Source organism: Schistocerca gregaria, chromosome 4 (genome assembly GCF_023897955.1).
Source record: "Schistocerca gregaria isolate iqSchGreg1 chromosome 4, iqSchGreg1.2, whole genome shotgun sequence".
In the NCBI taxonomy this organism is placed as follows: domain Eukaryota; kingdom Metazoa; phylum Arthropoda; class Insecta; order Orthoptera; family Acrididae; genus Schistocerca; species Schistocerca gregaria.
In genome coordinates, this window is record NC_064923.1 from 397,833,227 (window position 1) to 398,121,584 (window position 288,358).

The following is a 288,358-nucleotide window of genomic DNA, read 5'->3' on the forward strand; positions in this document are numbered from 1 at the left end:
GAAATTGCTATGCCTATTATCAGTCATTTAGAGCCAAGTACAATCTAATTATTATTGTGCAGAAGATGCCGTGGGCTGGTTTTTTTCTTATACATTGTCTGATCAACCAGCATTTAACTATCACGACAAAAATCCAGGCTTAAAAAAATCAACAATATTTATGGAAATATTGTAACACTGCCAGACCTCCAGTGAATTTATATTAGATATTGATACACCAATTTATGGAACAACTTTACAGAAATAGTTTGCTATATGTAACATGTTTTAAAAATGGAATGTTTACTAATTAAGATAATAATGTTTATTTCCACTGCTTATGATTTTGTTAATTAAAAAAGAAATTTAATAGGCCACCATACAATACAGTGTATAAAGTGACACCATGCTTTAGAAACTTACAATAAATTTATTTCAGTCTTACTGGACTTACAACAGGCTTAGGTCAAAGAATAAACAGCAACTAATTAGAAAACAATATTGGTATCAGATTTTTTTAAAGACTAATTCATCATTTCTGATCACAATGGGCAACATCTCTATGTTCTGCACATACTGTCACAGACAAGGGAAGGCCACAAGCTAAAGTCCAATGATACTGAACACACATGGATCTAGCAACAAATAACCACAGATGAGCCTCAATGATGTTAAATAGTACTGCTGTTACAATGACATTTTCACATGGTGTCTTCTGAAGTAGTCTGACAGTTTATATTTTAATTATTATTTCTTGTAGCCTTGATACAACCCTCTGCCTTACTTCTTCACTTCCACCTAAGGATAGCGTCACTGTTGTGAACACCCCTGATTGACATTTTACTTTCTTAAAGTCAATGACAGGAGGTGATCCACGGCACTGAAAGAAACAAAAAACATTCATTTAACTTCACCATATTCACAATCATGTGAAATGTGTACCTGTAACAAGAAAACAAATCTTTCTTTGCTTGTGTGTGAAACTCATGATGGCAAATAGAACTCTGTTGTTCTCAATACTGCATGCAATGTAGTTCCATAATGGCCTTGGCTTCTTCTTATTGTGGTGTTGGAGTATTTGGGTCAAACTGTACTATCAATATGAAAATGCCACAGAAGAAATAAGATTTCTGTAACTGGACACAAACATGACATAAGAATTGAGGTCATTGGACAACACATTTATATGACATTTTCTGCTCCTCATGCAGAAATAAGAACACAAATCAGACTGAAGTAACAAAATCCTCCCTTCCACAAAGTCCTTCATCCAGCCACAAATTTCACTTGATAGCCCATATCATCATACTTTTGACAATAAGCTTTTCAGATAACAAGAAATACTGCATTTACCTGACTGCCTTTATCCAAAGCTTTCAGAATGTCATGTGAGAAAAGTGAGAATTGGGTTTCACGTGACTGATGTTTTCAAAATTCAATTCTGATTGGAATTGAGTAGGTCATTCTGTGCAACTTATGTCATTACGTTTGAACTCAGAATATATTCTAAGATTCTACAACAAATCAGTGTCAAAGACATTGAAAGCTAATTTTGTGGATCACTTCTACTACCTGACTTGTAGCCTTTACATACAACCAGAATTTCTTTGGGTTCTGTGAATGATCATTTAACAACATTCTGCTACAGTAGTCACTGAAGGCATCATGCATTGCTCTGTTGAAAGCCAAACGTTTTTCATTCAGCATCTCTCTATCTATAGTTCTATGCTTTGTTTTATACCTGTTATGCACTAATCTCTGTTTCTTTAGAACTTTCTTTACAGTGTCTGTATACCATGGAGGTCTCCTCTCATTATGAAATCATCTACTGGGTATTTATCTATCCTGTGTATGATCAACCATAGTTCCTCTACATGATCCTGCCTTGTGCTGGAAGTTTCAAGTTCCTGACTGAGATATGACAGTACTGATTTTTTATCTAGTTTACTGAACACATATAACTTTTGTTTGCTTTAGTTGTCCTATGTACTTTGGTAATCACAGTTGTGAGAACAGCTTCGTGGTCACTGATACCAGTTTCATTATGGACATACTCAAAGCAACCACATCTATTTATTGCCATTAGATCCAGTATATTTCCATCATGATTGGGGTTCCCAACTATCTGGTCTTGGTAGTTTTCAGAGAAGCATTTTGTAAAGTTTCACAGGATGGCCTCTTACACCCATCACTAAAAAACTGTAATTTTTCCAATTAATTGTTGGGTGATTAATGTCTCCACCAATGTCTACAGTATGATAGGGGAAGTTATGTGCAAGTGATCTATGATTTTCTCTAAAGTTTTCATTTACATCAGGATATGAGTCTCTTGGCTGAGAGAGGGATCCATTTTCTTCATTGTTCTACTTAAACCATCATTTTCCCAACTCAGTTATTTAGGCTCAGGATGAAAATTACATAATTTTGCCACAATTTTTGTATGTGGTTCCTGAGAATTCAGGAATTTCCTGCCAGATTACTCCATCAGTTTCCTTAAGTCTGTCATAATGGGTACCCTAATGCTTCCAGTGTTGTTAATTTCTTTGTATTTACATCCCATGTTTGTAGGATATAAGTTACTTCAGGATGCTGTTTTTTTTCCTTTTTCTAATATACTGGATATGTAAGCACAAAAAAGTCTCAAAATAAAGCAGCACATGTAAAAAAGATATATGTGGTCTCAGGGGTACTGAAGAGGATTTAAAAAAAAAAAATTCTCTCATGTTTCATTTAATTAAGTTTCTCAAATACTTCTTGTTTATTATACAGCCAATCACTTCAGCTACATGAGAGTTCCATCCCCAGTGACTGTAGACATCACTCATATGTTAATTTGTAGCGTACCTTTGTTTGTTGTAGGGGGTCACCAGACCGAAGTCTGTTTCGATGCTGCTCTCCACACTAGTCTATCCTGCACTTTCCTTTCCATCTGTAAATAACAACTGTAACCTACTTCCATTCGAACTCATTTGCTGTGGTCAATCCATTGTCTCATGCTAAAACTTTTACCCTCCCACAATGGCAAAAGTTACATAGTGGACCAGTCTCACTTTTTTCATAATTTATGTACAATATATATTTGCATCAAAATACTCGTTAGAGATTTGTGCATTACTTATTTATTAAAAATTTAAATACACAGGATTACAATAATATTTATTTTGTATTTCACTGTGGATCAGGTTTTGACTTTTTAGATCATCCTCAGACAAAATAACATAAAATAAATAGTCCATACAACATCAGAAACAGTTTATAGTTGTACAAACACTGGTTTTCCAATGATATGTGACCTTTTAAACTACACATATAAATGAAAACCTCAAGCATAATTAAATACACAGAAAAGCTATAAACAAATAAACCTTATATTACATTCACAGAAGTAAAAACCAGAAGAATATACAGGACAAAATAGCACACAAATGAGTACTAGCAGAGACAACTCTGGGTTTTATGGAAAAAAGAACTTGTAAATGTGATCAATAAGCAGTGGGGAGGCGTGAGGGGTGGGGGTGGGGGTGGGGGTGAGGGTGTGGGTGGGGGTGGGGGTGGGGGTGGGAGTGAAGGTGGGGGTGGAGGTGGTGGAGGGGGAGGGGCAACAGAGGAAAGATGGAGACAGTGGAATGTGGGCGGAGGATAGTTCTACTGTTTACAAGAAGCATATTATGTGATAATAGGAAAAATATTAAAAGCTGCTTACACCTCTAGCAAGGGTGGATAATGGAACTCTGTTTCATCATTAAGGATTAAGTCAAGATTTTGTGATTGCTATCTACTGATAGCCAGAATTTCAAGTGAACATAGTTTTCTACCTTTTATTTGGCCTATGAAGAACATCACATTTAATGTCATAAGAATGACAGTTATTCAGAGAATAGACAGCAAAGGTGTAATTCTTTATTTTCTGTCTCCAGCTTCCTTCAAGCTCAGTCAGTATAGTAGTTATAGCTCTACCTGATTGACTCACACACAGTTCGCTACACAAATTGCACAGGAAATCCTATAAATTCCACTATGTTATAAAGTTGGAGTCTTTACTTTTGAACAGAATGTGGACAACCACTGTTATCGAAAGCAGCTGTTTATTTCCTGGATTTTACTTTGCACACAAGTACCTGTGATGTCTTTCCTGTGTATACCATGGGAGCCATTTGTTGTCAGTGTGATTTAGTTAGTATCTTCTGAGGAGAATAAAGAAGTGCTCTTCCCCTCTGCCTCCTCTTTCTACAAAGTATGCTTTCAGTTTGGATAGGACAGTAAGCAATACTTTATACAAAGGTGTCGGCTATGTCATGAGGCTGGCACATGGGAGACAGGGGCTGTTTATCAACACGTGGCATCAATCTGTGTGGAGGAGGTGGGTGTGTTGCATGTGTGAAGGTGGGATTGGCATTCAGGCCCATGACCAGTACACACGGCGCAGGGAGGGACAGGCATGGTGTGGGTGGTTTGTCTGTCGCAGAAAACGGTTTGTCACATGGAAAATGTTTCATAGGGCTGACCTGAGAAGCAGCGAGACCGGAGCCGGTGGAAGAAACTTGTCCTGTTGCTGGTGTTATGACTAGAAGGTTCTGCAGCTGAATGCAGGCAGAGGCAAGCTCACTGAAAGTGACTGAAATGCAGCGGTGGAGCTCGTCATTCTCCCAATAGATTTTCATCACAGACTTGCACTACGACAGTAAAACATTCACACTCTTCACAATGCCACCTGTGAGAGCAGAACACTCATGCACTAAACTATTCACCAAGAGAATACTTTAGCAGGAAAGCAAAAGGTGAGTGCACTGTATGTGTGTATTCATGGTGGTGCAGCACCATGCCTTGAATGACATTCGGAGAAAGTTAGTGTGTGACAAGAAATCCATCCATAGGATCAGCTCATCTATATCGGGTAGGTAAAATGTCAAGGTGAAGCACAAGGATTTGATGGGTGTACTTTAACTTTAACTCAGCCTGTAGTTTTTATGGTCAAAGCATCGATTGCTGAGAGGAGCAAAGTCGACGGAGAAAATGCAGGCAGAGCCATCAATGTAGGGATTATAGATACGATCGTGCCCTTGTTGACCAAAAACTTGAATTTCGAAGAAATGTCTGTTACATAAAATGAACCATGTACAGAGTGCAGCATAAGGGGGACACCTGTCTGATTCCCAATAGGGTTCAGCTTTTACTGTGCTCTGCACATGGCGTTTGGGTGCTTGTAAGGCAATCTACAATTCTGTGTTGCATTCCTGAAGACCTTGTGATACCAGAAGTATGGCTGAGTTGGATGTGGCAGAGGTGGAGACTTAGCAAGACAGGGCAGCTTGTTGTCATTGATTGCTTTGGGTAGGTATACTGACATGTACAGGGTGTACATGATCTGGTAATGTTCGGAGAGCAGGGAGGGTGAGTGCAGGCCACCAAGCATCATGGAGGATGGAGCAGTGGAGCAGGCCCTGCCCTACCAGCAAACGGGTGACTCTCCAGTGCAGGTGTACCAATCTGTGGCAGAGAACATGGAGATTGGCGCTGTCACAGGAGAGAGTACAACTGATCAGTGACCCATAAGCGTGACCTGATTGACTCGAAGGAATGTGGTATCAGGTGTATCTAGAGATTGGTGGGTAGCTTATCACTCCACACCACCCGGAGCGTTATATCCAGCATAGTTACTTGTTCATCAGCAACCATAGGCAGCACCAGAGTTGTGATGGTGTCCAGTCTCCAAGGTGTTCTTCGTATAAGATTTTTAGCATGAGCTCACAGGTGAGGCACTCTATAATCATCTTCTTGGTGAAGTCGTACTTCAAAGGCAGGGAGAGGAGCAGGTCACAGGTGTGTCATGAGGCACAGGAACATGGAGTTATCATCAGAAATGTGGTATAGCTCAAAAATGTACTCTATCAAAGTGAACCACAACACAAGGTTGTTTTCTGACAGCGGCAGTAACATTGGTAAGCATCCAGGAGGAGGAGACAGAGGAGCGTTAGGAACCTTCGGGAACACTGAATTGTCCTTGTGAGCCACAAAATACCATTCCAGCCAAGGAATGGTAGCATGGCAGTCCAGCACATCAGGCACAGGCAGTCCTGTGGAGAAAATGGGCATAATGGCAGAGGGGGGTATAGGTCCAGAAACACGTTTGTCACAATTCCCATGTGTGTGATCACTGAGCACATCTGTCATGTTACAGAAGGCCACTGTGGCAGGCACGGTCAGTACCATGGAACAAATGGGCGGCAGGAGCTGGGGTCCTCAAAACTGATACGCTGGCCAAGGGGGTCGTGTTGAAAAGTTCAGCTTTGGAGAAAATGCAGAATGCCATCCATCATGACAGCCACAGGCGCTGCTGTGGAAACAGTGAGCCAGTTTACGGCAGGAACCAGAACACTTTGTGTGGGCTGGGGTGGAAGGGGCAGGGGGTGTGGGGAGGGGTGGATTTTGAATGTGTCCAACATGAATTACAGTTCAGGACATAAAGTGACAGCAAAGTGCGGTGATAGTATGTCACCAGATGGGGGTGGGAGTATGCATCCATCAGTTGCACAATACTAGCAGCAGGTGCTGGCCCATACAATGAACTTGCACTATTATGGTCAACCACCTGCAGAGAATTCCCGTGGAATGCCTGTGGTGCACTATTAGTGATTGTATGTCCTGGCTAGTATTCATGGGAGTCATAATAGGTGTGGAGGAGAGCAGATTGAAACATGTTACATGTTGAAGTAATGGCAGCATTGCACACGGCACCACAGTAACAGTTGTGGGAGCATGCTGTGAATGAATATTCAGCTGTGGAGGCAACCTGACCTGTGTGTTCAGATTGCGATTGCAAGAAACACTGTTCTGAATATTGGCTGAGTTGAAATGCACATGGTGACAAACACAATCTGGCAATACAAATCCTGAGTCCATTGTTCTAGCCAGAGGTGTAACAAACAGCCATTGTGGCGAGATGAACATCTCATGTGACGTGGGTGTAGTACATGGATTGTAGTCAGCAGGAGAAAATCCAACTGCGGGAGACGTGATGAATACATCTGGAGAGTTGGTTTGAACTTCCAGGTCCATGGGGAAAGTGTTGTGTGGAGAAACCATGGCAGCAAACAATCACTTGTAGCACAATGAACCAGCTCGGGAGACATGGAATACACTCAAAATTCATAATGGGGTCACCACTGTGGGAATGGAATGGGTTACTATCCCCCCCCCAAAAAAAAGCCTCTAAGCACTATAGGACTTAACATCTGAGGTCAGCAGTCCCCTAGACATAGAACTACTTAAATCTAACTAACCTAAGGACAACACACACATCTACGCCCTATAGCTGCTCGGACACAGTAGCTGGCAACTATCCCAAAATCAAACACTTACACTTCATATTTCAATACAGGTGTATATTCCAGTACAAACAACAACATGTGTACATACAACAAGTCACATAAACAGACTGAGTTATCACTCCATGTATCACTCCAAAGAACTTGTGAGTGGAGAGAGAGTCCTCATTTGGGGGTCAGTATGTATATTGACACCACAAGTTGATTACGTCTTCTCCCAACTCAACTGTGAACTTAATTTTAATGTGTTGTGAATTTAAATATTTGAATAATTCATTTGATTGTCTTGTGCTCCACGAAAAGAGTATATTGTCTTTGTACCATGGACCTCGCCTTGGCGGGATGGCTTGTGTGTCTCAGCAATACAGGTAGCCGTACTGTAAGTGCACCCACAATGGAGGGGTATCTGTTGAGAGGCCAGACAGATGTATTCCTGAAGAGGGGCAGCAGCCTCTTGAGTAGTTTCAGGGGAAACAGTCCCAATGACTAACTGATTTGGATTGTAACATCAGTCAAAATAGCCTTGCTCTGCTGAAAGCAAGGTGAAACTACAGCCATAGTTTTTCCTAAGGACATGGAATGCTACGGCATGGTTAAATGATGATAGCATTCCCTTAGGTAATCAAGACAGACCCCTATTTGAATATCTGTGCTGGAACTACTCAGGAAGATTTTGTCATTGGAAAAAACAAAACTGGCATTCTACAGATCAGAGTGTGGAATGTATGATCCCTTAATTGAGTCAGTAGACTAGAAAATTTAAAAAGAGAACTGGAAAAGTTGAAGTTAAAGATAATGGGGATTAGTGAAGTTTAGTGGCAGCATGGACAAGACTTCTGGTCAGGTGAGTACAGGGTTATAAATACAAAATCAAATAGGGGTAATGCAGGAGTAGGTTTAATAATAAATAAGAAAATAGGAATGAAAGTAAGCTACTATGAATAGTATAGTGAACACATTATCATATCCAAGATAGACACAAAGCTCACACTCACCACAGTAGTACAAGTTTATATATCAACTAGCTCCGCAGATGATGAAGAGAAAGAAAAAAAATTATGATGAGATAAAAGAAATTAATCAGGTAGTTAAGGGAGATGAAAATTTAATTATGATGGGGGACTGAAATTTGATAGTAGTAAAATGAAGAGAAGGAAAAGTAGTGTATGAATATGGACTCGCAGAAAGGAATGAAAGAGGAAGGCCCCTAGTGAAATTTTGTACAGAGCAATATTTAATCATCCCTAACACTTGGTTTAAAAATCATGAAAGAAGGTTCTGTACATGGAAAAGACCTGAGGACAATGGAAGGTTTCAGACTGTTTATATGATGGTAAGACAGAGAATTCAGAACCAGATTTTAAATTGTAAGACATTTCCAGGGGAAGATTCCACTTTGATCTCAATTTATTTGTAATGACTTTAGACTAAAACTAAAGAAATTGCAAAAAAATAGGAAATTAAGGAGATGAAAGCAGGATAAGTTAAAAGAACCAGAGGTTGTAGAGCATTTCACAGGGAGCATTAGGGTATGATTGACTAGATCAGGGGAAAGAAATACAGTAGAACACAAATGGGTAGCCTTGTGAAATGAAACAGAGAAGGCAGTTGAGGAACAAATAGATAAAAATACAAGACCTACCAGAAATCCTTGGATGACATGGGAGATACTGAAATTAATTTATGAAGGGAGAAAACAAAAATGGAACAGGTAAAAATGAACACAAATGTCTAAAAAGTGAGACTGACAGAAAGTGCAAAATGACTAAGTAGGAATGGCTAGAGGACAAATGTAAGGATTTAGAAACATGTATCACTTGGGAAAACAAAGATACTGCCTATAGGAAAATTAAAGAGGTCTTTGGAGAAAAGAGAAGTGCGGTCTGCCTATCAAAAGCTCAGATGGAAAACCAGTTCTAGGCAAGGAAGGGAAAGCTGAAAGGTGGAAGGAGCATATAGAGGGTCTGTACAAGGGAAGTGAATTTAAAGGCAATATTAAAGAAATGGAAGAGGATGTAGATGAAGAGGAGAGGGGAGACATGATATCGTGAGAAGAATTTGACAGAGCACTGAAAGACCTAAGCTGAAAAAAGGCTCTAGGAGTAGATGAAATTCCATCATAACTACTGACAGCCTTGGGAGAGCCAGCCATGACAAAACTCTCAAATCTGGTGTACAAAATGCCCTGAGACTTCAAGAAGAATGTAATAACTCCAGTTTCAAAGAAAAAGATGCTGACAGGTGTAAATAGTAGTTAACTATCAATTTAATAACTCATAGTTGCAAAATAGTAGCACAAATTCTTTACAGAAGAATGGAAAAAAACTAGTAGAAGCCACCCTCAGGGAAGACCAATTTGGATACTGCAGAAATGTGGGCACACACAAGGCAATACTGACACTATGACTTATCTTAGAAAATAGGGCAAGGAAAGGTAAGCCTGCATTTATAGCATCTATATATTTAGAGAAAGCTTTTGTCAGTGCTGACTGGAATACTCTCTTTCATATTTTGCAGGTAGCAGGGGTAAATACAGGGAGAAAAAGGCTATTTACAACTTGTGCACAAACCAAACAGCATTCATAAGAGTTGAGTTGCATGAAAAGCAAGCAATGATTGAGAAGCGAGTGAGACAGCATTGTAGTCTATACCCAATGTTATTGAATCTGTACATTGAGCAAGCATTAAAGGAAACCAAAGAAAAATTTGGAGAAGGAATTAAAGTTGAGAGAGAAGAAATAAGAACTTTGAGGTTTGCTACTGACATTGTAATTCTTTCAGAGACAGCAAAGGACTGGGAAGTACAGTGACTTGAAAGGTGGACATAAGACAAACACGAACAAAAGCAAAACAAGGGTAATGAAATGTAGTAAAATTAAATCAGATGAAGCTGAGGGAATAAGATTAGGAAATGAGACACTTAAAGCAGTAGATGAGTTTTGTTATTTGGGTAGTAAAATAATGGTTCATGGCCAAAATAAAAAGGACATAAAATGTAGACTGGCAGTGGTAAGAAAAGTTTTTCTGAAAAAGAGAAATTTGTTAACATCAAATATAGATTGAAGTGGTAGGAATTTTTTTCTGAAAGTATTTCTATGGAGTGTGGCCATGTATGGAAGTGAGACATGTACAATAAACAGTTTAGACAAGAAGAGAATACAAGCTTTCGAAATGAGATGCTACAGAAGAGTGCTAATGATTAGATGGGTAGATGTAACTAATGAAGAGGTATTGAACAGAATTAAGGAGAAAGATAATTTGTGACACAACATGACTAGAAGAAGAGATCAGTTAATAGTACACATTCTGAGGCATCAAGGGATGCCAACTTAGTATTGGAGGGAAGTGTGGGGATACATGAATACAGTAAGCAAATTCAGAAGGATGTAAGTTGCAATAGATATTCAGAGATGAAGAGGCTTGCACAGGATAGAGAAGCATGGATAGCATCATCATATCAGTCATTAGACTGAAGATCACAACAACAATCTGATCACATACTTCGTCCAATATTGTATTTTAAAACTTGAGTGTTCCTTACCTAAAAAGTTTTGCTCAAAGGTATCCATAAACATTTCAGATCTGACTGACTGTAAAGTCTGTTGAAATTGGGAAGGTCTCAGTTACTGTCTTCTGTCTCCACTGGATTTGTTCTGGTTTTATACACCAATTATGTTAAAATTTCCATAGCCTGTCCAACAGAAATAGAAAATAGACTAGCAATATCAAATTAGTCTACTTTAGCACCAGCTCAAAAAGGTGCATAACTTAGTTTTTCTGCTAATGCAAGCAAATATTGGATTCATGTTTGTGAGGTGTTTGAAGCCACAATCAGCAAATATGGATTGGCATGTTTTAATAAGATTCTTCACTTTCATAGAATATTTCATCATGGTGTCATTAAGTAACTGAAGGAATTCTGGAGGGCCGAGGAATGTAAACACCTTTTCAGTATATTCTGTCTTATTAATTAGCACTAAACTGTTCCCTTGTCACCTTTGATGGCAATCACACCTTGAAATGAAAGTATTTTCTTTAATACAGTCAACACCCTTTGCTCCCTATAACTTGATGGAAACATCTACATTTACAATTTTTAGTTCATATGCTATCAGATGTTTTTGAGACATTGTCTGACAAAGAATATTTAAGCTCCACTTCAGTTTCTCTAGCTTTTTCTTGAAAATACTGGATTATGGAGCACATTTAATTCACTTATTTAAAATCTTTCAAAAGTCAAATTTACATTTGATCAGTTTATGACATACTCTAAAAACTATTGACATTTAGCTGATGTTGGTACTAGTTTCTGTTTAAATAACTGTTTGATTTTAGGTTACTGTCTAAGGTACAACAGGTTTTTTTATGGCAAGTGAATCTTCTCAGAATTCATTGTCAAATAAGTTGAAATAAAAAGGATGCAGGAGTGTAGTAATCACCAAGTGAACAATTTTCAGATGTAGACACACATTATCATGTACCAACCACATAGCACTTCTTCATTTCTTCTTTCACCCAGGTTTTCTTGACATCATGGATAGCTTTCCTGCCCCTTCTGTAGTGCTTCTTGACTCATAATAATGTATTTTGATGTTATGTTTAGTTATAAGCCCCTGCAATAAAACCAAATGTGTTGCATGGCTTAAAGTCCCATTTACACTGAAAAAAATAAAAAATAAAAAAAGAAACAAGCAAGTAGAAATGAATGAATATTCACAAACAATGCACAGGGATTGCAGATAAGCATTCACATTAGAGCAAACAGAAGAGAGTGCGAGGAAACAAACATTAAAACATGTGCTGTGTGTGTGCTGTGTATTGTTCTTTGGGATTAAAATAGTTGTGGTAAAATTGCTTAACTTACATCCTACACAGCATGCTATACTCATGATAGAGAAAAGGAATGTACAACTTGGAATGGTTAAAGAGGACTTTATGTGATAGGGTGTATCTGGCTCACAAAACACACAGTTTATTTACAAAATGGACTGGCATAAAATTTATGTGTTAGTTTTATTAAAACACATATTTCTTTTCTTGTTCATTTACTTTCATGCCGTTCAGTCTGTAGTATACATAAATAATAACTACAATGAATAAAACACACAAACACACACACAGAATTTCGAGCTTTCACAACCGGCGGCTGCTTCGTCAGGAAAGAGGGAAGGAAAAGGAAAGATGAAAGGATGTGGGTTTTAAGGGAGAGGGTAAGGAGTCATTCCAATGCCGGGAGCAGAAAGACTTACCTTAGGGGGAAAAAAGGATAGGTATATACTCGCACACACACACACACACACACACACACACACACATATCCATCCATACATACACAGACACAAGCAAACATATTTAAAGGAAAAGAGTAGGGGCAAAGATGTAAGTCGAGGCGGAAGTGTGGAGGCAAAGATGTTGTTGAAAGACAGGTGAGGTATGAGTGGCGGCAACTTGAAATCAGCGGAGATTGAGGCCTGGTGGATAACGAGAAGAAAGGATATATTGAAGGGCAAGTTCCCATCTCCGGAAAGTTTGCTAAGGTAATCCCATTCCTGATGTCCAGGCGGAGCTTCAAGGAATCCTCAGAACCTTAGGCCCCCTACAAAACCTTTCACCTGACTCCATCAAACTCCTGACCCCACCGACACCTCGCACTCCTACCTTCTACATACTTCCTAAAATTCACAAACCCAAACATCCTGGCCGCCCCATTGTAGCTGGTTACCAAGCCCCCACAGAACGTATCTCTGCCTACATAGATCAACACCTTAAACCCATTACATGCAGTCTCCCATCCTTCAACAAAGACACCAACCACTTTCTTGAATGCCTGGAATCCGTACCCAGTCTGTTACCCCCAGAAACCATCCTTGTAACCATTGATGCCACTTCCTTGTACACAAATATCCCACACGTCCAGGGCCTCACTGCAATGGAGCACTTCCTTTCACGCCGATCACCTGCCACCCTACCTAAAACCTCTTTCCTCGTCACCTTAGCCAGCTTCATCCTGACCCACAACTTCTTCACTTTTGAAGGCCAGACATACCAACAATTAAAGGGAACAGCCATGGGTACCAGGATGGCCCCCTCGTATGCCAACATATTTATGGGTCGCTTAGAGGAAGCCTTCTTGGTTACCCAAGCCTGCCAACCCAAAGTTTGGTACAGATTTATTGATGTCATCTTCATGATCTGAACTCACAGTGAAGAACAACTCCAGAATTTCCTCTCCAACCTCAACTCCTTTGGTTCCATCAGATTCACCTGGTCCTACTCCAAATCCCATGCCACTTTCCTTGACGTTGACCTCCATCTGTCCAATGGCCAGCTTCACACATCCGTCCACATCAAACCCACCAACAAGCAACAGTACCTCCATTATGACAGCTGCCACCCATTCCATATCGAACAGTCCCTTCCCTACAGCCTAGGCCTTCGTGGAAAACGAATCTGCTCCACTCCTGAATCCCTGGACCATTACACCAACAACCTGAAAACAGCTTTCACATCCCGCAACTACCCTCCTGACCTGGTACAGAAGCAGATAACCAGAGCCACTTCCTCATCCCCTCAAACCCAGAACCTCTCACAGAAGAACCCCAAAAGTGCCCCACTTGTGACAGGATACTTCCCGGGACTGGATCAGACTCTGAATGTGGCTCTCCAGCAAGGATACGACTTCCTAAAATCCTGCCCCGAAATGAGATCCATCCTTCACGAAATCCTCGCCATTCCACCAAGAGTGTCTTTCTGGCGTCCACCTAACCTTCGTAACCTCTTGGTTCATCCCTATGAAATCCCCAAACCACCTTCCCTACCCTCTGGCTCCTACCCTTGCAACCGCCCCCGGTGTAAAATCTGTCCTATGCACCCTCCCACCACCACCTACTCCAGTCCTGTAACCCAGAAGGTGTACACGATCAAAGGCAGAGCCACGTGTGAAAGCACCCACGTGATTTACCAACTGACCTGCCTATACTGTGACGCTATCTATGTGGGAATGACCAGCAACAAACTGTCCATTCGCATGAATGGACACAGGCAGACAGTGTTTGTTGGTAATGAGGATCACCCTGTGGATAAACATGCTTTGGTGCACGGCCAGCACATCTTGGCACAGTGTTACACCGTCCGAATTATCTGGATACTTCCTACCAACACCAACCTATCCGAACTCCGGAGATGGGAACTTGCCCTTCAATATATCCTCTCTTCTCGTTATCCACCAGGCCTCAATCTCCGCTAATTTCAAGTTGCCGCCACTCATACCTCACCTGTCTTTCAACAACATCTTTGCCTCCACACTTCCACCTCGACTTACATCTCTGCCCTTACTCTTTGCCTTTAAATATGTCTGCTTGTGTCTGTGTATGTATGGATGGATATGTGTGTCTGTGTGTGCGCGAGTATATACCTATCCTTTTTTCCCCCTAAGGTAAGTCTTTCCGCTCCCAGGATTGGAATGACTCCTTACCCTCTCCCTTAAAACCCACATCCTTTCATCTTTCCTTTTCCTTCCCTCTTTCCTGATGAAGCAGCCGCCGGTTGCGAAAGCTCGAAATTCTGTGTGTGTGTTTGTGTGTTTTATTCATTGTGCCTATTTACTGGCGCTTTCCCGCTTGGTAAGTCTTGGAATCTTTGTTTTTAATATATTTTTCCCATGTGGAAGTTTCTTTCTATTTTATTTAAATAATAACTACAATATCCATGAACATGTTATGAGACAGGAATGAAATTTCCTGGCCTAATAAGTAAGGATATAAGCTTATAAAAGTTGCATAAGAAATAGTGCAATACAAATGCACAATAAGTCTTCCACATAAGATAAAAATTATTTTATCATTCTCATTCTGTAGTAAAACCCTAAGGTCACTATGCTTAATCACTGTTTCTGTTCAGCAGCAGAATTTTTGAATAAATACCAATGATAACTGAAATAAATAAGTGAGTGAGTGAGTGAGTGAGTGAGTGTGTGTGTGTGTGTGTGTGTGTGTGTTTGTGTGTGTGTGTGTGTGTCCATGTTCCTTGGCATGTTCTCAAAATCAAATGAACCCACTCCTGGCAGGGAGTGTAGTTATATTTACATAATACTGAACTTTTGCATAACATACTTCCATTGAGTTATAGAACATATTAGAAAATGAGAAGCTGAAGAAACATTTTGGATTTGGTGAGACATGAACCAGCTATACACTACTTCATTGCTCCGCACTTGCATCCATTACACTATGCTGAATTTATGTAACTTACAACCAGGTATTTTATGTTACAATTTCCTGAAGGCTATAGTCACCCACATGTTATTAATTGACTTTGAATTGTAACAAACAGTCCAAGAACAATGCATTTAGATGAATTTTCAATATGCCATTGTCTTGAAATGGCATACTTTCATAACACACAATTTATAAGACAAAAATAACCAAATATGAAAACACTCTAACCACAGGTATGACATCACCTTTCATTTTATTAGAACAAATTGTACTATTAACAATGCATTTTCAAGATATCTTCAGTATGGTGGTACTTTGAAATGGCATGTACTTACAAGATGTAATTAATAATACATAACTCACCAATTATGGGCTTCAATCTCAATCCGATATGGCATCCACCTCCCTTGTTCTACTTGTAACATAGGGAGCATCCTTTCCTCTTAATGGTTAAATGTTTTCTTGCACATTTCCAAAATATCACAGAAGTTATTTCATATTTAATGGGCAAAAATGCTTACTCAGTATGAAGTAATAGGATCAGACATCAAAAACCTCCTACTGCTCCATGTTCACATTAACACAACTATTAACTGTTGAAGCACAAAGTCCTCTCACTGACTACTGAATGCACACTGACACTGAGTTGGTCTGTCTCAACAACGTTTGCATACAGTGGAGAAGATGCAAGTGGACAAGGACCCACTGTCACCAGCCCAATGCGTTCATAGTTGCCAACCGGGCTGCTGGCCATGGGTGACAGTGGCATGTTTGTGTCACCCAGTCGCCACTTGCATTACATACAAATACTGTGATGACACATTGCATGGGCACAGTGACACATCCCTGCCCTCTTCCATGTATCTGACACCACAGATATCTGCTAGCAAAAAAGGAGGCCCACACCAGCCAGATTGCTGTTGATGAACCGTTAACAAAAGTAGGGGAGCCACCATATCTGCTCAGGTAACCCAGCGATGACTACGGTGGTGACGGCAGCAGCACAATGGCAACTGCATGGCAACAATGTTGGCTTCCATTGGATTATCAGTATCTGAAGAGTCACACCCATAGGGACCGGATATCTCCAGCTCGGCAGGGTGTATGGGCAGAAGTGTCCCAGACAATTGTGTGCTGGTCACAGTGATGACCCAACAGATGGAGGCTTTGTGGACCATGCAGTGGCAATAAAAGAATGCAGCAGCAGTAGGGGTACATCTGCCCAGTGCTTTGAAGAGTGGGTGGCATCCATGCAGCTGCTGGCAGACACTGGTTGAGAGCCCAGGATAAACAGTGGCTCATTGGTTGGTTGGTTGGTTTGTGGGATTAAAGGGACCAGACTGCAACGGTCATCGGTCCCTTGTTCCAAAACTTAAAAACAGCCACACAGAGTAAAAATCAGAGAATGGAGACAACAGACGACACAGGACAAGAAAAAATCAGACAAAGAACAGACAAAACAGATTAAAATCATACAGAATGTGACAGTGGTTGGCCGACCATGGAGAAAAAAAGGAAAAGCCCGCCACCGAGAACACATTAAAAATGCAGCCTAAATTCGTAGGTCAAAGGCCAGAATCAACACAAAAAAAGTAAACACTCAGATTAAATGATAAAAGTCCCCTGCCCAAATAAAACGCAAAACTAAGTCCACCATGGCAGAGTCATCTGTTAAAAGGGCAGGGGGCGTATCAGGCAGCGCTAACGTCTGCCTGAGCACAGGTAAAAGGCAACACTCAAACAAAATGTGGACCACAGACAAAACGGAGCCACAGCAACATAGAGGGGGGTCCTCATGGCGCAATAAGTGGCCGTGCATCAGCCAAGTGTGCCCAATGCGCAGCCGGCAGAGGACAACAGACTCCTTGCGAGAGATCTGCATGGATGACCGCCACACAGTTGTCGTCTCCTTGATAGGACAGAGTTTGTTTGGCACAGGCAGGTTGCGCCATTCTGTGTCCCATAAACTGAAAATTTTGTGGCATAAGACTGCCCGCAAATCAGTCACTGGGAGGCCAATCTCCAGAGATGGTTTACTGGTGGCCTCTTTCACCAGGTGGTCAACATCTTCATTGCCAGGTATCCCAACATGGCCAGGGGTCCACATAAAAACCACAGATATGCCGCAACGGGCAAGAGTATGCAGGGACTCCTGGACAGTCATCACCAGACGAGAGCGAGGGAAGCACTGGTCGATAGCTCGTAAACTGCTCAGGGAGTCGTTACAGATAATGAAGGACTTACCTTAGCAGGAGTGGATATACTCTAGGGCGATAAAGATGGAGAGCAGCTCAGCAGTAAAAATGCTGCAGCCAGCTGGCAATGAACATTATTCAGAATGGTCCCCTAGAGTTAGAGCAAAACCAACACGACCAGCAACCATCGAATCATCAGTGTAAACAATGCCAGAGCCCTGATACGTGCCTAGGATGGAGTAAAAGCGGCGGCAGAAGGCCTCTGGAGGGACTGAGTCCTTCTGGCCCTGTGCCAAGTCGAGCCGAAGGCAAGGGTGGGGCACACTCTACGGAAGTGTACACAGAACAGCCCAGAAAGGAGGTGGAGCAGGGAAAACCCCAAGACCGGAGAGAAGCTCTTGGACGTAGCTCGCAATCGCACAACCCGATCGGGGCCAACGTTCTGGGAGATGGACAACTGACTACGGGAACAGGAGATGATAATTTGGATGCCCAGAGGAGCTACAAACATGGGCAGCATAAGCGGCCAGTGAATGTTGCTGCCTTAACCGCAAGTGCAGGGACACCTGCCTGTCCACAGAGCTGGTATGAAAGGCACCAGTGGCAAGTTGTATTCCGCTGTGTAGGGTTGGGTCCAGCACCTGCAATGCAGATGGGGATGCTGAGCCATAATGCAAGCCCCCATAATCCAGACGAGAACAGATTAATGCCTGGTAGAGCCGTAAGAGGGTAGATCAGTCGGCGCCCCAGCTGATGTGGCTCAAGCATCGCAGAGCATTTAGATGCCACCAACACATCTGCTTAAGCTGCCAAATATGAGGCAGCCAAGTCAACCGGGCACCAAAAACCACACACAAAAACCTGTGTGACTCGACCACAGCAAGAAGTTCATCATCAAGGTAAATCCATGGCTCCGGATGAACAGTGCATCACCAGCAGAAATGCATAACACAGGTCTTGGCAGCCGAAAACTGAAAGCCATGCTCTACAGCCCAAGACTGCACCTTGCAGATAGCGCCCTGCTGCTGATGTTCAGCAGCTGCAATGCCATTAGAGCTATAGTAAAGGCAGAAGCCGTCAGCATACAAGGATGCGGAGACAGACATTCCCACCACCACAGCGAGCCCATTAATTACTATTAAAAACAGGCAGACACTTAAAACAGATCCCTCTGGTACTCCATTCTCCTGAACTCAGGAAGAACTATGAGAGGCAGCGACTTGCACGCAGAGGGTACAATGCGCCCGACAATTGCGAATGAAAATTGGCAACGGGCCCCGAAGACCCCAATCATGAAGTGTAGAGAGGATGTGATGGCACCACGTAGTATTGTACGCCTTTCGCATGTCGAAAAAGACAGGTGCTGTCGGCGGGCAAAGGCCGTACGGATGGCTGACTCCAGCCTCACCAGATTGTCGGTGGCAGAGCGGCCTTTATGGAACCCACCCTGAGACGGAGCCAGGAGGCCCCGTGACTCGAGTACCCAACTCAATCGCTGGCTCATCATTCGTTCGAGCAACTTGCAAAGAACGTTGGTGAGGCAAATGGGGCGGTAGCTGTCCACCTCCAAAGGGTCCTTGCCAGGTTTCTAAACGGGGATAACAATGCTTTCCCGCCATTGCGACGGAGACTCACCGTCAACCCAGAGACAGTTGTAAAGCTCGAGGAGGCGTTGCTGGCAGTCCACTGAAAGGTGTTTCAGCATCTGACAGTGGGTGCGATCTGGCGCAGGAGCAGTATCAGAGCAAGTGGCTAGGGCACTGTGAAATTCCCACTCACTGAATGAAACATTGTAGGATTCAGGATGGTGGGTGCAAAATGAAAGGCTCCGACGTTCCATCCGCTCTTTAATGGAGCAGATGGCCAGTGGGTAATTGGCAGAAGCAGAACTCAGAGCAAAATGCTCTGCCAAGCGGTTGGCAATTACGTCAGAGTCAGTACAAACTGCTCCATTCAGTAAAAGTGCAGGGAGGCTGACAGTGGTCCAATAGCCACAGAGTCGTCGAATCTTGGCCCAGACTTACGGTGGAGTGACATGGAGGCCAATGGTAGACACATACCGCTCCCAGCACTCCAGCACTCCTGCTTTCGATGGCGGATAAGGCCTCGGGCTCACGCACGCAACTGTTTGAAGGCGATGAGATGTTCTATGGAGGGATGTCGCTTGTGACGCTGAAGCACACGCCGGCGAACTGTAATAACTTCAGCGATCTAAGGCGACCACCAGGACACAGTCCTCCAGCGAGAGGACCCAGAAGAATGGGGAATGGCAGATTCTGTGGCAGTAACGATGCCAGTGGTGACCGAGTGAACCACAGCATCAATGTCGTCATTAGAGAGAAGCTCAATAGCGGCAGTGGAGGAGAACAAGTCCCAGTCAGCCTTATTCATAGCCCATCTGCAAGGGCGTCCAGAAGACTGACGCCGTGGCAGAAAGATCGAAAAGTGGTCACTACCACACAGGTCTTCATGCACTCTCCATTGGTAAGAGGCTAGTGTTGCAGATCGAAAGGTTGATGGTGGAGTACGTGCCATCCGCCACACTGAAGTGTGTGAAGGCACCATCCTTTAAAATCGAAAGATCGAGCTGTGCCAATAAATGTTCAACGGTGGCGCCTCGACCTGTCGCCACTGAGCCACCTCACAGAGGGTTAAGGGTGTTACAATCGACCAGTAACAAGAAAGGTGGCGGCAATTGGGCTATCAGCGCAGCCAGGACATGCTGCGGGACATTACCAACTGGTGGAAGGTAAAGACTGCAGACGGTAACAGCCTGTGGCGTCCACACCCGAACAGCCACGGCCTCTAAAGGTGTTTGTAGAGGGACAGACTCACTGTGAAGAGAGTGAAGGACATAGATTCAGACGCCACCAGACACCTTTTATAAGCTGCCCGGTTCTTATAAGAACCCCGATAACCTCAGAGGGTGGGGGTTCGCAATGCTGGAAACCAAGTTTCCTGAAGAGCAATGCATAAGAAAGGCTGAACGCTGATAAGTCGTCGGACCTCAGCTAGATGTTGGAAAAAACCGCTACAGTTCCACTGGAGTATGATATTGTCCATGGTTAAGAAAGGCTTGAAGTGACTGGGAAGGCAGATTACACCGCTGCGTCCCCTGCTGCCTCCGATTGAGCACCTGTGCTAGTGATATCCATGGTGTCTGAGGGACCAGCGAGATCAACGTCCTCAGCAGACGCCAGAATCTCCACCTCGTCCTCAGATGCAGAGCTGGAAGGTTGCGGTGGGGTGGATGCTACTGCGAGTTCCTTGGGCTTAGAGCTCTTCTTCTTGGATTTCTCACGCTGCTCCTTGGGTTTCACTGGCTGGGAGGGCTTCACCGATTCAGTCTCCGGGATGGAGGAGGATCGCAAAGCCCTACGACCAGCTGATTGTGGGCACTTACACCACTGTCGGTCGTCAGCCTTCCCGCTTGTGGAAACCTGGGAAGGGAGGGACCCAAGAGACCCCTTGCGAACTTGAGAAGCCAAAGAAGTTGGACACTTCTCTGGCTTAGAAGCGAGAACGGACGTCCCCAATGGGTGGGATGGTGTTGCTCCTGAGGTAGGTGGTGCATGAGCAATCTGGTGGGTAGAGCCCCCCACTGGGAAGTGGGCAGCAGGAATTTTACTACTTGTCGATCTGGCCGGAATTTGCGAAACTGATGGGGCTAGCACAGGTGTTGTAGCAGCGGCCTAGGAAGATGTCATTCTCACAGGACGTAGTTGGTCATATTTCCTTTTGGCTTCAGTATAGGTCAGTCTGTCCAGGGTCTTATATTCCATGATTTTGTGCTCTTTCTGGAAGATTCTGCAGTCTGGCGAGCAAGGTGAATGATGCTCCACGCAGTTGACACAGATGGGAGGTGGGGCACATGGAGTATTGGGATGTGATGAGCGTACGCAATCACGACATGTGAGGCTGGAAGTGCAGCGAGAAGACATATGACTGAACTTCCAGCACTTGAAGCACCGCATCGGGGGAGGGATATAGGACTTGACGTCACATCGGTAGACCATCACCTTGACCTTCTCCGGTAATGTATCACCCTTGAAGGCCAAGATGAAGGCACCGGTAGCAATCTGATTATCCTTTGGACCCCGATGAATGCGCCGGACGAAATGTACACCTCAGCGCTCTAAATTGGCACACAGTTCATCATCAGACTGCAAAAGAAGATCCTTATGGTAAATAACTCCCTGGACCATATTTAAACTCTTATGGGGTGTGATCATAATGGCAACATCCCCCAACTTTTCACAAGCAAGTAACCATCGTGACTGGGCAGAAGATGCCATTTCTATCAGGACTGACCCAGAGTGCATTTTGGACAAGCCCTCCACCTCCCCAAACTTGTCCTCTAAATGCTTGACGAAGAACTGAGGCTTTGTGGAGAGAAAAGACTCCCCATCAGCTCTCGTACAAACTAAGAATCGAGGCGAATAGCTGCTACTGCCATCCTGAAACTTACGTTCCTCCCACGGTGTGGCCAGGGAGGGGAGCGTTTTTGGATCATACTTCTGAGCATTAAATTGAGCCTGAGAATGCTTAGAGACTGCTGGCAGCTGGCCACCAGAGAGAGACGATGTACCACACTTCATTGCGGGTCATCCGCTCTGATGCAACGTATTCTGACCAACGGCCCTCCCCATGGGCGCCACCCAGCCTCAGCAAGGGCCATCTGGCAGGATGGCCATTGCCGGGAGTCCTGATACCCCAGGAGGATAGGCATCTACTCCTTGGCATACGTGGGGAGTTAATGGCGCAGGCATCAGTAGAGTGATCCCTGTGCTATCAGGGGGCTACAACCAATGGGGTACATGGCGGCCCCACCACAACGGACTGGCTACCATGCTGGATGTTAGGTAACATGTGGTCCATGGTCACCGTCAGTGCAGAAAGAGGCACTGCACAGTGCAAGGGGGGAAAGTGCACACAGGAACGTATCCATGCCCAAGAGATGGAGAGCGGGCAGAACATGCCCAAGAGATGGAGAGCGCGCAGAACATGCCCAAGAGATGGAGAGCGGGCAGAACTGCAAGGCAATGACGAATAAGCTGGCAAAAGTTCTGATCGCAAGATGGACACAATGCACCAAGTAAGGTGCCCTTCCCCAAATGGCTCGCTCTTTGGAAGAATTTTGAGATATGGAGGTCAAACCCGACAGGGGACCATCACATAAGGCCAAAACGTTTTCGACTCCTTTTAGTCGCCTTTTACGACAGGCAGGAATACCGCGGGCCTATTCTAACCCCTGGACCTGCAAGGGGGACAGTGGCTCCATCTTGACTTCATTCACACCCACCAGCAGATCCAGTGAACAGTGAAGGAGCCCCTGGAAGGGGATGGCACCTGAATGAAATCCCTCCAATGCCATCCACTGTAGCTGTGGCAGGTCATTACCCCACCAGGGGTGTAGCTGATTCCAATGGCGCAAGAGTGAACAGTCAACAACCATGCATCTTCCGAACTGTAGCCAGTGTCCATCCTGTCCATTGAGCAAATAGACGCACCCAGACTGTATCGTACCCAGCATATTATGAAGGAACAGTGGCACTACAGGCCATCACACAGGATGGAGCACGTGTAGCAGTGTCTAGGGTTTTCAGCCATTTATAACTTCTGCTGGGATGCAGCCATTCAGTAGATGCTTAGGAACAGAGGCAATGCCATATTGGCAGACAAGCCCACAAAACGCTTCATCAATTCTGTCTTAAATGTACGTACCACATGTTTTCAAATGCCCTGAGGAATATGGGACTTAACATCTGAGGTCATCAGCCCCTTAGAACTTATAACTACTTAAACCTAACCAACCTGAGGACATCACACATACTCATGCCCGAGGCAGGGCATGGTTCCAGACTGAAGCGCCTAGAACCGCTTGGCCACACCAGCTGGCTCCATATGTTTTAACTCACCATTTGATTGGGGTGAAATGGTATGGGCCTGAGCTGAGTAATACCATTCTGGGTGTAAAAATTGTGAAACAACACTGAGGCAAACTGTGGTCTCATATTTGAGACAATTGTCTGGGGCAAACCTTTGATCACAAAAATCTCTGTTAGAGCCCACATGTAGTGCCTGGCAAAGTGGAGCACATGTGCATGACATATGGGTAATTGGACAGTGTGTCCACAACTATTAAGGAGATGAAATGACACAAAGGATCTGCAAAATTGATGTGGACAAGGTCCCATGACTGATCAGGAGAGGGCCATGGAGCAAAGGTCATGAGGGAGCTACTTGATGGTTGGCACACTGTTTGCACCTGTGGAGAAGTTGAATCAATGCTGAGCTAGTAGGAAAAATGCCTTGCTAGTGTTTTCATGTGGGTTATGCCCCAGCAGCCACAGTGGAGAAGCACAAGAATCTGGGACCGCAGGACAGGCGGGATGACAATATGGACTTCATCTGAATCAGTACTAAGGAGGAGTATTCCATCAGCCACCACCAGCTGATTGCAAAGAAGGGAAAATTATGGAATGGGCCCACCTCCTCAGCAGACGACTGATTGGGCCTACCTTTCAACGCAAAATGAGACATCTGAGAGAGCACCAGATTTTGCTGAGTGACTTTCCTATTTACTTTGCTGTGACTGGGGGCCTATCCAATGCCAGTTGCACATGATCATGGATTTAGAAACACACAACTTCTATTTTGTCAAAATCTGGGTCAGGACCAATGGGTAAGCATGCAGTGTCTCCAGCACTGGGATGATAATGTATCTCATACTGATATGCACTCAAAAATAAAACCCACCACTGAAGTCTTTGTGACATTCTGTCAAGAAGCTGAGAATAGGGACAAAAAATCACAACAAGCAGTTTATGGCTGGTGATCGGATGTAGGTTTCCATAAAGGAAAACGTGGAACCTGTGGACCTTTTAGAGGACCACCAATGCTTCCTTTATATTTGTGAATAATTGTATTGAGCTATTGTCAATGTCTTTGAGGGATATGCTAGAGGTTGTTCAGATCCACTAGCTTCCCTGTGAGACAAAACTGCCACAAGTCCAATCCAAACTGGGATGCATCTGTAGCAAGAAGCAGCATTTTATGTGGTGTAAAGGTATCATGATATGGGGAAGACATTAGCAACAACTTGATGTTGGTGAACACCTTGTTGCAGTCCACAGACCAAATGAAAGGGACATGTTCTTTCTGCAGATTGCTTAAGGGATGAATGGAATCTGGTGCATTGAGGATAAACTTTGAACAGTGACTGACTTTTCCCAAAAAATCTTAGACAGGGTGTATACATGGACAAGGAAAAAAAATCCCAGATTTCTCCCGGATTTCCCAGTTAAAAATACACTTTCTCCCAGGTGGAAACAGTTTTTCCCTGTTAATTGACAGTGTATTTTCTCTCAGAACTGTATAACTTATCAATCCTTTGAATGGTTATGGTTTTATACATGGGCGTAGAATTTCCCGGCACAGGATACTGAAAAAATCTACTATATAGGTTGCTAGAGAGCAGATAGCATGACCCAGGATATGCAATATTAATTAATATTAATTAATTAATTAATCACCAAAAATCTCGAACATAACAGTAATATATCAGCCATGTAATTAAAGATACCATGAGCATAAGTAACAGGTATCATCAGGTCTTTCGTAGTGATCCTATTGGTTTGATGGTTGACTACCCAAACATTCACAACAAAGTTGCAGAATTTGAAACACTGCTAAGACCAGTGGAGCTTAGAAAATACTAGATTCAGAAAAATGGCAAAAACCCAATGTTAGCACTAGTGATATTCTAAGGGAAATTTAAGTGTATATAAAAAGGATAGGCTAATGGGAAATGGATGTGACGTATTTGTCACAGTAGATAGACGGGCATAACATTATGAATGGCTCCTTCCATTGACAACCAGACTCACATCTTGGTGTAACCAAAACATTTAGAGAAAAACTCTGTTTGCTAGTACATAAGTTCCCCAATCAAACTGTAATCATCAGAGGACACTATAATCAATTGAGATAACTACTGTTGTGTTAATAGTGGGTGTGAAAAGACAACCAGTGAGGCATCATAAAAGCCTTCTCTAAAAACTACCTAGAACAATAATCTGATAAGAAAGTTGCCACTCACCATATAGTAGAGATGCTGAGTCGCATACAGGAACAACAAAAAGACTGTCACAAATAAGCTTTGGGCCAACAAAGCCTTTGTCGAAAAAAGATGACACACAACACACACACACACACACACACACACACACACACACACACACACACACAAACACTCACGCAAACAAAACACACACACACACATGATTGCAGTCTCTGGCAGCTGAAGCCACACTGCAAGCAGCAGCAGCAGTACATGATGGGAGTGGCAGCTGGATGGGAGTAGGGAGGAGGCTGCATGGATGGGGTGGTATAGTAGGGTAGGGGTGACGGACGGTAAAGTGCTACTGGGGAGGACAGGGACGAGGTGGAAAGAGGATAGGACAGCTTTGGGGGGGGGGGGGGGGGGGAGGGGGGGGTGGTAGTGGACAAGGAGAGAAGTAAGACTGGATGCATTGGTGGAATGAGGCCTGTGTAGTGCTGGAAAGGGAACAGGGAAGGGGCTGGATGGGTGAGGACAATGACTAACAAAAGTTGAGGTCAGGCGGGTTACAGGAACATAGGATATATTACATGCAGAGTTCCCACCTGTGCAATTCAGAAAAGCTGGTGTTGGTGGGAAGGATCCATGTGGTATAGGTTGTCAAGCAGTCATCGAAATGAAGGATGTCATATTGGGCAGCATGCTCAGCGACAGGGTGTTCAACTTGTTTCTTGACAGCAGTTTGTCAGTGGCGATTTATGTGGACAGACAACTTGTCAATTGTTATGCTCACATAGAATGCAGCACAGTGGTTGCAGCTTAGCTTGTAGATTACATGACTGCCTTTGATGGGATAAGTGATGTTGATGACCGAACTGGAGTAGGTGGTGGCGGGAGGATGTATGGAACAGGTCTTGCATCTAGGTCTGTCACAGGGATATGAGCCACGAGATAAGGGGTTGGGAGCAGGAGTTGTGTAGGGATGGAGGAGTATATTGTGTAGGTTCAGTGGATGGCAAAATATCACTGTGGTGGGTGGAAAGGATAGTTGTCAGGACATTTCTCATTTCAGGGTATAACGAGAGATAGTTGATACCCTGGTGGAGAATGTAATTCAGTTGCTCTAGTCCGTGTGGTACTGAGTTACGAGCAGTCTGTTCCTCTGTGGCCAGATGGTGAGGCTTTTGGAGTTGGTGGGAGACTGGAAAGATGTGGCACACAAGATTTGTTTTTGGACAAGGTTGGGAGGATAATTATGATCTGTGAAGGCTTCAGTGAGATCATCACTATATTTCAAGAGGGACCACTTGTCGCTGCACATATCGATGACAACTTGTTGTTAGGCTGTATGGAAGAGATGTTTTGGTATGGTTTGGGTGGCTGCTGTCAAAGTGGAGATATTGCCGGTGGTTAGTAGGTTTGACATGAACAGAGGTAGTAATGTAGCCATCCTTGAGGTGGAGGTTAACATCTATGAAAGTGGCTTGTTGGGTTGAGTAGGACAAGGTAAGGCAAACTGGGGAGAAGCTGTTGAGGTTCTGGAGGAATTTAAATAAGGTGTCCTCACCCTTGATCCAGATCATAAAGAAGTTCTCAATGAATTTGAATCAGGTGAGGGGTTTAGGATTCTGGGTATGTAGGAAGGATTCCTCTAGATGGCTCATGAATAGGTGGGCATATGATGGTTCCATGCAGGTGCCCATAGCCATACCTCAGATTTATTTCTCGGTAATGTCTCAAAGGAGAAGTAACTGTGGGTGAGAATATACTTGGGCATGGCAATTAGAAAGGAGGTTGTTAGTTTGGAATCTGTGAGGCATTGGGAAAGGTAGTGTTCAATAGTGGTAAGACCATGGGCATTAGGGATGTAAGTGTAAAGGAGGTGGCATCAATAGTGAGAAGCAGAGCACCAGATGGTAAAGGGATAGTAACTGTGGAGAGCTGGTGGAAGAAATGGTTGGTATCTTTTATATTAGAGGGTAGCTTCCAAACTATAGGTTGAAGGTGTTGGTCTATGACAGCAGAGATTCTCTCAGTGGGGGCACAATAACCAGCCACAATGTGGCTTCCTGGGCTGGTGGGCTTCTAGACTTTAGGAATCATGTAGAGGGTAGGAGTGTGAAGAGTGGTAGGTATGAGCAGATGTGTGGACTCCAGGTAGAGGTTCTGGGATGGACCTAAGAATTTGAGGAGTGACTGAAGATACTGCTGGATTTCTGTAATGGAGTCACTATGGTAATGTTTGTAGGTGGATGTATCTGACAGCTGGCGGAGTCCTTTGGCCAGGTAATCCCTGCAGTTGAAAATAACAGTGGTGGAGCACTTGTCAGCTTGTAGGGATATAAGGTGTGCATCAGTTTTTAGGTGGTGGATTACAGTTATTTCTGCAGATGTAAGGTTAGTTTGCAAATTGAGGGATTTGGGGAATGATGGCGAGACAAGTTTTGAGGTTAAGTAATTCTGGACAGTTAACAGGGGATGATCTGGGAGCAGTGGGGGTGGATCATGGTTGGATGGAGGAGTGAACTGCATCAGGCACTGGTAAGGTTGGTGGCAAAAATGTGTTTCAACTGTAGGAACCGGGAGAAGGAGAGAAGGTTTTTAAAAGATCCAGCATGATTGAATTTGGGAGTGGGGAAAAAGGCGAGGCCTTTGTAAAGGACTGATATTTCTGTAGGGCTAAGGCTTCTGGAGGAAAGGTTCATGATTGGGTTTTGGGTCTGTTTAGGTTATGGATTCTTTGTGGTGGTGGGAGTGAGTTTTTAAGTGTGGAGTAAATGTTGTAGGTCTGGAAGACATGATTTTTCAGCCATGAGGGGACGTGGGAAACATTTGGAGGTTATCCTAGGGATTGTGGGCAGTGGTACACCAACGCAGAAGTAGTAAGTAAGCGGGGTGGAGAGTTTTTTGAGGTGGCATTATGCATGGTGCTCCAGTTCCTGGAGAGCAAGAGTTTCAATGTGTGTTATGGGTTCCAGGAATTTGGGATTGCATAGCAAGAGAATTTTGTGGATGGAGAGAAGGTACTGCAAGGAGGTTAGGACCTCATTGATATGATTTTGCAGGACTATGTTGATGAGGCTAAGGATTGGTAGAATCTGAACAGTTGTAGATCATTGTGAAAGGAGGGATGGCAGCTGGAGATGGGTAATTTGATGGTAAGGTCATTTGGGGGGATTCCATGAGCAGGAACAGTACGTGGGACTGAGATCTGGCTACGGATAAGAAAACTTTTCTGTATTGATCCTGATGGAAGGAGTAAGGATCCATGGTGGTGGAAACAATTATGTAAATAACATAGAATTATGTAAAAACAATTCGAAAAATACATCCAAATACATGGGGAAATCATGAGAAGGATGAAACAAACGAGAAAAAGGGAAAAACCAGATGAAATCTGAGGGAGTTAATGACAGTGAATAGCAAAAATTCAATAAAATTGGTATGAAGTCATAATGAGATCAAAGAATATATATCTCTGCCCAAACTCTTTGCCTTTACAGATGTCTACTTGTGTCTGTGTATGTGCGGATGGATATGTGTGCGTGTGCGTGTGCGAGTGTATACCTATCCTTTTTTCCCCCTAAGGTAAGTCTTTCCGCTGCCGGGATTGGAATGGCTCCTTACACTCTCCCTTAAAACCCTCATCCTTTCATCTTTCCCTATCCTTCCCTCTTTCCTGACGAAGATATATATATATATATATATATATATATATATATATATATATATATCCTTTCGTCTTTCCCTCTCCTTCCCTCTTTCCTGAAGAAGCAACCATCGGTTGCAAAAGCTAGTACTTCTGTGTGTGTGTTTGTGTGTTTTGTTCATTGTGCCTGTCTGCCGGCGCTTTCCCGCTTGGTAAGTCTTGGAATCTTAAAAACAAAGATTCCAAGACTTACCAAGCGGGAAAGCGCAGGCAGACAGGCACAATGAACAAAACACACAAACAGAATTACTAGCTCTCGCAACCGATGGTTGCTTCTTCAGGAAGGAGAGGAAAAGACGAAAGGATGTGGGTTTTAAGGGAGAGGGTAAGGAGTCATTCCAATCCCGGGAGCGGAAAGACAGGTGTACATTCGCACACACACACACACACACACACACACACACACACACACACACACACACACACACACACAGATATATCCATTATAACATCCCAGCTCATCCACCAAATTATAACATTTCAGCTCCTCAACACCAAATTAAAACGTTGCATTAGGAGGTGTCTGCTTCGTGCAAAAGGTCTTGAGTTCATATTGACAACAACAAGTAATTCTTCATTACAGACATTTATTTACAAACAGAACTGACAGACTTCACAGACTCAACAACCGACTCTCCGAGCCAACCGCACTGCACATCCGAACCGGCAACTGACAACTCCTAGGTGTATTAATATCTTTCCAAACAATGAGAGTCTTTGACAATGTTTTGTTTACAATACGATAGCAATTCACGACTTAAAACTAAATTAGACATTACAGAATTTTAGTACAGATTAAAGTAAGTAAAAGGATCAGTACATATAAATTCTTACAAGCATAATTTCCAAATAGATTTTATAATATTTTTCTACCAGCTTCTGGATAACCTTCACCAGATTTGTACCGAAGTTTCCAGAAATATCTTGACATTTGATTCTGGATATTTCTTGAGTAATTTAGAACAACTATTTATATGCAAAATGATTTAAATCATGTTTCAAAACGTAAATAAATCTTTTTAGCAATATTTCTTGATACAAATCGTCTTACGAAATTAGGTTATGAAACAGTTTTCACAAGTTTTCGTATTTTTGCGATCATAATATAGAATTTCTCCAAGAAAGTTCCAGAAGTGTGCATTAAACGTTCATTGACAGACTTTCTCTTTAGCTGGTGAGTTTTTAAAAGTATCTTGTCCATATTATACGAAATAATTTAGCTCAAAACTGATAATTTATACAATTAATCAGAGCTACAGCAAACCGTGAGTCTTTCTTTTACAAAATGAAATATAATTACAAAATTGAATGAAAATAGTTTACTAACACTAATATATATTTTCATTAATTCTATTTTTGTTCTTTCTGTGCAAAATGTCCTAATATTGGCACAGTACAATATTTAAACATCACCAAAGTTTCCCTTTACATTTTGCATATCTGTATCGACATCCCCTAAAAGTCAACAGTATCGAATACTTCAATATGTCCCAATATGTCCTGTAATGTTACACCATCCGCACATACACAGACACAAGCAGACATATTTAGGCAAAGAGTAAGGGCAGAGATGTCAGTCGAGGCGGAAGTACAGAGGCAAAGAAGTTGTTGAAAGACAGGTGAGGTATGAGCGGCGCCAACCTTGTACAAAAACAAATCTCCCATGCCTTATCTTTTCAGTCTCCCACCGACTCCAAAAGTCTCACCATCTGGCCACAGAGGAGCATACCTCTTGTAACTCAGTACCAAATGCCTCCTCCCAACCCCATATCTCGTGGGTCATATCCCTGTGACAGAACTAGATACAAGACCTATCCCATACATCCTCTCACCACCACTTACTCCAGTGCAGTCATGAACACCAACTTCTCCCCTTATCCACTACCATGCCCAGCAGTTAGAAGAAAGCATAGGTCACAGCCAGATACAAAAATGGTAGCAGAAATGATCTGTGAAACTACTGTCCAATATCTTGACACCCATTTGTTGCAGAATCTTAGAACATATTCTGAGATCAAACATAATGAGTTGTCTCAAACAGAGTGACCTCTTCCATGCCAACCAGCATGGATTCTGAAAACATAGACCATGTGAAACCCAATTTGCACTTTGCTCAGATACCATACTGAAAGCCATGGATCAAGACAGTCAGGCAGATGGTGTATTTCTCAGTTTCCAAAGGCATTTGACACATTACCACATCCACAGTTATTATTAAAGTTCTTGTCAAATATTGTAGGAACTGAAATTTGTGACTAGATTCAAGATTATTTTGATATGGAGGACACAGCATGTTATCTTGGAAAGGCATTGACTGATATAGAAATTATTTCAGGCATGCCTAGTGGAAGTGTATTGTGATCATTGCTGTTCATGTTGAATATTAATGAATGTGCAGACAATATAAATAGTAACTTCACACTCTTTGTAGATGATGCAGTTATCCATAATGAAATACTGTCTGTCAGTCAAACTTTGCTAAGATTTCAAAGTGTTGCAAAGATTGGTAACTTACTTTAAAAGAAAAAAAAAACATGCTATCCTATAACTACAATATCAATAAATCACAGTTAGAATTGGTCAACTTATACAAATACCTCTCAGAGATGAAAGGCAAAGATCACATAGGCTCAATTTTAGGTAAAGCAGGTAGTAGACTTCAATTTACTGGTAGACTACTGGGCAAATTTAGTCTGCAAATGACTTGTGCAACCAATTTCAGAATATTGCTTACATGTTTAAGACTTGTACCAAGCAGAACTAAAAGATGGTCTTTTATGGATACAAAGAAGGGCAGCACAGATGGTCACAGGTTTGTTCAGCTCATAGGATAGAGTTAGGAAAAGAAATGAACAGACAGATGCTTGAAGACAGATGCTAACCTGCCTGTGAAAACCTACTTAGAAAGTTTCTAGAACAAAGCTTATATGATGAATATAGGAATATTCTACAACTCCCTACATATCACTCTCATGAGGACTGCAAAGATAAGATCAGATTAATTACGATGTGCACAGAGATTTTTATGCAAGCATTCTTCCCACATGCCAAACACAAATGGAGCAGGAGAAAGTTCAAATAACTGGTGTAATAGGAGTACCCTTTCCTATGAATTTCACAGTGGTTTGCAGGATATAGAAGTAGATGTTTATATTTTTAATTTTAATCAGCATAATGGATACATATTCACATTTGTTTACTTTCAAGGAAATTTATAATTCTATTCCATTCTAAAAAACTGAATGTCAACATTTGTGCTTATTCATTTTGTATCTGCCTGGCACAGGGCTCTAATGAATTTATCATCTTTCTGATACCTCCCAGTAGGACCTTTGAGCAGCTCTAATTTCTTTTCTTTCAGCATTTGTGCTGTGGATCTTTTGGATCCCAGAAGCATATTTATATTAATCTATCAGCAACATCTCATAGTCTTTGTGCCACTTCATTGCTCATGCAATTCTTTTCAATAACAAAAGTAGACAAGATGACACATTAAAGCTTTCAAAGTCTACACAGAGTGGTCAGGACACCATTGTTTCTTATGGAGGCACCATGACATGATGAAACAGTCAACACAGTGTAACACTGTTAACAGAAAGTGCAGTAACTTTATAGCATTTTGAATGCAGTTCTGAATCAGGAGGGAAAATGCATTGCATGTCATATGATCATAAAAATATCAGAAGAAAGACTCGGAAAATTGAGAATTTTTGTTAACATGATCACGAGTATAGAATCCACATCCTCTTCTGATCGACCTCATGGTGAACATTATCATATGTACTTAGACAAGTGCTACTGCAGCAAGTCAGCAGCAAAAGGTATTGTGTGTGTTAAACGCAAAACTTTGCACCATTACCAACAAGTGCTAATCTGAAATAAAAATTTTGGATTTGTTGGAAATGTTTCAAAGATGACATTGACAAAAAGCTGACCAGTGGAGAATGTGAAAGCAAAATGATAGCAACATTGCTAAATGAGACGAGTATTCTAAAACATAAATATGATGCCTTAACACTACAAAACCTACAACCTTGTGTCTTAAGATATAAAAATGAACTGTAGGATACAAAAACAATAATAAGTATGTTAACTAATGAACTACAAAGACAGGACACACATAGAGAAAACATTGAGATTGCTGAGTTTCAACAGAAAGTGAATCCAACAAAATGAGAATCCGCACCAAAGTGAAATATTTGTCTCCAGGAGTAAATAGGAAATCTTTGGGAAATTTCAGTGAGCTAAATATTTACTCAGATAGCCATGGAAGTGGAATTGCAGAAGTATACTGATACTATTACGATCTGAGAGAATACTGTCATGTGAAATCAGGAGCACCAATGTGAGAAATTATCAAGGATGTTTTATTTGATAAGCAAAAATCATAATACAAACGTCTGTCATCTGAGCCTCAAATAGGACCAAAAAAATACAACAGAGAAATGATGATACTTTTTATGCCCTGCCTCAAGAAAGTCCAGCTGCTACTGAAACATAACACCATCACCACACCAAACATGAGGACCAGCAAAAGGCAAACCACTGAATGTGCATCCAGTTCAGCCCAGGACACCATGCATCTCCTTCCTCTTGCAGTGAAAAATCAATGTTATTTGTACACATAAATATTAGTTCTCTGATATATAAAGCTGATGAACTTGGTGATATACTGAATGGCAACAAAAGAATAATGAGCAATGGTTAAGAAAAGAAGAAATAAAACTATATATATCACCATGCTTTAAGTTAATTACAAGTTACAGAAGACCCAATGAAGGTTATGGGGGTTCCTCAACATATATAAGAGATAACCTTGGGTTAAGGGTATACTGTGCTTGATGTAGGGATTTTCTTGTTAAAAGTATTCTTGAAGCAGCTGTCATGCTACTACCAACATTACAAAAAAATGGTTCAAATGGCTCTGAGCACTATGGGACTCAACCAACATTACAACTCACAGTTATTTATATATTACAGATAATGAAAGTCCCATCTCTTTTTACATATAGCAGCCTTTTATATGTAAAAGACAGCTTTTAAAAGTTACAACATCAGGCAGTCTGTTCATAATCACAGCACTCGTCAAACATTAATGGTAGACATATCTACAACTTGACTTAAGAAAAACACAAGGTAGTTATGAATACATTAGAATAAGGCTTTTCAACCTATTGCCTGTGCAGGCACATAATCTCTCACTTAACACCTTTAATAGTAAGACTCAAAATGGCTAAAAGACAAAGCTTTTTACACTCTTAAAGAATTTGAAAAATCTTCAAAAGTAGACCTGATTTACTAAACAGCTCATAAAACTGTTTGTTTGTATCACTTCCTATGGTTTTTTCTCTTCTTGAATCTTGTTCTAATTTTATAATGAATATACAAATATTAAATAATCTTCAGATCACATTTTACTGTGAACCACATTGAGAATGTTTTTGTGTATGCCCTCTTCTTTCTATTATATGAAACTTAGTAAGTAACTTAACAATCTTTGGTTCCCTATTTAACTGTTAACCATATGGAGAAATCTTTATGTATCAACTGTATTATTTTATTATGTATCTTCTTGAACAATGTGTACTTTAGTTATGTATGATACCATAGCTACATTTCTTAATGTGCCAATCATACTTATAAAAGCTCTTGTACATTACTCATGACAACATATATTGCTTGCAAATGCTTAAAGGTGACTAATAAATGAATAAATATTTGTTTCATAAATTCAAATTGCCTTTTTCTTGGTACAGCCTGTATTTATTTATGTTTCAGACATGTTTTTGCCTCATACATTAAGGTATATTCAGTGGATTTAATCTGGACTAATAAAGTTTTGTTTTTATATGTGATACCTGCATGTAAGAAAATGTATATGTCATAACTTATACATAAAAAACTATTACTTACTGTTCTTCATTTTTCCACCTGAGTCAAAATCTGTGTTTGAATTTATAAAGCACCTAGCCAGACAGCTCGAACCAACTACACACTAAGCAATGTTAACAAAGATGATAGAACTACAGGGAAGTTAATAGCATATTAATATGATTTTGAAACTTATCAAGTTGTGGTGGTCCCTAGATGCATTGTTGATTAAGCCCTCGGATACTTGCAGAGCAGCTGTAAATTGATTTCCAGGGACTGTGCTAATGACATACACTAAACAAATTTTCAAGTAATGTGGTGTTTCTCTACATTTATTATCACAATAAACATTATGATGACTAGATCTAACTTCAGATTAAGCAGTTGCTTACAGGTAGATATGCACACACTCCTATGACACAGTATCACAGTGACAAATACAGTTTACTTTATCATACTAAGAATCACAGGTGAAGATCAACATTGCCTTCAAATTACATAGTTATTGGGTACAATAAGTTGTTCCATGATTGAAAATAATGCACATAAATGCGTACAGTTCTTGCTAAACCATTAACACAATATAAACAAATGGCACTCATTAAAGTATTATATGATTGGTGCTCAGCCACAAACTGAAGAACAAGGAGTTTCACAAAGATACAGCATCAAGATAACATGATACTCACAACTTCAATAAGTGGGTGTTATGTGTGTGCTAGCTCAAGTGGGACTTGATCATAGAAGTTCCTTGTGAGCTTTCTGAATGTGAAGAGACTGTTGTGGGGTGGGAGTTGGTCTTATAAAGACTAGTGTAAGGACATAAAATGATTTCAAAACCTACATGATGATTTGAAAGATGGCTAGCTTATATATTGCTACTCTAAAAGTTCGATAAGTATTAACAGTAATTTGGTTTATGAAAATGTTGTAGGTTAGCAAATTAGGAAGTTCATGAAAAGTCAAAAACCCATCATAAAGATGACACATTGAATTGCAGAAATGAACAATAGAAAGATGGGACATCCTACCCAAGATTCTTACTATCCCCTCCTGAAATATCATTTCACCACCCACCCAACCTCTACAACATTATATTCCATCACTATGTGATTCTCAATGCCAAGAGCACAGAGATTATATCCCGGTGGAGAACCCAGGTGCAAGACCTGCTCCATACACACACCCAACACTTCTTATCAGCTCTGTTACCATCACTCCTCAGCTTTTAGTAGATGAATGACTGAATCATTTGTAACATCTCCTTACTGGAGTGGTTGCAGGGTACATTAAAATGAATGGCCTCCAATCTCAGAGCCACTGATTGCTAGGAGCAAGTACAAATTAATGATTAAACATGATACATGTTCAGTCTTTGTGTCTCTTCACAACAATCTGCTGAGTCCACTGAATCCTATGACAAACAGTCACATAAAGTATCCAATTGGGAGGAGGCAATTTTAAAATAATTGCAAAAAAATGTTGATAGATATCACATACTGTAAAACCAATAAACAGGAAAGGTTTCAACACAAATTGCACAGCATGTATGTACAAGAGACAGACAAAGTAAGAAGGAGTGATCTTGCACTCTTAAACAAAAAACAAAAGAACATTTATCCCAACTCTAGTCTGTTTCAGTAACAGGCCATTTCAGTATCAGTGATAAATCTCTCCTCTGGTGTCACAGAATACAATTATTGCTGTACACAGAGACTATTACAGAAAAAAACTATGTAAATGAGACTTACTCCTTACAAACATTAACGAAAATGTATGGTTCCTCCAATAATTAAGTAACACTTTATTGCCGCTCAAAAGGCTTGAAGCTGTGCTATTAGATGAACAGGGCTTCAAGAAAAAAAAGAAGTAGAAATAGAAGAAGAAGAAGAAAAGGAACTTCATCAATTTGAATTCTATTAGAAGGCAGTTCAATGAATATAAATCTCAGTAGAAATTTCAAAAGTTATGCTCATTATACAAGGACACAGTTGTTTTCCTTTTAACAGTGAAGCAAGTACAGGTAGAAAAAAGATGTGGTATATTCACAGGACTACACATAATTAACTAAAGCATCATGTATCTCTTTCTTTAAGCAATGTCAAATAGTGAAACTGCAGCAAGCGATGGCTGCAGTTATGGAGGCTTCTTTCTTGTTTGATTGTCCATACATATCCTTAAAACAGATAGTTATTGAATCATGTTGCACTGTAAAGTAAATAATTGTCAATGGTAAAATATTTTTCACTAGCATTTGTGATTTTTCCTAGTATAAGGTCAGTAATTTATGTTACTGTTCCTTGTATTACTATTAGGCACTTTTGAGAAATGACAAAATTAAATCTTCATTTTATGTGATACTAAGCATTCTTGACAACTTTAAAAGAGCAAATGGCAGCTGAATTGACAAATATCTTATTGACTATAATACAAAATAGACACGATGTCTTCTGATATCCACACAATGTAGGTGAATTTGAAAATTTTTTACTGAATACAAAGCAAAGTAGATTTACTGACTTCAGATGGACAGATGGCATTAGATAAATTGAGAAAATTTTTATTGAATGAAAACAAAGTAGACTTGTCTCCTTGTGTTCAGTAGCATTGGGATCAGTATGGGAAAGGAGGCTGGGGTCTGCTCCCTCAGGTGTTGACTTCAAGTAGCCCCCAGCACAAGGTCAATCCAGCTGCAGCAGCCTCCATAGACAGCTGGCAATCAAGTACAGCCAGCCAGACTGGTACGGTGCTAATAACGTCCTCATCAACATGCAACTGTTGTTATGAAACAAGGTGAGAAGCCAGTATTCGTGCATGACAGGGGCTGGAAAGCACAAAGCTTCCATTGTTCTGATCCTTGAGGAAATTGCCTATTGTCTTAAACAAAACTTCGAATTACTTAATGTGGCCACTATGCAACTATAGAGAGTTGTGTTATACGCTGATTTTATTTTGGCACTAGCATTTATATTTGCTGGCTTTGTAAATTACTTATACAAAAAGTAAACTGATTTATTTTGCTCCTACTGGATTCCATGGTTTACTGGTCCTTTATTTATTCTAAATAGATTCCCACATGCACTACAATAGTGTCCTTTCATGTCAGAAGGGTATAACCCATGCACAAACAGCAGTTTAAACTTGTTCGCACACTCAACACAATGTGGGAACAATTAAGTCCAAACCACAGCCCAGTATTGTCAGCTGCCATTTTCCATGACCAGCTCTTCATGGGAATACTACACAGAGCCACGATGCATGTGCTTTTAAAAAGTGTCTACATTATTAGTGTCTTAGAGATTTATGGAATTTTCTATTTCTACGAAGCCATCCCTCGTCTCCACCCTACTTACTGCTGAGCAGTGGTGAGTACCCCTTCAATGTGCACATTCTTACTTTTTGCTGGCACTTTGTTTTTACACTGGTGTGATGGAGCATTATAGCACATCCATTTTCATTCATCAAGAGTGTTGCCTTGAAGTATAGCATTCATGCATTTACACACTCATCATAGTCTTCACAAAAATTAACAATTCTTTCATTCTAGTCACTGGATCATGATAAACTCTATATAAAAGGTACTTTTACAGTATACAAGTTTTTAACTATGTGTAATGGTAGGGTCCCCATATATTTTTAAGTCTCGATACTGTTACTGCTTGACTGTGTTTACAATTGTGGAATGTACTTGTGAGACACTTATATCCAATACTCTAAAACAATGGAAAACTCACACAGAAAGGGTTAGGACAGCTAGTTTTCTAGACAGAATGAGATGCAGAATAGCAAATCACAAGCAACACAAGAGACCCAAATGGTCAAGGCATAAAAAAATTTCAATTCCCTTATTATTTCATGTGCTCAAACTTTTATAGAAACAACACCTGACCATTTTGCTCTTTGACACCATGTCAATTCTAGTATGAAGAAAATAACTGGAACAACATTATAAGTAGAAGACAAGTAAGTATTTAAATCTAAAGTGGATTACTAAAAACACAATATAAAGTCTACAATCTAAGTAATTATTTCCTTTGGTCTGCTACTTGAACAAAGAAATGTCAGTGTGCATAATTTTTTGAACGGTCATTTCAGTGTACACAAAATCCCATGCTATTGGCAAAAGATTTTCAATTCTAGCTAGTGCTTAGCATATATCTTTGTATAATCAATAGATTATGATACATGACAGCATACAGATTTTTAAATTTTTTCCCTTCTTCAGGTCTTTGCAAAACAAACATTATTTCTGTCATGTAATAAGATAAATATAAATTAAAAAATGATATTTATGTCAAAGAGAAATATACAAATGCTGCACTAAATGATCTACAAGCTATGCTTGGTTCACATTATACAGCATATAAATGACCGTTCATGGTTTGGACCCTACTTTCACAGTTATGATCACTAAACCTTTCAGAGCAATCAGCAAACCTTCATGTTACCATAGAGTATTTTAAAACATGAGAACAAATCATGGTTTCATCTTACAGTTACTTCATGTGATACAGTCATCTATAAATTACATTTCTGTGGAGTTCATGCTCACTTAAGACATGAAGTGCTCAATCCTGAGATGTACAGCCTGAAACATGGCAGTCTCAGAAAATATTTTGAGGAGAATCCCTGTGTAGATAATTACAAATTAAAAATAACACATCACATCATAGAACAATACAATACATATATAAACAACCCTGTAAATAAAACCTGCAAAATGTCATCCTAGGTATATCTTACTTCACTGCTTCTGCCCATGGAATGGAATATGTTTGGTGTGAAAAGATATCATGGGGAGCAACATACATGTGATGTATATGATCTCTTATCAGTCCACATGTGCTGTAGAAACTCTGAACAAATGACAGAAATAACTCTGCCAGTTCAGCATTTTGACAGTTGCTAAGGCAAGCAGATTCTTTTGCCGTCTTGTAAGTATTATTGGCAAATCACTTTCTACATTTGTTGACACAGGTTTGTCACATGTGTAGTCAACAGGGTCACTATCTGTTGATATTTTCAACTTAAGATTCTGGCAGAAACTCCCTAGGTGCACATGAGTTCAAATTAAATTTAATACTATATACTCCCCCCCCCCCCCCTTTGCAGTATTCAATAGGCAAGTTCCACTTTAGAGGTCAAATCTTGTATAACTCCAGATCCCCCCCCCCCCTCCCCCCACCCACCCACAATCATAGACATTCCATGTCCAGTAAGAATGCCACAAATAACTCTTTCACAGTGGAAAATATGCACTCATCAGCTCTGTTCTCAAATTTGAGCTCCACCTGCCCCCACTTTTCTACCCTCTGCTTACAGGTGACAATATATTCCAACAAAACACAATTTTTCACCAGCAACACTGGAATTTTAGCAGTCTCTGAGATATTTTTGAAAAAAAAATGGCTTGCCAAGACATTCATTTTTGCCCCTGTGTCTATAAGTACAATGGTTGTTATTCCACCCACAACAGCTTCAACTGCAGCCTGAACTTGTCATCGAACTGTTCCATACATGACAAAGGACCATCACATAACTCATTGCACATATTCGATCTGTCATTATAGTGTACCATATGTGTTACTGCATTATACGTGTATCCCCATACCATTCTGTGGTCAATATCTGGGAGAGAATAAGCCTTAGCCCTAGTTTGTTGCCTCTAGTTTGTTAACTGATTAGACATGGAAGGCCCTTCATCAGTGACCTCAGCCACTGTTAAAGGTTCAGAATGTTGTTGTGGCCAACAAGGAGGTGATTCAGAATAATTTATTGCCCTATTGCAATTACCATTAGAATCCTGCTTAAGTGGTGGTTAGCAAAACTTCTGTTGCCACTGGTTTCCATGGTCTGAGGGAGCTCAGTACCATTCATTTGGGATATTCCCACCCATCTGGTATCCAGGATGGAACTGATATTGAGTATTTGTATTTTGCCTCAAATACCCTTAAGCATTTTGCACTGGATCTTGTCCATTTTCAATTCTAGGGCCTGATGGAGGCAGAGTGGCACTGCTGCAAGTGACATGATTCTGGCCATTGTTGTGGTTTACGGAATGCTGGGTTACAGCACCAGTCAGTTACTATATTTGGTGTCCTCCTGAATCTGACTGAGTGAATCTACCACAGACAAAAAGTTTTCCACTTGGTCTTCTGCTGTATTAATCAGTTTTTCACAAATGCTGATTGGCAGTTTGCACTTCAGTATCCAATGACATCTCTGTGTGCCACTGGCTTATTTCATAGCATGTTTTTCCTAGATATTTCTCAAAATATTTCCTGAGATGTCATGTTTCAGGTTGTACATCTCAGGATTGAAGACTTCATGTCTTAAGCGAGCTTGTTCAAACTGATTGAAAGTTGAAGAGGCTCCAGAAGTTGTTGTGGTCCACAGCACACAGTCTCCTTGCATGTATGATTCTGCAGCTGTAATTTTTGTCTCTCACTCCACATTTTAGGTAAGTTCACTGTAAAACTATCAGTGAAAATGACAGGATGTTGATACCTTTTCTGCAGGTGTATACAGCTGGAACTGCTGGTGCCTGAGAAAATTTTCCTCTGAAAGCTTGATGGTTAATTTGGGTGCTGCCTTAACAAATAGTACAAACATTCCAGACACAGGCAACTACACCCTTGTTGATGTGGAACAGACTGAATGAATTGCCTTGTATTACCATGATTTCATTCACACGTGTCAGTGTCAGCATTATCTCATGTGGTGAGTTCTTTATCATCTCAAGTTATTGTTTCAGGTCAGTGGCCTGCATATTACCTGTGTCAGGCAAGTCATGGGTTAATATCTGTCTTATTTGACTGAGCTCTTTTCATATCTTCTCACTCAAAGTCCCCAGTCAACTGATTGTACTGCAGCATGGATTTCCTTTTTGGCTTTTTCAAGAATGTCACTATTTTTCTATATAATCGACTCATTAAACATTTGGTTAAACCAGGGCTTCACAACATACGTGTTCGCTGAGCAAGCTGTGACCAGCAAGGCGCGAGCACGGAGCAGCGCGAGCACGCTACACCCACTACCGGACCAGAGCGGAGAGTGGGGAGAGTCACGTGGGGCACACAACAGCTGCCGCCAGTCAATGTAAATCCGCGGCCACCTGCAGGGATATCACTCACGAATTATTACTGTGACAAATGAAACAAATAAAGGAGAATGTACACGTGCCACATAATTTTATTAGCTTAGTGTATGCCTCTACATTCATATTAATTTGTGAACAGTTACACAATAAAAGGTGTCACTGAAGTGTGGGATTCTCAGTTATCTTGTACTTTTTTCCCTTTACAGTTGCGTCTATGTTCGGAGTAATTGTTCTTGTGCATTGTAGGCACAGCATGCAGTTTAAATTTCGATCAGACAATGCGTTTCTCAGGCGCGTCTTATTACATTTCATAGCAGTTATTCACAAACATACGTGGAACCAAACATTGGTGTTATTGTAGCCACCAGTTTGTGCAAACGAGGGAATCTATCCTGAGGAAAGTGTCTGTAGAATTCCAAAACGTCTTTCTTGTTCTGAAATTTGTCTCTGTATTCTCTGTCACACTGCAGGTCAATAATTTCTAGTTGCCGCTCAGGATGAATCTCTTCAATATTCGCTGAATATGGAGAGGAGAACAGATCAAAATCACTGTCTAGTGCTGTCAGATCTTGAAAGCGTTGATCAGATTCTTCCTTATGGGCAACTAAACTATGTGAATAATGTTCACAGTCTTTGTGAACATCTTGCATGGATCCAGAATGAGATTTTCACTCTGCAGCGGAGTGTGCGCTGATATGAAACTTCCTGTCAGATTTAAACTGTGTGCCCGACCGAGACTCGAACTCGGGACCTTTGCCTTTCGCGGGTAAGTGCTCTGATCTCTTCTGAACAGCACATTGCAAGGCATCCCAGATATGCTCAATAATGTTCATCTCTAGGGAGTTTGTTGGTGATCAGAAGTATTTAAACTCAGAAGGGTGTTCCTTGAGTCACTCTGTAACATTTCTTGATATTTGGAATGTTGCATTGTAATCCTGGAATTCATCAGAATACATAATGGACATGAATGGATGGAGGCAATCAGACAGGATGCTTATGTACATGTCACCTGTCAGAGTAATTTCTAGACATAGCAGAGGTCCCACATAACTTCAACTGCACATGCCCCATGCCGTTACAGAGCCTCCACCAGCTTGATCAGTCCCCAGCTGACATGCAGGGTCCATGGACTCATGGGGTTGTCTCCACAACAGTATATGTTCATCCACTCAATACAGTTTGAAATGAGGCTCGTCCAAGCAGGCAACATGTTTCCAGTCATCAACAGTCCAATATCAGTGTTGATGGGCCCAGGTGAGGCATAAAGCTTAGTGTTGTTCAGTCATCAACAGCACATGAGTGAGCCTTTGATTCCAAAAGCCAATATCAATGATATTTCGTTGAATGGTTTGCACGCTAACACTTGTTGATGGCCCGGCATGGAAATCTGCAACAATTTGTGGAAGGGTTGCACTTTTGTCATGTTGAACAATTCTTTTCAGTTGTCATTGGTCCTGTTCTTGCAGGATCTTTTTCCAGCTGCAACGATGCTGGAAATTTGGTTTTTTACCAGATTCCTCATATTCACAGTACACTTATGAAACGGTTGAACGGGAAACTCCCCACTTCATTACTACCTCGGAGATGCTGTGTCTCATCATTTGTGCAATGACTATAATACCACATTGAAACTCACTTAAATCTTGGTAACTTGCGATTCTATCAGCAGTAAGCATCTATCAACTGTGCTAGATACTTGTTGTCTTATATAGGTGTTGCTGACCACAGAGTCATATTCCACCTGTTTACATATCTCTGTACTTGAATATGCATTCCTATACCATTTTCTTTGGTGCTTCATGTATTCTATGTAGTAATCTCTTCCCCATGTGATCCGACTGTTTGTTCTAGAATTTCCTCTTATGGTTACAGTTTTCTGGGGAAATGCAGTTTGAAAGTGATGCGACACACTATGTCTATGCACAAAGCCCACCAATATGCAAGTACAGCAACATGGTTTACCTACAAATAAAAGTACAGGAACCATGGCAATGCTCTTAAAACAAAGCATGTTAGAATGATAATAACAATAAGAAGTCATGCAACTATCTTATGACATCACTGTGACTCAGGGTGCTTACCTCACTAATAAGTGGCAACAGCATTAAGGTGCAGATAGATTGGACCTATTGTCTTCAGCCGCATCACATGGCTCATATCCAGTAGTTGAAGTTAGCCAGCCAACATTAGTTCACTGCCTTCTGGAGCTATGTGAAACTGCCAGCAGTCTTTGTCTTTGCTCCACAAAGATTTGGCCTCATGACACCCCCAGCCTCCCAGACTTTGGTATCTTGGCTCCCATTCTGTGACAGTGTCTAGAGACAGTTATCTCACTGGGTGATACTTAGGACATTGGCTCTATGATATAGTAGTGACCCAGTCATTCTATGCAAACAGTTGACCTTCGACTCAGCCTGTCAGAAATGTAAAATAAGACATAAAATTTGACTGATTAACTAGTCTTGTGTTCTTGTGAATTTATGCTCCTAGATGGAGAAGGGTGAATTTTTGTTATTAATAATAAAATCGCCATTCTTTGTCTACCTGAGTATTAGTTTCTCTGGTGCAGGACTCTTCAGGTTAATATATTAATGGTGTTAAATTTCCCTTTTAGGTCAAACAATGGAAAATCCAGAATGCAGAGTAACGATATTATGAAAAGGAAAATTACTACTCGCCATATAGCGAAGATGCTGAGTCACAGGTAGGCACAACAAAAAGACGGTCACAAAGCTTTCACCCAGTAAGGCCTTCATCAAAAATAAACCACACACACACACACACACACACACACACACACACACACACACACACACACACACACACACACACATGACTGCAGTCTCTTGCAGCTGAAGCCGCACTGCAAGCAGCAGTAGCAGTAGCACTAGTGCATTATGGGAGTGGCGATTGGGTGGGAATGAGGAGGCTAGGGTGAGGAGGGGGAGGGATAGTAGGGTAGGAGTGGCAGACAGTGAAGAGCTGTAGTTTAGATTGTGGGCAGGGAGAGGTTGGGAGGTGGAGGCGGTTATCAGAAAAAAAGTAAAAAGACTGAGTGTGATGGTGGACTGAAGGCTGTGTAATGCTGGAATGGGAAAAGGGAAGGGGATGGATGGGTGAGGACAGTGACTAATGAAGGTTGAGGCTAAGAAGGTTACAGGAATGTTCCCGTAACCCTCCTAGCCTCAACCTCTGTTAGTGTGTGTGTGTGTGTGTGTGTGTGTGTGTGTGTGTGTGTAGTCTATTTTTGATGAATACCTTACTGACCAAAAGTTTTATGACAGACTCTTTGTTGCGCCTACCTGCGACTCAGCATTTCTGCTATAGGGTGAGAAGCAGCTATCCTTTTCATAATATTATGACATTTAGGTCATTAATTTTATAAACCTGTGACCAGTGTTCTTTGTTTAGGAAACTGTAGTAGTAGTTTATGTTATCCTGACTAAAGCATTTACAGGTAGTTTCTAAAGACATGTTGTTCCCAATACTTCCTTTTAATTTCGAGCTTAATATTTGAGCCAGATGGTAACTTAAGCTTACATTGAAATTTTTTAATGAAGTTAAGCTCTTCTTGACTAGAGAGTGATATATAACTGTGTTGCAAGTGTCTGATATGTAGTAGCAGCAATTACTTTAGAAATTAATTTGTAGGATATAGCAAAGTTCAGTTCATTCATGGAAAGTTCAAAATTCCATGTAGTGACCAGTGAACTGCAGCAATAACCAAGTCAAACTTAGTAATTTTTATAGCTTAAATGTCACAGTCATTTTTTGATGTTTGTTCTAGTCAAGCCAAGTAGAATAGTAAAACTGGTACTTTTCTTTACATGAATTGCTACCCCACCTTGCTACCTATTAACTCTGCATTAGCAGGAAGACAAAATTAACTTATTTGTTGTTGTTTGTTGAATAAATATTCCTCTTTAATATCTGTTTGAATATTTGTGCATTCTTATAATACAGTTTTTTACAATGGCATACATGTTTATATTCAGATCAGAAAAAAACAGTTTCATAATTATCCTATTATTTAATATTCAGATCTCATGAACATATAATATAATAATTTGCAGTCATATGATCATTTCTGTCAGCAATTTCATATTTTAGAATGTTGAAGTAATTTTCCTCTTTTGTCATATGCTTGAATATTTGTACATTCTTATAATACAATGTTTTGCAATGGCAAACTTATTTTTATATTCAGATCAGAAAATTCAAAGTTTTATAATTACATTATTATGTAATATTCAGATCTCATTAACATAACATAATGATTTGCAATCATATGATGTTCACTTCCCTCAGCAACTCATTATGTATAAGCCTTTCAAATCCAAAACGTCTCAAGTCTATTGTTTTGAATCCACCTTCAAACATCATTTCCATAACGGCACGCCCGACAGCAGGTGATTGTTGAATACCTGTAGCAAAAAATAAAGTCAAATGAGAACTTCATTTGGATAAGAGAATTTAGACAAAAAATTTCACTGATTTTCATATAAATGACTGCTCTGCAATTCACACTTAAGTACCTGACAGAGGATTCTTCAAACCCTCCCAATGTTAGGTTGATGACATGAAAATATTTTCTCATTCAGAGGAGAAAGTTGGTGATTGAAATTTTGTGAAAAGATCTTGTTGCAGTTAAAAATGTTTTTGTTTTACTGGTTACCACACTAACTTGGTTATCATGTCCATGACACTCTCTCCACTACTCTGTGTTGATTTAAAATGAGCTGTCCTTTGGTCTTTTTTGATTTCCTCCATCAATCCTATCTGGTAAGGATCCACAACTACCCAGCAATATTCTAGCTAAGCATGGACATGGATAGTGTAGGTAGTCTCTTTCGTAGACCTGTTGCATCTTCTAAGCATTCTGCCAATAAAAAATAGGCTCTGGTCCACTGCATTATCTATGTCATTGCTCCAATTTAAGTTGTCCATAATTGATTTTCCTAGGCATTGAGTTGAACTGACAGCCTTTAAAGTTGTGCAGTTTATTATATAGCCAACATTTAATGTATTTCTTTTCATATACCTGTGGATGGCCACACATTTTTCCTTATTCAGAGACAACTGTTGCTTTTTGCATCATGTGGATATTTAGTCTAAATCATTTTGCAATTTGTTTTAATTTTCTGGTGAATTTACAATACAGTAAATGATAGCATCATCTGCCAACAATCTAAGAGAGCTTTCAGATTGTTTCCTAAATCATTTTACAGCTGAGGAACAGCAGAGGGGTTATAACACCTGCTAGGAGAATGCTGGATATCACTTCTACTTTAGTCAATGATTTTCCAGTGATTACTACAGGCTGTGACATTTCTGACAGGAAATCACAAATCCAGTCACACAACTGAAATGATGCTCCATACACATACAGTTTGATTAGAGATTTCTTGTGAGGAATGGTATCATAAGCCTCATGGAAATCTACAAATATGGATTAGTTTGAGATCCCTGTTGATCTGAATCAGAAGACCTTCCTTTACTTAGTTATTTAAGCTGCTTCATTACTCCATGGACATCCACAGTTATGTAGCTCATGCTGGCAGCTGTTATAAATTCATATTTTGAGATATTTACTTTGTCTTCTTTAGTGACAGATTTTCTCAAAACTAAGTATAATAACTCCGCTTTATTGAAGCTGTCACCAGTGACACTATCATTGGTATTGCACAGTGGAGGTACTGATTGCATCTTGCCACAGGTGTATTTCACATGTGACCAGAATATCTTAGGATTTTCTGTCAGATTTTGAGACAAAGTTTTATTGTGGAAGCTATTAAGAGCATCATGCATGGATTCTGCACTAAGTTTCAAGTTTCAGGAAAATATCATCAGTATTAAGGATTGTGTGTTCTTTTAAATTTAGCATCCTTTTTTCACTGCTTCTGCAACTGTTCTGACCTGTTTTGTGTACTATGGTGGATCAATACTGTCTGTTATTAATTTACTCAGCATAAATCTGTCAATTGCCACAAACACTAATTCCTTGTGTTGAAGCCACATCTGGTCTACCCTTACATAGTTAGTTTGGAAAGAGTTGAGACTGTCTCTTACGAAGGTGTCAAGCGAATTTTTATCTACATTTTAAACAAATATATTTTGTGCTTCTTTTGAATTGATTTAGATGTTGTGGTGGTCAGTGTCACTACAATGAACTTGTGGTTACTAAACCCTGTATCCACCATGGTGCTCCCTATTTGCTCATGATTATTTGTTGCTAAGAGGTCAAATATGTTTTCACAACCATTTCCACTTCAAGTCAGCTCCTAAACTAACTGCTCAAAAGTGTTTTCAGAGGAAGCCTTTAGCATAATTTCTGACAGTGTTTTATATCTAACACCAGATTTGGGCATGAATTTTCACAAACATATGAAGGACAGATTGAAGTCGCCACTGACTATAATTGTAAGAGTGGGATACCTATTTGAAATGAGGCTCAAGTTTTCTTTGATCTGTTCATCAACTGAATCATCTGAGCCAGGGGTTTGGTAAGAGGAAGCAATTAATTATTAATTTATTCTTGTTGACAAGTATAACCTCCACCCATATTAACTCACAGGGACTATCTATTTCAATTTCGCTATAACAATACTGATTGTTGCTGTGTCTAGATTCACTCAGCATCTCTCTATCTATAGACCTATGCTTCATTTTACATGTATTTTGCAACGGTTTTCTTTACACGTTTCTTCAGAGTGACTGTACACCATAGATGCCCCCCCCCCCCCCCCCTCATTGTGAACTATTCTACTAGGGACATATCAATTCACCACATGGTCAACCATTCATCTAAACCTGAGGCACAGTACTTCAATGTGCTTCTCTTCAGAACTAAATGTTTGGTTCCTCACTGAAATTAACACTACTGGCTCTTTATGTAGTTTACTGAATATATATACTTCCTATGTGCTGGAGTTGCACTTTGAACTTTGGTAATCTATCTCATGGTCATTGATATCAGTTTCAGTGCAGACATCCTCAAAGAGGTGGGGTGTATTTGTCACCATTAGATCCAATACATCATGAGTGGAGTTCTGAACTATGTAGCTCTCAGAGAGGGCAGTAAGGTTTCACAGGATGTCTTGTCATACCAACCACTAACAAGATTATAATGAGGTCAAAGTCTCCTCCAAAGATCTACATCTACATCTACATGGATACTCTGAAAATCACATTTAAGTGCCTGGCAGAGGGTTCATCTAACCACCTTCACAATTCTCTATTATTCCCATGTCTTACAGTGTGCGGAAATAACGAACACCTATATCTTTCCATACGAGCTCTGATTACCCTTATTTTTGCATGGGGATAGTTTCTCCCTATGTAGGTCTGTGTCAACAAAATATTTTTGCATTCCGAGGAGAAAGTTGGTGATTGGAATCTTGTGAGAAGATTCCGTTGCAACGAAAGATGCCTTTCTTTTAATGATGTACAGCCCAAATCCTGTATCATTTCAGTAACACTCTCTCCCATATTTCGTGACAGTACAAAATGTGCTGTCTTCTTTGAACTTTTTTGATGTACTCCATCAGTCCTATCTGGTAAGGATCCAACACTGCGCAGCAGTATTCTAAAAGAGGATGGAAAAGCATAGTGTAGGAAGTCTCCTTAGTAGATCTGTTACATTTTCTAAGTGTCCTGCCAATAAAACACAGTCTTTGGTTAGCCTTCCCCACAATATTTTCTATGTGAACCTTCCAATTTAAGTTGTTTGTAATTGTAATTCCTAGTTATTTAGTTGAATTTATGGCCTTTAGATTTGACTGATTTATTGTGTAACTGAAGTTTAATGGATTCCTTTTACCACTCATGTGGATGACCTCACACTCTTCGTTAACTATGGCCAACTGCCAATTTTTTCACCATTCAGATACCTATTCTAAATCTTTTACAATTTCTTTTGAACTTATGATAACTTTATTAGTGGATAAATGACAGTGTCATCTGCAAACAACCTAAGATGACTGCTCAGAATGTCTCCCAAATCATTTATATAGATAAGGAACAGCAAAGGGCCTATAACACCACCTTTGGGAATGCAAGATATCACTTCTGTTTTACTCAATGACTTTGTGTATTACTATGAACTGTGACATCTCTGTCAGGAAGTCACAAATCCAGTCACATAACTGAGACGATATTCCATAAGCATGCAATTTCACTATAAGCCACTTGTGTGGTACAATGTCAAAAGCCTTCTTGAAATTCAAGGCACTCAACACTTCATGCGAATAAAGAGCTACTTGTGTTTCACAAGAATGATGTTTTCTAAACTCGTGTTGACTGTGTGTCAATAGATCATTTCCTTCGAGGTAATCCATAATGTTCAAACACAATATATGTGCCAGAATCTTGCTGCATAATAATATGGGCCTGTAATTAATTGGATAACTCCTACTACCTTTCTGGAATATTGGTGTGACCTGTGGAACTGTCCAGTCTTTAGATATGGATCTTTCATCGAGCGAATAGTTGTATATGATTGTCAAGTATGGAGCTAATGCATCAGCATACTCTGAAAGGAACCTAATTGGTATACAGTCTGGAACAGAAGACTTGCTTTTATTTAAATTATTTATTTATGTTGCTTCACTACTGCAAGGATATTTACTTCTACATTAATTCATGTTGGCAGCTGTTCCTGACTTGAATTCTGGAATATTTACTTTGTCTTCTTTTGTGAAGGCAGTTCAGGAGGCTGTGTTTAGTAACTCTGTTTTGGCAGCATTGTCTTCAACAGAATCTCCATTGATACCATGCAGAGAAGGCACTGATTGTTTCTTGCCACTGACATACTCCACATACGACCAGAATCTCTTTGGAATTTCTGTCAGGCAAAGTATCATTGCAGAAACTGTTACAAGCATCTCACATTGAAGTCCGTGCTAAATTTTGAGCTTCTGTGCAAGATCACCAATCTTGGTGATTATGTGACTGTCTGAATTTGGCATGTTTGTTTTGTTGTTTCTGCAACAGTGTTCTAACCCGTTTTGTATACCAAGGATGATCAGCTCCGTCAATTGCTAATTTATTTGGTATAAATCTCTAAATTGCTGCTGATACTATTTCTCTGAATTCAAGCCACTTCTGGTCTACACATACATCATTAATTTGGAATGAGTGGAGATTGTCTTTCAAGAAGGCATAAAGTGAATTTTTATCTGCTTTTTTGAATAGGTCTATTTTGTGCTTATTTTTGGAGGATTTAGGGGCTACAATATTCAGTCTTGCTATGAAAACCCTGTGTTCACTAATCTCTATATCCATTTTGATGCTCGTTATTAACTAAGAGGTCAAGTGTGTTTTCACAACTGTTTATTATTCTCATGGGCTCGTGAACTAACTGCTTGAAATAATTTTCAGAGAATGCATTTAACACAATTTTGCATGATGTGTTATGCGTAGCTCTGGAATTAAACATGTATGTTTGCTAATAAATTGAGGGTAAATTAAAGTCACTACCAACTATAATTTTATGAGTTGGTTACATGTTTGAAATCAAACTCTAGTTTTCTTTCAACCTTTCATCAACTGTATCATCTGAATTGGGAGGCCAGTAAAGGGATCCAGTTATTATTTCATTCCAATTTCCAACAATGACCTCTGACCATACTAACTCACAGGCACTCTCTACTTCAATTTTGCAATGAGATAAACTACTTCTAACAGCAACAAAAACGCCACCAACCATGTTTAGCCTATCCTTTTGGAACACCATTAGGTTCTTCACAAAAATTTCAGCTGAGTTTATCTCTGGCTTTAGCCAGTTTTCAGTGCCTACAACGATTTGAGCATTAGTGCTTTCTATTAGCACTTGGAGCTCTGGTACTTTCCCAACACAGCCATGACAATTTACACCTGTGATACTGATGGTTTCTGTATCTACATTCTTCCTGTGTTCAGCCTGCACCCTTTGTGGTTGAAGTCCTTCTTGTGTTTTCCCCGAGACACACCACACAACCCCTGCTACTCATGTAGCCACCTCCTGCATATAGTGGACACATGGTCTATTCAGCGGAACCTGAAACCCAACCACCCTTTGGTGCAAGTCGAGGAATCTGCAGCCTACATGGCTGCAGAATTGTCTGTGCCTCTGATTCAGACCTTCCACTCGGCTCTGTACCAGAAATCCACAATTGGTCCTGTCAACTATGCTGCAAATGGTCAGCTCTGCTTTCATCTTGCAAGGAAGACTGGCAGCCTTTACCACTTCTGTTAGATGCTTGAATACAGAGAGAATCTCTTCTGATACAGAGTGACACACATCACTGTTACCAGCGTGAGCAACCACATTGCATTTGGCTGCACACTGTGCTTTTCATGGCATTTGGGAGGACCTGTTCCACATCTGTAATGACTCCACCCAGTATGCATACGGAGTGCACATTGGTTTTGTTTCCCTTCTTGGCAGCCATGTCCCTAAGGAACCCTATAACGCACCTAATGTTGAAGCTCCCAACTATCAATAATCCCACCCTCTGTGATTGTCCAGATCTTGCACGCTGAGAGGTTTCCTCTAAAACAAGACAGGCAACAACATCTGGCTCAGCAACAGCATCAGCCACAGACAGTGCCTGGAACCTGTTTGTTAGACAAAATGGGGAGGCCTTACATGTGGCCGCCTGGGAATTCTTTCACCACTTGCTATGCCCTGGGGCAACCTCCTACTTGACCACAGGCGAGGGGTCAACCTCAGTGTGAACAGTGTGTCTAGTAAATTATATTAACAAGCAGAGATTTAAAACCCTGACTACTGCAGCACTCAGGTAAAACTAAATAATTCACCCCTGATTAAGAACTTGTAATACGCCACAAAATTGGTTTACTTTCCAATGCAAATGAAGACGTGAGAACTGTGACTATTACATATTAAATAAACATGCAGAATCACAAGAAACTAAACTATTAAAGCACACAAATGATATTATAAAATTTGCTCATGGTTAGGAACTCGGTGACTTCCCTGTTGCTGTTTGTGTCTCGGCTGGCTGCTGCTGCCTGACAGTATGATTGGGGATATGAAATGAGATGAAGTGAGTGTTTTTATAAAGCTTACATTACGTCAGGAGATAAGTCAAGTGGGCAACAGCAGGATCAAGTTACAAGTTTAAGTCCTCCCCTTGTAACTGAGTCTTGTTCAAACAGTCTTGCAAGCAGCTTCAGCTTCTATTTCAGTGGATCTGAATTTCTCACCTACTACAACAAACACAACACTACCTTCATTTGCCACTAGTGTATCCTTTCAATGTGCAGTCAAATTTTCCCAAAATTCTCACTGTTGTCATTTCAGGATTTAACCAATAGTATTATGTGAAAAACTTTTTAAAAAAATTTCACAGACACTTAGCATCAGACTAAGAAAGGGAAATTAAAAATATGTGCAGTGAACAATCAAGTGTGTGAAGTTTGACAACACCCAATAACACAACTCAACAAATTTTGAATTTTTGTCTGGGGTGTTGTATGAAAACATAAATTTCTGACTAAGCTGTTTGCACTGACCTTGAATCTGAAGCCTGTCTCTCTACAGTGTATCATGTTTTTGCACCATCATCCAGATCTGTACCTAATGAAACTGAAAAGCAGTGTACCGAATGAAACTGGAAAGCAGTTACAGGAAATGTAGGTGAAATGGAACAATAAAATGGAAAAAAGTAATATTGTGGTGTCATCGCCTGATATCACACTTGCTAGGTGGAAGCCTTTAAATCAACCACGGTCCGGTAGTATACATCAGACCCATGTGTCGCCACTATCAATGATTGCAGACCGAGCGCCGCCACATGGCAGGTCTAGAGCGACTTCATAGCACTCGACCCAGTTGTAGAACCGACTATGCTAGCGATGGTTCACTGACAAAATACGCTCTCATTTGCCGAGATGATAGTTAGCACAGCCTTCAGCTACATTATTTGCTACGACCTAGCAAGGTGCCATTATCTGTTACTATTGATACTGTGTTTCATGTACTGTCATGAGCGACATGCATCATTAATGGATTAAAGTTAAGTATTCCACCAGCTACGTCCGTTTTTCTCAATTCTAATTCCCTTGTCATGTTCCAGACCTCATGCCAGCCTGCGTGAGCTAAAATATGTGCATTTCGGCCTCCTTTAGTAACACGGTGTTGGCCAACCACAACATTGGCGACGAGAGTAAAAGTGTTTTTATCTAAATTGCCATGATGTACTTGTGGCTTCGCCACAATCTCCAGATGTACTGCCCAAATTTTATCGCTTACAGAATCAGCAGACGCAGGCCTTACTGGATGCCCTTGGACAGCTCGTCCAGGGTCAACGTGCAATGCAAAACGATGTGGCAGCAGCCGCTTCACCACTAACGCAGTCACAACACGCTGTTGCACCCACTTTTCGCCCCTTTGATGCTGCACTGGAAAGCTGGACGGAGTGGTCACGCCAATTTGGATTCCATCTCGCCGCCTACAGAATTCAAGGTAACGAGCGGCAGCCTTTTCTCCTTTCATCCGCCAGGGTATCAACGTACCGTGTGATAGTCAAATTATTTCCCCGACGCGACATAGCAACTCTGTCCTATGAAGAAATTTTGTCTGTGTTAGATGCATATTCCAAAGACTCAGTCAATGTAGTTGCCAAATGGTATACCTTCTTTTGTACAAAACGTACGGCAGGTCAGACTAATCGGGAGTGGGTTGCAACCTTGCAAGGCCTTACTAGGGATTGTGCTTTTGAGTGTCAATGTGGACTCCCTTATTCAGATACTATGGTTCATGATGCAATTGCACAGAACATTTCTCATGTTCATATAAGGGAACAGATTTTGAAACTAGTTAATCCCTCCCTTCAACAAGTGATGGACATATTGGATCAGCAGGACACACTTGACTTTGCTCAGGAATCATTTGAAACTTCACCAGCAGTGTGTCACGTTAACCGGCCTGCCGGGCGAGCTGCACGGTGCAGTAAACAGCCCTCGCGCCCGGCCGCGCCGCTGCCGCCAGGCTCTCAGCCACGTGTGCCATGTCGGCAAGCAAATGCAGTGATCAAATCATGCCCGCAGTGTGCTACTAAACATTCGCGTGAGAATTGCCCATCACGCCAAGCTATTTGCTTTTATTGTAATAAGAAAGGACATGTTCAGAGTGTTTGCCAGAAAAAGCTCAGAGCGGAAGCTCACAACTGTTCCAGGCCCTTTGCTTCGCACTGGAATCAGAGTCGAACCAAGGATACTCAGGCTCGCGAAACTTCGCCCATGGAAATTCATGTAGTTCATTCCACTCCACCCAGTGCCACTCTCTCTAACAGTGCCTGTGTTCATCCCAAAAATAGTGTGCGTCGACATCGCCGGAACTCCCGTCAAGTCGCAAATGATTATGTAGCAGTGTCAGTTCACATTGCAAGAGACAGTCGCTCTTGTCGTCAGCAGGACAATAAACTTTTTGTAGACTTGGACATTAACGGCAAAGTGATACCATTCCAGCTCGATACCGGAGCTGCAGTTTCACTGATCAATCAAGACACTTACAAACTGCTGGGCACACCTTCGTTGCTTGCCGCAAATGTTAAATTAAGTAGTTATTCAGGTCAACGTACCCCGGTGTTAGGAAAGTGCAGCCTTCTTGCAACATACAGAGGACAAACAAAACTTGAGTCATTTTACGTCCTTCGTTCTTCTTCTGCAGTGAACTTGTTTGGTTTCGAGTTATTTCAGTTGTTTAACTTGTCTATCGTAAATCAGGTCCTAACAATGAACCAGACTGTGCCTTCAGACAGTGTTTCTTGTCTATGTGAAGAATTTTCAGACATTTTTGCACCAGGCCTCAGTTGCCCTAAGAACTATAAAGCACATTTGGAACTGAAAGTAAACGTGCAACTGAATTTTTTCAGGACGCGCAATGTTCCCCACGCATTGCGTGATGAGGTCGCAAAAACATTACACGATTTGAAATCACAAGGTGTAATTGAACATGTGCAGGCTTCTCTCTGGGCATCACCCTTAGTAATTTTGCCAAAACCTTCCAGAAAATAGAGAGTTTGTGTGGACTTCAAGGCAACAGTGAATCCACACCTAGTGATTGCAACTTTTCCTTTACCTTCCCAGAAGATCTTTTTGACAAACTGTGCCCGGGTAAATATTTTTCGAAGTTGGCCATAGCAGATGCATACTTGCAAATACTGGTGGACAAAGAATCCCAGCGCATTTTGGTGGTTAACACGCATCTTGGATAGTATCAATTCAAACGACTGCCATTTGGGTGTGCATCCGCCCCTGCATTGTTTCAGCAATATCTACAAACTGTTTGTGCATCGGTCCCTACTGCAGCAAATTATCTGGACGATATTGTGATCTCTGGAAAGACGGAAGAAGAACATTTGACCAATCTCAGAACATTATTTCATGTCTTGCGACAAAATGGTCTTTGCTTGCGGAAGGACAAATGTGTGTTTTTTGCTCGGGACTTGCCATACTTGGGACTTGTAATCAATGCCCAAGGCATACATCCCAGTCCCACGCACCTTCATGCCATACAAGACTTGCCTTCACCACAGAATTTGAAGCAGCAAAGGGTGTGGTTGGAAAAATTAAGTATTATCACCGTTGTATACCACACGCCTCTTCCATTTGAGCTCCACTTCATCGCTTACGCTGTAAAGGTGTTGTGTTCGTCTGGACGACGGAATGCGATCACTCCTTTCGCCAGTTGAAATCGGTGTTGCTTTCCAATACTTGCCTTACGCCATTTGATCCCCAGAAGCCCCTCTTGTTGATGGTGGATGCTTCAGACTTCGGGATCGGTGCTGTGCTTGCGCACAAAGATGGTTCGCACGATCGCCCTATTGGCTTTGCGTCCAAATTGCTCTTGTCTGCTCACAGAAATTATTCACAGATCAAGAAAGAAGCATTGGCTCTCATATTTGGTGTTACAAAGTTTCATGACTTCTTGTATTGTCATCACTTTACCATAATCACGGACCAAAAACCTTTGACAAAGCTTTTTCATCTGACCAAGCCTGTACCTCCACGTGCAGCGCAGAAATTCATTTGGTGGTCTATTTTCCTCTCGCAGTACCACTACGATATCTTGTATTGGTCCACTGCTAAGCACAGAAACGCCAATGCGTTGTCCCGCTTGCCTGTTGCTGAGGATAGGGCATTCGATTCCTCCAAACTTGTTTGCATGTTCATTGATGATGAAACCGATGATGTGGTCGAATCGTTTCCAATTGATTTTCATCATGTAGCTTCAGCCACCACTGCCGACCTTGTCCTTGCTACCATTCTGCGTTTTGTTGTTACGCAATGGCCCTTGTCAAAGTCACAGATTGGTGACCTGTTGGTTCACCAATTTTTTGCTCACAATGACAGACTTTTTGTTCCACGCGGTGTTTTGCTGTTGCGTTCTGATAATGATCGGTCCAAGGTCGTGCTACCACGTTCGTTACAGTCCTCTGTCTTACAGCTTCACCACCAAGGACATTGGGGTATAGTGAAAACGAAACAACTTGCTCCTCAGCACTGTACTTGGTTCGGAATCGATGCCGCGATTACAAATATGTGCTCTTCTTGCCTGGTGTGTGCCAAACACCAATCAGCACCGTCGCGGAAATTCTTTTCATGGCCAAAAGCCACTTCCCCTTGGCAACGCTTACACATCAATTTTGCTGGTCCACTCTGGAATGCTTGATGGTTGGTTGTGGTAGATTCATTCAGTAATTTTCCTTTTGTGGTACGGATGTCTTCCACGATGTCATCTACCACCATCCAAGCGTTATCCGCTATCTTTTGCATTGAAAGTCTTCCACAGATTATTGTTTCCGACACTGGCCCACAATTCATGTCCGCAGAATTTCAGTCATAATGCAAGGCCAATGGTATTCAACTTCTGACAACCACGCCGTTTTCGCCACAGTCAAACGGTGCCACTGAGCGATTGGTCAGGACTTTCAAGTCACAGATGTTGAAGTTGAAAGAGTTGCATTCTTGGGAGGATGCGTTATTGCTCTTTTTGTCCTCGTATTACTCTCAGCCCCGAGATGGTCGCTCGCAGGCTGAGTTGCTCCACGGTCGTCATCATCGAACCTGGATGTCTTTGCTATATCTGCCGCATCAGATTCCTGTGCAGCGGCAGACACCTTCTTTTGCTCCAGGTGATGTTGTCTACTATTGCCACTATTGAGGTTGGCTCGAAGGGTGCATTCTTCGCTGCCTCGGCAGTGCTATGTATCTGGTTTTGGGGGCCTCTGGTGAGGTGTGTCAGCATCTCAATCAGCTGCACCTCTGTCGTCGCATGGGATCTGCCGCTCGCCATCTGCTTTCAGCGACGGTGCCATCCGGTCAGCACCCCGTGGACCTATCTGCTGGCTCGTGCCTCAGCCCCAGATGTTACCGACGCTGTCTTCCATTTTGCCCTATGGTGACGCGTTGCCGCCACCGCAGCCGCCGCCGCCTGTTCTCCCACCGGCGAAGCCCACAGTGGACGCATCGCTGCCACCGCCGGGTGCCTCCTTGGGTCACGTGTCGCCGATCGCTTCCCGTGGCCAGTTGTCCTCCGACATGGAACTCTTGCCCACTCTGGACCATATGTTGTCTTTGCCCGTCGGGTGCCCCGGCCTGATGTAGGTCGACCCTTCGGGCCCTTCTGTCTCTCTACGGGAGCATATACCGCATGTTGGCATGCATTTCGACCCCCTTTAGTAACACGGTGTTGGCTCTCTTGCCAACCACAACAAATATGAGAGAATATGAGTTAGAAGAAGCAAAGGGACACTTATGAGGTGGAGGTATTACTTCCATTTATGTTTGCCCATGAATGAACATCTAATGTGCTTCCTTTTGTGTGTCACATCTCCTACACATGTGGTACACCAACAGTAGTCAGATGTAATGTTTACTCCTCAATGACCTTGATAATGATGTTTCACTGTTTTAAGTTCCTGATGGAACCATTCACCATGTTCCTCTAATTTGTTGGGCAAAGTTTTCTGAATTTTGTATGTGTATGACATCATAAAACGTAGTTTTAGGGGGCCTTGCATCCGAACCATTTTAACAACTGTAGTATATTTTCCACAATTTCCTTGCAATCAGCATTCTAGCCAAGGAAATTATGCACAACAGTTTTTAAACTTTGTCAACTGACCCATTTTTGTCATTTTACTTTCAAAAAAATTCATCAGACATCAACTTACATATAATCAGTCCAAAAAATAACCCTTCTTTCAGCTTTGCAGCCAAGAGATTTGGGAATTGGCTACACAGGTATTGGAAATAGTTTCCCATTTTATCCAATTCTTTATATAGTGCTTCATCAATCCTAATCTGATTCACAATTAAGGCAATAAAAAGTGATCTGGATTAACCAAACACTCATTTGCAATGTTCTTCAGTTCTACTATCAGGGATTACCTCTTAGGCCCCTCTCTCCTACTCCATGCTCATGATATGCTCTACTGTCTCCTTCATACACACAGCAAGGCATTTTTGTGTACTGTGCTTTCTTGCTGAGAAGAATACCAATCACTTTAAAGTCACCACAAACAAGGAACTAGTTTTCTTCATACTTCACTTTTTCAAGTAGCATTTTCATGATATTATATGTCTCTTTTAAGTGTACTGAATATACAATTGGAACTGGTGTTAGGTCATTAGGTCATTCCCAATTTATAGCAATTCTTCTTTCAACCTTATCTTTGAAGAATCTATGCAAACCTCCATTGCTTGCTGTCATATTTTTGAGCTCCCATGTTTGTCACTAATCTGGCAATGTTTTCGCACAACACCAAACTGTCTTCAACAAAAATGTCTTGAAGGCTTTATCATGATTTCTGTACACTGACTAGGATAAACCATGTGCAAATAAATTATTTTCACTGAGATGTGATGCCAGAAGTTGTGATGCTCCTTCTGAGAATCCAAGACTTTTGCCAAATTGTTAAATTCTGTTTGAATAAAAGGTTTTGTATTACTATCAGCACCACACTCAACACAGATTGACAACTTTCATGACTTACCTCTGGTTCAGAGAATTCAAATGTATCCATTTATGTTGATGGAGAGGGAATCAGAATACTTGTACTATGAGGGACAGGTCTAATTGCTGAATGTAAGTTCAGATACAAGATTTTTATCATCTTTATTTTGTTGTATCTTGCTAGTTTCATCATACAGAAGTGAAAATCATTAATATGTAGTAAAATAAAGTGTTCAAACTTTATTATTCCCATGGTATGGCACAAGCTGTACACACCATAATATGGGAATAATGAAGTTCAAACACTTCATTTTATCGTCACTCTACGTCCTTAACCCCCCCCCATGAACCATGGACCTTGCCTTTGGTGGGAAGGCTTGGGTGCCTCAGCGATACAGATGGCCGCACTGTAGGTGCAACCACAATGGAGGGGTATCTGTTGAGAGGCCAGACAAACATGTGGTTCCTGAAGAGGGGCAGCAGCCTTTTCAGTAGTTGCAGGGGCAACAGTCTGGATGGTTGACTGATCTGGCCTTGCAACATTAACCAAAACGGCCTTGCTGTGTTGGTACTGCGAACGGCTGAAAGCAAGGGGAAACTACAGCCATAATTTTTCCCGAGGACATGCAGCTTTACTGTATGATTAAATGATGATGGTGTCCTCTTGGGTAAAATATTCCGGAGGTAAAATAGTCCCCCATTCGGATCTCCGGGCGGGGACTACTCAGGAGGACGTCGTTATCAGGAGAAAGAAAACTGGCGTTCTACGGATCGGAGCATGGAATGTCAGATCCCTTAATCGGGCAGGTAGGTTAGAAAATTTAAAAAGGGAAATGGATAGGTTAAAGTCAGATATAGTGGGAATTAGTGAAGTTCGGTGGCAGACGCAACAAGACTTTTGGTCAGGTGAATACAGGGTTATAAATACAAAATCAAATAGGGGTAATGCAGGAGCAGGTTTAATAATGAATAAAAAAATAGGAGTGCGGGTAAGCTACTACAAACAGCATAGTGAATGCATTATTGTGGCCAAGATAGACACAAAGCCCATGCCTACTACAGTAGTCCACGTTTGTATGCCAACTAGCTCTGCAGATGATGAAGAAATTGATGAAATGTATGTATGATGAGATAAAAGAAATTATTCAGGTAGTGAAGGGAGACGAAAATTTAATAGTCATGGATGACTGGAATTCGTCAGTAGGAAAAGGGAGAGAAGGAAACATAGTAGGTGATTATGGATTGGGGCTAAGAAATGAAAGAGGAAGCTGCCTGGTAGAATTTTGCACAGAACATAACTTAATCATAGCTAACACTTGGTTCAAGAATCATAAAAGAAGGTTGTATACATGGAAAAATCCTGGAGATACTAAAAGGTATCAGATAGATTGTATAATGGTAAGACAGAGATTTAAGAATCAGGTTTCAAATGTAGCACATTTCCAGGGGCAGATGTGGACTCTGACCACAATCTATTGGTAGATTAAAACTGAAGAAACTGCAAAAAGGTGGGAAATTAAGGAGCTGGGACCTGGATAAACTGAAAGGACCAGAGGTTGTACAGAGTATAAGGGAGAGCATAAGGGAACAATTGACAGGAATGGGGGAAAGAAATACAGTAGAAGAAGAATGGGTAGCTTTGGAGGATGAAGTAGTGAAGGCAGCAGAGGATCAAGTAGGTAAAAAGGTGAGGGCTAGTAGAAATCCTTGGGTAACAGAAGAAATATTGATGGAAGGAGAAAATATAAAAACACAGTAAATGAAGCAGGCAAAAAGGAATACAAACGTCTCAAAAATGAGACTGACAGGAAGTGCAAAATGGCTAAGCAGGGATGGCTAGAGGACAAATGTAAGGATGTAGAGGCTTATCTCACTAGGGGTAAGATAGATACTGCCTACAGGAAAATTAAAGAGACCTTTTGAGAGAAGAGAACCAAGTGTATGAATAGAAAGAGCTCAGATGGCAACCCAGTTCTAAGCAAAGAAGGGAAGGCAGAAAGGTGGAAGGAGTATATAGAAGGTTTATACAAGGGTGATGCACTTGAGGACAATATTATGGAAATGGAAGAGGATGTAGATGAAGATGAAATGGGAGATAAGATACTGCGTGAAGAGTTTGACAGAGCACTGAAAGACTTGAGTCGAAACAAGGCGCCCAGAGTAGACGACATTCCATCAGAACTACTGACAGCCTTAGGAGAGCCAGTCATGACAAAACTCTACCAGCTGGTAAGCAAGATGTATGAGACAGGCGAAATACCATGACTTCAAGGAGAATATAATAATTCCAATCCCAAAGAAAGCAGGTGCTGACAGATGTGAAAATTACAGAACTATCAGTTTAATAAGTCACAGCTGCAAAATACTAACGTGAATTCTTTACAGACGAATGGAAAAACTGGTAGATGCAGACCTCGGGGAGGATCAGTTTGGATTCCGTCGAAATGTTGGAACACGTGAGGCAATACTGACCTTACGACTTATCTTAGAAGAAAGATTAAGAAAAGGCAAACCTACGTTTCTAGCATTTGTAGACTTAGAGAAAGCTTTTGACAATGTTGACCGGAATACTCTCTTTCAAATTCTGAAAGTGGAAGGGGTAAAATACAGGGAGCGAAAGGCTATTTAGAATTTGTACAGAAACCAGATGGCAGTTATTATAGTCAAGGGGAATGAAAGGAAAGCAGTGGTTGGGAAAGGACTGACACAGGGTTGTAGCCTCTCCCCGATGTTATTCAATCTGTATATTGAGCAAGCAGGGTTGTAGCCTCTCCCCGATGTTATTCAATCTGTATATTGAGCAAGCAGTAAAGGAAACAAAAGAAAAATTTGGAGTAAGTATTAAAATTCATGGAGAAGAAGTAAAAACTTTGAGGTTCGCCGATGACATTGTAATTCTGTCAGAGACAGCAAAGGACTTGGAAGAGCAGTTGAACGGAATGGACAGTGTCTTGAAAGGAGGATATAAGATGAACATAAACAAAAGCAAAACGAGGACAATGGAATGTAATCAAATTAAATCGGGTAATCCTGAGGGAATTAGATTATAAATGAGACACTTAAAGTAGTAAAGGAGTTTTGCTATTTAGGAAGTAAAATAACTGATGATGGTCGAAGTAGAGAGGATATAAAATGTAGACTGGCAATGGCCAGGAAAGCGTTTCTGAAGAAGAGAAATTTGTTAACATCGAATATAGATTTATGTATCAGGAAGTCGTTTCTGAAAGTATTTGTTTGGAGGGTAGCCATGTATGGAAGTGAAACATGGACGATAACTAGTTTGGACAAGAAGAGAACAGAAGCTTTCGAAATGTGGTGCTACAGAAGAATGCTGAAGATAAGGTGTATAGATCACGTAACTAATGAGGAGGTATTGAATAGGATTGGGGAGAAGAGAAGTTTGTGGCACAACTTGACTAGAAGAAGGGATCGGTTAGTAGGACATGTTTTGAGGCATCAAGGGATCACAAATTTAGCATTGGAGGGCAGCATGGAGGGTAAAAATCATAGAGGGAGACCAAGAGATGAATACACTAAGCAGATTCAGAAGGATGTAGGTTGCAGTAGGTACTGGGAGATGAAGAAGCTGGCACAGGATAGAGTAGCATGGAGAACTGCATCAAACCAGTCTCAGGACTGAAGACAACGACAACAACAACAACAACAACAACAACGTCCTTAACTGCTCCACATTTGTATGACACAGAGTGTGTGGAGCAAATGATTTGTTCTGGGCCCTGAGCTTCATGCTGAAATAAGCAAAATATGATTTCTGCATAACTTCTGTTATTTTTCTATGCCTTGTACTTATCACAGAAGCTCTACATATGTAACAAAATGCATCTGGGCTATCCATACAATGTCTTTTGAACACAGCATCAATAAAATAACACCACTCACAATAACATGCGTAAGCACCTTCTCCTGGCTCTCGCACTCACTCAACTATTTATTGTTGTGGTGATAATGGAGTTTCAGCTGTGAAGTTCATTCTCCCCCTGTACTTCACCATCCTACAAACAAGCAGTGTCACCACATTTATACAAATTACGCTACATAACACAGACTTGACAGCCAATAGCAAAATAGCCCATAACAGGTTTGGCAGAGGCATAGCTGTGCAGAGAAAACTAATGGTGACGCAAAAAAACTTATATTTTCATGTTCATGGGTGCCAAATTAGTAAAGAACATCACTGACTTTCCAAACCCCAGAACCCATGTCAACCTGTGTAATCATTGGCCATCTCTAGGAAAAATGCTCTCTAGGTCTGAATAACAGCAATTAACATTATTTGTATTAAATATTAATTTAAGCATGTATTATTAATACATACCTAAATTACTATGACAACTGCCCATGCACTAATGAACAGAAATAGGAAACATATGTAAATCAACTAGTAGAATTATATTTATTGGTCAACTTGAAATTGACATTGTGTTTTGGTGCTCAGTGGTTACATGGTGGACTATGGATTCAAAGTTTGTCAGTTTTAGTTTATCCTCCTATTTGTTCTTTCTTTCACCACTTGTGCTATTTGTTAATATGCAAAATTCTGAGTTGCATCATTTTTCAGAGGCCACATTCAGCAGTAGGGCCCTGTGTACTTGGATGGATAAGTCTGTTCAAAGGAATGAGGAAGGCAAGGTTATACCATGTCCCAAAGGACCATGTCCAGTAAATCACTGTGGTGATACAAACTACAGGCTGATGACAGCTCTACTTCAGCAGGTAATGCAATTGTATACATCTGCCACTCTATGTCAAGTGTTTTTTAGAGTTGAATGAAATGGCTTTAGAACATGGGAACTACTGAAACTTCTATCCACACAGAAAACTGCCTGAATCTATGGCCAATAAGCCATTATATGTACATTTTCATCAACCTTGGCAAACATTTCTGGCATGATGTGATGGACTTGTGGAACATAATGACTATTTACTACATCTCATAGTAAATATTGGTACTGTTGTCCTGAGCAACTGGCAACAGTATTGTCTTTCACTTTGATTTCAGTATCTCTATACCTCTGACTTGAGTGTCATGGTGTATTGTCTATTCTCCTAATATAGCATGGAACTATCTACTCAATACTAGTGTACATTATTCCATATACACACCTACCAATGTCACATTGTTGACCCTACCTACCATGTAGCATCATGATTTTTGCAAATCTACTGCACCATTGGGTACATGACGTTGCTGCCAATATCCGCTGTTTCGCTTCACTGCCTCCATGACAGCACGGAGGATATTCTGCACACAGCGCCACGATTTGTTGTGAGCATTATGTGTGACATTTTGGTAAACAGCCTCTGATTCATCCCTCCACAGTGTCTGTGTCTCATGATACCTATTTCCTCATCATCAGTCCTACTCAAAAGTAATCCCAGTGCAATGAACAACTATGTCACCACCATTCTTGCACCACACACCAGTTTCAACCTTACTACTGCCACAAACCTAGCACCTTACTCCTCTCAGGCACATTCTGTGTACAGTGCCAACATGCTCCACAAGCCTGACTCCACTGGGCCAAACCGTGCCTCACGCCACATCCATGCCAGCTATGCCATGTGCTTTTGACCTCTCATATGCTGCCAGTGGAACCGGAAAGTAGCCGTTGTATCCAAGCATCATCCCTTCCACACCTGTCATGTCAGTTTTTGAGCCACACACCATTGCACATCCACAACCACCTCAACTGTATGGTACATTGCCCAAGGTCTGTACTAAATATGATATAATATCCACACCACCAATGTCGTGCAAATGACACACACTTCCACAAGATGCAGCAGCTACATATTCTCTGCCACTTTGACACCAGCCACGCTGGTTAACACCATGCTCTGGCCAGATCCATGTGCCAAGCTCACAAACAGTGAAAGTGCCAGCTTGCTTCATTTTAAACTGTCCCATTTCATACCAATTTTCCAGCAGTATTGTTCACTTTATGTGAGTGCCAGACATCTGCCCACATCATTATCAATGATGAAATAAGATTTGTGAAAGCCATCTCGGTGATGATATGGTCATAATCAGTACGCTCTTCCTGGCAGCACAACCTCACAGTAAGTACGAGATGGCCAAGACCCTGTTTCTCCAGTGCCTCTCTCATTTCCTGGAGCAGCAGCTACACATGGTTACACATGTAGAAACTCTCAGAGACAGCTCACCTTCCTCACAGTGGTGCCACCTCTGGACAGTGATCAATCCTATCCTGCTGCCTGACTGCATGCTCTGGACATGGTGGCTTCTTAATCCTCCCACATGCATCCAGGCTGCAATGCTGTCTCACAAGGAAGAGCCCCTAGACATCAAACTGCACCTCGTAGAGTGAATCTGTGCCCTGGCACATCATCATCATCTCATTAACAGCCAGTTTGACTTCATCAAGGGCACCACCCTGCAGAGCTACAGCATGAATGAAGAAATGAAGATAGCTGACTTCTGCTGAACCAACCAAAGCTCCCACCTGCCCTGCTGGACATTATCACTGCCTTCGATCTGCTCAGCCATAAAATGATTGAGGACAGATGACTCTTTTTGAACCAAATTGACAGTTTCTGTCAATAGTCTGAAGCCTCCATCTTTTGGTGGAGTAATGCTACTATTCTAGTCAATTATATATTTTAAAAAGTCAGTTTATGACATCCTGAAACATAATTTATATTTCCTGATGGCTGAGAATGTGACACATTTATAGTAGAAAGTAGTATTTCTCTTGACAATCTTGAAATTTCAGGAGCAAACATTTCTGTAAAGCTACTCACTGGAGATCGTTCAGCAGTTTTTTATGCATATTACTAAATAATCAAGCATATGCCAAACCATGTAGCTCTTCTTTGAATTTTCTGTATCTGTTCCCACTCATCACATGTAGAATGCCAATAAACAACACCCAGGAATGGTTTGAATGACACCTTAGAAAAATGAAACTCTTCTTGAATGAATAATACCTACTTAGGAAAAACCAAATAATGGAAATCTATCAGGCAAAATCAAACAATGGAAAAATTGTTAATTATTATTAATGCTTACTTAGCATTCTCCCAGTGAATCTAAGCCTGACCCCTGCTTTTCCTACAACTACATATAAGTGACAGTTTATCTTTAATTGTTTTAGATGGTTATTTCCACATATTCTGATGATGGATTATGACTATGCAATATATCTATCATGTAACATACCTCTCAAAATGTATCCTGGGTTCTGTTTGATAAGAAGTCCTTGTATACGACAAGTAAAACTGTGTGCCAAACTGACTCAAACTCAGCAGTGCACAATTAATTGTGCCAGCCATGCATGCTTCACAAACCAAGCCAAAAATTCAACTTGTTTAAAGTAATATAACTGACCCTGCTTGAGCAGCTAAAACTGAATAAAAATGATATTCAAATAAAGAGATGGGTCTGTTCTACTGCACAACAAGATTATTTATCTCTAAAACTCTGTATTTGCATACAATTGACATTTGAACGTTAATGAATCTAGAGATTACAGAAGCATAAGATACTGGAGAAACAATACTGTGTGCAGACAATTATGACCAGGAGACACAGGTGAGATTTTAGGCAGCAAAAAGCTTAACATTTTTCTTGAAATAGTATATGTCACTACATGCAATATTTACAGAATAATATATCCTAGAACAGAAGTTCTTATGTTGTCGAAAAGATCTTCCCTTGTTTATCATAAACCTGAAAATGCAGACTTTCAACGAAATGACCCAAATGCATCATAATGGAACAGCTCATGTCAAAGATATGTACAATGTGATCACTGCTGCTTTTGATACTGAGCTGCTGGAATGTAGATACACCAAAAATTATGTAGCACATTCATATGCTGCTCTTGTAAAGTCTGCATATTGTTCCATTCAGTTGTGTTTCAATCATTTCATGGAACTTGACTTTTTAACTTTGATATTAAATAAGGGAAGAATGTGCAACAACATGGAAACTTATATTTTGGGAAATATGACAATGTACTGAATGTGTTAACATACATATTATTTCAAGTAAATGTTTAGCTTCTCATCAATTAAAATATCATTTATGACTCTAGTGAATCTGGCTGGTTGTAATTGTCTATTATACATATTGTTTCCTTAGAAACTTCTGATTCTGTAGTTTTGAGATTAATTAACATTCTAACATTGATTGTACACAAATGCAGAGTTTTAGAGATAAGTTACCATGATTAGTGGTATAACAGGTAAATATCTATATTTTAAAGTAATTTTTATTTGGTTTGACCCTTTTGATCTGAGGTACTTTTCGTGTAGCAACAACACAAAGGTTATAGAAAAAGAAACCTGTCACAGCACTGTGGGATAGGCTCTGCAGAGTTTTGATGGTCTAGAATTGATTAGAATGTGTTTATTCCTGTTACCCTAGCAGATGATCAGGCATTATAGCAAATGATGTATCACCTGGTAAAAACCACATCATGAGCTGCAAGCATCCTAGAACCTGAATTTCCTCTACTATGTGCCTCTTTGCCACAGCACCTGGGTTTTACCTGATAATACTACATGAAGTGCTCTGAATCCTGACACTTCCCACACCAATGTCAAGCTGTCCACACACTGAGTGCAGTGATTAAATATAGCTTATGTGTTCAAGTTATTAATTTATCAGAACTTCATGGTGTTCTGTAGTGCTACAAGACAGGCACATGACCCACAAAGACATTAAAGGTGAGTCTGCTTCTTGCACCTATTTAGTGAAAAGTATTGCAGGCTATCCTTGATGCCTATGGAGGACTACTTAGCATAGGACTGACATGATATTTTGGGGTGTGAATGATTCAGCACTTCCTCACTGTAGCCTTTTTGACTGTGGAGTATCCACTTCATGGAGACCATTATGATGTAGTGAGTGCAGTGTGAACTAGGTAACTGGCTGCAGTGATATATGTTGGTTGTTAAGAGATTAAATGCAAACCTTGTTAGGTTAGTGCATCTACGGACCACAAGTTCATTATTGTGCCATGAAGTTGTCTTGATTACGGTAGTGTACTAGATTAGTCACTATATTCTCAATTTGTAAATTTAGTACATTTTTGCCTTTTTCATTTTTGTTATATTAGATATGCTCATGTTACCTGCGTAAGTCACCCTACCTGTATGTTGCACAGTTCTTGAGTATCTGTATTAAAATAGTCACACTTGCTGTATGGCAAGAATATTAACAATGTCCTTCCATATCACCTTAAGAGACCATTAACTGGTCTTTCCAATGGATAATGGCCACCCATGGCATGAACTGGTCTACCAGTTCACATTAATTTTCTGATAAAGGAACTGATCAAATCCAGAAATTTTTTGATGACATGTTTCCATGATAAAAACGAAGAAAGAAAGAAAGGCATCTGTGCAGTAACTTTGGTTCCCTCAATTCTACGCTAATCCGCAACCAGTACCCAGTTCCCTTCTTGTGCAGTTACAACAATGATCTGTCCAGTGCAACAGTTTTTGGCAAAGTAAACTGCACACAAGCATTTGCGCAGATTATACTCGCGTCAGAGGACATGGAAGAGATGGCACTAATCACCGCTTTAACCTCTTCAAAACCATGTTTATGCCTTTGGGTCTCTGTAACACCAGCAAAACCTGCAATGCTTTCTTGACAATGTCCTATGCTGTTTTGCCTGCCTATTATATCTTCATCTGTGCCTGCAATCTTCAGGAGCACTGCCAGTGTGCAATGGAAGCATTTTAGCACCTCCGAGAATTGGAGTTTTCATCAGCCTAGAGAAGAGCATTTTCAGTGTTGCAGAGATTCACTCTCTTGGACACAGGATATCATCCAATGGCTCAATTCCACACAATCATCAGAGAATGCTGCAGTTTCCACAGTATGGAAAATTTCTTCTAGTGTTACCTCAAAATCACTGCAAGCATGCAAGCACCAGTCACTGCTACACTCCAGGGTGACTGCACTAAAGGCAATAGGCCTAGTCCCTGTATGGTGCAAATGATAGTGAGTTTGGAAAAAAATGAAATGCGAGCTCTCACATGCTGCCCTCCTGGTACACTTGCATCTGACTGCCCCATTTGCAATCATAATGGATACCACGCAGTCAGCCCCAGGCACCATTCTTGAACAACAGAGTGAAGGTTCCTGGCAGCCACTGATATTCTATTCCATGAAGCCCTCTGTGCCACAGTGGAATTGGGCTGTATGCTCTTTTCCATATATGAGGCACTCAAGTACTTCTACCCCTTGGTGGAAGGACACCCCTTCACTGTCTACATCAACTATCACTCCCTTACAACAGGCTTTCATCGAAAGGAAAGCACACGGATTTGCCCTAGGCAATTGCATCAACACTCATACATACCGCAGTTTGCAACTGACATACAGCACAAAGGCATTGACAATATTGCCACTGACTGCCTCAGCCACTCCTGTGCACTCATTGCATCCCTCAATTATATGGTCATTTCCATCACTCAGGTAGCTGATCCTAAACTGTTAATACTGCAAAGTGACTCAAACACCAGCCTTAGCCTCAAACCACACACGATTTCCAGTATGGATTTAGACATCTGGTGCAATGCTCACAAGCATTCTGATCGCTCATGCAACTACACAGAGTTCAGCCACCCTTACCTTTCCTGATTTCTATGAGGTAGCTTTCAAACACTTTCATGGTCCAGCCCACACTGGTGGCTGTGCAAGTGTGGCTCCATGGAGGAGCATTTCACATGGCCTGGTATCTACATCTACATCTACATCCATACTCAGCAAGCCACCTGACAGTGTGTGGCGGAGGGTACCCTGAGTACCTCTATCGGTTCTCCCTTCTATTCCAGTCTCACATTGTACGTGGAAAAAAGGATTGTTGGTATGCTTCTGTGTGGGCTCTAATCTCTCTGATTTTATCCTCATGGTCTCTTCGTGAGATATACGTAGGAGGGAGCAATATACTGCTTGATTCTTCGGTGAAGGTATGTTCTCGAAACTTTAACAAAAGCCCGTACCGAGCTACTGAGCGTCTCTCCTGCAGAGTCTTCCACTGGAGTTTATCTATCATCTCCCTAACGCTTTTGCGATTACTAAATGATCCTGTAACGAAGCACGCTGCTCTCCGTTGGATCTTCTCTATCCCTTCTATCAACCCTATCTGGTGCGGATCCCACACTGCTGAGCAGTATTCAAGCAGTGGGCGCACAAGTGTAGTGTAACCTACTTCCTTTGTTGTCGGATTGCATTTCCTTAGGATTCTTCCACTGAATCTCAGTCTGGCATCTGCTTTACCGACGATCAACTTTATATGTTCATTCCATTTTAAATCACTCCTAATGCGTACTCCCAGATAATTTATGGAATTAACTGCTTCCAGTTGCTGACCTGCTATTTTGTAGCTAAATGATAAGGGACTGCATCAATTGAGCCTGCAACAGCCTCCTATGTAGTGCACTGAAGGGCTAAAGGCTACCCTGTAGCTTACGGCATGGTGGAGAGAGTCCAAAAGACCCTAAAAGCTGCCCTTACCTGCCAACCTGTAGCTTTGATCATCGCCCTGCCACTAGTTATCCTAGGCTTGCAGGTGGCCCACAAAACTGACACAATATTTTGGGCTTGACTGATTCAGTACTGTCTCACTCTGGCCTTACTGATTGTGGAGCATCCATTTCACAGAGGCCATTATGTTATAGCAAGTGCACTGTGAGCAAGGTAACCAACTGCTGCAATAAGTGTGTGGCTGTCAGAGACAAAATCCAAACATTGTTAGATTAGTTCACCAATGGTCCCCAAGTTCATTATTGTGCCATGTGATCTCCTTGGTTATTATATTAGATTAATCACTACAATACCAATTTGCAAATTGTTCATATTTTAGCATTTTCCATTTTTGTCATATTAGATATGCTTATGTTACCCATGTTCCAAACATTCTTTCATGACAGGTACCATGATTTATCATTCCATTTCACTCAACTCAGCTAGTAGTACTTCTGTATCTGCATGTGATGTTCAATGAATGTAACTCCCACCATGGAAAGGGAAAAAGCCCCAGAGCAGATGAGGTATGGGATCATCTGTGAGGTATACTTGGGCATTATAATTAATGTCACACTTTCCAAAAGAAGCAGTGATACAAGTTGTGGTCTTGGCTTGCCACAGTTTTAACTTGTCACACGCTAACCATAAAATGTATATTTCACTAATAGTAAGAGAATTTATTCTCAATAAGTCTTTAGGCTAATCACATAACTAGTCGGGTATTCTGTAAGTATGTCTTTTGTTTAGGAGGTAGCAACAGCCTATATTAAAGGCTCTCTAAAAGTCAGACACAATGGCGCAAATGTTGTTTCCAATATCTATTACATTTTGATTGTCAAAGTTAAAGAAAGAATGACAGAGAGAGAGAGAGAGAGAGAGAGAGAGAGAGAGAGAGAGAGAGAGAGAAACATGTTTCAAAGTGAATCAGTTTAAGTCAGACATTGATGTACAGATAAGTTCATCTGTCTTCTGAGTGTTCCTAAAAACTGGTCTAATTTATGAGTTTTTCCAGTCATGTCAGGCATATCGCTGCCAGGTCCATAAAAAACTGTTGCTGAAAGAAATACCAATTATTTCATAAAATATACACTCAAAAAAGCATCCCTTCAATATCAGTTCTGCTTTCCAATTCTGTAAACACTTCTCTCCATGCCTGTAAAAATTACAGGAAACAATTGAAAGGAGGAACTAGAGTGTGATTTTTCTTCATTGAAGCAACTTCAGGAGACAAAATTTGATATCTTTGGCTTCACTTTGTCATTTTTTGTGTCAATATGATTAGTGTGTACAGATGGATTGATTTTTCATGATACATTTTCTTTGTTCTCCATATCTCTTTACAAAGTTTTGCACTTTGTATGTTTCTGTCAACAGGGTTCTAATTATCTATTACATGACTATGTTATTTTATTTATCTGTTGCCCAGAACAGTGATTCAAGAGTTATGTATTTTTTCTAATGCTTTACTTGCCATGGCCACTAAATCCAGTTGCTATGTAAAGATTATGGTAATATGGATGGCGTCCAATAATTCCATTTTCATCTGCAACATTGGTGTCATAATATCCAGCCCAGGCATTTGTCACCTACAAATAAACATCAGTTATCATTCTTTACCGTAAATTTGCTTTTCCATATAATGCAAGACAAACTTCAAATTGATGCCTAATGTATAATTTTTTGACAATAAATTCACACCATGAAATCATTTAACAAACTAGCATTCATCAATAATATTAGATTAACATTCTTCCTATTAACACACTTATTCGTCAACTAACTACAATTAAAATGCTTGAGATCTATAACTAAAATTAACTGATTTGTGTGAATCATGAAGACTAAACATACAAAGATTTATAGAAATTATGAGCATAAAATATGTAAATGTAACTGTTCAGTATACAGCATAAGTATGGAGTCATCAATACGCATATTATTCTAAATTTCAAGAAACTATGCTGTTCAGTTTGTTGTTTATTTCACAGTCAACTCCTGAATGTTTCCTTGAAGTGATGAGTGACTCTGTTTACTCACATCATTATTTGTATCCCAAACAGGTTTTCAATATTCCATTAATCGTACATCTGGTATACATCTCCGCAGAAGGTGAAGGCCCACATGCACTGATATCTGGCTAATTGTGGATATAGCAGTACAAAAGAAAAATGCCAAATTTATGACAGAAAGTGATGAAAAATAAATTCATTGCATGATGCAATTGAAGTTATAGTCATCTTGGAGATGGTAAATACAGGTCCTATACGGTTTTTAAGGGAATCATATACCATTCTTCCTACAAAATAGTGGCAAGTTCAGGTAACAATGATGGAGGTTGATAGTTTTTGCTATTTTTACCATTCAGTATTAAATGCAGACAAAGGATGCATATATAAAAATTGATATTGCAACAAACAGCAAGTTTCCAATATTTATATTTGAAAATTTTGCAACCTTCATTATTATTACTAAAAATCTTCGCAAAAATACATATCTTCAGGAGACATTCAGAAAATAAATCTGATGTATAATTTAAAAATAGAGGGCACCTTTGTACTATTTTAATTTGTGCAATTTTCTGGAAGATTCAAAAAACCATTAACAAATCTTATATTACAATTGTTTGTCATCAACGCAAACAGTAGAGATCAGACTGTTTTCAGAATCATGCAGATGAGTTTCATACTGTTTTTGATACGAGAATCTCTTTGCAATATGTAAGGCATCATGATAATGAAAAGAGCTCTAAGTGTTATGTTTTGATATTTCCTTGTGGAAATGTGAAAATATGTGTGAAACATTATGTGGAATTATGAATAAACCATATTATGTGACAGAATAACTATTTTCTTCATGCAGTGTATAGTGTAACATTTCACTTAGTTAAAAAGAAGTGTTGCACAGTGTATTTAGAACTGACAAATGACATGTGTGGACTACTGAAGCACATTTATTTAATGTAGTTTACAAAGTAGGACATATGTGTTGAGTGTGGGGCTTTTCTGTATGTGCAAGTTGATTGCTGGTACAGGAGACAGCACTGCTACTGGATGGGGCGAATCCCTACAACAGAGTTGAGCTGGCCTCCATAGAAGAAGATGCCACTGATGATGCCTATAAGAAAGTCATGGAACAAAACAGGTTCAAGGGGAGGGCTGCTCTGAAATGTAATTGGGTTCATTGTGAATTTTGTTAAAATACACTTGTCAAACAATAGGGAATTGTCTGAAGTGTTTCCTGTGTGTAATAATCTGTTATAATATATATGGTTTATAAAAGGAGAAAATTCTTTCATTTAGTGGTATGCAAAGAAGAAGTCTGTCTTTGAGTTTTCACCACTCAGCAACATGCAAAAAAGGTGAAGAATCCAATGATACAAGGTATACATGGCACAGGAGGATGCTGATTTGAAGGGAAGGAGAGATTTTTTTCAAGTCAATATACAGTAATGAGAGAAAAAGGCGTTTTGACATTAGTAGCCTAACCTCCAGCTGATGTACTGCACTACTCAGGAAGATACATGGAGATACCTAGGAAACATTACATTTGTGGTGACTGTGCTACAGAATGGCGAATATGCAAAATTTAGCAAGATACTTGAAATAAACCAATGGTTTTCATCATAATAAGTTTTACTACAAAAGGGCACTGTCCTTGGCAACAAGGTCAACTGCGAGGATTATTCAGTGCAGCCAACATTAATAATACTGCAGTTGAGAAACATTTACAAGAATTGAGCTGTTGAGGAGAAAACTTTAAATTACTCAGCAATACAGAAAGAAAAGAAGAAATTTAGTTGTCAAGAAATCACTACTAAATTACTTGACAACAGTTATGATGCAGAGTAACATACATGTCTATGATCTGGAAGGTGGCTGTTTTTGAGCCATCAGTTCCACATCATAGCATGCTGGCTGACTGGCTGCAATAACACAACAGCACATAAAAGACCAGTGTAAGCCAGTGCTGTGGCAACTTCCATCTTAGCTTCCCCCACCCCCTTTTTTTAAGTAGCAATAAGTGGTGGAATATTTACATGCAGATTTCAGTACTAAGTTAGATGTTGCAAAGCAATGACTGATTTGAGTAAGAGCTCAGTGCTAAGCTCAAGACTTTGATTGAAGTAGACAAAGCAAATAGTACTTTGCAACAACTGCTCAAAAGTAACATGTTCCTAAAACAGCATGAACACCTAGAATTATTTTTTGAGTATAACATGATGTCATAGGAGCAATGACGTATATGACATAATCTGCTACTAAAAAATTATTGATAAAATGCTTGAATATGGTCTAAGGCCAAAATTGTGCAACCATACGGGAAATAAAGAGGATGGCAGCTGAAGGCTTCAAGAAATCTTTCAACAAATAGTAGCCTTGAACTGTTTATCTGGGAATGTTGCAAGAAGAAAAAAAGAGAAAACACAAAAATAACCAACTTGCAAACAATATTATCCAGTTTACAGGGAGAGTTATGTGAAGAGATAAACCAACAATATGACCTTGTAAGAAATGAGGTTTTTGTAACATTATAAGAAGGTAGATCAGAATGCACAACAAATAACAGAATTAACTGAATAAAAGTTTACAAGAGTAAATGAACAAAACTTAGACACACAGTTATGGTTAAACAGGCTAGAGCAGGGCAAAGATTCAGACATAACAGCTTTACCAGGCTCAACCTTCACAACCTTGAAGGAGCATGTAAATAAATTAATTACAGTACTTAAACAGTACAATAAATGATAGATTCATTAGTTAGCACACCACTGTCTACAGTTGGTTTACAAAAAACAGAAGGGGAAGCATGAAATCTTTGGATGGGAAAGAGCAAATGGAAAGTTAATGAAAGTAATGGGCTTTCACCAGAACTATTGGAGGAATTAAATTAAGGTGGAGAAGATTTAAGATTTTTTTCACACTCGCGACACAGGAAGTGGCTATAAGTATTTCAGCTAGGGGGCATCATGAAGCGTTACTGATGCTAAATCTCTCTCACATGACCTGGTATAGTACTGGATGTACTTTTATTTAGTTAATATGAGTACACAATTATTTCCTTCAGACTAAAATTAATTTATATACTTACCTCAGGCAATACAGCCACATTTCTTATTTATTTATTTGTTGCCTAAAGAAAAGAGGAGACAAGAAAGAGAAAGCTAGAATATCAAGTATCATTTATGGAAATATGCAAGGAACAGATTGTGCCAATATAATAAAAAAAAATCAGTAGATTCAGATTTTAAATTAAATGACTTAGTGCTAGTAAGAGCCTATCGTCCAAGTTCAAATGTGAAGTGATAAAATACGAAGGCCCTTACAAAATAGTGGAAACACCACACCTGCAAGAAGTATTTCTTATAGAGCCATTGAATGGAAAAGAAAAAGGTCTCTACAGTGTTGACACAGTAAAGAAGTATATCACATAAAAACGAAGTACTAGGGTAGACAAGCTACTGCCCATCGCAATCTGAGCTATTTCCCTCATCTTGCTGGAAGACACAGTGTAGTCTTTCATATTCAGTAAGTTGAGCACAAAATGTATCAAAAATTTCCATACATTCAAACACGTTGAAGGTAGTGTCAAAAAATATCGGTCCCATGATGTTTGTTACTGTCACATTGCACCAAACACTGATTTTTTTATCACAGAATCATTGTTGACACACAATATTAGTCTTCTTTATTGCCCAGAACCTCATGTACTGTGAATTCATATGACTGGAAAGATGAAATGATTCTTCATCACTCATGATGTGATGGAAAGGGTCTAACAAACCATCACTGATATTATCCAAAAACCACGTGGAGTAATCTACACTTTTCTGACAGTCATCATCTCCCCATAACTGCTGTACAACCATCACCCAATACGGCTTCAAATAAAAACTTTTTAATATCTGCTGGCACATTTAGAGTCTGTACTAGCAACAATTAGTAGTAATTGTTTGAAAGCACAAACTACACAAGTTACATTAGAACTTTATGAGAAATTGTTATACATAGAACATTTAAGTGCTAGTTACTTTCTGCACTACGTTGCAGCTGAACAATACTATATTTATGTCTGTCATCTTTTGTTTAGGCATCAAATTCAGAATTTTGAAATTTTATTGTTAATTTTGGACTAATGCAATTTGTCACATAAAGATGTTGCTATTGCTGGCATGTGTGGTTTGTTAATCCTGACAGTGTTTGTATTTCTTGCACTAGTAATAAACTGCTTACCATTCTAAAAAATATTGCACCATGAATAGTGCAGCCCCACTGTGTTTGCTGTTCTCAGGCAGGGGATTAGTTGGTTACTATACATAAGCAGCTGGAAATTGCCCTGGCTGCTGCCAAGTGGCTGGAATATAAACTGAATGGGTTTACTGGGAGGGCTACCAAGAGTTGTGTCACATTGGAACAAACAATGAAGCTCACAATTTGCAGCATTCTTAGTTGAGTGGAAGGCTTGAACCAGAGACAGAGGGTTCTTTGACAACCTAAGCTGTGACTTCCTAGTTGTGTCACGCATCAAGTACTATCCTCTCCTGCAGTCACTGTCTCTCCTGCAGGAAATACAAGCCCTATCCTTACCCATGCACTTGACTATAAATAGCATGTTCAATCTTGGGTCTAGGTAAACGAAATGAAATGAACAATGCCTTGTTGGCCATGAGGCCTCATGTGGGGAAGTTCGGCTACCATATTGCAAGTCCTTTTTAGTTGTTGCCACTTTGGCGGCTTGCGAGTCAGTGATGATGAAATAACAATGAATGACACACAACACCCAGTCATCCTGAGGCAGAGAAAATGCCTGACACCGCCAGGAATCAAACCCGGGACCCCGTGAGCGGGAAGCGAGAACGCTACCGCAAGACCACGAGCTGCGGGCTTGGGTCTAGGTGTCCTGTACAGAGTAGACAGGGACCAAGGATGATTCATGTTGTTATACTGATCTCCCCTAACAAGCAAATTCAAGGTGCTGTCATTCACTGAAACTGAAACTCAGCCAGTGGGATTACACTTCATCTGTTTTGGGGAAGCCTGCTTTGTCCCATGTCAAGAGGAGACAAACACAACAGGGTAGGTGTCTACTAACCATCAGCAGTTCAAACATATAGTGAATAATATTACCCCTTAGGGAAATGACAGCCAAGAATGGGAAGGAATAGTAGGCACACTTAGTGTGTGCCTGGAGGCCTCATTCAACATGTTGAAGGCAAAGGGGTGGAAAATACAAAGCACAAGCAGGACACAACACAGATCCCTGCACCTGCTACCAAGACAAACAGCAGAAGTCCTGATAAAACAAAATCAAAATGAAAGTAACTAGCATGCAGGCTAATGGTATATCGAGTTCAGCCCTCAATGAAAAACACAAAGTGATTTACAGCAAATAGCCACACTTAAATGTGTTATTAAAAAAGAAAATATCAACATACTGTCACTGAAGGAATTCTTGTTCTTTCATTAATAGAATCAGTTTCAACCTATTTAAACACACAATAACAACTGGCCTTTCAGTAACTCATAAGAATTTATGAAACTACTCATTTAGAATTATACACGTGTCTCTCAGACATACTATTACTTCAGATAGAAATGTAACAGTAATGTTATTGCAATTCATGGCAAAATATATCCAGGGAACATTTTGTCCATGTATATCTATAGCAATTGGCCAGCTTAACTCCATTGTGTGATATAAATACAATAACCAGGCAGCACTTAGCAAGGACCAGGCAAATTGTTTTCAATGATGGTTAAACACTGATAGTATCAATATACAAACAGAATGTATCAGCACTCCAGGACCTAGTAAATGTTAATCATCATGTCACATACAGCTCTACTAGAACATTGCATACTAAGCATGTTGAAATTAAACACATTCGAGGACAGACTCAGTAGGAGAAGCAATGGCCTGCCAAGAAACTGAAGTCAACAGCACAGAACCCAGTAGTCAATTCTGGCCACAATTTATAGCACAAGCAAGGCCCTTACCCTCTTGCTTGTTCAATGGAGCCAACCACCACAGATCCCAGTGCCAGGAGACATGTAGCAGGTGAAATACACCAGCGGCTACCCTGTAACGTGATTGCTTCCATGCAAGCAATATTTCCTATGGTGATGTTACCTGGGTAAACAGCCCCTTTTAGATGTGCTCTTCCTGTTGCCTTGCACATCACGTATACTGTCCGCCATACTTGGCAAACGACGTTACTGCTAGGCGTCCCAAAGCAAAAAATCCTCGCTACTTGCTAGAGTATACCCCTCATTCCCGTATCGGCCCAGTAGGTGGCGTCACTGTGTGCTCTGCACACACCTCTGAGTAGATGACCCTACCGGCAGTGGGACTATCACTAATTGAGGAACACAGCTCAGAGATCTTTCGGGAAAATTTAAGTTTATACCAAAAGGATAGGGAAATAGGAAATGGAAGAGGTTTATTTGGATAGACAAGAAATTCTAATCCACCAAGATAGAAGTTGGAGCTACATGTGAGATTTTTTGGGCAAGTCTCAGTATCAAGGATGGGCAAAAATTATAACATGGTCCTTCTGTTGACCACCAGATTCACATACTGATATACTGAAAACTTAAGAGATAACTTCAGTTCACTTGTAGATAAGTTCCCTAATGATGTTGTAATCATTTGAGGAGACTTTAATCATCCAACAATCAGTTGGGATAATTACAGTTTTGTTAGTGGTTGGCAGGACAAGACATCCCGTGAAACACTACTATATGCCTTCTCTGAAAACTACCTAGAACAAATAGGTCAGAACCCCACTCATAATGGATATGTATTAGATCTAATAGGGACTAACAGACCTGGCCTCTTTGAAACTGGTATAATTGGCCATAACACAGTTATAGCAACAATGAGTACTAAAAGTCAAAGGACAACTAAAATGAGCAGAAAGATTTATTAGTTTAGCAAACCTAGATGGAGAAACAACAGTGTCATACCTTTAGCTCAGGACAGGGATACAGAGAACTATGGCTCAAGTTTAAATGATTGTGCTTCCATAGATACCTTTGTATGCACCTAGTAGGACAGTTCATAAAGGGAGAGATCCTTCTTGGTACACAGTGATCTTTTACAAAATCTAAAGAAATTCTGTTCATATGTAAAGGCTGTTAATGGCACCACAGCTGGTGTCAAGTCACTCATGAATGAGACTGGAAATAAAGTGTTGAGAGTAACAAAGCAAAAGAAGAAATGCCTAATCCTGCTTTCAAATGTTACAAAGGAAAATCCAAGGATATTGTCCCAACTTAATTCTCATACCATTGAAAAGGTATGTGAAATATATATCAATGTCAGTGGGACAGAGAAGCAGTTGAAATCATTAAAATTTAACAAAGCCACAGAGCCCGATGGAGCCCCTATCAGAATCTGTACGTGATTCACAGCTGAGTTAGCCCTTCTGTTAACTATAATATATTATAGATCCCTCAAATAAAAAACTATGCTCAGTAGCTGGAAGAAAGCATAGATCACACCTGTCTACAAGAAGGGTAGCAGAAGTAATCCACAAAATTACCATCTAGTATGTTTGACATTCATTTTTTGTAGAATCTTAGACCACAGTCTGAGTTCAAATATAATGAGGTGTCTTGAACAGACCCATTTCTCGCATGAAATCCTGAAAGTCAAAGGTTGAGGCACTCATGTAAATGCAGTACTTCTTGATTTCCAAAAAGCATTTGACTTAGTACCATACCTAAACTTATTATCAAAAGTATGATCATATGGGGTATCAGACAAAATATGTGACTGGATTGCAGATTTCTTGGTAGGGAGAACACAGTGTGTTATATTGGAAGGAGGGTCATCGAAAGATATAGAAATAACTTTGGGGTACCCCAGAGAAGTGTGTTGGCTCTCTTTCTGTTCATGATATACATTAAGAGCTTGTGGATAATATTGAAAGTAACCCCAGACTTTTTTGCAAATGATGCAGTTATCTACAATGAAATACATTCTGAATGAAGCTGTATAAATATTCGGTCAGACCTTGATAAGATTTCAAATTGAAGTAATGACTGGCAGCTTGCTTTAAGTGAGTCACAGCTTGAATCCGCAAACTCATACATATATTTAGATGTACCAGTTGGCATGTACATGAAGTGGAACAATCACAGTCTCAGTCATGGATGAAGCAGGTATCAGACTTCAGTTTGTTAGTAGGATACTAGGGAAATGCAATCAATCTATAAAGGAGATCACTTACAGATCACTTGTGTGGCCCATCCTAGGATACTGCTCAAGTGTGCGGGACCCATACCATATGGGATTATCAGAGGACACTTAACATATACAGAGATGGGCAGCACATGTGATCACAGGTTTGTTTGACCTGTGGGACATTGTTATTGAGATGTTGAAAGAACTGAGCTGACATCTCTTGAAGAGAACAAACTATCCTGAGAAACTCTACAGACAAAGTTGCAAGAACCAGCTTTAAATGATGACTCTAGAAATATGCTATATCCTCCTACATATTGCTTCCATAGGGATCATGAGAATAAGATTAGATCAATTACAGCACACACAGAGTCATTTAAACACTCATTTTTCCCATGCTCCATATGTGAATGGACCAGGAAAAAGCACTAATAACTGGTACAATGGGATAGACTCTCTGCCATGCACTTCGCAGTGGAGTGTAGATGTAGATGCAAATTAAATATATTTTAAAAGACTGACCAGTTGGCTTACACAGAATTTGTAGTGATGCTCAGATTTTATTCAATATATTCCACATTTTGTATTTATCTCCAGAGTTGTGGTGTGTTGGTGGCCCTACCACGAAAAATACTTAGTACACACTCATCTGTGGTGCATCTGTAGTGAAGATTACACTGTTTATAGTTCATTGATGGTTGCTGAAGATGGAGGATTAATCCTTACAATAAACTGCAGACATGCATTTAATCTACAATACAGCAGGACATAGTACCCAGAAAGCTGAATGAATATACACAGAAATTTGTTTCTGAATAGCTGCCATCAGACTTGGAAAAACATTTTGACCATGGATAAATAGTTAATTATAACTGGGTCATTGTTGCCAGAGGTAACTTGTCCAACAAGGAATTCTTCACACTGTAGAATTTTAAGAGGTGGTGGAGGATTGTGAGAGAGAAGATTCGTCAACAAGCAACTGTTAACATTCTCATTAAATGTCCACTTCAAAGAACAAAATGCAGAGAGTAATGCTGGAGAAACAATTAAATCCTTATCACAAACAACATATGTAAGCAATGGACTTGAACACTTAGTTCAGTTCTATCAAAGAAAAGTCAAATACATTACCATAATGTTAGACTTCATTCATTTGTATTGTTTATAGGTGACGCCTCTTTCAAACATGAGATATTTTGAAACACTGCAATGGCCATATCCAAACTGGTTAAAATTCATATGACATCCTCATCTCAGATCACCAACAATGATTCTGTATGAGCTTGCAGGCTGGAATTGTACAAGATCCACTAATAGGGAAGAGAAGCTGTTAGCAATGTCGCTTCTGAAGACTGGAAGAAAGCTGTCAAACATACACAGATCATCATGGAAAGAGCATGGAAGAATAAAGCTGTTTTGAAAAATTCACTGCAGGAGATGTTTATTTCATTAAACAACAACAGTGACATTGACAGAGACACTTCAGGCATCTGTCATACCGACAAGAGTGATGCCAGTGGAAGTTTCCATTATCACCATAAAAATGGAGTATGGGCAGAGTCAACTGCGTGTTTGGAGTGCACAGTTTACAATTGTAAGTATTTACATAACAAAATTATATAGTCATAAGTTTTGAAATTTTAATAATAATGCCTTATAAGCAACTAATTCCAAATTTAGTTCATTTCAAGAAATCAGACTGTATCACACAAAAGAAATATTAGTGTTTACAATACAATTACTACAATACAGTGGTCCTGCTTTTTCTACCACTTAACAGCCTCATTATAAACCTAGCAATCCATTTCTTATAATAGAACTACAAAACTGTATGAGCAGTTTTATGTGTCATGTTTAGCAGAAATTATCTCACATTAGGGACCTCCAGTTCAGAACAGATGAAAGTATAACGTATTCTCAAGATTTTGTTCACATAATATTAACCTAACTACAATAACAAAAAAGTTTCCTGCATATAAAAAATTTGGTAACATCGACAGAAAATGAAAACTAAAATTAAAACATAATGTAACTCTTCCAGAACAAACTGATAATAGCTCCATCTTTGTACATTGAATAGTTTGCCTTTTTGAGCAAGTATGAATGAAAATAGGATTATGCAATGAGTGCTGTGCAGGATGTTGCAACTCTGTTCCACACTTCCATGTCCTCCTGCAAACTGTCAGTTCTAAGGTGTTGTGCAAAATGAAGAGACCTATTTCGTGAAACTGGTTTCATACACAGATAAGATAACACAGGTCTGTCCACACTACATTTCATCACTTTTGTGAAACTGTGTTTGTTGAAACTAATAAAAATGTTTCCTGTGGCTTTAGTTTCAAGTTTTGAGTGGTCAGTTCTACATTGTTTGTATTGATACATCTATGCTTTGTTTTCACAAAAAAAAATTACAACCATTTCATTTCACATGAGGCTGGCAGAAGCTGTTCCACCTCAAGATGTACAGCAACAGAGACAAAGTCCAAAGGTGTTGAGAAACAGTGGTACAAGAAGTGGAAGGTTCAGGTTTGAGGTCAATATTAATGCCTATGCACATAATAAGTTACTACCTAATCATCATATCATTATTTCCATCATCCAAGGCAACCACACTTTTTAAACAAGTAAACGAATACTTAAAATAAACTGAAGTATCTACTCACCATTTTCATTAATCCTCTCAAATTGTGACCACATTGTTATGCTGGGAATCAAGAAACATTTTGTAAGACATTCCCTGACAGCCTTATCTGCATTTAAATTTGTGACCACACCAATCCACATCAACTATCCTGACTGACTTCAATGGTGAAATAAGGGTTTTTTGTTGTATATGGAGCACCTAATGATTTTTGGATATAATTGTGCAACATTCAGGCATTTCTGGTTATTGGTTTAAATGTGTTTTTAACAGTTCTGACAGGAGCATTAATTCCAAATCATATTCTACTCTCTTGAGAATTAAAGTCAATCAAAGATCAAAAATTCATTTTTCATCTGTCAGAATAGCACTCAGGTATGGCTGCGTGAGGTAGGTTAACAGAGGTTATCACCAACAAAGAAACAGGGGTCAGGTACCTGATTTGTATCTGATAGTAGCAGCTGTGGTCATGGTAAATTCACCCCTCTTGATTCAGACAGCAACCTAAAGCTGAACAGAATACTCCCTCATCACTCTTTTTTCCAAGATCTCACAGACCAATGGTTGTAAAACAAACATCTGCATCAGTATATGCAAGCTGAACAGAGGGATGTCCTTTGTAACAGCAACAACTTGCTCCTACTTCTTTTAGTTCCAACATGTTTGCCATGTACTGAACCAATGAATGAACTGATGCATTATGGCAAATTCCAAAGTCGATCATAGTATTGTGCTTTATGCTTTCACACATTCTCATAAGGAACTGCCATGTACAATGAATGCAAACAAGTCCATATTGCATCTGTTGTCTCAGCTATAGCCATATCAACAGTTCGTTCCCCCTCTAATGAAATATTGACCCAAAGATTTGAAAGAGTTGCCAGTAGCTAGATACCTGAAAACAGTAAAATGAAATAAATAAAGTAGATAATACTTTTTTGTTGAGTAAAATAAATGACCAGTTTTTAATTAATTCAAAGTTCTATTTCAGTGAAAGAATGTAAAGAGACCTGGAAGAACATTTAATAAAACCACAAAGATATCATGGCCTCTGCTGCAAACCTTGATGTTCCTGAAATCATATGTGACTGCCAAAGGAAACAATCTATCTGGGAATCTTCTGTCTCCACTTTCTCTATTATTAGAAGCTGATGACTCATCAGCTGTCAGTGGAACACAGGGAGAAGAAGAACTTAATGAAGCTATAAGTGAAGCAATTAATCCTTGTTTGGTGGAAGATGTTACTATGAGAAAAGAAAATAAGACAATAATTCTAAGTTCAGAGGAAACTGGGACAATGAGTCCTCTTCCCAATAAAAATAAGGCAAAGAAGAAAATCCAATCAACTGATACTGATGAATTAGTTGTGAATTGCACCAGGTCAAAAATCACATCAAATGATAACCCCAGAAAGCATTTTTTTATTGAGTTTGCTTCCATCTCTTGAAGATATGGCTACATTTCAACTCAAGAATTTTTAAAATGACATCATTCATTTGATCAAATTGTTGCTCCAGAACGGTCTGCAACAGCTGATATCTGTAATGAACTAGCACTTTTGTTTCTAACAAAAAAATCCCTAATATAGTTCTTTTCAATTAATTTTACATAAGTAGGTACCTTTTTCATTCAACTACCCTTTTTAACAGATATATTTCTCTCATGTTGTTTCATATTATTTGTAGAAATTAATGACTTTTGAAAGAAATAAAAGGTTTTCAGTCTTATTGTCAGTTTTTCCTCAACACGCAAAGCTAACCTCCAGTTGCTGTCCTGCTTTGTTAAGTGTTCTATACAAGGGTCATTCAATAAGTAATGCCCTACTTTATTTTCTCAGAACATATATATTGTTAAGAGTCAGAATTTGATGACAATATACATCAACATGTCTTGTACATGTCCTATTTTTCTATGTAGTCTTCAACATGCTCTATGGCAGCATGCCAACATTGTGGAAGAGCATGTATTCCCTGCTGGTAAAAGCTCTTGTCCTGTAGGCATAGCCCTGTTTTCACTGCATGACTGACACTCTCATCATCTTCAAAGTGTGTTCCCCAAAGATACTCTTTAAGCGGTCCAAAGAGATGGAGGTCTGAGGGTGTCAGGTCTGAAATGTAGTGTGGCTGAGGCAATGATGTCCAACCCAATTTGGCAATGTGTTCCTGGGTTCTCAGACTTGTGTGTGGGCATACATTATCGTGTTGGAGCTAGACTTCTTGTCCAATCAAACATGTCAGAAATGGTTCTTGAGTTTATTCACAGTCTTCACATATGCCTTGGCATCACATGCATAAGAATGATGCCATCAAAATCCCAGCAGACTGTTGTGGTGTCATCACCAGACACCACACTTGCTAGGTGGTAGCCTTTAAATCGGCCGCGGTCCGTTAGTATACGTCGGACCCGCGTGTCGCCACTATCAATGATTGCAGACCGAGCACCGCCACACGGCAGGTCTAGAGAGACTTCCTAGCACTCGCCCCAGTTGTACAACTGACTTTGCTAGATATGTTTCACTGACTTCTACACTCTCATTTGCTGAGACGATAGTTAGCATAGCCTTCAGCTGCATTATTGCTACGACCTAGCAAGGCGCCATTATCATTTATTATTGATATTGTGAATCTTGTAATGTCAAGAGCGACATTCATCATTAATGGATTAAAGTTAAGTATTCCACCAGTTATGTCTGTTTTTCTCAATTCTAATTCCCTTGTCATGTTCCAGAGCTCACGCCAGCATGCGTGAGCTAAAACGCGTGCATTTCGGCCTCTTTTAATAACCCAGTGTTGGCTCTCCTGCCAACCACAACAACTGTCACCATGACTTTTCCACCACAGGGGTGGTCTTAAACTTCTTCTTTTGTGGTGAATGAGGATGATGTCATTCCATGGACTGCCTTTTTGTTTCCCGAACTAAGAGGTGCACCCAGATTTCGTCCTGCATAACCATCCATGACAGAAAGGCCTTTCTGTTGGTCTCAAAATCCTCCAACAATTCAGATGACATGGCCTTTCTTTGAATCTTGTGGTCCTTTGTGAGCATTCATGGAACCTATCGTGAGCACCTCTTTGAGTATACAAGAGTCTCGATCATTGCAGATGCACTTCCAATGCTGACCAACAACTGTAGAGCCAATTGTTGAGTTGTGGTCACCGGTTGGCACAAATAATGGCATCTGCATGATTCAGCATGTCTGAAGCAGTGGCTGTGACAGGACATTCTGAGCATGGCTGATCATGGAGCTCTGTTTCTGCATTTCCTGAGGCTGTAACTTCCTTTACCCACTGCCCGATTGTACTTGCATCAACTGAAGCATTATCACACAGTGCAACACAAACGTTTATGGATGTTCACCATTGTTTCTTTTGCTGCACACAAGAAATCAATAACAGCACACTGCCTATAATGAGAGTCATATGTAGACGCCATTTTAACACTGTACTATGGCTCTGCATCTTCCAGAACAGTTTGAAACTTCACTGGCACACAGAACAAACATCAAAAGTGAAGCACCAACAAGGACATTCGTCTACATATAATAATGGCTTTTTACAAAAATGTGGAGCATTACTTATTGAGTGGCCCTCATATGAATGGTTTTTGTTATTTGCTCCTTCATGCATGATCTGTCACCCAGTTGATGTATGTGCCAACTTTTAATGTTCAAACATCTTTCCGTCACAGTGGACCTGCTATACAGTGCAACTAGACTGTGATGTGAGACTTCTTCAGTGGGCAGATGCTGAAAGAGATCTATTTTCAGTAACTCTTCTGTCTTATAATCACAATGTTTTCTCTACACAATTTCATTTACAGTTGTGGGTGGTACAGATTTCACACAACTTGTAGCTCACAAATAGATCATAACATGTATTGCTCTTATGTAATTTGATGATGGAGGAAGAGGAGGAAGGGAAAGGAAAGGAACTGTTGATATCAGCAGCATTGGCACCTAATGCAGAACAATGGCAATGAGTAAAAACGTGTGTCAGACTGGGACTCGAACCCAGGGTCTCCCGTTTACTAACCAGTTTCATTAACCACTGTCCCACATGGACAAAGTGTTTATCAAAATTGTGTGAACTATCTCAGTACACCCTTCAGCCAACCCACATTCCAACCTAGCACCACCTATCTGCAGTCCCTGTCCATGTTCTCCATGATTGATACTTCATGCATCTGCAATGTAGGTGGCGGATTCATTGTCCATTGAGGCAAATCAACTATGTGAATGCGTCATTTCTGTTCTTTCATAACAAACTCCACGTGCAATTCACAGCTGTGATTCATATTATGAAAGGGAAGGAAAGGAAGGACCAATTAATGTTCGCTGCATCAGGATTTCATGTGGGACAGTGGACACAACTAATAATGTATGCAGGCCTGTTATTTGGACCCAGGATCTCCTGCTTACTAGGCATTTGCACTAACCACTGTGCTACCTGGACACTGTGTTATTTCAATTGCGTGGACTATATCAGTATGCTCCTCAGTTGACCTAAATTGCCAACTAGCTCCACGTATGCTCCTGTCTATGTTTCCCAAGCTCGCAACTTTGAAATTCCTGCAGGAGATCAAACAAACTTGTGCATTCACACAGAAGGTGGTGGATACATTGTCAATTGTGGCGAATCAGTTACAAGATTACATGGTGTCTGATATTTTGAGCATGTCCAGAAGAACAGACACCATGCATTCATACAGTTGATTTACACTCCACTGCAGAGTGAAAATCTCGTTCTGGAAACATCCCCCATCAGGCTGTGGCTAAGCCATGTCTCTGCAGTATCCTTTCTTTCAGGAGTACTAGTTCTGCAAGGTTCGCAGGAGAGCTTCTGTAAAGTTTGGAAGGTAAGAGACAAGATACTGGCAGAAGTAAAGCTGTGAGGACCGGGCGTGAGTTGTGATTTGGTAGCTCAGATGGAGATCACTTCCCGTGAAAGGCAATGGTCTCGAGTTCGAGTCTTGGTCGGGCACACAGTTTTAATCTGCCAGGAAGTTTCAGGTTGGTGTATCAATTGACATTTATGTCACATACTATGCTTCCTTGGAAGTGTAAATATTTTAAGCTTATGAGTCAACTCAATCAAAAGATGTGGCTATCTATGTCATATTTTTATACTTGAAAACTCATTCATCAAAACCTGTAGGGTACTTCCCATTGATCTGGAATCATGAGATTTGGCCAGAAGCAAGGTTTCACAAACAGGTAAAGTAAAAAAAAATTCTGCAAATTATTAAATTGTAATTATGTCACATAAAAATATCTTTAAAACATACACTGCATTCATTATCTGTTAAAAGAGTGATATATGAAGATTACTGTATGTAAACATAAAATGTAAGTTGTAATCATGTTTTGATAAGTAAATAAAAAATATTTTATTAAACCTTCTTTGTGTGTGTATATAAATTGTAGTACCCTGCTCACTCTGGGCTAGTGTGAGGTAATAATGCAGGGATTTTGCTTTTCTCATGACAGAATCCTCAGTGAACGAGTCCTACTCACACTTGACCAATTTTTAATTCCTGAAAACCACTGTTGCTGAAAAACTGCAAAATGTTTGTTGGTGCTTTCTATTTAATGCACAGTCAGTTCAATAGCTTGGCTTGAGCAGATAGATCTTCTGGGCACAGTACGAGTTTTTCGAATTGTATAACAGTAAGATCTCTGAATGTTTGGCAAGAATTCTGTTGTCTATTGCTGGCTTTAGAAAAAATGTTCATGTTAATTTTGAAGCAGTTCTCATTGAGCCACAATAGCTTTCAAAAGTATCTCTTTTAGGGGCTCCAAGTAGCTTGAACTATTCAAATTTTCAGTTATTTTTTTCCATTGTTCTTAAACAACACATTTCCTCTTTCCAATTATATGTAATACCTATATATTATTGCCTTATTTTTAATTTATTCATGTATTTAAACAAAACACTCTGCAGGTGTGACCATGTAAATTTAACATTTCTCAGACTGAAATTTTATTTGTTTAGTCACTTGTCTCCAAGGGCGATATTTAGGAGGTTGGGCTTCAAAACCTTTCAAAGCAGTTGATGAGAAGAAGCCATATGGAGAAAATATAGCTATAATTAAACTGGAGTGCCTAGGTTATATACAAAAGTAAATGAGTATGAGACTCTGATGACTGAAAACTGCATTCAGGGTAAAGAAATTGGAAGATGGCAGAGGATTAGATGGTAAGAAAAAAATCACAGAATCTGTCGTAGATAAAATTCAAAAATTCTCCAGCATTGAAATCAGGAAGCAATGGCATCAGCATAGAAGATATGAGAAAAACTGTTTGGGCAGTTTTATTTCATCTCTCTTCAAAAGATAATAATCACATTCATGGCAGTGTCTTCCAAGACGTGATTCATGGGGCAAATGGAAAAATGGCCAGAAATTTATTCACAAACCAGCTATACCCTTGGCCATAGAGGATGTATTGAAAAAAACTTTCAAAGCTCTGTCAGATGTAATACCATTCAAGAAATGTCTACATGACCGCACCCAGAATCCTAAGGAGTCCATCAACAGCATAATCTGCGCCAGAATTCCCAAGACAGTGTTTGTGTCAGTTAGTTCACTGCATTTTGGTGTCCTTGATGCATTGGTAACATTCAACAAAGGAAATGTTGCAAGCTGTGAAGTTCTTAAAAGACTGCTACAAACTGTTGTCATTTCACAGTGAAACAAATATTAACAACACAGCGAAGATGAGAAAGAAAAAGGAATTTTCAAGACGAGATGGAAGAGGATGCATATAAACCACTGTATGGAGCTTACTTTAATGGCTCTTTCCAATAAGTTGTATTTTTTAAGAGTAAGGTGTACTTTTTCTCAGCTCCTAAATGCCAGAATTTGTTCAAAATTACAAGATGGACTCTTTGGAGTATTGTGTGTTTTTTAACAGAGGAGTTTAGTTATTTTTTAAATCTCAAAGAAGTTAGGGCCTTACACAGATAAAAAAGTGTAAACAGTTTTTTATTTGTATGTCCACTTTTTACATATATAATTATTATCTCAGATTAATCAATAATTTTAGAATTCCTTGTGTTATACTAGTTAGAAATGTGTGACCTAGAAGTCATATTTATTTGAAAATTCTATTTCAATAGTTTCTCACAAAATGTACCATTTATAGGAATGAATTTTACATTGTTTGAGATAGAGGTTTTTCAACCTGATCGAAGTCCCTTTTTTAGTTATGTGGCTGAGACATGTGCATTTCGATGTGCAATACATTTACTTGAAGCATTGAAGAAAACAATGTGTTGGTGAAATGACCTTACATATTATTACTTAAGTACTTATTTAAATGCATTTATTTAGCATTATGTCTACTGGAAGGAAACTTACACCATCATTGCTACTTCTGATGCAAACACATGCAGCAGGACTATGATGAAATGATTTTAAAAAGCGTAATTAAATCTTTCATGAAGGGAAAACACTACCAGCAAAGTATCAGTGAAAACTAAACAGTTTAAATATCTCAAAATCAATCAGTGTAAGATAGTATCTACTATTCTCCTGGTGGTGACATAGATACACTCATGGCAAAACTAATCCAAGTATTGGACATGATTATTAATCCTAAGGGCAAAATTCTCAGTTGTGGAGATTTAAGCATCAATACATTGAACCCAGATTAGTTCTGCAACATATTTTTGAACATTATGTACAGCTATAGAATATCACAATTGACTAACACAGTCAAAAAGTTAACTAAGCATTCAGCATCAATCATTGACCATATACTAACTGACTTGCATAAAGAAAATTGTGAGGTTGTGTTAGGTAACCTGGGCCTTTCAGATCAGTTTAGTCAGCTCTTGAAATTAAACATAACTCTAGGAAAAAATCTAAAATAGTCACATACAGAAGAGTCTTCTCTAAGCAAAAAAGGGTTGAATTTATAATGCATATGAACAATCAAATATGGGAAGAGGTGTACATGGAGACTGGTACACATAAGAAGTTTTTTAAGTTTGTATTGAAATTTAATTTCAGGTTCAAAGAACTATTCCCAAAAGTATTATGAGTCACTAAAACACAAAACGAAAGTAACTGGGTGACCAACAGGATAAGGAAATCTTCTGTAATGCTCAAACACTGCAGCAGCATAAAAAAACCACCAAAATAACCCTGTATTTCAAAAATTCTATCAAACATACAAAACCATATATAGAAAAGTTTTAGTAATAGCAAAAAGGTTTCAAAATGATGAAATTATAGAAAAGGCAGAAAACAAAGTACAAGCAACCTGGAATGTCACCAAACAGGTGACAAACAGGTAAACATACAATTACATACAATGGTACCACAATACGTTAGAGAGAAGGGGGAGGAAAAATAAAAAAAATAAATAAATAAATGCAAACTTTGCAAATAAATATTTCAGCAAAAAACACAGCTAATTAGCTACAACACTAATCTGACAAAATACAGCCTGTAGAAACACTGAATTGTGTTCCAAACACAATGATGTTGTGACCCACCACTTAAGAAGAAATAGGCAAGGTTGTTCAGAAAGTAAAAAATAAAACCTCAGCAGGTGTACATAAAGTGCCCGTGTGCTTGCTGAAGGACTGCATAGACAGTATCAAAGACCCTTTAGTGCACATCATGAATGACTCATTCACGACAGGTTACTTCCCGTAGACACTAAAGCATGCAAAGGTCCTGTCCCTACATAAGAATGGAGACCCTGAAAATACAGAAAATTTTAAGCCCATCTCTTTACTTTAATCGTTTTCAAAAGTAATGGAAACCATAATTAGGAACCTAACATAGTACAGTCTTCTTTCTAAAGAACAGTTTGGGTTCAAGCCTGCTAAGAGAACACAATTAGCTACATCTCATTTTACAAATGTTGTTCTGGAAGTGTTAGATTAAGGAGATAATATAACAGGCATTTTACTTGACTTCAGCAAAGTCTTCAGTACAATATACCACACAATTCTGTTGAACAAAGTGGAAGTTCTAGGTATAAGACGGGCAGCAAATAAGTGGTTTCATTCATGCCCCGAAAACAGAGTGTAACAGGTAGAGATCTCTCAAACAAACTCCAGTCATACCATTAAGTACCTTTCTGTCCCAGACACTTTAATATTGGAGTCTCCCAAGCAAGCTCGCTTGGCCCACTATTCTTCTTCATATATATCAATGGTTTTTGCCAGAGTGTCAAACTTGGTGAAACAGTGCTGTTTGCTGATGAATCAATGAAACATCAGGAAGTGTACTAAAGGACAAAGAAACACTCATGCATGTATGAAGATCGTTAGACAACAACAAATTAACTTTAAATGTAAAAAACCCAACAGTGTTACTTTACACATAAGCAGAAAACTGAAAAATAACTCTTTAAGAGTAAAAGATGTACTCATAGAATGCGTATCACAAACAAAATTTCTAGGGATAGATATTGTCACACACCTAAAATTGACTGAGTGTGTTACTGCCCTTGGGAAATGATTAGCCTCAGCATGCTTTGTACTGAGAATAATGAAGTCTGTGTGTAGTAGCTCAGGCACCAGAAAAACATATTTTGCATATGTTCATTCTGTGATGAGTTATGGGATAATGTTGTGGAGAACAAATGAGCAGAACAGAAAAAACAATCTTTATGTATAAAATGCATGTTTGACCATCAGATGTTCCTTCTTACTTTTCTTCTTTTACTTTATTTTATTTATTTATTTATTTATTTAATCAAATATTGACCAGTTTCAGTCACAGACCATCTTCACAGATATTGTCCTAAGATAAAAAAAAAAGTATAGTATACAGGAAATGTTACAAATTCTTCTTCAAGGAAGTGCAAAATATACATAAATACTTACAGAGTTAAAACAGTGTAAGCCACTTCATCACATCTGTCATTACATAAGTAATGGCCACGTCTCATATGCAGAGTGAGACAGAGAGACAGAGAGAGAGAGAGAGAGAGAGAGAGAGAGAGAGAGAGAGAAGAAGAAGAAGAAGAAGAAAAGCAAAAAAGAGCAGCTGATGGTCAAACGTACATTTTATACATTACTTGATGGGTGATGGGTTAATAGTCACCTTCCAAAAATGTTCAAAACAATCTCCAAGCTACAAAAAAAGGCTGCATGAATTATGACAAAAAGCAGTGAGAGAACTCAGTGTACAGAGTTGTTTACATATATCAGAATCTGGACTTTTCTATGAGAGTACATTTTGCAAACAGTGATCCACATTAAAAAAGACATTGTTCAGCACCCAACAAACAGGCCTCTACATGAACATGGAATCAGATCCAGTGACCACTTATATCTCAATGGGAAAAAAATAGTGAGCTATATAATGGAATTAAAGTACACAGTAGACTACCACAAGAGGTCAAAGACAAAAGTGAAACACAGTCCTTCAGGAATACCCAAAACAATTATTTGTTAGAAAAGTGCAGGATTACATAAAATGATATGTAAATTTCATTGACTAATCATTAACTACTGCAATTAAGAGGCATTTTATAATATTTTCAATAGAACAGTAAAGTACAATGCCCAAATGGGTAACTCAGTATGATAAGAAATTAATGTATCTATATATGTGTGTAATTGTATAAATTTATGTAAGTCTGTGTCTGTATTTTATGTTTTTGGCAACATCCATACAATTTACACTGTCTTCAATTGGATAAATAAATAAATAGTAGCCTGAAGCAAAATTTAATTTGAATTCAGTTTGAATATACATTATCTATTCAGAGATTAATGCAAGTTGCTGTACTGCAATATTATCATATCATTAGTTACTATAGCAACACACCAAATGACAGTGTAAAATAATACACAAGGCTAATGTAAACTCTTACTGGATAATGATGATATCTTTTGTAGTCAGGCAATTCCACTTAAATTGTCAAATGTCAATTGTTACAATGATATCTACAATTTTCCTGTATCCACAGGCCATAATACTTTATTCTTGCACTAAGAGTTGTAAGATATGTACCACTGCCTACAGTTTGGTAAGAGTAATTTGAAATGATGTAATAAGTTTCTGGTAAAAAAATATTTCAAAATATTCAGAGAACTTAAATCATAAGACAAAGAAACACTGCACACAGAGAAAGAAGAAATGAAACACAGACCTTAACATTTCATCAAAATCAAGAATATTAGGGATGGTGCACTAGTCTAGGTGGGAAATATTGGGGAACAAATTGAATAGGGCATGTTTAATGAACCATTCAACTCTTACAGAGAGTAGGCTATGGAAGCAATGGAAAATCCCCCAAAACTACATGCATGAAATATTAAAAGAGAAATTACAATAATATTATTCTATTTAGCAAGAGGAGTTTTGCAGTAAACTCTGAATTTTCAAATTATTCACCAAGCACAGATAATGTAGAATGTAGCTGATCATTGTAGTTAACAAGTAATGTACTGTAAGTAAATAAATAGTTGCTGGGACACTTACGAAACACAAGCTTTGCCTACAGGGGCACAGGGACTGAACACAGTAACAGGTCACATATTATTTCACCTATTTTAATCAGTTTTGCTTGCCTGATGAAAGAACCCTCAAACATTCATTGCCCTGATGGCAACACACTATACTTTAAAAAGCGTTGTTCAGCACCTTTGTCAACAAACTTTGTGTTAGCAGTGGTGTAAAGTGATACTTCTAGCTTGTATCACTAGAGCAGTGAATATCTGAGGATGCTCAAATCTGATGGGCAAAACCGATCAAAATATATCAAATAACATGCAGACCTTTGGCTTTTTTTGTATATTAAATAACATCTGTATTACTCCTTAGGCATTAAAACCTTCCACTAATTTGATCTATCAGTGTATACTGAACTAATCAACTTCTGACAATACGTATAATTATTCTCTCTAACATTTCGATCATACAAGAAATTCATCAAATATTATTGAACCAGAATTTTGGAACAAATAAAGCAAAATTTTACAAAACAACCTAAACATTTTTTTCTTTGGTGTACTGGTGTTCTTGCTATATATTAAGTGTTAACAGGTCAGCATCAGTTATGGTGGTTTCACATTTGGAATTGCACTATATACAAAAGACTTCAAAACATAAGTTAAACATTATTATGGCTGGCCAAATAACTTTCATGGAATGTGACACATACAAGACACACATACATGACACCATGTTTAAACAGTCACCAAGTGTCCGTAAACAATGGCCAGAATTTTCTACCAAACAGTCAGTTCACTGACGACAGAAACCCACTCCTCAATCACAGTGCCATATGAGAATTCCTAAGTGAATGTGCTCACTATTAGAAAATCTCTTTACCCTCAGATGTTCTTTCAGGTTGCTGAAAAGATGGAAATCATGTGGTGCAAGATCTGGACAGTAGAACAGATGCTTCCAAACCTCTGATCAAAAATGCTGAAGCAAAGCTTTTGTTGTATGACACACTTGGAATACTGCATTTTCATGGCTTTGCTGAATTTTCCTTGCCTCTCATTCTTTACAGCTTTGCACAGCACTGTCAGTGCTACACAGTATTAATGGCTGTACTCTTTGCCGAAAATTCTGTCTGCACACTTGAAGAAAATGATGACCAAAACCTTCCCTGTTGATGGCGTAACTTTGTATTTCTTCCCCAGAGGTGAGGAAATGTGTTTCCATTCAACAGATGCTCTCTTTGTTGCACGTTTGAAATGACAGACTTGTGTCTCATCATCCATAATCATTTGGGTTAGAAATCATTGTCTTCCACAGAGTGAGGCTCAGGAAAGCCCAGAGACATCATAAATCTTGTATCTTTGTCTGCATTTGACAGTAACTGTGGAACCCAGCAAGAGTACAATTTCCAATACTGCAGGTGATCTCCGATGGTGGAATGAATACTAATGAACACTGTCTGTTGAGATGCACATCTGCTAAGCAGTGTCCATAACATTCACTCTGGGATTACTGTGAATCAATTCCTCAATTACATGGACACTGTCATCTGTGGTTGATGTTGGTTGACTTCCTGCCTAATCAACATCACCCATGTTTGTGATGCCTTAGTCATTTCACTACAGCTGGACATGACATCATGTTTGTTACATATGCCACCAGAATTTCATGTGCGTCTTTGTGCAATTTGCCAACAATAATCATACTGTCCCATGTACTTCACTTTGGAATATGTTTCCAGTTGGCCTGCCATTTCACTCCTTACTGCAGGAGAACTGTGTGTGCTGGAGTCCCGGAACATTTAATCACTTCTGACAATATGCCACTCTTGTTGTGCAATTGTCTCAGTATATGACAACGTGTGTAAATTAGTTTCTGAAGTCTCTGTGTTCCAGATGGATCCTTGTTGAAAAATGATGAATAGTCAGATGTAATATGTTTGTTTGTGTGGCCATTATGTGTAGTAGGAATATAAATATACGCTTCACAAAATCAAAGTATTTTTCTTGTTACTATCTAGATTTATTTATTTTCCAGACATATTTTGCCTTTTACCTTACAGCATCTTCAGTGGGTTTAATCTGGAATAATTCAGTTTTGTTGCTGTTTGTGATACCTATAGATTAGAAAAAAGTTCATATCTTATATGTAAATAAATTCCACTCACTTATATTCATTTTACTCTAGCTTGTCAGAGGATAAATCTGAAAGCTAGCAAGTTTTCTTTCTTTTGTATGTGGAATCAATGCTTCTGCTTTTTGATGAGTGGTCTTTAATCCTCAAGTATTTACTTTCTACAAGAATTTTCCTACAACATTGATTCAAGAGTGTGATATTTTGAAATAGAATTTTATAAAAATCAATGTGTCAAGTTTCCAGAAAATGATCTTAGTTATAATTATTTCCTTGACAATTTTCATACAAAACCTATTTTATCATCAGTCCATAAACCATTCATGATACAAATTCTCGCTCTCTCTCTCTCTCACTCTGTGCAGCAGCATTATTTCCTAGTAGAGCTAGTATAAATTCAGTAATGAGCTACAAATTTTGCACCAGATATCTTAAGTGCAGGGAAGTTGAAAATAATAGACTATCTTTCACAAACACACTTAGCAGTTCTTAATCCACAATTTTTCTCTTCACATACATTTCTAACATAGTTCACTTTCTCAAAAAATTCATCTTCAGGTATTTCTTTTGTAATATTTGCATTATACTCTGCAAAAGTTATACAACTTTGCTGAACTGACTTCCAAAGAGAATAATTAAGACAGCCACTTACCACTGTTCATGGGTAACTGCCAGAACCTTCCCCTCTGCTACTCCTGTCCAGCTCCTCCCTTATCTTCAGTCTTTCCTCTCTTGTCATTTTCTGCTCATATACTATTCCATTCTGAAAATGGATTCCACTTTTCCCCTTCTCTTCCCCACTCAGATCTGTGATTATTAACACTATAAATAAATATATTAACGCTGTTTCTGAGAGACATCTCTCTGCCCCTCTTCTGCCACCCACTGTTTACCTACCCTCTGCTTGCCCTGAATTTCTTTACCCTCCATGATGAAACAATGATTTCCTCTCACTCTCCAATAGCACAAAGCTAACCAATCTGAAACAGTTAGTGCTGCTACAGCCACAAAGGAATGCACATCAAGCGTATGTGTGGTTGGATGAAGGGGTGCAGGGGTGTACATAATTGTTTACTACAGTTAGAAGAGTGAAAGCTAGTGTAAATTACTGAACTTTATATGAGCATGTGTGCTAACTGTCAAATACTGTCAGGTGACTGGTTGGCACTCCCCATAATTTTGTTGTTTCCCTCCAGGAATTACCATATCACAATCATAACAGTTAAATATTTCATTAACACATTGAAGGATTATTCTGATTTAGTACCTTTAACTGTTCAAATGCTGACACTCTAGCTGCGAGATATGGCCAAACACAGCTGTCAAAATAACTATAGTCAACCTCAAGATCCTCTGTGTTTGGTTCTCCTTCCTCTTCTGTAGGTGATTTGCCACAGATGAAATGTCCACCACCCTCTCGCCTAATAACAGATAAGAAAGAAATGTGTCATAACTGTGTTCTAGAATACTTCATAATTTCTGTACACTAACAAGAAACTGAATTAGAATTATTAATCTACAACAAGCATAACTCTATCTTATGTGATTTCCACTTTAGTTGTCATTGTATCTACATTTTATGAAAACTAGTAAGAATCAGATACACGGAAGAGCTTTTTAGACCACTGGACGCAGTGTTAATTTGTGAAACAGAACGCTCTTATTTTCCTCTGAACCTAACAGAACTGTTAGAAGTTGCTTTTCCTTATACTTCTCTTTAGAAGCATTGCCACTGTCCTCTGTGACAACAATGAAATGCTACTTCCTGGAAAGGAAGATAAATATTGTTTCAGTTGTGAATGGGTTTACAAGCAAGTAGGAGCACTATGGAGTCCAAAGGAAGAAATGTGCCTGGAGAAGGAACAGAATTTAATGGAATCTTGTAAGTATTAGAACCTGTTTCTTAGTGTATATATTTTGGTAGTAAGTACTATAATAATAATAATTATTATTATTGTTGTTACTGCTGTTGTCATTATTATTATTATTATTATTATTATTTCTATTACTGCTGTTGTCATTATTATTATTATTATTATTATTATTATTATTATTGCTATTACTGCTGTTGTCATTATTATTATTATTATTATTATTATTATTTCCTTTTCTCAGATGTTATGTCTGGTTAAAAATGGAAAGTGACGCGGACCATGATCAAGCGTGACTTCCTTTTAACTGTACGGTATATGTTATATTGCAATAAGGAACTTTCGGGTAATTGAACATGTATCAATAATTACGGATTTCTGTAGTTGTATATATAAGTTTGGATGTAGCTGTATTGCGTTGATGTACTGGTGGATACTGTGTGGTACGACTCCTGTAGTTGATAGTATAATTAGTATAATGTCAACTTTATCCTGATGCCACATGTCCTTGACTTCCTCAGCCAGTTGGACGTATTTTTCAATTTTTTGTCCTGTTTTCTTTTGTATATTTGTTGTATTGGGTATGGATATTTCGATTAGTTGTGTTAATTTCTTCTTTTTATTGGTGAGTATGATGCCAGGTTTGTTATGTGGCATTGTTTTATCTGTTATAATGGTTCTGTTCCAGTTTAATTTGTATTCATCATTCTCCAGTACATTTTGTGGTGCATACTTGTATGTGGGAACGTGTTGTTTTATAAGTTTATGTCATAAGGCAAGCTGTTGATGTATTATTTTTGCTACATTGTCATGTCTTCTGGGGTATTCTGTATTTACTAGTATTGTACATCCGGTTGTGATGTGATCTACTGTCTCTATTTGTTGTTTGCAAAGTCTGCATTTATCTGTTGTGGTAATGGGACCTTTAATAATATGCTTGCTGTAATATCTGGTGTTTATTGTTTGATCCTGTATTGCAATCATGAATCCTTCCATCTCACTGTATACATTGCCTTTTCTTAGCCATGTGTTGGATGCTTCTTGATCGATGTGTGGCTGTGTTTTGATGATACGGGTGCTTGCCATGTAGTGTTTTCTTTTTTCAATTTACTTCCTTCGTATCTGTTGATGTTATGTGATCTAAAGGGTTGTAGAAGTGGTTATAAAATTGCAGTGGTGTAGCCGATGTATTTATATGAGTGATTGCTTTGTGTATTTTGCTAGTTTCTGCTTCTTCTAGAAAGAATTTTCTTAAATTGTCTACCTGTCCATAATGTAGGGTTCAAATTAATGATATGAATATAATAGAGGGAAACATTCCACGTGAGAAAACCGCCGGTTGTGAAAGCTCGAATTTTGTGTGTTTGTTTGTGTGTCTATCGACCTGCCAGTGCTTTTGTTTGGTAAGTCACATCATTTTTGTTTTTAGATATGTCTATAATGTAGGTTTTTTATGTCGATAAATCCCCTTCCTCCTTCCTTTCTGCTTAATGTGAATCCTTCTGTTGCTGAATGTATGTGATGTATTTTATTATTATTATTATTGTTTATATTCATAGCTGAGGAAGAACATGATATGGAGATGGTCAGGACATTCATTGATTCAGATACAGATGATGGTCTTTCCTATGAACCAGACAACATTGCAGATTCTGGTGAGTAGCCAAACAATTACTAGACACTATAGCAATTCCACTTAATTTTCTTTTCTGTTCCTCTGAATACCTGTCATGTTATTGTTACAGACAGCAGTACTGAACATGAAATGTCCCCTGTAAACAATGTCACAAAAACTGCAGAGGATGAAGCTAGTGCATAAGTAAATCATCACCATAAGGAAGGGGAAATTGCACATGACAATGCTGGTACTGAGAATGCTAACAAAACCAGAAAATGACAAAGGTTAAAGAGAAATGGGAAGGAAATCAAAGAAAAATCAATTGACAGCATGGTACGGCATATATTTCTACAAAAAATTCCAGAATTCCTGAAAGAGATGGGAAGTCAAAAGATTGCACTAAATGTCCACAGCAGTGCTCCAGTAAGTTTACTGAGTAAGACAGACAAAATATCCTTAGAGCCTACTGGGGTCTTGGGTCAGTTGATCTACAAAGGCAGTACCTAAATAAGTTAGTGGAAGAAGAAGAAGAGAAACAAAGTGTGAGGACAAAATTGGATAACTGACGAAGGAAGAAGACCAAGAAATTCTATCTAATAAAGGGATCTGATAAGAATGAAGAGTGTATGCAGCTTTTTCTAAAGACATTTGATATTTCTGAAACCTTTGTAAGAAAAACTACTAAAAAAGGAGATGAACATCACGTAATTGAAAAAGTGTAATAACTTCAAGTTGAGCAAATATATTTCAAGGAAGACACGATACATGAAAGTCACAGATCAAGTAAACAGAGTAAGAACTGTGTACATTTTAACAGTCAAATCATAACTGGGTCCAAGTCTAGCGGCTGCTGGCTGGCTGGCCGCTTAGGTGGCGCTGCTGCTGCATGGCTGGCAGACAGCGCCACATGTAGAGGACACGCGTAACTGCGCGGCGGCACTTTGCAATAACGGCGAGTCACAACACTTTTCCCAACTTTGAATTTTTGCACTGGTCTTGATGGAGGTGGCCTGTAGATTGCTAACATCCATAGGTGTTGTTTGACTGGCCGTAAAGTCTCGAGCAGGAGGCTTCCCATACAGACGGAAGTGTCCTCGATGACAACGGGTCGAGATGACAGGAGACATGGGGGTTAATCTCCCCATTGCGGCAAGTCCAGTTGTTATAACAGGAGAAATGGGTGATGTTTCCGCGTCCGTAGGAGACAGAGGCGAGTAGAGTTGCTCCGACAGATGATGGTCATCCGGTTCCTGCATGGGCACGTCTCCTGGTGGCATCAGTTCTTGTGATGGCACCGATATGATGGTGAGAGGACTGCATTGTAAGTAATGAGAGATTCCAGTATCCTGAGCGTCAGGTAGAGCCGAAGGTGGTGTATCAGCATCCGGAACAGGCGTTTGCCGCAACAATGGCTGAAGCTGGTCCAAATGACGCACTCCAACACCCGTGTCCATCTGGATTTCATACAGGTGTTGGCCATGGTGTCATAAGATGCAGCCAGGACTCCATTTTGGCTGCCTGATATATCCCCGTATTCATACAAGGTCGTTGGCAGTGAACCAGCCAAGTGAAGGCACCCGCGGCCATGAGGTGGAAGGCCGCAGAAGATGAAGTAGCATGCGGGGCTGTCGGCCATGTAAGAGCTCAGCCAGGCTGTGATCACCCATGGGGGTGAAGCGGTAAGAAGCCAGAAATTGGAGAAGCACATCATTAGCAGAAGAAGTCAGCAGTTTCCTCATCTGAGCCTTAAATGTGCAGATCAGTCATTTGACTGTGGATGGGATGGAGGGGCCCTGACATGCATGATGCCATGATGGACACAAAAATCTGCAAAATCGGAAGATGCAAATTGCAGACCATTATCAGTAACAAGAGTAGAGGGAAGGCTTCCAAAGAGAAAATGTGAGCTAGAGCATTGGTGGTTGCTGCGGAGGTAGGCGACGTGCCACAGACAATAAAAGGAAAGTTAGAGGAGGCATCAATAATGAGAATCCAATAAGTACCTAAAAAAAGGTCCCACAAAGTCAGCATGAATATGCTCCCAGGGCTTCTCAGGCAAAGGCCACGGTGACAAAGATGACTTCAGGGCGGCGGGCCAGTACACAAGACAGCACACCAGAGATTTTGTGCAATAGACACCCCAGTGCCCTTGGTGAAGGAGACGCAAGATCAAAGCACGCAAAGACATAGTTACCACAACATGCAGTGAAACATTTTTGGTGGAAAGGAGAATAACACCATCCCTAGCCGTGAGGCGGTAATGCAAAGCGTAGTAGTTCCGCAACGGATCAGAAGTCTTAGCGGGCAGACGATCTGGCCAACCCTTCTGAATACAGCGTAAAACCTGGGAAGTGATGTTGATGGATGAAACAAGAAAACAAGTGGTTTGTGATCTGTAACAAGATGAAATTTGGATCCATAGAGAAAAACACCAAACTTATGACGAGCATAAATAATGGCCAAAGCTTCTTTTTCAACTTGAGAATACTTTTGTTGGGCATTCGTGAGCATTTTGGAGGCATAAGCAATGAGTTGTTCAGAACCATCAGAAAAACGGTGCGCAAGGACTGCACCGACCCTGTATTGAGAGGCATGAACAAGATTTTGGCCAGGTCAATAAGTAGCCAGGCACGGGACCTGTTTCAGCATAGTCTTCAATTTCTGGAAAGCTGCATCGCATGACACGTACCAGTGAAAAGGCACGTTTTTATGCAACAGGCGATGCAATGGATGGGCCACCGAAGCAGAAGACAGTAAAAACTTCTGATAGTATGCTATTTTCCCCAAGAAGGCCTGCAGTTCCTTCACAGTTTGCTGAAGAGGACGAATAACATAGCGAGTGAGTTGAATCCCCAAGTACGTGGTAGATGCCTGAAAAACTTTTGATTTCTGAAGATTACACTTGAGACCAGAAGTCTGTAAGACATGAAAAAGTGTGCGGAGATTTTGAAGATGTTTGTCAGTGGTGGAGCCAGTGACAACAATGTCGTCCTGGTAATTTATACACCCAGGGACAGTCAGCAATAATTGTTCCAAGAATGGCTAAAAGAGAGCAGGGTCGCTGGCAACCCTGAATGGTAATCATTGGTACTGATAGAGGCTGAAAGGTGTGTTAAGGACCAGAAACTGACGGGAAGCAGCGTTGAGAGGAAGTTGATGATAAGCTTCTGACAGGTCAAGTTTAGAAAAATACTGGCCTCCAGCAAGTTTAGTGAACAATTCTTCAGGGCGAGGCATAGGATAAGTGTCGATAAGGCTTGAGTATTTACAGTGGCTTTGAAATCGCCACAGAGATGAATATCACCATTTGGCTTAGCAACGACAACAACAGGAGAGGACCACTCACTGGAAGTGACTGGAAGCAAGACCCCTGAAGCCGTGAGACGATCCAGCTCCAGTTTGACATGATCATGAAGGGCCACAGGAATGGGGTGAGCCCAAAAATACTTAGGGCGAGCAGTGGGTTTGAGTATGATATGAGTTTCAAAGACGTTTGCACGGCCTAACCCAGGAGAAAAAAAAAGGGACGAAAATGTCATCGACAAGGAATCCAATTGAGCATGAGGAACAGCATCAGAGACAAGATTGACAGAGTCATCTATGGAGAACCCAAAAATGCGAAAGGCATTGAAACCAAAAAGATTATCTGTGTTACTATGGTCAACCACAAATATGGGAACAGTGCAAATGACAGATTTGTAAGATACCTAAGCATCAAATTGTCCCCAGAGAGAAATCTTATGTTTATTGTAAGTCCGTAATTGCCTAGTGACAGGTGACAGGATTGGAGAACCCAACTGAAGATACGTCTGAGAATTGATGATAGTGGCAGCAGAACCAGTATCCACTTGCATGCGAACATCTCGACCAAGTATTTGGACAGTGAGGAATAACTTTACTGAAAGGGAAGAAGTACAATTGACAGACAACACAGAATCAGCGACATGTTCATGAACATTATGTATGCGGTCGGACATGCAAACGGATGACACATGACCCTTTTTTTTTTGCATTTGTGACACACGGCCCAACATTGTGGACAATCTTCTCATGAATGTTTCGTAAAACACAGTGGACATGAAGGAAGTTGTCATGGGTTTTGCTGCAGTTTCTTAGAGGTTTGTATACACTTTGGCCGAGGCAGTGCTTGGGAGCGTACAGCGGCCACGTCAGCCGGCGCGGACATGCCACACGCTTCATCAACATCGCACAGAGGTTGTATTTCCCTGATGTCGCACTATGCTTCTACTTGCGCGAGAAATTTCAAAAGGCTGAGCGATGGATAGGACTTCATCTAGAGTCAGATTTGCCAACTGAAGGGCACATTGCCTAACTTCTTTGTTGGGTGCCAATCGGATAATAGCATCCCGTACCATGGAATCGGTGTAGGATTCTTTGTGAACTTGAGTAACAAATTGACACTTTCTACTGAGGCTGTGAAGTTCAGTAGCCCAAGTGTGATAGGATTGATTCGGTTGTTTTTGACAATGATAAAAGGCAACACGAGAGGCTACCGCATGCATTTGCTTCAGAAAATAGATGGACAGAAGTGAGCACATTTCAGCAAAGGACAAAGACACAGGATCTTTCAAAGGGGCCAATTGCGACAACAACTGATACATTTGAGGTGAAATCCATGAAGGGAACAGAGACTTACATGTTTGTTCATCCTCAACATGAAATGCCGAGAAGTGCTGTCGAAGTAGTTTTTCATAATCAGACCAGTCTTCCACCATCTTGTGGTAAGGAGGAAAAGTAGGGAGACACAACGACAAGAGATGCCCCGCATTTGATGGTCCGACAAAATCATGAATCGTATTTGTGAGAAGCGTTTGCTGTTCTATGAGACCTAGCAATAGTTGCTTTAAAGTAGCCATGGAAACATGTGGGTCAACGATGGAAAAGAAAAATCACTACCTCATCACCAATTGTAATAACGTCAAGTGGAACAAATATATTTCAAGGAAGACGTAATACATGAAACTCACAGATCAAGTAAACAGAGTAAGATGTGTGTACACTTTAACAGTCAAATCATAACTGGGTCCAAGTCTAGCGGCCACTGGCTGGCTGGCCCCTTAGGTGTCGCTGCTGCTGCATGTCTGGCAGACAGTGCCACGTGTAGAGGACGTGCATAACTGCACGGCGGAACTTTGAAAGATCGGCGAGTCACAACAGAAATAGCAAAGAGAATGTCACGGGCCAGGTATAAAGAGACCCAAAGAAAGTAAAGAGGCTATAAGGAAACACATTAAGAGTTTTCCTACCTTTCCTTCTCATTACAAGAGGAAAGAGTATACGGCAGATTATTTACCTGCTGATATCAGTATTAAGATAATGATGAGTTATATCAGGAACAACACTATGGGGAAAGAAAGATAGTCCAGAAATTATGACTGTATAGGGAGATATTCACAAAGGAATTTTATCTGAAATTCCACAAGCCACAAAAAGATATGTGTGATAAAAGTTTAAATTTTTCACACCTATCAGCTGAGGAAAGGGAAGATAAAGATTTTAAAAGGGAACAGGAAGAGCATCTAAAAGGAAAAGAATGGAAAGGGAATTTAAGAACATTAAGAAAGAAAGTGCAATAAAAGGTGAATATGTGCTAGCTGAATTTGACTTCAAAGTTGTGCTTTACTGCCCTAAAGTGAATGCAAAGGCAGTTTTCTATAAAAGAAGGCTCTCCATGTACAATCTCACAGTTCTTAGTGTAGGAGAAAACAAAACCAATTGCTACATCTGGGATGAGACAACAACAAAAAGGGGATCCATAGAGGTGGCTTCATGTCTGTGGGATTTATTGAAAATCATGCACAAGGAAAACTGATAAACTTGTTTTCTGATACATGTGGGGACCAGAACAAGAATGCTAACACAAACATGCTGTGTTTGCATGCAGTGAATACACTGGATATTCCAGCTATGGACCAATGCTTTTTTAAGCCTGGACATTCACAAATGGATGTGGACTCAGCATGTAAGCATCAAAAGAAAAATTAAACATGTGCATGTTTTTGATCCCAATGGCTGGTATACAATTGTAAGCATGACTTCCAACAAGTACAGAGTGTCAGAAATGGATACTCAAATTTTAGATTTGAATCAACTTCAGAAGAAAATAATTCAGAATAGGAAAACTGCTGAGAATGGAGAAACTGTGAAATGGCTCAAGATTGTTTGGATGCAATATAGGAAAGATCAGCCTGACATGATATGTTTCAAGTATTCCTACAAAGATAATGATTTTCAAGTTTTGCACACCAAGAAAAGACCTGACCTACGAAATTCTTTGAATTCAGGACCTGTAGACAATACTCTGTGCCCAGCATGTGAGAGTCCCCTCTGCTTAAGTAAAGAAAAGAAAGAAGGTCTTATAGATTTATGTAATAAGGGTATTATACCTCCTAGGTATCACACATTATATCAAGAACTCAACGCTGCTAACGATTTAGAAAATGAGGAAAACGTGGGAGAATCAAAGGAGCAGATTTCATGTTTATTTTTTGATTTTTTTCTCCTTTATTACTGTTGCTAGGTCACCACTTTAGCTATTTCATGTAAACCACTAATTTTGGTTCATTTAAATGTATGTGTTGTATTACTTTTGAAAACAGTAAACCATGAACAGAAAAACAGGTGCGAGGGAGCACTGTTTTTTGTTAAAATTATTTTAGCACTGACACACATTCCCATAGCTTGTTCTGTGTAATCTGTACTTATAAAGACATTATTAAGACAACTTTAGTAATCTTTAATATGATAATATCGCTTAAAATTGCATATTATTTATTTGACATTCATATTTTATACAGCAGCAGCCATTAATTTCAGGATCAGACAAACATAACACATTCCCATAGCTTGTTCTGCGTAATCTGTACTTATAAAGACATTATTAAGACAACTGTAGTAATCTTTTAATCTTTAATATGATAATATCGCTTAAAATTGCATATTATTTATTTGACATTCATATTTTATACAGCAGCAGCCATTAATTTCAGGATCAGACAAACATAACTGCATGCATAATTTCATTAAATATTTCATTAGTGTCCATCGAGTGACTAAAATATGTAACACCTATAGAAAACAACAGTCAATGAAGTATACTTCTTATTTACCATAGATAGGTTTGTGAAAAACTATTAGAAAGTACTCAGTTTTTTGGACAAAATCTTTAAATCAAATCATCTCAAAACACTGTTTTTGTCGTTACGTTTCTTTGATCCTAAATGGGTGAAGCATCTATCACCAACTATGCTGTGACAGAACGCATGTCATTGCAACACATGCATAATTTAACCATTGTCAGAAATGCCCAAACCAATCTTACAAAGCCTAAGCTGCAAAATTGTGCAGGTTGAGCTGTCAATGTAAATATGTCATTAGTACCCATCACATATCCTACACTGATCACATAGCACATGGTGTTGTTATTTTATGGTCCCAGATGGGGAAGTTGGTGAAAAAGCGCTTCAGTGTGAGAATCAAACACTTATGGATGTGCTCAATATAGCACAACCCTTTGAAGTGTTACAGGCCACAGGCAACCACGTTACTGAATCAGGGAAAGTATCGGACGTTACTCAGTCAAGCGCTGTTTGGTACGCTGCAAGATTCAGGATGATGGGGAAGCTGTTGGTGCAGTACAACCTTTTACTCTGTGTCACAAGGGACAACAATGGTTACAGCCACACTAGCAACAAAACACATTACAGCAGCAGCTGCATGCCATCATTCCATTGCACAGTATGCCCTAAGCATCGGGTGATTTGAAACAAGTATCGAAGAAAGGCCACATTTCTTTGTGTGTAACACCTCTTAAAATGTGGCAGACATAATTGTACTGATGGACATAAACTGTACTCTACAATGACTGTTTTCCTGAATAAATTCTTTATTGACTTGCATGTGTTTAGTAAACCACTCAAAATATGACAGGATATGGGAACTGCAGTGACTTTAGTAAACGCACAAACATATGTGGACACGGGCTCCCCTCCCCTCACACAAGTTTCATGGAAGTTGGTTAGCTTCAATAAATAGCAGTTTCTCATCCATAGTCAGTTCTCTGCTCCTGTCTCTTAGAAATGTGTTGTTCACCCTTTCACCTTCCTTGTTGTGGAGCATTCACATACCACAGACATGTAAGGGTTAGATGCATGTAACGCTTTCGGTTTCTCCATTGCCAATGAGATAAATTTAATTTAGTATAAGGTTTTTTTTTTTTTTTTTTTTTTTTTTTTTTGCTACAGCTGCCTGTCACATTAGATGACTCTGTCAAGGCCAAATTAGAGCATTTGACATCACTTGATGTAATTCAGCCTATCTATTCTAGTGAATAGGCTACATCACTTGTCATTGTTAAGAAGCCAACAAGCAAGCTTCAACTCTGCGGCAACTTCAGTGTTACGATAATGCACAGTCCGTGATAGATTCATAACCTCTGCCCCACCGTGATGAATATTTGTCAGGTGGCCACTACTTTCCGAGATTGATTTGTTGGAAGTGTATCTCCAGCTTCCCTTCCCCCCTTCCCACTAGGTGCCTTCTCGTTGTCAATAGATGTTTTGGCCTATACCAGTATCAATGCTTACTTTTTGGCATCACTAGTGTGCCTGCCATTTTTTAGCAATTTTTACAACAGCTGACAGCCTCTGTACCCAGATGCATCAGTTACCTTGGCAGTATCATTGTTTTGGGTTCTTCCACAGAAGATCATGTTAGCAATCTCTGATCATTGTTTTCTGTTTCACAGTATGCGGGTCTCACATGCAATCTTTCAGCCATCAACTGAGTACATACGTTTTGAAGTTTCTGACACATGGGTTAAGCTGTTGTGTCACCACATTAATGCATTTGTGGCTTTGCCATGGCCAGCCTCTGTTAAGGAACTGCAGGCATTTCTAGGTAAAGTTGTGTAAGTTTTAACTGGATGCCTCCACTATTGCTCACCCACTTCATGTGCTTTTCCATAAATATGTGTTTTTCTTCTGGTCCTAAATTTCTGACCAAGCATTCACTTTGCTTAAATCTAAGCCTCAATCTTCCCTGTGTCTGACCACTTCTCAGCTGGGTCACCTTCTTGTGTTGTCTACATATGCCCCTCACCATAGTCTTGGCATGGTGTCTGAATAACCCATTGTTTACACTTCTAAGAGTTTAGCTCCTGCTCAGCAGTGGTATTCTCAGGTTGAAAAGGAGGCTTTAGTGATTGTTTTCACCCTCAAGAAATTTCATATGTTCTTCTATGGTTACAATTTCCCTTTAATCACGGATAACGAGTCATTGGTTGTTCTTTTTAACCCTCCAGCTGCCATGTTGGGCAAGGCAGCACGCTATTTGCAGCAGTGGGCTCTCCCCTTCTCCTCTTATGATTATTAGATCCATTACTCGCTGGCAGTGCAACACGCAAATGCCAATGCCTTATATCACCTTCCAATTGGGCCGGACCCACCATTTGATTAGCACAAGTTGCTTTGTTTCTATTTAGATACACAGAACACGAAGGCAGTCAATGGTTTTTCCACCTCTAGTGCCACAATAGCATTGACTGTCACCATGGGTCTTGTACATAGTCAGGCCTGTCTTTTATACAGTGTGGTTGGCCGATAAAACCCTTGTGGTGTGCCTTGTATCCCTTACATAATTATTTCTCCCTCCAGCACTGCCCTTCAGTGTGTGATGGGGTTCTTTTGTCCCTACAGGGGATGCTACTCCCTGTGTTGTGATTCCTGTTTTCTTACACTGTAATGAACTGCAACTTCTGCCTGTTGGTCATTGGGGGACTTCTCATACCTAAGCTTTGGCTCCCCCCAGTATGTGTATTGGCGGGCCAAAGATGGGGACATATGCAGTTTATTGCTGCTTGCACTATTGTGTTCAGCAACAGGTGGCCCCACCTTTTTACCCCTGGCTGACACTGCAGCACACATGAGAGCATCTACATATCAATTCTGCTTGGACATTCCTAAATTACTGTTGGCTCACTGTAGTGGATGCATATTCCAAGTTTTTCTACATGCATGTTGCCCATCCATGTCTGCAGTGGCCACTATTTCAGTCATGTCTAAGATTTTTGCAACTGAAGAACTTCCCTATACTATGGTAATCAATAACAGCTCCCAGTTTGTTTCTCAAGAATTTGTATCTTTTTGTCAGGCTAGTGGTGCTCGCCATCTAACAGCCCCATTTCATCCTCAAACTAATGGTGAGGTTGAATGCATGGTTCAGATGTTTAAAACTCAGATGCAGAAGTATGTATCTGGCAGGTCTCCTGAAGCTGCTTTAGACCTTTTTGACATCAACCATGGACCCTCCTTAACATGCTGCATCCAACACCATGACTGCTGGCATCTCCAGCTCCACAATGGTTCAGATGGGTATATCTGTTTGGGCATGTGTTTCTGGCCATCAGTTTAACTGGGGTCCTGACATCATCTAGTGTCACTGGGGCAGATTCCTGTGCATTGTCCACACTCCTGATGGGTGGTCCCATAACTTCAACCACCTCTGGCTGCACATGGTGGAGCCCGTTTCAGATGGCCCACTGCCTCTCCTGCCCCCACCCCTGCCAGTGCCTGTTTCTGTGTCTCAGATGGTCCAGTTTCCACTCCAGAGGGAGTTGCTGCCTGGCAGATCAGTGCCTGGGGTCACTGCCTGCCTCCTCCTACCCCCTCCCCCTACCCCCCTCCCCGACTCATTAGCAGCCATCACCAATGCAGCTCCCATGGCACCTGACATTGCAGCCACCACCGCTGCCTCTGCTTCTGTTGTTGGGTTCTGTGAGGCCATCAATGCTGACCTTGATGTGGATGTCACGATGAAGACACCATGCCCGTCCTGCCCTATGGCTTCTTATGAGTGGGGGGACAGTGAGCCAGCCCTTTCCTCATGACTTCCACCCATACTCGCCAGTGCTTGCCTGCCACATGCTGCAGCACCTGCCATCATTGGGCAACAAAATGGATGTCAGCACCATCACTGGTGTTTTCCGTGATTCATAATCTCAGTACCATGTGAGATCAATTCCCCCCCACCCCCTCCCCAATTCACCCGTTCTTCATTACACCAGTGCTCTTTTTTCTGTATCATGCGTTTTTCTGTGTCTGATGTTTGTGGTGATGTAGGTATGTAGTTTTCCCATCCCCTAGAAAGGAGGGGTGATGTACCTTCACTCATAGCATGCACGATTTCAGAGCACGAGTGTCCATACAGTTCACAGGTGTGCTTATAGGGGTCACCGTGGCATGCTTTGGTGAGCTGCCAAAGAAACAGCATTATTTAAACAATCAAAAACAAGTACATGGCTTATTCTTTACACTGTATTACTGTTGTCTGGCCAATGTGTTCAGTGTTACACACAACCTGTATCTTATGTGTTGCTCTTTAAAGTACTATGTTCCATAAATTGTGTTTGCTCTTGCTATAATGGTATTCATCACAAGGTTTGCTTCAACGAAGAGGAAATACGAATTGTATGATATCTCAAAAGGATAACATTACACATGAATTTCATAAATGACAGCACCAACCCTTGTTTTACTGGTCAGAACTGACACACATTTATGACCTGCAAGCAATGTCGTAGTAAAGCATGTGCAAAAGCCATTATTTTATCTTTGCAATTACTTCAAGTTGTTGAATACTCTCTCATGACACTGAGCAATGGAAGACTTATCCTTAATTCATTATTATTGATACTGTCCTTCAGATGCACCTGACCTTCTCTCCAGCTGTTGGCAAAGGTTTTGTTGAAATATATCAATTTAAATGGTCTATGACAACAGTGTCTCATTTATAGACCATTACAAATCTTCTGAAACACTAAATGATCAGCTGTAGGTGTGTGATGGAAATACTGTAGTTATTTGGTACAGCCAAGTCTAAAAATAATGAGATGGCTTTTGTCTCCTAAGGCAACATTTCACTTCTGTAAGACATTAAAATTGTAAATACTTACATCATACAAGAAACGTGTATGCAAATTTCAATATACAACATTACATATAACAACATATAATATGTAAATACATGCAACTTAATACATCTACATACAACATGTAAACTAAACAACCACTTTCCAGTATTAACATGTTCATAACTAGTTTCCAATATGTGTATGCTTCCTATTGTCTCACTGAATTACTGATTTTTAAATGTCCATGGTACTGTATTGTCACCATCATCATAACTTTGCATTTTTATAAACTATTGAGGGTCTGAATCAGAGGCTGAGACGGATCTGTGACCATGTGGGCTGCAGATTCCCTCGACTTGTGCATACAGTGGTGGGGTTTCGGGTTCCACTGGATAGGTCAGGAGTCCACTACACGCAGCAGGCAGCTACACGGGTAGCAGGGATTGTGTGGCATGGACTGGGTGGTTTTTTAGGTTAGATGGCCTCGGGCAAGTACAGAAACGGCAACGGCCTCAAAGGGTGTGGGGCAAAGTCAGGACATGCGGGGACCAAGCAGCAATTGGTATTGTAATTGTAAACTGTCAAAGCTGCGTTGGTGAAGTACCGGAACTTCAAGCGCTGACAGAAAGCACCGAAGCTGAAAACGTTATAGGCATGGAAAGCTGGTTGAAGGCAGAGATAAATTCTGCCAAAATTTTTACAAAGGCACAGACGGTGTTTAGAAAGGATAGATTGCATGCAACCGGTGGTGGCGTGTTTGTTGCTGTTAGTAGTAGTTTATCCTGTAGTGAAACAGAAGTGAATAGTCACTGTGAATTATTATGGGTGGAGGTTATACTCAACAATCGAGCTAGTTTAATAATTGGCTCTTTTTACCGACCTCCCGACTCAGCAGCATTGGTGGCAGAACAACTGAGAGAAAATTTGGAATAAATTTCACACAAATTTCCTCAGCAAGATATATTGTCTTACGTGGACATTTCAATTTACCAGATATATACTGGGACACTCAGATGTTTAGGACAGGTGGTAGGGACAGAGCATCGAGTGACATTATACTGAGTGCACTATGTGAAAATTACCTCAAGCAATTAAACAGAGAACCTACTCATGGAGATAACATCTTGGACCTACTGGTAACAAACAGACCCAAACTTTTTGACTCTGTAAGTGCAGAACAGGGAATCAGTAATTATAAGGCCGTTGCAGCATCCCTGAATATGGAAGTAAATAGGAATATAAAAAAAGGGAGGAAGGTTTAGCTGTGTGGCAAGAGTAATAGGAGGCAGATTTCAGACTACCTAACAGATCAAAACAAAAATTTATGCTCTGACACTGACAATGTTGAGTGTTTGTGGAAAAAGTTCAAGGCAATTGTATAATGCGTTTTAGACAGGTACGTGCCGAGTAAAACTGTGAGGGATGGGAAAAATCCGCCGTGGTTCAACAACAAAGCTAGGAAACTACTGCAAAAGCAAAGAGAGCTTCACTGCAAATTTAAATACAGCCAAAACCTCTGAGACAGACAGAAGCAAAATGATGTCAAAGTTAGTGTAAGGAGGGCTATGTGTGAAGCGTTCAGTGAATTCAACAGTAAAATTCTATGTACCGACTTGACAGAAAATCCTAGGAAGTTCTGGTCTTAAGTTAAATCAGTAAGTGGATGAAAACTCTGGGATGATAATGGCATTGAAACAGAGGATGACATGTGTCACCTTTTTCCAAAACTGTTTCATAAAGGAAGACCGCACTGCAGTTCTTTCTCTAAATCCTCGCATGAACAAAAAATGGCTGACATTGAAATAAGTGTGCAAGGAATAGAAAAGCAACTGAAATCACTCAACAGAGGAAAGTCCACTGGACCTGATGGGATACCAATTCGATTCCACACAGAGTACACGAAAGGTGGTGGCAGGGAGGGCATCCGGCCACCCCTTTCCACTAACATTGCCCAATCTGTTCGTAACAACGCTGACCCTGCCTCAGCACAGGACATGGCACTAGTGAAAGAAAGAAAGAGTACATGAAAGAACTTGCCCCCTTCTAACAGCCGTGTACAGCAAGTCTCTAGAGGAACAGAAGGTTCCAAATGGTTGGAAAAGAGCACAGGTAGTTCCAGTTTTCAAGAAGGGTCATCGAGCAGATGCGCAAAACTATAGGCATTGATCTGTTGTAGAATTTTAGAACATGTTTTTTGCTCACATATCATGTCATTTCTGGAAATCCAGAATCTGTTCTGTAGGAATCAACATGGATTCTAGAAACAGCGATTGTGTGAGACCCAACTCACTTTATTTGATCATGGGACCCAGAAAATATTACATACAGGCTCCCAGGTAGGTGCCATTTTCCTTGACTTCTGGAAGGCTTTCGATACAGTTCCGCACTGTCGTCTGATAAACAAAGTAAGAGCCTACAGAATATCAGACCAGCTGTGTGGCTGGATTGAAGAGTTTTTAGCAAACAGAACACAACATGTTGTTCTCAATGGAGAGACATCCACAGATATTAAAGTAACGTCTGGTGAGCCACAGGGGCATGTTATGAGACCATTGCTTTTCACAATATATATAAATGACCTAGTAGATAGTGTCGGAAGTTGCATGCAGCTTTTCACAGATGATGCTGTAGTATACAGAGAATTTGCAGCATTAGAAAATTGCAGCAAAATGCAGGAAGATCTGCAGCAGATAGGCACTTGGTGCAGGGAGTAGCAACTAACCCTTAACACAGACAAATGTAATGTACCGTGAATACATAGAAAGAAGGACCCTTTATTGTGCGATTATATGATAGCAGAACAAACACTGATAGCAGTTACCGCTGTAAAATATCTGGGAGTATGCGTACGGAATGATTTGAAGTGGAATGATCACATAAAATTAATTGTTGGTAAGGTTGGTGTCAGGTTGAGATTCATTGGGATAGTCCTTAAAAAATGTAGTCCATCAACAAAGGATGGTGGCTTGCAAAACACTCGTTTGACCTATATTTGAGTATTGCTCATCAGTGTGGGATCTGCACCAGGTCATGTTGAGAGAGGAGATAGAGAAGATCCAAAGAAGAGTGGCATGTTTCATCACAGGATTATTTGGTAAGTGTGATAGCATTACGGAGATGTTTAGCAAACTCAAGTGACAGACTCTGCAAGAGAGGCACTCTGCATCGTGGTGTAGCTTGCTGTCCAGGTTTCAAGGGGGTGCATTTCTGGAAGAGGTATTGAATATATTGCTTCTCCCTGCTTATATCTCCCGATGAGATCACAAATGTAGAATAATAGAGATTCAAGCACGCACGGAGGCTTTCTGGCAGTCGTTCTTCCCACAAACCATACGCGACTGCAACAGGAAAGGGAGGTAATGACAGTGGCACATAAAGTGCCCTCCGCCACACACCATTGGGTGTCTTGCTGAGTATAAATGTAGATGTAGATGTAGATATGATAATCTCTCAATGATTTTTTTTCCACTAATTCACTGTACAAACTTCTTTATTTGATATAACTATCATGATTTTGGGCTGGTGTCATTATCCAGTTAAGCAGTGACAAAAAAATTTTTGTGTAAATGCATGGAAAAGGAGAAGGACCAAAATTTCACAACATTATCCCATTCCAATGTCAGATTGAGATTTGTTAAGTTTTAATCTGGCACTGGAATGGCATATTGATGTTAAATTTTGGTTCTTCTCACTTTTTATGCATTTGCACAAAAAAAATAAAAAAAATAAAACATTCTGATTGGTAATGGCTACACTCTAAAAACATGGTACAAGTATCAAATAAAGAAGTTTGTACACTCAAACATTAGTAACACAATTCATATAACCAGAATTATGTGACTAGTCCGTTTGGACTTCTTAAAATGCAGACAGCACATTGATGGTTTCCTTTCACTTCAGTGATGTTATTATCTCAAAGTTGCTTCACGAATCTCCCACAAACAGCTCAGTTAAGACAACTATGGCACATATAATTTGTAAGTAGTTGCAGTTTGCACCCATTGATGAGACTAATCTGGTACTCATACTGGAAATCTAAAGATGATGCAACCCATTTCAACACAAGATGAGTGCATTGAGATGTGATACGATGTGGCTTCAGCTGCCAGAGGCTGCAGTCATGTGTGTGTGAGTTACATTTGTGTGTGTGTGTGTGTGTGTGTGTGTGTGTGTGTGTGTGTGTGTGTGTGTGTGTGTGTGTGTGTGTGTTTTAATTCCTAATAATAGACCAAACTGCTGTCATCAGTCCCTAGACTTACACACTAATTAAACTAGCTTAAGGTGAGAACAATACGAACATCTATGCCCAAGGGAGGATTCAGACCTCTGGTGCAAGGGGCTGCACAATCTGTGACATGGTTCCTGAATCTGGGTGGCCACTCGACACACGCTGTGTGTGTGTGTGTGTGTGTGTGTGTGTGTGTGTGTGTGTGTCGTCTATTATTGGCAAAGGCCTTGTTAGCTGAAAGCTTATATTGTGATAATCTTTTTGTAGGGCCTATCAGCAACACATCATCTCCACTATATGGTGAGTAGCAACTTTCCTTTTCATAATAGTGTTACATTCCATCCTGGATATTCCATTGTTTGAAAACCAAATCCAGAATTTATAAAATGCACATGTTAATAAAAAGTAGTTGTAGAATTACTATCTGCATACACATAGCATTAAGTTTATGCATGACACAGTTACTATTCAACCATTCAGAAATTCTAGTTACCTGAAATATGTACCGGTAGGATCAATGACGACTGGTGTCTGGCTGGGACCGTTTGGACAGTGGAAACAATAAACATATCTTTTTCTGTAACAAATGGATGAAATTTCTTCTCCTGACATGAAATATGCACAGAAATATACAAAGCAAAATAATATGCATCACATGCAGTAAATAAAGAAGAAATAAAGCAAAGAAATTTGTTTGTTGTAAAGCCAGCATAAAGACAAATGTTAAGAATTACAAGACGAAGTTTAAAAATTTTTATCAGTCTGTCATAGTAAAAGGTTCTCTTTCTTCATATCACTGTCTGTATTCCACCCAGGATTTGCCAGTGTAATACAACTTAAAATTGTTTATTCTTTTAGTTCTTTATATTATTAACAGAGTTTTTCAACCACGAATTGTCTGCATACATCATGCTTCCAATTTAAACACAAGATTTCTTCATTTCTTAACACAGTCTGTGATTTTTATCTAGGTATCTGATATATAGATTATCTAAGGAATACCGTATGAAATAACTAATTGAATGAAGAGAGACAAGGACAGACAGGAGGAACAGGGGAAATGAAGACAGTGAAAAGAAGTTAGACAAAATACAGAACACAAAATTGGAGGAAGTTGGGAGGAATGACATGGAAAATTCTGAAAATTAGATTACACAGGGCATTAAGAAATTCCAATTACAAATTTCCAGCACTTTTAGAGAGGCACAAGTTCATAATATTTTGAACAGAAACCCATGCCCAGAGCATTTCCATACTATGAGAGTTTTAATTTAAGGAATTGAGTTATATGTGATACAGTACAATTATTAGGTAACAATTAAAAAGGAAACATAATGAAACAACCATTTATGACTTAAGCACATTTGTTAGCATTAAGACTCTAGTATTATGACTTTCAGCAGTCTCTGGCTGAAATTGTGGCCTGAGTGAGAAATAATGGTCTGAAATTAAATCTAACAAAGACTCAAATCATTCACTTTACCACAAAACACGCTGTACAGGATATACTAGAAATACCATATGAGGACAATCACTTTACCACCACAAGCTGTAGCAAATTTCTAGGTGTAATGCTGAGCAAGAATTTATTATGGACAGACCATGTAAATGCCATCTGTCACCATCTAAATAGTCTAATATTTGCAATGAATGTTATAAGCAGTATAATAGAAACACCAGTCAAAAAAGTTGTACATCATGCATATTTTGTATCTGTGATTATATATGGTATAATTTTTTGGGGATCAGAAAAACAAACTTACAATGAGTCTTTAGGCTACAGTAAAGAATCATTAGAGCCATGGCAGATGCAGAAAAACAAACAAACATGCAGACCTCTGTTCAAGGTCCCTTGATCTTATGACTATTCCTGGTCTCTATATCTACAAGACAGTTAAGTTTTCTAAACAAAACCCACAACTATTTGAGGATAACCTGTTTAAGCATGATTATGAAACAAGAAACAAATATCAGTATAGGTTACCAAATCATAGGCTAAAACTACTGGAGAAGACACATTACTATATGGGTCTGAGGTTAGGAAATAAAGTCTGTGAAAATTTAAAAATTATGAACCAGAAGAATTTTAAAAAAATACCTTGCAAGTAAATATTATTACAGAGTAGAAGAATTTTTGACTGAATGTCACAAATAACTGTGCTTGATGTTACATTTTATTCTGTCATGCTAAAAAACTACTTTAAGAAATATTTATTCTTAATTTTACTTTATTTAAAACATGATTATTTTAAATCATTTTGTGGTACCTAAAATTACAAAATACCAGTAATTACTCAGTATACTTACAATTAGAAAGTAACTTTAAACTGATGAGTCATCTATGTCTCAATCATCTGATTGTATATGAAACGTTATGTGACAATAAAGTTTCTATTCTATTCTATTCTATTCTATATTATTCTAAAACAAAAAGAAACTCCAGCATATGGTATTTACAAAACATTATTGATATATTACAACAGCAACTCAACATGGTGACCACAAACATAGTTGCAGACTTTGTATCCATGAAGCATGTTCTGGTAAACACTCCCCATCCCACCTGGCATCTCTTCAGTTTCTAATGCAGGAGCCAGAACTCATGCTACCAGATCTTCCTTTGTCTGTAGAAGAGTCACAGCAGGGTGATGTTAAGTGACATCAGGTGACCATCTGACATAGTACACAACATTCTGTCTACCTTATTGAATACCAGGACAAGCAACTCTGATACTTTTCTCTTTCCCTTAGCAGACACTGACAGGTTACACATCTGAACTGAAACTGTCATAGAATGGAAACACTACTTTTCTGAACATGGGTACCTATGCAAAATAATACGTATTCATTTCCCCCTATATGTCCTAGAAGCTTGTAACAGAAATTTCTGAATACTCTGCATTTACTTATATTCCATATACTCACAATGAGGAGAACCTCAAGGATGTAGAACATTTCATAAAACATGTATACACAAAAATAATGCTAATGTTCCTTCCCCTGACTGTAAATAAAATCCTCTTCAAGAATGTAGAATAAGTAAAAAACATCTTAAATATATTTTCATTTAAAAGGGTAACAACAAATTTGTCCGGAACAAGTAAATGTATATATTAAGTTCTGAATACAAAATATATGATAATTACAAGAAAAGCATACTATTTGTCTTGAAAAGTACATGAATAAAAACAAACTAAGAAAAGAAAAACAGAGTATAGTAACTGAAATCAGACATGAAAAGGAGACATGAAAATGACTTGCCAAAAACTATGGAAAGACAAAAACAATGGTGGATGGACAGTGAAGACAACATGGCAGAATGACAAGTCTGGAGACTGAACCAAATCGAGAGCCTAGACTTGGCAATAGCAGGAACAAAACAACGATGAGTACAATGACCAATATGAGAGCACAATCAGAACATGACTGAGAGCACAATCAGAACACGACTGACATCCAGACACTTGCACTGCTGGCTTTATAGCGCAGCTGTGAGTGCTGATATGCTGGTGTATGTGTGTGTGTGGGGGGGGGGGGGGGGCACAGGGGAGTGGGGGCACAAGGAGGTGGGGGAGGGGATTGGAGGTGACCTGCATATAGCACAGATGTGGCAATAGCAGCATTCACAAATTTTAGGAGCGCCATCTAACGCCTGTCGTATGCCCACGCATGTGATGGGCTTTCAAAATTGTCGGACCAGGAGACCAGCAGAGCGCTCATGAAAGATGTAGAAATAATTTAATTAAGAAAATAAAAATTATGGAGACTGGAGAAAATGAAGGTCTATAAGAAGGTAAAGAACAATAGATGAAACATGTGGTGTAATATATGAGTAGTGAATAACCTTACGTCTTCCTAGCCAACAAACAATTGTCACAATATATGAAGGTAGTATGTGTTCCTGAAAGAACAGATACCATTAATGACCGTGCAGCTTCTCTAGAATAAAATGATAATTAAATTGACACTCTAGCTGCAAATAGGCATTGACGTACGTCATTGGGGACTTGCTGAAAATGTGTGCCTCGACTGGAACTCGAATCTGGGATCTCCCCAATGACCTTTGGAAGGTATGTGGTGTACATCTATTGCCTGCTGCATTTGCCCCCACAACTGTTTGTATGACATATGCAACTTATTGTACTTCCCCCACACTTACCTAAATATACCCTTCCTCTTCACTTCTCATCACAGCCTGAAAACACATCCTCCAACTCCTCATTTTGTTTCTCATCTCCCACACATTAAAGTTTAGTTTCAATGTCAATGGTGACTGGTGAGAACCACCGTCTACTTTCCAATTGCTGATACTGCACCACTCCCACTCCATCCACAGTGAAGAGGTGAAATACTGCCATCAATAGGATTCCCTTCATCTTTATCTCTGATGTACAACAGCTGCAGAAGAAGGAGCAACTAATTACTGTCCCTCCCCCTTCAAAATGTGTGATGTCACCTGACATAATTCTCTCACAAACATAGATAAGGAATCCTCAACATAAAAGCTCCAATTATTGTGGCATGCAATAACTTATTCAGTACACACTTTTCAACAAAATGTTTCCAATGGTAGTAACCACACAATACCACACCTTAACTAACAGTGCAATTCAGCCTAACCTCTTAATTACATTACAATGTAACACAAAATAAAATTTTCCTCACTATTTCCTTGACCATAATCCATATAGTATTTTGCACACATGTTGCATAACATCCTTGCATTCACCCTTTTCTCTTTTTCTTTCACCTCTTCTTAGCAGTGGATGCCAATATTTGTGGCAATGATTCTGCAATTTCTTGAAATGATCTTAAGCATTCAACATGAACTATCACTGCCATAGTGGCCAACTGAAGATTGAGAGTGACCAGTGACATCTTGGGAGGTCCCTAGTATCTGATAACAAACTTTTTTTGTTTTACTTTTTGTGGTATATGGACTTTATAACATTACCCACAGCCCTACCGTATACTGCAACAATTTTCCCGTGCATCAACATACCACCTCATGGCATTCCAGGGTCTTGGTCTTTGCCCTCTGTACATGCCTCCACACTTCCCTTAGAGTCTTGCCAAAAATTCTGACTCCCTGTCCCTGCCAATCTTTGGTCTGACCAAATCAGACAATGAAGGTACCATATCTTCCTATCATACACCACCGCATAAGGAGAGAGCTCGGAACCAGTGTGAACCCTGCAAGCTGCTACAACAAATGTTAAGTATGTAACCCAGTCAATATGGTGAGAGTTTACATAAAAACTTAACACACTACCAATAGGACAATGCACATGTTCCATTCTACCATTAATTTGTTGTTGCAGTAGACTATTCTTAATTTTTGAACAAATAGAAAATGACATATTTGTGGCATCAAGTCCAACATGAAATTTGCCCCTTGCTCCGTGGTTAATGTTTCAGGTGCACCAGACTTGAACAACCAGTTGTGACCACAACTTATGCCACCATAATTGCTTGCTGATTGTGAATGGCAATCATTGCCATGTACCATGAGAAATGGCCAATAATTATTAAAAATGAAATCAAACAATGGAAAATCAAGAATGGAATGTACCAATATTCTGAAATTTGTTGAAGCAGTTTACAGGGTTCACACTGGTACTGAGTGAGTTCTCTCCTTATACATCTACATCTACATGACTACTCTGCAATTCACATTTAAGTGCTTGGCAGAGGGTTCATCGAACCACAATCATACTATCTCTCTACTATTCCACTCCCGAACAGCGAGCGGGAAAAACGAACACCTAAACCTTTCTGTTCGAACTCTGATTTCTCTTATTTTATTTTGATGATCATTCCTACCTATGTAGGTTGGGCTCAACAAAATATTTTCGCATTCGGAAGAGAAAGTTGGTGACTGAAATTTCGTAAAAAGGTCTCGCCGCCATGAAAAATGTCTATGCTCTAATGACTTCCATCCCAACTTGTGTATCATATCTGCCACACTCTCTCCCCTATTACGTGATAATACAAAACGAGCTGCCCTTTTTTGCACCCTTTCGATGTCCTCCGTCAATCCCACCTGGTAAGGATCCCACACCGCACAGCAATATTCTAACAGAGGACGAACGAGTGTAGTGGAAGCTGTCTCTTTAGTGGACTTGTTGCATCTTCTAAGTGTCCTGCCAATGAAACGCAACCTTTGGCTCGCCTTCCCGACAATATTATCTGTGTGGTCCTTCCAACTGAAGTTGTTCGTAATTTTAACACCCAGGTACTTAGTTGAATTGACAGCCTTGAGAATTGTACTATTTATCGAGTAATCGAATTCCAATGGATTTCTTTTGGAACTCATGTGGATCATCTCACACTTTTCGTTATTTAGCGTCAACTGCCACCTGACACACCATACAGCAATCTTTTCTAAATCGCTTTGCAACTGATACTGGTCTTCGGATGACCTTACTAGACGGTAAATTACAGCATCATCTGCGAACAGTCTAAGAGAACTGCTCAGATTGTCACCCCAGGTCATTTATATAGATCAGGAACAGTAGAGGTCCCAGGACGCTTCCCTGGGGAACACCTGATATCACTTCAGTTTTACTCGATGATTTGCCGTCTATTACTACGAACTGCGACCTTCCTGATAGGAAATCACGAATCCAGTCGCACAACTGAGACGATACCCCATAGCTCTGCAGCTTGATTAGAAGTCGCTTGTGAGGAACGGTGTCAAAAGCTTTCCGGAAATCTAGAAATACGGAATCAACTTGAGATCCCCTGTGGATAGCGGCCATTACTTCGTGTGAATAAAGAGCTAGCTGCGTTGCACAAGAGCGATGTTTTCTGAAGCCATGCTGATTACGTGTCAATAGATCGTTCCCTTCGAGGTGATTCATAATGTTTGAATACAGTATATGCTCCAAAACCCTACTGCAAACCAACGTCAATGATATAGGTCTGTAGTTAAATGGATTACTCCTACTACCCTTCTTGAACACTGGTGCGACCTGCGCAATTTTCCAATCTGTAGGTACAGATCTATCGGTGAGCGAGCGGTTGTATATGAGTGCTAAGTAGGGAGCTATAGTATCAGCGTAATCTGAAAGGAACCTAATCGCAACCCCTAAGGTATCTACTTCTAAGAAACTCATGCTAGCAGATGTTCGTGTTTCAAATTCTGGAATATTCCATTCGTCTTCCCTGGTGAAGGAATTTCGGAAAACTGCGTTCAATAACTCTGCTTTAGCGGCACAGTCGTCGATAACAGTACCATCGGCACTGCGCAGCGAAGGTATTGACTGCATCTTGCCACTTGTGTACTTTACATACGACCAGAATTTCTTCGGATTTTCTACCAAATTTTGAGACAATGTTTCGTTGTAGAACCTATTAAAGGCATCTCGCATCAAAGTACGTGCCAAATTTCACGCGTCTGTAAATTTTAGCCCATCTTCGGGATTTCGCGTTCTTCTGAACATCGCATGCTTTTTCCGTTGTCTCTGCAACAGGGTTCGGACCTTTTTTGTGTACCACGGAGGATCCGTTCCATCTCTTACCAATTTATGAGGTATGAATATCTCAACTGCTGTTGCTACTATATCTTTGAATTTGAGCCACATCTCGTCTACATTCACATAGTCAGTTCGGAAGGAATGGAAATTGTCTTTTAGGAAGGCTTCTAGTGGCACTTTATCCGCTTTTTTAAATATAATTATTTTGCGTTTGTTTCTGATGGATTTGGAAGAAATGGTATTGAGCCTAGCTACAATGACCTTGTGATCACTAATCCCTGTATCAGTCATGATGCTCTCTATCAGCTCTGGATTGTTTGTGGCTAAGAGGTCAAGTGTGTTTTCGCAACCATTTACAATTCGCGTGGGTTCGTGGACTAACTGCTCGAAATAATTTTTGGAGAAAGCATTTAGGACAATCTCAGAAGAAGTTTTCTGCCTACCACCGGTTTTGAACAAGTATTTTTGCCAACATACCGAGGGTAGGTTGAAGTATCCACCAACTATAACCGTATGAGTGGGGTATTTATTTGTTACGAGACTCAAACTTTCTCTGAACTGTTCCGCAACTGTATCATCGGAGTCTGGGGGTCGGTAAAAGGAGCCAATTATTAACTTACTTTGGCTGTTAAGTATAACCTCCACCCACACCAATTCGCACGGAGTATCTACTTCAACTTCACTACAAGATAAACCACTACTGACAGACACAAACACTCCACCACCAATTCTGCCTAATCTATCTTTCCTTAACACCGTCTGAGACTTCGTAAAAATTTCTGCAGAACTTATTTCAGGCTTTAGCCAGCTTTCTGTACCTATAACAATATCAGCTTCTGTGCTTTCTATTAGCGCTTGAAGCTCAGGGACTTTTCCAGCGCAACTACAACAGTTTACAACTATAATTCCGACTGTTCCTTGATCCAAGCACGTCCTGTAATTGCCAAGCACCCTTTAACATTGCAGCCCATCCCGCACTTTCCCGAGGCCTTCTAACCTAAAAAACCGCCCAGTCCACGCCACACAGCCTCCGCTACCCGTGTAGCCGCCAGCTGAGTGTAGTGAACTCCTGACCTATTCAGAGGAACCCGAAACCCCACCACCCTATGGCGCAAGTCAAGGAATCTGCAGCCAATACGGTCGCAAAACCGTCTGAGCCTCTGATTCAGACCCTCCACCCGGCTCTGCACCAAATGTCCGCAGTCGGTTCTGTCAACGATGCTGCAGATGGTGAGCTCTGCCTTCATCTCATAAGCAAGACCTGCAGCCTTCACCAAATCAGATAGCCGCTGGAATCCAGAGAGAATTTCCTCAGATCCAAAGCGACACACTTCATTAGTGCCGACATGTGCCACCACCTGCAGCTGGCTGCACCCTGTGCTCTTCATGGCATCCGGAAGGACCCTTTCCACATCAGGAATGACTCCTCGCAGAATGCACACGGAGTGCACACTGGATTTCTTCCCCTCCTTAGCCGCCGTATCCCTAAGGGGCCCCATTATGCGCCTAACATTGGAGCTCCCAACTACCAGTAAGCCCACCCTCTGCGATTGCCCGGACCTTGAAGGCTGAGAATGATCTTCTGAAACAGGGCAGGCAGCTGCATCTGGCTCAGCCAGAGACAGTGCCTGAAACCGGTTTGCCAGACGCACCGGGGAGGCTTTCTGATCAGCCTCCGGGGACGCCTTTCGCTGCCTGCCACGCTTTGGAACGACCTCCCAATCAACCACAGGCGAGGGCTCAGCCCCACTGCGGGCAGCAACCGGGGCAACCACAGCGGCAGACCGATCTTGGGACAGACGGGACGAGGTTGACATCCCCGTGATACCCAAGTCCGGCTCCCCACAGTGGTGCCCATTGGCAACAGCCTCAAGCTGCGCGACCGAAGTCAGCGCCGATTTCAGCTGTGAGCAAAGGGATGCCAAGTCAGCCCTCATCCGAACACATCAATCGCAGTCCCTGTCCATTCTAATCGATGTTTAACAACAGTTACCGAAACACGAGTCCGTGCCTAGATAACGCAAGCGAAACACGCAAAGAATGTATCAACTAACCTGTACAAATGCCTAACGACTGCGCTACAATCTGCTGAATCTATGATTACAGTAACTAAAACTCGAAATTGCACATCCTATACGAAACTCACACGCAATTTAAATAAGAATCTATGAAGTAAACACTAAAGCACGATGCTACAACTGTCAAATAATATAATACGCCCGAAATATATGAATTAAACAATGCAAGTACCCAAAAACAAGCAAAGAAATTAATTAAACTATCTAACAAATAAGTAAGCTAGGGTTATACGACTTGCTGCTGCAGCTGCTTATCCAAGGGCGGCAGGGAGCACAATGGTGTGTGAGAGGAAGACACCATCACTGTCTGAGTGTAGCTCCAGCTGCCTGAGACTGCACTCATGTGTGTGTGTGTGGGGGGGGTCTAATTTTGACAAAGGCGTTACTGGACAAAAGCAGTCTTTTTGTTGTGACTAGCTGCTACTCATAACCTCTGCATATGGTGAGTAGCAAGTTTCCTTTTCACAGTATAATTAAAACTGAAATGATCTCCCCTTGTCTGTTGAAATGGAACTATGATATCCATCCCTATCATTTAAAATGGTTTAGTAATCTCTGGTAACCTTTGAAATGAGACTTGCTTATGGTGCATGTCTGTTCAATCTTTTATGTATTTGCCTGCATCTTTCTTCCACCCCTTCCAGTAGCATTCCACTACACTGTGGTTCAAAGCCCTGTAACCTCCAGGGCCAGATACCATGTGGTGGTGCATTTCCTTTAACACTTCTTCCTAGAGCTTAGCCAACATCATCATGTGCAACACCAACTTAGTTGACTTACAGAACAGGCTATCACATATGCTCAACTGCAGTTGTGTCAAGTACAGCTTGCAGTCAGTGACAGCAGCTTGCACTGCTTGCCACTGAGCAAGGCTGTGACCTAGTGCCTGTACTAGTATTACCTTCCCACTCAACCCATCTGTGCTTCCATGCTTCTTCCCTGCCTTCTGCACAACTTCATAATCAAACTCACTCAGTCTCAAAGCCCAACTTATGAATTGTGAACCTGCCAGAAGCATCTTTAAACCATAATAACCACTGTAGAGCTGGATGATCAGTTACTATCTTTAATTTCTTCCCATACAAATACCATCAAAAATATATAATTGCATGCATCAAGTTGACATTTCTTTTCTGTTGTGGAACAGTTCCTTTACAACTTATTTAGCTGTTGCAAAGTGTAAACCATAGGATGCTCCTCATCGTCTACCACCTGACTTAAAACAAATCTCAATGCCTGGTTCTAAGCATCACATGACAACACAAACTCCATTTGATAGCATGGGAAAATTAACCTAGCTTGATGTCAAAGCTTTTTTTAATCACTCGAATGTGGCTTGACACTCCTTCATCCACTTGAATTTCTCATCATTTTTCAATAGTTGTGTTAGCAGTCCTGCAACATCTGCAAACCCCTTTAAAAATTTCCTATAACAGTTGGTGTGAGCCTCAAAAGCAATTGCAGCTCCTTACTGTTCTTAGGAACTGGAAAATCTCGTATTGGTTGTATTGGAGAAAAAAAAAAAAAAAAGGGCCAATGTTTCAGTGTCCCAGTACTGATTAAGACCTTGCACACACTTCTTAAATCCATGGTGGAGTTATTGATGGTGTCTGTGATATTGGGTATCAGGTACACGTCTGTTATTGTTTTACTATTAAGATATCTGTAGTGAGAGACGGTTCTATATTTTTTTGGAACTGCCTACCACCTTCTTGGGTATGACCATGATGGCAGCTCCTGATGAACCAGTGCTCTCCTCTATTATTCCCCTGGCTACCTTCTGGTAAATGAAATCCTCCATAACTGGATGTAAATCCCAAGGTACGTGAAATAAGGCAACTGAATAGATAAAAAATCTACTCACCAACGGGTGGCAGGAGATCACATGTATAAAAAAAAAAGGTTCTACTTATGCAACCTTTCGGAGCCAGTGGTTCCTTCTTTTGGCAGAAATCCATTGGCTCTGAAAACTTGCATAAGTAAAATCTTTTATTTATACGTATATTCTCCTGTCACCACTTTGTAGGTAGAATTTTTAATCCACTCAGCTACATTTTATTGACAAAAATTGATTCTTTTTGAGGTATATGATATGGTTTTTGGTATACCAGTGCTTCATCCCTCTTGGGATTTGCTGTTGCACCACAGATGTTGCCAGGAATGGATCATGAGCAAAAAATGAACACTTGAACTCTAATAGCAATTTCTCTACCTCCAACATTTCTATTCCTTTAAAATGCTCTATATTCCTATGTAATGCAGTTTTATCAGAGGCTCCATGTGACACATTTGATGTGTCCCAATCATCCTCCTCTAGGATATGTAAATTAGCTGGTAACAGTCCCTTTATCAGCTTTACCTCATCAGCACCAGCATTATCTTAATTCATGGGTACCACTCTCCCACAATCTCTGTCCTGCTCATATACATTGCTTCTTCTTACAGAACAATGTGACATTTTGAGAGGTGACTGATGACCTCAGAACTTAAGTCGCATAGTGCTCAGAGCCATTTGATGTTTCCAGTACATTGTTTTAGTGGCTCTATTACACATGGCATATCAGCAGCCAACTCTGGTTCTACATTAACCCACAGCAACTTCCCAGTGTCGACCAGCACAGTATCATGTGAATCAGTTTCACAGTTTAGCCAGTTTGCATCTCAAGAGAGATAAATCTAGTGACAGTGTTTCACTGGCAACAGTTTCCCCTAGCTGGAAAGTTGTCTCTCTAAAGTTCCACCATACCCCTTGAAGGCCAATTTTGTCATCATGTTCTAATGGAAAGTTTAACACCAGGATCACTTGCATGAGGCACTACTTCCGTATAATGCTTAAACTGAACTACCTCAGCCTGAAAATTTAAAAACATTGAACCAATGACTTCACATCACTGCACCTATAGCACAGTGAGTTAAATCACTTCTAAGCTATGAGGTCCAGACTTGCCACTCACACATATGCCCCTGGGGCCAACAAAAATGTATGTTTGCTGCCTCTCGTGATTCCCACTATACCACATTCTGTCTCTCCATATATATAAGTAGTACAAAATTTAACAGAATGCTATTATGCAACAGTCTCCCCAAGATCATTATGAACTGTCTGATACCACCTTTTTTATATGCATCCGTGTATTTATCATACAATGCAGTGCTTCGTAGGGCCTTTTTATGTTTATTTTTACAGCTATCATTCAGTTCATTTTGCCCAAAAACCTATTCTTCTTTGTAAATACATGTAGAATATTCTCGAATGATGTACATTCTTGTGATTGGTAATACATTGTTGTCATTAACGAACATATGTACATATGCCAAATTAAATATCAGATCATGAAAGTGATGTAATAAATGTTTAGCAACAAATATTAAGAGGCTGTGGAAATGTTAGCATAAATCACTAATGCCTTTAATTGCAATTTGTAATTTTGCTAACACAAAAACCTTGTTATGATTCAAATGAAAATAACAATCATTATCCAGTGATGTAATTTCACTTATTATCAATTTTTATGAAAATCATTGTAATTTATGATGCTTGTAAATTATGCAGATATTTATCACTTGCTAGTTACACCACCCAAATTTACAAAATTCCAGTATTTGAGAAAACATGTGTATTTTATTTATATAATCTGGCGAAGCACAATGTGTATACTTCGAACAAATGTTAGCAATAAAATCCATACAGTCACTAATAACAAAATTAAAGTAAAATCAAAATAATTGTTGAAATCGGAGTGTGAATTAATTTTCACACCTAAAACCAAGATGACAATAAAAATATTATGTTATTTGACATTATATTGTATAACCTGTACAAATGTAACAGCAGTTAGTGTGGATGAATTTGTTTTAAATTGTAAGTTACATTTTGTAATAAATTAACAATGTTAGCAATTGTTAAAATTGTATTTAAAGCAGTGCAGGAGGCTGTGGGGGCAGTCAATCAAGTTTTGTTTACTTCAGGAGTCAGTGCAGTTCAGTTCGGTTTAGCTCAGTCTCATCCTGTTGTTTTGCACTAATGTCAGTTCTGTCAATCAGCTGACGTCAATAAATAATTTGTCAAGATTGAAATTTTTGTGATGGTCTCCTTATTCATAGCATCCACAACATCGATGAACCCCAAGCCAATGCAAGTTAAGAAGTAACATTTAAAAATCGTTGCAATGCCACTTAGACTTTAATTTCTATCTAATGTTTAATACCTGTCCCCTTCCCCCCCTAGTTTATCCCCACTATAACTCCTGCAATGTCATTAAGGGTGTCCACCCATATTGTGGAAAACTTCTGACACTGTCTGTGGACTTGCCCTGACTGTCCACATCTATAAAATCTTACATTAGCAGAAAACACCCCTTATTTATGTGCACCCATTTTGTCATGTCAATTTCTTCAAACACTGTAGCCAACCTGACAGCAGCAAACAGGCCTTTTGGGCTTTTGGGGTACCTGTATGAACCCTTCTCGACATACTGAGTGATAAGCACCGGAGGCAGGAATCTAGTGCCCTGCATTCCTGTTCTTGATGTATAACCCTAACTGCCTTATCACTGTCCCCAACTCACTCATCTATACATTAATTTTGCATATCCTACTTGTAAAACTTTCTACTTTCTCACCATTTCTCTTTGTAAAACAACATATTTATTCACAGAAAAACCTCGTGTTACTTTGGTTCTTATATAGTGTAGCATGAAGCCTTGTTTCAGCTGATCAAACTTTTGTGCGTTTCTTAGTCCCTCCAAACATCTCTGTTATAACTCAGAGTTGAACAAATATATTTCAAGGAAGACGCAATAATGAAAGTCACAGATCAAGTAAACAGAGTAAGATGTGTGTACACTTTAACAGTCAAATCATAACTGGGTCCAAGTCTGGCGGCCGCTGGCTGGCTGGCTGCTTAGGTGGTGCTGCTGCTGCATGGCTGTCAGACAGCGCCACATGTAGAGAATGTGTGTAACTGTGTGGCGGAACTTTGAAAGATCGACGAGTCATAACACTTTTTCCCCCTTTGATTTTTTGCACAGGTCTTGATGGATGTGGCCTGTAGACTGCTTACATCCATAGGTGTTTGACTGGCTGTAAAGTCTCGAGTAGGAGGCTTCCCATACAGACGGAAGTGTCCCTGATGATTACGGGTCGAGATGACAGGAGATGTGAGGGTCAAATCTGCGGGGGCCCCATGCACCAATCTGCCCATTGCGGCAAATCTGAATGTTATAACAGGAGACATGGGCGATGTGGCTGCATCTGTAGGAGAAGGAAGTGAGTAGAGTTGGTGCGACAGATATGGTCATCAGGTTCCTGCATGGGCACATCTCCTGGTGGCGTCAGTTCTTGTGCTGGCACCTATACGATGGTGAGAGGACTGCATTGTGAATAATGAGAGAGTCCAGTATCCCGAGAATCAGGTGGAGCTGAAGGTGGTGTAGCTGCATCCAAAACAGGTGTTGCCGGCACACGAGGGTGAAGCTGGTCCAAATGACGCACTACAACACCCGTGTCTGTCTGGATTTCATACAGGCGTCAGCCACGGTGTCGTAAGAAGCAGCCAGGACTCCATTTTGGCCCCCTGCCATATCCCCGTACTCATACAAGGTCGTCAGTGGTGAACCGGCCAAGTGAAGGCAGCCGTGGCCATGAGGTGGAAGGCTGCGGAAGATGAAGTAGCGTGAGGGGCTGTCGGCCATGTAAGAGCTCAGCCGGGCTGTGGTCGCCCATGGTGGTGAAACGGTAAGAAGCCAGAAATTGGAGAAGCGCATCATCAGCAGCAGAAGAAGTCAGCAGTTTCCTCATCTGAGCCTTAAATGTGCAGACCAGTCGTTCACCCTCACCGTTTGACTGTGGATGGAATGGAGGGCCATGACATGCATGACTCAGTGATGGGCACAAAAATCCGCAAAAACGGAAGAGGCAAATTGCGGACCATTATCAGTAACAAGAGTAGAGGGAAGGCCTCCCAAAGAGAAAATGCGAGCTACAGCATTGGTGGTTGCCGCATTGGTAGGCGACGTGCAACAGACAATGAAAGGAAAGTTAGAGCAGGCGTCAATAACGAGAAGCCAATAAGTACCTAAAAAAGGTCCTGCGAAGTCAGCATGAATACGCTCCCAGGACTTCTCAGGCAAAGGCCATGGTAACAATGATGACTTTGGGGCAGCGGCCTGTGACATCCAAGGACCGCAGGCAGCGACGATGTGTGAGATTTCAGAGTCAATGCCAGGCCAGTACACATGACAGCACGCCAGAGATTTTGTGCGATAGACACCCCAGCGCCCTTGGTGAAGGAGGCACAAGACTGAAGCGTGCAAAGACGCAGGTACCACAACAAACGGCTAAGCATTTTCAATGGAAAGGAAATAACACTAGGGATAGCTGTGTGGCGGTAACGCAAAGTGTAGTAGATCCGCAATGGATCAGAAGTCTTAGCGGACAGATAATCTGGCCAACCCTTCTGAATACAGCATAAAACCAGGGAGGGGGTAGGGTCAGAATCCGTAGCAGCCGTGAGCTGGTCCCCAGTGATGGGGAACCCATCCACAACCCGCTGATTGGCAGCATCCAGGTGGAAACACAAAACTTTGTCCCTATCGAATGCCAGATTTGGACCCATGGGAAGGTGAGACAATGCAACAGTTTGCTGAAGAGGATGAATACCATCGCGAGTGAGTTGAAACCCCAAGTATGTGGTAGATGCCTGAAAATCTTTTGATTTCTGAAGATTACACTTAAGACCGGCAGTCTGTAAGACATGAAAAAGTGTGCAGAGATTTTGAAGATGTTCTTCAGTGGTGGAGCCAGTGACAACAATGTCGTCCTCGTAATTTATACACCCAGGGACAGTAAGCAATAATTGTTCCAAGAATCGCTGAAAGAGTGCAGGGGCACTGGCAACCTCGAATGGTAATCGTTGGTACTGATAGAGGCCGAAAGGCATGTTAAGGACCAGAAACTGGGAAGCAGCGTCAAGAGGAAGTTGATGATAAGCTTCTAACAGGTCAAGTTTAGAAAAATACTGGCCTCCAGCAAGTTTAGTGAACAATTCTTTAGGTCGAGGCATAGGGTAAGTGTTGATAAGGCATTGAGCATTGACAGTGGCTTTCAAATCGCCACAGAGATGAATATCACCATTTGGCTTAGCGACGACGACAGGAGAGGACCACTCACTGGAAGTGACAGGAAGCAAGACCCCTGAAGCAGTGAGACACTCCAGCTCCCATTTGACCTGATCACGAAGGGCCACAGGAATAGGCTGAGCCTAAAAAAACATAGGCCGAGCAGAGGATTTGAGTGTGATATGTGCTTCAAAGTCGTTTGCAGGAGAAAAAAGGTACTAAAATGTCGTCAACAAGGAATCCAATTGAGCATAAGGAATAGCATCAGAGATGAGATTGACAGAGTCATCTATGGAGAACCCAAAAACGTGAAAGGCATCGAAACCTAAAAGATTCTCTGTGTTACTATGTCAACCACAAATATGGGAACAGTGCAAATGACAGATTTGTAAGATACCTAAGCATCAAATTGTCCCAAGAGAGAAATCTTCTGTTTATTGTAAGCCCATAATTGCCTAGTGACAAGTGACAGAATTGGAGAACCCAACTGAAAATACGTCTGAGAATTGATGATAGTGGCAGCAGGCCCAGTATCCACCTGCCACCTGCATGCGAACATCTTGACCAAGTATTTGGACAGTGAGGAATAACTTTCCTGACAGGGAAGAAGTACAATTGATATACAACACAGAATCAGAAGCAGCATCATGTTCGTGAACATCATGCATTCGGTCGGATTAGCAAATGGAGGATACAGACCCTATTTTTTTGCATTTGTGATACATGGCCCAACATTGTGGACAATCTTCTCGTGAATGTTTCGTAAAACACTGGGGACATGAAGGAAGTTGCCATGGGTTTTGCTGCAGTTTCTTAGAGGTTTGTTTATGGTTAGGCCGAGGCTGCACTTGGGAGCATACTGCGGCCACATCGGCCGGCGGGGACACGCCACATGCCTCGTCAACATTGCACAGAGGTTGTATTTCCCTTACGTCACCCCATGCCTCTATTGTGCTCAAGCAGTGCGAGAAATTTCCAAAGACTGAGCGATGGATAGGACTTCATCTAGAGTCAGATTTGCCAACTAAAGGGCACATTGGTCAACTTCTTTGTTGGGCGCCAATCGGATAATAGCATCCTGTACCATGGAATCAGCGTAGCATTCTTTGCGAACTTCAGTAACAAATTGACATTTTCTACTGAGGCCGTGTCATTCAGCAGCCCAAATGCGATAGGACTGATTCAGTTGTTTGTGACAACGATAAAAGGCAACACAAGAGGCTATCACATGTGTTTGCTTTTGAAAATAGATGGACAGAAGTGAGGACATTTCAGCAAAGGACAAAGACACAGGATCTTTCAAAGGGGCCAATTGCGACAACAACTGATACATTTGATGTGAAATCCATGAAAGGAACAGAGACTTACATGTTTGTTCGTCCATGACATGAAATGCCCAGAACCGCTGTCAAAGACGTTTTTCGTAATCAGACCAGTCTTCTGCCGTCTCATCGCAAGGAGGAAAAGTAGATAGAGACAACGAAGAGAGACGCCCCACATTTGATGGCGAGATGAAATCACGAATTGTATTTGTGAGAAGCATTTGCTGTTCTACGAGACCTTGCAATAGTTGTTCTAAAGTAGCCATGGAAATATGTGGGTCAACGATGGAAAAGAAAAATCACTACCTCGTTGCCAATTGTTATAACTTCAAGTTGAACAAATATATTTCAAGGAAGACGCAATACATGAAAGTCACAGATAAAGTAAACAGAGTAAGACATGTGTACACTTTAACAGTCAAATCATAACTGAGTCCAAGTCTAGCGGCTGCTGGCTGGCTGGCCACTTAGGTGGCGCTGCTGCTGCTAGGCTGGCAGACAGCGCCGCATATAGAGGACGTGCGTAACTGCGCAGCGGCACTTTGAAAGATCGACGAGTCACAACAATCTCACAATGGTTTTGTTTCTCCCATCAACCATAAACTTGTTATTTGCAGTAACGTCTGGCCATTCTCCAATGTTTGCTGATGATTCCAAGTAACTCAAGAAAACACATCCTTAGCTGAATTTACAGAAAAGGGAGTGACTAAAATGGCAGTGGCTGGATATAACCAAGAACTATGTTATTTAATTAATGCTAACTGATCACCCTTTCCCATAATTTGGTACAGTAATACCATCCTATCCACTCTTAACTGTGCTATCTCATTAAGTAAACACTGCAGCTCCTCCCACTGGGCAAAGCCCCATGTCGCAGACTGTCACTGAGGAAACTTTATCCCCAGTACACAACTAAGTATTACACATTATCAATCAATAATAGCTCAAATACTCACAATTATAAAACATTAATTTATACTCTACATCTCATCGTGAGACATCTCGATTCAGTATTTTACCTAGCCATAAGCCATTAACAGTGACAAGTAAAATACACTACCGCCACTGACTTGGCACACGGTGCTGTATACCATAGCAAATTACTTTGGGAACACCTTATCATGTGTAAATGATATTCTCTGTATTAACCCAACACTGTGACATTTCAGATGGTCAACTCCTGCATCTGTATATTAGGGGGTAGGCTGTGCCACCCTGGTATCATTCTGCTCCCTTCAAGGTAGGAGTCTGCCTGCTGTAGAAGTGAATCTAGAGGTCATCCACCAGTAGGAAGGTGCAAAGTCCTGGGAGGAGGACTTGGTGCTAGAAGAGAGTGCAGTGGTGGTGGAGGCACAGACTCACAGTGAGTGCTTGCTGACCCACATAGGTCCACTGCCCAGTGTAGTCCTCATGCAGTAGAGACTACCAGACTGCAAATGTCTCTGCTAAAATTGACAGGTGTTTATACTGGTTGAAAGCTTATTTGTTATGCCAATGAACTGTTCCCAGTCATGTATGGAACAACAGATCTGTAACTCAATGGTGTAGAAGCCATTTGGCATGTCCATCAATACCCCTGTCTTTCTTCTGTGTTGATGTAATTGTGGTGCTTGGTCTTGCTCAGCTCATAACGCATAAACAGCCCGGTCACTCCAACTGGTATACCAGTACCATGGCACCTGCCGAATGGTTATGGCTTCCACAATTACTGTGGCTGAGCCACTACTTTCCACTGTAATGTCCAAATTACAACTGCTTGACAAACTTGAGAGAAACAAGTGAACATTGAGTCTTGAATGCAAAATATAACATTATTATAAGAAAAGAGTGCTATTCACTTTAAGGCTGAAGTAAATAATAATAAACTAGAAAAAGAAGAAGAGCACTCAAGAAAGATGTTGAAATAATTAATAAATAAATAATTTAATTAAGTATACAAAAAGCATATAGATTGAGAAAAATGGAGAACTATAAGAACGTGAAGATTAAAAGAATGAAAGATGTTGGGCACCTAAACTGCCAAGTTCAGGAGATGGCAAGTTTGTTGTATACAGAACTAAAAATGTTACTAGGTGCTCAAAGGCAACCACAGTTGCTTGGATGTAGGGACCTAAAGGAATAAAGCTATTACAAGTGACTAAGAGTTGCCTACATCTACAGTTTACAAAGTAACCAAACAAAAATAGTGCTGTATTAAATGAATTAAAAATGCCAGTGAATAATGGGCATGATAAATATTTACAAAAATGTTTCTTCCACAGATCCTAAAGGAAATGGTCCTTGTTGATGTGGAATAAGCCAAAAAAGCCTTAAACAATTTTTTAAGAGGTAATGACAAACTTTACAGAAACAAGTAAACATTGAGTCTTGAATGCAAAATATAACATTATTACATGAAAAGAGTGCTACTCATGTTAAAGGTGAAGTAAATAAAAATAAACTAGTAAAAGAAAGAGAGGGCACTCAGGAAAGATGTTGAAATAATAAATAAATAATTTAGATAAAAAGCAGTTAGATTTAGAAAAAATGGAGACTAATAAGGAGGTGAAGAATTAAAAGATGAAAGATTTCACTCAGGCAGAGTTATCTGCAGCCCTGAGCCTATATAGTTGACAAATGATGGTTGCAATAGTTGAAAGCATTTAGTAGTTTAAAACTTAAGAATAAAAAGCTTTTGTTTGGGGGGGGGGGGGGGGGGGAATTAGTATTCTGTGTGTAATTCTTCTATGGATGGATGCCACATGTCTTCAATGTGGGACAATGATCATAGTATTGCCATGAGATGTGATACCTGCATGGGACCTCCATGACTTTGCTCCCAGTCTGGAGTAGCAAGGTTCACCACCCAGTAAGGAACATGCCACAACAATGTTGTATGAGTTCATAGCTGAACTGAAGACCTTTAGAGAACTGTTTAAAATGTCATTAGTCTAATGTATGATCTGAAACTGTATGTACAACTGGTGTACCTTGTTACTGATGTTGTAATACAGTAAGTTAATGTACAAGGGGATACGTTATAAGCAGCTGTCAAATGAAAAAGTATTCTGTATTCCTATGTAGAAAGTTAAAAACTGTTTAGTTCATTAAATTCCAGCACCAGGACAACTGCAGCAATAATGAGGTCGATCAAGGTGCTCGAGTACAGTCCTTGTAGAAAGTTTAATTACATGTGCAGCACTTCAGAACTCCATGATAATGACAAATTTGAATGCAAACACACATATATTTAAAGGGAAACATTGCAAAGAGCTCTGCTGAAATTGTCACTCATGTTAAGTAATACCATGGCCTTACAATTTTATGTATAACATTCTTGCGAGCAAAGATGGATATACATTCAATAGTTAAGCAGATGTATCCACTCATTGTGCTTTTTTTTCACTACTAAATACTTTGTACTCAATGTAAGTGCTAGTATGCCATCATAATAACCAAAGAAGTAAATAACAAATTTTTATGGAATCAATATGTTTGGTTAAATAGCATTTTTCAGTGATGAAAAAGGAATGAGATGAAACTGCAAACACATGAGAAATAATTTAGCAGTCAGAATAAATGGACCAAGATGAAATGGAATGAACTTAAATGTCACGTTTAATTACTCACTTTACAGAGTGTTCTGGCAACTCACACAATTATCCCATACAACAAGGAGTAAAACTAGATACATACACAACTAGTCTTGTTTGCTAATTTTTACACTGCAACTTATTCAATGTGCACAGGTAAGTGAAGAGCATTTGTCTGTCAGCTTATGAAAAGCTTTCTCCGTTGTTGTTTGATATCTATCCAGAGCCAGGGGATTCTGTGTTCAATAGTTTGCGCTTAATCTTTTTTACAGTTATAATATTTATCTTTGTGTTATTGGAATGAAATCAGGCCCTTGGTCAATATCTCACTGAAAACTGGTGCAAAATAACAAACAAGCAGAATAGACAATTTTTAGATTGATGACCATAAAAAGAAAATTGATCACTAGACTCATAGAAGAAATTATTTAATTGCAGATCAATGAAACATACAGTTATAAAGTGGAACTTTCTAGAATCAAGCACTCACTGGGTCAGAATATCAGAGAATTAGCTTAACATTTTAATGGCCATGATATGAATTAGCATATTTTAGGTCTGGAATACAAGATTGTATGTGAATTATTTACACTGTAGTGTCTACTGAATTAGATCAAATATGCACTACTAGTGATGCTGTGTCCTCCAGGGATACACGAGACAAATATACACTGCTGAACATGAGGTTGTCTGCAACTCAGGCAGCACTAAGTTAAGGCTAACGTCCAAAGAGGGCACCATGCAGCAAGGACTATTTTATGCTTACTCCATATGCTACTCGAATAGTTCCTAAGTGAATGTCTGTCCACCAAATGTGGATGTAAGTGGACACATGGGGCCTCTCAGTCAGTATTCATCCTGTATGAACATCAGTACCAACAGTACCTCATCTGGATGGTATCTATAGCCACTGATAAGAAGAGTCAAACTGGGAATTTTATAAGTGATCGTAGTTATCATTCATTGGATTCAGGCCAGTACAACAGTTAAAGCCAGATTAGTGCAAGTGAACAAAAAGCTATTACCATGCAACATCATCATACTGAAGTTAAGTAGTGTAATACTTATTTCAATAAGTTATTGAATTTTTTTGCTAACGTATGTTGCCATATGGTTTTGTTTAGTTGTTGCCTGACCCTATTTGGCCCTGAGACAAGGCTGTATAGTTATTGCATGCAAGCAAACCACCCCATAAGAGCAATTACTTTTGGTGGTAGGGATTCTCTTCCTGCCATCTATTTATGACTGACACCAAGTGTATTTGGTAAATACAACAGATGAGATAAAAATTAAAACTGGCTATTATTACAGAGATCATAGGGTTGCTGTGCAGTCATAATATTAGAAAAGTTAAACTAAGACAGAAAAAAGCATTTCCTGTGTATGGAATTTACAGAAACCTGACAATTAGAACAAGTAAATTCTTTAAAGAAATGTGCCATAGGTTCAATTCAATCATTCAAGCAGTGAATGAAACTGATTTAGAAAATGTGTGGAAAGCTCAATGTAGATGTGTAAGACACAATACAGTCTATCAATTCCTTGAAAATACAGATACTAAAGAGCACCAAAAAGTTAAACTTCAAAAACAGAATTATTATTTCCCTAAGATGGACTGTGCATATGGAAGGTAACACTTACTACAGTAACTAAAGAAACAAAAATCATTAAATCCATGTTGTCTTTCTTATACATTTACAAAGAAGTGGTATACTAATAGCAAATGTGTTCATAAGTAAAATACATACCGTGGTTCAACAGGCAAAGGAGTCTTAAGGTACCCAGGGCCTCTACCTATTCTAGCCATTTCAGCTACTTTTCTTGAATTTGCGCCAGCAGCTATCACTGCACTCTCAAACTTAATGGGTCTAACTTCACCATCTTCTGCTTTTACCTGTAATTAAAACAAAAAATGTAGCAACAACATATAAAAAGACATTTACGGAACTAAAAAAAATTTACGTACCAAAACAGTGTCAACTGTTTCATAGGTTCCTGGCTCAACGCCTTCTATTAGCATGTCAGGCATTTTTCTAAATTCAAATCCAATAACCTCTCCTGTTACATATTCCACTCCTTCAGAAATTGCTTTTTTCTTGAATGCCATTAGCAAAGACCATGGGTCAAACCTGAGATGAAACCATATACACATTTGAAGATTGTTAAAGCAGTTCAATGAAAAAATGAGACACTACTTGTAAACTTTCTAGTAAACTATTTCATAACATTAAGAAAGAATACTGTCAACATACATGTAACCCTTATAAATATACTCATAGATTACACTGTAATAAAATTAATAATTATGTAGTTATCACTATTAAACAAAATGGAATGATTATATAGCATTATTGGCTGTGAGACATCATCTGGGTAGTTACCACTGTAAGCCGTCACAATGACAGTAATTAATGGAGTCACAGGCCTAGTTTTTGGACTAGAAGGTACTCAGTAACATAGAAATCATTAATATTTTTGCTGTGCTGTTCTCTGCTACTCCTTTCTTGATTAGTAAGCATTTTCAGAAGCAAGAACATTTCTTTACTTTTTCTTGATAACTGATTGCTCAGAGGCAAAATTTTATATAAACGTTCCATTTAGCAGAATAAAATGCTCTGTCTGCACACTCAGCTGCCTTTATCCATATCCCATGTGCCTCCTTACCTATACTCAAAATGAGCTTCCTTTCATCCTTTTTTGTATCAATGGAAAATTCAACCAAGAAAACTAATAAATTATAAGACAGCATTTTTGGACATTGCTTACCTTCAGGAGGCAAGATGTTTAGTACTGCCAACAGACACTCATTAAAGTTAAGACACTACCCTAGATTTCAGAGCTATTGGTTCTTTCCCCAGGAGAACAGGAGGTAGTTTAGAATGGTAGGGAATGTCCCCAATAGAAGAGAGACCCACCTGTAGTGGGATGTGGGTAGATGAGAAAGAAGGGGAAGATGTCAAAGTATGTCTCTGACACCTTCCCCTTCATCTTTGTTTACCCACTTAGTCATTACAGGTGAGTCCTCTTCATCCTAGGTTCTGAGTGACTGGACTTTAACTTTCAACCTTCATCAACCTTTCTCTCTTCTGAAACGTAGGATAGCCTCTTCACTTTTATAAAAAGTGTCTATTGGCAGTGCTTTCATCCTTTTTCCTTCACTTATTTACCCAAACACATCTTAACATGCAAACTGGTGCAGTGGTTAGAAAAAAAGACTTGTATGTGGGAGGGGCAGAAACCACTTGTAGCACAGCTACTCTGATTTCAACTTTTCATGGCTTCTCTAAACCATTTCACACTATGCCAGTATGGTTCAATGAACAAGGATATAGCTGATATCCGGCATCATTTTTTCCAATCTAAATTTTGCCTGTTTCAAATTCAAAATGACATTAAACTCAAACCTTCCTATTATCTTTCTTTTCCTACCTACCTTTCTTAACTGATAACGAAACTGCTTATAATGTTCCAGTGGATCAAATCCAACATAAGTTTATCTAATCTCCAACAAGACCCTCCTCAGCTATAAATAGAGATAAAGGGCACAATAAACTATATGACTGAATGAAAATGAAAGGTGTACTAGCTTTGTTTATGATCACAATAAATTAATTCCATAAATGTGGAGAGAAAAAGAGAAGAAATTTTCATAGTTGGAGTATGGAACACAGACTGCTATCAGATACATGGGGAGAAAACACATAGACATTCTAAGAATATACTAAAGGCTAATATGTATAGCAGCATTAAGAAAGAACTATAACGATACAGCCTTCCCCAATATTCTAATGAAGAGATTGATACCGCCTTTTTTGTAAGCATTCGGGTGGCTGTCGGACAAGTCAGTGCTTCCTAGGGGCTTGCATGTGTGTCTGTATATATATCATTCTGTCCAATTTGCTAAAATACTTGATATCCATTGTGAAATCATATAGAACGTTCTGGAAGGACGTATATTATCACGATTGTCAGGGGATTATTGTCATTAACAAAATTATGTACAGATGCTGAGTTAGATGTTTAACCAAGAAATTGAAGTGTTATATATCTGGCGGCAAATATTAAGAGGCTGTGGAAATGTTGGCATATGTGGCTGGCACCTCTAGTTACCTTAACTACAGTTGATTGGTGGGTTGACACAGAGAACATCATTATCTTGAGAAATGGAATAAAAGTTATTACCAATAGATGTATTTTCATTTGTTATCTATTTGTATGTCTTCCTCAGTAACTAATAGCCTTTGCAATTACATTTCTAACTACCTCTCCAATTGTTTACATCACACGACTTTTCAATTTTCTGAATTTGAGGTATTATTGGTAAATTTTACAAATGTAGTCAGATGAAGCATGAGATTTGTACTGTCATTGAATGTCAGTAACCAAATCTAAATTGTAATTAATTACATAACTAAAATAATACAAGAGACATTATTGTAATTAAAGTTCAGATTGATTTTCATATATAAACTAGTGATGAAACTATAAAAATTATGTCGGTTAATATTGTATTTTGTACCTTATTCGGCTGTAACATCAGTTTCTTTACATTTTGTAAATTTTAATTGTAACATCAAAATTGTACAAATTTAGTAATGGGTTATTTTGAAATTTATTTTTACAATTCTATATAAATGCTGAGAGTCAGTTGTTGAATTGTTTTGTCAGTCACTCAAAGAGAGCTGTGAAGTATGTCAGTCAGTTTACGTGACGAGTATGCAGTTCAGTTGTCAATAAATTTTGTGAAGTTGGAAACTGTTATATTCTTTCTTCAAATGAACTCCAGGCAAGTTAAGTTAAATGTAATGATCCAAGCGGAACATTATAGAACAAAGAATTCCACACCAGGCACAAAAAAGCTTTGATACGTATATGAGGATATTGATACCTATGACCACTGATAGTGAGAAAGGACTTCATTATCTGAATTGACCAAAGACTGCAGTGTGTTACAAACTGTGTCTGTGAATGGACATGCTTCTTGTATTGTGCTTGTCAGTAAAATGTGTTTCTACATCATTGTTCCCATCTTGTTACTGGTATTTTTGCCACCCCTAGTGAATTCTGTCAGCAAATTCAACACTGCACTTTTAACTTCATAAAGCTCTGGAAAACAAACATTACAAGGGGTAAAAAAAAGTTTAATTAACACCTCGGAAATAAAAGCCAAGCTGCAACCCTGAAGTACAATGATGTCAGTAATCTATACATCTTTCAATGCAGCACATCACACTTTTCCCCACAATGGATGACTTGATGGATACTTTTGTTGTAAAAGTCTGCATTTTGATTATTCAGGAAATGTTCCAACTCAAAAATTACCTTGCCATCATTCTCGAAATGCCTAACATATAATTGTTATCCCATCTGAAGTGAGAGGAAGAAATCATTGGGTGTAATTTAAGGAGAACATGGAGGAGGGAGTAAAATTTGAAAGCCCAAAGAAGCAGCATTTGTGACTGTGCCTTGCACAGAATGAGTTAGGTCATTGGAGCATAATGACTCCCTTCTCACATCCCCAATTTTTCATCTTGGCGGTCTCCCATAACCTTATCCAGAGATTTTGGTGGTATGTTCCTGTGATGGTTTGTTCCTTGCAAGCACAATCTTTTAGCACAACACCATGGCAGTTCCAAAAAAGATTCAGTATCACATTACTATATGAAGATTGAGACTTAGCCTATTTGTAGCAGTGGTGAAGCCACTTATTTCCACCTCTTGCTTTTCTCTTGTCTCAGGGACATGGTGATACACCAAATTATCATCCACAGGTGGCTAAATAAGTAATTAGGATTTGCCTGACACAGATGCAACATTTGATCTGCTGTCTTAGTTCAGCAGTCATTGAACCAATCAAGCAGCGACTTCTGCTATCTTCAAAATTTCATGCAAGATGTTGAAAACTGGTCCATGACTAATACTTACTTTTTCCACAATCACCTCAATTGTGTACACTGGTCTTTGAGCACTTTTCTTGGAATTCACAATTCTTCACAGAGTGATTGTCTCCCACTTCATTATTTATCAGTCAGAATTCTTTGATTATATTGGAAGCAGGTGTGTTTCCTAACTATTGTCTCATTTGATGGTGTAATGTTACCATACATTCCTACCCAAGAATATTTGCTACATCCTCCCTACAAAAAAATCTTCAGTTAAGTCACAATTTATGCTTGATATCTCGTACAATTGAACTTTTGACAATAAGATTAAATTTGTTAATGAGTCAATTGCTTATTGGAAATTGAGAGGTACTGCATCTATTTGAGTGCCTTGATGCCAGAACTTTCAGTATGTCATCTAAGAAAAGTGTGAGCTGGGTTTAATGAGACTGATGTTTTCAGAATGGTAATTTCAGGTGGTAATTTTGTTTGAGATATCTTACTATGATTAGGATCAGGATAAGTTCCAAGATTCCACAACAACTGCCTGTCAGTGATATTGAACGATGGTTTTGTCTACATCTATATCTGCATTTATACTCCGCAAGCCACCCAACGGTGTGTGGCGGAGGGCACTTTACGTGCCACTGTCATTACCTCTCTTTCCTGTTCCAGTCTCGTATGGTTCGTGGGAAGAACGACTGTCTGAAAGCCTCCATGCGTGCTCTAATCTCTCTAATTTTACATTCGTGATTTCCTCAGGAGGTATAAGTAGGGGGAAGCAATATATTCAATACCTCATCCAGAAACGCACCCTCTCGAAACCTGGCGAGCAAGTTACACCGCGATGCAGAGAGCCTCTCTTGCAGAGTTTGCCACTTGAGTTTGTTAAACATCTCCATAATGCTATCACGGTTACCAAAGAACCCTGTGACGAAACACGCCGCTCTTCTTTGTATCTTCTCTATCTCCTCCGTCAACCCGATCTGGTACAGATCCCACACTGATGAACAATACTCAAGTATAGGTCGAACGAGTGTTTTGTAAGCCACCTCCTTTGTTGATGGACTACATTTTCTAAGGACTCTCCCAATGAATCTCAACCTGGTACCCGCCTTACCAACAATTAATTTTATATGATCATTCCACTTCAAATCGTTCCGCACGCATACTCCCAGATATTTTACAGAAGTAAAGCCCAATGGTATGGGTTGGATTGATCACTTCTACTACCCTTCTTGCAAATGCGTGTGACCTGTGCTTTATTCCAACTACTGGGTATGATATCTTTGTTTGAGGGATCTAAAATAGACTGTAGTTAAAAGAGGGGCTAATTCAGCTGCAAATTCATTATAGAGTCTGATAGGGATTCCGTTAGGCCCTGGAGCCTTTTCCAGTTTTCATGATTTCAGCTGTTGCTCAACACTCCTGACACTAACAGTTATTTCACTCATCTTTTCAGTGTTAAAAGGATTAAATTAGGGCAATTCTCCTGGGTTTTCCTTTATAAAGGATCATTTGAAAATGGAGTTGAACATTTCAGTTTTTGCTTTGCTGCCCTCTATTATGGTTCCTCTCTCATTCACGAGTGACTGGACATTAACTTTAGAGGTATTAAACAGCCTTTATATACAGGCAGAATTTACTTGGATTTTGTGAAAGGTCATTTGACAATATTCTGCTGTGGCAGTCATTGGAAGCTTCAAGAATTGCTCTCTTGACAGCCGAATGCATTTTATTCAGTATTTCTCTACCTATAGCCCTATGCTTTGTTTTACACTATTATGCAGTAGTCTCTGTTTCTTTAGAAGTTTCTTTACAGTGACTGTGTATCATGGAGGATTCCTCGCATCATGGACTGTTCTACTGAATACCTATCTATCTAGTGCATGGTGAACTAATCTTTAACTTTAGCCATAGTTCCTCTATATGCTCCTGTCTCATGCTAAGAGTTTCAAGTTCCTCACTGAGGTATGGCACTACTGGTTTTTTTTATCTAGTTTACTGAACATATAAATCTTTCTACTTGTTCACCTGTCCTTTGTACATGGTGTGGCAAATAAAAATGGCTTGGAGAACAGAGTTCCAGGGCACAAAGAAGCACAGCAGAGGAAAGTCAATACAGTACTAAACCGACAATAGCAGATGTTGAAAGTGTTCACCATCCATCTCTTGGCACTTTTGGGCCTGGTCAGCAAGTTCCTGAAGTCTGAACTACTTGCTCTAGGTAGTTCTCAGAGAAGAATTTAAAATTATTTCACAGAATGTCTTGTCATGCCATCCACTAACAAAATTGTAATCATCCCAGTTGTTTGCTGGATGACTGAAATCTCCACCTATGATTATAGTATGGGTTGGGTTGATTTGGGGGAAGAGACCAAACAATTGAAATCTCCACCAATGATTATGGTATGGGTTGGATTGATTTGTGGGAAAAGACCAAACAGCAAGGTTATTAGTCTCATGAGATTAGGGAAGGATGGGGAAGAAAGTTGGCCATGCCTTGTCAAAGGAACCATTGCGGCATTCACCTAAAGTGATGACTGGGAAACTTCCGTACAAGAGAACTCACCATTTTCCCTAAAGTTCTAAGTTACATTAGGAGCTGAGACTGATATTTGATAGAAGTATCCAGTGGCAACTGTATGCCCCACCCCCTTATGCTGGGTCTTGCCCAAAAAATCTCATGTACAGGTCCTATTTCTCTCTCAGAAGATTTGAGTTTCTTATTTGTTGTGACAAGTACACCACTTCCATTTTCCATTAGCCTATCCTTTTGATATAAGCTTAATTCTTCCCCAAAATACTCACTACTGTCAACTTTAGAATTTAACCAGCTTTCCATACCTAGCATTATACGAGCTTCAATGTTTTACAGCTTCTTAGGAGTGTTTCCAGAATGAGATTTTCACTCTGCAGCAGAGTGTGCGCTGATATGAAACTTCCTGTCAGATTTAAATTGTGTGCCCGACTGAGACTCGAACTCGGGACCTTTGCCTTTCGCGGTCAAGTGCTCTACCATCTGAGCTACCGAAGCATGACTCACGCCCGGTACTCACAGCTTTACTTCTGCCAGTATCTTGTCTCCTACCTTCCAAACTTTACAGAAGCTCTCCTGCGAACCTTGCAGAACTAAAACTTCTGACATAAAGGATATTGCAGAGACATGGCTTAGCCACAGCCTGGGGGATGTTTCCAGAATGAGATTTTCACTCTGCAGTGGAGTGTGCGCTGATATGAGCTTCTGTAAAGTTTGGAAGGTAGGAGATACTGGCAGAAGTAAAGTTGTGAGTACTGGGCGTGAGTCGTGCTTCAGTAGCTCAGATGGTAGAGTACTTGCCCACGAAAGGCAAAGGTCCCGAGTTCAAGTCTCAGTCAGGCACACAATTTTAATCTGCCAGGAAGTTTCTTAGGAGTGCTTCAAATTCTGGCACTTTGTTGCAGCAGTTAACTACTAGGATTTTAATACTCTCACCTGTGGTGGCAAGGGGGAGGTGTAATTTCTTTGGATCTTACACTGACCTCAAAGCATTATCTCTGGAGTGGGCTAATCTAAAAAACACTTGTGTGCACCTCAACACAGTCAGTTACCTCTGTATCAGTCTCTGATATGTATTGCACTGCTGACTTTGGAAAAGCCAGTCATGTTTAGTTTTTATGTCCAAAAAGGGCAGTTTACTGCAACCTCAAGTTCTTCTTGGGCATTCCATGCAACAATCCAACATATAAATGTAAAGCAGCATGTGAAGTTAATAAAACAGAGATAGCCTCTGAAAACAAGTACAACAACATTCCAGTTCAACTAAACACCTTAAACACACACTTTACCAGTACTGGCTCAAATAAAAATCTCACTCAAGATCCAAATAAAGCTGACGTTAGGCTCCCAGCTCTAGATAGTAGGCCATATAACTACTACTGATCGTCTCGTGTATCCTACAGCCAAGTTAGTGAAGCAATTTCCAAACTCAGCAACTCAAAAGCATAAGATTTGTAGGGACTTTCAAATTACGTAATAAAAAATACAAGAAATAAATTCTACTGCTACTAACTAAAATCATCAACTGAATGCTACATGAAGGAATCTTCTCAAACTGTCTAAAACCTTCTATTGCAATACCTATCCATAAGAAAGGTGATAAAGCATCCCCTGATAACTATCATTCCATCTCATTCAGACCAATCATATCAGAGTTATAGTATACTGTAAGCACACACAAACTAAAGAGCATTTTGAGCAAAATCACCTTCTGATCTCCTCACAGTATGCTTTCAGACCTCATCTTCCAATTCTCAAAAGCAGTTGGAACCATCACCACAAAAAATATGTTATTCTTTTGAGAATAACATAACAACTGTACTATTCCTCTAGACTTGACAAAAGCATTTGATTCTTTCTACATGCACAAATACAGATGGCAGTAGTATTGCATACACAGGGTATAAAAGGGCAGAGCATTGGTGGAGCTGTCATTTGTAACCAGGTGAGTCTTTCGAAAAGCTTTCCAATATGATTATGGTTGCATGATGGGAATTAACACACTTTGAACACAGAATGGTAATTAGAGCTAGCCACATGAGACATTCAATTTTGGATATCACTGGGGAATTCAATATTCTGAGAGCCACAGTGCCAAGAGTGAACCGAGATTATCAAAGCTCAGCCATTACCTCTCACCAGGCACAATGCAGTGGCTGATGGCCTTCACTTAATGACCAAGAGTAGTGGTGTTTGTATGAAGGTTTCAGTGCTAGCAGAGAAGCAACACTGTGCAAAATAATTGTGAAATCAAGGTGGGATGCATGACAAATATATTTGTTAGAACACTGCAGTGATATTTGGTGTTAAAGGTCTATGGCAGCAGACAACTGATGTGAGGATTGGAAAAGGGCACAGGTTATCCCCATGTTCAAGAAGGGATGTCGAACAGCTGTGCAGAACTATAGACCTATATCTCTGACGTCTATCAGTTGTAGAATTTTGGAACATGTATTATGTTAGAGTATAATGACTTTTCTGGAGACTAGAAATCTATTCTGTAGGAATCAGCACGGGTTTAGAAAAAGATGATCGTGTGAAACCCAGCTCGCACTATTCATCCACGAGACTCAGAGGGCCATAGACATGGGATCCCAGGTAGATACTGTGTTTCTTGACTTCCGCAAGGCATTTGATACAGTTCCCCCACAGTTGTTTAATGAACAAAGTAAGAGCATATGGACTATCAGACCAATTGTGTGATTGGATTGAAGAGTTCCTAGATAACAGAATGCAGCATGTCATTCTCAATGGAGAGAAGGTGTATCAGTGGGCTGTTGCTACAAATAATGTAACCAAGGTCAAGAGCTTTTGCTGCATCACTGTGTGGCACCAGCTCTCCTTTGTCGCTTTCTGGGTCATTGTCACTTCTGTCACAGCAGTCCACTTTTTCCTGGTCTTGAGTCACAGCAGCAAGTACATCAGCGTCAGTAAGGTTCCCCATACATGCCCCATCTGCTGCCATCCACTCATCTCCATCTCCTTCAATAGCTCCTTCACATCCTGGGAGTGTCTGTATCATTTGTAGAAGATTTCCCTCTTCATTTTCCACTAGGTTGTCCTGAAATTCAAGAGATCTCCACAGTTTTCTCCACGATTTTCACAGAGTATTTTCTGAAATATTCTGCCATGCCTCAGTGGCCCAATAAACAGCATCCTTCACATTGGTCTTTTTTATTTTGTCCACTAAAGGAATGCTATCATCTTGATCAGCGTTCTTAAAAATTGTTTTCTGTAAATCAGTCTTAATGTTTGCAGTACACCCTGGTCCATTGGCTGTAGAAGTGGTGTAACATTCAGCGGCAAAAACTTCACTACAATTTCTCTATCACATAATTCCTCAGTACTGGGGCAAGATGGCATTTTATCAATCAAAAGGATTGCAAAGGGAGATAAATTATTTCCCATAGAAAAGTGTCAAACAGAGGGAACAAACTGGTCATGAAACCATCCTTTGAGCAGTTTACCATCCATCCATACTTTTTTTGGTTGTGATAATATACGGGCTGGGACTTCATGTTGTAGTTTTAAAAAGCTCTGGGCCTAGCAGATTTGCTGATCAGCATTAAAGGTAGCTTGAGATTACCAGCAGCATTCTTGCATGCCAATAAAGTCACACGATCTCTGCACATTTTAAAACAAGGATCATGGTCTTCTGGTTTTGATGCCAGGCTTTTTGTTGGCAATGCCCTAAAATTAAGGCCAGTCTCATCAGCATTATAAATTTGTTGAGGAAAATACTTTCCCTCTCTTATCATTTTTTAAAACTCATCCAAGTATTCCTTAGCTGCATCACAGTCAGAAGAAAGCTTCTCTCCAGTAATTGTTAGCTGACGTATTCCATGACATCCTACCAACCTGTACTCACTCTAAAAGACTCATCACCATTCATTAACTTGTTCAGGGAATCAGTGCTCCATTCAAAGGACTTCCCCTTTCTCTTTCCTGCATAAACCAAAGGAAAAGATCCTCATCCACTTTATTGTACTGGGGCTGTTTCGAAGTCTGCTGAATGTTGAGTGTTTTTCCTGAAGACGTTGCACAGGACTGCTCAAGCTTCACTCGGTTCTTCTTCCAATCACAAATGGTTGCATTTCCATCACCCAGTTCAATTGCCAGTTTAGATACATTCTGACCATTGTCTATCTGCTTCAAAGCATTTAGTTTTTCTTTGAGAGTTAACGTTGAATGTTTCCGTTTACTCATGGTGAAAATATGTATGAAACTACACCTGAATGAATACAATACAACTGCTATGCATGCCAATGATTGATAACTGACATAACCAACTGGCAGTGCACTGACCTCAAACACTACAAAGGTCTCAACAAAGCACAACAACAAGGGCAGGGAGTGAGAGTGAGCCATTGTTCCCACACTTGTTCTCATTTGTTACTATGGTGTACCTACTTATCTGCTTGGTATACTTCATTCTAGAAACTCGTCACTGTAATTCCTGCTAATCTGAACAAATAGGTAGTCTGAACAAGGTCCGGTCCCAATTAGTTTGGATTAATGGGGGCTCTACTGTATTACAAACAATGAACATAACAAACTATGCATTGACAGCCTACACTTGTAGAAAGCAACTTCACTGTGGTAGAAACTGCATCTCTGTCAGCAAAGGAATAGCTTACAAAGTGGAGACATAAAAAAACTTTCTTCAACACATGCAAAAAACATTTATTCTAACTGTAAAAAGACCAAAAACTCCTCATATGGAGTGATTTCAGTACAGACTTTAGCAAACTCCATAAAATAAGAACAGAACTATTGAATCTCTTTGTTTCTTACAATTTGAAAATCACAATACATTCTCCAACATGAGAAAATTGCTCAACAAAATCAACAACAGACCAAATAATAACTAACTCTAATCAACAACATTAGAGAGCAGAAATAATAAAGACTGGACATTGAGACCACTACGGACTAACCATAAGCTTCAATACTGAATGTGATTTAAATATTTAGAAATCATTTAAAAGAAGAATCATGGGAGCAAATTTATGGCTCTGGAAATATATCTGACAAATTTAATATCTTTATGGATACAATTAAATATCATTTTGATGTAGGATTTCCACTTAAAATTAGCAGGTCAACATACACTCATACAAATGGATCATTACAGGTATCAGAAAATCATGTGCAGAGAAACGATACCTCTACAGAGTTACAAAAACATATCGGACAACACCAGAATTTGACAGATATTTTAAAAACTATAATATAATTCTCAACAAAGTAACAAAAAGTGTCAAAATGGTGGAAAATGACAGATACATAAGAAATGCATCCAATAAAACAAAAGCGGTTTGGAATATTGTAAAGAAATAAACACGAAGAAACAAAACAAAACCTTAAATAATATACAGTTGAATTAAAATCCACACACTATCTGCAAATAAAAGAAGGTAGCTAATAAGTTTAACAGTTATTTTGTAAATGTAGCAGAAAAACTTATTGAACAAAAGGTCACCCATAAACATCCCTCACATATAACATCTAAAATTGAATAGGTAGAAAACACAATAGTTCTCATACCAACTAATACACAAGAAGCTCAGCAAGAAATCAAGATTCTAAAATCAAAACATTCATCACAAGTAGATAACATATCAGGTTTTATTGTAAAAAAAATTGTAGACTTAGTTTCTGAACCACTGATGTATCTTGTAAACCTGTCCTTCTCAACTGGCAGATTTTCAACATGTTTAAAAACTGCTAAAGTTAAACCACTACACAAGAAAGGAAGCCAGGAAGAGGTGTCAAACTATAGAGCAGTTTTTGTTGTAAAAAAATTGTAGACTTAGTTTCTGAACCACTGATGTATCTTGTAAACCTGTCCTTCTCAACTGGCAGATTTTCAATATGTTTAAAAACTGCTAAAGTTAAACCACTACACAAGAAAGGAAGCCAGGAAGAGGTGTCAAACTATAGGCCAGTTTATCTACTGTCTGTGCTTTCTAAAATTCTAGAGAAACTCTTTTATAAAAGACTGTCAAATTTCATAAATAAATACAATATACTAATGGCACCTCAACATGGTTTTAGAAGAAATCACTCTCCTGAAACAGTGATCTTTTCTTTTCTGTATGAAACTCTACAGGCCCTAGATAGGCACGAACATACCTCAAGTATTTTCCTAGACTTGTCAAAGCATTTGATGCCATCAGTCATGATAAGTTACTAGGAAAGATTCAGAAATGGGGTATCAGGGGATCAGCACATAACTGGATTAAATCATACCTCCATGAAAGAAAACAGCTCATAGAGATAACACATGAAGTTAATGGGACAGTCAAAACTCATCAGTCAGATTTATTAGTGGACAAACATGGAGTTCCCCAAGGTTCCATAGTGGGTTCAATTGTGTTATTACTGTATGTAAAAGATTTACATATAAACAGTAAAAACAGTAAGCTGTATCAATTTGCAGATGACACCAGCATCTTAAATACTTGAATTAGCAAAGAAAACTTTGGAAATGGCATTAAGACCGTCACAGAGGAGATAGTACAGTACTTAGATGCAAACATTTTGATTACAAATTTGGAAAGAACTGTTGCAATGGATATTTTCACCACCCAGAATAGGACACCAGCTAATCCTGATGTAGAAATAAGTGGACAAAATTTGAAAAACCAAGGAGTAAAAAATTTCTCGATATATGAATTCAACAAAACATGAAATGGGACACACATATGGACTATGTTAACAAAAACTGAGCAAAACATGTTTTGTAATGAGAATAATAAGAAACTGTATATTACACGAGAATCTCACGACCATATATTTTCCTTATGTTCATTCAATATTGAAATATGGTGTAGTGTTTTGGAAAAATTGTGGAACTAGTCAGAAATAATTTAGATTGCAGAAAAAGATTATTAGATTAATGGAAGGATTAGATCAAAAATCATCATCATCATCCAATTCAATCATTAAATGATGTGGCCTCTTCGAGTTGTGGATTCAGGTCGGCTTTCAGCAGTCTTCCCCAAGTGGGATGGTCTTAGGCAGTTCTCTGCCAGGTGTTACCAGCGATCTTCCTGATGTCTTTGTCCCCTGTTTGGTGGTCTTCCTTTAGGCCTCCGATGCTCTCTTGGACTCCACTCAAGTACTAGCTTTGTCCATCTGTTGTCTTTTCTTCTTGCGATGTGGCCAGCCCAGTGCCATTTCAAGGAACCTACTGTCTCTAAGATGTCCTTAACCTTCGGCACATCTGCCCTTTTCCTATCCTTTCTTGTGTAGCCCATCATGCAAGCCACTATATAGGAAAGATAAAATACTACCACTTCCATGTATTTATATACTGGAAAATGTAGTTATTAAAAAAGAAAAACTAAACAGCAGCAGTCCAAGCATCACCCATAATGAATCTGTACATAGCTACCACACAAGACAAATAAATGATGTAGATCCACAACTGGCAAACACAGGCTATTACAGAAAGGCATATTACAACTTGGCATGAAATTGTACAATTCACTACCCAAATCCACAAAAATAATAATAGATTTAAACAAGTTCAAATCAACTGTGAAGGATTACTTGGTTGAGCACTGCTTCTATATAGTAAGTTAATGTCTAAGAAGATATTGTATAATTTTATCTTTTGTTAAAATGATGTCCAGAAAAAAAGAAAAAAAATCAAGGTATGCATATTGTAATTAATGAATGGTCTTATATCTTTTGTTCACTGTACTTTCCTTGATTCACAGGACCAATAAATAAATAAATAAACAAAAGATGGTTACTCAGATGATGATGACTTTGGTATTTATAGTGATATAGAAGATGAGAATGTGGAAACAAGAGAAAAAAATACCAGCAATGAGCAAGATACAGATTCCAGTGATAGTGACACCGAGAATCATATTTTCTAGAAAGGACCCAGTCTACAAAATGGTCAAAAATGTGTCCACCAAAACAGGTTTGCATTGATCTACAAAACATCATCAATCATTCATCAGATGTGAAAGGAGCTGCAAAGAATACTAGAACACTACTGGAATGTTGGGAATGCTTTATTTGATAAAGAGCTGCTCTCTAGAATTGTTGAGTACACTAATAAAAAGATATCTGACTTCTATATTTACGTTCAGCAAGAAAAGGCAAACAGACAGACACACAAGATATATGGGTCTCAAATGAAATGGGAATTGAGCTATGTCATCTGACAATAAGTGAAAGATGATTTAGGTTCCTCTTATATTGTCTGGGATTTGACTACATGGATACTTTAGACAAAAGAAAGAAGGCTGATGATTTAGATCTTATGCATGAAATATTTTCTTCCTTCATAGAAAATTGTAAAAATGCTTATTCAGTTGTGGAGTACTGCACTATTGATGAAAAGCTAGGAACTTTCAGGGACAAAAGTTTCTTCAGGCAGTACATCCTTTGCAAACCAAGTAAGTATGGGATTAAAATATTTGCTTTCGTGTATGCTAGGATATAATACACCACCAACCTGGAAGTACATGCCAGTAAACAGCCTGCAGGGCCAACTGCAATTAGCAACAAACCAACAGATGTTGTGACAATTGGTTCACTTCCCTAAGGAAGAATCTTTCTCTTGTTGGAACTATGAGGAAGGATAAACATGAAGTCACAGATAGTTTACTCAAAAACAGAATCAGGAGATAGGTTAACTCTAACGTGATACATCGTCAAGAGAAACAAGGCAGTTCTGATACTTTCCACAATGAATCATAATAATGCAGCTGATGTCACATCTGGTGATATGAAAAAGACAGAAATGATAACCTCTTATAATGCAACCAAAAGCTGGAGTTGATATTGTTGATCAGCTGTGTAGTACGTATAACATATCCCAAAAGACTAAAAGATGGCCACAGTGATTTTCTATAGCATGATGAATGTTGCAACTATAAATGCCCAGATACTGTACCATGCAAATAACACTGATGCTAACACCAAGCATAGACAGTTTCCGAAACATCTAGCATGTAATCTACTTGATGATTACTCAGTGAGAAGAGTTCACTACTGCCAATAGATCTCAGACAATATATTCAAAGTCTTTTTCCAGATGAAGGTGGAGTGCAACCCACAGAGGAGGACCAAGACTCAATACATCAGATATTCTGTTAAAGTGGTTGTTCAAAAACCAATACAACAAATACAAATGCTGCAACTCTAAGAAATTTCTCACTATAGAACACGCACGGCAAATATGCGCTGCCTTCTAATTGTACAGCTGCCTGAATGTGATGTTTTTGCTGTAAACTGTATAATGCATTAAGTAGGAATGTTTCTATATTAGGACTGTAATATGTTTTTTCTGAAAATGAAACAACATGCCACACAACCACTGCATGTTCGCATAATGATGGTGATGCATTGTCATCTGATGTAGTCAAATGAACTGTGGCTTTCAAAACAGCTCCAATTCCAGCTCCTAAGAGTGCCGTGTCTTTTTATGTGTTTTATGCTTACTCTTCGTATTCCTGTCATTCCTCATTTTTGTGAATTTATCATGTCATGCTTGCTCCTTGCTGATTAACTGTCACTGTGTTGCTACAGGTTAACTAGTTCCGTTTTAGAATCAATTGCGTTTTCTGCAAGGAATCAGTGAATTAAAGTACAATAACCCCCTGCAATCAATTAGCAATGATACTGGTAAACAACAAAACCACAGAAAGCACTTATACCTCCAGATGAGTACTTTATTCCTAGTTCTGGTTATAAGCACATCTGAGCAAAAGTTGGTCTGCCAAAGTTGAGTTGAAACTGGTAAGTGGTGACTCTAACTTCATTCAGAACTGCAAGGAACTGAGCAGCAACTGATTTATATTGAGATTGAGACACATCAGAAGAATCAACTGTGCCAAGACTAGTGATCTGCTCATGTCCGTTTTGGTCCAGTAACCCACACCTGTGTTTCCTACAGATGGAAGTAAGTTTCTGCTACATAGAATCATGCACTTGCACACATGAATTCCCATTAGAGGCTCAAGACAGAAATGATAAAGAGAGTTGCTGCCTCACAACAGAAGGATAGAATACACCAAGGTCTTATGCAAGAGGGTATTGGAGATATTAACCCATCACAGTATCTGTGGCATCCGAGTGACAAGGTGGGTACAGATACAGTGCCAGATTACTTACTGCGCACTATGTGGAGCATTATATTATTACCACAGGTAGAGACAACAGTGGCATCTTGAACTGAAACATAGCAGCACATTCTTTTATGATTTTATCAACTAATTTAGCTTATTTTTCACATCGCACTAAAGCTAATTCAGGTTGTTATATCATTAGGTGGGACAAATGTGGGTAATCACACATTCTGATCTACAAAATGTAATTTTCAATAACATCATGTCAAAGTGCTTGTCAGTATTATATCCATCCATTGCTAGGAATCAATTTGTTTGGTTACAATTAGAACCATTCGGTAAGGAATAGTCAAACAATGGAAGACACCAAGAATGATGTTTTTATAATGTTTGAAATCTGTAACAACTCTGATTAGCATACTGTCAGTTCACTATGCAATTGCTATTCATAACAACAACTAATTACTCAGTAATTACTGAAGCTTATAAAACAAAATCTTTGACAACATAAACAAAGTAATTATTTGGATTACTGTAATATCTATTGAAATTCTGTTCACACCAAAAAATGCATGTGTATTTGAAACCAGAAATGTGTTAGAAAGATTTGGAATGGAGTAGTTTCTGTATGTTGTTGTTGTTGTCTTCAGTCCTGAGACTGGTTTGATGCAGCTCTCCATGCTACTCTATCCTGTGCAAGCTGCTTCATCTCCCAGTACCTACTGCAACCTACATCCTTCTGAATCTGCTTAGTGTACTCATCTCTCGGTCTCCCTCTACGATTTTTACCCTCCACGCTGCCCTCCAATGCTAAATTTGTGATCCCTTGATGCCTCAAAACATGTCCTACCAACCGATCCCTTCTTCTAGTCAAGTTGTGCCACAAACTTCTCTTCTCCCCAATCCTATTCAATACCTCCTCATTAGTTACGTGATCTATCCACCTTATCTTCAGTATTCTTCTGTAGCACCACATTTCGAAAGCTTCTATTCTCTTCTTGTCCAAACTAGTTGTCGTCCATGTTTCACTTCCATACATGGCTACACTCCAAACAAATACTTTCAGAAACGACTTCCTGATGCATAAATCTATATTCGATGTTAACAAATTTCTCTTCTTCAGAAACGCTTTCCTTGCCATTGCCAGTCTACATTTTATATCCTCTCTACTTTGACCATCATCAGTTATTTTACTTCCTAAATAGCAAAACTCCTTTACTACTTTAAGTGTCTCATTTCCTAATCTAATTCCCTCAGCATCACCCGATTTAATTTCACTACATTCCATTATCCTCGTTTTGCTTTTGTTAAGGTTCATCTTATATCCTCCTTTCAAGACACTGTCCACTCCGTTCAACTGCTCTTCCAAGTCCTTTCCCGTCTCTGACAGAATTACAATGTCATCGGGGAACCTCAAAGTTTTTACTTCGTCTCCATGAATTTTAATACCTACTCCAAATTTTTCTTTTGTTTCCTTTACTGCTTGCTCAATATACAGATTGAATAACATCGGGGAGAGGCTACAACCCTGTCTCAGTCCTTTCCCAACCACTGCTTCCCTTTCATGCCCCTCGACTCTTATGACTGCCATCTGGTTTCTGTACAAATTATAAATAGCCTTTCGCTCCCTGTATTTTACCCCTGCCACCTTTAGAATTTGAAAAAGAGTATTCCAGTCAACATTGTCAAAAGCTTTCTCTAAGTCTACAAATGCTAGAAACGTAGGTTTGCCTTTTCTTAATCTTTCTTCTAAGATAAGTCGTAAGGTCAGTATTGCCTCACGTGTTCCAACATTTCGACGGAATCCAAACTGATCCTCCCCGAGGTCTGCATCTACCAGTTTTCCATTCGTCTGTAAAGAATTCGCGTTAGTATTTTGCAGCCGTGGCTTATTAAACTGATAGTTCGGTAATTTTCACATCTGTCAGCACCTGCTTTCTTTGGGATTGGAATTATTATATTCTTCTTGAAGTCTGAGGGTATTTCGCCTGTCTCATACATCTTGCTCATCAGCTGGTAGAGTTTTGTCAGGACTGGTTGTTCCAAGGCCATCAGTAGTTCTAACGGAATGTTGTCTACTCCTGGGCCCTTGTTTCGACTCAGGTCTTTCAGTGCTCTGTCAAACTCTTCACGCAGTATCGTATCTCCCATTTCGTCTTCATCTACATCCTCTTCCATTTCCATAATATTGTCCTCAAGTACATCGCCCTTGTATAAACCTTCTATATACTCCTTCCACCTTTCTGCCTTCCCTTCTTTGCTTAGAAATGGGCTGCCATCTGAGCTCTTGATATTCATACACGTGGTTCTCTTCTCTCCAAAGGTCTCTTTAATTTTCCTGTAGGCAGTTTCTATCTTACCCCTAGTGAGATAAGCTTCTACATCCTTACATTTGTCCTCTAGCCATCCCTGTTTAGCCATTTTGCACTTCCTGTCGATCTCATTTTTGAGACGTTTGTATTCCTTTTTGCCTGCTTCATTTACTGCATTTTTATATTTTCTCCTTTCATCAATTAAATTCAATATTTCTTCTGTTACCCAAGGATTTCTAGCAGCCCTCTTCTTTGTACCTACTTTATCCTCTGCTGCCTTCACTACTACATCCCTCAGAGCTACCCATTCTTCTTCTACTGTATTTCTTTCCCCTATTCCTGTCAATTGTTCCCTTATGCTCTCCCTGAAACTCTGTACAACCTCTGGTTCTTTCAGTTTATCCAGGTCCCATCTCCTTAATTTCCCACATTTTTGCAGTTTCTTCAGTTTTAATCTACAGGTCATAACCAATAGATTGTGGTCAGAGTCCACATCTGCCCCTGGAAATGTCTTACAACTTAAAACCTGGTTCCTAAATCTCTGTCTTAGCATTATATAATCTATCTGATACCTTTTAGTATCTCCAGGGTTCTTCCACGTATACAACCTTCTTTCATGATTCTTAAACCAAGTGTTAGCTATGATTAAGTTGTGCTCTGTGCAAAATTCTACTAGGCGGCTTCCTCTTTCATTTCTTAGCCCCAATCCATATTCACCTACTATGTTTCCTTCTCTCCCTTTTCCTACACTCGAATTCCAGTCACCCATTACTATTAAATTTTCGTCTCCCTTCACTATCTGAATAATTTCATCGTACAGTTCTTCAATTTCTTCATCATCTGCAGAGCTAGTTGGCATATAAACTTGTACTACTGTAGTAGGTGTGGGCTTCGTATCTATCTTGGCCACAATAATGCGTTCACTATGCTGTTTGTAGTAGCTTACCCGCATTCCTATTTTCCTATTCATTATTAAACCTACTCCTGCATTACCCCTATTTGATTTTGTGTTTATAACCCTGTAGCCACCTGACCAGAAGTCTTGTTCCTCCTGCCAGCGAACTTCACTAATTCCCACTATATCTAACTTTAACCTATCCATTTCCCTTTTTAAATTTTCTAACCTACCTGCCCGATTAAGGGATCTGACATTCCACGCTCCGATCCGTAGAACGCCAGTTTTCTTTCTCCTGATAACGACATCCTCCTGAGTAGTCCCCGCCCGGAGATCCGAATGGGGGACTATTTTACCTCCGGAATATTTTACCCAAGAGGATGCCATCATCATTTAATCATACAGTAAAGCTGCATGTCCTCGGGAAAAATTACGGCTGTAGTTTCCCCTTGCTTTCAGCCGTTCACAGTACCAGCACAGCAAGGCCGTTTTGGTTAATGTTGCAAGGCCAGATCAGTCAATCATCCAGACTGTTGCCCCTGCAACTACTGAAAAGGCTGCTGCCCTCTTCAGGAACCACACGTTTTTCTGGCCTCTCAACAGATACCCCTCCGTTGTGGTTGCACCTACGGTACGGCCATCTGTATCGCTGAGGCACGCAAGCCTCCCCACCAACGGCAAGGTCCATGGTTCGTGGGGGGGAGTTTCTGTATAATTTACAAAAATATAATCAGTATTGGTTATTTAATGTATTTTGATGATATTTTCTTATAAACAGAAGAATTGTGGCTCATTTTGCATCATATTTTATGCATTTCATTTGTACCTACAAAATGATGCTATTTTTTTGTAATTGCCAACAACTTTTGTAATAGTAATTGGTGAGTTTGCTGTATGTAACAATGTACTGATTGTTATAAAAGGTATACAAAGACTGCGAGAGGAGGAATAGGGAGGGGCAGTATGATGTAAGATGTCAGTGAGGGCTCTGTGACATAAAAAACAGTACACATGAAATAACTGACTTTACATGATTATTGAGAACCAAGCAGTTCACTGTCCTATTTTCACTTAATAAACCTCCAAGAGACAGCATCTGTAATGAAGCATCAAGATAAGTTAACAATATGAATTAATATAATGAAGATGCTGAGTTACATCCACCAAATTACAAGAATTTTATTTATAGCTGTTATTAACATTGCGAAAAGACCTTTCGGTTTATTTTCACTTCTACATCTACATCCATACTCAGCAAGCCACCTGACGGTGTGTGGCGGAGGGTACCCTGAGTAAATTAGCTATGCACAGATTCATTATGGGTGATGCTTGGACTGCTGCTGTTTAGTTTTTCTTTTTTAATAATTACATTTTCCAGTATATAAATACATGGAAGTGGTAGTATTTTATCTTTCCTATATAGTGGCTTGCATGATGGGCTACACAAGAAAGGATAGGAAAAGGGCAGATGTGCCGAAGGTTAAGGACATCTTAGAGACAGTAGGTTCCTTGAAATGGCACTGGGCTGGCCACATCGCAAGAAGAAAAGACAACAGATAGACAAAGCTAGTACTTGAGTGGAGTCCAAGAGAGCATCGGAGGCCTAAAGGAAGACCACCAAACAGGGGACAAAGACATCAGGAAGATCGCTGGTAACACCTGGCAGAGAACTGCCTAAGACCATCCCACTTGGGGAAGACTGCTGAAAGCCGACCTGAATCCACAACTCGAAGAGGCCACATCATTTAATGATTGAATTGGATGATGATGATGATTTTTGATCTAATCCTTCCATTAATCTAATAATCTTTTTCTGCAATCTAAATTATTTCTGACTAGTTCCACAATTTTTCCAAAACACTACACCATATTTCAATATTGAATGAACATAAGGAAAATATATGGTCGTGAGATTCTCGTGTAATATACAGTTTCTTATTATTCTCATTACAAAACATGTTTTGCTCAGTTTTTGTTAACATAGTCCATATGTGTGTCCCATTTCATGTTTTGTTGAATTCATATATCGAGAAATTTTTTACTCCTTGGTTTTTCAAATTTTGTCCACTTATTTCTACATCAGGATTAGCTGGTGTCCTATTCTGGGTGGTGAAAATATCCATTGCAACAGTTCTTTCCAAATTTGTAATCAAAATGTTTGCATCTACGTACTGTACTATCTCCTCTGTGACGGTCTTAATGCCATTTCCAAAGTTTTCTTTGCTAATTCATGTAATTAAGATGCTGGTGTCATCTGCAAATTGATACAGCTTACTGTTTTTACTGTTTATATGTAAATCTTTTACATACAGTAATAACACAATTGAACCCACTATGGAACCTTGGGGAACTCCACGTTTGTCCACTAATAAATCTGACTGATGAGTTTTGACTGTCCCATTAACTTCATGTGTTATCTCTATGAGCTGTTTTCTTTCATGGAGGTATGATTTAATCCAGTTATGTGCTGATCCCCTGATACCCCATTTCTGAATCTTTCCTAGTAACTTATCATGACTGATGGCATCAAATGCTTTGACAAGTCTAGGAAAATACTTGAGGTATGTTCGTGCCTATCTAGGGCCTGTAGAGTTTCATACAGAAAAGAAAAGATCACTGTTTCAGGAGAGTGATTTCTTCTAAAACCATGTTGAGGTGCCATTAGTATATTGTATTTATTTATGAAATTTGACAGTCTTTTATAAAAGAGTTTCTCTAGAATTTTAGAAAGCACAGACAGTAGATAAACTGGCCTATAGTTTGACACCTCTTCCTGGCTTCCTTTCTTGTGTAGTGGTTTAACTTTAGCAGTTTTTAAACATATTGAAAATCTGCCAGTTGAGAAGGACAGGTTTACAAGATACATCAGTGGTTCAGAAACTAAGTCTACAATTTTTTTACAACAAAAACTGCTCTATAGTTTGACACCTCTTCCTGGCTTCCTTTCTTGTGTAGTGGTTTAACTTTAGCAGTTTTTAAACATGTTGAAAATCTGCCAGTTGAGAAGGACAGGTTTACAAGATACATCAGTGGTTCAGAAACTAAGTCTACAATTTTTTTTACAATAAAACCTGATATGTTATCTACTTGTGATGAATGTTTTGATTTTAGAATCTTGATTTCTTGCTGAGCTTCTTGTGTATTAGTTGGTATGAGAACTATTGTGTTTTCTACCTATTCAATTTTAGATGTTATATGTGAGGGATGTTTATGGGTGACCTTTTGTTCAATAAGTTTTTCTGCTACATTTACAAAATAACTGTTAAACTTATTAGCTACCTTCTTTTGTTTGCAGATAGTGTGTGGATTTTAATTCAACTGTATATTATTTAAGGTTTTGTTTTGTTTCTTCGTGTTTATTTCTTTACAATATTCCAAACCGCTTTTGTTTTATTGGATGCATTTCTTATGTATCTGTCATTTTCCACCATTTTGACACTTTTTGTTACTTTGTTGAGAATTATATTATAGTTTTTAAAATATCTGTCAAATTCTGGTGTTGTCCGATATGTTTTTGTAACTCTGTAGAGGTATCGTTTCTCTGCACATGATTTTCTGATACCTGTAATGATCCATTTGTATGAGTGTATGTTGACCTGCTAATTTTAAGTGGAAATCCTACATCAAAATGATATTTAATTGTATCCATAAAGATATTAAATTTGTCAGATATATTTCCAGAGCCATAAATTTGCTCCCATGATTCTTCTTTTAAATGATTTCTAAATATTTAAATCACATTCAGTATTGAAGCTTATGGTTAGTCCGTAGTGGTCTCAATGTCCAGTCTTTATTATTTCTGCTCTCTAATGTTGTTGATTAGAGTTAGTTATTATTTGGCCTGTTGTTGATTTTGTTGAGCAATTTTCTCATGTTGGAGAATGTATTGTGATTTTCAAATTGTAAGAAACAAAGAGATTCAATAGTTCTGTTCTTATTTTATGGAGTTTGCTAAAGTCTGTATTGAAATCACTCCATATGAGGAGTTTTTGGTCTTTTTACAGTTAGAATAAATGTTTTTTGCATGTGTTGAAGAAAGTTTTTTTATGTCTCCACTTTGTAAGCTATTCCTTTGCTGACAGAGATGCAGTTTCTACCACAGTGAAGTTGCTTTCTACAAGTGTAGGCTGTCAATGCATAGTTTGTTATGTTCATTGTTTGTAATACAGTAGAGCCCCCATTAATCCAAACTAATTGGGACCGGACCTTGTTCAGACTACCTATTTGTTCAGATTAGCAGGAATTACAGTGACGAGTTTCTAGAATGAAGTATACCAAGCAGATAAGTAGGTACACCATAGTAACAAATGAGAACAAGTGTGGGAACAATGGCTCACTCTCACTCCCTGCCCTTGTTGTTGTGCTTTGTTGAGACCTTTGTAGTGTTTGAGGTCAGTGCACTGCCAGTTGGTTATGTCAGTTATCAATCATTGGCATGCATAGCAGTTGTATTGTATTCATTCAGGTGTAGTTTCATACATATTTTCACCATGAGTAAACGGAAACATTCAACGTTAACTCTCAAAGAAAAACTAAATGCTTTGAAGCAGATAGACAATGGTCAGAATGTATCTAAACTGGCAATTGAACTGGGTGATGGTAAAGCAACCATTTGTGATTGGAAGAAGAACCGAGTGAAGCTTGAGCAGTCCTGTGCAACGTCTTCAGGAAAAACACTCAACACTCAGCAGACTTCGAAACAGCCCCAGTACAATAAAGTGGATGAGGATCTTTTCCTTTGGTTTATGCAGGAAAGAGAAAGGGGAAGTCCTTTGAATGGAGCACTGATTCCCTGAACAAGTTAATGAATGGTGATGAGTCTTTTAGAGTGAGTACAGGTTGGTAGGATGTCATGGAATACGTCAGCTAACAATTACTGGAGAGAAGCTTTCTTCTGACTGTGATGCAGCTAAGGAATACTTGGATGAGTTTTAAAAAATGATAAGAGAGGGAAAGTATTTTCCTCAACAAATTTATAATGCTGATGAGACTGGCCTTAATTTTAGGGCATTGCCAACAAAAAGCCTGGCATCAAAACCAGAAGACCATGATCCTTGTTTTAAAATGTGCAGAGATCGTGTGACTTTATTGGCATGCAAGAATGCTGCTGGTAATCTCAAGCTACCTTTAATGCTTTAGGTGTCATATACAGACATATACAAATTTGGGTATTGTATTAAGTTACACTGTACTTACAGAGTATTATTAATCAATTGTAGAGGTCACACAATAAGGTTTAAGCACAAACAAGAGACTCTATGCATTTTTGCTAAGAAATTCATCAATACTGTAACAAGATTCATCTAAAAGGAACTGCTTCAGATTTTCTTTAAACTTTGGCATGTTTCCAACCAGTTCTTTAATGTGCAGTGGGAGGGCATTAAAAATCTTGGTGCCACTGTATAAAGCCCCTTTCTGGACCATGCTTTTCGTTTTAGCTCATAATGGAGATCCAGTTTCCTTCAGGTGTTATAGCTGTGGTATGAGCTATTGATTTTGAATAAGTTGCTATTTTTTGAAACAAAGTGCATCAGGGAAAAAATATATTGGGCAGGTGTTGTATGGATTTGTAGAGCTCTAAACAGATCCCTGCACGAGTGCCTAGGATGTACTCCACACATAATTCTTATTGCTTGCTTCTGTGCATGGAACACTTTTTTTGCTGTTGGTTGATTTCCCAAAAATATTATACCATAGGCCATAAGTTGGTGAAAATAGCCAAAATGTGCAATTTTTATTGTGATCATTTCCCTAGTGTCTGAAATTATTCTTAAGGCAAACGTTGCTGAGCTTAGTCTTTTGCACATATCTTGAATATGGTGGTGCCACTTCATTTTGCTATCTATATGCAGACCCAAGAATTTGGAGGACACAACCTTCAAAATCTTGTGCTCACCCATTTTTAGGTTCATTTCATTAGTAAAATTTGTGTTAGAAGAGAAACGAATGTAACTTGTCTTTTTTAGGTAGACTGTAAGACCATTGGTTTCAAACCAGTTTGTCAAATCAGCAAAAGCTTTATTTGCAGCCTCATTTGACACATTCCCTGAGAGATTATTAACTGATAAAATGGTGTCATCAGCAAACATGAGTATTTTCCCATATTCTGTACATTGTGCTAAGTCATTTATAAATATTAGAAAGAGCAGTGGGGCCAATACTGAACCTTGAGGTACTCCTGCAGTACTGGAGTCCCATTCTGAAGATACCTGGCCACCAAGCAGTCCTTCCACGATTACTTTCTGCTTTCTACCACACAGATAGGATTCAAGCCATGTGCCTACAGAACCACCCATTCCTAGGGTCTTAGCTCTACTCAAGAGAATATGGTGACTTACACTGTCAAAAGCTTTTGAAAGGTCACAAAATATTCCAACCGTCATCATATTACTATTTATGGCTTCCATAACATTGTCAACAAAGGCATGTATTGCATCCACAGTTGATACCCCTTTCCGAAAGCCAAACTGGCTACTGCTGAGGATGTTATATTTACTAAGATGCTCAACCATTCTGCTATGCATCAATTTCTCTAGTACTGAGAGTAATGAAATTGGTCGATAGTTTGTAGCATTAGTCTTTTCTTCCTTTTTATAAATTGGTCATATAAGCCCATATTTTAGCCTGTTGGGAAAAACACCTTTTTCCAATGACGTATTACTAATATGGCAGTGGACTGTACTTATTTCTTTACAGCAGTATTTCAGTAACTTGCTGGAAATGTTGTCAACTCCAGCAGATTTTTACACTTTAAAGACAAAATTATTTTTTCTAATTCTATCACTATAGTTTTTCAAAGATGCATCTCATCTATTTTGTTAGTTAAGGTGTTATGCAAGTATTCTGTAGCTTTCTTTACAGAACCCTGGCATCCCATTTGGTTGGTGACTGTTAGGAAATGATTGTTAAAGAAATTAGCCACCATTGCAGGAACATCCACCGAAAGGCTCCCAGTTCTTAAGCTAATCACTTCTTTGGCAGATAGGCTTTTCCCTGTCTCGCTTTTAACATATTTCCATATGGTTTTCATTTTGTTATTTGATTTGTCAATTTCCTTTTTTAGATAAATACTTTTAGATTTCTGGATCATCTTACATAATATCTTAGAGTACACTTTATATTGGCCCATCACTGCAGTATTGTTAGGCTGTCTGGCTGAGGCATACAATTCTCTTTTTGTTTTACATGAAATTTTGATGCCCTGGGTAATCCATGGCTTAAATGCAGGGTTACATTGATTTTCTCTGACTCTTTTATTTGGAAACACCTCCTCGAAAAGATTTGATGTTAAATTAATAAATAAATTAAATTTTGTGTTGACATCTACTGAGTTGAATACTTCAGACCAGTCTACTAACTGTAGCTTCTGCCTGTATGTCTCCATTGTTTCTTTATTTATTGGTCTCACCTTTTTTCCAGATAGCTTTTGGTGTTCTGTTAAGATTTGAATGGGGGATTGTCAGAAGTATAGCATCATGGTCTGACAGCCCATTTAGGACTTGACTGACTGTCAAGCTACTGTGCCTAGACTTATCAACAAACACATTATCAATTACAGTCAGTTACCCTAGTGGGAAATTCAACTACTTGCATTAGATTGTAACAGCTAATTAGTTGCTCCAGCTCCATTCTGTCATAACTTTCATTCAGGAAATTTACATTAAAGTTGCCTAGTATTATGACTGAAAGGTTTTTTCTGTACAATTTTGATAACATTACTTCAGTCTGTTTGAGAAAGATTCCAATATTCCCTGCAGGTGCTCTATAAATTGATAATATGACTACTGACATACTATTTGTTGCCAGTTCTATACCACACACTTCAAAGTGCTGCTCAATACAAAATTTGCTTACATCAAGAGTTCTAAATACTACATTATTTTTAACATAAATCACTGTTCTGCCCCTCTTCATGTTGGAACTGCAATATTGAAATGCTAAACTGAATCTGACTAAGCACAACATCTCAATACCACAAGTGACATGATGTTCAGTGAAGCGTAGTATATCTGGTTGCTTTTCTCTTTCAATGTCATTTATGTTAATTAGTAGCTGGTCTAGTGAATTTTTAAGTCCTCTTAGGCTAATCTTCTGATAGAAAATTGTGAGTGGTTTAGTCTTTCTTAAATCTGCACCATTTTTACAATTGGGCTTACTTGGTATCAGGATACTTTCACTGTGGACAAGTAGGCCTAATGTTGGTTTGAGCTTCAGAACTTCTGATATATCCTCTTCCTCTGCATTGAAGGATACCAAAAATCCTCCTGGAGCCTGGAAGTTTTCTTTCTTCTTGACTGCTTCTCCACTTTTATGGTTGCTGCTGGAGATTCCAATGGTTCTGTCTGGCTGGTGTGTTGAACACTCTGTATGTTGCTGGCACAGGATACAGTATTTAAGTGAGTTGGCAAATCAGTTGAGAACGAACTGTTTTCGTAAATTAGGGTACTTAGTTCGATCTTTTCTGTAATCAGTTTGTTTAATCTTCCACACAAAAATCATTTCCCCTCATAGTTCAAATGTAATCCATGTACAGTATGCATGCATTTATCTAATGTCCCTACACCCAAAATTGAACATTTTTCATATCTTGAACAAAGCAGTATAATCCTTGAATTTGTTTTTCTGATCTCTTTGTTAACACACAAATGGTATGTTAAATCATGTTGATGTGGAATGGTAGCGCAACAGTATTTTTAGATTTGTTTTGTTCTAGAAACATGGACAAGCCTTCGACACAGGTCTCAGCTTCATTAAACGTCACGTCATTTGCGCCTGCTATACATACGATAATATCATTGTTCAGCAACATTTTGCATTCTAAGTCTACATTTGCTATGATGTTTTTGGTTCTTGCTCCTGGCTTCACTATGTTGCTTACTTGGATTTTATTGTTTGCACTTTGCAGGGTTTCCGCTAACTTTCTTCTGTGGCTATCAGCAAGCAAGAGAATATTGCACTTCAATTTGGATTTCAGAGTGAATTTACAGTTGTCATCGCGCAGTTTATTGGGCTTGTTAATCTTGTTAACTGTCTTCTTTCCACTTGTCTGGACCGTTTCACTATCTTTAGTTACAGGGCTTCGATTTATATTGCAATTATCTATTGTGACCTGGTTTGTTTTGGTACTCACTCACTTTTTATGGAGTTCATTGTCCTTAGTGTGTTCGTCACTATTTGTCGACAGTACTGCAAGTCTATTTTTTTCGGTGAACACAATATCATTTACAAAGTTAGATACATGTTTTGCACATCCTTTCTGCTTCTTTGAAATGCATTCATTTAATTTCACTATTTCACTGTCACACTTCCCACAATTTCCTTTTTTTAAGGCAGAACTGTAACTTTTTTTGCTTGATCACTATGGACAACTACACTAGACGCAATATTGCACTCTGTGATCCCAAGATAGTTGTCACATACTTTCCAGTCACCCTTCTTGAAAACTGGGATTATTATTCCCTTTCCCCATTCTTCAGGTACACATTTTTGGGTCCAAATGCATCTTATTCACATAAATATCCACTGTAGACCAATTGGTTCAACTGCCTTTATGACCTCCACAGTAATTTCATCTATCCCAGATGCCTTTTCTGTTTTCATTTTTCTCAGAGCTAGTTCCACTTTTAACGTCATTATATCCTGCTCTTCTTCCAGACCCCTGCCAACCCCAGCCATACTTCTATTCCCTTTCCATTGCCATTCTTCACATTTAGTAATTTACCAAAGTACACTTTCCATCTTTTCCTTATCTCCTATGGTTGCATTAATAGCTCTCCACTTTTGCCTTTCACTAGTTTTGTGTATGTTTTTTTCCTTCCTCATACTCTTTGTAATTCCATATATCATCCTCTTACCACTAGTAACATCTTTTTCCAACTCTTGGGTGAATTTCTCCCAACTTTTCCTCATTTCTTCTGCTAACATTTTCTTACACTTATTTTTACTATCCTGGTATTTCCTTTTACTTTCAGCTGTTGATCACTGTGCCATTCATGCCAGGCTTTCTTCTTTTCATTCACTGCCTCCTTTACCCTCTCATTCCACCATGGTGTCTCCTTTTCCTTCACCCTTCTGGACACTCTGTGACAGGTCTTCTCAGCAGAGCTTACAAACACTACTTTGAACTTACCCCATTCCTCTTCCACATTGCCACACTCAGTGTTAGGAATTTTACACTTAAGTAACTCCTTAAACCTTTCTTGTACCATGCCATCCTTTAGTTTCCACACTTTTACTTTCCTTTCCCTTTCTTCCTGTATGTCTTTCAATTCATCAAATCTCATCTTTGCCACCGCCCTTGATGGTCTACATCACAAGCTTCTCCTGGGAGTGGAGTTACATTGGTCAACTGTCTCCAATTTTTCTTTTCCACCAGAAAGTAATCGATGACAATCTTCATCCGTCAATCACCCCATCCATATCTCGTTTTCTTTTGGCTATTCTTTTTATGGAACCATGTGTTGCCCACAACCAGCCAGTTTCTCTCCCTCCTCATTTTTCCTCCCATATCCATTTGGGCCTATTATCTCCTCCTTCCATAGCCTTTCTTTGCCTACCACCGCATTTAGGTCACCCATTACTATTGCTTGCACATCAGTAATTATACTCTCTAATACCTATAGAAAAACCTCTATTTTCTCTTCTTTTTATTTTATTGTTTCTTAAAATAAATGATGTCTCTTTTGCACAGCAGTGTTTGGTTAGTAAAGATTTAAATGAAAATTTAATACTGGGAATGAATTGGATTGTCAAGGCTAAAGTTAGCTTTAATTGAAACAAATGAAATTAACATTTATTGATCCCAAGAGAGGAATTTCTGGGGAGGCAGATACTATGACAACAAATAATAGTAATGGCAAGCAGATCAAGATGTCAGAAAAAATTTTTGACAAATGATTTGATGTGGAAGATGAAGAATTTTGTGATGGGGAAGTAAATAATGACTCTTACAATGAACTTCAGCAAAAAAGGTAAGGTAAGATGAAGCTCTGAGTACAGATGATAACAAGGAACTAGAAAAGTGTTGTATGGGAATACAATATTTTTGATGAGAGACCATGTAGAGTGAAGAATTATCAATATAAACTCAAGTTGAAACCTCATGAACTGTTTTTCTATTAATGCTTCTGGTGTATCATTTTGTAAAAGAAAAGAAGCTGTGAGGGAGTTGCACAAAATGCAACAGTGGAGGATAGTGGAAAGGAGTTGTAGTAAGTTTAATGAACCATTGTTTACAGTTTTCAAATAAGATGATGGGATTAGGCTTCTTCTTGACTCAAGACACTGGAACAAGTATTTGGAGAGAGAGACCAGTAAAGCACAGATGAATTATTGAACAAATTTGAGACTGTAAAGTGCATGACTAGTCTTGACTTAACTTCTGGTTTTCATCAAATTGAATAAGAATATGAATCTAGAAAATATACTGCATTTTTATATAATGGTAAGTGCTATTAGTATTGTGTGGTCCCATTTGGTTTGAATGTTTCTGTTACTGAATTTATCAGGGGGTTAGATTTTGTTTTGGGGAAAGAACATTTAACAAAATTAACTATTTACGTAGATGAAATTCTTACATACTAATACTTGAAAGATAATACATGTACCGTCAGAGAAACTGGAGAGAAACTGAGACACAGAGGTATGACTTCAAATTTGGAGTAGTGCACATTTGCTGTGAAACAACTTAATTTTCTTGGTCACAGAATAAAAGAGGAGGGGGGAATTTTGCCTGATAATGAGAAAATCCAAGCCATTGCAAAATTTCCTACACCTAAGTCTCAGAAAGTGTTAAAGTCATTTTTTGAACTTATAGGTTTTTATAGAAAGAATGTCAGGACTCAGGCCTTAAATGCACTTAGCTTACATGGTCTGCTGAAAAAGAACACTATATGGGAATTGAGTGAGGAGTGTCAAATTGCCTTCAATGAGACAACAAGAACAACTTTTTAAGAGTGAAATATTATTAGGTCTACAACTTTGCTTCTGCCATTTTGCGGTAGACGGCATTAGAGGGAAATAGTGGCACATGTCGTAGGTCATAAGTGTCATACAGTTAGCTTAGGCATTTGAGAACATAACACCATTAAAATATTAGTCAAATTTTGATTGCATCCTATTCTTGGCTGAATATGTCAACATACGAGCCCAATTCTCGTCATCTGCAGGAGGTTTTAATGTTGCAGCTGAGGCTCATAAAAAGTAGGGGAAAGACCTATGATGAGATGGATGTTAGTGACAGAACTTTGCAGAAAATGGCTTCCATGTTTCAAAAATGGTGATTTTGAGATAAAAAACCGGCATGGTTTTGAAAGAGAGAAAGCTTTCGATGCTACTGCAGCTGACGGGAACAATCACAGGAGACATTTATCAAAAGCAATTGATGTGTTTGAGCCGATCACTGAAAGACAAACAGCCACAGTACAGTGATATACATGAAAAGATGATTATGCAGCAAGACAGTGCCTGACCCCAAGTCGAAAGATGATTTTGCAGCAAGACAGTGCCTGACCCCAAGTCAAAAATCCTGTCAAACCACACTTGGAAACATTGAAATGGGAAGTTCTACCCCTACTACTGTGTTTTCCAGATATTCCTTCCTCTGACTGCCACCTTTCTCGACGCATGGCACACGACCTAGCTGACTAGCAATTGCGGACATATGAACAAGTGCAAAATTGAATTGATTCATGGCTCCTCTCAAAAGATGGCCAGTTTATGCTCTGCAGGATTTGTGTGCTGCTCTAAAGCTAGGAGAAAGCAGTGGTCAGCGAAAGCCAATACTTTGAATCATAAATTTTATGTAAGTTTTTCACAATGATGTCTCGATCTTCGAGAAAAAATGGCAGAAGCAAAGTTGTAGACCTAGTACATAGAAGAGGTCTCTCTTTGCCATTTTGTTTAACGGCTGAGAGTAGTGATTCAAGCATGAGAGTTGACTTTTTTCAGGAAACAGAACTAAATGGGGTTATAGAAAATCAGTCAATTGCATTCACCAATATGACTGTATAGAAACTTGAGAAGAATTGCATCATCACTGAAAAAGAGCTTTTGGCAATAGTTTGAAGTTTCAAGAAATTCAGGAAATATTTACTTGGTCATAAAGCTAAAGTTTATTTAGATTTCAAAGCTTTATGTTGTATTCTATTATGTAAATTGTATCATGGGAGAATCACCATATCCATCCGCACATATACAGACACAAGCAGACATTTTCAATCTCTTTGCCTTTAAATATGTCTGCTTGTATCTGTATACGTGTGGATGGATATGTGTATGTGTGCGAGTGTAAACCTGTCCTTTTTTCCCCTAAGGTAAGTCTTTCCGCTCCCGGGATTGAAATGACTCCTTACCCTCTCCCTTAAAACCCACATCATTTCGTCTTTCCCTCTCCTTCCCTCTTTCCTGACAAAGCAACCGTGGATTGCAAAAGCTCGAAATTTTGTGTGTGTGTTTGTGTGTTTTTTTTTTTTTTTATTGTGCCTATCTACCAGTGCTTTCCCGCTTGGTAAGTTATGGAATCTTTGTTTTTAATATATTTTTTCCATGTGGACTGTTTCTTAAATAGGCCATGTGTAGAGCTTACTGTCCCACAGATTACTCAAATTGGATAGATTGTCTAGGTTGCTTTAAAGATGTACTAAACAGTTTACAACACACCACAACTGGATTTTCTCCATATGAAATTTTATATGATAAAAAACCTGCCTACCTCATCAATGAATTAGTTGAATTTCCATTGTGTAAGTATAATTCAGCTGAGAAAGAAGACAGTTGGGAAGACTATGGAACAACGCTACGAGGTGCTATCCAAAATTTTTGGGACTGGTGCTGCCACCTATTGAAAACCTTACCTTTGGACTAATGGTCACCATCACCCTTGAAGTAGTTTCCATCCACATGTACACACTGGTTCCAGTACTTCTGCCACTGGTCAAACATTTTCTGAAAGTCCTGTTCTTTCACTGCCAGTGATGCTTCTTGAATCCTCTCTAGAGTGTTGAACTGATGACCTTTTAACTTGAGTTCAGTTTTTGGAATAGTGTGAAGTCACAACATGCCAAATCTGATGAGCACGGTGGGTGGGGTACAACCATCATGTTGTTTTTGCCAAAAACGTCCTGGTGAGCAAGGACGTGTGACAGGGCACATTGTCGTGATGCAGCAGCCAGTTCCCTTGACACCAAAGTTCAGGCCATCATTGCCACACATTTTCATGGAACCATTGCAAAACATCACAGCAGTATGTGGAATTCACTGTTTGGCTGGGTGGGACAAATTCTTTGTGCACAATCCCATTGGTATCAAAGAAAACGATGATCATGCTCTTCCCTTTGCTCTTCACCTGTCTCGTTTTTTGGGTCTTGGAGAGTCACTCACACACTTCTGTATGGCTCATGCTCTGTCCCCCAAACACTTGTTGAATCATTGCAAGGACCTCCATAACACTTTTCCCCAGATTCGCACAGAGTTTGATACACATGTGCTGTTCTGTTCACGGATCCATCGTAAAATCGCCACACACCAAACACAGAGTATTACGGAAATCACCGTCGACACACAACATGTCCTCCCAGCTGAATGCCACTCCACAAACTGGCTCATCAGATATGCAGCTCTCGCCACCTAGTGGTGCAAAGATGTACTACACCTACTTGTCAGATGGCAGCACCAGTCACAAAAATTTTAGATTCCACCTCGTATAGTAAAAGTAAACAGAGACATGACAACAAAGTGAAATCAACATCATTTAAGATTGGAGAACTCATGTTAACTAAGAGTTATGCTAAACCAAAATTTATAAACAGTGAAATTAAGGAGTCTTTTGACATATATGTTGGACCATTTGAAATTTCAGAAAACCTACATTCTAATGCACACTGACTTATCGATCCAAAATCTAGGAATTTTAGGAACTTAGCAATGTAACACTGTCATAATTATACATACAAGCTAAACTGATGACTGCCAGATAAGAATATGTTTATTTGAAATTTCACATTATATTACACTTTGCTGTCCCTCAGGGGGACCCACATTCATTCACTGGCAAATGCAAGGGCCCCAGACATGTGACATTTGCCTCTACAGCAACACATTTCTGATGTCACATATTTACTTAGGCTTAACTTTACCTATAACTTATAAATGTTTATATTTGATTTGTACACTTCGATGTTCGGAGATGCATGTACTTTGTAGAGTCAGGAGCTTTGGTTATGAAGATGTGCTTAGTTTTTCACTACACACATATACTGCTTTGTTAACATTTGTACTACTGAATAATTCTGCCATACTCAGTACCGGACCAACAACCATCTATAGAGTTGACACCTGAAATTGATAGCAATGAGATTTTTGGGGAAAATTCAAGAGCATATCAAGAGGATAATAAATGGGAAATGGAATTGGTGTCTTTGTCACAGTAGACAAGAAACTCAAATACACCAAAATAGAAATTGAAGCTGTCTATGAAACTGTCTGGACATCAGTATCAAGGGTGGGCATAAAATGCAATCATACTATAATCATCAGTGGAGACTTAAATCATCCAAAAATTAATTGGGAAAATTACAGTTTGCTTAGTGATGGGCATGATAAGACATCCTGTGAAACTTTACTAAATGCCTTCTCTGAAGTAACCTTGAACAAATAGTTAGGAATCCCATTCATGATGGAAATATATTGGATTTAATGGCAACAAATAGACCTGACCTTTTTAAGGATGTCCACATCAAAACTGGTATCAGTGGCCAAGACATGGTTGTGACAACAATGATTACGAAAGTACAATAGGACACAAAAACAAGCAGAAAGATATATTTGTTCAGTAAACTAGACACAAAATCAGTCGTGTCATATCTCAATGAGGAACTTGAAACTTTCAGCACAGGGCACGAGCATATAGAGGAACTTTAGCTCAAGTTTAAAAAACTAGTTGATCATGCATTGGGTAGATATATACCCAGTAGAACAGTTCATAATAGAAGTGAACTTCCATGGTATACAGCCATTGTAAAGAAACATCTAAAGAAATAGAGATTACTACATGATAGGTCCAAAACAAAGTGTAGGGCTATAGACAGAGAGATGCTGAATGAAACACATTTGGCTGTCATGAGAGTAGTGCATGATGCCTTCAATGACTATGGTAGTGGATTATTGTCAAGTGATCTTTCACAGAAACCAAACAAATTCTGATCATATGTAAAAGCTGCTAGTGGCTCCAGAGTTAGTGTCAAGTCCCTAATGAGTGAGACACAAACTGAAATTGAGGGTAGCAAAGCAAAATTAACTCCATTTTCAAATGTTCCTTTACAAAGGAAAATCCAAGTTAACTGCTTCAATTCTGAAAAGATGAATGAAATAAGTATTAGTGTCAGTGGTGTTGAGAAACAGCTGAAATAATTAAAACTGAACAAAGCTCCAGGACCCAATGGAATCTCTTTCAGATTCTACACTAAATTTGTAGCTGAGTTAGCCCCTCTTCAAACAAAAAATGTGCCCAGGTCTTGTAAAAAAGGACAAACCACATCTGTCTACAAGAAGCATAGTAGAAGTGATCCACAAAACTATCATCCAATACCCTTGACATCAATCTGTTGCAGAATTGTAGAACATATTCTAAGCTCAAACATAATGAGTTATCTTGAACAGAATGACCTCCTCAATGCCAACCAGTATGGATTCTGAAAACATTGATCATATGAAATCCAACTCACACTTTTCTCCATGATATACTGAAAACTTTGGATCAAGGCAATCAAGTAGATGCAATATTTCTTGATTTCCGAAAAGCATTTGACTCTGTACCACACTCAAGTTCAATGTTAATCATATGGGGTATCAAGTGGAATTTGTAATTGTATCGAGTACATTTTGGTAGGACACAGCATGTTATCTTGGATGGAGAGTCAACAGATGTTGAAGTTACTTCGGGTGTGCCCCAGAGAAGTGTATTGGGACCCTTGCTGTTCATGTTACATATTTATGACCTTGCAGACAATATCAACAGTAACACCAGGCTTTTTGTAGATGATGCAGTTATCTGTGATGAAGTACTATCTGAAAGAAGCTGTGCATATAGTCAGTCAGATTTTGATAATATTTAAAAGTGGTGCAGAGATTGGCAACTTGCTTTAAATGATCAGAAACCTAAAATTTTGCATTTCACAAATCGAAAAACATGGTATCCTATGACCATAATATCCATGAGTCACTGCTGGAATTGGCCAACTTTTAAAAATATCTGGGTGTAACACTTTGTAGGGATATGAAATGAAATGATCACATAGGTTCAGTCGTGGGTAAAGCAGATGATAGACTTTGGTTTATTGGTAGAATGCTGTGAAAGTGCACTCAGTCTGCAAAGGAGATTGCTTAAAAATCACTTGTGTCACTGGTTCTAGAATATTGCTCAAGCATGTGGGACCTGTACAAGGTGGGACTATAGGGGATATTGAACATATACATGGTCACAGGTTTGTTTAATCCATGGGAGTGTGTCATAGAGATACTGAAGGAACTGAACTGGAGGATTCTTGAAGATAGATGTAAACTATCCCAAGAAAGTCTATTAAAAATTTTTCAAGACCCAGCTTTAAATAATTAGTCTAGGAATACACCAATTACAATCCCCTACATATTGCTCACATAGGTATGCTGAGTATAAGATTAGAATAATTACTGTATACACAGAGGCATTTAAACAGTCATTCTGCCATGCTACATATATGAATGGAACAGGAAGAAACCCTAATAACTGGTACAATGGGACATACCATCTGCCATAAACCTCACAGTTGTTTGCAGAGTATAGATACAGATGTAGAGTCTTTTGTATTTACTTAAAGTTAAAAACCTATGAAGTGGATTCTATATACATACCTTGAGCACACAGTTATTTATGAGTGGCTATATTCAGCACAATGTTACACTGATGATTATGGCTATTGATTATTATACTACACTATGACACTTTGACTACGGGAAAAAGAAATGAGCTATGTTTATTTGTTCAGTCATGGATGGTTTGTATAGTCATGGATTATGAGAATTGAAAATACTTTACATTTTGTTTCTGAAATTATGAATTGGTGCTTACAGTTTTAATACACAGCAGAAATAGTGAGAAAGGAGTTCAGTTACTCTCCTATACTTTGAGATACACATTCTGAAATGTGAATAGGAAGATTAGAATTTATCACAATAGAAACATACACATATAGACATTTTGTCACTATTCTTATGATGAATTATTGTGTACTTACTAGTAACTTTGATGGATGGATATACTTATTGACAGAAACGTGTATGCATGTGTTTGCTTTTATGAGCAGTAGTATTGCTAATGTACGGTATTATGGAGAAGAGATATTGATTATGTTGTGGTGAGAAAATTTTGCATTGGGAGAAAGGCACTATGATACAAAACTAGATGCGTAACATGGTAGTAGCAACACATGCTTTGATACAAAGCAATCCTCTCATGTCATCACTCTGCTCTGAACTCGTCACTGCAATTTGATGGTGTAAGAACACTGAGACTGGAAATGTGGGTTCTTCTTATTTGTTACCCATGTTATTAGAATTATATTTTTGAAGAATGGATGGGATAACAAATTTACTGTTGGTTTTATGTTTGAAGTTTGAAATTTTATTGATTATGTAACCATCCAGAAACATTACCAGTATTGAGATATAGCTGATACTCACATTTAATAGAAGACAACTCTGCCAAAAGATGTATATATAACAGGCATTAGTTAGTTAGATAGATTTAAAAAAATTCTTTCACTCTCTGGCACATTTGATATACACCATCATATCTGTATAAACATATAGAAAATGTACACTGACACATCTGGTATGAACACTACTGTTGAAGAAAAATGATATATTTTACTTGAGATGCTCCATCATGACACAAAATAAAATCAAGACAGTTATGCCTTTGTGGAAAGAGAATATGTATTTAAATAAAATAGAGTATGTACTTAAATGTAAATGGCCTATGTTGAGTAAATATTAATAGCTGATTGGACATGCCTTTAGCAATGTGAAGAGACTGATGACTGTCAGACTGAGATTAGAGTACAGAGAGAGAGAGAGAGAGAGATGAAAGACTGCAAACTGACAATTTGTGTAAATAGACTTACAGAACTATCAATATGCATTATCTATGAAGTGAAAAGAAATTGGGACATGAGTTGTTCTTCCCCGCTTTGAATTAAAATTATTCTGTTGTAACCATTTTCCATTAGATGACATGCTCTTCTCTTTGTATTGTATTTACTGTCATATATATAAATGTTTAGTTACTATACTTTGTTAACTATTTAATAGATTGCCTGAGAAACTCTTGTCCAACCTGTTGTTGTAAAATACTTTTGAGGGTATTGAAAGGTAACAGCTCATTCTTTATATAATTCCAAGAACTAATTTAACCTATCTTTCACATGACAGGTAATTCAGGTAGCTCAACCCTCGAGTGGGTGCACCAATTTTCATAACACGAGTAGGCACATGGTATACTTTGTATGCATGTAAAGGACAGCAGTCTGTCTGTTGCCAAAGTAAATATGTATGAGCTAAATCATTCTTTAACCTTTGTGTAATTAAACAACAATGTAATAAACTTATATTATATGAGCTAAATCTGTGTTTAATTAAACAATAATAAAATAAACATTTATTTTATCACCCTGTTGCCATGTGCTGGTATTACCCCACAGTAATGACCCACTCAGAACATTAAACAGCACAATTACTTCAGGTCTCAGCCAAATGCTTATTTGATAACTAATTATCTTGTAGACTACTGCCTCATTGTGGGACTGTGCTGCTAGTTCTGAATCTGGGATATTTTCTTGCACAGATCATAAACTTTTTTCACTTACCTCTCTGTTTATTTTATATTACTGCTGCTTACTTGGACATATGACAACACAACTTATCATTGTGGTCCCTGAAGCAATAATGAAGGAATAGGTATGGACTCACAATTGTAAAACACCAATGCAATGGTAAAACATAATGTTATTTGTGGTTGGTGCACGTTATACATAGTCACACCTGCTAGAGGGTTAATTACCTTTTACACCATTAAGTAGGATTATTAGGTAGGACCAACATAGGTAATTTCACCTTCTTAACACTGAAATGTGATTTCCAATAACATCATGTCAAAGTCCTCATTAGTATCACATCCCTCCATTCCTAAGTACATGCATAGCCAATTAATTTGGTTACAATTAGAACCATTCAGTTACAGACAGTCAAATGAAGAAAGGGCACCAAAAACACTGAAATCTGAAACAGCTCTGGTTAACATACTGCCAGATTACTATGCAATTGCTAATCATAACAACACCTAATTACTCAGTAGCTACTAAAACTCATAAAATAAAATCTTTGACAATATACACAAAATGACTATTTGGTTTACTGTAACATCTACTGAAATTCTGTTCACACCAAAAAATATTGTGTGTTTATTTGAAACCTTAAATGTGTTAGAATGATTTGGGACGGAGAAACAAAAATATAATCAGCATTGTTTATTCAAAGCATTTTGATGACATTTCCTTAAAAACAGAAGAATTGTGGCTGATTTTGTATCACATTTTATGCATTTCATTTGTACCTGTCAGATGAAGTTATTTTTTGTAATTGCCAATAACTTTTGTAATAGTAATTGGTGAGTTTGCTGTATGTAACAATATATGGATTGTTATAAAAGGTGAATAAAGAGTGTAAGAGGGGGAATGGGGGGGGGGGGGGGGGGGCGCATGGTGTAAGATTTCGATGAGGACTCTGGAAGGTAAGAAATAGTACACCAGAAACAGCTGATTTACATGATTATTTAGAACTACGCAGTTCTCCATCCCATTTTCAGTTAAAAAACTTCCAGGAAATAGCATCTGCAATGAAGCCTCAAGAGCAAGATAAGTTAACAATGTGAATTATTATTCTGAAGATACTGAGCTAAACCCACAAATTACAAGAACTTTATTTACAGCTGCTATTAATGTTATGAAAGGACAATTAACTTTCAGTTTATTTTCCTTCTGAGACAACACTTTTTTATTCACATTGATGCAGTTACACTGCAAAATGAAAATGTCACTGGACCACGTGGTGGAACTTGCAGTTCGAATACTGGAAGCCATTGGTCTGGCCCAGATTAGTGCAGTCACATCACAGTACAGCTATAAGATGGCCAAGGTGACAGTTGTGTGTGCCGATGAGGACTCACTTGAGGCAAAGGTGGTAATGTCATGCAGGTCGGCATGCTTTTGTCACAAAATGGCACTGGAAACAACTGAGGGTGCCACCACAGATGTTCAAGGAGCAGGCCTGCTGGTAATGCTATGTCTACTAAGGTTGAGCAGCCTGCGAGTTAGTATCACTGGAGATTTGGCTAGCAGGCACAAAAATGTATGGTGTGGTGCTTTCATCCAAATGCTGGTAGTGGTCAGTCAAAGGTGCAATGGACTGCCTATCACCAACTCACTGCCTGTGCATTAGCAACAGAAGTTCTGGTCTGAAGTTCCTAGTGGACACTGGTTTGAAGCATTGCTGCAAGCTGACAACTGCCTTCTGCCTATTGGCTGGCAACAGTTCAACTATTTTGACCTATGGCATATGGCATACAAAGGATGGGCTTGAATGTAGGATCAATCTATCCATTCACCTGGGACTTTACAGCCACAGACATCATGTAGGCTATAATTGGTGCAGATCTCTTGCCATATTACAACTCTTTCCATATGTGGCTAACACTCAAATGGTCAACAGCATTACCAGGTTTCCTGCCACTAGGTTTCATTGCAGTGCAGCCTTTCACAGTGTGAAGCTGATACAGGCACAAGAGGGCAAGTAGGCTTCTTTAATAAGTTAATTCCCAACTTTGAAAAGGCCACCAGGAGTGCCTAAGCAAATATCGCACAGTATGGTGCATCATATCAAAATGACAGATGGACCACCACTGTAATGCAGAGCTAGAGAGCTAGGTATTTGGCACTGGATTGCCTTGTTATTGCTAAGGCAGAGTTTGACACTATGCTATGAGAGGGTATTATCAGACCACTGAGCAGTTTGTGGTCCTCTGCCTTCACCTGGTGCTTAAGAAAGATGGAGTCTGGCACCTCTGTAAAGATTACTGTGTGCCTAATGCAAGAACAATGGCTGACTGTTATCCTGTGCTATTGTTAAGGGGCCACAATTATTCATTAGACAGGGCAACAATATTCAGCATACATTAAAGTGATTCAAAAGAAAAACACCTTTTGCTTGCTGTACATTAAGTTTTCTTACTTATCCTGTGCACCCAAACACATTATGTCCCAATTACAAGGCCTCTTCAGTGGTTGTCAGATCAGTGTCTAATTCATTATACCTAAGACAAATAGCTTTCTCTCTGATGGCAAACTGGTTAAAAATTTGCACTTTTGTTTTTTGTCATTGCTTTCAAAGTATAGCAATTTAACTACTATTTTTGACATGGCAGCATGTAAAAGGCATTTTTCTTTTGAACCACAGTAATTTATATACAGCTGCTGTAAAAATGGCCAGCACAAGTCTGTACTTCAAGGCCTTCTTTTCTGTTTGCGTACCTGGATAACATGCTTATGTTTTCATCCAAACCAGAACAACTTCAGCAACACCTGCAGAGAGTGTTTAAACAATTGGAGTATTATGGAGTCATGTTGAATATTTTTAAGTGCATTTTTGGGAAACCTGAGGTTACCTTCTTATGACACAGAATTTCATCTGCGGGCTCTCTACCTTCAACAGAGAAGGTCAAAGCAATCAAGGTACTATGCCAGTTCATAGGTCTGATGAACTTCTACAGTTTCACCTACCTCATGCAGCAGAATTGCAGGAACCATTGATTGCAGAACTGGCAGGACCTAGAGTGAAAGGCAGTGCACCAGTGCAGTGGACTGAGGCTATGTGCTCTACATTCAAGGCCATAAAGTGGAGCATGGCTAACGCACTGGTCCTTGTACATCCCTTCCTCGACATACCCCTAATGCACCCCCTAGAGTTAGCAGTGAATTCAACCCACATGGCTATCAGTGCAGCAATACAACAAAGCTCACAGGGCTCATGACATCCATTGGCAAATTTCTCTCAGAAACTGCCCACATCTCAGAGAAAGTGAAGTGCCCATGACAATAAGCTAATAACTATATATGGGGCCATTAAACACTTCCAACCACAGATTGAGGTGTTAATATTTAGTCTTCATAAACCACTCACCAATGCATTTAAGCAGAACAGTGACAACTGCTCTCCTCAACAATGTAACCATCTCAAATTTATAGTGCAATTCAGTACTGACATTAAGTACATTTCAGGTATTGGTAACATGGTGGCTGTCTGTCTTTCACACATCAGCTGTGTGATGAGCCCTATTGACTTTTCCACACTGGTCCAAGCACAAATAGAGGATGAAGAACTCTGAACATCTGTCGACAAGGCTACATCAGCATTATGACTACAATTTCTTGACATTCTGGGAGAAGATGTCAGGCTTTACTGCAATGTCTCCCAAGGAAAACCTTGTCAATTTCTTCCGTGAGCATTCAAAAGACAAGCTTTCCACAGCATCCACATGTGCCATCTAAGCATCTGTCTCATCTTTCATCTGATGTCTCAGCATTCTGTTTGGCCACAGATGGAAAATGAGTCTTGAGGATGGGCACAAACATGTCTACAATGCCAAAGGTGTAAAGCATCTCACCACATACATGTGCAGATAAGTGATTTTCTGAATGTAACCATACATTTTGCACATGTTCACCTTAATGTAGTGCAACCACTTACTCCATTGAACAGTCAATGTTATTTATCAACATGATGATTGTTTCACCCATTGGCTAGAGGCAGTGGCCATCAACAACATTAGCACTGAAATATTGGCCTCTACATTTGTGTCAGTATGGTTAACAAGTTTTGGCTGCCCTCTGCATATCACTAATGATTGTTATCAGTAATTTGAGTCAGACTTGAGACACCTTGCCAAGTTTTGTGGCTATGTCCATGACAAGACTACAAGTCACCACCTGCCATCAATGGTATGATTGAATGCTGATATCTTTCCCTGAAGGTGGTGTTCATGTGCCATGATACAACTTAAATAGCAGCCCTTCCTGTTGTCCTCCTTCACTTGCAAACCACATATAAGTCCAATATCGATTCTTTGGCCATGGAGCTAATCTACAGAGAGATATTATCTCTTCCAGGTAAGTCCACTCATGCCGATGCCCAGCATGCATCCACAACAAACCAACAGGAATTCTGACAGTGTCTGTGAGACCATATCCCTCAGATCTAGCCTTCAAAAGCTTCCCATCATGCAACAGTACCTTGTTACACGCATCAAGATCTAGAAAGCTGCTCCCATTCTGTGTTCAGTACCAGATGCATGAAACTACCACTGCAACCTCCAAACAGTGGCCAGTACCATGTTTTACGAAGAGATACGCAGATGTTGGATACCTTGGTGAATTGCTAGACAACAATCAGTTCCCTCAACAGAGTCAAACCTGTGTATGTATTGCAAGAGGCATCACCATCCACAACCCCAAAAAAACACTAGAATATTCAAGAACCAGAGACCCGGCCACAAGTACTGCAGCTGTCATGAAAGCCTGACAAAGAACAACCACCAGCACAGACAACCAGATCAAGATGACATGTTCATTGCCCTACTTGTTTCACTGACACTAAGGCTCCATCCCCACCAATGGGGCTGAGATAACATCTGAAACAAGTGTCTTCACACGCTAGTGCAATATTAAGTGTTCATGTAGGGCTGGTGGTGCAGTGTTACATGATGTAGCCAAGTGAACTGCAGCTGCCTAAGAAGTACCATGTGCAGCCACCATGGTTTTATGCTTACTCTATGTATTCCTTTTAGTCCTCATTTTTGTGAATTTATCATGACGTGTTTGCTCCTTGCTGATTAACTGTTATTGAGTTACTACAGGTTAACTAATTCCCTTTTAAAAGCAATTCTGTTTTCTGCAAGGGAACAGTGCATTAAAATACAATATCCCTCTACCATCATTTAGCACCCCCCCCCCCCCCCCCCTCCCCATGAACCATGGACCTTGCCGTTGGTGGGGAGGCTTGCGTGCCTCAGCGATACAGATGGCCGTACCATAGGTGCAACCACAAAGAAGGGGGTATCTGTTGAGAGGCCAGACAAATGTGTGGTTCCTGAAGAGGGGCAGCAGCCTTTTCAGTAGTTGCAGGGGCAACAGTCTGGATGATTGACTGATCTGGCCTTTCAACATTAACCAAAACAGCCTTGCTGTGCTGGTACTGCGAATGGCTGAAAGCAAGGGGAAACTACAGCCATAATTTTGTCCCGAGGACATGCAGCTTTACTGTATGATTAAATGATGATGGCGTCCTCTTGGGTAAAATATTCCAGAGGTAAAATAGTCCCCCATTTGAATCTCCGGGAGGGGACTACTCAAGGGGAAGAAAACTGGTGTTCTACGGATCGGAGCATGGAATGTCAGATCCCTTAATCGGGCAGGTAGGTTAGAAAATTTAAAAAGGGAAATGGATAGGTTAAAGTCAGATATAGTGGGAATTAGTGAAGTTCGGTGGCAGGAGCAACAAGACTTTTGGTCAGGTGAATACAGGGTTATAAATACAAAATCAAATAGGGGTAATGCAGGAGCAGGTTTAATAATGAATAAAAAAATAGGAGTGCGGGTAAGCTACTACAAACAGCATAGTGAATGCATTATTGTGGCCAAGATAGACACAAAGCCCATGCCTACTACAGTAGTCCATGTTTGTATGCCAACTAGCTCTGCAGATGATGAAGAAATTGATGAAATGTATGTATGATGAGATAAAAGAAATTATTCAGGTAGTGAAGGGAGACGAAAATTTAATAGTCATGGATGACTGGAATTCGTCAGTAGGAAAAGGGAGAGAAAGAAACATAGTAGGTGATTATGGATTGGGGCTAAGAAATGAAAGAGGAAGCCGTCTGGTAGAATTTTGCACAGAGCATAACTTAATCATAGCTAACACTTGGTTCAAGAACCATAAAAGAAGGTTGTATACATGGAAAAATCCTGGAGATACTAAAAGGTATCAGATAGATTGTATAATGGTAAGACAGAGATTTAAGAATAAGGTTTTAAATGTATCACATTTCCAGGGGCAGATGTGGACTCTGACCACAATCTATTGGTAGATTAAAACTGAAGAAACTGCAAAAAGGTGGGAATTTAAGGACATGGGATCTGGATAAGTTGAAAGAACCAGAGGTTGTACAGAGTTTCAAGGAGAGCATAAGAGAAAAATTGACAGGAATGGGGGAAAGAAACATAGTAGAAGAAGAATGGGTAGCTCTGAGGGATGAAGTAGTGAAGGATAGCAGAGGATAAAGTAGGTAAAAAGACGAGGGCTGCTAGAAATCCTTGGGCAACAGAAGAAATACTGAATTTAATTGATGAAAGGAGAAAATATAAAAATGCAGTAAATGAAGCAGGCAAAAAGGAATACAAATGTCTCAAAAATGAGATCGACAGGAAGTACAAAATGGCTAACCAGGGATGGCTAGAGGACAAATGTAACGATGTGGAAGCTTATCTCACTAGGGGTAAGATAGATACTGCCTACAGGAAAATTAAAGAGACCTTTGGAGAGAAGAGAACCACTTGTATGAATATCAAGAGCTCAGATGGCAACCCAGTTCTAAGCAAAGAAGGGTAGGCAGAAAGGTGGAAGGAGTATATAGAGGGTTTCTACAAGGGCGATGTACTTGAGGACAATATTATGGAAATGGAAGAGGATGTAGATGAAGATTAAATGGGAGATAAGATACTGCGTGAAAAGTTTGACAGAGCACTGAAAGACTTGAGTCGAAACAAGGCCCCGGGAGTAGACAACATTCCATTAGAACTACTGACGGTCTTGGGAGAACCAGTCATGACAAAACTCTACCAGCCGGTGAGCAAGATGTATGACACAGGCAAAATACCCTCAGACTTCAAGAAGGATATAATAATTACAATCCCAAAGAAAGCAGGTGCTGACAGATGTGAAAATTACCGAACTACCAGTTTAATAAGTCACAGCTGCAAAATACTAAGAAGAATTCTACATAGACGAATGGAAAAACTGGTAGATGCGGACCTCAGAGAGGATCAGTTTGGATTCCGTAGAAATGTTGGAACATGTGAGGCAATACTGACCTTACGACTTATCTTAGAAGAAAGATTGAGAAAAGGCAAACCTATGTTTCTAGCATTTGTAGACTTGGAGAAAGCTTTTGACAATGTTGACTGGAATATTCTCTTTCAAATTCTGAAGGTGGCAGGGGTAAAATACAGGGAGCGAAAGGCTATTTACAATTTGTACAGAAACCTGATGGCAGTCATAAGAGTCGAGGGGCATGAAAGGGAAGCAGTGGTTGGAAAAGGAGTGAGACAGGGTTGTAGCCTCTCCCCGATGTTATTCAATCTGTATATTCAGCAAGCAGTAAAGGAAACAAAAGAAAAATTCGGAGTACGTATTAAAATTCATGGAGAAGAAGTAAAAACTTTGAGGTTTGCCGATGACATTGTAATTCTGTCAGACACAGCAAAGGACCAGGAAGAGCAGTTGAACGGAATGGACAGTGTCTTGAAAGGAGGATATAAGATGAACATCAACAAAAGCAAAACGAGGATAATGGAATGTAGTCAAATTAAATTGGGTGATGCTGAGGGAATTAGATTAGGAAATGAGACACTTAAAGTAGCAAAGGAGTTTTGCTATTTATGAAGTAAAATAACTGATGATGGCTGAAGTACAGAGGATATAAAATGTAGACTGGCAATGGCAAGGAAAGCATTTTTGAAGAAGAGAAATTTGTTAACATCGAATATAGATTTATGTATCAGGAAGTCGTTTCTGAAAGTATTTGTATGGAGTGTAGCAATGTATGGAAGTGAAACATGGACGATAACTAGTTTGGACAAGAAGAGAATAGAAGCTTTCGAAATGTGGTGCTACAGAAGAATGCTGAAGATAAGGTGGATAGATCACGTAACTAATGAGGAGGTATTGAATAGGATTGGGAAGAAGAGAAGTTTGTGGCACAACTTGACTAGAAGAAGGGATTGTTTGTTAGTACATGTCCTGAGGCATCAAGGGATCACAAATTTAGCATTGGAGGGCAGCGTGGAGGGTAAAAATCGTAGAGGGAGACCAAGAGATGAATACACTAAGCAGATTCAGAAGGATGTAGGTTGCAGTAGGTATTGGGAGATGAAGAAGCTTGCACAGGACAGAGTAGCATGGAGAGCTGCATCAAACCAGTCCCAGGACTGAAGACAACAACAACAACAACAATCATTTAGCAACAATATCAGTAGACAACGCACCCACAATAATGCTCTTATGTCTACAGGTGAGTGTTTGATTGCTAGCTCTGGTTACAAGTATATCCAAGCAAAAGTTGTTCAGCTGAAGTCACGCCAAAACTGACAATGTAATTACGACTGAAATGGAAATGATGCAGAGAGGACAATGGACATGCATCCTGGTGAATTGATAAGAGAAATATCAAGGTAGTTAATTCCAAGAGATAAGGAAAGCATCGGATGATAGCCTAATGGGAAGGTTGTAGATGACATAAGAAAATATGCACTGGAGCAGCAAGGATGAACAATGAAAAGGTATAGAGGAACCCTTTATTCACCAGCAGATGTCAAATGTATGACGATGACATTTACATGTTCATTATGTACAGTCCTGGAAATGGAAAAAAGAACACATTGACACCGGTGTGTCAGACCCACCATACTTGCTCCGGACACTGCGAGAAGACTGTACAAGCAATGATCACACGCACGGCACAGCGGACACACCAGGAACCGCGGTGTTGGCCGTCGAATGGCGCTAGCTGCGCAGCATTTGTGCACCGCTGCCGTCAGTGTCAGCCAGTTTGCCGTGGCATACGGAGCTCCATCGCAGTCTTTAACACTGGTAGCATGCCGCGACAGCGTGGACGTGAACCGTATGTGCAGTTGACGGACTTTGAGCGAGGGCGTATAGTGGGCATGCGGGAGGCCTGGTGGACGTACCGCCGAATTGCTCAACACGTGGGGCGTGAGGTCTCCACAGTACATCGATGTTGTCGCCAGTGGTCGGCGGAAGGTGCACGTGCCTGTCGACCTGGGACCGGACCACAGCGACGCACGGATGCACGCCAAGACCGTAGGATCCTACGCAGTGCCGTAGGGGACCGCACGGCCACTTCCCAGCAAATTAGGGACACTGTTGCGAGGACCATTCGCAACCGACTCCATGAAGCTGGGCTATGGTCCTGCACACTGTTAGGCCATCTTCCGCTCACGCCCCAACATCATGCAGCCCGCCTCCAGTGGTGTCACGACAGGCGTGAATGGAGGGACGAATGGAGACGTGTCGTCTTCAGCGATGAGAGTCGCTTCTGCCTTGGTGCCAATGATGGTCGTATGCGTGTTTGGCGCCGTGCAGGTGAGCGCCACAATCAGGACTGCATACGACTGGGGCACACAGGGCCAACACCCGGCATCATGGTGTGGGGAGCGATCTCCTACACTGGCCGTACACCTCTGGTAATCGTCGAGGGGACACTGAATAGTGCACGGTACATCCAAACCGTCATCGAACCCATCGTTCTACCATTCCTAGACCGGCAAGGGAACTTGCTGTTCCAACAGGACAATTCACGTCCTCATGTATCCCGTGCCACCCAACGTGCTCTAGAAGGTGTAAGTCAACTACCCTGGCCAGCAAGATCTCCGGATCTGTCCCCCATTGAGCATGTTTGGGACTGGATGAAGCGTCGTCTCACGCGGTCTGCACGTCCAGCACGAACGCTGGTCCAACTGAGGCGCCAGGTGGAAATGGCATGGCAAGCCGTTCCACAGGACTACATCCAGCATCTCTACGATCGTCTCCATGGGAGAATAGCAGCCTGCATTGCTGCAAAAGGTGGATATACACTGTACTAGTGCCGACATTGTGCATGCTCTGTTGCCTGTGTCTATGTGCCTGTGGTTCTGTCAGTGTGATCATGTGATGTATCTGACCCCAGGAATGTGACAATAAAGTTTCCCCTTCCTGGGACAATGAATTCACGGTGTTCTTATTTCAATTTCCAGGAGAGTATATAGAGCCCCTGATGGGAACATTCAAACCTTAAAACACTCCCTCAAAGCACTACTCACAAAAATTCACTCACTAAACAAAAATCTATTAATAAGTGGAGATTTTAATATTGACTTCCTCACACCTGGAAAAAACAAAGATGAATTGCTGAATATTACAAATTCATTCAACCTATCCCCAACTGTATACACACCAACCAGGATCACAAAAAATTCAAATACAGCTCTAGATCAGATTTCCATAAACACAGACAAACTACACCACTCAATCGAAGTCATCACCACAGGTTACAGTGACCATGAAGCCCAAATACTAACAGTGAATTTAAATTACATAGGACAATATCCCACAATAACTAAAATGCAAATATAATTTAATGATGTTAATATAAGGCTTTATAACTATCTGTTAAGGGCTGAAAACTGGGCAGAGGTATGTAAAGAAAATGATGTAAGCTACATATTTAATTCCTTCCATGAAACATTTCTCCACCACTTCAATACTGCATTTCCTCTGAAATCCAGGAAAATCGGAAACAAACACACAAACTCATGGGTAACAAAAGGGATAAGGATTTCCAGCCAAAAAAAGCGTGACTTAAAAACTCACATGAAACACCATGACGTTGATGATCAGTTTAGGTCATATTGGAAGACCTATTTTACAATCTACAGAAAAGTTATCCAACAAGCAAAAAAATTATACAATGATAAATTTATAAAGGAATCTAACAATAAAATGAAAGGCTTGTGGACAGTTGTAAAAAATAAAACAAACAGTAAACAACATGTTATAAACAAAACATTAAAACTAAACCTAAATGATGAAGTCACATCATATCCCCAAAAATAGTAAATGGTTTTAATGACTATTTTAGCAAAATAGCAGAAAACCTGATAAAGAACAACTGCCACAGACCAAATACTCAACACCAAACACCAATAGAAACCATACCAGTACAGGCATCAATGTTTCTTCACACAGTCTCCAATACTGAAGTACTTACAACTATAAGAGGACTAAAGAATAAGTACTCCAGTGGTAGTGACAACATTCCTGATTTAATTGTAAAGAAATGTGGAGAATCCATTGTAGAACCCCTAACCCACATAATAAATGCATCCTTTACAAATGGAGTATTCCCTGACCTACTAAAGACTTCTAAAATTACCCCACTTCACAAAAGGGGCTCTAAAAATGATGTAGCCAATTATAGGCCCATAGCACAACTCAGCTCATTCTCAAAAATATTTGAAAAATTATTTTGCACCAGATTGGAAGACTTTACTAGTAAACTATCCTTATTCACAAAACACCATCATGATTTTGAAAGCAAAAGACAACTACCACAGCTATTTATGAGTATCCCAACAAAACCTTAAAAGCACTGGATAATAAGGAAATCACTACTGGTATCTTTTTAGATTTATCCAAAGCCTTTGATGTATTTGACCATACCATATCCCTTAAGAAGTTAGCAAATAAGGGTATAAGAGGAATTGCAAACAAATGGTTAGAATCTTACCTGTCAAACAGATTTCAATAAGTTGAAATTAATTTTGAAAAAAAAAAAAGAATACAACCACCCATCAATCTACTGTCCACTCCTCTGACACAATGCCTATTAGATATGGTGTGCCACAAGGCTCAATCCTGGGACCCATACTGTTTCTGCTATACATTGATGATATAAGCATGAAGCTTGCTATAGGACATACCACACTATTTGCCGATGACACAAGTATACTAATAACAGGTACTGATACAGAGGACCACAACCAAAAAATTAAACCGCTTATGTTGTCACTCAGCAAATGGTTCAACGAGAACAAACTGATTATAAACATACATAAAACAACGTACATCAACTTCAGTCTCTCATCCCGAAAACAAGAAATGCCTGATGGGATTCTAAATAACGAAGAGCTTATGTGTGTGGACTCTGTCAAGTTTCTTGGCATATGGCTTGAAGAAAATCTTAAGTGGGAGACTCACACAAATTATATCTCAAAAAAACTCTCAACTGTGTGTTACATTTAAGGATACTCAAAAAATCAGTCACAAATCTGTTCTCATACATGTATATTATGCTTACTTCCATTCTACATTACAGTATGGAATCATATTTTGGGGGAACTCATCTGGAGGTAGATATATTTTCAAAATGCAAAAAAAAGGCAATATGCATAATATGTAATCTAAGACATAACGAATCATGCAGAAAACATTTCAAAACAAATGGCATTATGACACTGCCCTCTGCTTACATTTATAATATTGTCTCATTTGTCAAGTCATACCTGTTAAACAATGACTGCACAATAAAATCCAACGGAGATAGTCATAACTATGCAACAAGGTAGCAATCTGACCTACAGATGATTCAGTCCAGAACTACCTGCTACCAAAAATGTGTTTTAAATGTTCGGATACACATGTATAACAATTTACCCAATGAAATCAAAGCAACAAAGAACCCAAGAGCCTTCACACATATATCTCTTGGACCATTGCTTTTATGCAGTTGATCATTTTTTTGAAAGGGGTTAAAAATGTAAACAATATGATAAATGTTCAATTATGTCTGAAAATTATGTACTGTGCATGTCTATGACATATACTGTATTATAATATACAGTGCATGTCTATGAAATACACTGGACTACTTTACTATTAAATTTGTATTGGCTGTTTATATTTTACCATACAACATTTGTATTTACTGTTTTGTTAAAGATAGCTAACTTCCTCATTGCAAAATAATGTAAAATCAATTTATTAAAAATTACTTGCAAATATGTTCTCTTGACCTGTCCAATATTGTATGTACAACCTTACAATTCTATGATTTGTATTAACTGTTTAGTTTAAGATAGATATTTTCCTTGCTACAAAATAACGTAAAAATCAATTTGTAAAAATTACTTGTAAATAGCTCTCTTGACCTGTCCAATATCATATATACAGCTGTACAATACTATGATTGCCTGGATCAATAAAAATACAATACAATACAATACTATAAATATTGTATTAACATATAATGAAAATATGTTTAAAATTTGAACATAATTTCATATCATTCAGAATGAGTGAGAGGGAACATTAGCACATCAAATCTTTTGTAAATATTTATTACTTTTTTTTTCTGGCCCATTCACATCCCAGGTATTTTCTCATTACGGGTCTACTGAATGAACAGTGTATAGTATATAATCAAACAAACCCAATTCCAACCAGGTGCACAATATTTCCTCAAGTTTACTAAACTCACCTCCACTCTCAGCACTACAAGTGTCATACAGACATAAAGTGCCAATATTGTTTCAATAAGCCTAAATTGTAAGAGAAGTGAAAAATGGTAAGTCAGTCAATTCTCTGCTGGGAAGAAAGGTAAATGTTATGTAGTGGACTGTCCCTCCCAGTCTTTGCATTTTTTGTAGTTTATGAGCAATAAATGTTCACAGAATGCATCAAAATATTTGTTGGAGACTTGCCATTCCCTGATTTAGAGCTTTTGAATTTACCTTGCAGTTTTCGTTTTTATAAGGAAAAATGCGTAAAAACAACACAAATTTGGCTATGCTGTCGGTCATTCTGTTAACACAACATATATTCTGCATTCATATTTGTCAGCTTCACCAACCCACAACCAAATTATAAATCATCAACTTCTGACTAGCCTGTCACCACAACCAAGTTTTCAGAGGAAGAGGGGTGGGAGGACACAATATCACACACTTGACAGAAAAGGAAAGAAAACTGCCTGAACTTTTCTTGAAGAACTATAAAGATATCTTGAATACATAACTAGGAATATAAATGACAGTGTAACATTGTAAAATCCACATCCTTTCGTCTTCCCCCTCCTTCCTGAAGAAGCAACCATCGGTTGTGAAAGCTAGTAATTGTGTGTGTGTGTTTGTGTGTTTTGTTCATTGTGCCTGTCTGCCGGCGCTTTCCCACTTGGTAAGTCTTGGAATCTTTGTTTTTAATATAACAATTACTGCTTAGGTCCTGCTCACAACTGCATGCTGTTAGAAACAGTGTAACTAAAAATGTAAATCATTTATCAGATAATGGCACTCCACTGCAGTCTACAAAGCACTTTAGTCATTTCAGCAATTGAAGTAGCTTACCATCCTTCATTTTCAAGACCATGGCAACCCAGCACAATTCCAGTTGTATCCAACCAAGGAAATTTTTTCTTCAGCATTGACAGTGACAGTAATTCATTCTTAGCACCCAGTTGACTAGAAATAAAAAAGAACTTGACATAATGCTACATCTTTGAAATGTAATAATTATTGCATTTTATTCAAAATTAATGAATATGCTCAGGAATAGAAAGCACAACTCTACACTTATTTATTTTATTATGTCAGAAGCATCAAACACTGCACTTAACAACAAGTAATGACTGAAAACTGTAAAGATAAAAAAAAATTAAAACTAATAACTGTGTGTAAACATACACATAATATAATAGCACTAAAGGATTTTGAACCTAAAGCAAGGCATGTCTAATGCACTTGGGGTAACCTTCATGAACTCCTAAACTTTTCAGGTGCTTGGGTATTCCTCACTGTATAAGGTGGGCAATAGCCTGCCCTTATCCGCAATCACACAGCGGCACTTCGTATGATAATCCCTTTATGTTCATGTTGTTTTTGATTATTGCAACAGCAGAATATAGTCTGTTCAAAGATCTCCATATGTTCCACTCCACTGTGTGTGTCCTGGTGGAAGTTCTTCCCTTGGTATATTGTAATCTCAGAGATGGGTAACTTCTCCTAATCACATTTCTACTCAAGTTTGTTACAGCATGTTAGTGAGATTTTCTATCACATCCAGGAAATTTCTCCTTGATTTAAATTGATGATGGGCTGCTTGATATCTAAAAAGAGCGTGGACCATAGATGTAAAGGACATAGTTTGTTTCTTCATAACTGCCACTTCACACCTTAAGCTAAGGAATGTGATACTGGCTAGGCACAATGGCTCATCGATGAACTGTGGTCTCAAACAGCCTGTGATAATGTGGCATAATCCATTGAGTGGTATGTCCCCTTATTTGGCACAGCTGGAGTTATAGTACACAGGATGTACACACTCCACAACTGAGCAGTACAAGGCAAAAACTGTAGTCCTTCCTGTCTTGGGCTGTGCACCCCAAGTAGTGCCTGCTAGTTTGCTTATGATTTTGTTTCAAGCAGTTTCTTTATATTCATGCAATCTTCCCTGTAAGATAGTGCTTTATGTAATGTGACAACCAAGCATTTTGGCATTGCTAGATGATATGGAATAAGTAAAATCAGCCTGTAACTCAGTTCTAACTGTCATGGATACTGACTTAAGTGGCAAATAGTAAGAGGTCACACAGTAGTTAAGTTCTGTGGATTGACAAAGAAGTATTTAGAGCCTGTATTATTATTAGACAGAAATAAAATTATAATCAGTTCAGAATTTCACATACCATAGAAGGAAATAAACGCATGCAACACCACACACTACACTATGCCCTTACACAAAACACATTGAAATATGATCTATTTAGAATAATGTAACACATCTATAAGAACACTCTGCCCATACACCACCACTCACCTAGTAGTAATATAGAGACTTTCTTTAACAAACTAACTGAGGTCCTGGAAAGAGTCTCAGCATTTATAACTAAGACAATACTATATGGAGACACACATATTAACACAGGATTTGAGGGCAGAATTAGCAATTACTTTATAAACACTATGAACACTTTTGGCATGACACATATGGTAAACACTGCTACTAGGGTATCAAAAAGTTCAGCTTCAGACCATGTATTTACAGATACAGATATCAACAGAGGAAATTGTAAAGCAAATTTGCAAAAGGTCTTGGCCCCTCTGATCACTACTGTCAAAACAATAAAACTAACAACAGACCTAGTAAACCCCACAAAACTGTAGGCCCATGGAAGTAGCTTTTCGGAATGTAAAATACAACCTTTTTCTTTAGCACTGGCAAATCAAACTTTGGAGGAGTGTACACAGAAAACAATGTGGAAGCTAAGTTCTCTAAATTCTGCACATTGTTTAAATTAATTTTTGAGGTGACATTAAAAGATGAACCTGGAAATGGCAGACACAAGTATAATACCATACAAATAAAAGCTGGCGATAGAGTAATGTAACATCCTCTGGAATTTGTAAATGACTATTTCTATGGTATTGTGAGAAGTTGCAACTAAACCTTCCTATGACACACATAGCACCCAAAAAGAATTACACAGCTGGCACAATGAAGTTGCTCCCCACAACAGGCCTTGCAGTCAGAAAAACAATACAAAAATTAAAAAATACGAAATCAGCAGCCAAACATCCAGTCTTTGTTATGAAACCAAGCACTGACATCATGCAAGCCTCATTAACAGACATAAGAAATGAGTCATTTACTTTGATACTTTTACAGGGTACCTAATGCGTGTACAGGTTGTCCCCTTATTAAAGAAAGGCAATGCAGGGAGGATAGAAAATACATGCCAGTTTCTTTAATGACAGCATTCTAAAAATAACTGAATCAATCATGCATGGCAGACTTGCGAGTTACATGAACAAATACATCTTTTAAAAGAAGTACAGATTGGAATCCAAAGTGGAAGAAGTAAAATATCAACCATTACAAAGTTTGCAAAATTGGTACTTGAAGCTCTTGACATGGATGACTGCGTTACAGGCATATTCTTACTCTTGTCCAAGTCTTTTGACACTGTTCAGCATAAAAAAATACTAAACAAACTACAAGCACTAGGTGTAAAATGAATAACAAACAAGTGGTTCCAGTCTTACCTGCAAAAAACAGGGCGCAAAAGATAGAGTTAGTTCGCACATCTGCTGACAAATTTTTAGTAAAACAATTGTTGGACAAGAAACATATAAAATAGATGTTGTTGAAAGTAGTGTATTGGGTCCAGTTCTGTTTTTAATATACAGGGTGAATCAGAAGTCCACCAACAGACATTCAGAATAACTTCTCATGGTCAGAGTACACAGTCATGTAGAACCTTATTTGTATCTTCATTTATTTATTTGTTTATTTATTTATGGGGACATATATACATTTTGGAAGATTTTAATGTCTGGCATGTGCTGAAGCAAAATTTTCTGCAGCATCACTTGAAAATGGCCAAAGGCCAAAATTGTAATTGTGAAATAAATAATTTCAAAATATTTAATCGAAAATCTCATATAAAGATGTGAAACAAATACTAACAAAGAGATAGTGGGGCTGGCCAGTACTTACCTCAGCTCAGTACAGCCGATAGATACACAAAAAAGCAACCGAAAATTTACGTTCCTAGCTTTCGGAATAAATGTTCCTTCATCAGGGAGGAGAGAGGGGAAAGAAAGGGAAGAAGGGAAAGTGGATTTAGTTACTCACAACCCAGGTTATGAAGCAACAGGGAAAGGAAAACAGGGAGGGTAGCAAGGATGGAGGCATGGTTGTCAGAGGGAAGCTAAATCCACTTTCCCTTTCCTTCCCCTCTCTCCTCCCTGATGAAGGAACATTTATTCCGAAAGCTAGGAACGTAAATTTTCGGTTGCCTTTTTGTGTATCTATCGGCTGTACTGAGCTGAGGTAAGTACTGGCCAGCCCCGCTATCTCTTTGATAGTATAAATAAATAATTTCTGCAGTCAATGGCAAATATGGTATCCTTTAAAAAAATTCAGAGGTGGTTCAGGGATACAGTCTGAGTATTTTGGTATAAGGGATTTACAATTACTGATGCACCATTAGAGTTATCGCACTTCATTTGGTTTCTTGCCACTACCGTATTTTCTTTGTATCTGGATTGCAGATAAAATAGTAGACGGCAGTCCAAATGTTGATAGCACTGTGTCTCTTGCATTCAGTACCTGCTGTTGCCAACATTAGTATCCACTCTACACTTTGCCTTCAAACTTGTTTTCAGTATAGCTCGAGTCTGTCTTGGATTTGTTTTTTTAGCAGTTTTAGTTGTATGTTAACGGTGATACACAATGTATGGGTAGGTTTACTGATGAAGAGTTGGTCAGTATGCACCTTATATATGAGATCACTGAATCCAATGGAAGAGTGGCACAATGACACTATGCAGAGTTGTCCCCACGGTGACAACAACAAAATCACAGTATAGTGTTTCATCTGAGGGTTGCTATGTTACTATGTGTTGGGTGGTGTACATTATGTTTATTGCATGTTATAGGCATCTTCACTGTTGTAAAGGTATTTTTAAAAACAAGTATGATTACAGTAATAAACCAAATAAATCATACTTACATTATTACTCTATAATGAGCCACTGGAGAGTGTGGGTCCCTTATATCAAAATGCTCAGAAGGTTTGTCTGAAAAACCTCTGGAAATGCTATATTCATATTCAAAATCTGGGCATATCAGATCATCTTCATCAGATATTAAAAGTAAATATTTATGTTGAAAAGCCTGTACTGATCAAGTGTTGCAGTAATGATGGTAGTAACAGCACACAGTGTTCAAGCTCAGTGGTATTTCTTATTCTTATGGTTTTTAGTAGTCATTTATTCCTTAGTGTTAAATTATAAATGTTGTATGCTATTTAATACTACTGTTGCATTATCAGTAAGGCTGTCTTACGATAGTGTAAATATGAAAATTATTTGAGACCCTGAGATGATCAGAAGAAACCATGACACTCTGTTTCAACTGCCTGATGTACATGAAACAACTGCACCAGCAGCAACATGCAGCACATCTCTTACAGGCCCCATTGCCATATTGCCATGACAGACACACACCAACAGTCGAGCTGCCTATTTGCACAATTATCAGCAGAGGCTTGATTAAGCCCCTATCATTATGGCAGCAAAGCCCTATTTATGGTTCACACAGTTAGAAAGTTTTCTGTTCATGCAGGTGATGGCAGATGAATGTAAGTATACTTATGTTGTCACAAGACTGAATGAAGACATGGCTACAGAGGAGCAAGACATTCTAGCTGGACTGCCGAGAGCTGATCAGTATGTGATGATCAAGAATTCTTTAATCACCTGCCAGTCACAATCTGAGGATAAATAGCTTGAGAAATTGTTGCATACACAGGAGTCAGAAGATCACATGGCCTCGCAGTTGTTTCATCACTTGCAGATGCTTGCGAGCAATGGCTTCAAAGATGATATACCATGGAACATCGGGCTGTCACATCTACCATCTGTTGCAAGACTGAATGAGGACATGGCTATGGAAGAGCAAGACATTCTGGTTGCATGCTGAATAATCTTTATGTAACAATGAAGAATGCTCCAATCACTGCCTGTTGCAATCTGAGGTGAATTGGGAAATTTTTGCATTGTAAAATCACATGCCATCACAATTGCTTCATCATTTGCGGATGCTGATAAGAAATGTCACCAATAATGATATTCTACAGAACACCTGGCTGTCGCATCTACAACTTGGTGCATAGAAAATTTTAACAGGTGTTTTCGAGTTTTAGATGCACTCACACAGACTGTGGACCACATTTCAGAGATCTATCCTACCAGAAGCATCACAGCAGGGGGCCCACAGATGGACAGTTCCCCTGTAGCAGCCCTCACATCTACACAAGCACAAACTGATGAATGTACTGCATAAGTCATCATTTTGCAAATGTCACATCCTTGTTAACACACATAGTGCCACTGCTCAGTGAGGAGATGGAGTCAATCACAATCTGCAGCAAAAATCTGATGGTACCATAAGGAGTTTGATTTTGAGCATGAAAAAGCAACCCCTCCTCCCCCTACCAATATGAGAAGTGGGAAATGCCATAGGGAGTCAATGACGATGGCAACTGGATCTTCCAATGGCAGTTATCACTTCTTTGTCATAGAGTGACACATGAAGCAACAATTTTCGTAGACATGTCACCAGATGCTACTTTCCTGCCATGCCACAGCCATGAAGGCACTGTCTTTTCACTGCCAATGGATCTTCTATTCAAATGTGCAGTTTGGTGATGTTGTTTCCAGACTAGGTCTACAATGTTGTTTTGTAAGTCTTTTACCTGGCCTCAGGCATCACAATCCCCTCGACATTATTACCTGTTCAACCAACCATGGAACATCATGCTGTATCAGTGGTACTACTGTACGTAGTACCAAGGGCGAATTGTCACATGTAGATCTTCTCAAGCAGTACCCAGAACTTACTGACATATACCCATCCTAATGCCTGTACAGCATATCATGTTGCACTATATACTCATTGCTCCAGCACCTCTGAGCCATGCAAAACCTCATTGATAACACCTACGAAGTTAAGGGTAGTGAAGCAAGAGTTTTCATTCATGTTGGCACAAAGAATTTAGCAACCATGAAGCTGTAGCTGGCCCATGCCATTATATGTTGTACTAAAGAAGACCAATGGCTGGCACCTGTGTGATAACGTGACATGAGGACAATCCCAGAAATGTATTTGGTGCCACACATTGAGGACTTTGTACACAGTATACACTGCAAATGTATCTTTTCTACCACTGATTTAGTGCATGTGTATCATCAGATACCCATCGCACTTGAAGATATAGAAAAAACTACTGTTACTACTCCGTTTTACATGTCTTTGAGTTTATGAGACTGCCATTCAGATTATGCAATGCCACACAAGCATTGTAATGTTTCATGGAGAGAATAAGGTGTGGCCCTGATTTCTGTTATGTGTACATTAATGATATTCTGCTGACGTCTTTGTCAGAATCAGAGGATGTGGAACATTAGCAACAAATCTTCAACTGCCTTTTTTCACTGGGACTGATTATTAACCCTTTAAAGTGTTTATCTGGACCAACAGAAGTGCAATTTCTCAGATACACCATTGCAGACAAAGGAATCAGGCTGTCACAAGAGAAAGTGAAAGAACTCGACAAAATTGGTCGTGCATTACTCGCGTGTCATCTGAAACTGGCTTCGACACTGTCACCTTTCACATGGGAGTGGGTGGATGGCAATACCTTTGCCTCCAGTGAAATGTGCAAGTGGAAGGCCACCACGAAACAACAAAACAAGTTCCAGCGACTTCCAGGTGCACAAAGGCAGGAGGCTGACACCGAGGATTCAAGGACCATTGTCAACTTGGCCAGCAAGGAACTGGATGAGGCGACAATTTCCGTGCTATCCAAAGGATTGAACTTTGCACCGGTTCTGAGCACATTACCAAAACTAGAGATCATCAGCAGCGTCAAACAGGCCATATGTGGGCTGCTGTCTGAAGCCGCTGAAGAGGTGAGAAGGGAGACCTGCAGAATCCTGGACAAAGCGAGAATGCCAAAAAACAACATCTTGGCGGCGGAACGCAGGGCGATACGCAGCCTCAGAGAAGATGAGGATACTGTCATCCTACCAGCAGACAAAGGCAATGCGACAGTGCTGCTAAGAGCGGCTGACTACTGGGACAAGATTAATTCGCTGCTGCAGGACCAGGCCTACAAAGAAGTGGACAAGGACCCTACAAAAGCTGTAACTGGAAAGATCATCGGTCTTCTCAACAACTCAGGTCTGGACCAGAACCTGATAAAAAGGCTTTACCCCACAGCTCCGGTCCCACCACGGTTATACGGCCTCCCCAAGATACACAAGAGGGAGGTACCATTACGACCGATAGTAGACACGATCAACTCTCCCACCTATGGTATAGCCAAACACCTGGCGCTACTACTTAAGCCTCTCGTGGGTAAATATCCCCACCACATCAAGAATTCTACAGAGTTTGTTAAGACACTCAAGGGTGGCGTCTTGACAAAAATGATATTATGGTCAGCTTTGATGCTATATCCCTTTTCACAAGGGTACCATTAGAGGACTCCCTGAAACTACTGGAAAATCATTTCAACGAAGACACAGTGCAATTATTCCGCCATGCACTCACGACCACATATTTCCAGTGTGGCGGCAGGTTTTACCAACAGGTGGATGGAGTCGATATGGGATCCCCACTGGCACCATGTATCGCTAATCTGTACATGGAATACTTTGAGGATATCGCTTTGGAAACAGCACGCCTTAAACCCAAGGTCTTTTATCGGTACGTGGACGATACTTTCACGGTCTGGCCGCATGGCAAAGACACTCTAACGGAATTTCTGAACCATCTGAACAGCATACATGAGAACATCAAGTTCACAATGGAAATGGAAGAAAATGGGTGCCTACCCTTCCTTGATATCCTTATAAAGAAGAAAACGGATGGCACACTGGGACACTCGGTCTACCGAAAGAAAACGCACACAGACCTGTACCTCAACGCCAACAGCTGCCATCACCCAGCACAATGGAAATCCATACTCACTACCCTGGTCCGCAGAGCTCATGACATATGCGACAAGGACAGTTTATCTGCTGAGATTCAGCACCTGAAGAAAACCTTCCAGATGAATGGATACTCCGAAATGCAGATTAGATGCGCTCTCCATATGAGCAAGAAGAATAAGGAGAAGAACCTTCAGGAAGATGAGAACAACAAAGGTCTGGCGTTCTTCCCGTACACAGGAGCACCCACGGCCAAGATTGCCAGGATACTGGAGAAGAACAAGATAAAAACCATCTTCCATCCTCCAACAAAATCAGAAATTTGCTGGGCTCAATGAAGGACAACTTGGGTCTAAGAACTCTGGGTGTCTACAGTATTTCCTGTGAATGTGGGAAACAATATATTGGGCAGACGCAGTGTTGCATAACGCAACGCATCTCTGAACATGTGAGAAGCGTCCGCCTCGGACAAAAGGAAAAATCCGCGGTAGCGGAGCACAGCCTCAGTGAAGAACACACGTTTCAGTTTGAAGAAACCAAGAGACTGTGTAGAGCAAAAGGTTTCTGGGACTCAATTATTAAAGAGGCACTGGAGATATGGGTTAGTGACAACCTGGTCAATCGGGACAGTGGCTTCCAACTCAGCAGCACATGGAATACAACATTATCAAGAATGAGACGAGAGCACTGTGATGGAGGTAGGTCAGTGGCGGCGTATGGAATAAACAGGCCGCACCGAGTTGAGACTCCAGGACCCGGCAACCGCGGCTCCCCCCCACCACGCGCCCCATGACGATTCCGCTCGCGCCTGATTTGCCTGACCCGCGCCAAGGATGCAGAGATGCCCATGGTCCAGCGGCTATAAAGACCCAGACGAGACGTGAACCTGACACTTCACCTGAAGATGACAAGTAAGAAACTTGCTGAAACGTTGCTGGAGAACAACGCATTGATTCGGCTGTCAACCCGAGAAGAATTTATCATCAAGATTCGCTGAGAAAGCCTGCATTCTCATATAGTGAAAGCCATCCTCAAATACCCAGAGTTGGTTACAGTCTAGGAATTGCAATGATTTCTTAGTGTTATAAATTTCTACTGTCTTTTTGTAAATAACCATCCATGGTAACAGCTCGATTAAATGACTTGATGAGTGGTGCTCTAAAACTGAATGATGAATTCTTGTGCACCATCGAGACTGAAGCAGCTTTTACAGAAGTGAGAACTGACATCACTGAAGACATGATGTTAGTGCACTTGGTCACTCAGCCCAACCTCAGTTTGATGGTAAACACATCAGCAGCAGTGACAAGAACCATACTACAGCAACAAATAGTGTTGGCAACTTTATGTGTTTTTCAGCCAAAAGTTTTCATCAACACAATAAGGCTAGTTGACATATGCTACCACAAAAAAGTTTCACCATGAGCTCAAAGGGCAGCACTTAACTTTAATTACAGACTACAAAACACTGTCATATGCTACTTGTCAGAAGTCACAAAAGGTAACACCATAACAGCTGTGCTACTTTGATTACATCAGCCAATTTCTGGTACATGTTATCCATGTACAGTTGGGTCTTTGATTGTCACGCATGGGAGAGTAAAACGAGACGTCAGGGCGACGGTGGATTTGTTCAGTTAACTTTCTTATTCCAACTCTCGCCTGTACAACATCAGGAACAGCTTGGTGGAGATGTCCAGTTGCCTCACAACAGCAACAATAAATGCCTAGGCATCACTTGAATGTGTCAGTGATGTCTCCAGCTCCAACTGTGATGAGAGTACTGAGGTGCAGCTGACAATGGCTGTGGCCCCCTCTCTAGCCAGCAGGAGGCTCGCTGCTCTGGCAGCGGCTCTCTTGCAACTCAGGGCAGGCTGCCCCATCCCATCAGTGAACAGCGGGGTCCACACTGTACTCCAAGGTGTTGCCCTGGGTGTCACAGGCTCATGGTGCAGGCTGTCATACTGAGATGAGACTATTTTAGCACATGACTGGCTGAGTACTTATATGCTCCAGACTATGTTTGTCTAGAGCTTAAGGCACATACTTTAAACATTTCCATGGTGGCATGTGAAGAAAACTTTGGTCCTTCCACTAGCGTATTGCAATGTTGGATATTGCTATACCGCACCCAGCTGGCTCTGCTTCGCAATGCTTGTCAGCCATGTTTTTCTTTGCAATGTGTAACACTCTTGCCTGCCTGCAACTGGCTCTGTTGCAACTCACTTCCGTTCTGGCATACTTTCTGACCAAATATGGTCGATATGCTACATTGCCCTCCTTTTCACTTCATCTTACACATTTCTACAGGGTCTCTTACACTGCTCCTTAACTCAGATACCAGGCAACTTATTTCATTACTAGGCTTCCTGCATGATAACTTCTAACTCTCTATTCCAAAGTTACAAGCTAAAATAAATCAATTATCCTTAATACTACCCTTGTGCATTCATCCTTCTTCTGCTGTTTTGTGCCTGGTGTATCCAATCCACTGGACTTTGAACAATGGTTTGGTCTGAACTCAGTCTTGTGCTTTGTCTTCTATGTACCAAAACAGGGACTAAATTCAGCAGAACAAAAGTTGCTGCTGTGGTTGGTGTGACAATAGTCAATGTCGTCTCTTTCCAGTACTGATTTTTCTGATAGAAATTTATCATCTGCAATAAGATCTCCAGGGAGACTCATCCCTCCTGCTGATTCAGAGGTGTGTTTTTAGACTGCATTAATTCCAGCCGTAGAGTTTGATTTAAGCTGGTTAGATTTGTGGCAGGTAGCATTTCCATGGGCTCCTCTGGCCACTACAAACAAGGTTGCCAAATATTCAGGTGAGTTACACCTACAATTGTGGAGGTTCAGATGGAAAGTAGGCCCCATTACCTCACAAGTTGTTGCATTTAATAACAAACCACTTCTGCTTAATTCTAGCCTCCTTGCTGATGCAAGCTTCTCCTGCTCGAAACAACCAGCCCCTAGTACCATCTTGTCAAAGGCAGAGTACAACAATTGCACCTCAACCTGATGACAATACAATTCCATCTTGATTACTTCTTTATTACATTCTCTTATCTCCTTTTGCCCCATTATCAATTTCACTGAACAGGGATCCTGCCCCTCTCTTATTGTTATATTCAGACAGATTGTGATTTTCCCTTGGTGGCATTCTTGTAACTGTGCTTCCTCCATTTCTTCATATCTTCCCTCATCTTTTGCAACTAATAATTGTGACTGCATTTTTATTCTTACAGATTTATTCAGTATCCTCCACTTGACAGGATATGTATGAACTACGTAGTACTTACAGTGTGCTTGTTTACTTGCTAATGGTATAGAAACAAATGTAAACTTTCACTCCATCAGTTCTCACCCTGAAATAAAAAGGTAAATTCCTAACATTAACCCTAACTCCAGAAATAGTTCCTTCTGTTCTTTCCTCAGACCCTCTAAATACTGCTCTGGTAACAAGTTTATCCCAAGCTGACCTCTTACGGCCTGCTGCAGTGCTTTCTGTAGTTCTGTTACTTTCCCTTATGCTTCCCAAACACTATCTTCTATGGACTGCAATCATTTTGTCATTACTACTTCCTTAGCTAAGACTTTTACTTCAGTTTGTAGTTTCATTATATTCTGATTAACTACCCCGTCTGCACCTCTAGCATACATGATCTCCCCAGTCAACTGTTTTAGTAGTTGTGTGTTATTCCATGCATCCTTCCCTAAATTTGCAATCTGTGTAGTGTGCAAATCACTCACTGCTTTGTGCTCTTTTGCCCACTGCTTAATCTCTTATACAGTGTCCCTCACCCTTCAGATGTCTTCCTCATCAGCAATGTCAAATATTGTTTTCATAAGCCATCTCACTCCTTAATTTCTCATGTGCTCTCTCACATAGCCCCACACTTCCTTTGAGTATCCCATGCCTTTCTATTCCATGAAGGAATTTGTTGAATGCTTCTTCCAATCTTTCTCACCCTGTTATGCATCTCTCATGCACTTAATACCACCCGTATCACTCAGTGATGAGGGATGATCACTATGTCTTCCTGCTTGGTGAACAGCACTCCCTCTTTCCAGGTACTGGTTCTGTAATGTTTCCACCCTGACAAAGATCAGTAGTCCTGCTACGAACTTCATCATCTCACCTTCTCTGCCCCTCACCTATGAACAGGAATGCCTATTACTTTCCTCCCCCTTAAATTTACTGCTATTCCACAGCTGCTTACACTAATTACACAAAATTTATACCTAATCTAAGGTTAATATTAAATGACATATTTCCCAGGCCTTTATCCATGCAGATTGCTCATTATTGTTTCATTCACGACCTCTCATTTATCTTCCGATACCTTTCTCCTTTACCTCCCTTTCTGATCCCCATTCCCTATAGCTAAAATAACTTTTGGATTCCCTTGAAAAGGTTTCAATCACCCTACAAGCAGAATTGTCAGTCTTGTTGGCAATTGAATCTCAACATTTACTGGTGGTGTAGTCTCTCATACTTGGCATGACCCCCTGAAACTTTGCAAAAAGCTTCTTTGTCTTTCCATTCGGCATATATGAAGTCAATAGCATCACCCTCTGACCAACCTTGTCATGGCATTCTTGCTGTATGGCCCACTGCTTCTTTCTGTTTCACCAGTGCTCATGTATTTGCCCTTAATTTCCTTAATCACTCTGGAAAATTCCTTAGCAGACTCTAAAGTCTTCCCTTTCTTCATTTTCAATATGTTAAACAGTAATGGCGTTTTATGACTATATACTACTTCATATGGCAATAATCCTGTATTTGTATGTTGCTTTGAGTTTTAGGTAGAGATGATGTACTTCAAATAGACATCCCAACTGATGTGATGTGATGTGAGTCAGCGTAGTATCCAAACATCTTGCTGACTCTCCTATGCACTCTTTTAAGTTCTTCCAATGGCTTACAGATGGAGAGGACTCATCCTTAACTTCTTTACATTCAATCGCTTACACAATTCCTTAAACAGATCTGACATAAAGTTCATTCCCTGGTCTCTTACTATCGTTTCAGGCACTTCAAACTTCAGTATCCAATCACTCATAATTGCTTGTGCCACTGTTGCTGCCTGCTGGTGTGGCATCAAGACCATTTCTAGACATGTTGAAATATGATCTATGATTAAGAATACTTACTTATGCCCTGCAGGTGCTTTATTGAATGGACCTAAAACATCAGTCCCAAGAAATTCAGGTAACCTCTGCAATGGTACACTTGTTCGACACAATTATGCTCTCTGTGTGCACTGTGCGCAATTTCACACATACTGGTTTACATCTGTCTACCTATTCCTCCACCAATACTTTCTGCAAATCTTCTGTTGATAGATCTGCACCCTCCATGACCCACTAATATGTGATCATGAGTTTCTTGTAGCATTCTATTCCTTCGCTTCACTTGTACCACTACCTACAGTCCAAATTGGTTTCTCTGCATAGCAACGCATCCTACACACAAAACTGTGAATGCTTAAAATACTGCTCTGCGCAGTTTGTCAATCCTTATGCTCTTTACCCCCAATACATGAGTAACTTAGGAATAGAGATCCTCAGAGTAGGGAAGCAATTTAAATCACTTAATAAAAGCAAGAGTTTTGGACCAGACTGTACACCAGTTAGGTTCCTTTCAGAGTATGTTGCTTCAATAGCTTCATATTGAACAATTATATGCAACTGCTCGCTCAACGAAAGGTCCGTATCCAATGACCGGAAAGTTGCATTGGTCACACCAACATTCAAGAGAGGCAGTAGGAATAATTCACTAAATTACAGGCCCTTATCATTAATGTCAATCTTCAGCAGCATTCTGGAACATATATTGTGTTTAATTATGAATTACCTTGAAGAGAACAGTCTGTTGACACACAGTCAACAAGGATTTAGAAAACATTTTTCTTGTGAAACACAACTAGCTCTTTACACACATAAAATGTTGAGTGCTATTGAGAAGTGATTTCATATTGATTCCATATTTCTATATTTCTGAGAGGCTTTTGGCACTGCACCATACAAGTGGCTTGTGGTGAAATTGCATGTCTATAGAATATCATCTCAGTTATGTGACTGACTCCGTGATGTATTGTCAGAGTGGTCACAGTTCATAATAACTAACAGAAAGTCACTGAGTAAAACAGTAGTGATTTCTGTCACTCCCCAAGATAGTGTTATAGACCCTCTGCTGTTCCTTATCTATATAAACAATTTAGGCCACAATCTGAGCAACTGTCTTAGGTTGTTTGCAGATTACTCTGTCATTTATCATCTAGTAAACTGCTCAGGAGATCAAAACAAATTGCAAAATGATTTAGAAAAGATATCCAAAAGGTGCAAAAATTGGCAACTGACCTTAAATAATGAAAAGTGTGAGGTAATTCACATTAATTTTCAAAATGAATCCATTAAACTTTGGTTACACAATCTATCAGTCTAATCTAAAGGCTGTAAATTTAACTAAATACCTAGGAATTACAATTATGAACCATTTAAATTGGAAAGAACACATAGAAAATGTTGTCAGGAAGGCAAACAAAGATTCCGTTTTATTGGCAAAATACTAATAAAATTTAACACATCTACTAAAGAGACTGGCTACACTATGCTTGTCCATCCTCTTTTGGAGTACTGCTGTGTGGTCTGGGATTCCTACCAGATAGGATTAACAGAGTATGTCTAGAAAGAAGAGCAGCACATTTTGTATTATCTCAAAGAAGGGGAGAGAGTGTCAAGGAAATTATACAGGATTTGGGGTGGATAACATTAGAACAAAGGTATTTTTTGCCACAGAGGAATCTTCTCAATGAAATTTCAATCACCAACTTTCTCCTCCAAAGGCAAAAATATTTTCCTGATGCAGACCTACATAGGGAGAAATGATCATCATAATAAAATAAGAGAAATTAGAGCTCATGCACTGTACAAGATTTGAATAATAGAGAATTATTGTGAAACTGGTTCGATGAATCCTCTGCCAGGAACTTAAGCGTCAGTTGCAGAGTATCTGTGTGAATGTAGATGAATATGTACTACTGCAGCTTTTCTACTCAAACCATACACATTTCCATACTTCTTCCCAAGTTTACTCTTGACTTCAAAGTCATTCACTTAGTCTTGCTGCCCATCGTGTCAACCTACTAGAAGGATCCTTCAGCCCCAACAACCATTTTAATATTCGATGGTCTGCTATTACTCTAAACTTTTTACTGTACAGATAACATCTGAAATATGTGATTCCATAAATAAGGCTAACATCTCTTTTTCAGTTGTGGAATACTTTCTTTCCACAGAATTTAGTTGTCTTGATGCATAAGCTATCTGATTGTTTGTTTTGTTTTGCTTTAGGGTGCAAAAACATTTGGGGTCAAATGCACCCATGTCAAAACTATAGAACATGAAGACAGAGAAAAGTTTGAAAATGGCTATACATCAGTCCCAACTGTCATAAGAGAAGACAGTTACAAACAGAGATGTGGAGATACAGCTAAAAAAGACACCATACAGAAAGGGAGTTCCAAAAATAGAAATTAAATCAACTTTACCATACTGCTTTGGTCAATAAAAAGTAAAAAATGGCGTCAACAGCTCGTGCGTCATTTGCTAAAATGGCCAATAATTCAGACAGCAAACCCAAGCTGTAATGTAAACCATTAAAAAATGGGCATCCCGTCAGGAAGTGGCGGACAGTTAAAACTTGTGTGCAATGTGTACAAAGTGGTGAGGTAGCGCCAATTATCAAATGATGATGGCTAAAAAGGCAGCACCCAACGCACAGCCTAGTTAAAATGACCTCCTCCCAGTGGGAGGGCTGAGAGGAGGTCGTCCAAGCTGCTGGGAGAGGCTTAATGAGCCAGAGCTTATTCCCATGAAGGTCGGATCATTGGCGGTGCCAAAGGGACACCACCTCCTGACAGGTGACAACACAGAGATCATCGGAGGGAATATAGGAACTAGAGAACTGAAGTGCAAGTACTGCAACCTTGGCAACAGCTTCAGCAGCCTTGTTCCTGGCAGACCGAAAGCTATCTGATGTTCTACACCTTCTCTCTCTTGTGACAACACACAACCAAGTGCTTGGTTTGATTCAACACATGAAAAAACATATTCTCTATTAAAATCCAGAAATTCCAATATCAGACTCAATGTTAAAGCTTCTTTCAGCTTCTCAAAAGCATGCTGGCACTCTTCTGGCCACACACATTTCGTACCCTTTTCTAACAATTGTGTCAAAGGTCTGGCAATAGCCACAAATCCTTTTACAAACTGGTGGTAGTAGTTTGTGACTGCTAAGAATGAATGCAACTCCTTTGCAGATTCTGGTAAAGGAAATTTCAGTAGAGGTCTAATTAATCTTGGGTCAGCCTTAACCCCATCTCTACTTATGATATGGCCTAGGAATTCTATCTCTTCTATCACAAAATTACACTTTTCTGGGCTCAATGTTAACTTCACTGCTTTTGACCTTAGAAATACTTTCCTTAATAGCTGCATATATGCTGTTCCATATCACTCACCTAGATGATTATGTCATCAAGATAAAATAACCATTGTTGTGATTTTAAATCTCTTAATACTCTGTTTAACAATCTCTGAAATGTTGCAGATGCATTTTTTTAAATCCAAAAGGCATTCTTCTGAATTGGTAGTGTCCCAGATCACTGAAAATGCTGTTTTGTGTTGATCCTGTGGTGCCATTTCTATAACTATTCCTGCCCCCCTCTACACACACACACACACACACACACACACACACACACACACACACACATGACACACATTATTATTTTCTTCGATTATTCCATCTTTCAGCTGTTGACCAATGAATTCCTGCAAAATTTGCAGCAAGTACCTAGGTAGTGATAGACTGGTGATTCATTTCCCATTGGTACGCAGTCCTATGTATATGAGTAGCTGGTTACGACCCTTTTGGGAAAAATAAATCCTTAATATACAAAAGTAATTTTTCCGTTCATTCCCTATTGCTCCCCCTAGCTACTTCACTTTTTCTTGTAATGCACTTTCAATGGTTTCCAAGATTGTCTGTGGCTAACACCCCTTGTGTCCCATTCATCTTCCTCCAGGATTTCCACATTAGTGATTAACAACCCATTTATTAACCCTAAGTCTTCCATGCTAAAATTATTTATAGAAACAGATACCTTTTTTTCATCTTTTAGTTCTTGAATGCATTCAATACCTCTTTTAACTAAGCAACACCACTGATCAAATACTTCATTCTCTTCTAACAATCCAACACACATGAAACTCCTATCGGTAATCTAGACTCAGTGCTGACACAAAGTGATTTCCCAGTGCCCTTAGGTACACAGTCACGCGGATCAGCTCTTAGTGTGGTCATTCACAGTTTAATCAGTTCATCTTTTGTGACAGGTTCCCCTTGTAACGTTGCTACACTGGCACGCCCTGTTACCAAAGATCGATTGTGGCACAATGCTGATATAAGAAATATAATTCCAGAATCATGTCACAGCCTTCAGCCCCTCACTCATGTGTGGCACAATCTCTACACTATGTTTACATTGGACTGTATCCAGGCAAAAGTCTAGCAAAAGTCCATGTCAAAGACCCCAACAGTGTGACTGCTTCACCACCCTCCACACAATCTGTACCGTGGTCCGTCCCATTGCTAATGTTTCACCAGATCACCATTGGTGACAGACACATGTGCGCCTGTGTCCAATAATATCTGCAAACCTTTTTTTCTACTATTCTTCTCATAGTACAGCCCACCCTTGCATATGATTTTGTAGTATCGAACCTTACTGAGAACAATCATACATGGACCTGGGGTTCCCATTGGCATTTAACACCTTATTCTTCCCCAGTCCTCTACTTCTAAAACCATTACTACTTCTTACCTTATTCAGATCACCGTGATGCTGGTGACATTGTCTCCTTAGATGCTCCGTTCATTCATATCTGAAACATGTTATACTAGTTGCAAACACTATCTGTTTAGCCTGCATTCTAGTCGACAAATTGATCTCCTCACACACTCTATAGCTAACTGCACTGCTGTGTGGTAATCCATCAGACCTGCTGTCCGTACGTCTTGACATTTCCTCACGCAACCCTCTTACAAAAAACATTAAGCACCCTCTGCTCTGCCTCTTGCAAAATAATTTCATTGGCTGCAGCATCCTGTCCTAATTCATAGGTACATCCATTAATTTTCCTTATCCTGTCTGTACCTTGTTCCACAGTTCCCCTATTTCTCTTAGTTACTACCCATAATTGTTCCCTGTAGTGTCTGGTACTATTTCGTTTCCTATCTCTTTGGATTAACCTTTTTTTTTTTAAATTCTTCCAATGTTGTTGCTCCCTTAAGAGCTTCTGTATACCCCACATTAGTTTCAGCTCTCCCTGTTGGTCTCAGTTTTGCAACACTCAATAATTCCTTATCATACCAACCTTCCCTCTGAGCCACATTTCCACGGTCTCCCATAAAGGCCAGCACATCCCCAGTTGCCTTATCAGAAAAAGGAGCAATTAAACTTGTGACTCAGAAATCTACACCCCATAGTGATGATCATGATTCTACCCACCCATGCAGTTCTGTATTATCTGTTGTTAATTGTGTTACCTTTTTTAACAATATCCGTACTGCTTCTGACTCTGACGCACCTTGCGTCTCTGGTTCTATTGAAGCTTCATCCTTGACGACATTCATTTTGAGAACTAGTATTCACAAGACAAGAAAACAAAATACGTTAACTTACTTCTTATGTATAATCATGAGCCATCCTAACTAACTGAAACTCTTAGGTATTTCCCTTCCGTCAAAATTAGACAGACTGATCCAAACTTTTTGCAGTTTTGTAAAAACAATACAAAAATTTAGAGAAAGGTACTGCTAGCTGCTAAAAAATTTATAAACTATAAAATAATACTTCAGGCAGAAAAAAATAGCAAATCAGCCTGGAATACTACCAAACTGCAGAGCTCACCATCTGCAGCATCGTTGACAGAACCGACTGCGGACCTTTGGTGCAGAGCCGGGTGGAGGGTCTGAATCAGAGGCTCAGACGGTTTTGCGACCGTGTTGGCTGCAGATTCCTTGACTTGCGCCATAGGGTGGTGGGGTTTCGGGTTCCGCTGAATAGGTCAGGAGTTCACTACACTCAGCTGGTGGCTACACGGGTAGCGGAGGCTGTGTGGCGTGGACTGGGCGGTTTTTTAGGTTAAAAGGCCTCGGGAAAGTACGGGGTGGGCTGCAATGTCAAAGTGTGCATGGGAATTACAGGACGTGCTTGGATCAAGAAACAGTTGGAATTATAGTTGTAAATTGTTGTAATTGTGCTGGAAAAGTCCCTGAGCTTCAAGCGCTAATAGAAAGCACAGAAGCTGATATAGTTACAGATACTGAAAGCTGGCTAAAGCCTGAAATAAGTTCTGCAGAAATTTTTACGAAGTCTCAGACGGTGTTCAGGAAAGATAGATTAGGCAGAATTGGTGGTGGAGTGTTTGTGTCTGTCAGTAGTGGTTTATCTTGTAGTGAAGTCGAAGTAGATACTCCGTGCGAATTGGTATGGGTGGAGGTTATACTTAACAGCCGAATTAAGTTAATAATTGGCTCCTTCTACCGACCCCCAGACTCCGATGATACAGTTGCGGAACAGTTCAGAGAAAGTTTGAGTCTCGTAACAAATAAATACCCCACTCATACGGTTATAGTTGGTGGGGACTTCAAACTACCCTCGGTATGTTGGCAAAAATACTTGTTCAAAACCGGTGGTAGGCAGAAAACTTCTTCCGAGATTGTCCTAAATGCTTTCTCCGAAAATTATTTCGAGCAGTTAGTCCACGAACCCACGCGAATTGTAAATGGTTGCGAAAACACACTTGACCTCTTAGCCACAAACAATCCAGAGCTGATAGAGAGCATCATGACTGATACAGGGATTAGTGATCACAAGGTCGTTGTAGCTAGGCTCAATACCATTTCTACCAAATCCATCAGAAACAAAGGCAAAATAATTTTATTTAAAAAAGCGGATAAAGTGTCACTAGAAGCCTTCCTAAAAGACAATTTCCATTCCTTCCGAACTGACTGTGCGAATGTAGACGAGATGTGGCTCAAATTCAAAGATATAGTAGCAACAGCAATTGAGATATTCATACCTCATAAATTGGTAAGAGATGGAACGGATCCCCCGTGGTACACAAAAAAGGTCCGAACGCTGTTGCACAGGCAACGGAAAAAGCATGCGAAGTTCAGAAGAACGCGAAATCCCGAAGATGGGCTAAAATTTACAGACGCGGGAAATTTGGCACGTACTTCGATGCGAGATGCCTTTAATAGGTTCCACAACGAAAGATTGTCTTGAAATTTGGTAGAAAATCCGAAGAAATTCTGGTCGTATGTAAAGTACACAAGCGGCAAGACGCAGTCAATACCTTCGCTGCGCAGTGCCGATGGTACTGTTACCGACGACTGTGCCGCTAAAGCGGAGTTATTGAACGCAGTTTTCCGAAATTCCTTCACCAGGGAAGACGAATGGAGTATTCCAGAATTTGAAACACGAACATCTGCTAGCATGAGTTTCTTAGAAGTAGATACCTTAGGGGTTTGCTAAGCAACTCAAATCGCTTGATACGGGCAAGTATTCAGGTCCAGATTGTATACCGATTAGGTTCCTTTCAGATTACACTGGTACTATAGCTCCCTACTTAGCACTCATATACAACCGCTCGCTCACCGATAGATCTGTACCTACAGATTGGAAAATTGCGCAGGTCGCACCAGTGTTCAAGAAGGGTAGTAGGAGTAATCCATTTAACTACAGACCTATATCACTGACGTCGGTTTGCAGTAGGGTTTTGGAGCATATACTGTATTCAAACATTATGAATCACCTCGAAGGGAACGATCTATTGACAAGTAATCAGCATGGCTTCAGAAAACATCGCTCTTGTGCAACGCAGCTAGCTCTTTATTCGCACGAAGTAATGGCCGCTATCGGCAGGGGAGCTCAAGTTGATTCCGTATTTCTAGATTTCCGGAAAGCTTTTGACACCGTTCCTCACAAGCGACTTCTAATCAAGCTGCAGAGCTATTGGGTATCGTCTCAGTTGTGCGACTGGATTCGTGATTTCCTGTCAGGAAGGTCGCAGTTCGTAGTAATAGACGGCAAATCATCGAGTAAAACTGAAGTGATATCAGGTGTTCCCCAGGGAAGCATCCTGGGACCTCTGCTGTTCCTGATCTATATAAATGACCTGGGTCACAATCTGAGCAGTTCTCTTAGATTGTTAGCAGATGATGCTGTAATTTACCGTCTAGTAAGGTCATCCAAAGACCAGTATCAGTTGCAAAGCGATTTAGAAAAGATTGCTGTATGGTGTGTCAGGTGGCAGTTGACGCTAAACAACGAAAAGTGTGAGATGATCCACATGAGTTCCAAAAGAAATCCATTGGAATTCGATTACTCGATAAATAGTACAATTCTCAAGGCTGTCAATTCAACTAAGTACCTGGGTGTTAAAATTACGAACAACTTCAGTTCGAAGGACCACATAGATAATATTGTTGGGAAGGCGAACCAGAGGTTGAGTTACATTGGCAGGACACTTAGAAGATGCAACAAGTCCACTAAAGAGACAGTTTACACTACACTCGTTCATCCTCTGTTAGAATATTGCTGCGCGGTGCGGGATCCTTACCAGGTGGGATTGACGGAGGACATCGAAAGGGTGCAAAAAAGGGCAGCTCGTTTTGTATTATCACGTTATAGGGGAGAGAGTGTGACAGATATGATACACGAGTTGGGATGGAAGTCATTACAGCATAGACGTTTTTCGTCGCGGCGAGATCTTTTTACGAAATTTCAGTCACCAACTTTCTCTTCCGAATGCCAAAATATTTTGTTGAGCCCAACCTACATAGGTAGGAATGATCATCAAAATAAAATAAGAGAAATCAGAGCTCGAACAGAAAGGTTTAGGTGTTCGTTTTTCCTGCTCGCTGTTCAGGAGTGGAATAGTAGAGAGATAGTATGATTGTGGTTCGATGAACCCTCTGCCAAGCACTTAAATGTGAATTGCAGAGTAGTCATGTAGATGTAGATGAAACTCAAGACAGCAAACATCGGGCAAAAACATTTGAATCCACAAATTAAAAATAAAGATTGTCAAATAAGCTACCTGAAAGAAACAACAAACGTTGTGAACATTTTCTTCAACAACAGTGTTAAGAAATTAGAACAGAAATTTCCACACATAAATGTGTTATCCACCCAGGACCAGCTACCAAGGTGAATGGTACTCTATCCAGCAACCAAGAGGGAGAAATATATGCAGACTGAAGTAATGAATGGAAATTTGTACCAAGGCTGGGATTCAGATTTGGATCTCCTGCTCACTAGGCAGTTGCACTAACATCAATGCCACTCTGGTACAGCAATTCAGCACAACTGCACGGACTATTCTAGCACACTTCGCTCTTTAATCCAAATTCCCATGGATGCCTCAGCCCACTTGGTATTCCCCCTAAATTCGAACAGCACTGCAGAGGCCCTCCGACTGTATTGGAATGGCACTTCAGTGTCAAACAAAATGGGGGATCCTGCCTGAAACCCAGGCCTAGGTGCTTGAATCAGATGAAACTATATGATTCCAGAAATATTTCCAAGTCTCAAACATCTGTGATGTATATATGCAGCTGGAAGCGATGAATGAAAAGTTGTACCAAGGCCAGGATTCAAAGCCAGGTCTCCTGATCTAAGCACATACTCCTAATACTAAACAACCGACAGCTACAGGATACTAAAGTTGTAAATGAAGTTCATACCTACAACCAAGGGTTAAAATCTTATTTATTAAGTAGAAGCTGTAACACTGTACATGATATTTAGAAAATCACAGATAGTAATTTATACCCACGAATATGCCATGTATTAAGCAACACAATATGGCATAATTATGAATATTGTAAGACTAATTATAAGACCTGTAAAATTTGTAAGAGCACATGTATGTATATTTAATGAGAAACATTGTACCATCAACTGCACACCCATGCAGTTTGTATTTTTCTACATGTGAATAAATATATAAGTCAATCAGCTTGTAAAAGCCAGTGTCTTGTGGTAACATACTGTTTCTAAATACATTCAATTCTTAGCTGTGTGATTATTTTCTGGCGATCAAAGGCACAAAACATGGTCAAAGTTACCAAAGTAGGTAACATAGGAGGTAAGAATAACAACTAAACGTAGCAGTTGGGCTCACTGTAAAGAATTATTCAACAAACTGGATATTCTTACAACATTATGTGAATACTGTATATCTATCAATTTGCTGTGCATATCACAGAAAACATTCTTACGTAATTCTGTAGATAACCTATTTCTATAGATAATCATCGAACAAAAGCTAGGTTGAACTCACATTTACCATGGAAAAGAAACCTCAAAGGAACATTTTCCTGTCTGAGCATAAAACTGTATAATAAATTTCCCAAGGAGATGAAAATGATTGCTAAAATACATCTGTTTAAGCAGCATCTAAAACATACTTCATAAGTAATGCATACTGTAGGCTTACATTTAAAAAGCAGAAAACAAGTGTCACAGCATACTACTCCATGAAATCAAAATTTAAAGCAGCTATTCAAATGTACTTACTGCAGAAGTGTTATTCTAGTGTAACTGAATATCTAAATGTGTATATTATCATTGTTATAAATAGTGATAGTGGAAAATCTATATAGACTGTGTTAAATGTAAAAACAGACTGCAAAATTCAGGGACCTCTAAACAACAGTCTCATCAGTAAACGTCTTACAGTATAAATAATTTTTTTTTTAGCATGAAGAACTAGAATATTATGCAACATATTTTCATCATGATGCTGTATATATTGTAAATATCTTCTAATTTTTAAATTTGTCTCTTATACAAAAAGCTGCAGTTGTAAACTATGGTCACAAATACCCTGCAAAAACAATAATCTTTATAAACCAGATTAACTGTTGTAAATTCATAAACAGACTATGATGTAGTAATTTATATTTGAGTCCTTTGGGCGAGAAGGGATAACCTAAACTCCGATTACACAATGCGATAAGAATGGTAAACATCCTTTCGCTTTTTCGTGTTCTTATTAAGATTAACCATGTATTTTTTTTTCTTGTTGTTTAAAAAAACACTAGGTATAATTCTGTGTAAGTAGTAATTTATCTGCAGCTGTTTTGTAAGTCCACCCCAACTGTATTTGTAATAGATACAATGTTCATAATCATCACATTAATTCATGTTGTCTCATTTCATCTTAAAATACAGACTTGTCGCATATCAGCTGTATCTACGTACAGAACTTATGTACAGGGTCAACAAAACATACAATTACTTATAAGTCTTACAGTAATGGTTAACAACGGAGGATAACTATAACTCCCTGACACATAATAACTTGCGATCAAATTGTAAGCTTTTATACGAAACTCATGTGCTAAGTCCTATAGTGCACGAGACTAATGTTTCATCATTTCCCTGTGCTTGGAGTGTTTCAGAATATTCCCCAATATTCTCTATAACGCAGAAGTCGTTTCCCCTCAAACAGACGTCAGGGAAATAACGATCAGTTTATTTTGAATGTACATCATTATACATTCATTAAGGCATTAAAAGAAATTTGCGTGTTTTCTTTCTGTTCACGTGGGGCGCACGAGATGAAGACGACGCAGTCTTGTTCATGGTCATTGATCAAATAGCTGACGGCCAGCGCCATGGAGATCTTACTGATGGCATTGTCAAGAGCTTCTGAACACTGTCATAAAAAAATTAGATGTATTCTATAGCGGACTGGTGTCTACGATACTATATAACAAGCATTTCATGAAATATCAGCATGTTGTTTAAGCATTTTCGATATTCAGCATTGCTTCTAGCTTGGAATAAAATCGATCGCTATGTTTTTATGCATTTTCGATATCGAGAATTGCTTGAAATAAAATCGATCTCAGAGATAAAAAATAAGCGAAACTACATTTGGACTTGAAATAATTACTTTATTCAATAACACCTTGTGAGATACAATAAGACAGTCTAGATCTTTAGAATACAAAGAAAACGAAAGATAAATATATTTTAAGGTTTATTCAAGTTGTAATAAATATTTTTCAGTGCTATTGTTTCTTTGATAGTGAAATACACTGATCAATTAATCCGTGTCATAGCTTTTAATCGCTACGAGTTAGAAAACTTAATGATACTAGTAATCGCGCAGTTCCCATTTGATGTAGCTGAAGACCCTACAGACAAATAAATATTAACGAATATATTCAAATTATACTATTTATCGAAAATAAAAGAGACGCATTTACGTCGTTTTATAGCGCTACAGTTAGCTGCACGGTCGTGCAAGTAATAAAAGCAAATCCAGGTGATTAGCTTTATCCACTGCAACATGACAGAGGCATATCACAAGCTTCAGTAGTTGCAACACAGCAAGCTCAACGGCTCACGCATCATGCGAGGCTCTTCGTTCAGTTTTTGAGATGGACTGAAGGGAGGTCTTGGTGACGTGCATGAGGCATATATTCGTGTTTATGGGCTGGGAGTCGAGTTTTCCAAACAGACTGTAGCTGCAGTCAAGTCTTCGGAAGAAGCGAATTCACGACATCTGGAAACTCTCTAGTATGCCAATATCTATCTGTCTGACTGTCTGTACCTGAGGTGTACATGGGGCCAGAAGATGGCACATTGAATTGCCGAAACTGGTTGTAAAAATAAAATAAAAAACTTCTCAAATTTCATGGCTGTTTTGCGAGTTTGCGTGTTAAAAATTTGATTGGCTACTGTCCAGTGTCCACAATGGATCAAGTTTGAGACAGGAGGGAGTCCAAGAGGCATAATAGTATGTTCACGGTCCAGGAGTATCAATGGCTGTCCATAGGGTTGTAGTGATTTTATACTTTCTCTGCTGCAAACTGTTTATGATCGAAACCACATTTTGCAGTTGGTATCAACCGAATGAGACAGTGCAATTGTTGGGGCATTGACCTCATTTTTGGGAGGATGTAGTCTGGTCTCTCTTGTCATCTTGATTTATGTTTTCCTAAATCATTTCAGGCAAATGCTGGGGTCATTACTTCAGTAAGACCACAGCCAAACACCTATTCTCCCCTCGTAAAAGCATTTTCATATATGTGTATGAACATTTTGAGCTACAGTATCTATTTTCATTGTGTATGATGACAAATACTATACTATCCTTATATGGCCACTGGATGAATAATTGACTAAAAACATAAATAGATTCCAACTTACTGTTGAAGGCGTGCGTTTTCCTCCAGTTGCTGGGCAGATCTATCAGTTGCTAGAAAAAGATACCCATGTGGCATAAAAGATACATCTGGTATGTTCTCTCCCTCTACATGAAGATAGCTCTTTAGGTTTCGAAGAAATTCTGCTCCAAACATTGACATCTGTATGTTTTCAGGCAAGCTGAACTGTTGTCTGATACCGCCACAGGAAAGCGGTGTAGAGGCTTTCGCGTACTGTTGCAATCACAGATCACATTACTTGATCACCAGTAACTATAATAAACATAATGAATTGACTAAACTTATAAATAAAATGTAGATACATACCGAAGGGTCTTTCTCAATGACAATAACTCTGACACCATTCCGCACCCTAGTCTTTAGCCAGAAGGCTACTGAGGAACCAACGGCGCCACCGCCAATGACAACAACATCACATTGATCACTAAAGTGCTTCTTCGCGTATGGCTGTTTAGGTACAAAGGGAATAAGACTTTTTATGCTTCTTAAGTCTGCGTTTAATGTCCCTGATGTCCTGCTCAGTGGATGTCTGAACTTCTGCACTGTCAACTGATCATTGTCAGTTGACTTTTTATAATACAGCTGAAAAAATGTTGAATTTCTTTCTAATAATTTCAAACTTTTACTACATTTGTTCATAAGATTCATGATTCTAACTCATATGCAAATGACCTGATGGAAACTGATATCTTATCAGAAGGAGCTACTGCAAAGTCCAAGGACGTATCATCGCCGTTATAGTGATAACGTTGAGCAAACACAAATACTATGTAGGTAACCATGTATATTGCTTAGTCATAACAGAACTCAGAAACATAATTTTCCATTCTAAACTTCCAATAAATGTTAAATTCATAAACTGCAGACTTAAATATGCTTTCCCGCTGCTTTTGTCAATGTTCTTTTGCGTCCATGGGTCCATAGTCGCAGTGAATTCCTTAAAGGGGATCATTTTTCTGTGTATCTTGTTTCTTATTTTGAAATAATCACTTTGTTTCAAGGTGTAGCTATTAGTTAATTTCACACAAGCAATCTGTAAAGTGTGTGTACTGTTATATACCTCTTTGCAAAGACTATAGATGAAACAAATCATCGCCGAGTGTTCAAAGTTTCAAATACTGCGCTTCATAGATGGCCAATAATGTTGCACCTTATTTTCCGATGCGGAATGATATTGAGAGGTTGCACAGTAATACTGAGAACATTTGGAACTTTTGAAATAGATGGCCCCGTCGGGAAATATTATAGCGTCTGTGGGTATTATTGACAATAACTTTGACAGTGTCTCGCCTGTTGAAGTCTCTTTGTGACTTTGCGATTTGCACTCACTGGTTGTAATTGTCATCGGTGCTAAGTGTGGGAAAACGAAAATGGGTACATAACAAGGAGAACGGGCTAAAAGTCCCTGAGCTCTGTAAATTAAAGCCATAACTGTGGTTCGTGAAGGCTGATAATTACTAAAACAGAAACTTAAAATTATGATTGCTACGAGGTTATAATCAAGAAATAGTTGGAACAGTATCCTACAGTCACGAAGGAAGATGCCTTTAAAACAAATTTAATTCTTTAATGAGAAATTTTCGAAAAGTTGTGATATGAATAGAAGATTGTAGGAAAATGGCGAAGGGCTGTATAAAGTATTAGAACGTACTTAGGTATTTCGAGGAAATGAGTTTTCTTCTCGATAAAGATGTGAGCTGTGTCAGCACACACGAATCCTCAAACTCTTCTGCCGTTTCATTCCATATTTATGGTGAACTTGGCAGTTGTAGCATACAAGAGAAGTTGTTTAGGCATTCAGTGTAGCTCGATTCTATGTGCTAATAAACTTTGGTGCCGGTCAATTAAAATGAGACTGGATTTTGTATTTACTCCTGGCAAAGAAGGAGGTGTTAACTCAAGAGGAGATTTTAACTTCAATCTGTTAGCAACAGCTTGAAACAGAAAGCATCTTGCTGCAGCTTGGGCTGAGGAGTTGGGCAGAATGACCTCAGAGCAGGAGATACATGTCATTAAGGCAGTGACATTGTCTGAGGAGCAATTGCAAAGTGTTCTTTGTGCAATGTGATCAGTTGGGAGACACATTTGTGCATTTTACAAATATTGACTGCATTATACTCTGACAACCATTCTCTCTAGTTTGTGTGTAGCTATCTGCATCAGTGAAGATATATTCTCATGGATTTATAAAAATTTGTACACAAGTGTTGTGCATAATGCATTTTGTAGAAAATCATTAGGTGTGAGTTACAGCTCCATGTTCTACAAATTTTGCCAGAAATTTGGTTTGGAATTTTTTCCCTTTAAATGTGGTACTGGATAGGTACTTGGTTCAGTCCAATTGATGTGATTGAATGAGGGTTGCTTGACTATTTTTAAATATTTTGACTTTTTTTGCATGTGATTACTCTATAACTGAGAAGTTGAAAACAGCTTTTAAAACCATTTTTCCTTGTCACCATAGTCCATATCAAGTCAGGCAGGCTTGGAAAAAATCTTACTTTCATAGTCTCAGATGTTAATAAATTTTGTTAAATATATGTTAAAATGAAGGACTAAGTAAGGAACATGTTTCTTCTTTCTTTTTTTCTCCAAAAAAATCACTGCTCTAAGATACAGCCCTCCATAGATGACACTGTGCACTCCACTTTGAAGATGCAGATTTTGGAAAAAAAATTTAAAATGCTGTATCTCTTGAAGAGTTCTAGATATTTTGTTGTTTTTTTTATTAGGCCTATTTGAAAGATTTAATTGCTTTATGATTACAAGGAAATCCTCCATTTGGACTTACTGTCAAGGTTCATTTACTACAGCAATCTAAACTTTTTTTATAATTTATGGAAAATAATTTCAAAAATGCCAATCCATAAAATTTTCATTGTTTGTTTTTTTTTTCCTTTTGATTAGTAGCATATTGTTCTACATTTCTTGAAAAGAATAGCTTCCACTTTTAGGTTGAATGGGTTTTATAGACCATTGACATTTTTGCCATACATAAAATCTGTTTTGTTGCCAAATTTTCACATAACAGGCTCATAAAAATCAAAACATAGCAATATTTAACATAATTTTAGTTTTGAAAGATGAGTGAGAGACTCATTTTTCAAGCATTTTAAATGGTTCCAAAATGTGTGTGAAAGGTCCAAAACTTAAAGGTTTCAATTTATACGACTTCTTTGCACTCTGTTTTGTACTGGAATTAGCCAGTAAGTGATCTAAAAATGTGTTCCAGTGCTTCAGTATCTTCCTATGAAGATCCTGGAGTTCAGCTGTCATAACAGGTGTCTATAATCTCTGCCATCCACCAGTCACAGTCATACACACACCCCACTACATCCCCCTTCTCAGGTTGTGAATGTGAATATTATTCTGCTGTTTCTGAGGTGTTGGCCAAAGAAACGAAATTTCTTCTTTCTTGCTCTTTAAAGTGCATTCAGTATGAGTTTGCCCATCACTTTGAGTCCAAAAATGTCTCTTCTGAATTCCAGGAGTAGTTCGTTTTTACCATTCTTCTTCTTTATACTCACAGAATTCTTCAATTTCCTCTTTGGACAAAAGAATGAGGGTTGTGGATGTGTAAAATTTCACGACTCTCGTAAAATCCTCAGCATTCTGAATCACAGCTGTATTTGGTCTGGAAAGATTATGTTTTGTAGCATGGTGCTTCAGCAGGCCGCCTGCACCATCATAAGGCCCCTTGCCATGACTAATAGCACAGTCACTTGGCACAAGTGACTTACTCAATTCAAACAGCTGGTAGTGATTTTTAAAAAGTGATGAGGACCACCATCAGAAATAATGATGATCTTCTCTGCTGCTGCTTGCAGTTAAAGAATTTTGTTCATTGCTAGTGAAGCATGTGCTGAGACATGTCTTGTGTCATCACTTATAACTGCAACCTTTGTGTCTTGTTTTGAAAATATGCCACTCCCGTAAAAATTGAAACCTGGTCATTACTCCAATGATTCCCTTGTACATCTTGTGGGAGAATTAGACAAGTTCTCAGCAAAATCACAGTGAATCACTAAAAATAATTATTCAGCCTGTATACACCCTTTCACTTCTGCTATGTGTTGCTGTTGCAATTGCTTCAGATGCTGGTGTGTTACTGCATTCACTAACCATTTACCAAGTTCATCAATGAAATTGTCAAAGGCAACAGTTTTCTTAATTAGTTTATTTTCCCTCATGTCACATGTAATTTCTGCAGAGTTATCTGCTACATCTTCCAGGCCAAGTGTGTGTAAAGACAGTTGGCCCCTTTCCAGGGTAGTCACCACATTCTTGAAACAAACAAGTCTCTCATTGTACATCAGATACTACTAATGATGACACACACACACACACACACACACACACACACACACACAAGATGTCATATGTCACGGGCTCCAGTAAGTTCTTCAAAGTTACAACACAATGTTCAAAATTCACACAGTACACACATAAACAGACATCTCTGGGTGGACGTGGAAATACCCACTTAGGTTGTAGGCCTAGTGCATAAAAGTTTGATCTTCCAATATGTGAAACTGTATAGTTGCTCTTATAAATTGCAAAAGTTTCTTTAATACTGTGAGTCATGTACCTCTTTACTTTCATAACTTTTTGACCTTCTGCTGTTACAGTTATACTGTCTTTTTTTGTTGGCACTCTGGTGAGGACAGTCCCATTTATCTTCCAGATAAAATGACTGCACTATTTGAACTTGAGCTGCTTCTACAGGTTGACCATAACAGGGATCTGGCCTTCCAAAGACGCCTTTTACAGACCTCGGATTTCTTGATTTGTCTACCATGTACTTTGATACTGATGGAACATGGTTCAAAATTGTTTTCTTTGAAAATTTCTCTGGAATAATAGTTAAAACTTTCACATTTTCCCTATAGGATGCACAATATTCAACACCTGAATTGATATTTGTGAAAAATTCCGTGCAAGAGTGCTTTGGTTCATTTTCTTCTGAAGACTGAATTTCTACTTTGAAGAGTGTGGTCAGTTCTGATGAAGTATATTCATCCACAGCTTTAGTAATTTCTCTGTGCTTTCTTGATGCACAGAGCTTCTGACTTGACATCACTGACCATGGTATCTTAACAGGACTAACACGCACCTCTGTACTTGACTGATTCAGGGTATTTAATTCTTCCTCTATTGATGCAAAATCTGTACCATGGGAGGCTTCACCTTGTTCAGATACTATCATTGTCGTTATTCTGTCAAAAAATTCAGAACTGAAACAGGGTCTGCAAACGAGAACACTTATTCCCAACCCGTATGCAAATAGTCAGCACACTTCACTCCTGTGGCTCCAGTCAGAAGACATTTCAAACAGTCCTTTCCACAAAACACACAGCAACTGTGTCATCTGGCAAATTTCTCACAAAAACACAGGTATCTTAGAATCCTCTTCAGCAAGCAAATTAGCAGTGAACAACTACAATACAGAAACTTGTAATGAAGAGCCGCAACAAAGAAACTGCAACAACAGTGTAAGAAATATCTGCAAGAATGAAAGTAGAAAGAAGTAACTGCAACGAAGAAAGTGATAAGAAATAACTGCAACAAAGACAGTAGAAATAAACATTATAACAAAGAAATTAGTAGCAAACAACTTCAGTGAAGACATGCATTACCATTGAAAGTTAAAAAAAATGAGTTTTTAAATATAAAACATGTCCAACTTAAAAATGGAAGTCCTCCTTCATAAACATTATAACACTATATGGTACTAATGAATGGGAAAAAATGTAACTTTACTGCATTGGCATTTTTGAAAGGAAAAAAAAATCCTCTGTAAATTATAAAAAAAATCAAAAGGCGACAGTGAAAGAACTTGACAGATATGTCCAAATGGAGGATAGCATTAAAATCATAAGGCAATTATCTTTAAAATAAAAAAATCTTTCAAATAAAAGCTCTAACAAAATATATAGAACTGTTACAGAAGATACGTCATTTAAATTTTTTTACAGAATTTAACGTCTTCAAAATGGTATTTGAAGTGTCATTTTTGGAGACCTGTATCTCGGAGCAGGAATTTTTTTTGAAGAAAACAAAAAAAAAACGCGTGTTTCTTACTTAGTCCTGAATTTTGACATGTGCTAAATTCAATAACATCCGAGACTATGAAGGTAACCCTCCTGCCTGAAGTGATATGGATTATGCCTGCACCATTACCAAGTGCTCATCCTGAATGCGAAATTAGAAGGTCAGAATTTTGTGACCTTCACCCTAAGTGGTATGTTTTGGAAGCTCTTCAGGAACACATTCTGTATGTGTTTGTTTATAGCCTCAAAATTTCAAACTGATGACTGTGGGTGCAAAACTCAATGATGTTAGCTACAAAGAGCTACTAGATTTAGTGGTCTGTGGCACCAACAATTGTGATTGCACGATGAGCTTGTATGATAAATGCATTGTAAAGAAACCGCTCTTGAATTCTTTAATAAACCAGAGGAGAAAATGACCGATGTTACCTTCAAGCAGCGGGCTACAACCAATGGTTGAAACAACATTTCTAAAATCCAAAGTATGTTTTTGAAGGATAAAAAAAGCACAACTTTATGAAACTGAATGCATAGTCCTAGCTGGGGCTGCAGAAAACTTTACATTTGTGGTTCAGGATGAAATACAAGGGTACCACGGGGTCAATGACCAGGCAACAGTGCATCCATTTGTTCTGTACTCCAGAAATGAGAGAGACGAAGCTAGTTCTTCAGTTTGCATTCTAAGTGACTAACTAGAGCACAACAATTTGTTGTCCATATGTTTCATAATTATGTAACAAATTACATTAAAGAAAATTTAACCGAGGTTGAGAAGCTCAATAGTTTTCAGATGGAAGTGGTAGTCAATACAAGAACAAAAAGAATTTTGCAAATCTTTGTAACCACAAAGACAATTTCTGGTTGGAGGCTGAATGGTATGTTTTTGCCTCTTACCATGGTAAAAATGCATGCGATGAAATAGTTGGTACAACAAAATCTGAAGTGAGTAAAGCCAGCCTACAAAGAAAGACTACAGACCAAATTCTTACAATAAAGGACATGTCTGCATTTTGCAAGGTTAATATTAAAGGCATCAAGAAAGAAAAGGTAGTTCTTCATATCAAAACAACACTTCAAACCAGACTTGAAAACTGTATAGCAATAAAAGGAAGAAAGCAATTCGAAAAATTGCTTGGCATTGCAGAAAACTTAATTCAGTGCTACGTAACATCAGGAACTAAAATTTACAAGGATCATTGTGTCAGTAAAATTACATCCCTGTCTTTAACATTGAATGACAGTGGCATGTGTGTGTGATGGACAGTGGTGACTTGCACAGACTGGAAGAATAAGTTTGGAAAACTGTGATGTTTGTGTGCATTTTTAACACCCTGCTGACCCAAGAACATCATTAAAAAATTTACTAGTAACAAAGTTTTTGATACTGATGGAAAACATGTTGAACTGTTCATTATCCTCATTTCACTTCCTTAAAATGCTACAACCTAAATATCATTTTCAGAATAGACATGCTAACATTTTAAATTCCATTCGACTGATGACTTGCTCTGACTTCGCATGGATAGCACTATGGGGGGAAGTCTTGCCTGGTGTAACAGTAATAAAATTATGTATACAAATCAGTCTATCTACTAGTGAAAACTGTATCAAAATCTCTACAGTAATGCCTGAGATTAGCCTTCAAGTATGGATAGAAAAATGCACTAGATGTGTGTGGACATTAACAAATTCCTATTAATCAGAAATGCTTTCATGTTATTTCACTTATACAGCCATCCTCAGTTATTTGTCTGCATACTACATTTACTATCTTATTTCTAAGGTGGGTTTCCTGAGCATCACCTGATTTAATTCAACTACATTCTATTACCCATGTTTCCTGTTTGTTGAAATATCTTTAAAGACACTACCCCTGCTGTTCAGTTACTCTTCCCACTCCTTTGCCATCTCTGACAGAAATACATTGTCATTGGCAAACCTCAAAGTTTGGTTTATTTCTCATGGGTTCCTTTACTGCTTGCACAGCATACAGAATAACATTGCGGACAGGCTACAACTCTATTTCTCTTCCTTCTCAACAATTGCTTCTCATTCATGCTCTTCAACTTTTACAACTGCCGTTTGGTTCTGTGTAAGTTGTAAATAACATTTTGCTTTTAGTCATTACCTTCAGAATTTGTTCCTCTGTAGCTGAGTGGTGAAGAACTACTTATTATTTCTTTTTCTTCTCTAGTTTCTCCTTGGTTAATTAATGCTATGATAATGTGTAATAAGCGAACATTTTTTATTTACAAGAAAAGGAAGCTATCCAGTGAAAGACAATATTTGTTCAACCAGCAGAGTGTCTTTTTGAGATACTGATACTTCCAGAAAATGTTTAGGTGGTGAATATAAAGCCACTGAAAAATGTGAAGGTGCACCATTCATTTGTCATCTTCTTCTCAAGGCATATATTGTTCTTGGGAGCTCAGGCTGAGCAGGTGTTAGTTCTGTAGTTCTTAAACAGTTTAGTTGATCAATGCTAATTAAAGCTTTGTATTGTGTCAGCTCTATCATTGATTTAAGCCAGCCCGTTGTCTCCTAATCATTTATTCTGTTTCTGTTGTGATAAAGTCATGTTGCAGGGGAAAATCAGGCAAGATTGGTGGTGGATTGTTCGTATACTGTTGGTGTGCTTCCCTTAATTGCTTTTCTATTAAGGGCCAAACACTCCGTGAGATATTTAAATCAATCATTTTACTGAATATTTTCTAGAAAAAATTACATGGGTCTGTTTGGTTACTTTTTCTGAACAATGATATCTGCCAACCTACACACTGACTGATATAATAAAAATGACTGAGTAAAAACATGAGAATTGGTTCCTGTAAGCTAATTTACACCTGTATTAGAATAAAAAATGACTGACAGCAAAGCACAGTTGAGTGCGGAAGGGGTCAACGTTGTCGGTTTGCAAGTGTGTGCACTCACACATTATGACTGGAATGCCTTCTCGCTCTGCCTTTCAGTGTGCAGTATTGAGTTCACTTTATAGGTTCTTTATATTCTTATGGCTTAACAAACGCACTCCCATGTAGAAAATGATACTGTGTTCCTATTATTTGTATGAGTTTCATTCAAGTGAAACCTGGTCAGTGCAGGCGAGTAAGCAAGAACAATGAGGAGTGATTTGATTTTTTGGCAGCAGAGGCAGTTGAAGGCCATGAAATGTATCGAGAGATGAAGGCTGTGTACAGTGAGCATAGTCTGAGTAGTTTAAGTGTTGTGGAATGTCGCAAACAATTCCTTGAGGGCCATGAGTCACTGGAAGTCGATGCTCATCCTGGACAGTCTCACCATGTCCTCACATCAGAAATGGTTGTGGTAGTGAATTCTTTAGTCTTGGACAACTACAGAATCACCGTGGACGAGATCCATCAGTTACTGGGTATCAGTGTAGGCTCCGCCCACACCTTAATGCATCAGCACTTGAACTTTCGAAAAATCTGTGTGCACTAGGTTCCCCTCTCTCCCCCCCCCCCCACCCAACTGACCGCCAAACAGCGCAATACTCGAATGGCGCTGTCTTTGAGTCATCTGCAACATTATCACGAGGAGGAATATGTCTTTCTGTCGCGTATTGTCACAGATGGTGGTACATGATATCACTGTTTTGAACCGGAAAGCAAGCATCAGAACAAGCAGTGGAAACATGTGACTTCATCATCTCCAAAAAAATCAAAGGCCGTGTACACCAATTCTGGTAAAGTCATGATGTCCTCCTTTTTTTGCCACAAGGGCCCACTGCTTGTCGAGTTCCTGGAACAGGGAACCACCATCAATGCCCAGCATTATCAAGCTAGTTTACAGAACCTTTAGACGAGCCATCAAGTCAGATCACCGAGGCATGTTGCCCAATGGCATTATCCTCATGCATGATAATGCCTGCCCACACATGGCCAATGCAATGAAGACAACATTGCAGCAGTTTTGGTGGGAAACACTGGAACATCCACCGTACAGTCCCAACCTTTCTAATATGTGGATGACCCACGGGAATTCCCCAAGGATATAATTATAATTTCAGTATTACTCACGTCATTGACTTCACTTTTCCATGCTTCTTTAACAATCATTTCTGTGTGCCATAAAACATTTCTCCACTTCTCTGGCATTATTTGTGCCACTGGTTCCTCTAACAGTCTTCAAATTTCTTGCACAGTGAAGCTTTTGTTATTTTTTGCCACATAATTTTTAATCTGTGCCCAAATCATTTCGATGGCATTAAAGTGGCAGTGGTATGGTGTAAGCCTAAGAACCCTGTGGCCATCTTCTTTAGCTACCCGTCCACAACATACTGTTGAAACTGAGGCTTATTTTTCTTTACTGTTTCCGTGAGCTCCACCTTGCATACATTGTCCTTAATTTTCATGTTGTGGCATTTCAACTATTCAACAGCATCGGCTTTTTTCATTCCCACCTTTGGAGCTTTATCTGTATAACTGAATAGTATGGGGATTATCCATTACAAAGACAGGTGGATGATTTAGGTTTTCCAGTAGTTGCCCCTTGAACCACTTCAGAAAACTATTGTGGTTAACCTTGTGATAGTCATTTGCACACAGCTGCCCTACCCTCTTTCCGCCTCGTCCCTCTGTGCTCCCCAACAGCACATCACTGTGTGCCATGCCTACCCTACTATCCCTGTCCCTTCCAGCATGCAAGACAATAATTCTTGCACCCTTTCCCACTGGAACAACAAGACCTTCACATATGCCATCATCTATCTAGTCTTTTCCAACTGAGTGACCAGCATTTATGCTGGTTTCGTTGAGCCACACAATGTCATTGAAGGTCACTTTAATGATAGTTCTTAAAAACTGACAATGTCATGCTAGGGTCTCACCTCTTTGCATTATAATTTTCTGTCCATTAATCTTCTTTATGCCAGAAACTAGGAGCTTTGACAACCCTTAACAAAGACGTTTCGCTCCCACTGAGTAACTTGCCTCAGGAAGTATTTTGCACAGCTTTTGTGTAGCTGGATGTTCTTTTCTCTTGTAATATCTATACAAGTGGCAAAGAACAGCACCTTGTGGAAAAGAGGCCAAGTTTGTTGCCTGTGGTTGTGGCCTCTTCTTTCTGGGTGTCCACAGCTGGATGAGCCAGGCTCTTCCCTTCTGCACAGTATTTCTTTTTACAAATTTTGATCACAGTACTTTTGTGCCTCTTCAAGGCTTATGCAGATCTTTCAATTATCTTCATTAGAGGCAATAGAGTTGCACCATTATCTCTCTCCTTCTCGAGATATTCCTTCATCACGCACACAAAGTTGTGTCTGACCACACAAAAAATGGGTAGACCACTGAAGTTAGCAGCCACACTTTTTTGTACACTTTCGCTACAAGCTTCAGACATTCTGTAGTGCAATGTGAACTCACCACACAGAGAAACAAAGCTCACAATGAAAAGGACCACAACTGTTTATGTTACTGGCCATAAACTTTGTCTGCAACTGGCTACAGCACCTGCTGCCTGTAATAGCAGAGATATTTGACAATGACGAACGGAACAGGAGGCACAGCTGAGAATGTTGTCAGACTGGCTGTTGCTTTGGTACCAGCCCTCTGGACAGCTAGATGTCAGTCACTTCATCATTCTGATCTGGGTGTAGTCTTCAAAACTGTAGGAACTTCAATATGCTTTACTGCAGAGTGCAATTTATGCACATGATAACCATGCCCAATGTTGGTTGCCTCTATACCATCGTGGTCTTACTATACTGAATTGTGTGAGGGTGGTTTGAAAAGTTCTCGGAACAGAATATTAAAAAAGTGTTTACATAACTGAAACTTTTTTTAATTTTTCAGTGTAGTCTCCTTGTAGATTAATGCACTTGGTCCAACAATGGTCCAGTGTCTTGATCCCATCTCGAAAATGAGTTTCTTTCAGGTGTGCAAAATAGTTCTCAACTTTGGCTATCAATTCTTCATTTGAAATGAATCTTCATCCACCATAAAAAATTTTCAGTTTTGGTAAGAGATGGAAGTCTGACAGAGCCACATCAGGTGAATAAGGCAGGTGTGGCAACAATACATACCTTAATGTGTGTGTGTGTGTGTGTGTGTGTGTGTGTGTGTGTGTGTGTGTGTGTGTGTGTGTGTGTGTACGCGTTGTCTTGTCATGACACCAATCTTACAGATAATTTTTTAATTTCTAATTCATCAGTTAAGACGTGATATACCCTTTCACATGAGATCTGGCGAGCATATTCAATCGGCGATCCTCCATGACCATTTTGTGCACTTTTGCAGTGATTTCTGGAATAGTGGTACGTCTTGGCCGACCACTGTTTGGACCATCATCTAAACTCTTCTGACCAAATTTAAATTCATTTGTCCACTTGGCAACAGTTGAATATGATGGAGCAGAGTCCCCCCAGTGTATTCTGGAAATCAGCATGAATGTCCTTTGCGTGAAATACTTAATGAATGCTCGAATCTCAATTTTTTTCAATCTACACAAATCACTACGCGGGAACAACAACAGAGCCATGTCACCGACAAAGCTCTTGAGCAAGTCTTTGCATTAGTGCTGACCTCTCATGGTGATTCCAATAACTTTTCAAACCACCCTCATCATTTATAGATTGTGAAATTAATGGTTCTTTGATAAACCTATACACTAATGCCACAGTGAGAGTACTTTCTCCCGTCTGGTAGATCGTACGCTTGGTGCAAGTCTTAGTTGACACCCCCTCGGCCACTCGAGTGTTAATGAGGATGAAATTATGATGAAGACAACACAACACCCAGCCCCCAAGTGGAGAAAATCACCATCCTGATGGGGAATCAATTCCCAGCCCTTCTCATGGCATTCTGCCGTGCTGATTCCTTAGCTGTGGAGGTGGTCACTACAGCGGTGAGTGTGGCTGACTGCCATAAAGAGGACCCAGGTTCTACTACCAGTACTGCCAGGGATTTTTCCATGTTGGGAAGACTGGTATGGGGTACATTCAGCCTTGTGGAGGCAGACTGAACAGCTACTTTACCATTTAATAGCAGTTTCAAGGGGAAGGATTTGACGACGACTGCGCGAGCGGTGTGCTGACCACATGCCCCTCCATACCACATCCAGTAATGCCACTGGCAGAGGATGACAGGGCAGTCTGCCAGGCCAAATTGGCCTGTCTAGGGTCAGAATGCAGAATTTCACATTTAACTTTTATCTTCAAAATTCCAAAGTATGTATTCCAGTCAACATTGTCTAAAGCTTTCTTTGAATCCATAATTGCCATAGACTAACAGTGGCTTTTCTTCAACGATGTCATAGGACTACTGTTACCTCACATATTCCTACATTTCTTTGGAACTCAAAGTGATCTTATAACTTGGTCTGCGTCTGCCAGTTTTTCCACTCTTCTGTAAGTAATCTGTGTTAGCATTTTTCAACTATGACATATCAAAATGATAGTTCAGCCCCTGTTAGCGCTGCTTTCTTTTGAACTGGAATTATTACATTCTTCTTGAAGTCTAGTGGTATTTCACTTACCTCATACATAATGAGATTTTCACTCTGCAGCGGAGTGTGCGCTGATATGAAACTTCCTGGCAGATTAAAACTGTGTGCCCGACCGAGACTCGAACTCGGGACCTTTGCCTTTCGCAGGCAAGTGCTCTACCAACTGAGCTACCGAAGCACGACTCACGCCCGGTACTCACAGCTTTACTTCCGCCAGTATCCGTCTCCTACCTTCCAAACTTTACAGAAGCTCTTCTGCGAACCATGCAGAACTAGCACTCCTGAAAGAAAGGATACTGCGGAGACATGGCTTAGCCACAGCCTGGGGGATGTTTCCAGAATGAGATTTTCACTCTGCAGCGGAGTGTGCGCTGATATGAAACTTCCTGGCAGATTAAAACTGTGTGCCCGACCGAGACTCGAACTCGGGACCTTTGCCTTTCGCGGGCAAGTGCTCTACCAACTGAGCTACCGAAGCACGACTCACGCCCGGTACTCACAGCTTTACTTCTGCCAGTATCCGTCTCCTACCTTCCAAACTTTACAGAAGCTCTTCTGCGAACCATGCAGAACTAGCACTCCTGAAAGAAAGGATACTGTGGAGACATGGCTTACCTCATACATCTTGCATGGCAGTTGGAATAGTTTTGATGGCTCTCTCAATGATATCAGTAGTTCTGAGAGAATGTTATCTAGTGCAGGGACCTTGTTTCAACTTTTGTTATACAGGGTGTTACAAAAAGGTACGGCCAAACTTTCAGGAAACATTCCTCATACACAAAGAAAGAAAATATGTTATGTGGACATGTGTCCGGAAACTTACTTTCCATGTTAGAGCTCATTTTATTACTTCTCTTCAAATCACATTAATCATGGAATGGAAACACGCAGCAATAGAACGTACCAGTGTGACTTCAAACACTTTGTTACAGGAAACATTCAAAGTGTCCTCCGTTAGCAAGGATACATGCATCCACCCGCCGTCGCATGGAATCCCTGATGCGCTAATGCAGCCCTGGAGAATGGCGTATTGTACCACAGCCGTCCACAATACAAGCACAAAGAGTCTCTACATTTGGTACCGGGGTTGCGTAGACAAGGGCTTTCAAATGCCCCCATAAGTAAAAGTCAAGAGGGTTGAGGTCAGGAGAGTGTGGAGGCCATGGAATTGGTCTGCCTCTACCAATCCATCGGTCACTGAATCTGTTGTTGAGAAGCGTATGAACACTTCGACTGAAATGTGCAGGAGCTCCATCGTGCATGAACCACATGTTGTGTCGTACTTGTAATGGCACATGTTCTAGCAGCTCAGGTAGAGTATCCCGTATGAAATCATGATAACATGCTCCATTGAGCGTACATAGGTGGAAGAACATGGGGCCCAATCAAGACATCGCAACAATGCCTGCCCAAACGTTCATTGAAAATCTGTGTTGATGACGTGATTGCACAATTGCATGCGGATTCTCGTCAGCGCACACATGTTGATTATGAAAATTTACCATTTGATCTCGTTGGAATGAAGCCTCATCCGTAAAGAGAACATCTGCACTGAAATGAGGCTTGACACATTGTTGGATGAACCATTCGCAGAAGTGTACTCGTGGAGATCAATCAGCTGCTGATAGTGCCTGCACACGCTGTACATGGTACGGAAACAACTGGTTCTCCCGTAGCACTCTCCATACAGTGACATGGTCAACGTTACCTTGTAGAGCAGCAACTTGTCTGACGCTGACATTAGGGTTATCGTCAACTGCACAAAGAACTGCCTCATCCATTGCAGGTGTCCTCACCGTTCTAGGTCTTCCCCAGTTGCGAGTCATATGCTGGAATGTTCCGTGCTCCCTAAGACACTGATCAATTGCTTCGAATGTCTTCCTGTGAGGACACCTTCGTTCTGGAAATCTGTCTCAATACAAATGTACCGCACCACGGATATTGCCCCGTGCTAATCCATACATCAAATGGGCATCTGCCAACTCCGCATTTGTAAACATTGCACTTACTGCAAAACCACGTTCGTGATGAACACTAACCTGTTGATGCTACGTACTGATGTGCTTGATGCTAGTACTGTAGAGCAATGAGTCGCGTGTCAACACAAGCACCGAAGTCAACATTACCTTCCTTTCATTGGGCCAGCTGGCGGTGAATCAAAGAAGTACAGTACATACTGACGAAACTAAAATGAGCTCTAACATCGAAATTAAGCGTTTCCAGACACATGTCCACATAACATCTTTTCTTTATTTGTGTGTGAGGAATGTTTCCTGAAAGTTTGGCCGTACCTTTTTGTAACACCCTGTATATTTTACGTCACAGTCAGCTACTTACATCTAGAGTTCAGTAACCTATCGATGAACAGATAACAACCAACATTAACAATACTAGTCATAAACTTTTATACAGATTAATAGAAATTTTATTTAAATGTAGTTTCAGATGGAAAGAAATTAATCATTTAAGCGATTGAAATTGGGCACAACTTCTTTGCAGTAATATTAACAGCAATACATGTAAAATACATCATACACATCATTTTACGAAGTAGACAACATTTCTTGCACATTACTCTGAGTTGGTGGTTTCCTCTTTTTCTTCATTTAGACATGCAGGAAAATCAAAGACTGATGGTGCAGCATCTGATTTCAGTTTCCTTCCAATACCAGAGGCCTCAGTATCAAACCTTTCAGACAAAAACTGTTTGCCATGTAGTGTTGTGGAGTCATTTCTTTTGAAATTTTCCAACTTCAAATCAGGGCTCCAAACATTTCTACGCACTTCATCTTTGGGAAAACTGTAAACAGTTTAGAGACTGCATAAAAACAAGTTATGAAACCAAACAGAAAAAGGAAAGACCTTGCAATTAATATTCCACAAATTTATGCATATCCTTTTACAAGATTGATATACAGAATAATGATACTCCCCATTCACTTCATAATATTGAGACACAAATAAATACCCTCATAGCTGCTTGTAAGTCTTCTGAGTTGTATGGCTGAAGTCGCATGAAACTTTTCAGTTCTTGGCGTTTTGTCCAGAATTGCACTAGCCACTTTCAGAGGTGCTCCTGGAATGCTGAGTCTTGCCAACAGACAAATCAGAAGTGTGAGAGCGACTTAAATATTTGTGTAAAGTGGGTTTGGTCTAGTTTACATGTGATCAGCAGAGATAGAGTAGAATCTTTACTTCCCTTTCAGTAAGCTTTCCATGCGGTTGGATTCATCAGTGTGTCAAATACATAAAACAATATAATATTAATTATTTTATGTAAATATGGTTAAGCTAAAATAGTAATACAGTAATCATACATACAGTGACACTATGTAGTGTTAATATATTAATAATCAGACTCAGATGACAGTTAGGCAATATTTCCATGAGCATTGAGGCAATCATCCTGCCAATGCACCAGATTGGAAATACTCATTTGGTAAAACTGTGTCCTGCTGCGTGAAAAAGTCTGTAACTGAGATCAGGACTTAGTCTCCCAGTTGAGGCTGGCCTCCCAGTTGAACTGGCATCTTTTGTTCAACTGCAACCAGTACGGGATTTGGTGCACCATTCCACAATAGTGGTTTTTGACAGGCATGCTGCACCATACACACTCTTCTTTATCTGATGGATGTCTACTGGTGTTTGCCCTTCAGCAGGCAAGGAAAGAATAACAGCAGGGTGGTCCTGTCGGACACATTTGGTAATGTCACCAACATAGTTCATATTACCGCATTTATCATATGCAAATTAGAAAGACATGAATGTCACACTAATCCCTTGCCAACAAGTCTGTGCTTGTATACCCATATTGGAGATATATATGCTGTAGCAGTGCCCTCAGGTGAAAACTTTTTGATTGCCCCTTATACATTACGATAATCACAAATACAAAGAATCAAATGTAATTATTTATCAACTTAAGAATCTATGTGGAAAAAAGCGTAAATAATCTGAGCTTGTGATAAAATCTTCTTAGGTGATCAGGCGAGTGCTGGCATCATCTTGTCACAATGTTTCAGTAAGTTTCATACCCATTATCTCTGCCTGAAGATGAAACTTATAAAACCTTGCAATAAGGTGACACCATCACTCAGCTGATCACCCAAGAAGATTTTACCATTGGAATATGCTGACAAGGCCTCCATTTGTATATAATCTATACTTACATATTACTGTCACACAAATATAGCCGTAGTTCATAGTGTAGTTATCAGCTGCTTATTGCATATATCTTGTGTCTCACTGGATACAAACCTATCAATTGGGTATTATGGTGTACATTTGAACCACACTTGTATGGTATGCTTAAAGCTATTCGTGAGGAGATTGCTCATTGTCTTTGGGATTTTGTTGTAGAATTTTCAACTTATATACTTATCGCTCTTATGTGTTAATGCCGGGCTTGAGTACAGATGATCTAGGTTGCTATTGTTTTCAGTGTTATGGACATCCACTTGGGAACATAAGTTAAAATTCTTTGTTTTCTTTAGCATATTTTTAACAAGTGTAGATATACATACCAGGCAATGTCATTATCTTTAGTTCTTTAAACTGATTTCTGCAGATTTGTCTTGGTGCTAGACCTAATCTATGTGTAACTGCTTTCTTCTACCACTTGAAGATGGCGCTTGAACCTACTGAGTTACCTCAGAGTATTACTACACACTGCAGTTGTTATTGAAAGAAAACAAAAGTACGAGCCAGTTTGCTGCCTAAATAATTTGTATGTCTACCCATGTAACCTTTTGATCTGCATGAAAACCCAGTAATTTCACATTTTTTATATCTTGTTTGAATCTCTTAATGGAGAAATAAATATCTTCAGTTTTTATTTTACTTATAAATCAAAGACTGCCACTGCATCAGTCACTGCTCATCTCAGTTACTACTTTGTTGTACTCTAAGACATCTTGTTGAGTTTTTGCTTGTGTAGTTAGTGTCATGTCTTCAGCATAAAAGTATATTGTCACATGGCATGTAATTTGGGCCGGCCGCGGTGGTCTCGCGGTTCTAGGCGCACAGTCCGGAACCGTGCGACTGCTACGGTCGCAGGTTCGAATCCTGTCTCGGGCATGGATGTGTGTGATGTCCCTAGGTTAGTTATGTTTAAGTAGTTCTAAGTTCTAGGGAACTAATGACCACAGCAGTTGAGTCCCATAGTGCTCAGAGCCATGTAATTTGGGAAGGTTTTGATACACACAGTGAATGAGAAAGGCCCAAGCACTGAACCTTGTGGGAATCCTCTCTTTATTTTCATGGGTGTCCATTTTTGATTGTTTGCTTTTACTAATTGTACCCTGTTTCTTAAGTATGACTGAAGTAGTTACAACAGCTTGTCTACAGCACCATAATGCTCTAACTTTATATATATATATATATATATATATATATATATATATATATATATATCCTCCCCCCATGAACCATGGACCTTGCCGTTGGTGGGGAGGCTTGCGTGCCTCAGCGATACAGATGGCTGTACCGTAGGTGCAACCACAACGGAGGGGTATCTGTTGAGAGGCCAGACAAACGTGTGGTTCCTGAAGAGGGGCAGCAGCTTTTTCAGTAGTTGCAGGGGCAACAGTCTGGATGATTGACTGATCTGGCCTTGCAACATTAACCAAAACGGCCTTGCTGTGCTGGTACTGCGAACGGCTGAAAGCAAGGGGAAACTACAGCCGTAATTTTTCCCGAGGACATGCAGCTTTACTGTATGATTAAATGATGATGGCATCCTCTTGGGTAAAATATTCCGGAGGTAAAATAGTCCCCCATTCGGATCTCCGGGCGGGGACTACTCAGGAGGATGTCGTTATCAGGAGGAAGAAAACTGGCGTTCTACGGATCGGAGCGTGGAATGTCAGATCACTTAATCGGGCAGGTAGTTTAGAAAATTTAAAAAGGGAAATGGATAGGTTAAAGTTAGATATAGTGGGAATTAGTGAAGTTCGGTGGCAGGAGGAACAAGACTTCTGGTCAGGTGACTACAGGGTTATAAACACAAAATCAAATAGGGGTAATGCAGGAGTAGGTTTAATAATGAATAGGAAAATAGGAATGCGGGTAAGCTACTACAAACAGCATAGTGAACGCATTATTGTGGCCAAGATAGATACGAAGCCCACACCTACTACAGTAGTACAAGTTTATATGCCAACTAGCTCTGCAGATGATGAAGAAATTGAAGAAATGTACGATGAAATAAAAGAAATTATTCAGATAGTGAAGGGAGATGAAAATTTAATAGTAATGGGTGACTGGAATTCGAGTGTAGGAAAAGGGAGAGAAGGAAACATAGTAGGTGAATATGGATTGGGGCTAAGAAATGAAAGAGGAAGCCGCCTAGTAGAATTTTGCACGGAGCACAACTTAATCATAGCTAACACTTGGTTTAAGAATCATGAAAGAAGGTTGTATACGTGGAAGAACCCTGGAGATACTAAAAGGTATCAGATAGATTACATAATGGTAAGACAGAGATTTAGGAACCAGGTTTTAAATTGTAAGACATTTCCAGGGGCAGATGTGGACTCTGACCACAATCTATTGGTTATGACCTGTAGATTAAAACTGAAGAAACTGCAAAAATGTGGGAAATTAAGGAGATGGGACCTGGATAAACTGAAAGAACCAGAGGTTGTACAGAGTTTCAGAGAGAGCATAAGGGAACAATTGACAGGAATAGGGGAAAGAAATACAGTAGAAGAAGAATGGGTAGCTCTGAGGGATGTAGTAGTGAAGGCAGCAGAGGATAAAGTAGGTACAAAGACGAGGGCTGCTAGAAATCCTTGGGTAACAGAAGAGATATTGAATTTAATTGATGAAAGGAGAAAATATAAAAATGCAGTAAATGAAGCAGGCAAAAAGGAATACAAACGTCTCAAAAATGAGATCGACAGGAAGTGCAAAATGGCTAAACAGGGATGGCTAGAGGACAAATGTAAGGATGTAGAAGCTTATCTCATTAGGGGTAAGATAGATACTGCCTACAGGAAAATTAAAGAGACCTTTGGAGAGAAGAGAACCACGTGTATGAATATCAAGAGCTCAGATGGCAGCCCAGTTCTAAGCAAAGAAGGGAAGGCAGAAAGGTGGAAGGAGTATATAGAAGGTTTATACAAGGGCGATGTACTTGAGGACAATATTATGGAAATAGAAGAGGATGTAGATGAAGACGAAATGGGAGATACGATAGTGCGTGAAGAGTTTGACAGAGCACTGAAAGACCTGAGTCGAAACAAGGCCCCCGGAGTAGACAACATTCCATTAGAACTACTGACGGCCTTGGGAGAGCCAGTCATGACAAAACTCTACCAGCTGGTGAGCAAGATGTATGAGACAGGCGAAATACCCTCAGACTTCAAGAAGAATATAATAATTCCAATCCCAAAGAAAGCAGGTGCTGACAGATGTGAAAATTACCGAACTATCAGTTTAATAAGCCACGGCTGCAAAATACTTACGCGAATTCTTTACAGACGAATGGAAAAACTGGTAGATGCAGACCTCGGGGAGGATCAGTTTGGATTCCGTCGAAATGTTGGAACACGTGAGGCAATACTGACCTTACGACTTATCTTAGAAGAAAGATTAAGGAAAGGCAAACCTACGTTTCTAGCATTTGTAGACTTAGAGAAAGCTTTTGACAATGTTGACTGGAATACTCTTGTTTCAAATTCTAAAGGTGGCAGGGGTAAAATACAGGGAGCGAAAGGCTATTTACAATTTGTACAGAAACCAGATGGCAGTAATAAGAGTCGAGGGGCATGAAAGGGAAGCAGTGGTTGGGAAAGGAGTGAGACAGGGTTGTAGCCTCTCCGCAATGTTATTCAATCTGTATATTGAGCAAGCAGTAAAGGAAACAAAAGAAAAATTTGGAGTAGGTATTAAAATTCATGGAGACGAAGTAAAAACTTTGAGGTTCGCCGATGACATTGTAATTCTGTCAGAGACGGCAAAGGACTTGGAAGAGCAGCTGAACGGAATGGACAGTGTCTTGAAAGGAGGATATAAGATGAACATTAACAAAAGCAAAACGAGGATAATGGAATGTAGTCAAATTAAATCGGGTGATGCTGAGGGAATTAGATTAGGAAATGAGACACTTAAAGTAGTAAAGGAGTTTTGCTATTTAGGAAGTAAAATAACTGATGATGGTCGAAGTAGAGAGGATGTAAAATGTAGACTGGCAATGGCAAGGAAAGCGTTTCTGAAGAAGAGAAATTTGTTAACATCGAATATAGATTTATGTATCAGGAAGTCGTTTCTGAAAGTATTTGTTTGGAGTGTAGCCATGTATGGAAGTGAAACATGGACGATAATAGTTTGGACAAGAAGAGAATAGAAGCTTTCGAAATATGGTGCTACAGAAGAATACTGAAGATAAGGTGGATAGATCACGTAACTAATGAGGAGGTATTGAATAGGATTGGGGAGAAGAGAAGTTTGTGGCACAACTTGACTAGAAGAAGGGATCGGTTGGTAGGACATGTTTTGAGGCATCAAGGGATCACAAATTTAGCATTGGAGGGCAGCGTGGAGGGTAAAAATCATAGAGGGAGACCGAGAGATGAGTACACTAAGCAGATTCAGAAGGATGTAGGTTGCAGTAGGTACTGGGAGATGAAGCAGCTTGCACAGGATAGAGTAGCATGGAGAGCTGCATCAAACCAGTCTCAGGACTGAAGACAACAACAACAACAACAACATATATATATATCATTGCATCACCTGTGACAGAGTCAAAGGTTTCCTTATTCCGACAGTGATGCATAAGTGACTTTCTTGTTCTCATATCCTTCCTATATTTTCAATGTGATAAGGTCTGCAGCTGTGATGAATTTTTTGAAATATCTCCTGACGCCGTCAGCTGCCATTCTCTTTATTTCATGCACAATTGTACATTTTGGCCTTAGACCATTTTTAAGTATTTTATTGATGATTTTGTGGTACTAAATTATGTTATGTATGTTGTTGCTCCTATGACTCCATGTTGTGCTCATAAAATAAATTGGAGATATTTACACTATTTTAGAGGCAACTTAGGCTTTGCAACAACTGATTGAAAATAACGTGCTCCTAAAATGGCGTAAAACACCTCAGATTTATTTTATGTGCATAACATGGAGTCACAGCAGCAATGACATACATGATATAATTTAGTACTAAAAAATCATCCGTAAAATGAAATGGCATTGTAGACACATAATAAGGTGTAACTATATCTCTGTTACAGACATCATATATCTGAAATGCCCAATAAGCAATAATTTCTCAACTGTTAAAAGTCTCCAGCCCTGCTACAGTGTCTACTTTAGGAGCACATACTACAGCCACAGTAACCCAATCATTACAATGTTCATTAGCGTCTGCATCCAGTATTACAGCTGCTGCTTCAAATGCACCTTCAGTGCAGTACTTGCTTAGGTATACTATCAAATGCTGCAAATTTAGATTTTATTTGACTTAAATTGCCACCCAACCCTGTGCAATATTTGTTCTATAACAATTTATGGCTAATACGTAGCAATACGGTTCACACAAGTCTATTTCTGAGTTTTGCAACCGGTGTTCATTAATGCATAATATGCTACAGTTGATTTTGTCTGACCAGTACGTAATTCATTAAACTTACGTCTTAGGGATTGAACATTAACACACAAAAATATTAAATCATTTTTCTTGAAAACCTGCTTCAGATTTTTTAATTTAGCATCCAGATGTTACAGTGGGCAAACTCTTTTGGCTCTATCAACAAGACTTTTAATGGCAACTTCCTTTTTTATGGATGATTGTTGAAATTCTTATGCAAATATCTATCTGTAAGTGAGAATAAATAGGGCTCTGCAACCAAATAACACTAAGGCAAAGGACAATGATAAAAGACAGTGATGGAAGAACATGGTTTCTCTCCTCTTTGTCAAAAAGTAACACACCAGTTCAGGAAGATTTTACAGAAGCATGACATCAACTGGCTTTTAGACCAATTAATAAAATATGTAAAACATTCTGATCTGCGATGGATAAACGCCCTCGTCTGTCGGCAAGTGAGGTATATAAGATTCTGTGTTCTTGTAGAAAGGTCTTCATTGGAACTACCAAGCGAAGCATGAATACAAGACTGAAAGAACATAAAAGTCTTTGCTGATTCAGGAAAATAGAAAAATCACATTTTGAAGAACATGTTTTTCAGTCAGGAAATCATTGAGTGAAGTTTTATGAAACAAAAATTTATCTACAGTGACAAACTATTATCCATGCCTATGTAGAGAAACCCTCAAAATATATAAGCATGGGGACAATTGTAATAGAAAAGAAGAAGCCATGAAACTTAGTGATACATGGACAATGGCATTGCACAATCAATAGATATGTTTTATCCTCAACAAGTGACAGTCAATAGTTAAAATTTATCTCTGACAAGGACTGCCTCTGTAGATCGTGTGTAAACTAGATCATGCTCATTTTACACCATATTTACGCTGTTCTTTGACACCCAACCCCCCCCCCCCCCCCCCCGTCCCCCGTCCCCCCTCCTCCTCCTCAACCTCAACCCCTCCCCACTCAGAGGGCATCGCTACCACGAGACCCCAGCCCTTGCAGTGCTACTTCCTTTTATGTGCTGCAAGTCTAATCTTCTACTATTCTCTATTCTTTTTTCCTCTCTGCCTTTCCGTTGGATGGCCTTCTTGGTGCCCACTGAGAGTGGATCACAATTGAGATTTTTGTCACTCGTTTCCTTCCCTTCCAACATTCCACAACTTTTCATTCTTAACTATATTGTTCTCTTGTTGGGTCTGATTTGCTACTCCTTTTCCAAATTTCACAGAAGTGTGAATCTCACATGGAAATTCACCTGGTATGGTATATATTCCACCTTTTGTGCCTTTCTCTCTTTGCACCCTTCCTTTCTTCCAAAGGTATTATGCAAAAAACACAGCATGGTAGTGATTTTGTTGTGTGTGTTTCGCTAAGTTCCTGCACAGTGGTAGCCCCCAGACCATGCAAGAGAATGTGCCCATCATGGCTGTGGTGTGAGGACTCCACGCAATGGTTTACTGACCAGGCAACTGTTGATGTTCAGAGTGATTGGTACCATGACAGAGGATCCACACATGGAGGAAAGTAACTTTCTTCTGCTGGTGGCCATAAGGCCCCAGCTGCCTCTTAAGATGGGAAAGATTATTATAATGCAGAGAGAGCCATGAGCCCACCATGTTTCCTTCCCTGGGTAAGCCGAAGGAAGAGGGCAAGCCAGACATCTGGAAGCAACACACTTCACCTAATATTTGGTATGTACTCTGACTGATGGGAATACTTCAACTGCAACTAAACCATTATTTTTTCTCAAAAACATGAATGATGAAGTTGAGTTTGTGTGAAAATTCAAAATGGTTTATTATTAATGAAAACTTCCTCTGTTGCCCAATCTACAGCTCTTGAGATATGTGATTGTTTAGGTAAGATCCCAATGACCATTACCCCACAAAAAACTTTGAACATAGTCCAAGGAATCATCTTCCACAGCGATCTTATGCTGCAAACACATGAGGAGCACTAGGCGTGAGGCAACCATTCCATCAGATGTGTACAAAAAGGGCCCAAGGATAATCTTACGGATCAGGGAACTTTATCTTAGCCTGTGAAGGGAATGTTCTCCCACAGAAAGTTAAGGTCATGGTGTACAGGTGTGATGTGAAACCATGTGTCCCACTGCCTACTAGATGCTGCAGATGTTTGCACTTTCGGCATGTGTCATCCTGCTGCACAATGGACCCATCCTGTGCATATGATGATCAATAATGCCAGTGGTAGTCAACCGGGTCCTTACTCCCCACCAGTGGGCATTCCTGATTTCATGGTGGGTGGGAGGCAGTTAGGGTTTCAAAAAAAAAAAAAAAAAAAAATTGTTTTCATACCATTGTGACGTAAAGCATTCGAAAAGTAAAATATTATCATATGCTTTAATTTGATGTAACTCTGTTTTATAAAATAAAGTTACCTCCCTTCTTAATAAATCACCATTAGTGGAGAACCAGTGGGCAGTTAGAAAATTTTACCACCAATGGAAGTACAAAAGTGGGCATAGGTCCTATCTGGTCACCAGTCATGTGATCATTAAGTGGTATTGTAATGGATACTACTGTCACATGTTGGTGCATCACTGCCTCATTTCCTCCTCTTCTGTGGTTTGCATTGCTCTCCCAAGAAATGCATGTCACTGATGACTGATGACCATTCTGTAATGCTTCATGGTTATTGTGCAGTAACTTAGATCATCTGGAGGGGTCTGTACTTTGGTCTGTACAGATGTCAGCAGTGAATGATTGCCCTTTGTGCCTCATCAGAGGAAACGGTGATGTGGTTGCAAAAAACCTCAGCAATTAACATATGCAATGGTTACATACCTCCAAGCAGATCACTTACTTCTGTTGAGCTGACCACAGTAATCAAAGAACTTTACCCCCTTTTGTCCTGATGGGATTTCATTGAATATCACCCCTTGTGGGGGACTATCACTTTGTCTGGTAGGGGCTTTCTAATGACCAGTTTCTTACAGACAACGTCTCTGTCACCTCAGTAATGGTTCTCCTGCCACATCTGCACTTCTCCTACCCAGTCAGCGCCACTCACGGCACCTTTCCAGTTATCAGTCTAATGATCTCTCTCCCTAATACTGTGGCTTGGTCACTACACGATGACTTTTGTGACAGTGACCACTTTCTGGTGATCCTGCCATTTCCTTGCCACAGTCAGATTGACTGATTATCATGTAATGCACTTCACAGAGCCAACTGGTGTTTGTGTGGTGTCACGTTCACTGCCTCTGTTGGATTGCATTGATGAGAATGTGCAAGGAGTCTCAGACTCGATCATCCACACTGCTGGAACTACTGTTCACCTGTCTCCCCACTAACACTGGCTGGTGCCATGGTAAATAAAAAAAACTGTAATAACTACTCAGGATTGCTGGTGAGCCCTGCAACAATTCAAGTGACATTCTTTGCAAACCAATCTTATCACTTTTAAGCAACTTCATTGTAAGGCTTGCTATCTAATCAAATGCAGTAAGAAGGAACTGCAGAGACACTACATCTCCTCCCTGGGCATGTATGCCTATTTATTTTATGTGTTCTTAAGGGTCCCCAACAATCTACAGTGGTACTAGATCTTGTCCTAGAGGCTGGTCTTTGTAACCATTCATTGGTTCTTGCAGAATACTTTGCGAGCCACTTTGCATCAACATTGGCATCCTCTTCCTATCTGGCTACCTTTCCCATGCCGAAGTGACAAATTGAAGCCATCCCCTTATGTTTCACAGCCCATCGAGCTAAATCCTATAATGAACCGACAACTACTTCAGGCTCTTGCTGTACCACACAGCTCCAGGCCCTGATTCACAATCAGATGACCCAACACCTGAATGTTCGCAAAAGCAACATTTCCTCAGGGCTTTCAACCATCTTTGGCTACAAATTGCCGTACCCTCACAGTGGTGAGACAACATAGTTTGTGCAGTCCTTAAGCCAGAAAAGAACCCAATGTCCGTCAACAGTTACCAGCAGATTATCCTGACCATCATACTCTGCAAGCTGCTTGAAAGGGCTGTCTGCAAACTATGCTAGGTCTTTGAATCTCAGGGCCATTATGGCCCAATCAGTGTTGTTTCTGGGAGGAGCAATCCAAAATGTAATACCTCCTTCGGTTGAAAGCAGGAATCCAACAGGCTTTTTTTTTTTTTTTTTTTTTTTTAATGCTATCACCTTATTGCAGTTTTTTTACCTCCATAAGGCGTACAACACCAATGCACATCATCACATTTTACTTATATCTCCTTGATTGGACTTGTGAAGCCTTCTACCAATTTTTGTTCCTCAGTTTTTATCCCACCAGTTGTTCCAGGTTAGAGTAACCACTTCACTCAGCTCCCCACAGGTCCAAGAGCGTGGTGTCCCACAGGGCTCTGTGTTGAGTGTCATTCCCCTCCTCATCACCATCAATGGGCTAGTGACCTCTGTGGTGCTACTGGTTGATGATTTTTGCATTAGGTACAACTCCTACTTGGCAGCATCTGCTGAACACCAGTCCAACCTGACAGCCAGTGGGCTTCTCCATAAGCTCGCTCCTATGGTTTCCACTTCTCTCCTACAAAATTGAGGGTCATGCATTTCTGCTGTTGTACCATGGTCCATTCTTACCCTGAACTCTACTTAAGTATTCAGCACCTGAATGTTGTAGCACAGTCCAATATCTGGGGCCTCCTTACTGATAAAAAGCTGACTTGGCTGCCCCATAGCCATCATCTGAACACTGGCTTCTTGTGGAAGCTTAACGCTATTTGCTTCCTTCCTACACCCCTTGGGGTGTGGATCATGGTAATCTTATCCGGTTTATCGGGCTGTGCTTTCATCCCCAGTGGAATGTGATTGCTAGTCATATGGCTCAGCAGCTCCTTAAGCTTGGAAACTATTAGACCCAGTTCACAGTCATGGCATGCGCCTGTCCATTGGTGCCTTTCAGACTAGACCTGTAGACAGTCTCCTTCCAAAGCAGGGATCTCCTCTCTTCAGATTCAACAGTACCAGCTCTTGGTTTCCTATACAATCACCATTCAACAGTCTTGGATCGTTTCATATCCCCCTTGACCATTTAGCATTTATTACATCCAGTTCTTCAAGGAGTACACTGATAGCTGTAAAACTGTGGATCAAATGGGACATGATTATACATCCCCTGCAAATATGGAATACTATTCGCAGATGCGGACATGTAAAGTGTTTACCGGAGAGCTGCCAGCCATTAGCAGAATCGTCCATTTTGTTAAACAGGCCTCCCTCGCCTGCATTTTAATATTTACTGACAAAATGAGCAGTCTGTAGGCTATTGACTGATGCTATTCTTGCCACCCTTTTGTCCCTATTATTCATAAATTCACTGACTTTCATCATGCTGCTACTCTCTGGGTCCCAAGTCATGTCGGTATCCCAGGGAATGAACTGGCCAACCATTTAGACAGAGGAGCACTTACTCATCTCCATTCACTTTGCCTATCGCCAGTGCAGATTTGCAGGTGCACAGGAGATCTCTGCCCACTTGGAAATGGAACATCGTCTGATGGATGGCCACTGTCCCATCTAATAAACTCTGCACAGTCAAGGAGACTACTGCAGCTTGGCACTCTTCCTTCTACTTCTCCCAGGTGGCCACCTGTTTAAGTATACACAAGCAGCCCTTAGCGGCAATCTTAATTTTTAACTAGAAATGACAGTAAAACTTTTACGTAGGATGTTTTATTATGTGACGTGGCCTTTTTGGCGTTAAAATTGTATGACGAGAGCTGTTATGCTCAACTTCTTACGTATGTGATAAAAATTCTGATGAAGACTCCCTTAGTTTAGGAGTTGAAACCATGGTCAATTCAACTATAAAATCCATTGCAACCAGTGGGCTGTCTTTACTATAAAAAATATTTTCACTGTTGCTGCACACACCTATGTTAAAAGTTGTATGTTTTAATCTACCTTGGGAGCAGGTGCAAGGTGGTTGTGGATGGTAAATCTCCTCCTGTACTCTATGTCTGGTGGCTCCCCAACCCTACCACCTGGATAATTTAATCTTTCATCCCCCTTTTACTCTGTTTTAATTACATTTGCCTCCTTTCTGCTGCACCCAGTTTTCTATTCTAGAAATTGCACTGTATTGAATAGTGGGCACTGTTGACCTTAATGGATCATGGGTGGGAGAACTGTGGGTGGGATGTTTCCTGTCACGTGCAGAGCCCTGGGTACATCTGAGTGCTGACTTCCCTATTTCTTTTGTCATGCTTTTATTATCGATGGCACAATAGCTGCCCATTATGTTTTTAGCCTTTTCATGTTTACTGTTGTGAATCTTATGACTACATCAGAAAATGTTCTGTGTGGATGTCTCTATTTCTGAATTCACACTCTTTGATTGAGGGACTGTCAAAATCTGACTTGTCAGTCAGCAAGACTCAGCGTCACTGGGAGCACCTCCGAAGGTGTTCAGTGCACTTCTGGAAGTTTCTCAGACCTTGGCTACACAACCCAGAAGACTAAATCACTACTGTGACATCCAGTTGCATGGCATCCAGTGACATGCAGTTGTTAGCATCCTACTTAGTAAATGAATCGACTTCATTTACTTCCGGTACAATGGATGTGGAAGCAAAGACAGTTGCACTCACGGTACGAGAAAGACCGGGAGAATGAGGACAGGCTAAAGTTGGTAGAGGTTCATGCTGCTGTAAAAAGAGCAATGTGCGAAGTATACAACCACCACCACCGTCATACTGTATTTACTCGAATCTAAGCCGCACTCGAATCCAAGCCACGCCTAAAAAGTGAGATTCAAAATAAAATAAAAAATTTCCAAACTCTTAAGCCACACCTGAAATGTGAGACTCAAAATTAAAGGGGAGAGAAAAGTTTTAGGCCGCACCTCCAAATCGAAACAAAGTTGGTCCATTGTAATATGAGACACAATTTAGGTCGAATGAATGACGATAAAGCTACAGTAGTTTGGTTCGAGTTGTAAGCTTAGCAGTTAAGCTTTACCAGGTAGCCATTGCTATGCGTCAGGTGCTCCATTCGTGTTTATATGGGTACCCTTCCTTTTTCACGTGCTTCGTCTGGTTTGAATTGATTGCTCATTTTGCTTTGATCTGATAAGTGCCGTTTTCCTTGGTATAGGTGTTTACGTCACTCTAAGCTGAAAATGCATTACTGTACTGTGTCATGCATTGTTTGTCGCATTCTGATAGTGCGTGTTTATGGCCTGTCGCTGCTCGCCGCATGTCTTGCTTTTGTGCGTGCTACCACAGCTTAAAAAAAGGAGAGAGAGAGAGGAATCGTCTCATTAGCGAAACAATGGCAAGAAACTGCTATTTGTTGTTACTTACACTGGTGCTTTCTTTGATAATGATCAACAAGAACCAAATAATAGACTGTGTATGATAGAACATGTTCTGAACGAGAGTTAGGCGAAAATTTTTCTCCGATTGAAAATCTTTGCGGCCACTTCTTTAGTACATCAAATTCTGCACAGAAATTAGAGTTATCTTAGATTTAAAAATCTAGTCAGTTGCCATGCTTCATTTCTGACTGTATCACTATTAGGCATAAGAATAATACGAATATAAACATGACACAATACGTATATTCTTCCGCGTTTGCTGTTGTGTCACTCTAGTTTCGTAGTTTATTAGGCAGACAGGATTTAAATGAGATAGCAGCAATCATGAAAGAATACATGGCAAAATGTTTACATTCGTATTACTCTAATGGTGAAGAGAATACGGCATGTGATTCACATTTCATCAGGTTCCTATTAGCAACAATCTCTTCTCACAGGGAGAAAAAATTCAGAACGTAGAGTTGGCCATATTGACAAACATCCCAACCAGTCTTGCCAGTCGGATTTTTGTAGTATATTGAAATTCTGCTACATTCGAAAATGAACAATACGGAATTTGTATTTACTTCGTTGGATAATGTATGAAAATGCAGTGGTCGAAACTCGGGGCGGAGAAAAAAAGCTCGTCTTCCACGTTTTTTTTTTTTTTTTTTTTTTTTTTAATTTATTTACTGACGCAGAGGTTTTGGCGCCAGTATTTATCTTCGTGCCTACAAAGCATGCCTGTGTAGCGCTACATATATTCGACGACAGAAGTTAATTGTGACGGCACCTACCAACATTTTTCATAACTTCCGCTTGCTTTGCACTCGATTCTAAGCCGCAGGCGGTTTTTTGGATTACAAAAACCGGAAAAAAAGTGCGGCTTAGATTTGAGTAAATACGGTACCTTAGCAAAAGATCTTGCTGAAAACCCAAGGAAATTCTGGTCTTACGTAAAATCGGTAAGCGGGTCTACATCTACATCTACAGCCATACTCCGCAAGCCACCTGTCGGTGTGTGGCAGAGGGTACCCTGAGTACCTCTATCGGTTCTCCCTTCTATTCCAGTCTCGTATTGTACGTGGAAAGAAGGATTGTCAGTATGCTTCTGTGTGGGCTCTAATCTCTCTGATTTTATCCTCATAGTCTCTTCGCGAGATATACGTAGGAGGGAGCAATATACTGCTTGACTCTTCGGTGAAGGTATGTTCTCGAAACTTTAACAAAAGCCCGTACCGAGCTACTGAGCGTCTCTCCTGCCGAGTCTTCTACTGGAGTTTATCTATCATCTCCGTAACGCTTTCGCGATTACTAAATGATCCTGTAACGAAGCGCGCTGCTCTCCGTTGGATCTTCTCTATCTCTTCTATCAACCCTATCTGGTGCAGATCCCACACTGCTGAGCAGTGGGCGAACAAGCGTATTGTAACCTACTTCCTTTGTTGTCGGATTGCACTTCCTTAGGATTCTTCCAATGAATCTCAGTCTGGTATCTGCTTTACCGACGATCAACTTTATATGATCATTTGAAGGCTTCCATCCAGTCACTCACTGATCAGTCTGGCCTGGCAATGGAAGACAGCAAACTGAAAGCTGAAATTTTAAATTTAGCATTTGTGAAATCTTTCATGCAGGAGTATCGTTCAAACATACCACCGTTTGAGTCTCGTACAGATTCCCGTATGGAGGACATAGTGATAGAAATCCCTGGGGTTGTGAAGCAGCTGAATGGGTTGAAAATAAGTAAATCACCAGGTCCTGATGGGATTCCAATTCGGTTTTACAGAGAGTACTCTACTGCATTGCCTCTTTACTTAGCTTGCATTTATCGCGAATCTCTTGCCCAACTTAAAGTCCCAAGCGACTGGAAAAAAGCGCAGGTGACGCCTGCATATAAGAAGGGTAGAAGGATGGATCCTCAAAATTACAGACCAATATCCTTAACATTGCAGGATTCTTGAACATATTCTCAGTTCGAATATAATTAATTTCCTTGAGACAGAGAAGTTGCTGTCCATGCATCAGCACGGCTTTAGAAAGCATTGCTCCTGAGAAACGCAACTTGCCCTTTTTTCACATGATATCTTGCGAACAATGGATGAAGGGTATCAAAAGGATGCCATATTCCTTGACTTCTGGAAAGCATTTGACTTGGTGTCCCACTGCAGACTCCAAACTAAGGTACGAGCATATGGGATTGGTTCCCAAATATGTGAGTGGCTCGAAGACTTCTTAAGTAATACAACCCAGTATGTTGTCCTCGATAGTGAGTGTTCATCAGAGGTGAGGGTATCATGTGGAGTGCCCCAGCGAAGTGTGGTAGGTCCACTGTTGTTTTCTAGCTACATAAATCATCTTTTGGATAGGGTGGATAGCAATGTGCGACTGTTTGCTGATGATGCTGTGGTGTATGGGAAGCTGTTGTCGTTGAATGACTGTAGGAGGATACAAGATGACTTGGACACGATTTGTGATTGGTGTAAAGAATGGCAGCTAACTCTACATATGGATAAATGTAAATTAATGCAGATTAATAGGAAAAAGACTCCTGTAATGTTTGAATACTCCATTAGTAGTGTAGCGCTTGACACAGTCACGTCGATTAAATATTTGGGCATAACTTTGCAGAGCGATAAGAAGTGGGACAAGCATGTAATGGCAGTTGTGGGGAAGGCAGATAGTTGTCTTCGGTTCATTGGTAGAATTTTGGGAAGATGTGGTTCATCTGTAAAGGAGACCACTTATAAAACACTAATACGACCTATTCTTGAGTACTGCTCAAGAGTTTTGGATCCCTATCAGGTTGGATTGAGGGAGGACATAGAAGCAGCTGCTAGATTTGTTACTGGTATGTTTGATCATCATGTGAGTGTTACAGAAATGCTTCAAGAACTCGGGTGGGAGTCTCTGGAGGAAAGGAGGCATTCTTTTCGTGAATCACTACTGAGGAAATTTAGAGAACCAGCATTTGAGGCTGGCTGCAGTACAATTTTACTGCTGCCAACTTATATTTCACAGAAAGACCACAAAGATAAGATAAGAGAGATTAGGGCTCGTACAGAGGCATATAGGCAGTCATTTTTCCCTCGTTCTATTTGGGAGTGGAACAGGGAGAGAAGATGTTAGTTGTGGTATGAGGTACCCTCTGCCACACACCGTATGGTGGATAGTGGAGTATGTATGTAGATGTAGATACGTGATTTAATGGAAAGCTCAATCACACACTAGTATAACGCGTCTCACGTTGAGTGCGCAGGTTTCAATTTTCCCTGATGGGCTAAACGACTTTTTGTAATAATTTGACGTGTCTATCTCAGGTAAAGTCCAAATGAAACTGGATTTGTCTCTATTCGGCTTAAAATCACAAAAGAAATTCATCGCACAGGTCAGCAAACTGTACACGCACACTTTTAGCACTCTAAGTGGTAACTCATCTAAGAGTAAAAGCCGCACCAAAATTCACACTTTTTACATGCATACAAAAATCAAAACACCTTTATATTAAACAGATGAATTATGGCATGCAATTTTAATTAAACATTTCCTATTCTAAATAAACTTCAAGAACTTGTATTTCATAGTTAATAAAATTTTATCCTATGAAAGAAACTATTAGTCTGCCAAAATGGATTTAGATTACTGTCAACTCGTGTCTGGATGTGACATCATGAATTGTACTGAAAAATACTATCAGTTGAGTAATTTATGGACTTTTATGACGAATTTGGTACCTCTTGCATCACTACACTCTCAAGTAGAAGACCATTCACACCTGGTTGGTAACAATATCACTCCTTTCCTGTGGCCCGTAAATATACTGAAGTAATCTCAAAAAATTCACAAATCATTTTGCATTATTAAAACAACTTTGCATGTGGAATGAAATATTGCTTCCATTTATGTGTGTTTAGTGCAACCAAATACTGTACTAGATCTCACCATTGCATTAAAGAAACTGTAACAGAAAATACTACACCTAAGATAAATTGTACAGTATTCCAGAAGTCACCTGCAAACACATATGAACCATGCGTGCTATCACAGGAACTTGGCCTCCTCAAGCTTCCTATCCCACATCACATGCTTTAGGTGTTGGTTTCAGTATAATGATGTAATACACATTCTATGATATCTATGGTCTATGTACCTTCTTTTGCGACTTTTTCACTCCCACCTCCACCCTAACTCCTTTGATAGGTAGGTGGCTCTTAGTCTCACAGTGACTATCATCTGCAAGTCCTCAATATAGTGTTTAAGAACATGATTTACAGAGTGGAAGGAAGAAGGTTCATGTACTGCAATATGCTAAACTTTTTATTTCCATCTTAGCATTTGTAGGACATTCTGGGGCTTACTTATTCTTATAACAAAAGTATATTCTGCAATATTCAGTGTTATTTACATATAGGTGTGCTCTCTCAGGAAGTAGTATCTTCGATTTTGTGATTTCTGTGTGATTAGAAAATCAAGGATGAAATTTCTGTGGGTGAAACAACCAGCAATGATATTCTTAATGTTGCTTGTCACAAGTATTTGGCTGTTTCTGTCTAATATGCCGTGATTTGGGGGATATGGTTATGTAGGAACCTAAGAATTTGGCTTAAGTTGATGCAAGTGAACTTAGCAGCAATGACATTTGTTTTACTTGCTTGTTACAAGTACATGGCTGTTTATTTCTAAATGTGTCTTGATTTCTGAAAGTGTAGTTAGCCAGGAACCTAAGAGGATAGATTAAATTTCTGTTAAAATATATATCCTCCTAATAGCATCATCATTCAGTAGCTCTATGTCAGGTCATAAAATGTTTTAGCTCATCAAAATGATTTCCCCAATGAATATTTTTTGCTGGAAAGGTATATTGTTATGCAAAATTGAGTTTCATCAGGTTTTAGTTCTTTGCCTCATAGCAACATTGAGTTTCTTTGCCCAGAAAAGGTTTGCTGCTTAGGAAATGAGCACACATGGGTATGATTACCGAAAAGCTTCCCCAACTCCCAATCACTTCACCCAGCAAACTGTGCCATGCGTAACACTATCGTGCTAACCGTCCAGTAGAAGCTTGTCTTCTATCACTGCGTGCAGGATTTAAATGCTGTTTTATATACTTGACAGAGTGTGGGCAGGCAAAACTTTAATGGCAGGGTTTCCGGAGAAATTTAGACTGCTGATGTTCGTGGGACACATTATGTGAGGAGTATACCAAAAGAGTTGCAATAAATGAAGGACTTGCTTAATGCTGAAACAAATTCATACTGGTGCACTTAGAAAGAGTGAAAGACATACTAAATTTTATGAATGAAAGTCCATGGACCTTCTGTATTTCAGTTTTTACATTCTATCTCTGATACTTATCAGAAATGAAATGATGAGATGTTTCCATGGCTGTATGAAGGTGCTTTATTCTACATGTTTCATGTTGAGATAAATGCATCTTCAAATTTATAAGCGTTATATTTCCGTAATGGAGATGGACAGTTATGGAGTCCCAGATTTCAAGAATTTATCCACATTGAAAGTCAAACCACACAGGTGGGTTGTCATAATAAAATTGGGTATGTCCAAAAGACACTCACAATAGTTGTGAAGTATGACTGCTAAATGAGCCAGGCCGGATACCACCATGTAGGATATTTGAATACTGTATGTCAATTAGATTAGAAATATTTTTAAATTCTAAAAACATAATCACATCTCCTAATATGGATTTTGGAAAAATAGGTCCACCACCACTTTCATTTCTCATCACACACCATCTTTTTTTTTATATCTTTTTTCTATATATCCTATATGTATTCTGCTATGTGAGTACTGTCGTCTCTCATCATACACTGTCTTAACATAATTTTCAAATTGACTTGTCCTATACCGTGATGTGCTTTGCTGTACAAAATGTATGATCTACAATACTAATAAAAAAAATAATAAATTATGCGATCCATACACAAACTGTATAAAACCAATTAAGCAAAGCTTAAAACCCTGTATAATGTGCATATTTCTGGCTTCCAGTGTATTGCTAGACTCCATGGGCTGACTCCATGGGCCGGCTACCAACACAGAAGAAGTATACACATTACACATTATTTTAATTTTAACTTCATGGTTTTATACAGTTGGTGTTTACAGATTGTATAATACATACTGCATGGTGTTATCCAGCTTGGCTCATTCAGCAGTCATGCTTTGTACCTTTTTACAAGCATCTTTTAGATGTACTCCTCTTTTTTATGACAGCTCACCATTGTAGTGTGACTTTTAACATGGATTACTTCCTGAAAGCTGGGACTCTGTAATTGTTCATCTACTTATAGAAATATAACCATTATAAACCTGAATATATGTCTATACTGATGTGAGACCAGTAGTTGTGAATAAAGCACTTTTCATACAGTTATGCAGCTTTTGGAAACACATCATCATTCTTGACTTTTTAATTGTTGTAATTTTTGTGGTGTCACCACCAGACACCACACTTTCTAGGTGGTAGCCTTTAAATCAGCCGCGGTCCAGTAGTATACGTCGGACCCACGTGTCGCCACTATCAGTGATTGCAGACTGAGCACCGCCACACGGCAGGTCTAGAGAGACTTCCTAGCACTCGCCCAGTTGTACAGCCGACTTTGCTAGCGACGGTTCACTGACTTCTACACTCTCATTTGCCGAGACGATAGTTAGCATAGCCTTCAGCTACGTTACTTGCTACGACCTAGCAAGGCGCCATTATCAGTACTAGTGATATTGTAAACTGTGTATCGTCAAGAGCGACAATCCTCATTAATGGATTAAAGTTAAGTATTCCACCAGCTTTTCTCAATTCTAATTCCCTTGTCATGTTCCAGACCTCACGCCAGCCTGTGTGAGCTAAAACGTGTGCATTTCGGCCTCCTTTAGTAACCCTGTGTTGGCCCTCCTGCCAACCACAACAATTTTTATGATAATTTGAACAGTTATTGTGTGCTGAATATTGTTATTGTGATACAGTAGTAGTAATTCAAGGAGGCTGTAATAATGGAAGAATTTAAAATACAATATTATCACTGAGTATGCTTGAGGGTATGGAGATGCCTTGATTAAACACTTAAAATTCTTGCAGAATTATCATAGAGGGAGGCTGGATTGTTAAGAGACAATAGTGAGAGAATTACAAAAGGAAGAGTATGAACAGAGAAAAGAAAGGAGGCACGTGAACAATAAAGGGAATAACAGAGGAAACTAGAAAGAGAAGAAAATTGTAAATTGCATCAACAGAAAAACTTACCACCAAAGCACTCTGAAGCATATTCAGCTGTTTTGAAAGAAAAAAGTAGATGAACAGAAAAAGGAAAGTGCAGATAGGCTGACAAGCTACAAGATGTGTTATTTCAGAGTGAGAAAAAATGCTCAAGAAACACTAAGAGGAACAATGAGAAATTTTATCTGTTAAGTTGAAAGTTGAAGCCTTATCACGAACTATTGAAAAGGCCAGCAAAACAAATGTAGCACATCAATGAAAACTGCTGTAGTAAGTGAACTTTGTTGAAGGTGGATCACAGAAACGAAAGCTGGAAACGAAAATCTGCTAATGGAGTTACAGAAACAAAATTTGACTGTGTGTGAAATCCAAAAGTGGGTTCATTACTTACATGTACACTATAAATTCAATTCACATCACGGATTATATCCGAAAGAGGACCTACATTCTGCTACTTTTAACTTTTCATTCAGGAACAGTTATCAGATTCACTGGACAATGTTGTTGTTGTTGTGGTCTTCAGTCCTGAGACTGGTTTGATGCAGCTCTCCATGCTACTCTATCCTGTGCAAGTTGCTTCATCTCCCAGTACCTAATGCAACCTACATCCTTCTGAATCTGCTTAGTGTAGTCATCTCTTGGTCTCCCTCTACGATTTTTACCCTCCACGCTGCCCTCCAATATTAAATTGGTGATCCCTTGATGCCTCAGAACATGTCCTACCAACCGATCCCTTCTTCTTGTCAAGTTGTGCCACAAACTTCTCTTCTCCCCAATACTATTCAATACTTCCTCATTAGTTATGTGATCTACCCATCTAATCTTCAGCTTTCTTCTGTAGCACCACATTTCAAAAGCTTCTATTCTCTTTTTGTCCAAACTATTTATTGTCCATATTTCACTTCCATACATGGCTACACTCCATATAAATACTTTCAGAAATGACTTCCTGACACTTAAATCTATACTTGATGTTAACAAATTTCTCTTCTTCAGAAACGCTTTCCTTGCCATTGCCAGTCTGCATTTTATATCCTCTCTACTTCGACCATCATCAGTTATTTTGCTCCCCAAATAGCAAAACTCCTTTACTACTTTAAGTGTCTCATTTCCTAATCTAATTCCCTCAGCATCACCCGACTTAATTCAACTACATTCCATTATCCTTGTTTTGCTTTTGTTGATGTTCATCTTATATACTCCTCTCAAGGCATTGTCCATTCCATTCAACTGCTCTTCCAAGTCCCTTTCTGTCTCTGACAGAATGACAATGTCATCGCGAACCTCAAAGTTTTTATTTATTCTCCATGGATTTTAATACCTACTCCAAAATTTTCTTTTGTTTCCTTTATTGCTTGCTCAATATACAGATTGAATAACATCGGGGAGAGGCTACAACCCTGTCTTACTCCCTTCCCAACCACTGCTTCCCTTTCATGCCCCTCGACTCGTATAACTGCCATCTGGTTTCTGTACAAATTGTAAATAGCCTTTCGCTCCCTGTATTTTACCCCTGCCACCTTTAGAATTTGAAACAAGAGTATTCCAGTCAACATTGTCAAAAGCTTTCTCCAAGTCTACAAATGCTAGAAACGTAGGTTTGCCTGTCCTTAATCTTTCTTCTAAGATAAGTTGTAAGGTCAGTATTGCCTCACGTGTTCCAGTATTTCTACAGAATCCAAACTGATCTTCCCCGAGGTCGGCTTCTACTAGTTTTTCCATTCGTCTGTAAAGAATTCGTGTTAGTATTCTGCAGCTATGGCTTTATTAAACTTATTGTTCAGTAATTTTCACATCTGTCAACACCTGCTTTATGTGGGATTGGAATTTTTATATTCTTCTTGAAGTCTGAGGGAATTTCGCCTGTCTCATACATCTTGCTCACCAGATGGTAGAGTTTTGTCAGGACTGGCTCTCCCAAGGCCGTCAGTAGTTCTAATGGAATGTTGTCTACTCCGGGGGCCTTGTTTCGACTCAGGTCCTTCAGTGCTCTGTCAAACTCTTCACGCAGTATCGTATCTCCCATTTCATCTTCATCTACATCCTCTTCCATTTCCATAATATCGCCCTCAAGTATATCGCCCTTGTATAGACCCTCTATATACTCCTTCCACCTTTCTGCTTTCCCTTCTTTGCTTAGAACTGGGTTTCCATCTGAGCTCTTGATGTTCATACAAGTGGTTCTCTTTTCTCCAAAGGTCTCTTTAATTTTCCTGTAGGCAGTATCTATCTTACCCCTAGTGAGATAAGCCTTTACATCCTTACATTTCTCCTCTAGCCATCCCTGCTTAGCCATTTTGCACTTCCTGTCGATCTCATTTTTGAGACGTTTGTATTCCTTTTTGCCTGCTTCATTTACTGCGTTTTTATATTTTCTCCTTTCATCAATTAAATTCAGTATTTCTTCTGTTACCCAAGGATTTCTACTAGCCCTTATCTTTTTACCTACTTGATCCTCTGCTGCCTTCAGTACCTCATCCCTCAAAGCTACCCATTCTTCTTCTACTGTATTTCTTTCCCCCATTCCTGTCAATTGTTCCCTTATGCTCTCCCTGAAACTCTGTACAACCTCTGGTTTAGTCAGTTTATTCAGGTCCCATCTCCTTAAATTCCCACCTTTTTGCAGTTTCTTCAGTTTTAATCTACAGGTCATAACCAATACATTGTGGTCAGAGTCCACATCTGCCCCTGGAAATGTCTTACAATTTAAAACCTGGTTCCTAAATCTCTGTTGTATCATTATATAATCTATCTGATACCTTTTAGTATCTCCAGGGTTCTTCCATGTATACAACCTTCTTTCATGATTCTTAAACCAAGTGTTAGCTGTGATTAAGTTGTGCCCTGTGCAAAATTCTACCAGGCGGCTTCCTCTTTCATTTCTTATCCCCAATCCATATCCACCTACTACGTTTCCTTCTCTCCCTTTTCCTACACTCGAATTCCAGTCACCCATGACTATTAAATTTTCATCTCCCTTCACTGTCTGAATAATTTCTTTTATTTCATCATACATTTCTTCAATTTCTTCGTCATCAGCAGAGCTAGTTGGCATATAAACTTGTACTACTGGACAATATCTGTATTTATCTGGTTGAACAAGTGATGGCGTGGACTCACGGAGTGTGAGACATTGCAGAAAGGTGTCAGAAGCTGAATGAACACATTTCTAGAAAATGACTGGACAAAAGTGAAACCTCTCAGAATCTGTATTTCATTATTTAGTGTACCTAATTACTAAGACTGTGACAGTATTTTCTGAGGTATAGTTAAAATGATACGAATTTATTAAACTGTACTGGGTACTTTTAAACAATAATTCCATTTTTGCCTATCAGTATGTGTTTGGACCTACTAGCACAAGTGAGATGAGATAAGATAAGATAGTTCACCCTTGGCTAATGTGAAGATACACTTCTTTGGGTAGGACAGAAGACACGATAGTAGGCTGGGCTGCAGATACGAAGATACCGTTCCTACAACTAGATACACAAAGCTAGGGCCAGGAGAAAAAAAAGCAACAAAGAAGTCAGAAACCCATCAAGACCATAATTATGATGATACAAATTAGGAAAAAGCGTTTTCAAATGAAGAAGACAGATATCAAAGAAAATGTGTGAATAACACTTTAGGGTACATTTCAACAAATTTACAGAAACAGTAAAAAGACACCTGTTGCAACTGTCTAGAAACTTGTTTCTAATTGTTGCACATACCCCTGCATAAAGTGGTTGAACTGAAATTAATAATGGATCCTAAGTATTTTTTGCCAAGATTTTTGTGTCATGGTGAAACATTGTTGCACAGCCTTATTATGTACAGCATTATTCCATGTCACAGGTTTTCTCAGCTGGACACTGTAGGGCCTGTTGCTATTAGATTCTTCATTATAACTTTATTAACCCTTAACTCACACAAGGTTTGGTCTCTCAGACCGCGCGAAAATTTTCAAACTCGCTCTCCAAGGCCAGTTGTGGAATGCTTCTATTCTCCCCCTATGCTCCGTAAATTGCCAAGCCTATGATGTTTTGTTGTCAGTTGCATTATCGCCTTCCATGTTTATTGTTTAAATGTGTTATTGATAGGTATTGGAGTCTCCTAGACTGCGCTCCATGAACTATGTGCCTGTTTTCTGCTGTGCAGTACCATGTAGCTCAAATTGTGTTGACACGAGTCTGTCATTTTTAACTTTCCTAAGATTGATGAAATTGTCAGTTCTATGGAGGAAGGTGCCAGTGATATAGATCAAAAAATAATCGAAAAAGACGACAATTTTATGTTAGCCAGTGATCACAGTTCTGCTATCGAACAAGAGTATCGTTCAGAGGAAGAACTTCAGGAAAGTTGTCTGTTACTTCAATGAAATACTTAAAATGTCTGTTAAAATCTAATGTGTTCTGAGTGGTGATAGGAAAAATGTAGTTCCCAGTAATGAATGTCAATTTGATAGACTCTTTTTGTACCTGTCAGGTGGAATTTTTATGCAAAAATGTAATCCCCTGAATTTGTTTTATTTGGAAATTTATTTGCTACATAGATTGCATAATTTTTCAGAATGTAAAATTCAGTACTCAAAAATCTATTTATGTGTACTGTTTAAAAGAACCACACAGAATTATGTACTTCTATGTGATAAATAGTAAAATGCTTCAGGCTTTGTTTAGTGCAATTAAATAAACTAGAAGCATTTAAACAACACTTAAATAATTGTAAAAACAATTGTTATATAGCATAAATTAAAAATTTCAAATGATTCTTGCCTTAAATCTCAGTTTAAACATAGGGGTCCCAGAAACCCCCCTCATAGTATACATCACAGAGGAGTCACCTTGCAAGTTAAGGGTTAAACCAACTGTAAACTGAGCTAATATATTATTTACCGTAACACAATTGAAAATATAAGTTTTTCATTATAACCTATCGGTTTGAATAATGAACCAAGTCACTTTGAACATCTACAATCAAGTCATATTCCAGATTTTCATAAAAATTGATAGTGTTTTGCACCAGGAATTTTCCAATTTTTAATAGATTTTGCTTTCACTTTTTGTGATCATGAGTGATCCAGTACGGTACTTTTATTCTGTCTAGCAGGCTCAATTGATTAATGCACTTAATGAAGTATGAATATTGTTCTTCAAATGGCATATAATAATATTCCTATTAATAGTTTTAGTTTTACTTCCAGATTTATTTATTTCCACCCACTCTTAAAACCACTGCTATCAATATGAATTCAATCATGAAAATGCAAATGAAACAGGATTCTCATCAAGTTTTGAAATAGTTGTAAGTTGGTCTTCTTTATTTTTTTTATTTTATTTTATTTTATTTTATTTTATTTTATTTTTTTTTTTTTTTTTTTTTTTACATGGGAAACTTCATGCCTACTTGTAATACATCTCATTGGTAACCTTTGCTTATTTGATGCCTGTTTTACTGTGACTAGGTGCAAATTAATGGTCTATATGGCTATCTTTCCCCCCATGAACCACGGACCTTGCTGTTGGTGGGGAGGCTTGTGTGCCTCAGGGATACAGATAGCTGTACCATAGGTGCAACCACAACGGAGGGGTATCTGATGAGAGGGCAGACAAACATGTGGTTCCTGAAGAGGGGCAGCAGCTTTTTTCAGTAGTTGCAAGGGCAACAGTCTGGATGATTGACTGATCTGGCCTTGTAACACTAACCAAAATAGCCTTGCTGTGCTGGTACTGCAAACGGCTGAAAGCAAGGGGAAACTACTGCCCTAGTTTTTTACGAGGGCATGCAGCTTTACTGTATGATTAAATGATGATGGTGTCCTCTTGGGTAAAATATTCCAAAGGTAAATTAGTCTCCCATTTGGATCTCCAGGCGGGGACTACTCAAGAGGATGTCGTTATCAGGAGAAAGAAAACTGGCGTTACGGATCAAAGCGTGGAATGTCAGATCCCTTAATCGGGCAGGTACGTTAGAAAATTTGAAAAGGGAAATGGATAGGTTAAAGTTAGATATAGTGGGAATTAGTGAAGTTCGGTGGCAGGAGGAACAAGACTTCTGGTCAGGTGACTACAGGGTTATAAACACACAATCAAATTGGGGTAATGCAGGAGTAGGTTTAATAATGAATAGGAAAATAGGAATGCGGGTAAGCTACTACAAACAGTATAGTGAATGCATTATAGTGGCCAAGATAGATATGAAGCCCATGCCTACTACAGTAGTACAAGTTTATATGCCAACTAGCTCTGCAGATGACGAAGAAATTGAAGAAATGTATGATGAAGTAAAAGAAATTATTCAGATAGTGAAGGGTGACGAAAATTTAATAGTCATGGGTGACTGGAATTCGGTAGTAGGAAAAGGGAGAGAAGGAAATGTAGTAGGTGAATATGGATTGGGTCTAAGAAATGAAAGAGGAAGCCGCCTGGTAGAATTTTGCACAGAGCACAACTTAATCATAGCTAACACTTGGTTCAAGAATCATAAAAGAAGGTTATATACATGGAAGGAGCCTGGAGATACTGACAGGTTTCAGATAGATTATATAATGGTAAGACAGTGATTTAGGAACCAGGTTTTAAATTGTAAGACATTTCCAGAGGCAGTTGTGGACTCTGACCACAATCTGTTGGTTGTGACCTGTAGATTGAAACTGAAGAAACTGCAAAAAGGTGGGAATTTAAGGAGATGAGACATGGATAAACTAAAAGAACCAGCGGTTATACAGAGTTTCAGGGAGATCATAAGGGAGCAATTGACAGGAATGGGGGAAAGAAATACAGTAGAAGAAGAATGGGTAGCTTTGAGGGATGAAGAAGTGAAGGCAGCAGAGGATCAAGTAGGTAAAACGTTGAGGGCTAGTAGAAATCCTTGGGTAACAGAAGAAGTATTGAATTTAATTGATGAGAGGAGAAAATATAAAAATCCAGTAAATGAATCAGGTAAAAAGGGATACAAAGGTCTCAAAATGAGAGCGACAGGAAGTGCAAAATGGCTAAGCAGGGATGGCTAGAGGACAAATGTAAGAATGTAGAGGCTTATCTCACTAGGGGTAAGATAGATACTGCCTACAGGAAAATTGAGGTGACCTTTGGAGAAAAGAGAACCACTTGCATGAACATCAGGAGCTCAGATGGAAACCCAGTTCTAAGCAAAGGAGGTAAAGCAGAAAGGTGGAAGGAGTATATAGAGGGTCTATACAAAGGCGATGTACTTGAGGACAATATTATGGAAATGGAAGAGGACGTAGCTGAAGATGAAATGGGAGATACGATACTGTGTGAAAAGTTTGACAGAGCACTGAAAGACCTGAGTCGAAACAAGGCCCCCGGAGTAGACAACATTCCATTGGAGCTACTGACGGCCTTGGGAGAGCCAGTCATGACAAAACTCTACCATCTGGTGCTCAAGATGTATGAGACAGGCGAAATTCCCTCAGACTTCAAGAAGAATATAATAATTCCAGTCCCAAAGAAAGGAAGTGTTGACAGATTTGAAAATTACCGAACTATCAGTTTAATAAGTCACAGCTGCAAAATACTAACACGAATTCTTTACAGACGAATGGAAAAACTGGTAGAAGCCGACCTCGGGGAAGATCAGTTTGGATTCCGTAGAAATGTTGGAAGATGTGAGGCAATACTGACCTTACGACTTATCTTAGAAGCTAGATTAAGGAAGGGCAAACATACGTTTATATCATTTGTAGACTTAGAGAAAGTTTTTGACAATGCTGACTGGAATACTCTCTTTCAAATTCTGAAGGTGGCAAGGGTAAAATACAGGGAGCAAAAGGCTATTTACAATTTGTACAGAAACCAGATGGCAGTTATAAGAGTTGACGGACAGGAAACGGAGGCAGTGGTCGGGAAGGGAGTGAAACAGGGTTGTAGTCTCTCCCTGATGATATTCAATCTGTATATTGAGCAAGCAGTGAAGGAAACAAAAGAAAAATTCGGAGTAGGTATTAAAATCAATGGAGAAGAAATAAAAACGTTGAGGTTCGCCAATGACATTGTAATTCTGTCAGAGACAGGAAAGGACTTGGAAGAGCAGTTGAATGGAATGGACAGTGTCTTGAAAGGAGGATACAAGATGAAAATCAACAAAAGCAAAATGAGTATAATGGAATGTAGTCGAATTAAGTCAGGTGATGCTGAGGGAATTAGATTAGGAAATGGGGCACTTAAAGTAGTAAAGGAGTTTTGCTATTTGGGGAGCAAAATAACTGATGATGGTCGAAGTAGAGAGGATATAAAATGTAGACTGGCAATGGCAAGGAAAGCGTTTCTGAAGAAGAGAAATTTGTTAACATCGAGTATAGGTTGAAGTGTCAGGAAGTCGTTTCTGAAAGTATTTGTATGGAGTGTAGCCATGTATGGAAGTGAAACATGGACGATAAATAGTTTGGACAAGAAGAGAGTAGAAACTTTCGAAATGTGGTGCTACAGAAGAATGCTGAAGATTAGGTGGGTAGATTACATAACTAATGAGGAAGTATTGAATAGGATTCGGGAGAAGAGAAGTTTGTGGCACAACTTGACCAGAAGAAGGGATCGGTTGGTAGGACATGTTCTGAGGCATCAAGGGATCACCAATTTAGTATTGGAGGGCAGCGTGGAGGGTAAAAATCGAAGAGGGAGACCAGGAGATGACTACATTAAGCAGATTCAAAAGGATGTAGGTTGCAGTAAGTACTGAGAGATGAAGAAGCTCGCACAGTATAGAGTAGCATGGAGAGCTGCATCAAACCAGTCTCAGGACTGAAGACCACAACAACAACAACATGGCTATCTTTAAGGAATAAACTGGTTTCTTTACAAGATATACACTGTCTGTCTGTTGTATCATGAAAATTTCTTATACAGGCAGTAACTTTAATACTTGTACATTTCCACTGTGTGTTAGGCACGCGACTAACTATTGTGTTCTTATTATGGAAGACGTATGTCTTCTGTGTTTATCATGTTGTTATTGAATATCACTCAGGAAAGAACACATATCGTAGGCAGTGACTACACAATAATAACCAATGGAACGCCACCGAAAACTTGGGTAGAACTCCCCAGAACCATTCTCTGAAATCAACAATGAAACAATTATAACGCAGCACATTGTTTAAGTCATGGAACGCTCGTATGCCATGGCAAGGAGTAAGTACATTTCAATGCTCCTCGCGGCTGGCATGCGAACCTCATTGCCTCATTGACACTTGTGTTCCATCACCTGATTGCGGCTGCAAGCCATGCTACCGCCTTAGTCGCAACACAGAACTCCCCCTTCTTGAATCTGGCCAGAAAGTGCAAACAACGTCCGAACCACATTCTACATTGTGTCTGTGTCGAAGGAGCTGCGTGAGGTACTGGATTATGAGGTGGCAAAAATGCCGGTTAGTGAAGGGAACCGTATGCATCTAAAGATTCCTCGAAGACAAAAGCAGGTTTTACTCGGTCGACTGACACTGTAATCTTTTTTACATTCACGATAATGTCCATCGTTTTGTCTCGTCTTGTTATTATGCGGAGTGGTCCAGTGTAAGGTGGCTTGAGTGCTGGTTTAATGCCATCTTTATGTAGCATAACATGGGTGCAATGCTTTAACTCTTTATGTACAAACATATGTGGTGTCCCTTGTGATGCCGAATGCACTCACGTGTGTGAAATCCAATCCCACAATTGGATTATAAACTGGGACGATTGTGAGTCCCCCGGTGAAGCACCTGGATCAATAAATTCATCTGGTAGGTGCAGGAATTCTCTATAGGCCAACTCAGCAGGGGGTGTGTCGACGTCTTGCTTAATGATACTGTGGAGGCCAAGTAGCACTGAAGGAAGAGCCGTGGTCCACTTCGATTCATGACACATTAGGGCAGCTTTGAGGGACCGATGCCACCATTCAACCATGCCATTGCTGGCTGGATGGTAACTCATTGGTACATGATGTGATGTGCCACAAACCTGCTCAGCTGAGTAAACAATTCATATTTGAACTGGCGTCCTCTGTCAATTGTCATATGTAATGGTCAGCCTAAATGTGGGACCCAGTTGGACCTAAATGTAGCACCCAGTGTTTCAGGAAAATTGTTGTCAATCATAATAGCTTCTGTCCAGCAAGTGAATTTATCAATGATGGTTAGCAAATAGTGTCGACCCTCTGAGGGCGGTAAAGGTACCACAACGTTCAAGTGGATGTGGGCGAACCTCTCAGTCATGTCTGGGAATTTGCCTACTAGTGCGTGAACATGACATCAAATTTTGCTGCATCGACAATTGACACACACAAGAGCCCACTGACGGCAATCTTTTTGTGTTCCTGGCCACATGTAATGACCAGATACTAGCTTCATCATCGTCTTTACTCCTGGATGACATAAATCATGGAGCTTATTAAATATTTGCTTGCACAGGTCTGCCAGGACGAATGGGTGCGCTTTTTTATTTGAGATGTCGCAATATATCTTAGTGTCTGATCCTAGTACGTCAATGAACTTGAGCTGCAGGCCTGCTGTGTCATCGCTTAGGCAATTTTCAAGTTCTTGATCTGGTTGTTGTGCTAGGGCCAGGCATGCAAGGTCGATAGTCTCCATGATTGCATTGACGAGCGACAAACAATCTGCCACTACATTGTTCAACCCAGAGATGTGTTTAATGTCAGTGGAAAATTGAGCAATAAATTCCAACTGATTAAACTGCCTTGGCGAGCATTTGTTGTTATTCTCGTGGAAGACAAATGTCAGACGTTTATGGTCCGTATAAATTGTAAATACTCTCGCCTCCAGCTGTGCTCGGAAATATTTCGCAGAAGTGTAGAAAGCCAACAATTCCCGGTCGTAAACGCTACATTGTTGCTGAGCAGGCAATAATTTCCGAGAGAAAAAAGCGAGGGGCTACCAGGTTTCGTCCACATATTCCTGCAGTGCTGCACCGATGACCGCATCGACCACGAGCCCAAGAGGCGCATCTAAAGAAGGGTGAGCAAGAAGCGTTGCCTCAGCTATGCTTTTCTCGGAGGTTTCGAAAGCGTCTATCATTGTATGTGACCACTGCACAGGCACTTTGCCTTTTGTTTTCGGACCGGCTAGCGCTGGTGTAAGTGGTTCTTGAAGTTCTGCCGCATGTGCCAGATGGCAGCGATAGAAACTGAGGATTCTGAGAATCTACGTAATTCTTTGGTTGTCTCTGGGCGAGGAATGCCCCTAACTTTTTCTGGCAAAGGGCGCGATCCTGCAGAAGAACTTAGGTGACCCAAAAACGTTATCTCCAGTTCTCCCAACACACACTTTGTGACGTTCTAAACAATGCCGTACTTGTCAAGGCGCTCAAAATCTTCAATGAGATGCTGTTCATGTTCCTCTAGTGCCATTGATAAGACAAGTATGTCGTCTAGGTAGGCAAAACAACATGGTAATCCTCGTAATACAGAATCAATGAATCGTTGCCATGTTTGTGCAGCATTTCTCAGTCCAAACGTCATAAATAAACTTTCGAACAATCCAAAAGGCGATGTAATGGCTGTCTTCGAAATATCTTTCTCAGCAACTGGAATTTGTGTGTATGCTTTGGCACAATCCAACACACTAAACACCTGTTTGCCACACAATGCATGATGGTAGTCTTTTAGGAGAGGCGCTGGATAACGGTCTGGAATTCTTCTCGCGCTTGGTAGTCGCCGCACAGCCACCATATGCCGTTCTTTGTAGGTACCAAATACAAGAGCGACAACCGTGCCCCACTAGATGGGCGGATAATGCCCTCAGGCAGCATAGCATCAAACTCTGCCTTAGTGACCGCGTACCGGTCGGGAGCTAATCGTCTGGATCTGCATAAAATTGGAGGGCCAGACGTCATATTAATGTAGTGTACTGTATCATGACACCTTTTGAGGGGCTCCTGGAGGCCTTGTGAGAGCAGGGAACCGCGCTATCAGCTTAGAGTAGCTGTCTTCCACAGCCTGGATTGCCTTGGTGTTGTAAGTTGCAGCATGGCACTGGAATACAGTGGTGTACAGCCTTGTGACTGTGCCCAGCAACCGAGCATTGGCAATATCACGCGGTAATGCGCCAAGATGTCTGCGCCGATGATAGGCTCCATCACATCTGCGACTCTGAAGTTCCACACCAAAGAACGTCTCAGTCCGAGGTCTAGTTCCAAATGCTGTGCTCCATAAGTCATGCTTGCAGAGTTATTAGCGGCCGACAGCTGAAATGCGGAGGCCAGATGGTATTTATGTGGCTTATTGCATCTTAGAATGCTGACATCAGATCCGGTGTAGATCAAAAACTTTCGGCTTGTTTGCAGTCCGTTATGAATAGACGTACAGAAGATCTGCCCAGTGTCTTGTGATGTTTGTTGCTGGTACATGCACAAGGCAGATTACATTTATGTTCTTGTTCTCCATATTACTGGTGACACCAACACACATTAGTAGGTGGCGTGTCAACAGAGGAGTGCATGCGTGAAGAAGAGTGGCTTTGGGATCTCGATCAGAACTGTCCTTTAACATTCCAGTCAGCGAGCAATTCATTCATTTGTCTACTGAGGGCGTCGACCTTGTTTAATAAGTTCTCGTTCAGCTGTTTGTTAAGTGTTTCCACTTTACATGTAAGACTATTGTAGTCAGGTTTAGTTCCCATCAAAGCACTGAACACGCTGTCAGTGGGTCAGAATAGGAAGCAGGCACAATTGCGTCTTGAATATCGTCGGTGACATTGGCTATGGTCTTAATCGACATATTGGTTTGTGACATGATGATGGCTTTCACTTGGGCTGGCAATCTACTGCTCCAAAATATACAAAGTAGCGTATCTGCGACCGTGCCTGCATCGACTTTGCTCCTCAGGTGGTGGAGGTATTGAGACGGTTTTTGTCTCTTGTCTCCTGTCTCCTGTGTTAGAATCTGCCATAACCTCTCCTCTTGTGAGGCGGATACTCGGTCTTGAGTTTCGTGTAGGCCTCAGTGTTGGGTGGTGAAGTTATAATATCCTGCACTTCAGCATTGTATCGATGGTCTAATTGGCTCACTACCAATGCAAACTTGGTGGAATCGGACGTCACACCTGCACAAAGAAGACTCACCTCAACTTGTGTGAACCATAACACGGGGTTTTGAGGCCAGAATGATGGTAGTCATACTGCCAGTCTTGAAATCACGGGAGTTTCTGGTGTATCTGTCATGTTTCCGCTAACGAATGTTACTTTCTTGGTCCTGATGAATCGTCTCCTTAGCCACAATCACGTCGGGGTCACCAGGTGTCGTACTCCAACTGTGCACTAGGCTCACGACTAACTATCATGTTCTTATTGTGGAAGAAGTACGTCTTCTATGTTTATCACGTTTTTATTGAAGATCACTCAGGAAAGAACACATAACATAGGCAGTGATTACACAATAATAACCAATGGAACAGTATGGAAAACTTAGGTAGAACTCCCCAGAAACGTTCTTTGAAGTCAACAACAGAGAAATTATAACATAGCACATCATTTAAAAATCGTGGAATGCTCGTGCGCCACTGCAAGGAGTAAGTACATGTCAGCATTTCTCGCAGCCAGCATGTGAACCTCGTTGACACTTGCGTTCTGTCAGCTGATTGCGGCTGCCAGCCATGCGACCACCTTAGTCACCACATACTCATATACAACATTATTCTATTCTCCCTTTTTATTCATAATTTCATGAGTTTCAACTTCCAGTTTCTTGATATCTGCCTCAAATAGTAATCAGAGCGCTTTCTCCATTGAATGTCTTCAAACAGTCTGTGTCAGTTTTCCTTTACTGTAGATTGTTCATGCATTTTCTGTTACTAGAGCGATGCTCAGATTGCAGCTGCCAGCCATGTTTCTAGTGTAAAGCACTGTTCAAACCTGTAGTGCTGCACCTCTTTGAATACTACGAGAACTACTTCCACTTTCGTAAGAGATTGTCATAAATAGAAAGTACCACCAGAGACCCAACTTCTTACTACATGGCTCATATCTTTAGTGAGTACATGCTTTGCTACCACAGGGCCCCGGCCTTTGCACCATTACTTACTTTCTGTGCCACAAGCGTATACTCCCACAATCCCTTTCCCCCCTCTACCTCTCCACCAGATGATTTTCTTGGTGCAAACCATGCTTGGACTTGGTTTATCATTGGAGACTTGAGTTTCTACTTTTGGAGTTCTCTCCAACTTTTCATTAAATAAGCACATGGTCCCCATTGTTCTGTTTGACCTGCTACCTTTTTTTCAAAATTCTCTAGAAGTGCAGATTGTGCAGGGAATGCCACTTAATGTGTTGTATGTTCCACATTGGTGTCTTTCCATCTTTGCACCCTTCCCTTTGATAAGGTAGTACATCCAAAACCCAGCACGGTAGCCGTCCCATTTGGGGGGGGGGGGGGGGGTCGTCAAGTACTTGCACCTCTGGCCACGGAGAGATCACACTTTTTTTTTGTGCCCGAACTGAGAACGCCCTGTGTACTCTGAGGAGTACGTGCCCATCGTGACTGGAGCAAGGGGACTCTGAGCAATGGATTATTGGCCAGTTAGCCATTGCTGGGGCTGGGTGGCACCCCTGGGGAGAGCCCGTATTCAGAGTGGATGGCACCATGGTGAACGGGCCATTAATGAAGTGGCTGGTGTTGACTCCCACTGGAGGCCATATGTCCCCTGACGTAACTATGGAAGGAAAGTGTTCATTTAATGTAGAGAGATATGATCCCAAAATGTTTCCTTCCCTGGCTACTCCATGGGAAGAACATAGGCCTGAGCAGCAAGCAGAGAGGCACTCCTCCCAATACTTGGTTTTCACAAGGGCTGATGAGGGTTTCTTCTTGGTCACAAAGCCCTTATTCTTTGTGGAGATCATTGAGGACAAGTCTTGGGAAGTGGTAAACGTCTCTAAAATGAAAAGCAGGTCAATTTTGATCAAAACAGCATCTCATGCCCAGTCACAGATGCTGCTTGCCTATGACAAGCTGGGTGACATACCAACGACTGTCATTCCCCACAATAGTCTAAATATAGTTGAGGGCATCATTTTCCACTGAGACCTGCTTTTTCCATCTGACAGTGAGCTGCATGTCAACTTGGAGCAACGGGGTGTACACTTTGACCTTCACATCCCTAGGGGTCCAAAGGACAATAGCATTGCTACCAATTCCTTCATCTTGGGCTTTGGGAGCAGTTCATTGCCTGATAAGCTCCAAGTGATAGTATACTGAGGTGATGTGAAACCATATGCCCCCCACCCCATGGGGTGCTTCAAGCATTTGTAATTTGGGTACATGTCTTCACTTTTGGACTCTAGCCCCATTTACTGTAGAGATTGTGGATCACCACTGGATGTCAATGCTCCTTGTACCCCTCCCCCCAATCTGTGTTTACTGTGGAAAGCATCTTCTCCCTGTTTGCTAGATTGCACTATTTTCCAGAGAGAGAAGAAAATACAAGAATATAAGCGTCTGGAAAAACTAACTTATCAACAGTCCTAGAAGGAGTATAAGTGGTTGCACCCTGCATGTATAACAGTGTCACATGCTACAGGCAATGGTACTCCCACCTGTTACACCTCTGACAATGTGGCCTCAGGGTTGCTCGGCTATGCCTGCCTGCCGGATGTTGGGGGCTCCCCTTTTGCTGCTTCCCCCACATCTTCCCACTCACCAGGAACATTGGTCCCCACCTCTCAGCTAGAGACAAATCATCTTTCTGTGGCTTCTCTCACCATAATGGAAACCCTTGGGACACTTCCCTCCAAGGTTTCTACCTATCTACAGCCAGACACCAGCAAGTGGCTGATGGAGCCACATCCTAATAGTTACAGGGCTTCGTGATCATCATCATTATATGAAACTGAATCTCTCAGAATCATCCAAATCCTCTAAGGATTTGACTCCTGTGGACGAGTCAGAGATTCTGGTGGCCCCTGAGGGTCCAGGTCACACCACACAACGGAACCCAGAAACTACGTGTGTTGATGCCATAACCCCTCAACCATTGGCAGCAGGTGACCCTATAGCACAACCTGTGTCCTTGGTCCCTTCATTGCCTTATGTACATCGACAAAGTTATTCGCCAATAGAATAGTAGTGTTTTCTTCCATCACTTGGCTGAGCTAAGACATATTTCAAGCAGTTTCCCTGTCTTCTACATTACCCATCAGGAACATTCGTGGATACTGGGGATATTATAAGAATTCTGCTATCTATGGCTGAGTGTCGGGCAGAGTTTGCACATATGTTTTGGACACTCTATATAGCAAACTTGTGCTTCTTAATACACTTTTGGAGTCTGTGGCTGTTAGGTAAGGGCATATCGGGATATTACTCTTTGCATTGTTTATCTCAGGTGGTGAAGTGTCTCAGAACATTCTGTCTGTATTCGTTTCTCAGCTCCCCATAACTTTCACAATCTTCAGTGATTTCAATGCCCATAACCATTTCTGGTATGGTACAATGATCGCTGGCTGCGGTAAAGACCTCACAAACTTACTGGCACAACTTTACCTTTGCCACTTGAATACTGGTGCCCCCACACACTTTAATGTGGTGCACAGAACTTCCTCAGTCAGTGACCTTTCCATTTGTAGGCCTCGTCTTCTCCCAGCCATCAACTGGCGAGTCTATGATGAACTGTGTGATAGTGATCACTTCTCGAGCTTCCTTTCCCTCCTTCAGTGTCACTCCCCTGGACACCTGCCCAATAACAAAACGGAAATGAAAATGCTGGGAATGGTACGTTTCAACAATTGGATCACATACCTCTTCTTCACAGGATTTGGCAATGACCAGACATCTCTGTGACAGAGACACCAGTAGATGTACTTGGTATTACCTTGAATGGTACTGTCTATATTGACACAGATATTGTCCCTGAACATTTTGTTCTGCATTATGCTTGAGCCTCTGCATCTGAGGATTATCAACCAAGGCCTTTCAACTACTATAATTTGGTTTACCTTGAGTCTGCTATCCCAATAACTTTTATCCAATGACAACAATTTATAGCCGTCTTCTTCGACCTGCAGAAGACTTGTGACACCACATGGTGACACCACATTCTCACTACCTTACGTGAGTGAGGCCTCTGGGGTCTGCTCCCGATTTTTATCCAAAATTTCTTGTCTCATCATATTTGTCGGGTTCAAGTTGGTACCTCCCACAGGATTGTACATATCCAAGAGAATGAGTTCCTGCAGGGTTCTATACTGAGTGTCCCTCTCTTTCTAGTAGATATCAATGGTTTAATAGCAGCTTTGCACTCCTCAGTACCACTCTCCTTGTATGCTGACGACTTTTGCCTACACTAATGCTCCTCTAGTGTCGAAGTTGCTGAACAACAACTGTAAGGTGCCATATGAATCGTGCAGCATGAGCCCTCTCTCATGGCTTTCAGTTTTCCGCCACCAAGACTCATGTCATACAATTCTGTCAATGTTGTACCATTCACCCACAACCAGAACTGTACCTCGACGACCAACTACTCAAGGTGGTGGAGATTTGTCACTTTTAAAATTGGTCTTTTGATGCTCAGTTGATGTGAATTCCCGTCATCGCCAGCTTAAGTGGTAGAAGTGATAGTGCTGGCTGTATTTTAATACACTTCGTTGTCTGAGTAACACCAGCTGGGCTGCAGATCTCGCTACCTTTCTGCAGCTTTACTAAGCCATGTACAGTCCCATCTTGATTATGGGAGTCTGACACATAGTTTGGCATTGCCCTCAGCAATGCAGACACGTGATCCAATACACCACAGCAGGTTTCAACTTGTGAAAGGAGGCTTTCTAGCTAGCCATGTAAACAGCTTACTTGTGGAGACGTGGTTCTCACTATTACAGATCAGGCTCCAACAGCAGCTTGTCAATTATGCTACAAACATTCACAGCTCCCCCAAGCATCTGAACTACTATCTCCTCTTTTGAAACACTGAAATCCATCTCCTGCAATGGTGGCTCCGATCAGGGACTACGATCGCAATCCACTTCCAGTCCCTCCTCTCTGAACTCAAGTTGTTTCCTGTACCATCTCTCCTCTAGGCCCACTCATGTACCCCTCCATGGTGCATCTGTTAGCGACAGCTTTGTCTTGACCTTTCACAAGATACGAAAAACTCGGTTCAGTTTTAGGCCCTCTACCACCAATTTTTCTCCATTCTTGGCACATCCCAGGTTTCATAAGTAGTATATAGCGATGGCTCGATTGTTGCTGGTCATGTAGGCTTTGCTTACACTAAGGTCAGGCATACTGAAATACACTCCTTACCAGATGACTGTGGTGTGTTCACTGCTGAGTTGGTAGCCATCTTTTGAGCATACCCGTTCCTGCACCGGTGAGTCCTTTCTCTGCTGTGACTCAAGCAGTGTGCAAGTTCTTGGCCACTGTTCCCCCCACTGTCTCTCTGTCATGGCTACCCAGGATTCTCTGTATGCCCTTGAACAATGTGGACGCTCAGAGACCTTCAATTTGGATCCTGTGCCACATTGGGATCCCGGGGAATGAACTCGCTGATAGCCTGGTCAACCAGGCTACCAATAAGCTAACCCTTGAGATCCATATCTCGGAAACATATCTCCAGTCAGTATTACGCCATCAAGTTTTAGGGATCTGGAATACAGAATAGCTCACTCTGAGTTCATCCAAACAAAATGTGGGTAATAAAGCAGACTATGACTCTGTGGAGGTCCTCCATGCAGGCCTCTTCCAAGTATTCTACCATCCTTTGCTGGTTACACATCAGCAATACTTGGCTGAGTCATGGTCATCTCCTGCATCACAATAATCCATTCCACTGGCATTGTGGTTCCTGTTTGACATTTTGCTCAAGTGTCCTAACCTAGCCACCCTGCAGTGGACTCTTATTCTCCCTGACTCACTAATGCTGGTGTTAGAAGACAATGCCTCAACAGCATACTTAGTTTTACATTTTATTTGTGAAGGGGGCTTTTACTACTTTCTTTAAGGGAGGCCACTTAACCTTATTGGCCCATTAAGGGATTGGCAGAACACACTGTTGCCCCCTCTGCTCACATTTGGGCTGCAGCTGTCAGAACTTGGCCCTGGCCCTCATCCTACCTCATCTTTTACAATTCCTTTGACCTCATGAGTGGTCTGTTTGACTTGTTTGTCTTTTGTCTATCTATGCTTCTCTTGCCCTGTCTGTGTTTCTTTTGTCCCTTATCTAGCACTCGTTGACATTTGGTAGATCTTGGAGTTTTCTTCCCTTTGGTTTTGCATGGTAGGCCATCTCTGATGTACAGTCATGGAGACTTACCTGTTCGAGGAAAAAGGAAAAAGGGACTGATGACCTACTACACTATGTGATCAAAAGTATCTGGACACCCCCAAGAACATACGTGTTTTATATACGTGCATTTTTCTGCTACCTATTGCCAGTTACCCCATATCAGCGATCTCAGTACTTATTAGACATCGTGAGAGAGCAGAATGAGGTGCTCTGCCGAACTCACGGACTTCGTACGTGGTCAGATGATTGGATGTCACTTGTCATACGTCTGTATGCGAGATTTGCACACTCGGATGTTTACGAGTGTTTTGTGAGCGGTAACAACTAAACGATCGGATCTGTTTCAGTCACGAAACTAAATTATTTTCAACAGAGCATTACTATTAACACAATTTTGTAAGACTCTAATATTGATTATCCAGGTTTTCAAACAATTACTTTTTCTCGTTTACTAGCTTTAGTGTATCGTATGTTACTGGTTCGTCACACGTATTTCGTTCTTTGTCCCTCTGGTGATAAAAGTGACACATATACGTAACAAATGCTAAGTATTTCAAGAAAATGTCTTCTCCAAGTTGGAGATGGTGTGCAGTAGTTCAGAAATAGGTTTAATACTCACTTCAAAACAGATAAATGAATTAACTGACAGCACGACACTGCAGTAACTACATAGCGCCTACTATAGAGCTGCACATAGTTTTATTATTATTATCATTAGAGTTATTAGACACGAAGCATTAACAGTCCATAGTCCAGTTTCTGCCAGTTCAGAAGTAAGAGGTGCAACAATGAAGTGATTTGCTTTTAACTAGGGTTGCGGTGTGCAGATCAAGCAAATGCTGCAATGGAGAGCAGTAATGCAAGGGAAGTATGTTTTGTAACAAGTGTGTATCCTCCCTGTGGATAGTTAGCTTTCTTTTCTGAGAATCAGTTGTGGGTAGCACTTGCGATGCACCACAGATTCCTTCATTATTCATTCAAGCGCAAACACACACACAAACACAAAATATCATTCATCTTTCATTATTTTATAAATAAAAGTGTACCAAGAAAAGTCTTTCGTTCTACGGTTTAGTTAGGTGCTAAGAATCTAAGGTTGCTGATAATGTGGGAGGCGGCGGCAACAAACGGCAAGAGCGGAGAGCGGAGGTACTAGATGATGCCTAATTGCGTTCAGTGGTAATGGTTTACATCTAAATCTACGTTTATACTCCACAAGCCACCCAACGGTGTGTGGCTGGGGGCACTTTACGTGCCACTGTCATTACCTCTCTTTCCTGTTCCACTCGCGTATGGTTCGCGGGAAGAACGACTGCCGGAAAGCCTCCTTGCGCGCTCGAATCTCTCTAATTTTACATTCGTGATCTCCTCGGGAGGTATAAGTAAGGGGAAGCAATATATTCGATACCTCATCCAGAAACGCACCCTCTCGAAACCTGGACAGCAAGCTAAGGCTGGGAGCGACTGCACTAGAGCACTGGCATTTTTCAGTCATTTTATAATTCACTGTGCACACACGTACAAGAAACAGCAGACTGAACGAACAGAAGACTGAAATAAGTTTGGCGCGCCAGATTTCTACATCTAAACCATACTCCGCAAGCCACCTAATGGTGTGTGGCAGAGGGTACTTTTGGTACCACTATCTGATCCCTCCAACCCCGTTCCACTCGCGAATAGTGCGTGGGAAGAATGATTGTCGGTAAGCCTGTGTATTGGTTCTAATTTCTCGCATTTTCTCCTCGTGGTCAATACGCGAGATGTACATGTGGGGAAGTAATATGTTGTTTGACTCCTCCTGAAAAATGCTGTCCCGTAATTTCAATTGTAAATCTCTCAGTGATGCACAACTTCTCTCTTGTAACGTCTGCCGGTGGAGATTGTTTAGCATCTCCGTAACACTATCGCCAGCTAAACGATCCCGTGACGAAACGCGCGGCTCTTCCTTGGATCTTCTCTCTCCTCAATCAGCCCTACCTGATAGGGATCCCAGTGAGATGAAAATACTCAAGAATCGGGAGAACAAGCGCCCTATAAGCCACTTCCTTCGTGGATGAGTTAAATTTCCTTAAGATGTTTCCGATGAATTTGAGTCTTGTGTCTGCTTTTCCCACTATCTGTTTTATATGTTCATTCCATTTAAGGTCGCCCTGGGTAGTTACGCCTAAATATTTTACGACAGACGCTGTCTCCACTTGTTTGTCATCAATAATGTAGCTGTACAGTAGTGGATTTCTTTTTTTTATGTATGCGCAATATGTTACATTAATTTACGTTCAGGGTCAACTGTCAGAGACTTCATCATTCATCAGTTCCCTGCAGGTCGTTCGGCAAATTCTTACAATCTTCTGGCGTTGCTGTTTTGGCATAAACAACTGCATCATCTGTGAACAGCCTTAAAGAGCATTTGACACTTTCTACTAGATCATTTATATGTATTGTAAAGAGCAACGGTCCTACCACACTTCCCTGTGGTACTCCGGACATTACCTTTATGTCTGTTGATTTAGTTCCGTTAAGAGCGACCTGTTCTATCAGTAAGAAAGTCGTGAATCCAATCGCAGGTCTGCTCCGATACTCCGCAAGCTCGTATTTTTTCATTAAACGGCAATGCCGGACAGTGTCAAATGGCTTATTGAAATCAAGGAACACGGCATCAGCCTGAGAGCCGTTGTCCACTGCGCTGTGGATCTCATGGAGGAACAGAGCGAGCTCAGTTTCGTAGGATCTCTGTTTGCGGAATCCATGTTGATTTTTGTAGAGGAGATGTTCATTTTCCAAGAACGTCATAATTCTTGAGCATAAAACATGTTCCACAATTCTACAACAGATTGATGTCAACGACATAGGTCTATAATTGTGTGGATCTGTCTTACGGCCTTTCTTATAAACGGGAATGACCTGCGCTTTTCTCCAGTCGTTAGGTACCTTTCATTGCTCAAGCGATCTACGATAAATTACTGCTAAAAGGGGAGCAAGTTCTTTCGCATAATCTTTATACGAATCTTATAGGTATCTCATATGGTCCTGAAGCCACTGCACTACTAAGCCATTGTAGCTGCTTTTCAATTACGCGATCGGTTATCTCAATACCTTCCATTTCGACGTTCGCATGGTGATTGAAAGGAGGGACAGTGTTACGACCTTCCACGGTGAAAAAACTTCGGAAGACCGAATTCAGTATTTCGGCCTCTCTCTGTTATCTTCAGTTTCTGTGCCGGCGTGGAGAAAATGAATAGAGGATTTTGACCCACTTACTGATATTACATACGACAAAAATCCTTTCTTTACATTCCTTGCAGGACCCGTCCTCACAGATGCTGTCACAGCCTTATGATTTTTACTCAGATCGGTTGACAACGTCTTACTATCGATTTGATTGAACGCTTCTCTCATTGATCTCCTTACGCTCATTTTCGCTTCGTTGAGCTTTTGCTCGTCAGCTGGGTTTTTATTTCTCTTGAGTGTGAGATGAAGTACTCCGTGTTTACGTAGCGCTATTAAAATATGGTGGATCTTTCCCATCCCTTAAAGCCTTACTCGAAACACACTTGTCTAGAGCAAATTGAACGATACCTTTGAATTTTTTCCAGTTGTTCTCCACATCTTCGTCCTCATCACAGAATATGTGATGCTGACTGCTGAGATATTCTGAAACTTGTATCCTGTCACCCTTGATGAGCAAATATATCTTCCTACCTTTCTTAACATTCCTTGTAGGACCCATCACCACAGATGCTGTCACAGCCTTATGATCACTTATATCTTTACCCTCACGAGTTGGTTCTCTATCTGCTCATGATAATTTTCTGACAAAACATCCAGAAAAATGACACACGGTTTCCTGTCTCTGGCACCAACTTTGATGGCATAACCTTCCAATCTATACCTGGCAAGTTGAAGTCACCCACTGTTACAATGGCATGACCAGGAAAATTACTAACGATATTCTGCAAGCTCTGTCTGAAGCGCTCTGTGTGTCGGCACAAATAACGCCTGCTACTTGGGTTCTGAGTCCATCCTTGGCTCCTTCCGGCGGATGGCTGATTTGATAAAATCAACTAGCAATACGCTCAGAGTACAGGATAAGCTGTCTATTTGTACATCGTACCCAGGGTTGATCACGTTCCTCTGGTTTGGAGCAGAGTGGAAGGTCTAAACCAGAGGCTCAGATGTCTCTGAGACGGTATCGAATGCGAATTTCTCGACCTCCTCTATCACGTGCAGGATTGTACGGTTCCCCTTAATAGGTCAGGCGTGCACTACACGCAGGAAGCGGCTACTAAGGTACCGGAGTCCATGTGGCGTGCACATGTGACTTTTTTTAGGTCTGAGGACCCCTCCTTAGGGAGCAAACACGATTTGCCTGTTAAATCAACCCACAGCGAACTCAGAGAATCTAGGTCCTCACAGATCAGAAATAGAAAAGTTTGATATGATTTTAGTAAACTGCAGGAGCATCCAAGGAAAGGTCACAGAATTATCGCTTATTGAAGGTTCTAATGCACAGATAGTAATGGGAACAGAAAGCTGGTTGAAGCCAGATGTCAATGACAACTGCTGTGATTTGTTTGCACAGCTGTGGTAGGTGCTCACAAATTTGAGGAAATTTGCTCAAACCTCCAAACCTACCTTCCAGTTTTGCACATACTTTGCATCTGCACAGATCTCCTGTCCACACTCCTCTTGCAACAATCTTCCTGTGCAGACAGATCACTGAGTGTGGACGGGCGTTGACCTTGACATCTCGTTCTGTCTCGTCCTGTTCTGTTCCTTTAACAGCCTGTGTGACGCGAAACTGATTGATTTAGATCATACATTATGTACAGGGTGTTTACTTCTAACATAGGATAGCTCAACTTAACCTAATGCCTTAAAATATTTAACGTACATTTGCAAAATAAAACAACATAGTATGAGTTATTTAAATACAACATGCTACAATATTTTCAGCTGATTACAGTACACACTTACATCTAATAATGGGAGTCCTCATTCTTTACATGTATGCTCCTCTATACTAAAAAATTCTATTTACTTTAAGAACCATTCAGATGTTTCTCGAATGTCCTTTCACTCATACTGTCCTGTAGACTCTTGAGGAAGATGCTTTATCAATTGTAGATGTATCGAGAACCTTTTTCAGTGGCTCTCAGTTAACCTTTATTTCTTGTACATATGAATGAACATCTGCATTTTTTCTAGTAATATATAGCCTTTGATTCATGAAATTACTGTTTCGTATGTGTAAATGGATGGAAAAGTCGATATTTTTAGATTACAGTAGGGAGCTCTGCTTGAGTCCGTTTGTGTTTTTATTCAAAATGGTCTAATGGCTTTTTTCGCAATACAAAAATTCTTTTTGTGTTATTACTGTTGGAGTTCCACCCTTCCCGTAGCGGCTGCTGTGTAAGAGCACGTGTACACCCTAACGTTTGACACCTTGCAGATTTATTGGTTATTTTTCATTTACTGTTGATACACGTAATGTAGAAGCGATAATCTGCAATAAATGGCACTAAATCCACTGCACTTCACTACATATTACTCCACTAGATTCGGTGAAACTTGGCTTTAGGATTGTGAGCACACCTTCACTTGTGCACGTTTTAAGGAGCTTCCGCCATTCACTGCTGGCATGACACAATTGCCTTACGGGTCAAAGACATACTGACCTGATGAATAATGTTCACGGTTTGTGGCGTGCACTGCTAGCCCTTATCACTCAACTACTACTTTATGTCAATGCCACCAGGTGGTTCCACACTGCAACAGACTTTTATCTACAATAGCCGTAAATCCAGCTATGTGGTAGCACGCGCCACAGATGTGCTAATTCACCCACTATGTTCTAAAATCTGATTGGACATCAGTAAATATTATAGTTATACTAAGAGATAAACATTTCTTGTGGGATTCTTAATGAGATATCGTACATAAGGTTTTGGATTTTATCTTAGAGTAATCCATTTGAGGCACTGGGAACCATAAAGCACATCATCGTCGATTGTGAGACTGTAGCATTTATTCGTCCTTCTGACATCTGTTGATCTTATGGTTTACGAGGGTCGTTTGAAAAGTCCATGCAAAGTCCGAGAGATGGCACCACTGCCTCGTATCGAGGTCATATTTTAGTAGCATCTTTGGAAAGAATTCACACCAAGTTTCAGTCATATTGGTCTATTTCTTTGTGTTTGGCATTTGTCTTTATCAAGGAAGTCGAGACATTATCAAAAAATGGACGAAGAAGAATTTTGTGTGGCGATTTAACATTACTTTATGAAAGGCAAAACATCTCAGGAGACTAAAGAGAAGCTTGATGAACATTACGGTGACTCTGCATTCTCAGTTAGAACAGTTTACAAGTTGTTTCAAAATTTTCGGAGTGACCATATGGACACAAGTGATGTTGAACGTTCTGGACGTCCTGTGGAGGTTACGACTCCAGAAATCATTGATAAAATCCATGGTATTGTGAAGGATGACAGAAGAGTTAAGGTGCGTGAGATTGCTAGTGCTGTGGGCATCTAGGCTGAATGGGTACATAATATTTTGCATAAACGTTTGGATATGAGAAAGCTATCCGCAAGATGGGTTCTGTGATTGCACACCCTTGACCAAAACCGGAATCGTGTGATATGTTGGAAGGATTGTTTGCAGCTGCTCAGGAAAAATCTGCAGGACTTTAAGCGTCGTTTCGTCAGTGTGGATGAAACACAGATGCATTACTATATTATTGAGACCAAACAACAATCTAAACAATGGGTTACCAAGGGAGAATCTGCACCAAAAAAGGCGAAGACCTGTCTTTCGGCCTGAAAGGTTATGACGACTGTCTTTTGGGATTCGCAACGGATAATCCTCATGGAGTATCTGGAAAAGAGTAAAACTATTACAGGTGCATATTATTCATCGTTATTGGACCGTTTGAAAACCGAGCTGCAAGAAAAACGCCGCCAATAGCACTGCGAGAAAGTCCTTTTCCATCACAACAATGTATCAGCACACACCTCAGCAGTTGTAGTCGCAAAATTAATGGAAATAGGAGTCCAACTCGTTTCACATCCCCCCTATTCTCCAGACTTGGCTCTTTCGGACTACTATTTGTTCCCCAATTTGAAGAAATGGCTGGTGGGACGAAGATTTTATTCAAACGAGAAGGTGATTGCACAACTAATAGCTATTTTGCAGACTTGGACAGTTCCTATTATTCAGAAGGGATCAACAAATTAGAACAGCGCTGGGCGAAGTGTATAAGTCTAAAAGGAGATTATGTCGAAAAATAAAAAGGGTTTACCCAAAACACATAAGTTGTGTAATTTTTGCACGACCTTTTTAAATGCCCCTCATATCTGAACTGTAGGCTCACATTCTACATATATTTGAACATTTAGGAAAAGCTGATTCACTGGTTTCTCTGATATTCTCATAAGTAGGGAGATCAAAGATGGTGCTTTTGGCTTTTATGGCTCTTAGCGCCTCTTCTGTATTCTAGTCAAGTGGCCTTGTTGATTGATAGTATTGCTTGAGTTTAATCATTTCTGCAAATGGCAGTTTGTGTTTGGAGTTGGACCCAAGCCCCCTCAAAAATTTGTTTTTGGGGTGGAGCCTCCCAATAATTTAAGAAAATTATTCATTATATTATGCTTTCTAAAATCACAAAATTATGTTGGAAATTTTTATTTTCCTTTTTTGATGACAGTAACCTTTTAAAATACATTCAGCAATGAGTTAAAACAAATAACTATTAGAGCACTAAGCAGGTTAACTGAAAACGATTACTGTGAATCATGATAGTGTTATGGTGCTGTGGACACACTTCGAATTTGTTCCAGTGTGCGAGCCTTCGGGTAAAGTCTGACGCTGACAGGCCAGTGCTGTGGTTGTGCTGACATCAAAAGAACTGGAGCAGAAGTGCCTGGAACCCTGTGCCTCACGTCGACTTGATGCTTTGTGACACTACGACGCCGCGGCTATATAAAGCCCACCCTACTGTTGCAGTCATTCAGTGTGGGTAGTTTCGTTCAGTGAATCCTGCAGACATGCTTAGTATTCCAAATTTAGTGTTTGGTGGACTACTTTTTATGACTATATTTTATTCGCTTACTTTCGTCTGTTAGTATATTGTGAATTAAGCTTCCAATGGATAAATGTGGCACTAAAAAGGCGCACTTCGAAGCTGACGACAGTGCAAGTCAACCTTCAACAATTATTGTGTCTCATCAATTGCTTCATCGTCTTCAGGTGAGAACTGTTCACAGCCGAAACCTGGACAACCCAGTAAGAGAACGTCATTTCAGAAGTCTTGGTTGATCAAATGTACCTGGCTAGAATATGACACATCTACTGAAAAGTTTGTTGCAAAACATGCAAAGAGGCCGATGTTAAAAATCTATTACAATTTTCTTCAAAAAAAAAAAAAGGTGATGCATTTACTTCCTTTAGAATTTTCTAACTGGAAAAATGCTTTGGAAAAGTTCCATCTTCATGAAAATACGTTTTCACATAAAGAAGGCGATCTCAAACTAAATTCTGTCACTCACCGAAGTGTGGCCTGCCTATTGAATGAACAGTTAGATAGTGATATGAAGAAAGGCCGTTTAGCTTTTGGGAGAATTTTTAGTATCATGCATTTTCGAATTCGACAAGGACTAGCAATTAGAGGGCACGAAAATGTAAAGTCAATTTTTTTTTCAATTGCTGGCACTCTGAAATAATGACATACCTGAGATAAAGATTGGCTAGGGCGATCGAGGTACAAGTAGACATCCCATGACATTCAAAACGAGATCATTGATCTACTAGGAAAGTCTGTGTTGAGAAAACTTGGCTTCAATGAAGAAGAGTGAACATTTTTCTGTTATGGTTGCCAAAACAAGTGATTCTTCGATTCACGAACAAGTGTCATTTTCTATTTGTACTGTTGATGATTCCTTAATCATCAATGAAGACTTTATTGGCTTATACGAGGCCCCCAACAATGAATCAAAAACTCTGTTTAGTATTTTAAAAGACTGTTTTGCTCGTCTTGATTTGTCAATGGATAACTTGAGAGGATACTGCTGTGATGGTGCCTTGAATATGAGAGGTTAGTTCAAAGGACTAAAAAAGTTAATTTTGGATGTAAAACCAAAAGCACGTTACATGCATTGCACTGCTTACAGTTTAGACTTGGCAGTTGTAGACAGTCTCCGCCATCTTACATCTATGAGGGATATTATGGCTTTAGCCAAGGATTTAGTAAACACCATAAGGGAATCCAACAGAACGATGGGACTTGTCAGAAGCATATGCTGGGAGAGACCAATGATCTAGCTGGTCTACAACCCATTTGCCCGACTCAATGCACTATGTGAGCTTCTAGTATGTTGAGAATATTGAAAAACTTTGAAGAACTTCTTGAGTTTTTTGAAACATTTTCTGCAGAGGAAACGCGCGA

At 39.8% G+C, this 288,358-nt stretch overlaps 1 protein-coding gene and 1 non-coding gene across 2 annotated transcripts; both read right to left on the reverse strand.

The window, feature by feature from the left end:
* Positions 1-46,347: 46,347 nt before the first annotated feature.
* Positions 46,348-222,756, reverse strand: LOC126266841 (FAD-dependent oxidoreductase domain-containing protein 1-like). The gene is made up of 9 exons (XM_049971409.1): positions 222,354-222,756; positions 222,031-222,260; positions 195,578-195,691; positions 141,503-141,665; positions 141,285-141,430; positions 118,462-118,545; positions 99,590-99,743; positions 73,420-73,534; positions 46,348-46,880 (listed from the first exon to the last, which is right to left on the reverse strand). The coding sequence occupies exons 1-9, from the start codon at positions 222,693-222,695 to the stop codon at positions 46,741-46,743; spliced, it is 1,488 nt and encodes a 495-aa protein (XP_049827366.1). The 5' UTR covers positions 222,696-222,756; the 3' UTR covers positions 46,348-46,740.
* A 13,206-nt stretch (positions 222,757-235,962) lies between these two features.
* On the reverse strand, positions 235,963-236,037 carry Trnas-cga (transfer RNA serine (anticodon CGA)). The gene has a single exon. It is a non-coding gene; the product is annotated as a tRNA-Ser (tRNA).
* Positions 236,038-288,358: the final 52,321 nt, after the last annotated feature.

What these genes read in the sequence shown, in the direction of transcription:
- LOC126266841 (XM_049971409.1), bottom strand. Translation starts at nt 222,695, where the DNA reads ATGAATCTTATGAACAAATGTAGTAAAAGTTTGAAATTATTAGAAAGA. An exon ending in TCATTGAGAAAGACCCTTCG is followed by an intron (nt 222,261 to 222,353) that starts GTATGTATCTAC and finishes TGATTGCAACAG; the next exon opens with TACGCGAAAGCCTCTACACC. An exon ending in CCTTTGCCTGTTGAACCACG is followed by an intron (nt 118,546 to 141,284) that starts GTATGTATTTTA and finishes CATTTGTTACAG; the next exon opens with AAAAAGATATGTTTATTGTT.